The 279,684-nt window shown below is 59.2% G+C and overlaps 5 protein-coding genes, 1 long non-coding RNA gene and 1 pseudogene across 7 annotated transcripts; 1 reads left to right on the plus strand and 6 right to left on the minus strand.

The window, feature by feature from the left end:
* Positions 1-6,520: 6,520 nt before the first annotated feature.
* PWWP2B (PWWP domain containing 2B) lies at positions 6,521-30,041 on the minus strand. Of its 2 annotated transcripts, none has more exons than XM_060033508.1 (3): positions 29,917-30,041; positions 20,538-21,805; positions 6,521-7,149 (listed from the first exon to the last, which is right to left on the minus strand). In XM_060033508.1, exons 1-3 carry the CDS (start codon positions 30,039-30,041, stop codon positions 7,136-7,138), a joined length of 1,407 nt encoding a protein of 468 aa, XP_059889491.1. In that variant the 3' UTR covers positions 6,521-7,135. The 2 variants fall into 2 exon arrangements, with proteins under 2 accessions (XP_059889491.1, XP_059889490.1); XM_060033507.1 differs by having other exon boundaries at positions 20,235-21,805.
* Positions 30,042-39,889: 9,848 nt separating this feature from the next.
* LRRC27 (leucine rich repeat containing 27) lies at positions 39,890-67,230 on the minus strand (the record flags this gene model as incomplete). Its single annotated transcript, XM_060034149.1, is given in 13 exon segments — positions 39,890-40,036; positions 46,034-46,151; positions 47,444-47,562; positions 52,525-52,581; positions 52,583-52,622; positions 54,505-54,622; positions 55,069-55,279; positions 55,612-55,726; positions 56,641-57,119; positions 59,516-59,661; positions 59,808-59,866; positions 64,300-64,430; positions 66,967-67,230. Coding segments are annotated over 13 exon segments (2,004 nt in total), but the record flags the coding sequence as incomplete, so codon positions are not given.
* Positions 67,231-75,528: 8,298 nt separating this feature from the next.
* Positions 75,529-157,783, plus strand: STK32C (serine/threonine kinase 32C). The gene is made up of 12 exons (XM_060033510.1): positions 75,529-75,939; positions 120,772-120,827; positions 143,216-143,367; positions 146,038-146,211; positions 147,129-147,166; positions 147,266-147,355; positions 147,820-147,923; positions 148,529-148,645; positions 149,809-149,934; positions 150,009-150,140; positions 156,128-156,195; positions 157,166-157,783. Exons 1-12 carry the CDS (start codon positions 75,678-75,680, stop codon positions 157,308-157,310), a joined length of 1,464 nt encoding a protein of 487 aa, XP_059889493.1. The 5' UTR covers positions 75,529-75,677; the 3' UTR covers positions 157,311-157,783.
* A 1,208-nt stretch (positions 157,784-158,991) lies between these two features.
* On the minus strand, positions 158,992-176,247 carry DPYSL4 (dihydropyrimidinase like 4). Its single transcript, XM_060033511.1, has 14 exons — positions 176,067-176,247; positions 172,524-172,612; positions 171,682-171,866; positions 169,534-169,698; positions 167,638-167,699; positions 167,461-167,541; positions 165,881-165,949; positions 165,393-165,513; positions 164,289-164,445; positions 163,892-164,033; positions 163,101-163,271; positions 162,656-162,835; positions 161,092-161,254; positions 158,992-160,342 (listed from the first exon to the last, which is right to left on the minus strand). The coding sequence occupies exons 1-14, from the start codon at positions 176,103-176,105 to the stop codon at positions 160,251-160,253; spliced, it is 1,716 nt and encodes a 571-aa protein (XP_059889494.1). The 5' UTR covers positions 176,106-176,247; the 3' UTR covers positions 158,992-160,250.
* A 2,771-nt stretch (positions 176,248-179,018) lies between these two features.
* Positions 179,019-196,297, minus strand: LOC132439243 (uncharacterized). Its single transcript, XR_009522328.1, has 2 exons — positions 195,945-196,297; positions 179,019-181,721 (listed from the first exon to the last, which is right to left on the minus strand). It is a non-coding gene; the product is annotated as an uncharacterized lncRNA (long non-coding RNA).
* Positions 196,298-196,846: 549 nt separating this feature from the next.
* JAKMIP3 (Janus kinase and microtubule interacting protein 3) lies at positions 196,847-241,219 on the minus strand. Its single transcript, XM_060033512.1, has 22 exons — positions 241,085-241,219; positions 226,615-227,112; positions 220,796-221,011; positions 219,224-219,343; positions 218,529-218,675; positions 218,165-218,296; positions 216,938-216,973; positions 216,060-216,119; positions 214,812-214,940; positions 213,655-213,783; positions 212,659-212,742; positions 211,094-211,156; positions 209,166-209,264; positions 208,286-208,384; positions 208,145-208,198; positions 205,150-205,215; positions 204,314-204,382; positions 204,149-204,226; positions 200,852-201,055; positions 199,334-199,399; positions 197,555-197,627; positions 196,847-196,922 (listed from the first exon to the last, which is right to left on the minus strand). Exons 1-21 carry the CDS (start codon positions 241,217-241,219, stop codon positions 197,577-197,579), a joined length of 2,535 nt encoding a protein of 844 aa, XP_059889495.1. The 3' UTR covers positions 196,847-196,922; positions 197,555-197,576.
* A 5,142-nt stretch (positions 241,220-246,361) lies between these two features.
* On the minus strand, positions 246,362-250,290 carry LOC132439300 (nucleolar protein 56 pseudogene; annotated as a pseudogene).
* Positions 250,291-279,684: the final 29,394 nt, after the last annotated feature.

The raw sequence follows: 279,684 nt of genomic DNA on the forward strand, positions 1-279,684 counted from the left end.
CCAGGAGCCGGGTGTTGGAGGACCGGTCAGGCCTGTGCCCCTCCCCTCCGAGCCCACCCTACGACAGCCATCTCTGCAGCCACTCGGGTGGGGTGGGGCACGGAACCCTGGGCGTGGGGGGAGGCCAGGGAGGCAGCTGGGCCACAGGCCAGGAGCCTGCGTCTCAGACGAAACCCGGAAGCCGGGTCTCAGCAAGTCACCTGAGGCGGTGAATCCCAGGAGGTAAGGACCCCGTGTACCCAGGCGAGATGAAAACATGTCACCCCGAGACTGCACGGAGTATTCACAGCAGCCACGAGGCAGATAACCCAAGTGTCCACCGACAGAAAAGGGGACAAACAAAACGGCCCACCCGAGCCAGGGAACGCTCTTGCCCACAATGGAGGGGAGCCCCGACGCAGACGGCAGCGTGGGCGCTGCAAACACTGAGCTCCGGGGGGCGAGCCGGGCGCCGAGTCCACACACCACGAGACCCGCTGGTGTGAACATCCAGGCTGGGCAGCTCCTCAGATGTGAGGTCTCGGGCGCTGGGCCGGGCTCAGGCAATGGCTGAAGGCGGTGACGGGAGGCTCCGGAACCGACTGTGGCGACGGCTGTACAATCTGTGAACGCCCTGAAAGCTGCTGAACCGCACCCTGTGGCGGGTGGTCTGATGGGCTGAGAGCGGCGTCTCTGTAAACCTGGCTCTGGAATGACCAGGTGCCTCCGGCCTGGGGAGATGAGATGGACTGAAGGGATTCCTGACCCCTGTTCCTGTCATGAGTCCTCGCCCTAAAAACATGAGGGGAATTCCTTAGGGCCATTCTCTCCGTGACAGAGGGCCACTGGGAGCTCTGTGCTTGAGCCTGACTCCACACTAGGGACCCAAAGGCCGGGTGACTGTCACTGAGGTTGGCCCTAACACAGCCCCTTCCCACCTGCGTGAGGAGCTCCCGTCTGCCCGCGGACGCCTGTGCTGGGCGATCCCCCATCCTGCTCCCACCGGAAAACAGGGGGGCAGGAGCAAGGGGGAAGAGGGGCCGACGCAGCCGGCGGGGCCGGGCAAGGCTTTCTCCCCAAAGCAGGCGGCCCCCCCAGCCCTCCTCCTGTGGGCGCACGGGCCCCACCCATCCAGGCCCCGTGCACGACCAGCACCTGGGCCCCAGCGGCCCGGCCGCGGCTCGGCTCCCCCTGAACCCCAGCCTGCCCTCCTCCACCCCCGTGCTGCCACACTCCTCTGCGACCCCACCCCCTTCGCAGGACTCCTTCCTGGACCCCATCCTCAGCCCTCCTTGGTTCGGGCCTCCCCCACCCCACTCACCCCTCCCCAGTGCCCGCAGGTCGGGTCCAGGTCCATTCACAGTCCTCCCGGCTCCCTCAAGACCCCTGGCACCCACTTTTCCTCCTGCGGCCTTCTGGCTGATCCCTGAGGCCCAGCTCACACCCCCCCGGTCCAGGGTGCCTCCTCGTGTCCACACCCCCAAATCCACATGGTGACGTATAACCCCCAACACGACGGTATTTGAGAGGCGCCTCAGGGGTGATTCAGTTTCGATGAGGTCATGAGGGTGAGACACCCACAATAGGGTCAGTGTTATCCCCAGGGGAGACCAGGCTCTCAGTCATCAGAAGGCGCCACCTATGCACCAGGAGGGGCCCCTCACCCGGCACTGGATCAGCCGGCACCCAGACCCTGCACTTCTGCCTCCCACTCTGGGAGAAATACGCGTCCGTAGTACTTCGGAACGCAGCCTGAGCTGACCAGGACTTCCCACCCCACCTCTTCCCTACCCCACCCGCATCCCCCATCCCCATCGCCCATCCCACCCCCATCCCCACCTGCACCCCCAGGAGGGGTGGGTCCATTTGCTCAGGCCTCAACCTCAGTTTCCTGAAGAATGAGGATTCTGACCGCCACCCCAGCTTCGGGCTGCCCGGGCTGCACCCCCAGGCTTGGGGCCCCTGGGGAAGGAAGGCACACCCCGTTGCTCTGCCTCCCTCTATGCCCAGCAGGGTCAAGGGCGCTGGCCGCCCAGCCCCAGGCCTCTGATCTCCGAGGTGAAAGGCAACCCTGGCGTCAGGCGGAGCTAAAAATAAATCAGCCAGCACTGCCAGGACGCTCCGAGGGCGGGGCAGGAAGGGAGGCCCTGGTAACTGTGTAACTGACGGGACGCAGGCCCAGCAAGGCCGCACCGGAGCGTCCGCTGACGTGCCTCCAGCCCGAAAAGGTGGGCGAGGGGCTGTGGGCAGCCCACCCCAGCCCCGGCCCCTGCCTTCCACTGGGTACTGATGGGCTTCAGGCCGGAAGCTTCCTTGGGGCTCTAGGGGTGCGGGAAGAGCACAAGCTACTTAGCTTTTCCCCAGCAGACGAAGGCCACCCTCAGGCCGGGGACGGGGCCCCCATCGGCCAGCAGGATGGCCGTGCCCCACCTGGTTTCCGTCTCCTCCACCTTCATCCCTTACCGCGGCCTGACGATGGCCGGGGCAGAGGCCCGCTCCCTTCTCTGCAGGAGGCTCTGGGTGCCGGCGGCCCCAGCCTCAGACCACTGACAGCTCCTGTGCAGCGTCCAGGAGGGTGGAGATGCCCGCTGGACACGCCCCGGGCCCAAGGCAGGAAGGGGGCGGGTGGGAGCCCCAGGACAGGGAGAGGCTGGGCAGGGGAGTCAGGCAGAGCTTCCTGGGTGGCCGGAGGCCAGGAATGCAGGGAAGGATCTGGTAATGCCCAGAGGAGTCACGCAGGGAGAAATACGCGGAGGACCCACGGGGGTGGGAGACGGCAGGGGATTTTGCTTTGCTTTTCTGCTTTTCTTTATTTTACTAATGTTCTACCCCGAACAGGGATTATTTTATAATCAGAGAAAAAAACTTGGAGAAAAGGGAAGGTACCACCCTGGTTCCTGGTACAGCAAGGGGGCCACACCACCGGTGGCAGGGCCTTTAAACCCTGCAGACAGGGCTCGGGGACCAAGTGGGATGCCCCAGCCCCAGTGTCCCCAGCTGTGAGATGGGGGCACCGTGGCAACTTGCAGGCCCACGGTGAGGGCCCCGTAAATGTTTGCTCTGCCCCTCACCGCCCCCACCCCCACCCCCAAGAGCAGCCTAGCAGGTGGCATGTGGGGATCCCATACTGGGTGCTTTATGGCGAGTGGAGACCAGAGGCGCAGCGGGGAGGGGGGATCGGGGACTGAGGGGCCGCAGAAGCTGGTCATCCTGGGGCCAAGAGCCCCACCCACGACCCGTGCCGCACAGCACCTGGCCCACCTGGAAGCCCAGGCCTCCCTGGGGTCCAGGCCCATGTCTAGAATCACACTGCCTGGTATAGGCAGGTCGCACACCCCATGGAGTTCTGAGAGCTGAAGAAGACGTCGACCTCCCTGGTGGGCGGCAGGGTGAGCAGGGGCTGCCCCCGCGGAGGACAAGTCCCGAACCCCTTCAGCATCACCTGGCCTGACAGTGCGGTCTCGGGGCCTTGGTTCCCCATCTGAACGACGGGACAGCGGTGGTCCTCCCAGCCCCAGGCTTCCATGGAGACTAAAAGAGTGGTGCTGGTGTGGGAGACTAGGGGGACCTGCGAGGCTTCATGCCCTCTGGCCAGCTGCTCAGCAGCTCCTCCATCTGGGGGCTTCCCTTCTATCCCAGGGGAAGCCCCCAGCCCCCAGCCCCGCCTCCACTGCCTCCTTGGGCCGCCACCCGATCAGTGCCCCTCTACCCAATGGCCCCTTCTAGATGGACACTGCAAGCCCAAAAGTAAGCCGTCACCCCAGGGTTCGGGGGGAGCCAGGCCACCACGGGCTGTGTCCTGTGTCCCTCCACCTTCCTTCTCCTTGCTGTGGGTTCAGCCTGGAAGCGGCCATGCTAAGGAGACCCCAGACTCCAGACCTGGGACCCCACGCGGGCCCTGTCCCCGCAGCACGTGCCTCCGTGGACGCTCTGGCTTCTGAAGACCGTGGATTGGGGGTCGGGGGCTCGGGCCTCCGGGGCGGAGGGGCCTGGCCGAAATGGGCCACCTGGCTGGAGGACCTCGAACGGGCAGTGAGAGGAAGATAATCTCCCCCCGCCGCAGCTGGGAGGGGATGCGAGACCCCATCCCCTGGAGGAACGGGGCTGGGCTGGGCGGGGGGAGGGTGACGGAAAGCCAGCCATGTGCCCTGCACACTTGTCGCCTTCCACCCTGCTGTCCTCCACCAGCCAGCCTGCTCCACAGCAAAGGTGAGGACAGCTGGCCAAGGGGCGGGGGGTGGGCCGCCAGCCCCATGGGGAGCAGGGTCGTGTGACCGGGTGGGCGAGTGGTTGCTGGGTGCCTGCAGGGACCTGTGGGGCTGGAGGCTGGAGTGCCACGTGGGGCGGGGCGAGGCGAGGGCTCCCCACGGGGCCCACCCCGGTCCCCTGGAAGGCTAAGGGGTCAGAACCCTCCCCACAGGGACACGAGGGAGGCCCGGCCGGCTCTGTTCTCGGAGCAGACGAGCTCCCATAGGGAGACCCATGGGAAGCTGGGACCCAGAGTCAGGAGGGCCCTGGACAGCTCCCTCAGCTCCGCTGACAGCCCAGCCTCCCCACCCTTCCCCTCCTGAGCACACCAACCCCTCCTGCCTGGGGCGTGCTTGTGGGGTCCCTCTGTTGAGAGGGCCCCGCCCCGGCCCCTTCCAGAATGGCAGGGGCCTTCCTGCTCCACTGAGCTTTCCCCCCCCGCCCCCCCCAAGGTGCCCACTCCCCTGGAGGCCCACTCCCTTCCTACAGGCACTGTGCCCAGCCTCTGGGGGGGCGCCGGTGTGGAGAAGGAGCTGAGGGCCGGCCGTCACCGTGGCATCCCGGGTATCAGCAGGAGCCAGCCATCAGCCCAGGTCTGGGGCGCCAGCTCTTGGTGAGGGTCCTACCTCCTGGGTCCGGAGAAGAATGCCGGTCACGCAGGAGGGCGTGGTGAGATGCAATGACATCAAACTGGCAAGAAAACATGATCAATTTGCTGCTTAAAGAAACAGTCACAAAGACTGAAGAGAAAAAAAGGCTGCCTTCCCTTTCAATTAGAACTGCTGTCTGCCCCAGGGGACAGCGCACCCCAGCTGGCGGGGGCGTATAAGGCCCTGGGACAGGAATGGCCAGGGCTCGGCTCCCCTTTAGCCCCTCTGGCCTAGCCGCCCTCCTGAAGGCTTCGGTGCGGGCAGCCCCATCCTGGGTGCCCTTCGTGTCTGAGCAGTGGGTGGCTGGAGGGGAGCCTTGGGGCCATGGCACGGAGAGGCCCCCAGCCCAGGGCAGGAGCACAGTGGTCAAGGGACCGGGGAGCCCGCAGGCCTGAGGGTCCTATCAGGGCCGGGCCCAGCTGGACCATAGAGGGCGCTGGCCTGGGACGGCCCAGGGGCGACTCCAGGGCAAGGGACTGCCTGTGTCTCCTGCAGAGGCGGTCCCCCGTCTGTCTGTGGCGCTCCAAAGCCCCATGTGCTGGTGGCCATCCTCACACTTGACCTTGGGGCTGGTCCTGCTGTGCTGGCCTGCAGGGAGGGGCTGGGAGAGCCGGGCTGGGAGAGCCGCGCTGGTAGTCAGGAGTGAGCGTGCCCAGGCCAGGCTGCCATCTCGGGGGACCAGGGTCCCCATCACTCCAAGACATGCGTTTCTCCACGGAGCAGTGCCTGGCTTACAGAGAGCGCCCTGTCTCTCTCTGTGTGGTCAGCACTTCCTCCTCAAGGGAGCCGTCTAGGACCAAGGCCGCCGAGCGGGGCTTGAGGTGGGGAACAGCTCTGGGCGACCACGGGCACAGAGGGTCTGGACGGCCCCTCTGGCCTGCACACGGAGGCCAGGCCGCCCTGCCCCAAGTCGGGGCCTTGGCTCTGCTGGACCCTCAGGGCAGGGGCAGGAAGGGGGCTCCCTGGGTAGGGGAGGGCAGGCGAAGGATAGCACCCCCTCTGCCCTCCTGGACTCATGCAAGGTTTCCCCTCCCTCCTCTGGGGGGGTCTCAGGGTGGGAGGGCCTGGACCAGAACAGCTCCTCCTAGGGGGTTTATTCTGGTAAGATTTTGTTTGAGAAAAGGGCTCTGATGCTTCAAATGTTTGAAAACCACCGTCTTCCCGCTGCCCGTACCCAAGAGTCAGGCCCAGAACCCCAGGCCCCACGGGGAGGGGAGTCCCGCCCCCTCCCATCCTGGAGAGGACCTCCGGCCTGGCCAGGAGCAGGTCCTGCTGGGTGCGGGACACCACGAATGTTCTAGTAAACCCAGGAACAGGCAGAGGCACCACCGTCCCCTCTGGGATGTCCCTCGGCTCTCAAGGAGCCGACAAGGAAACCAGGGAGCTGAGGTTTCACAGGGAGAAACGAGAACAAAACTCTCCACCTGCTGAGACGTCGTCCTGCCTGGGAAGGCCGTGCCAGCCAGAGAGCCCTGAGGGGGGCCGGGCAAGGGGCACCGCAAGGACCCGTCCTCAAAGCCGCCACTGCCCACGCGGTAAGCGCTTCCCCGGGGTCCTCGTGCACCGCAGATGCGCCCGAGCCCCGATGACTTCCTCGCGGACCTTTGTTCTCTTACATTTAAACCAAGAGCAGAACTCGTTTTCTTTATCTTTCTTTTTGCTTTTTGGTCTTCAGAGTGACAAAAAGGGGTACGGAACGCGCTCTTACAAAGCACAGGCGAGGTTTTCATCCTTGTTACGTTGAAGTCTCACTGCAGAGTGGCAGCCCCAGCACCTCCGCACGGGACGGGGGACAGGGTGGCCCTGGGGCTGGCGAGGGGAGCCCGGCGACACCCACGCTCTGGACGAACACGGAGGGGGGCGGGGGTGGGGGGGCGGCCGGTTGTCGAGCGCACAGAGACCCCGTGCGCCCGGGGCTGGGTTGTCCCGAAGCCAGCGGGGAGGTGATGCGGCCCTGCTCCCCTGGGCGCCCTGAGCCCGGAGGCCACCCCTGCTGCTGGGCTCTGGCCCTTCACAAACCAGAAAAGCTAAAGTCTGCGTCGGGGGAATAAACACATTTGGCCCAGAGGAGTCGCAGCGCTCCGGCGGTCTGTCCTCGCGGCCAGATGCACCCGCTGCCCCCGGAGGCCTCGAACCAGGCTGAGCCCGCGGGCCGGGGCTCCGCCTGCAGCCGGCCAGAAGGCTTGCAGGGTCCTGGGACGGAGCGGGGATGCGGAGGACACCCCTGAAGTCAGGAGCTGCAGGGAACAGCCATGCCCTCATTGTCTGCGACCTGGGGGGAAGCAGAAAGGGACACAGGTTACCTCAGGGTCCAGTGCCGGGGGCAGGCCTCTCGGAGTCCAAGCACCAGGCCAGGGCGCCCACCCAGCTCTCCTGAGTCTCTCCCTCAGCTTCACCCAGCCCTCACCATCTCAGGAGTCCCGCCCCCTTTGGTGCCCCTGCCCCTCTCCTAGGGCAGGTGTCTGACCCCTGCATCCCCCCATGCCCACCCTACCTACCAGGGGCCCTGAACTGCCCGGGGAAGGTGCAGGATCCTCAGTGGCCCAGGGACCCAGACCACAGGCTTGTCCTGCAGCCCTGCAGCCTTGGGCCCAGCACACAAGGGCTGAAGACGGGCCAACGGTTCCGGGTCCTGCCAGCCGGGAGTGGCTCGGGGTTTGGGGGGCTGATGGCTGTGCACGTGCCCCAGGCTCAAGGCTCAGAAGGCCCCAGTATGAGGAGTGATTGACACCCCTGGAGCCCCGCCCCCAGCTGGGAGCCCCACCCCACCACCAGATGCACCCTCCTGGCTTAAAGAGACCCCCTTGGGGTCAGGGGTGGGTGGGGGTGGGGCAGAGGGCAGACCCCGGACAAGAAAATCCTCTCCCAGGTTGGTGGGGAGCCCAGGCTTTAGCCCTGCTTCCTGACTTGTCCCCACCTCCCATCTGACCACAAGGTGGTCATCCTCGACCAGGGACAGCAGACATCTCAGCCCTGCGTCTCAGGGCCAACCCCTCTCTAAAGAAAGCAGTGGGCTCTCAGGGAGGGGAGCCCCCCTCAAGTCCCCCAAAACAGGGGGAAAGTGTTCCCCACACTGCAGCTCTGCCGGTCACAGGAGGCTCTGGGAAGGAGAGAGCCTGGAAGGAGGGGGAGGGAGAGGCCAGGAGCCTAGAGTCCAGTGAGAACAGGCGCAGCACAGGGGCTGCCGGCCACAAAGCCGGCTGCTGCCCCCCCAGGAGGGGAGTTGTACCCGCACCGGTGGCAGCGCTCCTGCACAGGAGGAGGGAGAGATGCTAGCCGGAGCCTGGCCCAGCCCCGAGAGTGGGCGTCTGCTTTTATAGTCTTGGAAGCCGTGAGCTGCTATGACAAGACCCCGAATGCCCTGAGACTGCCACGCCAGCCACGTGAAGGGCCCGGGTGTGTGTGCGTGCGTGCGTGCGTGCGTGCATGCGTATGCAAAGGGAGGTGCCGGCCACCCCGGCCGAGGCCTCGGGCAGGCGAGGCCACTCCAGCCCGGCCGACGCCACTGGCCGGGAGCGCACACAGCCGTGAGAAATGACCAAGCAGAGGTGTCTGAAGTCACTGTGTTTTGGGGAAGTTCGTTCACAGAGTGATCATAAACTGAAACAAACACCCTACGTGTCTGAAGGCACTGAGAGGTTTCGATTTCTCTCAGAGACCTGGGAACTAATAACTGATTATATATAAACGACCCCAAATGAGGCAAATTCAACTCTGCAGAGAACAGATCTGAAGAAAAACAAAATATATTCATAAGTATCTACATGGATAAGCTACAATTTTTTTTAGATTTCTTTTTTTGCTGTACACGGGCCTCTCACTGCTGTGGCCTCTCCCGTTGCGGAGCACAGGCTCCGGACGCGCAGGCTCAGCGGCCATGGCTCACGGGCCCAGCCGCTCCGCGGCATGTGGGATCTTCCCAGACCGGGGCACGAACCCGTGTCCCCTGCATCGGCAGGCGGACTCTCAACCACTGCGCCACCAGGGAAGCCCCCTAGATTTCTTTTTTGATGTCGACCATTTTTAAAGTCTTTATTGAATTTGTTACAATAGTGCTTCTTTTTTTTATGTTTTGGTTTTTTTTTCTGGCCACGTGGCACGTGGGATCTTAGCTCCCCGACCACGGATCGAACCTGCATTGGAAGGCGAAGTCTTAACCACTGGACCACCAGGGAAGCCCCTAAGCTGCAGTTTTTAATATCAACACAATCCTGATTTAGCCAGAAATCGTGTTTGTGTGTTTGTGTGGCAGGAAAAGGGGGTGTTATGAGGTTGCAAAATCTTCCTTTTCCACAGGAAAAAAAGTCCATAAAGAAGGCTTCGGCTGAGAAATCATGAAAGAAGAAACAGCAAGATAAGGGTAGGAATGTGCAGAGAAATCCTTTCATTACACGTTTCATGTTACTAGTGGGCTTTCAAAGCATAAGCATATGTAACGTTGCTACAAATAAAAACTCAATTGAAAGATATCGTGTTCAGGAACATCTTACTGTAATGTGAAATAGGAACCAAAGCCTTTTTCCACTTATTTATTTATTTTTTTTTGTGGTACGCGGGCCTCTCACCGCTGTGGCCTCTCCCGTTGCGGAGCACAGGCTCCGGACGCGCAGGCTCAGCGGCCATGGCTCACGGGCCCAGCCGCTCCGCGGCATGTGGGATCTTCCCGGAGCGGGGCACGAACCCGTGTCCCCTGCATCGGCAGGCGGACTCTCAACCACTGCGCCACCAGGGAAGCCCATTCCACTTATTTTTAAAATATAGAATCCAGGAGCTGCATCTGCACAGAGAAATGCAAACGCTTTCCACCATCCCCGAGGCTGCCTGTGGGCCCTGAGCCCTGCATCGGCGGAGGGGCTGGCGAAGCCTCAGTGCAGGGGTCCTCTTCCGTCACTGTTGCTGCCCAGGTCTGAAAGCGGTGACCCCGCGGCCCAGCGGCCCGGCTGGCAGGTGGGGGAGGGGAGCCGCCGCCCTGCTCCTTATCCAAAGCGCCCAGGATTCCAATGACCAGGAAAGAAACACCAGTGGTGACCACAGCAAGCTGGACCGCACACTCGCCCCGGCGCAGCCGGTGATCGGGCTCTGACCTGTCATCCTCCTCCCCCAAGCCTCCAAGGAAAGCTCCCGGCCAGGAGCCCGACTTGGGGTGTGCAGGAGGGACCCCTCTCTGGCCACCCTCCCCCCCGCCCCATGCTTCCCCATCGCCTCGGAGCTCGGTCACGGCCCCCAGGCCGGTCCGAAGGAGCAGCTCAGCATCAGATGGAGAGGGCTGGGGGCTCCAGACCCATCTCCAGAGGGATGCAAGGCATGTGGCCCGGGCAGGACCCTGAGCAAACACGGGAAAGACCTCTAAGTCCTGAGTGTAGCGCTAAGGCCCCGCTAAGGAGACTCGTCCACCCAGGGCAGCGGGTCCCAGTCTCAGGGCACCCCTGAGAGCAGGAGCTTCTGGGCATGACGCCCACTAAGCCACACCCGGACCCGGGGCCCAGAGCCCTCCGCAACCCAGGACCAGATCCCGGACCCGGGGCCCAGTACCCACAGCCGGGTCTGTCTTGCCCATCAGTCCCTGAGACAGGCTGCCCCCCTCCGGGAGCACCCTGGGCTGGGCAGACGGTCGGCTCCAGGAAAGGCTCCGCAGTGTCTGCCAGCAGCACGTTTCCGGGGACACTGCCCTTGGCAAAGAAGAAGACGGAAACCAGAAAACAAAATCCTGGACCTTGCTCTCGAATTCCCAACCGCCTCCGGCCCAAACTCTCTGAGCCGCCAAATACCCTCTCCAAATGCCAGTCCTGGGGACAAGCCCTCCCTGATGCTGGTAGTCTCCTCTCTGCAGGTGCCCCAGGACAGGGCGGACACCAGGCAGCGTCCTCACTGCCTGTGGTGGCTGCCGGGCCCTCCCACCCCCCGAGTCACCAGGAGAGGCAAGGAGGGGCGGTGAGGGGCACGGAGAGGACGCGGACGTAGGACAGCAGCGATGACCAAAGCCCTGGTGGTCAGGCAGGAGAAACTCCGATGCAGAGGCCCCAGGGGGATGGGTCTTGACTCCGTGGCTGTCCCACCTCCCTGCCTGGGGCAGCCAGCGGGTGGCTCTCGGAAGCCCTCAGGCTGGCCCGGGCCTCTGTGAGGACAGCAGGGGTTCTCATAACTCTGGGGACAAACCCGGACTTTCTCTGTACTTTCTTCTTGACTGATCAGCCAGGGAAATGCCCCTGAGACTAAGACAGGCCCTCTGCCTGGGACACACCGGCCCCTCTTTAATAATGGGACGTTCCCTCTGGGAGGGGTGGTCCCTGTCCCTTCAGCGCAACAGCCTGAGCTGACCCCAGAGCGCCCCAGCCCTGCTGTCCCCCACCCCACTTAGAAACTATGGGAAGGGCACAGATCACGGCAAAAGGCTGCCGCTGGTGGTCCTGTAGAGAGAAGCTCATTTTTCTTCCCAGCAGGAAGACACCCACTGGCTAGGAACCAACTCCACTGCCCAGCAAGGCTTGCTCACCCCTTCCCCCCAGTTCCTCCCTCCCCAAGAATCGCCCCAGTGCCCTCAGCGCAGTCCTGGCCCGGAGGCCCCTCCAGCCCTCACATCCCCGGAGGTGGCACTCCCTCTAGCCTGCGTCCTGGAAGGGCCCCCCGACGCCCCAGTGTCCCCTGCCTCCCGTGGCCAGCACCCCAGGGATCAGGTCCGCCCCAGCCCTGACCGGAAGGGGCAGGCCACGCGGTCCCACAGCTGCCCGGGGGCCCAGGCGTCCGAGGGGGGAGCCACGATGCCGGAGGCCCCTCGAACTGGGAGGCGAACGCCACTTGCACCGAACGTGGCTCCCCCCGGCGGACCCCACCGCTTCCTGCCTGCCGGGAGCAGGTTAACCGGGAAGCTTCCAGGCACCAGGGCACCCAGCGGGAGGGCGCCTCCGGCACGGGGCCACGCCGATGCACCTCATGAGCAACACATGAGCCGGGTCTCCCCGTGAGGGCGCCGTGGGGCAGAGGCCACACCACCCTGGGCTCCCAGCAGTACATCCCAACCTGGGGTCTCCAGCCTGGAAAGCGGCCCCCAGCCCATTCCCCACACAGGACGGTCAGACCCCCCGGGCTCAGCTCCCTCATGGGGCTAAGCTGCCTGCAGACCGGGGGCCTGTTGAGAAGATGGGGGGATGGGGGGCTCCCCTCCCTCCACGACAGGGCCTGGGTTGCGGGATGATGACCAGGCCGGCTGAGCACAGCACAAGACCAGACGGACAAGGCCTGTTCCCCAAACCACAGCCTTCCGAAATGCGGTGACATCAGCGTCTCATGAGAAAGAAACAAAGCAGCCACCGCTGGAAGTGGGAACCGTGGAGCCTCAAGAAGAAGGAAGCAAAGGGAGGCAGCTGCGGCCCGGCATCGCCGACGCCACCTGGGGAGGCGGCCCACGGCAGCCCTGCAGGCGCACGACCTTCCACAGGCCACGCACGCCGGGCCATCCAGCGTGGCTCAGGAAAACCGCTCCCTCAACCCAGCGGAGCCCAGCAAGGCGCTGGCCATGGCCCCGAACACCCAGCTCCCCAGTCACCCGCCTGGTCCCGCGGCCCCTTCAGCCACACCCAGACTGCACCAGGTCTGGTGAGACCCTGGCCCAGACACAGGGAGGGGAAGGGGACAGTTCCCAGGAACGCCAGATCCTCCGGGATGGAGCGCTGGAGAGCTGTTGTTGACGTCGTTTCCCCAGGATACACAGGGGTTGACACGTGGCCCACATTTCCCCAGGATACACGTGGAGGGGACACGTGGCCCACCTCCTGTTCCAGAGGCCCAGGCAGCCCCTCCTTCCAGCCAGCACCGCCCCCTCCATCCAGATCTGCTGTGTACACCGGGTGTGGACACCTCCAGCTCAGGGTTCTTAACCCAGAGGCATGATGGGGCAGATGCCAACCCGCCCGGAGCCAGGCCATCCTCCCAGGCCCCTTCCTCCACAGCTGGGGAGCATCTCCCCTCGCCCGAGGTGCTGAGGGCGGGGGGGCAGGCACGCGTCAGGCATCCGGCTCTGCCTCTCCAGGGCCAGGGGCTGCCGGATGCACAGGGGAGAGCCTGGCCTGGGAGCAAACCCTAGCTGTGCCTCCCTGGGGGCCAGTCTCCCCACCTGTGGGACAGGGCACCATGGGCCCCCTCCCGGCGATGCAGCCCGGCGTGCAGAGTGCCGTGAACCTGGCGCAGGGCAGGGCGGAGGAGGGCCGCGCCCAGGCCCCCAGCAGGCTGGGCCCCCGTGTGCGTCACCGTGTGCCAGGCAGCGCGTGGGTCTGGGTGTGCAGGAACTTACTTCCTCAAAGGGGAGACCCCAAACAGAACAGCAAAGAACGAAGGAGTGGGTTGTGAAGGAGCCGTGACAAACAGAGATGCTGGGATGGAGAATCCCAAGCTCTGGGGGGTCCTTGGGGTCACAGCCGTACACGGGGTGCTCAGGAGAGAGTCCCTGAGGAGGTGGCCACTGGGCACAGAGTGGGCGGCACTGCAGCTCTGCCACACGGAGCCGAGAGCTGGGGAGGGGCGCCCTGCGTGTCTGCTTCTGTTGCAAACACAAGGACAAGCGAACACAGCAGAACGGAGGCCTGCAGGAGGAGGTCAGCACGGAGGGGCCGGGACGATATGCTCAGGCTGACTTGGGACCCCCTGCAAATGTGCACGGAATCAAAATGTAAAGGAATCTCTACAGATGGAACGAAAAAAGGAGCTCAGTGACCCTAACGGTGCCTGAGGTCATGACAACCGCGGAGGTGGCGCCGTCTCGATAACTCTGGAACAGGAATTTGACATGCCCCCCAAAAAGCCAGAGCCCGGGGACCAAAGGCCTGCAAGCAAAGCTTGGCGCTGGCCCACGGGGCAGCTGGTGGCATCACTGTCTAAAACGATTACATACGTGATGGACTCTACATATATTAAATATTTTACATATATTAACTTTTACATGTAAAATTATTGTGTTAACATCACTAAGAACCAAGATCTTCAGTATAAGGAGAGAGAGATGTGAATATAAAAGTTGAAAAAGTATAAAATCTGAATTAGAAAAATCAGTGTGAAGTCATGATTTCTTTTCTCCTGAAAGAAATTCCAAGGTCTGTTAACTGCAAAGGCTAAGAAACCACCTGGAAACAGTGTGACCCCGGCAGCCAGCACGCCTTGCACCCAGGCAGGATGGCGGCTGGGTACCAGTCCCCTTGAGAGGACCCAGGACTCCTCGGGAAACGGCTGACCCTGGGTCTGGGCCAGAAATGCCCACGGTGACACAGAATCCCGAGTCCTGGCAGAAAGCAAGGCCGCTGCCAGAGACCCCGTGGTCGTCAGGCGGACTCATGAGCCGATGAGCCCACGGCCAACAACGGGACGATCCGGCGTCAAAAAGGACATTCGCCTGGACTGAGAGGTGTCCACCATGTTTATGGCAGACACGCTGGTCACTCCGGAGGGTGCCGGGAACCGACTCAGACGCGCGTCCATATGTTCTGTAAGAGCTCATCTAAAGGTGACCAAAGTGTTACTGCAGGACGGCCTGATCAGGTCACCAGGACAGAAGGGCCTCCCGACGGGCAGTTGAGGGGCCACCGTCCCACGGAGGGGTCGCACCCCAGTCCCCCGGCGCAGGAGTGCAGAGCTCAGGCCCCTCCCCGTGTGCTCTGGGACCTCCTACCTTGGGGTGGGTGCTCCGTCCAGTGGAGAAGAAGCAGGACAGGAACAGGGACGAGTACTTGGAGCTGGCAGTGGGGCCCCCTGGCCAAGAGTGGTTAAGGCATCTCACCAGTGGGAGGGGCAGCGTGGGGCCTGGAAGGCCCAGCCCAGGGGGCCCGCAGCCCCTCCCCTCGGCTGGGAGAAGTCCCCACCCCCGCCAGGGACCCCAGCAGAGCAAGTGCACACACCGGGCCTGTGTCCCGGCGCACCCACCTGGGGACGCGGCGGGGAGGGGGCGGGGCCTGAGCCCCTGCAGCAGCCTCGGAATTACAGGCCTTAGTTTCCTCTGGAACAAAATAATTACAACCCTCACAGAGGACCTGAGTTCCCTGAAAGCAACGCGGAAGTCAGCTGAGAAGCAGAAGTACATCTTTATTTAGCACTGGAAGAGAGAAAAGCCCGTTTGCGGCATTCGCCTTGAGGATACCGTTCTCGAAGAGGCACAGAAGGGAAGTGGCCCCTGGAGACGGGATCTGGACGCCTCCGCTGGGGAACTGGGCGCCGAGTCAGCACTCCCGGGGGGGCGGGGCGGGCGGCCGCCACAGCCGGGCAGCACGGGTCCGGGCTGGCTTCCCGCGGATGTCTCTGTTTCCCGGGAGAGTCACCTTGGGAAGCCGAAAGCGGCCCTGGTGCCGCCGCTGGCCCGTGTGCACGGCCTCCGTGCACGGCCTCCCCGCGCGCGCTGTGCGTGGACCCATACGGGCCTGCCGAGTGGGCAGAGGACGCAGCAGGCGAGTGGGGCCCCGACCATGGAACCCGGGCCGTCGCCTTCCATGGGACAGGCGTGGCCAGTGTGATGGAATGAGGGCTTTGAGATGAGCAGATCAGGCTGCACTAAGCAGGTGGCCCATAAACGCCTCACAGGGTCCTCATGGAGGACGGCAGGGAGGACGCGTCACAGCAGAGAGGCCCCCGTCACCGGGCAGGCAGAGGCTGCATGATGCGGCCACAGGCCCGGGAGCGCCCGAGCCCCCAGGAGCTGGAAGAGGCAGGAAGGACCCTCCCCTGGAGCCTCGGAGGGAGCACAGCCCTGCCGGCACCTTGACTTCGGGCTTCTGGCCTCTAGAACCATAGGAAGAGATTTCTGTTGTTTCCAAATGCCCAGCGTGAGGTCATTTGTACCAGCGCCACAGGAAGTTTCATAGGGGACGAGGCTCACCCCAAGGGTGCCCTCCACTCAGAGAAACCAAAAAACCCAGCGCTCGGAGCTGCCCGCGGAGTGAGCCCCGAAAGTTCCCTGCTGGCCAGCGGCCCGGCCACTCGGGCAGGAAGGGAAGGGGCCAGGGCCCCTGCGGTTCCACGGGAGGTTGGGCCCCAGCCCTGGACCCTCCCAGCTCACACGGGGCCTGTGAATTTCCCACTGAGCTGAGAGGCTGGGACACTGGGTGGCATTCTGAGCCGTCACGGCTCCCAGGACACCGAAGCACCCGTCACCGCACCTCCCAGGCCCTTGGGGTGCGCTCCCAGTGACTGTGCACCTGGTAACGGACGGCTCCATCACCACCTGCCCTCACCTGGGTGGTGCCCGCGGGCTGGGCGAGGCCCCAGCCCATCTGTGCTCACCCACGGCCTCGTCCTCACCCATGTCATCCCATGAATCCACCACTCGGCCCCAAGGCTCCTCTGAGGCTGGACCCCGAGACTCCTCCCAGCTGAGACCCAGGCGTTCACATGCCGGCAACCGGAGTACCCCCTCCACGGCCGGCGAGGGGCATGGCGGTCCCCGAGTTCCCAGCAGCCCAGCCCGTCCCCTGGGCCTCTGCCCCCTGCTCCCCGTGGCCCTCTGACGCCCCATCCTTGTTTGAGCCTCCGTCCTCTGGCACATCCTTCCAGCCTCCGGCCCCCATCACACTGCTGTCCCAGAGCACAGGACCATCCACCCTCTGCTTGAAGTTCTCCCATGGCACCCCTACTCTGAGGATAAGGCCACAGCTGGGGCCTCAGGCCACCAGGCCCACACTGGGCCTCTCCCCACCCCTAAGGACATGCCCACCTTCCTTCTGCCACGGGCCCCAGCACGTGCTGCTCCTTTTGCATCCTCAGATGCTCATCCCCACCCTATTAGCTCATGATTAGCCCACTGTTCTAATCTCAGCTATATGTCACCTCCTCCAGGAAGCCTTCCCAGATCCCCAGTCCAAATCAGCTTCCTCACCAGACACTCTGCTGGGAGGCCCTTGTCCCCCCTCAGCACATTCCTGTGTGTGATTATGCACGAATCTGGGGACTCTGAGTCACAGCCCTCTCCCCAGCCCCCCAGACAAAGGCCTCGGTGACTGTGCACACTTCTGTCCCCCATCCAGCAGAGCATTCAGTCCTCGGTAGGCCGACCCCTTGGTGGGTGGGTGGGTGGGGAGAGAAGAGGCACATAACCGGGTCTGAGAGGAAGAGGCCTGGGGTCACACCACCCCCGGGAGGAGTCGCTGTCACGTGTCAGGTTGGGGGGCCAGCCCTGCACTCAGGGCATCCCTGTCCCCCCTGCAGGACCCTCGCCCCCCTGACCAGTGGGCAGCAGGAGTTGCCCAGCCCATCCAGTCAGGAGCACGACCCCGGCCCCACCCCGGGGGGACATGGGAGGACCCCCGGGAAAGCAGAGCTGGAAAGCCGGCTGCAGACAAGTCCCCTCACTCCCCCCCTACCCGGAGACAGATGGGGAAACGGGGGCTCAGAGTCGCCAGCCTGCTGGGGCCAGGGCAGGGCCCGGAGCCCTCGGGAGATGCGCCCCAACGGGGCACACGAGCACCCTGGGGGCGGTGCCTGCTCAGAGCCCCTGTGCCCAGCCAGCCCCACTGGCCTCTCCCCAGCGCCCTGGCCGCCAGGCCCCAGGCCGGCTCCGCAACTCTCACAACGTCCGCGTGGGCACCCACCTCTTAGCCGAGCCTCCAGCAGCCCTGCAAAGGGGGCAGAGTCTCTCGGGGAAGAGGTGCTGGGCACACGCCCGTGGAAGGGGCCCAGCCCCACATCTGCTGAGACTCTCCTGACACACCTGCGGGCAGCACGGACAGCCCAAATCCCAAGGAGCCCCTGGCACCGCCTCAGCCGTCCTCAGGTGTCTGCAGGGTCAGCTGGGCCAGGCCGGGGTGGCCGGTGGGTGGGGCCGGGAGAACCACCTTCCCCAGCAGGCCTCCCAGCCGAGCTCCAGGGCCCTGTGCCAGCCTCCCAGCCCTCCCGTGGGGGGCCCGGGGGGCCCACGCCCGCTGGGAGGTCCCTCCTCCTGCCAGGACGTGCCCGGGTGCTGGTGACCCTGGCCCCTACCTCAGCACCACCACGGGGCACTGCCACCAGCAAGCACCTCACCCAAGCTCTGCCGGGACCCTCCTGCACCAGCCCCGCAGCCCTCAGCTTGTCTGGGGAAGCCTACCTTCCCCGGTGAGGGCAGTCCCCTGCTTCCCCTGCAAGGGGCAGCCGTCCAGGCTGCTCCCCAGACACTTGACACCTGCAAGCAAACTTGTCCACCAGGAGACCGCGGACCCCACCTGAGCACGAGGCCCAGGCTTGCTGACGCCAGCAGATCAGCCACTGGCTGGCACAACCTCAGCTCAGTCTTTAAGCCTCAAGAAACAAAACCCAGAAGCCCATCAGCCTAAACCATTGGTGCTTTGGCGCCGAGAGGATCCAGGCCGCCCCGCCGCGCCCCCAAAGCCCCACACCCCGCGGGGGCGGGGGCACAGGCCCCGCAGCAGGCAAACCCGTCCGGCGGGATTCCTCCTCTGCTTCCTGATACAGAGCCCTGAACCCACGGGGCTGCCTCTGCCCACAGCAGGGGCACGTGGGCAAGCTGCCTGACACCAGGCCAAAGACGGCTGGGCCCTGTGAGCAGAGGGGCGGGGCCAGGAGCAGAAGGGCACAGAGAGAGGCAGGGCCCCCCCATCCCCGGTGGTCCCCAGGCCAGCGGACGTGGCCGCAGCCAGGGCTGTCCCTCAGCCTGGCCACAGCAGGGAGATGCCCTAGGAAGCCCGATGCCAGGGCATCTGGACTCTCTCTGGACCGCTGCCCCTCAGGTGAGCTGGCCGCCCTCACCTGAGACCCTAGCTGCCTGGATGCCCCCAGGTCGGTGCCACGCCCACGCCCCAACACGAAGGCCAGAACTGACGGGGGATGTGCCTGGTTCCCAACAGGAGAAGTTCGTGCCCGGAATCCGGGGAGCCATGCTGGAGGTGACGTGGGAAGCAGGTGGGGGAGGGGTGGGGACAAGGCCTCAGGAGCCCCGGCAGGGACCCCGGCCCAGACGTGCCCCTCATCACTGCTTCTCCAGGACCCCGCTGGACCCGGCACAGCAGGGAGCGGGCACCAGCACTCCACAAAGCCCCTCCCCAGCCACGTGAGCTGGGCTTGCCCAGCCCTGAAAACTCACGTCACCCGGGAAACTGGCACAGACAGGTGGGTGAGCAGGGCAGCCAGGCCACACAAGGTCACCCGAGGGTCCGGAGGTGAAGGCAGAGGCCCAGCTCGTCCTCCGGGCCAGCCCCGTGCCATGCCGTCTGCTTCTGTGGGCGTGAGCACGAGGCCACTGGGCCAGGAAGAGCACTGACCCCACAGGCTGCCCCTCACAGGGGACCCTGTCATGTCCCCTCTGGTCCACCCAGGCGGCCTGGAGCCTCGGGGGACCATGGCCTGCCCGGGACCAACCAGGGGAGGACAGAGGGGGCAGTCAGACCTGGGAAGAGTGGCCACCAGCGCCAGTGACCCGCTGGACACACCCCGCTGCCCAGGCCAGAGCTGGTGGCAGCCACCAGATGAGAGCACACCCACATCTCCCTGCACCTCGGGGCCCAGGGGAAGCTCATGGCAGACGCCCTCAGCCCCTCGGCCGTTTCCGGACACCCCGCCAGACACGCCACACGGTGATGCCCCACCCCACCTGGTGACACGGCAACTGCGCAAGGTGAGGCTTCCAACCCCAGGTGGTGACACCCCCAACCCCACAGAGGCTCCATAAGGCCTGTGGCTGGGATCCTACAAAAGTCTCCTGGGGGCAGAGACAGAGGGCGAGGCACTGGCCCAGGGACAGATCCCAGAGCACCGGCCCCGCCACCGGGAGCCTGGAGCCCCCGGGCACCAATGTCCAGGACCCACGTGCCGGCTGACAGAGGGGAGCCCCCACTGGCAGCAGCAGAGCAGCGCTGGGCCGTAGGTGCTACCTCTGAGGGCAGGCAGCTCGGTGACTTTCCTCCTTCGGGCAAAGTCAGACCCCTGGACGCACCTGCAAGCAGGAGGCTGGGGAGGGGAGGGAGGGAGGCCCCGGCTGCAGCCTGGGAAGAGTGAGTAACAGAGAAAGCCCCCCACTGCGCTCACCACCGCCCCCTCAGTCAGAGCCGCCACCTTTGAAACCCTCTCCTTTCTCCAAAGGCAAACGAAAAGAGCAAGGAGACCTTTTACGGTCCTTTGCAAAATGGCCGCAAAACACAAACTAGCTCTGTTCTCTGAACAGGTGGCTGACGACTCGCCTGCTTTGAAAGCACCTCTTCTGTGAATCAAAACGCTGGACAATGTTGCCAGCAAGCGGGGCGATTGTCCAGACGGCCCCCTTCGGAGCAGCGAGCCAGATGGCCAGGGGCGTCCACGTCCCCCTGGCTCACCGAGGCCCAGGGCGGAGGGACAGCCCAGATGCAGACACGGGCTTGGGACGGCCAGAGAGAGGCCGCCCTCCGCGCACACACTCACCTGGTCGGAACCCGAGTTACGTTTCAAACTGGGTTAAGAGCTCCCTTATTTCCGGGGCCACGTGTCGGGCGGCATTGGCAGCCTCTGTTATAGCTTTCCGATACATCCCCTTCTTCTTACGGTTAAATCTCAGTTTGAAAAATTCAGAGAAAGGGGAGAGTTTTGAAATAGACAAGAACGATGTAGTTGGAGAACCAAACCATGAGACTTTCGCTTCTTGCCAGGAGGGCTCGCCGTCCTCCTTCTGGCTAAGACTGATGTCCAGGACACGTGCTGGCCACCAGGGAAAACCATGAACCTTACCCCACACGATGTCCCCTACGGCCACGGTCCTTCCATCCTCGGTAACGCACTTGGAGACGCTCTGCGTGTGCAGCCTGACCGTCAGGGGTGGGACCGTCGGCCGCGTGTCCTTGGACGAGGCCGGCACAGACGCACCGTCGCCAGACGAGAGGTCACACATGTCTGGTGACGTCACTTCCGAGCTGGACGATTTGGACTCGTCCAGGCTGTCGCTGCTGCACACCGACACGCTGGCACAGCCAGTTCTCCGGGGGCAGGCGGCGAGAAAAGCCAGGCCGTCACGCCCGTGTTCGCCTCGGGGACACCCCTTGCAGTCGTCGTCCTCGCCGGAACTTCCAGAAGACGAGTCCGCCAGCCCAGAGCGGGCAGAGCCGTCAGCCAGGGGCGCGGGTGAGCCGGCCCGGGGGCCGCGGCCACAGCCCTTGAGCTCCTCCACCAGCTCGGCCTTGTAGACGGGCTCCTGCTCGCCAGCCCCCGGGCGGTGGGGCTTCAGGCGGATCTTGGGGGGCGGCGGGGCAGCGCTGGGGGGCAGGGGCCGTGTCAGCTTCAGCTTGGGGATGGAGGTAGGCGCCTCGGGGTCCGGGCCTCCGGGCGGGGCCTGCGGGGGGCAGAAGGGCTCCAGAGAGCCGTGCACGCGGGAGGGGATCTCCACCACCTCGCCGGTGCCCTGGGGCGTGCTGTAGGAGATCTTGATGACCGGGCTCCGGGGGACCCGGGCCCGCGCCTCCTGCCGCCTCTCCCTCTTCCTCCTCTTGGCGGTGGTGTCACCCCCACCGTTGGGGTCCTCGGGCTTTCGGGGCTCCCTGCGCGGCTGTGGGGGGGCCGGGGGGCCGGGGCTGGCCTCTGGGGGGCTCAGGGTGCTCTTGCACTTCTCGCAGAGCACCTGGCGGGGCCGCAGGCGGATGGGACTCAGGGCCAGGTGGCCGGGGTCGCGGTTGCGGGACAGGCGCCTCCGTGTCCTCTTGATGCCCCGGGGGGGCGGCTGCGGCACCCACTGCCGGTACGTGTTCCTCAGCCAGAGCGGGGGAGGGAAGGGGGCGCCTTCAAAATAGGGCGGGAACGGGGGCAGGCTTCCGGCGGGCAGCAGGGGCGGCTCGGGGCTGGCGGTCCCAGGGGCCTGGTCCCCACTGGGAGGTGGCGGGGGGCCTGTCCCCAGCTGCATCGCCTCTGTGTCGCCCTCCGTGGGGGCCGGCCCGTGGCAGCCGTTGACAGGCGGGTCCTGGGCCTGGGGCGGCGGAGCTGACGGGGGCAGGCCGAAGAGGCCAGACCTGGTGGTGGGGAGACAGAAAGGGGTGGTGAGGACAGAGAGGACGCCGCCGTGAGCAGACCCCACTCCGGAGGGCCCGGCACATGCCCCGGGGGCATCCCAGCTGCCCGCTGTGCTCCGAAGTCACGCGACCCGCCCGCATGGAGACCGACGGCCCGACAGCCCCGAGCACCCACACCGCACTTCGTGGCAACAAGGCGAATGCGGGCTCGAAGCTGGAGGCCTCCCAGGACCCGGTGCAGGCCTGGGGCCCGGGAAGCCTGGGGACGGGGTCTGGCTCCTGGGACGGGCCTGACCAGGCCTGCGGGGGGCCGGCTGCTGTGTGGCCAGCGGCCCTTACTCACAGGCCTCACCCGCTCAGGCCCCTCCTCCCTGAGGGAAGCACTCCCAGGGGGAAGACCCCACGTGTGTCCCTGGGAGGACCCCCAGTCCCAGGACAGCCCACAGGACCGGGGTCCCGGGTGCCGGACGTGTGTCTGGGGGTGGGGGCCACTCGTGGCCAGGCCCAGCAAGGACAGGGGTCAGCCACCAAACTGAGCCCGCTCCCTGCTGAATGCTGAGTTGGGCCCACCTGTTTCCACGGCTCTCAGGTGAGGGCATCACTCAGGCCGCCCCTGCCCACCACAACCTGGAAGGACCACCCCTCCTGCCAGCACTCCTGGCCCCTTCCCTCAGGACCTCCAGCTCCAGGACACAGAGGGCCAGGCGGCACTGATAAGGCCATGTGACCCGTGGGAAGGGGCCAGAGAAAGCAGGAGGCCCCCCTCCCGCGAGCACCCACAGCTGAGCCTGAGCGTGTGGCCGGCACCTCCGGGGCCCCCCAGGCGGGACTCTCTCCCCGGGAAGCTCGGGGCCGGCAGCCTCCACTCGGATGTCCCGGCATCAAATGGCTTGGGAGAAGCGCCCTTCTAGAGCCAATGACCGTCACCCCCCAGGCCCCGCGCTGGGAATGTCGGGAAGTCACATCTGACCAGCAAGCTGCCCTGGGAGCCACAGGAAAACACATTTGCTCCGAGTAAGGAAAACCAAGGCCAATCAGGCCACACCTTTCTTCGGCGGTGACACACATAACTTTAAACACATGCGATTTAACTTGTAAGAACTGCTTTAGCTGAAAGCTGTTAGTTTTCACTTTTTTTAAAGCACAGAACAGACTTTTAGCCAAGTGGAGAGAAACGAGGCTTAGAATATTGTATCTCAGTGTCTCCCTCCCTTTCGTAATTCAGTCAGAGGAGAAAAGATAAGTGAGCTTTGCTGTTTCTCAAAGTCATTTCTCAAAAATGACTTCTGCGTCTACAGGGTCCAGCAAACCAGGGCCACGGCCACCTGCCCTCTGCTTGGCCAGGGAGGATGCAGCTCATTCAGATGGCTGGCCTGTGACCTGTGACCTGTGACCATGACTGAGGGAGAAGAGGGGAGGGGGAGGAGTACAGGAAGAGAGAGAGAAAGAGAGATGGCAGTAGGCTAGCGGGGAGCGTCCAGCCGCAGGCCAGCAGTAGGGGACTTGGCCCCTGTGAGGTGGGATTCTGCGCTGGGTGGGGGGCAGCCCTTGCGATCCCTCCCCTCCCCCCCTCCCCATCACCCGTGGGCATGTGGCTCTTCAAGGGCCCCTCTCCCTGGAAGGACCAAGCCGTTCCCACCAGACTGGCACCCACTGCGGCCCCGCAGCCACAGGCCCCCAAGTCCCAGCCGACCAATGGCAACAACAAGAACCACAGACCACGTCTGTCAGTGGTGGCCGCACGCGGCATGTCTCACGGCTCCTGCAGCCACCACGGGAAACAGGCATGTATGACTTCCAAACCAGGATGGGCGGAGACTTTCAGGGGAACAGGGGTGGGAAAGGGGGTCCCAGGATCATGCCCTGGCTGTCAGCCGCCCTCTCACCAGCCCCGGGTCAGGCACTGGGCACAGAGGTTCCACACCCCACGGCCCCCAGGCCAAGTCAGCCACCAGGTTTTGTAAGTCAGGTGTGACTGACACACGGCCACGCCCACTGCCCATGCAGGGCCCCTGCGGCACTGCTGAGCACCTGTGACAGACACCGCATGGCCACCAGCCCTTCACGGAAAAAGTCTGCCTGTGCCCAGGTGTGGGCGACAAGCCCCCACCCAGGGGCGTGACAGGCTGGTGTGTCACCAAACCTCACCCGAGTCCCAGGCATCAGAGCGGGCACTGGACCCCGCACCTGGCTCGTTCCCTACAACAAGCCCCTCGTGGGCATTCGGAACAGGCTGAGAATTTGGCAAACTAACCCCACGCACATGCGTGCAAGCGTGCATCCACACACGTGTGCACACACGCGCACCGGGGGCCCACACACCAGGCTGGATCACATATCTGGGGCTGCAGGGTTTCTCCCAAGGCCTCCCCAAAACCCACTTCCTGCCCACCATTCACAGGCACCCAGGCCATGAACTGGGGGCTCACTCTGACACCCCCCTCTCATCTGCACCCTGTTCCACCTTCCCAGGCCCCTGGGCTGTCACCCCACTAGGACCCAGCCTGTATTCCCTCCTAGGGCTCTGTTCCTCACGGCCCCCCCGTAGCCTGGCCTGTGCCCCCAGTCAGCCTGCCTGTGCTGGTGCAGAGCCCCTCCTGCCAGCTGGGGCCCAGGGACCCCGGGAGCAGGACCCCTGGGCAGCCCCTTTCCCGTCATCCCCCACCCCCCAACCTACCTGCCCTCCAGGACCCTCCTAGGCTTGGACTGTGCCCTCGGCCAGCCGGCCCGGGGGGCTCTGCAGTCTCCTTGGCCACCTCTCTGCGCACACAGGCTGGGGACAGGTGGCCCTGAAGACTGCAGCTGTGGCCCATTCAGGGAGCTTTTTGCCCCACTGATCACACACAGCCCTCAGGGGGTCTCTGCATGTTCAGGACGGCCAGAGACCCAGGCCCTGACCTGAGCCACAGCAGTAAGCTGTGGGGCCCTGGGTGGGCTGGGTCTGCACCCACCAGACGCAGACAGGGTCTGGCAGTCGACGCCGCCCTGCCCAGGCAGATCAAACTGGGAGGCAGCCTCGGCTGTGAGCCGTGCCCTGGTATGCATGCCCCCTCTGCCCACAGGGCTGTGGCTGCAGCCTAGAGGGGGAGGTTCCTTGCAGACGGCCCGGTGGAATGGCACTGCGGCTGCCACGGCGGGCCCCGTGACTCGGACACTTCCTTCCCAGAGCTGCTGCCCTGCCCAGGCCACACCCACGCCTGCCGGTGGGTAAACAGGGCCAGCGGGACCCTGGCTGCCGGGCTGCAGACCACGAGCAGGTTCTCTGTCTACAGCCCCATGAGGCGCCGTCATCATCATTCCCATTTCTCGGATGGGACAGTGAAGCTGAGGGAGACCAGGGAGACCAGCGGGTCGGGGGACGGGCGGGGTCTGTGCTCGTGCCCCAGCTCTGCTGCCTCTGGGCGCGGGGATAGCACCAGCCAAGGCCACTCTCTCTGGGAAGGACCTCGGCAACCTGTCCGCCGAGGGGGGCATGCTGGACCCCCAGGCGCAAGGCGTGGCCCGACCGGAGAAGCCGGGCCCCTCGGAGAAGCTGGGCTGTGCCCACGTGGGCCTACGCCCAGGGACAGAGGCCCTGGCCGGCCTGGCAGAGCCCCACACGTGATACTGCAGGGCCCTGGCAGGCAGAGAGCTGGGGTGGCCCTGGAGCCAGAGAGATGGCCTGCCAGGCTCAGCGTGAGGGACCCAGGCGCCTGCACTGTCCTGCCCTCTGCGGTGCGGAAGGTCTGGACTCACAGGGCCCCGCAGGGGTGACTCACGGGCGGAGCCAGGGCCTGGCCCAGCCTCGACCGGGAGCGCAAGGCCAGCCAACGTGCCCACGCGGAAACCCGAGGGGCCCTGAGCAAACCTCAGCACCGCGTCCTTGGGGAGCTAGGGGAGGGGCAGGTGGCCTGCGCTTTGAGGAGAGGCTGGGGAGGCCGAGCCCGGGCGAGAAGTTCGCACAGGGAGCTTCAGCCAGGAGGCTTACAGGGATCAGACCCCAAAGCAGAGCGGTTCTGCCCCCAAGGGGACAGGAGACAGAGTCCCCAGGGTCACCCTCCGCTCTGCCCAGGTGAGGGCACGGCCACCGGCATGGACACAGGGACCCAGAGAGAAGCGGCCTGGCCTGCAGTCCTCCGTGGGACACCAGTGGCCAAGCCTCGGCTCCCACACGTCCCTGGGGCTCGTTTGTGCCTCCAGCCTAGCGCCCCTCCGAGAGCAGCGGGCCTGGACGGGCCCACGGCTAGGAGGGGCCCTGCCGCCTGCCAGAGCTTGCGGCCGCCCCACCCCCACCCTCCCGGCAGGCCTGGGGCCCAAGCGTCTCTGGTGCCCACTGGCAGCCTCTGGCCCCGGCCAGGTCCCCATCTGCCCTGGACCTTCCTTCTTCGTCCTCCCACAGGGAGAGGCCACCCCGGTGTCCTGTAAAGAGGTGAGAAGACGTGGCTCCGGAACAGAAACATCCTGGGGGCCAAAGCCCAGGGCCAGGTGCCTAGGGCAGCCTCGTGCAGCAGGTACCTTGTGGGCAGAGGCTGCAGTCAGTCCCAAGACAGGCCCGGTCCCGAGACGAGGCCCACCCTGCGGCTGGCCAGGCTGTACGCCGTTTCTCTCTCCCAAAGCCCTGCCAACAGACAGCCGCAGGGCTGGAGCCCCGAGGGAGGGGAGGGGCAGGTGGGTGTCAGGCTGCTGTGCACGGAGGTCCACCTCTGCTCAGGGAGCTGGGGAAAGCAGGATGACACGGGGACTTGCAGCCTGGATGCCAGAGTGGCCCCTCGTCCAGGGCCACACGTGGGACCCTGCCCCTCCCCTGTGGATATCAACCTAGGGTTTCGGCCACAGCTGGCCCCCAGAGTCCTGGACCAAAGGCTGAAGAACCATCAACATCATTCCAATAAGACTCAGGTGACTGCGCCCCTCCTCCCAGGAGCACAAGGCCAGGCCCCCAGCCCACGCCCCCACCCCCTCCGTGGAGCAGCTCCAGAGACCAGCCATGCCGGCCAGGTCCCTTGGTGAGGCACCTGCCTACTGGCTGCAGGTCATACCACCCTGTGATGCACTGCGCACCCTCAGTCCCTCCAGCTCCCCAAGGGCAGGGAGGACGAGTCCAGTGGGGCCTGGACAGGGGGCGTGTCCGGGATGGAGCAGGGGCGCTCTCCTGCCCAGGACGGGCCATGGCTGGGATTCTTGGCCAGCTGAGTGTCCAGAAGCCTGGGTCCCAAGCCCCCCGGGCGGGTTTGGATCCCAAAGGCCCGTACCCAACCTTTGCGGCCCCGGAGTCTTGTGTGATAACGGCACCCTGGGTGACTCACGCTGGGGAAGTTTACGAAACACGCACTTAGAGGTCAAGGCCAGAGGCTTCGGATTGGCCAGGCCGGACAGGCAGCTGGCCCTCGTGCCCACCGACCGGGAGACCGTCCCTTCAGCACTCGGCGACTTTGCTGTCTTTGGGACACCCCACCTGAGGTTCTCAACCAGAGGTCCACCCCCAAATCACCCACAAGAGGCCTCCCCTGCACCCCAGCCTGGAGAGCGGAGCTGTGGGGTCAGGGTAGGCCGGGGCCATCGTTATGTGTCAGAACGAACACCGCCCGCCACAGATACTTGAGGACCGTGCACCACAGCAGTTATGCCAGGACTCGGCACACAGTAGGTGCTCAGTGAGTGAACGTGGATGCAGGAGCCACAGGCACTCAGGGCAGCCAAGGACCTTGCTTCAGGCCACACAGCGGCCTGCCAGCAGGTCCACGGCTCGCCTGGCCTCCGTGGACAGACAGACGCTCAGCCCAGAGCTCCCAGAGCACCAAGGGAGGGGTGCTGCCGCCCCAGTGCCCCCAAATGAACACTGCTTGCTGGGCCCCGCTGCGTGAACTGCCCCTCCCGGGGGACCCCTCTGTTCTCCTAGGCCCCCGGGGGCTGCCCACGAGCTCGAGAAGTGTTGACACGTGGCAGTGACTGGTCTGCGCCCGGCTGGGGCACCACAGGCACACCGGCCTGCTGCCCTGGGACCCACAGGCCCCAGGAGGTGGGCAGGCGCCTGCAATCTGAGCTTCCAGCTGCTCTGCCCGCCTGTCAGTGCCCACGCCCGGGATGGGGCCTCACTGACCGGCCCTGCCACCGTGACGTACGGGGTAAGGGGAGTGGGCCCTGAGGAGAGAGCGGCCCCAGGGGAGGCAGGTCGGTGCTGCGGACCCCCGAGGCTCGAGGCCGGGCCCCTCTGCCAGAAACACCCAGGCCAGGTCGTAAGCTGCCCCTGGACCCTGTCCGACAAGCCGGCTGTAAACACGAGCGTTGCAACTCACGGTATCATGGTAGAAAACTGGGATCGGGACGAAACTGGAGGCGCCCCGCAGAGGGGAGGGGGGGTGGGCAGGGACAGGGGCAGCTTCGGGGCCAAGCCCAGACACCGGAGGGGTTGGGAGAGGCCAGGTCTCTCCTCAGGTTCTCTTCAGGGACTGGGGGCGGGCGGGGGGACCCACTCAAGTCAGAAAGAGGAGCTGCTGAGCAGAGCTGTGCCCACCGAGGCCCAGCTCCTGGTTCTGTGGGCGGCTCCGGTTACAGCCTTATGTGGCCATGGCAGGGTTGCCGCCCACACGTCCTACAGCTGCCAGTTCCCATGCTGGGATCCCAGCAGAGCCTGCTTCCTTCCACGAGGGGGTGGGGAAGCGGGTGGGGGGGTGCAGATCTCCACATCAGGTTAGCCACGGGCTGTAGGGACGGGAGCCCTGCCTGGAGGCAGAGACCAAGGGCGGGGGGCCGGCAGCCTCTGCCGGCACCCCCAGCCTCCCTTGCCCTGAGTCAGGGAGCCCAGAACACGAAGAGCGGGGGGACCTCTCCTGCCAGGGCCCCTCTCAGGGAGGAAAGGCCAGGCAGGGCTGCACAGGCAGCGCTGGGGTGCAGCCCTGCACAGACCCAGGAGCAGGCCGGCGGAGGAAGTGGTGGCCATTGGTGGCAGAGGACCCTCAGCCGCCCCGAGGGACAGGGCTGGCGGCTTCCGAGCGGCTATGCTGCAGCCCCGGAGGGTCACTAGGTCCCACCAAGCACTCTCTGCAGCAGCAGCAGAGCAGGGCGACAGTCACCTGGGACGCCATATGTTAAATCACGTGACTTGCACATAAATGGCTCTGGCACATCTAATGAGGAGATGATGCCAGCAGAGTGGCCGTTGAGAGGGGATGGTCCTCCTGCCACACCCCCGCCGCCGGCACAAAATCTGGGCTCCACTGAGGGAAAAAGTTGGGCCTTTGCAAAGGGGAGCCGTTTACTGCTCCCGGTTCAAAATAAGGCCCAGCCTGAGCCTCAAGACATTAGTGCCTGATTAATGCCTAATCATTTATCTGCGCGACAGCTCACTACCATGTGACACTGTATCCAGGAGACTCTTTCCGCTGCAGGGATCCCTGCAGCCGGCACACAGGTGCCTCTCAGGATGGATTTGCCCCCAGGCCTGCCCAGGGACCCCTCCAGCAGAGAATCCCGGCTCCCGAAGGGAGCTCAGCACAGCTCTGAAACTTGTATCTTTTCATTCCTGTTCTGCCTGGGGCTCCTCAGCCCGAAACAGTGTTTTTAAATCCCGCCGCTGGACACAACTGCTAGCTAGCAATCCTTACCACCTCAGCCCCGACTGCTCCTGGGGGGGCATTACATTACACACCGCCCCCCCCTCGTGAGTAACTGACAGGGCAAGCGCGGCAGCGCATCTGAACCCACTGCCCCCACCCCGGCGGATGACAATTCTGAAGACAGCCGAATTCAACAGTGAGTCTGAACAAAGAAAAGTGCGTTAATTATGGCAGACGTGCGGAGTTCGGAGCCGGGCGGCGCGGCAGTGGGCGCGGGGTCTCGGGCTCCACGCGCCGCGCCCAGGCTCCGGCTCGGCGCCCACCGCTGTTCCCGCCCGGCTGCGCCGTCCCCTGCCCGAAAAGTCGCGACGACTTTGAGAACCACTTTTCCCCCCCGAGTGGCGGCCGCGCTCGCGCACCCCGAACCCGGGGCTGGAGAAACCGAAAGCGGGCGCCGGCGCCACGCTGCCCCGCCCCGGAGCAGCCCCGGCCCTGGGCCAGCGCGCGCGCGGGGTGGGGGTTGTCCCGAGGGGATTCCGGGGGCGTCCCGGGGCCCGCGCCCCCGCCCCCGCTCACTTTTTCGTGCAGTCCAGCAGGATCCCGGCGAAGCTGCGCTCGCCGCAGCTCACGGTGACCAGCAGCGCGCCGTTGACGACCTGCTCCACCCGCACGGGCAGCCGGCAGCCGGCCCGCGGCTCCATGCTCCGCGTCCCGGCCCGGCCCCCGCCCCGCGCCGGGTCAGCCCCGCGCGTGACGCGGCCCGCCGGCCGCCTGACGTCACAAAGCTCCGCTCGGGGCGGCCTCCGCGAGCGGGCCGGGGGCGCCGGGAGGGGCGCGCGGGGCACCCGCGCCCACAGACGCGCGCCGGGCCGTGCGGCCTCCACACTCGGCGTGGAGACGCACTGCGGAGCCCCACCGAACGGTCAGGATGGGGCAGGATGGAGCGGGGCCGCGCTCCACCCCCGGCGACGCTGGCCGCGAGCGCCCGCGGAGAGGACCTGAGAGCCGGAGCCTGGAGAACTGCCCCGGCCCCGGGTCCAAGGACCCCCTCCTCTCCAGCCGGGGGTCCACCCGGGGCGCCTGCCCCTCCCGGCTCCAGGGTGTCTTCCCCTCTCCTCGCCCCAGCACCCCCCCCCCCCGCCCTGCCCGTGTCCCCGGGTTCCCCGCCTCCGGGTCTGGCGCCCGGGTGGCCACCCGGGCACTGCGGGGAGGAAGTCCCGGCGGCGCGAGCAGGAAGCCCAGCGGGGTCGGGCCGCGGAGACGCGGGGCGCCGAGGGGACACCGGCGGGCCCGCCGCAGCGGCCCAGTCTCGACCTCGCCGCCTGGGGGGGGCACTTGACGACCCCCGTGGGGCACTTGACGACCCCCCCGTGTGCTCGGCGCCTCGCTGGGTGACGAGAGGGCACGCACTCGGCTCCGGGCTACCCGCAGCGGGGTTAGGGAGGGTGATCAGTCCACAAGTGTAGGTCGCGTGACCCCGGGGAGCCGGGGAAACGTTGGGTTCCGTGCGACCCCTGGTGCGGCCGGAAGGGCCAGGGAGCCACGCGGCCAGTTCACAATGGAAAGGATTCCCTTCCCCGAGCGAGACTGGGGCTCCCCGGCGCACGCAGCCGGGCCGCTGATGGGGGGAGTGGGAGGTGGAGGGCACAAGCAGACGCCGGACCCCCGCCCGGGCCCCGCTCCCACGCGCCTTCAGCCCAGTACCAGCTCTCGACTTTCCTGAGCACTCGCGCGTCCCGCTCGCGGCTCGGGACTCCGCGGGCCGCCCCCAGGTCACTGTTGCAGTGACCTTGCCCCGAGCGCGTCCCGGCCGGGTCCCCTGAGCCGGGCTCGCTGCGCTCGGCTGGGCACCGGAGACCAGCAGGCGGTCGGTTGTCCTGACTACCCGTCCGCCGCCACCGGCCGGCCCCGCCCCTCCGAGCCGTCCAGGGCCCGCCCGGCTCGGACCTGCGCCGGGGCCGCCACCCCCGGCGCCGCCGCGAACAGTGGGGCCGCCGCGGCGCCGCTCGGCCTCGCCCTCCGGCGGCCGCGCGGCGCGGGGAGCCGGCTGAGAGGAGCCCAGGCGGAGCCAGGCGCCCGCGGAGACCTCGCAGGGCTCCACCGCCCAGCATTGTACGGGGCTGGGGATCAAGGCCCCATGAGCCAGAGTCCGGCCCCAAGCAGCCCCCGGGGAGGCCTGAGAGCAGAGCGAGAGCCTGTCGCCTGCAAGGCCTGGGTTCCAGCAGACACCCGACCTCCCCAGCGGAGAGAGGGACCCCACCAGGAGGCCTCGGGCACCTGACACCTCTCCAGGGTCAGCCCAGCCGCTCCCTCCCTGTGACTGCCGGACCCCAGGGGGCCTGACTGCAGTCTGCACCCCAGGCCTTTTGCAGCCTCCTCTCTCCAGAGCTGGGCGGGGCTGACTTTGGAGCAGAAAGGCCAGGCAACAGGGACCCCTGCAGGCACTGAGAGGGGGACTGGCCAGAGGCTGCCCACCCGCTCAGCACAGGCGCCAGCGTGCCGGGGATGCCTGCTGGGCGTCGCCCTTCCTGGGCACTGGGGACACACAGCACCGGGGAGCGGGCATTCGGGTCATCTCGGAGCTGGTGGGGGCACTACGCGTGGGCCGTGTCATTGTGTGCACGGGGCACTGTGTGCAGACGGGGATGTCCAGAAAGAGGGCCCGGGGCCGCGATGCTTGGGCCAGCAGGCGTCCACCAGAGGGAGAAGGGGCCCCACGAGGCCGCTTGGGCAGCACGAGTCTGGCGGCTTGTTGGCGGGGCTGGAGAGGTGGGTGTGGGAGTGCACAGAAGGGGGCCCTCCGAGAGGTGCCGGGGTTGAGGTGAGGAAGGGGGCTTCCGGGGAACTCCCAGGTATCAGCAGCAGTTTGCCGTGGGCGGACAGATACACCTGAGGACACGCTGGGCTTGCGGGGGCGGGGATGCAGCGGTGGGTGTGTGCTGTGGGCGGGGTTGGGGCCCCGAGGACCACCCTGCAGCTCCCATGGTGGGGGCAGCGGCACCGAGCTGAGAGGGGAGAGCGCTAGGGAGAAGGGCGGCCCGCGCTGCTTTCTCTCAGCCTGGGCCCCAACCTGCCCCGTGCCTGGTATTTCCTAAGTGAGCACGGAAGCCATTTTTAAAGCCCTTTCTCCAGGAGGGAGGGTATTGAGAGAAGAGTCAGCTGACCGGAGGTTGTTTGCATCTCAAAGGGTGTCTGTTCAGGACCTTACCAGGCAGACCTGCCCACTCCCAGCCCAGCCCCACCCACTTGCTCCCCGCGGGCTTCCCCGCTTCCTTTCTGATTTCTGGAAGGCCCGGGGAACTTCCAGACACCAGACTAAAATGCAGATTCCTTCAGAGGGGCCTAATCAGCCCAGGGATCCCGGGTCCTGACTCCCACATGCCGCCGCCTCCTTCCTGAGCTGGTGTTCCCTCCTCCAGGCCCTCTCCGGGGCCAGCCCTGTGCCGGCGGGTCAGCGAGGCCGGCAGATCCTGGAGAGAACAGCCCCAGACAGGCAGGGCCCCGGCAGCTGCCCACTGAGAGCTGCCCCCCGACTGAGGGAGAACTGGGCCGGGAGCCTCTCCCTAGGTGTCCGGACTTTGGCCCTAAAGCCTCCGTTCCCTGGCTGCAGGCACACAGCCGCTGCGGGGCCTGCGCGGTACCCGGCCCTCGGCCTGGCCTGCCCGGGGTGCTGGCAGGGTGACCGTGGCGGCTAGTCTGGCCAGACGGGCAGGGTGGTGGCATGCAGGGGGACAGGAGGCCGTCAGCGCCTCACTAGGGTGGAGTCGGGTGGCCACGAGCCGGCAGGAGGGCAGCAGAGGTGCTCCGGGCAGCGGCTGCTCTGTGACCCCCAGAGGTCCTGTGCTGGTTCTTGGAGGAGCCCCGGGACTCACCCCGCGGCAGCCTGGCCCTCACTCCCTGACTCCCTGCCGGCCCCCCAGTCTCTCAGGGTGACCCGTCCACACCCCAGCTCAGCGTCCCTCCTATTGCCTTCACCTTCCGGCACCGCGGGAAGTAAGTTTGCCTTTGTCACCCTCTGTCTCTCCCATGAGGTGGGAGACTCCCAGAGGCCTCCCTGTGACCAGAAGGAACGCTGTCACCGTCACCAGCCTGTTCTGGGTTTGCCCGGCCGGGTGGCTGGTGTCCTCCCCCCACCCCCTCCGGGGCTGCTCCACTTCCTTGCCTGGAGCTCCCCTCGGCGGCCTGGCAGGGGCGTCTCTTGCAGCTCAGGCCAGCTCTCCCAAAGCCAGGTGCTTCTGAGATGGAACCGAGAGTGCCTGGTCACAGGGGAACCGCAGGCCAGAGCCATGGGTCAGAAACCACGGTCTCTCCAGAGCCAGTGCCCAGAGCGCAAGGATGTGAGAGCCGGGGTGGGCCCTGGTGCTCGGCCCAGGCCACCTCGTGGCAGCTCGGGCCGGCCGTTGCTGGGAGGGAGGAGAGCAGGGCCCGGATGAGGGCGTTGATTTCACTAAGCTCCAGGTAATGAGTCTGTAAGAATGTGCTGCTCTCATCCTCTTCCCCACTGCCACTGTCACCACCACCACCACCACCATCATCATCACCACCATCACCACCACCACCACCATGCCCGTCACCACCACCACCACCACCACCAGGCCCGTCACCACCACCACCACCACGACCATGCCCGTCACCACCATCACCACCACCACCACCACCACCATGCCCGTCACCACCACCACCAGCACAGATCTCCCCTGTAGCTGGGCCGTCTTCCGTGCAGCACCTGCCCCCCACTGGTATTGAGCCTGGGCCAGTGGAGATGCCGAACAGCCCTGGTAGGGGGTCTGGTGCCTCCTAGAGGGCTTTCCCATAACCCCACCCACCCCATAACCTGTGCCCTCCTGTGTCCTTGCCCAAGTGGCACCTGAGGCCTGGAGGATTCAGTGCCCCAGGCCCCCCGACCCTAACCCAGCCCAGGGCTGGGGGCACAGGGAGCCCAGGGCTGGGGGTGGGGCGGCTCTTTACCCCCAGGGTTTGGAAAGGCCCAGAGTCGCTTGCTACTTGCTTGCCGCCACCCCACCCCCACCCCGGGAAGAAATGGAGGCTGATGGTTGTATGCTGGGGCGGGAGCTTCTCCTCTGAACCCTGCTTTCCTTGTGCCTCAGGCTGCCAGGAGCCCACCGTCAGCAGTCCTTGGCCCGAAGAGAACACTGCACTGGGACATGCAGGCTGGAAACACATGGCAACACGCAGCCCTGAGCCCCGCGAGGTCTGCTCCTTCCCTCCTGAGCACTGGGCTCCCTGCCCCATGGGGATGGCACAGACACCGAGGGGGCAGAGGGGGTGACGCACTGCCGGTGCCTGAGGACACACCGCTACCCCCCTTCAGCCCAGCAAGAGGGCCCCCCGCCCCCGCCAACAGGCAAGGCATCCCTGGGCCAGGATATGTGTCCATGTGGGGTCCGCACCCCACCTCAGGACCACCTGCGGTCACCTGGAACTCCACCTCCACAGACAGGGCCCAGGGCCCATGTCCCAGCCACACCTCTGCGCTACATCCTTCTGAGACGTGGACAGGCCATAGGGGTCACTCCCCTGGGCTGGCTGGTGGCTGGTGCGTGGAGATCGGATGGTGCCGCCGTGGGCTTGACCGTCCACAGGCAGCTTGCAGGAAGGGATGGGGCCGTAGCCACTGACAGGGCCGGACCCTCCTGTCCTGATACTCGTTTTGGGCCCAGGACTCAGGAATCCAAGCTCATGGACCAGGTACCAGTCAGGACGCAGGGGTCTGGTGGGAGTGGGAGGACGCCCTGTGGGGCTGTGGCCGCACCCTGGCCGGCGGCAGGTCGGCTGCTGGGCCCTGCGGGGCTGTGTGCCCAGGCTGCGTCCTGGCCAAGGCGCCATCTGCAGGCGAACATGGCTCACAGCATGAGGCCGCCGGGCTGCTGACTCCCAGAAGCAGGTCCTGGGCAGGGCGCCCACCATTATCGCCTGTGGTCCACGCATCTCCGGGCCCCCGCCCTCGCAGCGCAGGCCCTGCCACCCAGGGTTTCGGCCTTTACCTGGGGGCAGGGGGGCGGCTCTTCCTCCCTCCCCCCGCCCAAGGCTGTCTGGCAGCAGAGAGGCCCCAGGAGCACCCATGTGGGCAGTCAGGCATGGCAGGGATGACTTAGCAGTTAAGGAAGGAGAGGACAAAGCAGGAGAGGGGACATGGAGTGGAGACAGGTGACCCGTAACGGGGACGGAGGCCGTCCCCCCCCCGGACACCCCAATTCCACCCAGGACAGAGCAGGCCCCCACCCCACATACTCTGAATCCATTGGGGGAGCAGGGCCACCCCCCACCGGCGGCCCAAGCGCCTTCTGAGCAGGGGTCCAGGTGGGTCTCCCGACCAAGCTCAGAACAAGTGCAGTGAGTGATCGCGCCGGAATCGGGTCGTGTAGGGTGAGGACGTCACCCAACAGCCCGTTGGCGGGAGCAGCAGTGAATAAATAACAGATGAACGGCTTGAGGAAGGGCAGGGGGTCCGAGGGAGGTGGCTTCCGCCCTGGGCTCCCACCCTCAGACGGGGGCTGACCTCCAGGGACAGCGGGCTTTGGGTTCCCCAGGACCCCCCGGGTGAGAAATCGGTGTTGGGGACACCAGGCTGGGATCTGGGGGCCTGGTCCAACCCTGCCTCTCTCCAACCAAGAGCCCCAGAGGAGCTGAGAAGGCTGCCGGAGCCCACACCTGAGGCCGGGAAGTGCTGGGAAGCGTGGCGGGGGCAGCAGCAGCTGGTGCAGGAGGGCCTGGACCCAGAGCACCAGGCCCCGACCTGACCCGGTCTCAGGGGGCCAGCATCCCAGGAGACTGACCGACTCAGGGAGCCCGTGCCAGTGAGACCACAAGAGGAGGGGCCCGAGCCCAGTGCCCTCCACCAGACTTTCAGAGCTGAAAAGTGAACACTCTCCCAGCGGAATTTCCGTCAGGGAGCTCATGGGGAGGACAGCCACGCTGAGATGCAGAGAATAAACGTGGAATTTCCGTCAGGGAGCTCATGGGGAGGACAGTCACGCTGAGATGCAGAGAATAAACGCAGATATTTCAGGAAGAAACGTCTCTAAGCAGCGAGCATGAAGAAGGAAATCTCAGCTGGGGACGGAGTCGGGAGAGCTGCCCAGTGAGCAGCAAGGGCTCCGGAGACAGAAGGGGACAGGAGAAGGCGCGCAAGCCTTCCAGGAAGAGAAGCAAACGCCGGTCTTGATCTGGGGAGACCGGCACCCGCCAGCCGGGCGGGGGTCCCTGGCTTCCGGGCAGGGCTGGTGATGGGGCCCCCCGTGAAGACGGACAGACATGGGACCCGTGGACACGGGCTCTGCCTCTGGCGAGTGGAGGCTGGAAGTCCACTTGGCACACTGGTGTCCACTCCAGAGGCGGCCCCCACGGCCACTGCCCGCCCAGGGCGGAGGATGGGCTCGGAGGGGACGTGACCACCTTCCCCACATGAGCAGAGCAGGTTTGAGGCAGGGAGAACCCAACAACCGGGAACCCGAACAGAGACCTCGAGGCAAAGCAGAAACGGCGCAGAGCCACAGGGCCCGTCTGGACATCTGGGCGGCTACGTGGACATCAGCCCAGCTGGGGACGCGGCACTGACACGCCACGCAGAGGCCCTCTCGTACCGGCCCCTCCTGGGGGGACACCCACAGGAGCAGAAGGGAGCACGGGGTCTCAGCATAGCCGAGGGGCGGGGGGTGCGGCCCGCTGCTTGGTGAGTTTGGGCGGCCCTGTGATTGAGCCCACGCAGGGCACACGGAGGAAGCGTGCTGTGCTGGTTCACGGCCCAAGCCTCCGCAAGGCATGGGGACCCCTGCTCTGCACCTGCTGGGCCCCGGGTGGCCGTGGGAGAGGGCAAAGCACCTGCCACAGAGGCCACGCGGAGGTGCCGCAGGCACCGGAGGGCACAGACCACAGCGGGGAGAGAACCAGCCCACAGAGCCCGGCAGCCCGAGCCGAGAGCCACCACACGCTTGCTCTTCAACAGACCATGAGCCGGCCCCGCGCTGCTGGCGGCTGGCGGCCTCTGTGGTCTCTGCCTTGGGGTCTCCCAGCTGCCCCAGGAGCAGATCCCCTAGTCCCACCCGGAAGTCAAACTCCCCTCATTCCAACCTTTTAAAAACATCGCTCTGCTCTAAGAATGAATCTTAGAAACAGTGTATGGGTAAAAGTCAAAGATTGTTGCATTATGTATTTCTTTAAAAAGCCAATAGAACAATTTAGTATTAGCAAGTTCAACGTGGCGGCTGATACACTTGATTTCATTCCTTCCATCTTTGTATTTGTTTGTTTTGCTGGCTTGCTGTTCACTCCGTTTTTCACCCTGTTCACCTGAAGTCCCCTGTGCTCTGCATTCTGTTAGGAGGTACGATCCTTTTACCTCCTCTGTTAATTTTGGAAAATTAGACGTGTATTTTCCTCCCTGCATCCCCTGACCCTGCATGTTTCCTTCCCTTCCCTCTCCACTGCCCCGGGTAAAATTTTGAAAATAATTTAAAATTTTTTAAAAATTTGCTTACTTTATCAGAGAACAGCAAAGGAAGAACAAAAGAACATGAGACTCATAAAACAAATAGCAAGATAGGAGACTTAAAATCAACCATATGAATGTAAGGGGACTAAACGCTCTAATTAAAAGACAAAGATCGTCAGGCTAGAGAAAGGAAGGAAGACCCAAGTATATGATATTTACATAAGACGTACTTTACACATAAAAACCCAGAAAGATTGAAGTAAAAGGATGGAAGACGTATTGGTAAACGCTCACTGGAGCAGGGGTGGTATAAATGCCCATATTAACATCAGACAAAATAGACCTCAAAGGCAAGAAGTATGGAACACGGGATAAAGAGAAGTATTTCCTGTTGACGGAAAGGCTAATTCAACAGGAAGACACAACAACCCTGAATGCGCAGGCATCTAATAACATAGTTTGGAACCACATACGGCAGCAGCTGACACGGCTAAAGGGAGACACACGTGAGGCCACACCGTGGCTGGAAATGGCATCCAGCCGACAGGACAAGATGAACCAACCTGGAGGATGCGGGAGATCTGACCAACACCGTCAATCCGCCTGATGGACACACAGCGCTACGTCCAACAGCGCTACGTCCAACAGCGCGACGTCCAACAGCGCGACGTCCAACAGCGCAACATCCAACAGCGCTACGTCCAACAGCGCAACATCCAACAGCGCTACGTCCAAGTAGATTCTCGTCCAGTCGCACGGAACATTTCCCAGAGGAAGTCGTACGGCAGCCATGAAGCAGGTCTTCACACATTTCCCAGGACCGGACTCACAGGGAACCAGACGCCCAGCCCAGTGAGCCTTCTGGCAGCGCGGCCCGACCCGTGGCCCGACTGAGCCAGAAGTGCCGGCCGAGCCGCTCCCTCTACCCTGACGCTCACAAGCTGGGAGAGACGACAAACACTTATTATTATTACGCCATGTTAATATAGTCATATATGATAATACATAATATAATTATTTATAATTCTTTATTGCTATTATCTACTCCTCCAGCTGCTCTGTTCTGGAGTAACTTGTTAACGCAGCAACAGGTAGCTAACACACCTTCTAGCTTCTTGAGTTGGGAGCCCAGGGTATGGATTTTACCTGTCTCTTCCTTTGTGGCATATGCATTTGAAAGTGGTGAAGTTCCCTCTAAGCACTGATTAAACCCAAAGAAAACAGAAAAGAAGGGGAAGAACAGGAATCAATGATACAGAAAACACAATAGAAACTCGACAAAGCCAACCGTGGTTGTTCAAAAAGATTAACAGAAATGACGAATCCCGAACAAGATTAAGGAAAACGGGGCAACATCAGTAACGAGAAAGGGGACATTGTTACAGGTCCTCAGTGACTGAGAAAATATGAGGATATTATGAAGAAGTTTATGCTGATGAACCTGACAACTTGGATGAAATGGAAAAACTCAAGGAAAAACATGTCTACCAAAGAAGTTGACACAAAAAGAAATAGAAAATCTGAGTTATCCTACATCTGTTAAAAAAAAGAAATCGAATCAAAGGTCTTTTCAAGATCAAGCCCTTATTTCACATCTAATCAGACGTTCGGCACAAGAGACTAAGTCGCGCCGACGCTGGGTGAGAGCCTGGGGGCCTGGGACGGGGCCCGGCGGTGCTGCAGGGCCAGGGGAGGGGCAGCGCCCAGGGAGGGGAGCAGCGCCGCCGGGCGGGAGGAGGGCACTCCTGCCTCCCCAGCAAAGACGGCCCCACGGACCTCGGGCCCCACTTTAGTCAGTCGTGAAAGCTTGATCCCCGCTGTGAGCAGGGTCGGGGGGCACAGGTGCCGACACCACGTTCTGCCAGCCGACGGGCTGCAAACGGATGCCACGCGGCCGTCACCGTATTCTCTTAATGCAGCTCAGCCCTCCTGCAGCCTCCGAATAGGCAGCGCAGATGGGGACCCGTAAACCTCACGCCCTGCACAGGGGCGACCCCTGGGGAGGCAGCGAGCTGCCGGCCTGTTTTCCAGGTGAGAAGATGCTCAGTCTGTACCAGTGATGCTCTGTCATTAGCATCTGTAAACGTTTGCAGGTTCTTAATAGTTTGTGTTAAAAAATAGATTCTGAGGCTGCAACAAAGTCGGGCCGAGCGAAAGGCTTCCGGGGAGAGCTGTACCGTGATGGTTTCTGTTCAAGGTCGACCTCGGTTCTAGTTTCATTACTTCATCCTGCAGCCTCCTGGCCTTGGGGAGAAAGAAAGGGGTCAGGTTAGCCTGGCCACGGGGCTGGGGAGGGCACCGGGTGACGGGTGGGACCTGTCCCCTGGGCCCAGAGCCGCCCTCCCGAGGGGGAGCCCCCCCAGCACGCCTCACCCCCTCTGCTCACCCCGACCCATCAGCTGGGCCAGAAGACGGTGAGATGGAGAACGCAGGGGACCAGGCGGCCAGAGCAAAAGGAGCGGGCCCTCCCGCGTCTGAGGGCAGGTGTGTCTGCGCGGGGCCTCCCCACCCCCGGGGGGCCGTGTCCTCCACGCTCCCCTCCCTCCCCTCGCCGCCCCCTCAGCTCTGTCTCCCTGGGGCATAGCCTGGAGGCCCCCCTGAGACCCCTACGCCGCCTCGTCCCCTAAGATGGATCTACCACGATCTTGGGTGAAACTAACACCCAGAGCTTGTGTCGTGAGGCCCAGAGCTTGTGTCGTGAGGCCCAGGGGAACCTCCGCTGCCGTCCACTGAGTACCCACTGCTTGCGGTTTCCTTCCGGCAGAGATGTGTACTCTGTGAGCTGACTGCTCCTTTAAAAACATCCACTTAGTTCCCCAGGCCCGTCCTTTCCTGGGGTCATCCAAGCAGCCTGGCTCCCCTGCAGACCCTCGGGCCGGGCTCCTCCCCCGGGGTCTCTTCCCCGTCTTGGGAGGACACGCCCGCTCTTCCAGCTCCAGAGGGAAGGGAAGGGACGTCCCCGAGTCCCCGCGTGGCACCTGGCCCAGTCTCTGCATGTGCCCTGTCCCTCCCTGGGGGCTCCAGGACCTCAGAGCCTGTTTGGGATGGTCTGGGCCCATGGCCGCCCGGCAGCCTGGAAACAGCCTGCTTCCTGAACCTCCCTGGGTTTTCCCGTGAGTTTCCAGAGCATCTCGGAGGTCAGGCCTCTCCGGTCGACCCTAGGGTCTGACTCATCTCTGCTTTCCATCCCTCCTTTTGTCTTTGTTCCGCTTCTTGGGGGATTTGCTCGACCTCATCTGTTGATTCAGGCTTTTTAACTTTTAGGGATTCTGGCTGTACTTTTCACTTAACTCCAAGTTCTCAGATACCTGAGTGCCCACTCTTGTAACAGCTGGTTTCCATCATTGCCCAGAGGACTTCAATTCGTCTGCGCGTTTCCAGTCGGCCGTTTTGGTCCCTCCCTCGAGCGCCCAGCGTCCCGGCTCCCACCCACTCAAGGAGTAGGCACTGAAATGCCGTACCCACTGGGACGCGGCCCTGCTGGTCAGTCAGGATGGGGGCGGGGGGCCCACGAGCCAGGGCTCTGAGGGCATTCATCTCCGCCAGTTTTCTTCAGGGGCCCCTTCCCACTCTCAAGGCAGGGAGCAGGCGTCCGGCCTGATCCTCGTGGCTCCCGCGCTCAGGAAGGCATCGGGTGGCGCCCCCCTTCCGCGGGAGGGCCCACGGGCCCAGACCTCCTTGTTCAACCTCTGAGAGTCCATCCCCCACACGTCCTGCTGGGTGGACAGGGGAGCTGAGCAGGGTGGCGAGGGTGCTGCGGACCTTCCACCCTCAGCCTCTCCAGTCCTGAGTCCGTGGGCCCCGTGGAACCAGCCATCTCGCTTCTTGCCAGCCTCCCTCTCAGAGGCCCTCGTGTCACAGCAGCAGGTGGCTTTCTTCCTCCAGAACCAAGCTGGCCTGTGAATGGTTAGGTTACAGGCTCAGCGGCTGGAACAAAGGCCCAGATGGGGAGGCCGAACCAGGTGCGGCGGTTTATCTGAGGGCTGCTGTCAGCATGGGGACGTTACTCTGCCCCTCACTCCACACTCTCAACCTCAGGGTCTGGGATGGCTGCCCCAGCTCCCAGCATCGCCTGTGCATTCCAGCAGGGGGAGGGGAGGACAAGCTCAGGAAGTTCATACACACGTCTACGTCTATTCCTGTCCTGCTGGCCCGACCGTAATCACAGGCCGTCGCATACGCCATGAGGGGTGTTGGGAAACGTGGCCTCTAGCGGGCGGCCCGTGCTCTGTTCGTGATTATGGGAGGAGCTGGCCTCTCCTCTCCCTTTCCTTTGTGCTGAGGAGCTGCCTCACTTTGCTCCTCTCCTGTTGTCCAGTGGGGCCGCAGGGCAGACTGGAGACTAACCCACGAGAAAAGGGGCCACGTGCACCTGGAGGGAGAGCCTGCCGGGCATCAGCTGGCCCTCTCACCAGATGCAGACCTCCTGGCCTTCCAACCTGATGTGAGCTCCTGGCCGCGGGGCCCACCTTCTCCCACCGGTGGTGCATCAAACGCTGTCGAGACTGTCTTGTGAACCGTGTGCGTGGCTCTCGGGCACCCACACTTCACCCGGGACTTTATTTCTGTAGTTTTCACCCCCCGCCAGAGGGGACGTTTGTTACAGCTGATGAGCCCAGGCTGACGCGTCACCACCCAAGCCCACAGCTGGCCTTAGGGTTCACTCCTAGTGTTGTCATTCCGTGGCTTTGCACAAACGCACAGTGACACGCATCCATCCTCACAGGGTCACACAGAGCAGCCCCACTGCCCTAGCATCCCCTGTGCCCCCCGTTCACCCCTCCCTCCCCCCAACCCCTGGCAACCGCTGGCCTCTCTACTGTCTCCATAGTTCTGCCTTTCCCAGAATGTCACAGAGTTGGAATCATACCGTAGGCCGCGTTTTCAGATTGGCTTCTTTCACTTTGTAATAAGCATTTATAGTGTTTCCCTGTCTTTCACGGCCTCTTAGCTCATTTTGCACACCGAGTAATATTCCAGTGTCTGGATGGACCACAGTTCATTAGCCCGTTCCCCTACGGAAGGACATCTTGGTTGTTTCCAAGTTTTGGCAGTTATGAATGAAGCTGCTACACACATTTGTGTGCAGGTTTCTGTGTGGACGTAAGTTTTCAACTCCTGTGGGTAAATACTAAGGAGCACAACTGCTGGACTGTATGGTAAGAGTATACTTAATTTTGTAAGAAACCGTCACGCTGTCTCCAAGGTGGCTGCACTGCTCTGTGTTCCCACCGGTGGTGAGTGAGAGTCCCTGCTGCTCCTCAGTCCATGGGCAGCTGGTGTGGTCCGTGTCTGCATCACAGCCATTCTAACAGGTGTGCAGTGCTAGCTCCTTGTTGCTTTAAATTGCATTTCCTAATGAAGTACTTTGTTCAGCACTTTTTCATAAGCATATTTAACATCTATGTACCTTCTCTGGCAAGGTGTCGGTTCAGGTCTGTGGCCCATCATTTAATAGGGTTGTTTGCTTTCTTATTGTTGAGTCTTTAAGAGTTCTTTGCTTATTTTGGACAACAGTGGTTTATCAGATATGTCTCTCGCAACTATTTCCTCCAAGTCTGTGGCTGTCTTATTCTTGACAGTGTCCTGCACAGAACAGAATTTTTAAATTTTAATGAAGTCCAACTTACCATTTTTTTCTTTCATGCCTTGATGTTCTATGTAAAAAGGCGTCACCAACTCAAGGTCATCTAGGTTTTCTATGTTGTCTTCTAGGAGCTTTATATTTTTGCATTTTACATTTAGGTCTGTGACCCATGTTTTTACAGCTTTATTGAGGTACAATTTATATAAAAAACTGTACATATTCAATGTACACAGTCTGGTAAGAGTGATCCACTTTTAGTTAATATTTGTGACGGGTATAAGGTCTGTGTCTAGATTCATTTTTCTGCACGTGGATGTCCGGGTGGCCCAGCACCAGCTGTTGAAAACACTCTCTTTGCTCTGTTTTGTTCCCTTTGCTCATGTGTCAAAGATCAGTTGACTGTATTTGTGTGGGTCCATTTCTGGGCTCTGTCTTCTGTGCCATTGATCTATCTGACTCTTCTTTCACCAACAACACACCGTCTTGATTGCTGTAACTTTATAGAAAGTCTCGACGTTGGGTAGTGTCAGTTCTCCGACCTTGTTCTTCTTCTTCAATATTGTGTTGGCTCTTTTGGGTCTTTTGCCGCCATATAAACTTTAGAATCAGTTGGTCAATATCCACAGAATAACTTGCTGGGATTTTGACTGAGTTTAAGGTGAATCTATGGATCAAGTTGGGAAGAACTGACATCTTGACAATACTGAGTCTTCCTATCCATGAACATGGACCATCTCTCCATTTATTTATTCTTCTTTAGTTACCTTCATCAGAGTTTTGTACTTTTCCTCATATAGATTTTGTGCACATTTTGTTAGATTTATACCTAGCACCATTTTTGGGGTGCTAATATAAATGGTATTGTTTTTAATTTCAAATTCCACTTGTTCATTGCTGGTATATGGTAAGCAATGGACTTTTATATATTAGCCTTGTATCCTGCAACCTTGTTATAATTGTTTACTAGTTCCAGGAATTTTTGGGGTCAATTCTTTGGGATTTTCTACACAGACAATCATGCCACCTAAGAACAAAGATGCTGAGGAGAAACAGTGAGAGGGGACACCCCTGCCTTGTTACTGACCTTGGGGGAAAGCGTCTAGTTTCTCACCATTAAGTATGATGTTAGTGCAGAGTCTCTGTGGATGTCCTTTAACAAGCTGAGGAAGCTCCCCTCTATTCCCAGTTTGCTGAGGGTTTTTATCATGAATGGGTGTCAGATTTTGTCAAATGCTTTTTTTTTTTTTGCAGCTACTGATACAATCCTATGATTTTTCTTCTTCAGCCTGTGGATGTGATGCGTCATGTAAACTGGCTTTCAGACGCTGAGCCAGCCTTGCATGTCTGGGGTACATTCCACTTGGTCGTTCGTTATTCTTTTTATACGTTGTTGAATTTGACTGGCTCGTGTTTTGGTGAGGGTTTTTGCATCTTTGTTCATGAGAGAGACTGGTCTGTAGTTTTCCTTTCATGTAATGCCCTTGCTTTTGGCACTGGGGCGATGCTGGCTTCATAGGGTGTTACAAAGTATTCCCTCTGCTTCTAGCCTCTGGAAGGGAGTTGACGCAATTTCTTCCTTGAATGTTTGGTAGACTTCACCAGTGAACCCACTGGAAAGCTTATGAATTATTGATTCAAGTTCATTAATAGTATCAGTCTATTCAGATCGTTTCTTCTCCTGTTGAGTTTTGGCTGATGGTGTCTTTCAAGGAATTGACTCATTTCATACAGGTTATGAAATCTGTGAGCATAGAGGTGTTCCCAACACCAAACAGACTTTTGAGTCTCTAATCTGAAGCAGTGCGATGAGACACAGCTGTTCAGAAGCCCTAAGAGGTAGGGTTTCGGGTGTCCAAGAATGAGGTTACTCCCGTCAATGATAGATTTGGAGAGAATAAAGGTTCCTCTGAAGGCAGGGCCGGGAAGGAAAAGAGTCTGAGAACAGGGGCAGAGTCTGAGCAGGGTGGGGTCTCTACAAAGCACCCCAGCCCCTGCCTGTGTTCCTTCCCCCCCATCCCTGTGGGCCCCAAGAGAGGGGACAATAGTGACAGAGCCCTCGGCGGGCGGTGGGGACGATGCTGCTAGCCCTGGGGCAGCAGACCCGGGAGAGGGGCTCTGGGCCACCGCGCCGGGGTGAGACACACGGCTCAGAACAGGCCCACGAGCTGGGGCCTGGGTGCTGGGAGGACAGGCAGGTGCTCCTGCGGCTGGGAGAGCGAGTGCCCGCGGGCAGCGGGGGCAGCTGATGGGGATGCGTGGAGGCCTGGGTGCTCGCGGGGAGGGGGGGTGGGGGGGGGGTGGGCTGCCTATGTGCTGGGCAGGGCAGGAAGGTGTCTCCTCCATCTCTGCGTCACTCTCGTGACGGCGGACACTCCAGACACGCAGTAGGTGCTTATCTACGTCTGTGGGATGGACGGATGGACGGACTGATGCTGGTGGCAACCTTCCTGCCACACAGACGTGGGCGTGCCGGGAGGACCACAGCCGCGGGTCCGTCCAGTGGTGCCGGCACCCGGGGGCGCACGCTTGCGGGAATGTTTCCTTATCCTCTGACCACCCGTGATGCTGGGAAGACTCCACAAGTTTAGAGAACGTGTGGTTCCCTTCGAGTTTTAATCAAATCTTATTTTCAAGTCGAGCTGACAAATACTTACAATTTCCAAGTCCTGCGTGGCCCTCCCTATCTCCTCAAGAGGTGCCGACCCTCGGAATCTGCTTCTTCGTTCCCGCAGTTGCTGGATGTGCTGTTTCCGCTTTTCCTCTCGGAAGGCACTGGGGAAACAAAGGGCAGCGAGGAAAGGATTCTACCTGAACGCGGAGGGAGAATTTTCCCTTTCTCCTTCTGGCCAAAACAGCAGTCCCGGGGCTGGTCGGCCGGCCCCCGGTTGGGCACCAGCCCACAGACGGACAGACTGCCTTTACCGCCCCCTCCTGCACTCACAGCTGCTAGACCAGCTCACGAAAGACGTTGCACACCGAGGACACTGCACGCTCTGCACGCGAAGGAGGAGGTGTGTCTTTGTTTTCATATGAAACACACAGCTTTAATAAACCCTCAAAGAGAGGAACAGAGCACGGCATCAAGTAGGATTTTAGACACGTCTGCTCGGTATGGCCCAGAGCCCTCCCGCGGGATGTCGGGCACTCAGTGGGAAGGGCGGCAGAGCCTGGTGGATCCCCGGCCGGGCCTCCCGAGACCCCGCCCCACCAGCACAGCGGCCTCCTGAGGCCTGCAGGACAGACGCTGGGTGAAGGGCCTGCCCGCCCAGCATCTCAGAGCCCAGCTCTCAGGAAATCCTGTCCACGGCGCAGGGGCGTCCGTGTAGATGTCGTCTGCTGTGGCTTGCTGAGGGCCCACGCGGGCGACGGAAGTTCCCCAGAGGACATGAGAGCACATTCCAACCCACGTGGCTGGGTTAGCCCCAGGCGCAGACCTACGACGTTTCCCCGATTTCCAGGGTGAGGGAGAAGGAATGAGCCCTCTGCCGTCCACAGGTCACAGCGTGATGACCTTCCCCCAGGCCCTCAGACCACAGCTGGTGCCCGTGGTGGGAGCAGTGCCAGGGCCCAGGGCAGGCGGGTCCCCCCACCCCGAGCCCCCCGGTTTACTTCAGCTCTGGCCTCTGAGCCCATGGAGGTGCCTCCCTGCGGTGGGCCTGGTGCAGACGGGGGCGGCGGGAAGGCGGGGAGGGCAGCGCGGAGCCCCCGCGGTCATTCCTGGTGCGGACTCTGGGGCGGCAGGGGGCCGAGGGCAGAGCGCCCGGCGGCAGGGCAGCGTCAGCACAGGAGGACGAGGGCTCGCCAGGACCCTAAGCAGCCGCTGTCCCGGGGGGGCGAGGGGCGGAAAGGGCGGCGATCTAGGGGTCGAGTGGACACTGCGCGAGTGAGAGCTGAAAAGTGGCGGCATGGCGGCTCTCCTGCTTTTTGTCCCTGAGTGTACCTGGACCTGCAGGAGGGGCCCAGGGCACGCCGGGGCTGAGGTGGGGGGAGCGGGAGAGATGCATCTGCAGGGGGAGGTCGGAGGGCGCCGCGTCCAGCAGAACGGAACGAGACCCGGTACCCACCTCATTTCCTCACTTGCTTGCAATTATTTCTCTTTGCTTTGTTTCAGTTTCCCAGGCGAAAGCATCGGTATTTTCTCATGACCTATCAGGTCAGCGGCAAAGGGAACCTCGGACGCCACCTGGAAACGCAGCGAGAGGGTTTCAGGAATCCGGGAATACACAGCCGCTAACACCAAGGCGGCTTCGGGTGCAGCACACTCGTGCCCCACACGCTGGGGTCCCCAACCCTTGGCCTGGGCTGGCCGGCGGTGCAGGGTGAGGGCAGAGCGCAGGACACGGGGCTGGTGGACGGCTCCTCAGCGGCCCGGGGGCGCCAGCGCAGCAGATGGAAACACTCTGCAGGGGCCCCGCGCCTCTCGTACGGCCCTGTGTTAAATCACTACGTCAAGCTAACACACGAGGGCTCACACCTGACTAATGAAGTGGGGAAAGCAGAAGAAGCCTCGCCGTCGGAAAACCTGAATGACAGATTCACCAGCTTGGATCAGTGGCACAACAAACTGACACAAAGCAACCGAAAACGTGCAGGAAGTAACCCAGTGCTGGCTCTTCTGCTACAGTAAGACTGCTGTGACTCCGGGTGCGAAGGAGGGCCTCCTGCACGCGTGCGGGCACGGCTGGAGCTCAGGTGCGTCCCACTAACTAGCCCCCTACCCCCATGCCCGGCGCCCAAGGCCAGGCAAGCTCCGATGCTCTCAGGGACCCTGCGAGCTCCAGATGGCTACCGTCCAGCGCCTCCTGCAGGATGCTTTCTCTGCTCTCCCCAGCAGCCTCCACGGGTTTTACTGGGTGCAGGGGCCATGTCCAGGGGCAGAGGAAGACAGGGTAGTTCTGTCGTGGCTCTGGAAACTCTCCGTAAGAATTCACAGGCCACCTCAATTTATTTTTGAAAACAACAAATTCCTTAAAACTTGTAGGTTGCAGCATTACACAAAATATGTTGAAATAGCGCTACAAATGCTAGCGAATTCCTATTTCTAGGGCCCGCGGACGTCACACCTGGATTTCTGGTCAGCTGGACCTGGTGTGTCTCATCTGGATTTGCTCACCCACGTCTTCAAAGTGGCCCCCCGTCTCCCACCCGATTCCCCTTTCCCTGGTTCTCTATCTACCAGGTCTGCCTTTCCACAGCCTTCCTTTTCCCTCCTCCCTCCTTGGGCCACAACTGGATGTCTGGTTGGAGCCCTCCTGCACCCTGACCTCCTCGGCTTCCACGCCAGGCCCCGTGCTGCTGAGGGTGCCCGACACCCTGCTGCTGGGGGTATGTCCTCACTGCTCTGCTGGGGTGCCCGGGGCTTCCTGAGGACCTGTGACCTCTGCCACGTCCCACCCCAGCCATCCCGTGGCAGCCTCGTCCTGCCCCGGGGCCCTGGTACGATCCCGCCTTCAGCGGCAGAAACCGGGGGCCCTGCGCCCACGTAACAAGGACGTGAGTGGAAACACACCAGGGCCCTTGACCAGCGCTGCCCGCTGCTGCCCCCACCCCCGAACGGACAAGTCTGAGAACCAGACCGAGCCTGCGCTCCTCAGGCAGCTTTAGACCTGTGCTTATCTGTCTGTCTGTGGGTCGGGGCAGCACAGCTGCTGCAGGGACAGGGCGCGTGCGGGTCCTGGGGAGGCGAGGGGGATCAGAGCAGGGCTTATCTGCCCGGTCACCTCTAAGCGGGTTACCAGGGCGGGACCTGTCTGCCTGCGTCGTCAGCTCCACCCCAGCACCTGTCTGACTCTTAGAAGGACCTAGCGCCAGGGAAGGCTGGGAGAGAGGAGGGAGGATGGAGGGGGGTGGATGGGCGGGAGAGGGGAGCAGAAACCACGTCCGACCTTTCCTCTGCTCTGCTCCCCCCGATGCTGCCAGGCTGCAGACGCAGCAGAACTGAAACTACCTGCTGGCTGCCTGGGAGCCGGCACACACACTGTCATTAATCAGGGTTCTCCTCAACAGTGCTCCAACACAGGGAAAGAACTAGTGCTAAAGCTACTAGGTGTACTTCTTAGAGTCAGACATTTATCTTTAAAACCTTTAGAAGTATATGATTTGGACTGAAAGCCCAGCCATATCTTACTGTTATCACAAAGTACAGAGGAGGGAGGGCCTTGCACCCTGCGGAGCAGGCGAGGAGGACGGCGCCGTGTTAGTGGCCGAGAGTGGCTCGACCCTGAGTTTTTTGTTTTGTTTTGTTTTGTTTTACTTTTTGGCCGTGCTCTGTGGCATGTGGGACCTTAGTTCCCTGACCAGGGATAGAACCCGGGCCCCCTAGACTGGAAGTGCAGAGTCTAAGCCACTGGACAGCCAGGGAAGTCCCCTGACCCCGAGGTTCATATGTTGAGCGTCAAGCAGACGAGGGCTATTCTTCAGGCCAATAAAATGGATCCAGAGGCCACTGGCACAGCTGCCAGTTTAGAGCATCGTGGAAAATGAAAACGCAAGGCTTTTTAAAAAGGGGGTGATGAGTCAGGAGGCTCAGGCCCCCTGCCCATGCGGGAGGAGTCTTCCCTTCCCTTCCTGCTTTCAGGCTCCGGGGGGCAGGACGTGGGCGGCCCCACAGAGCACACGGGTGCAGCCGGAACGCGGGAGGGCCTGGTGCGGCTGGGGGACAGAGGACGCGGTGGGCATGCGGACGATGCTTTTGTGGGTTCCACAAACCCACGTCTCTGTACGACAGGCCTGTGATCCGACTGCTTTATTTCTGTGAGGCGGGACACCAGAAGTCTTCCAAGAAATCAGCATTTTTAACTTTACTAGACATTTCCAAGCAGCTGACGCCCTGGCAGCAGCAGTGGCCGGAAGCCTGCTGCCCGAGGCCTCTGTTCTGCTGGCCGCTTCACGAGCGGTGCTGGTGGGTGTTTACACCCGGAGCTCCGAGCAGCCGGGCTTCTTTTCTGAATTTACTGCCACTGGGGCTTCCTCACCTGTGAACTGCCTGTCCTACATACTTTGCCCATTTCTCTACTGCATTCTTTAATTTAAAAAATCTGCTTGTGGTTTTTCTTTATATTTTAGATATTAATCTTTTGTTACAAACACATGTCACAAATATTTCCCCCTATCTTTTGACTTTAATTATACTATTTTAGGCCATATAAAATATTTAAGTTTTATGAAGTAAAAATTTCCTGCTGTGAGTTTCAGAGCTTCTAAATTTCCTATCTAACTTATGGGATGTTGTGCTACTCCAGTTATACAGACATTTGTCAATTTCCAGCTGTAAACCGTAGTGACCGCCTTCCTCTGTAATATACAAACACACACACAACGGGATAAGCTGCTGCTTGCACAGTATCGCAGAAGTCGTTTCTAGCTGGAGTGACCCACATACAAAAGACAGTTCGCGCCGGCAACGCCGCGCCCATGGGCACTGCAGCCACATGACAGAAGCAACTCTCGCATTTGTGGATGGACGGACGGAGAAGAATATGTGCCCGTCCACAGGATGGAATATCATTCAGCCTTAAAAAGGAAGGAAATTTTGACACAGGCTACGATACAGATGAACCTTGAAGACGTTACGCTCAGTGAAATGAGCCAGACGCAAAGGGACCAATGCCGTGTGATTCCACCCACAGGAGGTCCCCACGGGAGCCAAATACAGAGACAGAAAGTAGAGGGCGGGGCTGGGGGCCGGGGGAAGTGGGGTGAGGACTTGGTGTTTAACGGGGACAGAGTTTCCGTTTGGGAAGACGAGAAGGTTCTGGAGACAGATGTGGTGACGGTTCCACAGTGGGAATGTCCTAAATGCCTCTGAACTGGACATTTAACGACGGTCAAGGTGGTACGTTTTATCATGTGTCACGCGTATTTAAGCCCGAGTGACCTGCAGTGGCTCCCCATCCGACAGCCACCATGGTCATAATGATGCTTAAATACCACCCTGGAGGCGGGAGGGGGGAGAAGGTGCACCAGTCTGCCCAGAGCTCCAGCTGCCCCGGGGGTCCGTGGTCTCTGGGGGTCATCTTAACAATCCTCTCTGTGGTCTGGGGGGAGAGGAGGTGCCCTTGCTGCCATGAAGAGGCTGAGGGGGCCTGGGCAGAGGGGAGATCGCCCTTCCGCTGCGGGTCATGTGGCGTGTGGCCTGGACTGGGGACCGAGTCCAGCCTGGGAGCCCTGAGCCCGCCATCGTGAGCCCCTTCTGTCCACCCCGATCAGCACCCAGGAAGCAGGAGCGGCTGGGGACCAGGCAGAAGGACAGGAGGCCAGCATGATCGCGCGTGGCCGGCCCCAGGAGCCAGGGCCGGGCTGCCTAGGGGTCTGGTGGGACGGGGGCGCCTGCATAGTCCGGCCAGCGGGTGTCTGGAGCCCAGGAGCCCGTGCAGGTCGAGGCAGACGTTCATGTCCCACCCCTGCTCTGAAGACACACAGACGGGGGGGCCCAGCAGGTAAGGGCAGAGGAAGTGGCGTGCAAAGGCACCGGGCAGAGAGGAGGGACAGCAGGGAGGCTCTGGGCCCTGGCGAGGGTGGGGTCGGGGTGACTTCGTTATGCCGGGCTCACGAGCAGGGGTGAGGGGCTGCCGTGATCAGAGCGGGAGCAGAGCGAGGAGAGGCCTGGACACCAGGACAGAGCCGCCTCGGGGAGCTCGAGCACAGAGAGGACCGGACAGGCCTCGGGACGGCCCTCCGGGTGAGGACAGACAGCCTCTCACCGGACCTGGGAACAAGGAGGTCAGAGGAGTCCCCAGGAGGGCACGAGCACAGCTCCCCCAGAGGAGGGCGAGGGGCAGTGACGCTCCCTCCACGTGGCCAGCCAGCCTGAAGCCCACGCAGGAGGAGTGCGGGGCGGCTGTGGGGGGGCGGCTGGGGTCCGAGTGCCACAGGGAGGCTCCCGGGAGGCCGGGAGTGGGCACCGGGGCTGCAGAGGGGTGGCTGGTGGAGGCCGGGGAACAGGGAGGACGAGCCCGGGCCAGGGCGGGGTGCTGGGAGGCCCACTGGTGGCCTGCTTTCTAAGGGGAGGTCGCTGCTGGCTGAGTGGCAGAGGCCGGTGAGCGGTCAGGCTTTGCAGAGCAGGCAGCCTCCTTCACCCGTGAGCCTGGACACAGGCAACCGCGCCACCCCTCGGGGCTGAACGGGCTGCCCCCCGCAGACGTACCAGGTTCCTCCGTGGGGTCAGGAGGTGGCTGAGCCCCTCCCTCCTCCTCTGCATCCTCCTGGGCCAGCACCCTCCACTCCTGCAGTGCTCGCCTATCTCTGGAGGACACAGCGGAACACGGATGTTGTCCTTAAAAGCAGCTTCGTGCGCAGCTTACAAAGATTTCTTTTAAGATTTTCTTTGATGTGGTCTAAAAAAGACCATTTTTAAAGTCTTTACTGAATTTGTTACAATATTGCTTCCGTTTCATGTTTTGGTTTTTTGGCCACGAGGTATGTGGGATCTTAGCTCCCTGACCAGGGATCAAACCCACACCCCCTGCACTGGAAGGTGAAGTCTTTACCACTGGACCTCCAGGGAGGTCCCTACAAGGATTTCTACTGTCACTTTTTTTTTTTTTTTTTTTTTTTTGCGGTACGCGGGTCTCTCGCCGTTGTGGCGTCTCCCGTTGCGGAGCACAGGCTCTGAACGCGCAGGCTCAGCCGCCATGGCTCACGGGCCCAGCCGCTCCGTGGCATGTGGGATCTTTCCAGACCGGGGCACGAACCCATGTCCCCTGCATTGGCAGGCGGATTCTCAACCACTGCGCCACCAGGGAAGCCCATCTACTGTCACTTTTAAAGCTTCACACAAAAGCCCTTCACTCCTGATCCCGTGGCCGGACACAGGGGCAGCCTGGGGGCTCCGAAACGCACGTGTGGGCAGAGCTCCCTGGGCGGGGACAAGCCAGGCCCCGCCCAGCCCCTGCCCAGTGAGGCACCAGGACACTTTTCAGGGAAGGCCCGGTCGGGGCCATGGCCATGAGCTCCACAGCAAAGGCTTCAGGCATTCACTGGTCTGCACGGGGCCCAGGGGATGCTGACCGGTCCACTTCCTCTCAGACGCCTGAGCCTCACCTAAGAGCGTGAGCCCTGTCTCTCCAGCCCCGTCACCCGCGGTGTCACTGTGCTGTTGGCTGCGTCTCGCCCGCTGCACTGCGAACTGCCCACGGCAACGCCCAGGGGACTTGCTGCCCACGCGAGCACAGAGGCGCCGCAACGCTGGGGAGCCTCTGAGCTGAGCAGAAGCCACCCCTGCCCAGGCTGCGGCTGTGGCGACGGGGCCGGGACGGGGCCAGGGCTTCACCCGCCACGCACTCTGGGTCTGGATGCTACGTCTCCAGCCTGGGTCTCCACCTGCCTGTCTGACCCCATTCCTGGATCTTCCACGGAGTCCCATGGTCAGCGCCCTCCCATCCCACCTGCACATCTGGCCCTCGGTCTCCCCTCTCAGCAGAGCCCTCCATCGTGGGCCCAGACCCTGGCCACCATCCCAGACTCACCCTGGCCTCTCCCGCTGCCCGCGTCGGGGGCCCTTTGGTGCCCAGGGTCACAGCAGCTGGGCCCTCCTGGGCTCTGGCCGCTGCCCTGCGAGAGCCTCTGTCCTATCTCCACGATGAGGCAGGAGATTGGTGTCGGCAGAATCTGGCTACGTGCTCCCCCAGCTCCAGGCCCGAGGGAGGGCCGGGCACTCCCTCTGCACCCCTGCAGAGCCCGCCTCGCCTGCGAGGCTGCTTCCCGAGCCCCCAACCCAAGCCGGTGCTCCCGCGTGGAACTGAGACTCTGTGACATCAGGGGCGGTGCTCCTGGGCGCAGGGGCCTGTCTTTGTCTCTGCCACCTCTTGGGAAGTGGGCTGGAAGGTTCCTCAAGAGGCACAGGGCAGCGTTCTCAGGGGCACAGGTAACCAGGAAGTGTGACGTGCTCCGCGGGGCTGTGTGGAGACTAAGCCACTGGACGGGGTCCCCACGCTGTTGCCAAGGAGGCCACCGAACGTGGTCTCGGGGCCCACGGCACAGAAACCACGGAGAGAGCTGCTGCTCGCCCTTTGATTCAAGAGCTGCCCTCAGCGAAGGCGGGCGGCACCCTGGGCACTGGGGAGCCCGACCTGGGGGGAGGGGCACGTCCTGCCTGGCCTCCCGAGGTCCCCAGCCAGGTGCCCACCCAAGCCAGAGGGTGTGGACGGTGGCTGCGGGGGCAGCTGAGCCTCGGAGACAGAAGTGCTTAGCAAGTGGGGGCGGGGGGGTGGTGCTGACCTTCCACAGCTGGGCAGCAGCGGGACCTGCCCGGATGCGGGGCAGAGGGCCGTCGGGACGCACAGTGAGGGCCCACTCCCGCCCTGCAGCCTGGACTCCCGCAGAGGGACACTCTGGGGCGTGGCCCGCGACCACCATGGCCCCGGGGGCCCAGGCCATGCAGTCACATCTGAGCCTCGCTGTCGGATGGCTGCGTCCTTGCCGTCAGGATGCCAGCCCCAGGGCAGGGCCACCGTGCACCCTGACCAGGTCTGAGGGCCTAACGTCACCCAGCCTCTCCCTGAAGGACATGAAACCCGACTTGAAAAGCACGTCTGGTGTCGGGACCACCGCGTTGGCCCATTAGAACACGTGCCCTGAGGACCATCTGCATCCGCAGGGCCCCAAGAGAAAACACTCAGGCGGGTGATGTCAGGAGGGTCTATTCGCAAGGTGGAGTAGGGGCCCTGCTAGGAGGACGGGCGGCAGCCACCCCGGGACCCTGGGGTGAAGGAAGGAAGGGCTGCCGGCACCCAGCAGCGGGAGCGGTGGGCAGGGCAGAGGGACCCTGCCTCCCTCCCCGCTTCTCTCTGACCTCCCGCCGGAGCTCCCCCTGGCCGAACACAACCAGAAGGTGGAGGGCGCCGTCCACGCCAGCCGGCCTCGCGGGCCCAGAGCGTGGTGGAGACAGGCGGTTGGTGGGGCTGGAGGACAGAGGGGACAGAGGAGACAGTGAGGACAGGGCCCGAGCTGGCCCCGCACCGAGGCCGACCGAGCCAGCAACAGCCCCGCGGGGCAGAGGCAGGAGTGCACCCCCCCGACAGGCACGTTATTTTTAAGCCACTTTTCTTAAACAAGACCTGTAAGCTGGGTGATTGACAGGAGAGGACGGGTAGAGGAAGACCAAGGGACCAGAGGAGGAAACAGGGCAGAGGCGGGGCGGCGAACTTGAGGGCCTGCAGCCGCCCAGGGCACACGGCCCGCGAGGAGCAGCTTCCAGGCGAGGCCAAGCCCGCCCCGCTGCCCCCGACCTCACCTCCTGCGCTGCTCCATCTGGGCTGATACTCTCTTCCGGCAGGCCGGTGCGGCCCTGGGCCTGCTGCCATGGGGCCAGCTCGGGCAGGACGCTCTTGAAGGAGGGCGTCCTCGTCCTACGATGATACCAGGGCGTCAGCCGAGCACCGCACTAGCCCCGTGACGGCCCCGAGGGTGAGTTCAGGGCCGCGGGCTGGCTGCACGGAGATGCCCCGACGGTCACAGACAGTTGCCACCCCCAGAATCCACAACGTAGGCGGGGTCGGCCATCAGGGCCTCCGCCCCGCTCCCCGGGCCAGGCCACGGCTGGACCTACACCTGGGACCGGTGAAACCGTGCCATGCCGGGAAAAGGCTCGCACGGACTTGGACGAGGCACAACTTGGTTTCGGGGGTCTGTGCCCTGCACACCTCCAGCCCTCCCAGGGCTACGGCCAGGTAATCACGCTTGAACAAGGTTTTACTCTGAAAAATTTTCAAACCTACAGAACAGGTGAAACAACAGTGCAGTAGACACGTGCACACCTTGCACGCGGATCAAAGCTCTTTAATCTGTTTTCCAATAGTGCCCAATGGCAGCCTTCTCAGACGGGCCCTTCCTCACTGTCCCGCCACAGACTTTTACCAGACACGCGGGGCGTGTGTTCACACCATCTGCAGGGCCACAGACCGGAGTGGCTGCTAACCACGTTCTGTGCCCTGGACGTGACATCGCCGCCCTTGCCGACGTGTGAGCTGTATTCCCCAATCTTACTGGGTCACGTTCTCTCTGTATATTCACACATCCACACACGTGTGCACACCCCCACACCCCCCCCCCCCCCCACAGGATTTGAGTTTTTCTCTCGTGTAACCTCTTCCTCTGAGCCTGTTTTCTGGGTAACTTTAACCTAAACCAGGCCTGGCATCTGCCGTGTAACGAACGATGGTGACGTGGACATACGTCCACCCGACGTCTTAACAGAGAATCACAAAATGATATTACAGCTGTGCAGAGATCAAGAAAGTACACCTTTGCTTTCAACTTTTACCTGAAGACGGGTCTCGGGCGGGGTCGCCGCTTCTCCTTGTCGCTCAGCACCGCCGTGAGGGCTGGGGGCAGCTCCGCCGGCAGGCGCTGGCGCTCCAGAACCTCCGCTTGCTGGTTCTCCACGATCTCCTGCCTCAGCTTCCAGAAGCGCCGGATCTCCTCCTCGCTCGGCCAGTCCTCCGGAGGCTCGGAGGACCTTCTGCACTCACGCAGGTCTAGTTTTCCCACAGGTGGGAAAAAGCCTGCCTTTTCTGTTACCATGGTTCCCTCTGCCTCCTGAGAATGAATGGCTTCTTCGTTGGGCTCACGCTCTGCGGATAAATCCACCAGGGGAGGTGGCGCCTCACTTACGCTCATCTTTTTAACTGGGGAAATCGACAGTGAATAAAAGGCCATTTTAGTAGACTGTACGTCCACGCCTGAGACGCGCGCAAACCTGGAGCCCGCTCCCTGCGCAGAAGGCTGGGTAGGGGCTGGTCCCTGTGCCCCAGGCCCTCACACTGCACATAAATCCATATAAATGAAGATATTTGCCCCATCCAGACCTTCTAGTATCTGCTTCTAATTGATGTTCAGCCCACACACCTGTATTTTCTACTGCAATGCTTTTGCTGCCTTTTAAACACTTTGATCTCTAGTAAAGTTATGTGAGAGAAAATTGGCCCCTGCGTATTCATCCACAATTTGTGCCAGATCCCTCATCGGGCGTTAGGGCCACAGCTTCCCAGAGACGGGTGTCACCTGGCCTCACAAGGTCTCCTTTCCCTGGACGTGCAGGGACACAGACGTGCTGACAGCCCGGTGGCCTGGGCCTGGAGCTGTGCGAGGGTGTGAGGGTGTGAGGGTGTGAGGGTGCGGGGCTTGCCCACCAAGCCTGGCCTCAGCCCTGGGGCAGGCTCTCTAGACCCAGCAGCCCCCTGTGTTCTTAAACACATTGAAACAGCCTTGTCCTGTCCAAGTTACCTTCTTGTACGGAGTGAATTCATTTTCAGCCTTTCAGTCTAATTTATTTAGCTATCTTCTACCTTTTTTTTCTAGTCGATTATGTATCTATTATACTTGAACCAGTATAGCCCTCTTTGTATAAATACATATAGAAACTACAATTGGGGTTGAAAGACAATGGGTTTTAATTACACAATAAAATATTAAATTCTACAAAATATGTTCAGTGTCAGTGGTTTACAACTTTGTTTCCTGAAGCAAAAACTTTTCTTTCACATTTTTCGGAGAGTGTGGAATCCAAACAGGAGAACCAGGTGAGCACCTGGATGTCACGTGCTGGCATGACTGCAACCGCCTCATGGGACCCCAGGCCCAGGTCTCCTCCCAAGGGACCGCCGAGGGCGGCTGAGCAGGACATGCTGTGTCTGCACCAGGCACGGCACATGCGAGTCCAGGATGGCGAAGTCCTGACCACTACACGCTGGGGATCAGTGTTTTTAAAGAAAAACAGTTCACAAAGTGGGCAAAGATACGCTTTAAAAAATCCTAAGGAGTGACTAGAAATGCATGTATTTGTCCAATTTGCTTGTGGACAATCGACTTAGAGCCAGAGGCGAACTGGACCCATAGTGACACCAAACAGAAGGAGGGTGAATGTCAGCAAAGATAGTTTTTAAAGTCAAGCAAAATGGCAAAACACAAAAACTGTAAACGGGGACTTCCCTGGTGATGCAGTGGTTAGGAATCCGCCTGCCAATGCAGGGGACACGGGTTTGAGTCCTGGTCCTGGAAGATCCCACATGCCACGGAGCAACTAAGCCCGGGTGCCACAACTACTGAAGCCCACGTGCCTAGAGCCCACGTGCCACAACGAGAAGCCACTGTACCACAATGAAGAGCAGCCCCCGCTCGCCACAACTAGAGAAAGCCCACGTGCAGCAACGAAGACCCAACACAGCCAAAAATAAGTAATAAGTAAATAAATAAATTTATAAAAACAAAACCAAACAAACTGCTGAAAATTAAACAAAAATAGAAAAAAGATGTATTACTTCTAAGGGAAAACCAGTAAGACTGCTGACTTTTCGACAGACGATGGAGTCCACAAGACAATAAAGGTATTTCTAAAGCAGTCACGATGCCTAAAGTCTAGGAGCCTATACAGTCTGCTAAAACAACCTTCAAAAATGAAGGGAAGGGCTTCCCTGGTGGCGCAGTGGTTGAGAGTCCGCCTGCCGATGCAGGGGACACGGGTTCGTGCCCCAGTCTGGGAAGATCCCACATGTCGCGGAGCGGCTGGCCCCGTGAGCCATGGCCACCGAGCCTGCGCGTCCGGAGCCTGTGCTCCGCAACGGGAGAGGCCACAGCAGTGAGAGGCCCACGTACCGCAAAAAAAAAGAAGGGAAAATAAAGATGACCTTTTAAAATCCTGAAATAATTCATTACAATAAGACTCAATATAACACAAAAGACAGATCTTTAGGCCAACACCGTCATCGCAGATGGAAGCACGAAACTTCAAGAGGAGATGGAGAGTACCAGAAGGGCGACCGTGTGAGCAAACATAAATAAGACAGTTCAAAGAGTGTCTACTGGATCCATTACACATATTGAAGCAAAATTCACGAAAACAGCAGCACAGAAGACAGGAGGGAGGCAATGGAGCTAACCATTCACTGGAGAATGAACAGAAATGAACACACAACAGCTGTCCACATCCACATGGACAAGCCTGGAAGACATCGTGCTGAGCCCCCAAACGCCAGGTCACCAAGAATACGCAAGGGATGATGCAACTTAGAAAAAGTTTGAAAGGAAGGCCCTTTAAACATGTATTGTGTAGGGATAGTAAGTGGTAACGCTTTCAAGGAAAGCAATGAAGGATGAACAAAAGTCACGCTGGCCTGGGGGGAGGGGGCAGGTGGACTCACGAGCACACCTGGGTCCACAAAGGCCTGATGCTGGTCTTCCTTGAGCAGCAGGTACAGGGCTCCGCGTTTGCATTGTTCGTACCTTGTGCTCACGTGTAGGACACACGTCATAGCAGCAACAGCTCTTGCGATCGGATCTGTGTTGTCTCAGGGGCAGAAGGATGGCGTGGAAGGGAGTTAAAGCATCGGCTGGCCTTGCCTGCTGGGTCAGGCCTGAATTTGCATTACAGGTCTGGTAACTGCAGAAGGCCGCGTTTAAAACTATCTTTTATTTTATTGTTTTAGCACTTACCCAGCTCCACAGGTAACATCTTGATAGGATTTCTTTCTAAAAGCAAAGTTTTCAAATGCCTTTAAAACAAAACAAAAAATATGTAATTTAAAAGCAGAAAATCAAATGACCATCAAATTTCTTCATGTCTTCTCTTTAAGGGAGCGGCTTCAATGCAGACGTTTACCCCATGCTCTGCCCCCACCAGCAAATAGACTCCACGTCTCAGCATCTGGCCAGGCTCTGGGCCTCAGCACTGCGGACACTTGGGACCAGGCAGTTCTTTGTTGGGGGGACCGTCCCGTGCCCGGTGGGTGTTTAGCGGCATCCTGGCCTCACCCCACTAGATGCCCCCCGCCCAAGCTGTGAAAACCACAAGATCTCCAGAGGATGCCAACGTCCACTGGGGCACAATCGCCCTGCCTGAGAATAGTCACGGAAGGATGTCCAGGAGACAGAGTATCTGCTCTGCTTAGAGATGAAGAATTCGCACACTAAGGCCTCTTTGAAGTCTCAAAGCCAGGAGACATGGTGAAGGGGTGTTTCTCCCAGTATTTGACCAGGGAGCTCTTCTGTCACTTAATAGCTATTAATATCCCTTACAAGGTTGGGCAAAAGACGTATCATAGACAGGTAGAAGATGTCCAATAAAACTTTACGGACTGAACGACAACGGACGATCAATGGTTCACATTAAACTCTATGTCGCCCCTTTTGTTCAGCTGCTTTTGCTTCTCCACATTTCATCAGGGCTCCGTCGTTATTAACGATCATTTTCTCTTTCTCTGTTGCTTTCAGGGATGTAAATGCCCTGGCTCATTCAGTGTTTCAGCCAAGGGGTGTGACGGCCCCTTCTCCTGGGCGTCCAGGCAGAGGCAGGACGCCCGTCTCCCGCCCTGCTCCACCCAGGCTTCACCGAGAGACTGAGGAATCCTCGGGGCGAGGCACTATTTAATCGCCAGGGACAGTCTGGCGCCCCGCACACCTGCCCTGCAGCAGACACAGCTGCGGTCTCACGGGGGAGGACCTCACAGCCCCGGAGGGACAGAGAAGCTCCGCCCGCCTTCTCTGTCACTGGGCGTGACGCTCCATGCCCTGAGCAGCCCTGGGAGACCAATGGGGAGCAGAGTGGCCTGGAATGCAGGCTAACCTGTACCCACATCCTCAGCTTTCCTTCCCCAAAAACGTTCCTCAGACAGACAGCCCCCTGCAGACCCCATCAGCAAATGACGCTCCAGCTAGAGGGAGGGACGGTCTCGCGTCTCATTTCCTTGGAAGGTGAAAAAATTAAAATTCAACACCACACTGACCAGAGTCCCCAAGATGTGAAAGGAGAAAATATAGTTTCACAGACACAGAATTGAGAGCTCTAGTAAGTACTCATTTAAACCAAGTTTAACTTTTTGACTGGCAGCCCTAAAGGAAAATCGGATTACCTGAGGAGCAGACAATTCTCTTTCCCTTTACTGTCTTGGATTTTCCTATTATTTAAAGTTTTTAAGAAGTAAACTTGGGGAATTAAACTTTCCTTGGTAAACACAAAGGCAAATTAGTTAAACATCGTTACTTCAACGTATTGGTTTTGGTTTAGTCCCCTTTTAATTTCGCTAATACAAAAATAGGCAAGGAGGACGGCGTTTGCTCTTCTAAGATTCTTCAACAGGATGTGCAGGCAGCCACGTACCCTGGACCTTCCAACACGCCTTTCTCAAAGCCAAGGATGTTCCAGCCCGCTTGTTTGTCTACTTGTTTGTTTGTTTGGGGGGGGGGGCATGTTAGCCAACTATGAACCTGAAAGTGTACAGGGGATTTTTCCACCTTATATAATAATACATTAGAATATTCTTGTGCACACTTTTAAGTGATAAATTCACAAATACTATCAGTAAACCACTGATTATTGCATTTCACGGACTTTCAACTGAACGCCACACATTATATACTGGCCTGGGGTCGCTTGCCTAAGGAAGCACATATACTGATGGGCCTTTGTAAACCTTCTCTCCCTGCTAGCAAGCTTACACATCCAAGACACTGAGGGGGAAGAATGTGAACACTGGCGTTGTTTGTTTGTTTGCTTGTTTGTTTGTCTTTTGCGGTACGCGGGCCTCTCACTGTTGTGGCCTCTCCCGTTGCGGAGCACAGGCTCCGGACGCGCAGCCTCAGCAGCCATGGCTCACGGGCCCAGCCGCTCCGCGGCATGTGGGATCCTCCCGGACCGGGGCATGAACCCGTGTCCCCTGCATCGGCAGGCGGACTCTCAACCACTGCGCCACCAGGGAAGCCCTCTGGCATTGTTTTAATTAGGCTTTTTGGAAAGTTTAAGGCTTTCAATAAGCCCATAATTACTTAAAATTTCTAATGAATGTTTCAGCTCTTTAGCAAGCTGATCTAATTTTAATGATATAACTGGTTATAAATCACACGCAAAATTGTATCTTAGACAACATTACGCAGGTCGCTTTGACTGGCAAAGTCAAAGAATTCCAAAATTTGAGACCATGTATTTATTTTAGAATAAAGAATAGTGCTTATGAGCACAAGCCCTAGTTAGTTTTTATCCTTCGAGGTGCAATTACTCTCCAGAACTGAGTGCCATTTTGCTAAGACAGCCATGGACCAGAAGCATGAGACTGCCCTCGACACGCCAGCCCAGTTCCCCGTGAAGAGCGGAGCCCCCCCAAGCCTCCCTGACACACACTCAGAGACGCCTGGGGCCACCGGGTCGCGCTGGCGGGGACCAGGTGGAAGCAGAGAAGGCATGGCTGCCTGTCACACTGCCGCTGGCAGACGCACTGGCCGGAGCTGAGGACACTGCTCTAGGCAACCAGGCGCCGACCCAGTGGGTCCAGGAAGGCCCGGGAGCTCCAGGAAGACAGCTCCCGGGGGTGTCCCCACCCTGCCGGAGGCACCCACTTGTCAACAGAAACTAGCTGCTTCCCTGCAGAGCCTGAAAAGGCACGGATGGCGCACGGGGGTTTTCGCTGTTACACAGGCAAAATACTCACTTCTTTAAACATACTTTTAAAGCCAGTGAGCAATAGTTCAGGCAAGTGAAGGGCCTCTGCGCCTCTACTCTGCCATTTCACAGGGGCTGCAATGACTCTAGCAGGAAGGGGGTCACCCTTGGACCCCTCTGTTCCTCCCACGCCGTCCATCCCACCTGAATCCCCCGGCTCTCCTGCGTAGACAGCTGCAGCAGCCTAACTGGCCACGCTGCGGCACACTCACCCCTCCTTTCAGAGTGATCTTAAAGCCCCGTCCCTCCCTTCAAACCGTCTGTGACTTCCTGCCTCTTTCGTGATGAAATTCAAACTACCGATCGCGCCTACCAGCTCTGGTCGACTGCCTCTGCAGGCACCTCCAGCCCCTTCCCTCCTCTGTTCCACCACATGGCCTCCCTGCTGCCCCTCCCATGCCCAAGGACACGGCCACCTCATGGTCCTTGCACATGCTTTTCCCTCTGCCCAGCGTGCACTAATGTTAAAGGCGTGTCTGAAATTCACGTCATGAGGTTTCCTAAAGGTTAAGAAGCTGGCATAGAAGGACTGGGCACTGAGGCACAGGGGCCAGGAGAGTGGGGTGGCCTCACGCTGCATGTGGCTCCAGGACTGGGGGGTGCCGGCTGACCTGTGGCTGCTGGGAGGGGCGGGTGAAGGGGGTAGGCAGCTTGGCCCCAGTTCTAGAGTGGGAGTGGTAGGAGACGCCCGGCATCGGAGTGGCAGGACTGTGGCTGGATGGCACAGAGCTTGCTCTGGGGTTTCTGATTTTCCCAGAAAGGAAGAATGACTCATTATTTACCAGGAACCAGCGCAGTTACACACGGGCCCTTGGGAGCAAAGCCGCTGGTTTAATTCATGGACAGTATTTCTTTTTTTGTTTGTTTTTTTTTGTTTGTTTTTTAACATCTTTATTGGAGTATAATTGCTCTACAATGGTGTGTTAGTTTCTGCTTTATAACAAAGTGAATCAGTTATACATATACATATGTTCCCATATCTCTTCCCTCTTGCGTCTCCCTCCCTCCCACCCTCCCTATCCCACCCCTCTAGGTGGTCACAAAGCACCGAGCTCATCTCCCTGTGCTATGCGGCTGCTTCCCACTAGCTGTCTACCTTACGTTTGGTAGTGTACACATGTCCATGCCACTCTCTCACATTGTCCCAGCTCACCCTTCCCCCTCCCCACATCCTCAAGTCCATGCTCTAGTAGGTCTGTGTCTTTATTCCCGTCTTACCCCTAGGTTCTTCAGTACGGTATTTCTGACCCTTCAGGCAGCTTCACGTGAGGGAGTCAGAGGTGGAACCGGCTGCAGAAGCCGCGTGGACCACCCAGCAGAGGCGCTGTGGCACCGCACCTCCGAGCTGGCTTTGAAAACGCCATTACACGCTTCTGCTCCAAAGTCGACACTCAGTGGGGTGGGGTGTGGTTAGGCAGCCAAAGAACAGGCACTCGGGCATTTGAAGGAGATGATGGTGACCTCCTAACCTGGGAAAAGAAACGCGCAACTCACTTGTGGCAGCCGACCCCAGGAGGCGGCGCTGTGATCCCATTAGAGCGGAGGTGCAGCCAGGTGAGGTTAGGCAGCCCCTGAGAGAAGCGCTTAGGAACCGTGCAGAGGGCGTTCCGCTGACGGGGCGATTGCTGCCACGGGGAGAAAGAGAGAATGTTTTTGTCAAACAACTAAATTTAAAACATGCCGCATCCTCAAAGCGCTTCCACTGGTGACTGTAGTCATACATGCCAAGTTCAAAGAAAACCCACAACATTCATCCTTAAATCGTTTAAACGGGAGACACAAGTGTCAGGAAAACGAGGCCAGGCCTCACCGCGCAGCTGCTAGAGTGGCTTCCCGGCCTGGAGACGCTGCGTCTCGCCCGGCTGGCACACATCACACCTCTCCCATCAACTATCCTTTAACATCCAACTTCATCCCCAAGGGCATCTGAATCCTATTCTCCCTCCCGGGCCCACGCTGCCCAGAGAACGAGGGCAGGAGCCACGCCCGGGCCTTGGTTCTCATGCAAGGAGACACCGAAAAGGAAACCAAAGAACACACACGCTGCGTTAGCTCTGGCGTCCTCTGTGGTAGCAACGGCCGCACAGCAACAGCCAGTAACCATCACGTCAGGAAGTCTGATACGTCACGCGGTGGGCCCTCAGGTCGGATCGTAAATAAGACAGGACAGTACGAAGGGGGGAGGACAGGGCACACGCACACTGACCCTCCCCCCGCGATACGTGCAAGTACGATTTTACAGTCACAGCGTGGCAGGACTGTGGGTGACACAGACATCCCTTCTCTAATGCTGTTGATACACGCTGCCTAGATTTACATGATCACGTATACTATACACACGTATGTATTTACGTGTCTCTATTTACCAGGGCAGCAGAGTGTAGGCGTTAAGGGCACTGGTCTGGAAGCCAAGCTGCCTGGGTTCAAATCTAGGTTTCGAAAATCTACGAGCTGTGTGACCTAGAGCGAGTTCCCGAACTCTCTGTGCTCCAGAGGCCTGGCCTGTTCCGGGTGCAGCAAGCGAGCAGCGCCTGGCACACAGGGGTGCAGGTAAGCACCGGTCGTCACGACTGCGCTGCTCTATTAAAGCCCGCGGAGCACAGCACGTGGCGCCAGCAGGCCGCTCCTTTTCCACCAGTTTCTCAGCTCCCAACTCTGCTGCCAAGACCACCTTCCAAGTCCCTTCAAGTTTAAGGCAGAAACTTGAGAAACACCGGCTAGAAACCACACTCCACAAATATGCTGAGAACACAATCCCCGAGCAGCTAAGATGCGGCACCGTCGCTCGCTGTTGGCGGCGGGCGCAGCCTCTGGGGAGTGAGTGGCGACTGGACACAGTGTGGGGATGCCTTCACGCCGGGACACTCTTGGCCTGGCCGCCAGGTCAGCTTCAGGCTCTTGCTCTCTCAGCCCCAGCGCTGAAGCCGCAGATCCTGGTAAACACCAGAAAAGGAAATCTCAGAGACAAGCTAGCATTTGCCGTCGCCCCACAGGGGCCGGCTTGACTGCATCACACGAGCCCGTCCTCCCTCCTCGGTTCTGTGAGGCCGTGTGAAGATGAGGGTCAGTGTTCCCTGATCACAAGGGTCTCTGGAAGTGATAATGGTGGCTCCAGAGAGTGTTGCTATGGCTGCAAAATGCACCCGTAACCCCCAGAAGTCCACCACTCTGCGTGGTCACCTCACTCAGTGATTTGTTGCCATGGTAGTAAAATGTATATTGACGTCTCTGTTTTCTGAGAAGCATAAACAAAGTTTCTTCATTAAGCCTGAAGAAGGCTCTGGAATGTCCTCCTTCTTTCTTTATGCATGACACTGTTGGGTTCCTTGTTCAGAGCTGAGAGCATTTGCTTCATTAAAAGTGGTGCATTACAGGATGGCCCAGTAATCACTCATGGAGGGCAGTGCTAAGAGACGAGACCGCAAGACCAGGGCTCGCCTGACGGGAAAAACAGGGTGCGCAACACAAACGGGGTTAATAAACTAAGTAGCTACTTAAAATCTAAGTACACGGCTTTTGTAAAAGCACTCAAAACCGTCAATCAACAGGGTAACAGTGCAATGCATGGGTGTGTGTACCATGCTGAGGACACTGTGCCTTATATGCTTATCATTTAATTCCCCTAATAACCCATAAATAGATTCTCATTCCCATCTTCCAGGTGAGGACATGATGAAGTTTAAGGAAATTACGTGACTGCTGTGCAGTGAGAGAACTGCTGGTGAGGGCCCCTGCCCGTCTCCCCTCAAGGCTGTGTGATGGAACCTTGTTCTAGAAATCGCGGGAGGAGACAGACCCACTAGATCTTAAGCAGGCAAGGGCCGGACCTGGTGAAGGCACCAGAGGCACCGGTAGAGTCAAGCCTGTGACATCTGCAAAGCTGTGTGTGACAGTTTCTACTGCACTTATTTTAGGGATGTTGTGTTTTGATTAAGAGGCCAAGGGTGTTTTCGGCAAGTCGCCCCCCAAACCCAGGAGAGGACATCAGAGTTTTCATCATCTGTGACATCAGAGGACATCAGAGCAGCACACAAAACCCCAAGTTAACCCTCCTCTATCTCATTCTCGAATTTCTCTCTAAAAGAAAACTGCACGTAAGAAGAGCCTTCAATCACGGCTATGTCGCACATACGTACCATGCCCCAGAGGTGCCCCACTCACTCCGAGGTTGAGAACTTTAAAGATCGCTCCTAAATGGTGAAGACCACTGTGACTCAAGTCTACAACTGATGAAGAGAGGATGACCCCCTTGACACCCTCGTGAGCCTCCCTGGAGGGGGACGCAGGTTTGCTCCCAGCCTGCCCAGCGCCGCTCTCCGGGATCAGCAGCCCCACAGGCAGCCTTGCAGGAGCTGCATCCCTCCATCCGTCAGCCAGGAGGAAGCAATCCTCCGGGGACCACCGCTCATCCTCCCGGGTCTGGAGTCACCTGCAGACAGGGAGGGGAGATGCAGCAACAACTAGGTACACGGGCACACTCTCACTGTCTAGCTCATGGCAGATTTGTGTTTGCTTACAAAGACCATTGTTTCTAATAATCAGTATCATAAACGACTTCTGTAAAACAAACTGGACTGCAAGAAGGTTCAGATTAAAATGTTCTGCTCCTCCTTTGCACCATGGAGTCCCAAGATTTGACTTTTAATTCCTGGAAAATGCAATGGCTATTTTAGGGATGAAAACAAGTCAGAAGATTTCAAAGCGCACAAGCTAGTGTATCCCTTCCCTAAATGCAGCGGGGTTCCTAAGTTCGCACTTTCTTATTTGCCCCGCGGTTCTGTGGCATTTCCATTAGTGTTCCGCTCCACGGAGAATCCTGACAGCTCAGGTTACCGCTTTGACTCAGCGATCAGCGCTGGGTCTGGCTAGCACCCAGATTAGGCTGGGGGTGGGAACCGGTCAAACTAGAACCTTGAATTTTACTTGTTCAACAATGGTTTTGCTCGACACAAAGTTTAAGAACTGTATTTCACCAGAACCTCATTCGGTGAGGCACACGTCCGTGTTTAATTCCCGATTTATCTGGCAATAACAACCAACACTGGAATGTTTCAGGGCTCAGAAGCCTTCGCTCATTGATACAAAACTCTCGACAGCAAGAGGGAAGAGATATGGGAACATATGTATATGTATAACTGATTCACTTTGTTATGAAGCAGAAACTAACACACCATTGTAAAGCAATTATACCCCAATAAAGATGTTAAAAAGCCTCTCGATAGCCAACACCTGGGAAACGTGTGTGCGTCTCCCTCCCTCCATTTTAGGGATGGGGAACACGAGGAACCGCCCAAAGGTCAAGCAATTAACGAGTGGGGGGGCGAACCCACCGCAGGCTGCCTGCGCTCCCTGGAGACCCTGGGCCTCCCCTGGGGTCCTTTTCAGTGTTTTAGAGGGAGAGAGGCTTCAATCTCCCGCAAACCTCTGAACAGAAAGAAGGCCTCAGGACCGAGAGCAAAACCACAGGGCCTAAAAGCGGGCGGAGCGGGCTCCGTGGGGTCGGGGAGGCGGCTCTGGGTCCCGGCGCCCTCCCCGGTTTCTCCACCGCGCCGGGCCGCCCTCGAGGCCCCGCAGCTCCGCACCCCGCAAGCCCGCGGTGCCCCCAGCCTCTCGGGATGCGCCCCCGCTCCCGGCCCGCCCCTCGCTCCCCATCACCCGGCGCCCCAGCCTCTCTCGAGGGGCCCCCGACCCCGACGCCGGGCCCGCAGCCCTGCCTCACCCTCGGCACCCGCCAGCCCACCCGACGCCCGCACGGCCCGGGCGCCGGGCCGAGTGCGGCAGTCCAGCAGCGGAAGCTGCCGGCCCCACGCGGTCGCTATGGAGACGCCCAGCCTTACGGGGGCCCGCAGGCGCCAAGCCGTGCGGAAGGCGCGCAGTCGCGGGGCGCGCGGGGCGTCTGGTGCGCCTGCGCACGTGGCACTCATCCAGACTCCAGCGGTCCGCCCGGACCCGCAGCGCCGCAGCGCTGGCGCGCCGCCCGCGACCTCCTCTGCCGGGCAGTCGGTGACACACACAGAGGTTGAGCGTTCCGGACGAAGGGGACATGTGTGCCGAGGCCCGGAGTGTCGTGATGCGCGAGCGCGCGCCTCTGCGGAGCGGGCGGCGGGGCACCTGCCGGTGGGCTCTTCGGGGGACCGCAGGTTACCCACGGGAAGGCTCGCATTTCAAGTTGACCATCTGGCGTCAAGAACTTGAAAGTCCTTCCCGTTTTATACCTTCCCGTCTGCAGCAGGCAGACCTACGTCTTCTTGGGGGTCACAGGATGGCTGTCCCGGTTGCAGTCGTCACTCGGACGCCCATCACCCGGGAGGAGAAGGAAGCCCCCAGTAACTGCCTCTGAGATCTGGCCGGAATCGCTTCGGCTACCTAGACCAATCAGCAGAAAGGAAATGAGACCACCACAGGGCTCGGACCAATCAGGATTTCTCTGTGGGTCTGGACCCCCCCCCCCCCACCTTCTCAAGCACTCAAGTAGAGGGTCTGCATACCTCTTATCAGTCAGGCGGCGAGCCGCTAGAGGATGACGTCATTAAGGGATTTGACCTTTGCCATTGCGGAGGCTGGTTGGACAATCTCTGAAGGCTGCTGCCCTCCGCCTGATGCTGCAGCTTGAAGTGTGCAGGGCAGGTATTCAGGAAGGGAAGGTGGAGGTAAAGGGGGGACCAGCGAGCCCAAGCTGGAACCCACGAGGATGGATGGATCATGTGGCACCGATGGTCACAGAACTACACACACACCCAGCCCAGGAGTTGGAGAAGCTAAAAGACTCGGGGAGACAGACTAGCTGCACGCCTGCCCCCAACCAGTGAGGTGAGCTGGCAGAGAAAGGACATTGTGTGCGGGCTGCAGCCACACCTGGGCCCCTGCCCTGGCCGTCCAAGTATAAAATCATTACAGCTGCTACCTCACTGCACCCCCTTACCCCCCAAATCTCACGCACAGTGCCCCTTGGGGCCGAGTTAGGAAACCTGCAGGAAAGAGGATTCTGGAGAAGTAGTTCAGCCTATACACACTGACACATCGCACAGCCACCACGATACCGGAAAACAAATGGAGGTACTGATAGGAGTGAGGAAAGGGGTGACTGGTCGCTGAGCAGGCAACCCGAAGTGTCAGCTACAAGAGCCACTGAAGACTTTCACACTGATTTTAACATGAGGCCCGCCTTGTTGTAAAATGATCACTTTGGATTTCTGCTGTGGTCATGTCAGGTGATGCCATTCAGAACAACCCTTCCACGAACAAGGGAGTGAGGAATATTTTCTGCATGTATGCTGTATGTCGAAACTAGACTTTATTCTATATACGTTCTTAGAACAAAATATGGGTGAATTTTATTTTATTCTTAGGCTAAGAAAGGATTTCTTAAACAGGATATAAAAGCACTAACCATAAAAACAGATGTTGATAAATTCACTACATTAAAAGTACTCTTGTTTATCTAAAAGATACCGTAAGGAAAATTAAAAGTTGAGCCCCAAATGAGAGAAGTTATTGGCAATTCTCATATCCAATAAAGATTCGTATCCACAATATATAATCCAATGAGGATTAACATGCAGAATACATAAAGAACTCCTATAATTCAATTTTAAAAAGCTTAAGACAATAGTTACATTTAGATTAATAGGCAAGAGATATGAACCAACAACTCCCAGGAGAGAAAAAAAATGGCCAATAAAGATATAAAAAGATGCTCCACTTTACCAGCTAGCAGGGAAATACAGTTTTATCTGAAATGAGATACTGTTTTACCCTTGCTCAGTTGGCAAAAATGAAGAAGTCTGGGAACACCTGTGTTCATGCCCGTAGCTCATTCTTCTGTCAGGGTGTCCACCGGAATTTGGGGCATCTGGGAGAGCAGCCTGCTCTCCTGTCGGGCTGGATCCCCATGTGCAGTGACCCCCACCGTTCCCCTCTGGAGTCTCATCAGGACATGTGGGCAGAGACATTCACAGCAGCCTCACTCATTTTAGCAAAACCTGGGAAGGACCCCAAAGGCCAAGAAAGAGAAAGCCATGAAATGAACCAACAATAGCTACTCACAACAACAAGAATGAATCTTAGAAACAGCTTTTGACAGAAAAAGCAAATTCCAGGAGACTTCATAGAGTATGAAATGCTTTTCATACCAGCAAAACTAAATGATAAGCTGCAAATGTGAATGATAAGATTCTAAAACCAAAAATCAAGAGACGAGTTGGCCCATAATATGAGCCGGGGGAAGCAGGAGGTGGGGTGCACCTGGTGGGTGTTATGGGCTGAACTGTGTCCCTCAAATCCCATCCCTGACCCCTAGTACCTCAGAATATGACTTATTTGGAGATAGGGTCTTTAAAGAGGTGACTAATATTAAATGGGGTCATTGAGTGGCCCTCATCCAGTGTGACTGGTGTCTTTATAAGAAGAGGAAATTAGGACACAGACACACAGAGGGATGACCTCATGAGGACACAGGGAGAAGACGACTGTCTGCAAGCCAAGGAGAGAGGCCTCAGGAGAAACCAGTCCTACTGACTCCTTGATGTCAGACTTCCAGCCTCAGACCGTGAGAAAATAAATTTCTGTGATTTAACTGCCTGCTCTGCAGGTTTTGTTAGCAGAGCCCCAGGAACCAATGCAGTGGAGGTCCAAGGACAGGTGGTCCCTCAGTCCAGGCTTGGGCAGAGGGCGGGGTTGCTGGTGAGTTGGGTGGCGGCTAAGGGCTATTTCATTCTTACACTTCAGAACATTTGTACTTTTTTTAAGGTTTTTTTTTTTTTCCTCCCTGCGTGGCTTGCGAGACCTCAGTTCCCTGACCAGGGATCGAACCCAGGCCCTCGGCGGTGAAAGCTCATAGTCCTAACCACTGGACCGCCAGGGAGTTCCCAGAACGTTTATATTTTGCGTGCGTCCCTTTGTCTGCATCCTGCTACACAGCAAAAGAAGGGCTGCAGTGGGGGCGGGCGCAGAACCAAGCGTCTGCTGTCTGTCTACTGGGTGCGGGGCGGGGGGGAGTCCTAACACCCATTCCTGCTCAAGCCTGAGCCTGGGGGTCGTTCTTGGATGTCAACAGCGCCGTTCCCACGCTCCAGCTGGGAACTTGGGCAGTTACTTGCCTCCCAGGCCTTCTTTCCTTCATCTGTGAGGTGGGATGGTCACGAGAGGTGTTTTGTAGGGTAGCTTATACCCGGAGTCTCACCCAGACCTGATTTAATGGTGGGACTTGGGACTTCTGAGCTGATAATATTTAGATGAGATTTTGGACTTAGAGTTGAAGCTCTAACGGTGAGATTTTGGGGATGCTGGGATGCGGTGAATGTATTCTGCGCATGGAATAGGCTTAGATTTGGGGGGACCAGACGGTGGACTGTAGTGTGGGTTTAGTGGTGGCCCCCCAAAAGATATGTCTACCCAGAACCTGTGAATGTGACCTTACTTGGAAAGAGGGTAATTAAGTTAAAGAAATCAAGAAGGTATCATCCTGCGTTAAGGTGAGTCCTAAATCCTATGACAAATGTCCTGATAAAGGAGAACACACAGATGGAAAGACGATGTGATGATGGAGGCAGAGCTTGGGGTGATGCCTCTGCAAGCCGAGCGATGCCAAGGACTTCCTGGAGCCGCCAGAAGCTGGGAGAGACATCTCAGGACCTCCAGAGGGGACCACCCCTGCTGACACCTTGATTTCCGACTTCTGGCCTCCAGAATGGGGAGAAAACACACTTCTGTTGTTTTCACCCATAAGTCTGTGGTCCTTTGTCACAGCAGCCCTGGGAACTGACACACTAGGAGCCTCATGGAGTTAAGCGGCAAGTTTGTGCTTCAGTCCTGGTACCATGACAACAGAGAGGAAGGATTCCTTCCCAGCAGCCGTGGGGCTCCTCTTCTCCACTGAGCATTTTCCTCTCCCCATTCATGCTCTCTGGAGTCATCGGAAGCCAGGCAGCCCCATGACCCCGAGAATCAATACCATCACCAAGCCACCCAGCCACCCAGCACCTGGCTCCCCACGTCCTTGCTTCCACATGTACTTTGTCCCATGTCCCACCAGGGCTAAGTCGGATGGCACCGCAGCCAGGGATGACCTGGTTTTCCATTTCCTGCTGGGAAGGGGACTCATGGTTTCCCACATAAGTGAGCAACTCAGGATCGGAATCCCATTTGAGCTTGTTTCCTGTTTCCTGGGGCCAGTTCTGGTATGTTTCCCAGCAGGAAACAGCACATTCAAATTGGGCAATCTGAAGGGAGTTTAAAAACAGGACTATTTACAAAGGTGCAGGCAGCGTGCTAATTTCAGAATGATGCTATTGGACAAAGCACACATGGAAACTGGAGACTGCCAACGATCGCACCCTCTCAGGAAGCTTGGCTTTTTGGATGAATTGTGGGTTGACGCGCATTTGTGTTTGTGTTTACAGGGCTTGAGCCTTGAATACAAATCAGACCCCTGCTGTTCTGCACATGCCCTAAGTGGGCACTCGCCGTCCGCCAGAGACACTGGCCACTTTCTGCCCTCGCACACACTCTCATTTCAATCTCAGGGACAGTGTCATCACAGCTCCTGGGCCCCAGGCCTTCACAAGGTCACTTGCTCGGACCCCTGCCGACCGCCCCAGCTGCAGCAGTCCTGTGATCGCGCACTGCCCACGATCCTGTGTGGGCGCTCCCATGTGCTGGGTGTCGTGGACACGTTTATCTGGTTACTGAGTCATTGACAGTCCCCTGTCACTGGCACAGGATGGAGAAGCCCCTGTCCTCACCCTGCTGAAATTCCTGATCATTGTGGGCACCCCTGGGCACAGGGACACTTTGCTGGCCTCACTGCCCCCTCCCCATTCACAGGTAAGTCCCTCCCAGGCCCCTAGAACTTCACAGTGGCCCTCGGTGGAGTATGGCAGCCTGGTCTGCTCTCGGGTGAGGCAGCTCCTGGCCTTTGCTCTGTCTCCTGCCCACTCTGCACCCCTTGCTCTCAGCCTGCCTGGGGTGACACTCTGCCTCGGTGCCCCCCCCCCCCCCCCACCGTCTTCAGAAACATTCCTTCACTCGCTGCTGCCCCGGAAGGATGGCTACAGAGCCCCTCCTCTGTGCCGGCGCTGAGCTGGGTGCCTTCAACGTGCTGACTGGGAGAGGGCAATGGTAGGAGGGAGCCATGTTCCGAGAGCGGCTGCAGCTCAGCATAAGGAGGCTGAGCCCAGCCTGGGAGCCCAGAGCCCAGGGAACTTGCCTCCCCGGAGTTTAACTCAAGACTGGATGCACGGCAGGTGGTAGTCGGCCCGGTTATGCTGCGGTAAATACACCTCCCAAATCTCGAGGGCTTCCCACAGTGGCCGATTTCTCCCTTTTTCTGTGCATCCACTGCTGGTTGGAAGGTGGTCCCCAAGTGATGGGGACTCCCTCTTAGCCAGGGGGGCACGTATGGCCAGCCTGGACACTGGCTCCTGAAGTGTGGCTCAGAAATGACACAGTTCACCTCTGCCCACATTTCATTGGTCAAGCAGGCCACAGTGGTCAAGGGGCTCCACTGAATTTCAAAGGTGGGGTCGGGGACAAGCGTAGTTCTACCTCGGGCAGTGGACGGGAAGCGGGAACAGCCAAGACTGAGTGCCACTACTTGAGGGGGGGGCGAGCCAGGTGAGGGGCTGCGAGGGCAGGACAGAGCCCAGGGTGGCTGAAAGATGTCCACGGAGGGACGGGCGGTGGCGGGAGAGACCCGCAGGGCCTGGTGCCTTGGCCTGCAAGCCGGGTGGGTGGTCCTCTGTCATGGTGGGGCAGCGGAAGGCCCTTTCAGGACTTCCTGGGGTAGGAAGGAACCGCCAGCTCTGCGGGCAGAACCTAAGGAGGCAAAGGCTTCCAAAAGTCTAAGACAACTCATAACAAAACAATTCTTCAGTTAAAAAGTATTACGCGCAGGGAGCTGGGCGGTACTGAGAGTCTTCTCCTGGGTCGTTGGCTGTGCAGAGCGCTTTATCCGCGAGGTCCCTCCTGGCCAATCGAATGTCGGGAGGCGCATCGAGGTCAAATCGCGCCTCGGACCACACCCCCCACCCCCATACGCTGTACAAGGTCCCCGGGCGGCCTGAGGCGCGGACCGTCGCCAAGGGCTTCCGCTCGGGAACCGTGCCGGGCGGACTACACTGAGGGCCGGACTGGAGACCCAACCAAGGGTACCCCGAGAGCGCAGGCGCGTGTGCCCAGCGTAGCCGTGACCCCGGGCGCGCCCGTGCGTGCGTGTGCGCGCGCGCTCGCTGTCAGGCTCTGGGCCGGCCGACCGGAGAGGAGCTCGCGCACCGGGCCCGACCCCGCCCCGCCACCTCCGTCCCTCCCTCGGCGGTGCAGCCGCATGGGGGTATCGGCGCCGGACCCGGGACCGTGGGGCTGCGCGTCCTGACACCGACCCGGCCTCGGCCCCCGCACAGCCGTTTCCCGCCACCCCATCCCGAGTCCCGCGCGTGGTCTCGCCAAGGGCAGAGCCGCAGGATGAGGTTTAAGGCTTCCCCGGGTCGGGCGGCAGCAGTCCGCAAGCCACCTTTGTTCACAAAGGCCAAAGGGGCCCCCTCCTTCTCTCCTGTCTCTGCCGCCGCGTCGTCGTGCTTTGCATCTGCCCCGACTGAGGCGGGCGGCGGGTACCCGTAGCTGCTCGCCGCACCCCGCTCCGGCCCCGCCCCGTCTCCGCCCCCTGCGCTCGCTCCGCCCCGACTCCTTCCCGCCGGCCCCGCCCCGGCCCCGCCCCCGCGCGCTAGCATTCGGCGGAGCCGCCCGGGCGGCCGGGACCCGCGACCGCCGAGCCTGGGGCGCAAGGCGAGCGCTGCCAGTCGCTCCAGCTCCTGCTCCTCGCCCGGCGGGCGGGCCATGTCCCGGACTCTGGCCGCGGCGCGCACTCCGGTCCGGCCATGAGGAGCGGCGCCGAGCGCAGGGGCAGCAGCGCCGCGGCGCCCCCCGGCTCGCCGCCCACCGGCCGCGCGCGCCCCGCCGGCCCCGACGCGCCCCCCGCCCCGCCGCCGCCCGCCGCCGGCCAGCCCCGGGCCAGGGACACGGGCGATGCCCGCGCGCAGCCGCGCCCCCTGTTTCCGTGGAGCAAGTGGAAGAAGAGGATGGGCTCGTCCATGTCGGCGGCCACCGCGCGGAGGCCGGTGTTTGACGACAAGGAGGACGGTGAGAACGGCCGCGGCGGAGACTCCGGGCCGCTCGCGGGGACAGCGTTGGGACCCGCGCCGTCTGGGGACTCCGCACGCTCTCGCAGCGGGGCCGCGGCGGGAGGATTTCTGCGGGTCGGGGCACCAAGGCCTCCCGGTGGGAAGGCGTCAGGGGCGTCTCGGTTTCCGAGGAAACTCGCGAACGGTGCTTGCGATGCCCACGCGTGTCTTCCGTTCCAGTGGCGGCGCGACGGGCGGAGTAGGCCGGCCGTCCCTGCGGGGTGAGGGCCTGCGGTCGGTAGGCGCGAGGCCCCGCAGCAGCGAGGGCGCTGTGTTTGCATTTTCCTTTTCTGCGAGGCGTGAGCGCTCGGCTGTTACTCTGCACGTGAGGTGTGCCGAGTTTGCGAAGGGAGATGCCTGCCCCACAGGTGGCGCGGGGGCCCGGCCCTCGGAGCTCAGTGTAGGTGACGGCGCCGCGTGGCTGCCGGCGTGCCCACCTTTGCACTCAGACGTGCGGTGGAGGCTTGCCTTTGTGCAAAGACCTGCCCTTTTGGGAACTAGTTTGCCCTCAGGTCCCCCTGCAGGTAAAGCTAGTGACCCGGAGGTGGACGCTGGTGGAAAGCAGGAAAGACCTGCAGGCACGCCTCCTGGAGCCCTGCCTGACAACGGCCCTTTCACTTAGCACCCTCGGGAAAGGTGGCTGTGCAGTGTCCGCCCCTGGGGCACTGTGATACTTTCACAGGCAAACATACAGCTCTTCTCTGCAGATGTCATGCAGATAAGTTAAATGCTACAAGATGACACATTTGATGTTTTTTTGACATTTTCTTAAAATAGTCGAAATATGCATTTTTCGTTTGTAGGCAGCCTGCAGAAGTAGGATGGATCTTTTATAATTTTAGAGCACAGCTCAGCGAAAGAGCCCAAGCTATTTATTTCTGATACATAATTTAAGCATTATAGGAAATTACAATAATACGACCTCAGGCCAGTGTTGGAGAATGTGCAGGCCATGTGGGCAGTCCTCACAGACAGCGATGCAGAGCCTGTTGCTCAGGGGGGCCTGGGCTCTGATGAGCCTGGCCCCGGTCATCGGGGAGGGGCATGGTGCCTGGACTTGCTGGAGGGGCATCCAGGACCAGCCACGCCCACTCAGTGTGTTCTGGGGAGACCTGTCTTCGTGTTCTAACTTTGGAACACAGCTCACTGCTGGGAGTGCTTCCTATGTTACATGTTTTTGTTTTTAGAGTAAATATCAAAGTGAAGAAAGCCCAGAGTGAATTAGGAACTAATCAGGAAGGAGATTTGCATCTAGCTTCTGGCTGCACGATGAGAAAACGTCTGAGAAATCCATCAGATGTCTGATTTCGGTACTCGCTGGTGGCAGCTGAGAGCTGGCCACTCTTTCATGTCTTAGCATTTTTCTCCCCAAGGCAGGTGGTGTAGAAAGAGAGAAATTGAGGTAGCACAGTGGCTGCCTTCAGCTTTGAAAGGTAGAATTTTTCTACCTGTTCACAGTGTGTTATGTCTCAGGATCCAGGGATCGTTAAGGAGGAACCAAGAGCACAGAATCCAGCTGTGCTGCGCGCGATCGGATTTGAGAATTATCTAACACGACCCCCTTCTCCCCACCCCTGTCCCCGTTTGCCTGAAGCAGGACGGCAGAGGTGCCGGGTCTTCTGGTCTCGTGAAGGTGGGCTGTTGGCTCGGCTACAGGTGCTCGCTCTTTAGCACATGTGCCCATCATCACCTGCTCATCCCTGGGCATGGTGGCCACATCTCCAAACTGAACACAGCACGAGACTTGCCTGGGCTTTGTTTGGTAAGATTAGGATGCCAAGCCTGGCCCTGGTCCAATGGCCGTGGATGTGATCCAGGTGGGCGGCCACTTTGTTCCACTTTTATTCCATGTTTTCACGTTATCGTCAGGGCGCACACGACTTGGGAATCACAGTAGGTGTTTGCAGAGAGAATGTTGTGCAGCTCTTGGCCTGAAGCCTGTGGGTTTATTTAGGCAGAAGGAGTGGGGTTTGGAAAGGCGGAAGGCCAGTCTTTCAAGAGGAGAAAGGCTGCACCCCACCTTTCTTTCAGGGTGTGAAGACGTCCCCCCAGACAGGGAGGGTCCCACACTTCCTCGGCCCCGTGCAGGGTGAGCCGAAAGAGGTGATAGAGCTGTGCTGAGGACGTGCATTTACTGGGACTGCACGGTTGCCATGGCAATGTGAGACCTTCTGATGAATTTTTTAGATTAAAATACCCAATTAATATATCAGATTTGGTATGCAGAGAAAAGGAAAAGAGAAAATAAGAGTGCAATTTAACAGAGTGCCAGGTAGATTCCAACTACAAAGTGGAGTTATGACACGTGGGATCTTAAATGTCCCCCTTCCCTGTTAACCCTGAGGTGTCTGAGCCACTGTCCTTACTTGGCAGGTGTTGGGTGCTTGTTCAGAATTCTCTGGGCTTCCTCCTCATACCGGAACCAAGGGTCCCCTTTCCTCTTCCCGAAACCCCATGCCTCCTCCCGTGCGACCCCTCTTGGGCTTCAGGAGCAGTTGATTTAGGGGTTGACCTTGCTCGGGACCTGCCCCAGTGCTGCGGGGTGCTGGGCAGGCCCCTTCGTTCCTCTCGTCTGGGTGTCCCCACGAGGGTGCTGAGTGGGGTTCCATCACTTTCTGCTGAGCAGCTCAGTAACTGGTAACTGGGGGGCACCCGCCGTTCTCAGCAGTCTGGCTAGTCTCAAACCTAACATGGTATTAGCTTGCTAGTGGGGGGCAACTAATCACCGAGAAGGTTTGCCTTTGCCCAGAGAACTGGAAATAAGGGGGCCCTCGAGGGCTGAAACGCCTGGCCTGGGTGTGTTGGGTGGGGTGGGCAGTAAGGCGGGACACTCGGCTACCAGAGTCTTATAACCTTTTCCAAAATTTATAAAACCTTTGTTTTTTTAATTAAGAAGCATTAAAGTGTATAAATTTGTAAAAGAGTTTAAGACTTTGCTAAAATTATTCTATATAGGAAAACCAAGACATCAGTAATTTCAGCACTGAGACCTATTAACGTGCCTCTGCCCCAGCCTTTTTCTAGGAATGTACTCACACATCAGCCACATAGAAACACTCTTTATGTCTTTGATACAGAAATGGGATCATGCTCCAAATACGGTTTTGTCTCAACCTGCGTCTTTTACTTAGCGATGTGTCATGGCCGTCTATAGATCTGCAGCGTCCTTTGTTGGCTAAATTTACAATAGTGGTTCTCAACCCTGTGAACTAGACTCAAAGGATGCTCTTAAAAACTGTGGCTGCCTCCTCCGGAAATTCAGATTGAATTTGTTGGGGTGCAGTTGGGGGGCGCTGGGGCTCAGGCACCAAGACATAAACAGTTTACCAGTGAGCATCCTTGTATGTTCATCTTTGTACACTTGACATTATTTCCTTAGGATAACTTCCTAGGAATGACATCGACGAGTCAGAAGAGTGTGCACGGAGTGTGGCTTGGTGCCGCTGGCCAGCTCCCTTGGAGATGGGCAGTCCCGGCACGAGACATGTCTGTCCTGGACGGTTGTTACGTGGCGGTGACCAAAAGGATGGGGCTGCTGCAGGTGTGGGGTACCCAGACAAAGGAGGAGGTGGGGAGACCAGTAGCAGACGAGGAAACATGAATAAATGTAGTGAAGGGCAGGAGGGGCCTGAGGAGAGAGGAAAAGGGGGGCCTGTGTCCGGTGCGGCTGGCCGGGAGGGAGATCCCGTTTGCCTGCCCTCGGAGCGCACGCAAGTCCTCTTTCTCCGACCCTCACCGCCTCTGGGTGTTAGTGATGTCTGTGTTTTGACCGCCTGAAAGGTAAAAGGATTGTATTAGTGCTCCGAGTCTCTGATGACCAGTGAGGTTGGTAACGTGTTTCTTTGCATGTTGGGGGCGTTTGTGCTCTTCCTTCCTGAATTGCCAACTCCTACCCCTGACCTGTGCTCCCTGTTGGGATGTTTGCTGCCCGGTTTCTTTCCACGGTTCCTGGTATACAATGGCACATGCCCCAGAGCAGTCATTTATCTTTCTGCGTTGCTAGTTTTCTTCCGTGTGGATGTGCTTAGTTTTTGTGTGGTCAGATTCATCAAGATCTTCCTTTCTGGCAGTTTCTGGCCTTGGTGCCCTGTTAACACCAAGCACAAGTGATACTCACCCAATTTACAAACCTGCACCTGCACTTTCTTCTAGTACTTCTGTGGTTTCACTTTTCATGTTGCAAATTTTGGTCGGTTTGGACTCACGCTGGCCACAGTGAGAACGGTTTCCTCCCGTGGGTCCTGCTCTTGCTTAGGCTGGGCACATTCACTGCCTGTTTCTGTCGAATTGTGAACGAGATCTTTGCAACCATCACGTTCCACCCTGGTTAGTGCTGGTAGGAAGGAAAGCTTAACTTTGAAAAGTATCCGGCCCGTGTGCGGCTGCTCTGCTAAGGTTCCCGTTAGTCCTCATGGCTTTTGAGTTGATTTTCCCAGGCGTCCTGGGTGGTCGGTCGTGTCGCCTGTCGGTCGTGTCGGTGACTTTACGGTGCTTATGCCCACTCTTCCCCGTCGTGTGCCCAGGGCTCACGGGCAGCGGAGAGCGGTGCTGAGCGCACGGGGGGCTGACCCGATCGTGCTGATGGGGCCGTGGTTCCAAAGTGACAGTCTAGCCCTGTTTACTGAGTCTTTGACCAGTGGTGCGTGGACCTGAGTTTTAATAGGTGTCTCTTCCCTTCCCTCCTGACCCTGGGAAGAGGGGGTGGCTGGCGATGGGGGTGGCAGCTCTCTGTGTGGCCCAGGCTCGGGCTGATGGCAGTTCACACCCCGTCCCCTGCAACGCGGGGGCCTTGGTGGCCAGCAGCCTGGTGGCTGCAGACCCTGGGTTCCTTTAGCAGCTGGCAGCAACGGTGCAGAGGCCCCCGGTGCAGGGGTGGGCATTTGGGTTCAAGGTGGGGAGGAGGTGTGTGGTCCCGGCTGGCCTTGCACCCCTGCCCGTGGATTCCCTGGGCTCCCACATGCAGTGCCAAGTGTCCCGGCGGGGCCGTTGGGTGGCGCTGAGTTTGCTGCGTTCCTGTGGCTGACGAGGCTGGTCTGGGATGGACTTGGGACCCACTGTCGTACTTTTTTATGTAACAAATGTCAGCTCTGCACGTCTATCCATCTGGCTGTGTGTTTTAAAATGCTAAAAATAAGTTGATTTTCTTTTAAAAATCTAACCACCCATCCTCCCAGTTGAGAAGTAGTGCGAGGATGCACTGGAGGTGAGTTTTGCTCAGGGCTCTTCTGTGAGGGTGGAGCCGCCCAAGGCCCCAGGATGGTCTGAGGGAGGCAAAGCCACGGACAAGCATTTATTCGGAGCAGGGTCAGGGCAGCTTACAGTGGCTCCTAAACTGTCAGGGTCCCCTGGGGACCTTGTGACAATGCGGATTCTGATTCAGCGGGTCTCAGGTGGGGCCTCAGGGTCTGTGTTCCCATCCGGCCCCAGACGGTGCCAGCGTGCTGGACACGTTGAGGACACACCCTGGGTGGGAGGGCTTAGCGAGGACCCAGCAGGTGGGTGGTGGAGTGGGCGTGGCCCCCAAGGCACTGGCCCCACGCATAGGGAGCAGCAGGGGGCCGCCTGCTCTGGTGCTCCGCTGGGCCATGGCAATGGTGTTGGCAGTGGGTGGGAGTTTCCAAAGCTACTGCTCGTCCTTCGTCTGGAGATGGGCTGGCTCTTCCTGCAGAGGGATCTCATTTAGCTCTGTTCTTACTTCTGTGTTGTTCTTTTTCTCTGGGTAGCCCGCTACACACGTACCCAAAACATCAGTAGCATTTTGTGTCCTGCATTTTCAGGTGACGCTACAGCCTGAACTTCCTCCTTTGCAATGACTAGATTCTCACCCAGGTGTGGCAGAGGACGCGCTACCAGAGGCAGGTGGCCCCGGGCTGTGTAGACGCCCCCCTTCTGGCCACTGTGTCCTCTTGTCCTGCTTGCGCTGAGAGTCCAGCCCCACGCCCGGGACGTGCCATGGGTATCCCCTGTTCTAGGCCGCCTGAGCCCGGTGGTTCCTGTGTTCAGGGTCTGTGCTCCGTGGCCCTGGTCCCGATTCCCCTGTCAGTAGGAAGCTCAGAACCAGATTTGGTGTCCGTTCACCTTAGTGTGGGAGCAGACCTTCTACCTGGTGTCTTTTTTCCTTCCCAGTCAGATTTTTTCTCCTCATTTGAAAAAGATGTAGAACTGTGTGTTTCCTCCTCCCCGCCTCACTCTGCTATCGCTGTGTAGCTCTAGGTAGAAATAAGGCTTTGGTACGCAGTGTTCCTGCGGGCTGGTGAGGGTCCGGTGAGTGCTGAGCCTTGCTGTCCCGCAAGCTGTGTGCACGCCCCCTGCAGCCCTGCTCCTGTCCCCCCGGGTCGGGGCGACACGTCGTCCACGATGGCTCCTCTGGGGCCTCCTTCCCGCCTGGGGGGTGGGCACACGCTGATCAGCGGCCTGCAGAACACGCTGGGCCCGCCTCTTCCCCAAACACTGGCCGGGCCCAACGTGCTGAATGATTTTAGTGCTCATAATTGGAGAAGCTACAATTAATAAAATTATTGTTATTTTTAAAAACTGGGAAGCCTGCTTCATCAGAAACTGTTTTGCCCGTTGACCTGGAATCTATTATCTAAAAACCAAGGCAGCTGACCGAGATCAGTGTGGCTCCGTCCAGCCCCAGCTGCGTCATTTGTCCCCACCCTCCGCATCCCCAGGTGTGACACAGGAGCCTGCGGTGGCCTCCAGCATGCGGCCCGAGCAGGCGTGGCCGCAGTCTGCGCTGTGCAGACCCGGCTTGGTGTTCTTTAAGTCGTGAAGCCAAGGAGATGATGTGGGTGAGAGTCAGTGTCGCCCCCAATTTATTAAAAATAGGAGCTGAGCACATTCAGATTCCTGGTGTTTACACGCTGACTAGGGAGGTCTCTGCTCTCACATCACGGCTTTTCCTTCACGCGCACCAGGCGGGGCTTGTCACCGAAGCCAGAGACGAGCAGCTTTGCGCTTGTGTGTCTGTGAGTCTGTCAGGCCTGGCAGGACGCTCAGCCTTCTCGGGCATCAGGCACACCCCCCACCCCGCCCCGAGCAGGGTCCGAGGTGCTCAGTGCTGTCTTCCCGGGCCCTGTGTCGGACTCGGGCCCGTTTCCGGAACGCCCGGCCCCTGGGAGCCGGGAGCGGGGTCTTGGTCCCAGTAGCTCAAACCGGGCACTGTTTTATTATTTATTGCTGGTAATAAAAAACCCCAAACTTAGTGACTTAGCAATGACCATTTTTATCATTTCTCAAGATTCTGTGACCTGGGACTCTAGACAGGGCCCAGTGGGGATGGGTCCCCTGCTCCGCACGCCACCTGCGGAGCCAGAACGTGCTTGGGGGCTTCCCGTTCACGGTGCCTCGTGATGGCTCAGAGGCCTCAGGCTGGTGGAAGCCTCCGCGGAGTCGTGTCCCTGGCGGGGGCGGGGGGGGGTTCTTGGGGGGAGGGGTGTCCTTAGTGGGGTGTCCCTGGGGTCTCAGTTCCTGCTGGCGGCTGCGTATCAGTTATCTATGACCGCTTAGCACATTGCCCCAGAACGTAGAGGCTTAAAGCGACACACATCACGTCCTTGTTTTGGGAGTTGGTAATTCTCGGGGGCGGCTCAGATCCCGGCCGCGTGCTGCACTGTAGGAGCCCCTGTGGCTGTCCTGGGGTCGTGTTTGTTTGCATTGTCCCCGATTCTTTCCTTTTTTCTTTTTCTCCGTGTCAGGGTCCTCTTGTGTTTCTGAAATCATATTTTAGCTCCTCAGGCAGAAAGGATAATTTGCAAAGTTAGCACAGGACTGAGAGAGGAGAAAAGGAGGAAGATAAGACAGAAAGGAGGGAAGATGCAGAGAAAAGGGGGGTAAAGAAATCACGCGCTGAAGAAAGGGTTGGGCCCCAGCGTCCGTGTGCTTGTGCATGGGCTGGCGTGGCCCTGCCCGGTGGCAGATCTGCCTGGCGCTGCGGGCAGTGGCAGCTGAGATGGAGCAGCGGGTGGGCAGTGGCGGGGTGGGTGGCTGCCGCCCGGACAGCTGGGGACGAAGCGGAGAGGGAGGCCCGGGCTCTGTGCCCCGTGGAACTAGAGTCGGACGGTGGACCCTCAGCCGTGTGGATCCCGAGGCTCGCTTCCAGAGCCCACGGCACTTGGAATGTGCCGGAAGCAAGGGGCTTAGCCAACAAAGAGCCCCGGAGCTGGGCCTGGAGCAGACCCTGTGCTGGTGCCGGGCGTGTGAACCATTAGAGCAGGAAGTGGTGGGAGGGACCGAGAATTGGGGGTCAACTCCTGCTGTCCCAGGCTGCCCCCCAACGACCTCAGCCCCCCCTCGCCCCCCGCTGCCCTGGGCCCCTCTCCAGCGTCACTGACCTTACGGGAATCAGCGGGCGGGAGCCTGCGGCTCCTGCCTCCTCACAGTGGCCGCGCACCCGTGGGTGCCCTCCTGTCCGGTGACCGGGCATCATTATTAATAGTGCCTCCTTTTGCTCTTAGACGTGTCCCAGTTTGGATGATAGATTATATGGCTGCCCCTCTAGCTGCCAGACACTGTTGCCAGATGATCCTTTTTTCCTTTATAGCTTTTTATTATATAACGGAAAGTGACAAGAAAAATATTAAGACTTTCAGTGTCTTATGTAATCTCACCACTATTATAACAACCATTTGCACTTTTTCGTATCGCCTTCCAATCCATACTTGAATACATACAAAATATATATTACTTTTAACAAACTTTTTTAAAGTAAACTTTGTTTAGAACATTTAGCTTTACAGAAAAGTTGTGAAGGTGGTAACAGAGGGTTCTTGTATATCCCACGTGGTTTCCCCTAACGCTAATATCGTACCTTTGTCATAACTAGGGAACCAGTGGTGCGACATGGTTGTACTAGTCAGGGTTCTCTAGACAAACAGACCAATAGAATAATAGCGTGTGTGTGTGCGCGCACGCGTGTGTGTGCATGTGTGTGTGTGTACACACATATGCTTACATACAGGTATTTAAGGAGGTTTATTAAGAGGAATTGGCTCAGGCAGCTGTGGAGCCAAGAAGTCCCGCAACCTGCCGCACGCGAGCTGGAGCCCCGGGGGAGCCTGTACCGTGATTCAGGGCGAGTCTGAAGGCCTGAGACCCAGGGGAGCCAAAGGTGTGGTCCCAGCCTGAGGACAGGAGAGGATGAGACCAGGGGTCGCTGCTCAGCAGGGCGGCCGGAGAGGGGGGCCTCCCTCCTTCCTCCGCCTTCTGTTCTGTTGAGGCCTCAGGGCACTGGTTGACACCCACCCACATCTGGGAGGGCCACCTACCCTTCTGAGTCCCGGGTTCAACTGCTAATCTCATCCGGAAACTCCCTCACAGACACGCCCGCCCAGAACACTTTAATCTGGGTGCCCAGGGCCAGTCAAGGTGACATGTGAAATCTCTCAGTAACTGAAGCCGTAGTTTATTGAGGTTTGACCTGTTTTTACTGAATATCCTTTTTCTGTTCTAGGATCCCACCCAGAATCCCACATGACATCTAGCTGTCCCTCTCTAGGCTCCTGTGAGCTGTGACAGCTTCTCAGACTTTCCTTCTTTTGACGACCGTGACGGTTTTGAGAATAGCTGGTCGGGTATTTTGCAGAATATCCTTCAGCTGGGATTGGTGACGTTTTTCTCATGGCCAGACTTGGGTTATGGGTCTTTGGGAGGAAAACCACAGGAAAGGTAACCTTCTCGTCACGTCCTGTCAAGGTCCATACTCTCAGCACAACTTATTGCTGCTGACGCCGACCTTGATCACCTGGCCGAGGTCCTGTCCGTCAGGGGTCTCCGCTGTCAGGTTACTCGGCCCCCCTGTCCACACTGTGCTCTTTGGAAGGAAGTTACACTGCACTGCCCACACTTAAAGGGTGGGGGGTTAAGGTCCACCTCCTTTAGAGGAAGGTAGTTACATAAGACTATTTGGAATCCTTCTACCCGGAAGATTTGTGTATTCTTCCCATTTACTTTGCTCTTCAGTCATTCATTTGACCCCACGTGGACTCTTGGATGTCTGTTTTATGCTTTGCATTACGATCCAATACTATTGTGTGTGTTTATTTAGTTTTTGGTCAGGTTGTCCCGCTTTAGCCGTTGGAAGCTCTTCCGTTGGCTCCTGTGTCCCTCTGGCCTGCTGTCCTCACCGTTTCCTGTCTTTGCTTCTTTCTGAGCACTTCCTTACTTTCTGGGACTAGAAGATGCTCTAGGCTCATCATGTATATTCCCTGACCCAACCCTAGAATCAGCCAGTTCTCCAGGGAGCCCTGGTCCTTCTATTGGGGAAGGTGTTAGAAACCAAGATCTGGGTGCCAGGTGTGCTCACCATTACTGGGAGATAATGATCTTTTAAAGCACAGAGCTATCTATGTAAAATAGACAGCTAGTGGGAAGCGGCCGCATAGCACAGAGAGATCAGCTCGGTGCTTTGTGACCACCTAGAGGGGTGGGATAGGGAGGGTGGGAGGGAGACGCAAGAGGGAGGAGATATGGGAACATATGTATATGTATAGCTGATTCAACTTGTTATACAGCAGAAACTAACACACCATTGTAAAGCAATTATACTCCAATAAAGATGTAAAAAAAAAAAATAAAGCACAGAGCTGACCGCACTGCTCCCTGGCGTAAGGCTCTGGGGTCCCCCATCACTGCCTTTGTTTAACTGAATGTACCTACTGTGCTCCTGCTCTGTACACTGCAGGCGGGAGGGAGTGTGAATTGATACAACCACTTGGGAAACTGTGTGGCGCACCATTTCTGAGAGAGAGCACAGCCCTGACGTCCAGGAGCTCGCCTGGACCTCGCCGCTGGCCCTGGCATTCTCCTGCTGCACGTGAACGATTTCACAGAGCGCCCGCAACAGACCCCTCTGACCGTGGTGGGTCAAGACAAACACAGGAGCCCTCCATAAGCCTTTTGGAGCGCAGACAGAAACGTGACCATTGTCCAGGCCCAAGTGACCAGACTTCCTGGGTCCTGGCCGCTGCTTTGCCAGTTGCAGTTCTCGCTTCACTCCTTCTCAGCCTCTGTAGTGGGCTTAAGGTGCCCAACCGTAAAGTCACGCAGCCTCCAGACAGTGTGGGGCCGTGCTGCTTGAACCCTCCTGAAGGTCACTGACGTGAGCGCAAACCTGACCCTCACAGAGATGCCCCTGTTCTCCCTGTTGCAAGGACGGTACACGGGTGTGTGCAGCCTTATGCTGTCTCTGGTGGTCTTTGGCTGGGGGCATGGACACCTGCAGCCCAGGCTTGCATTCCTAGGTGGGACCCATCCAAACGTGTACATCCGTGCACCCAGAGACGCACACACGGGAGTCCGCACAGCACGACGTGTGGTAGCCAGAAGCTGGAACCGGACCAAGCGTCCACCGACGTTACTCGGACGAGCGAGTCCTCGGGTCTTCGTTCTGTGCATCCTCTGTGCCGTGAGAGTGAAGGCCTCATGGCCGCACCCCACACGGTGCACCTCTTAACCTGCTGCCGAGGGAGCGAGGGTCCCCGCTGCTGACTCCGTGCTGACAAGCACAGAAGCCAGGGTGCTGGTCTGTGCCACAAGATGTCAAGCCCATGTCCCCCTGGGGGGCACCAGGGTGCCCTGTTGTTTGAGCTGAACGCTTGTCAGATGTGCACGTTTTCTGTACGTTTGTTATACTCTAATCAAAAGTTTACAAGAATATTTAAAAAACCCCACTGGTGTCCAGCCTCCCACCCGGCAATTCTGGGGCTGGGGAAGAGCTGTCCAAGGTACCGGCTCTGGGTGGAGGCGAGAAGCCTGCAGGTCAGGCTCCCGGGACTCCAGGGCTGAGCTTGAGCGGTGCACTGTGCTGAGTGCACGTTTCATAACTGTTGACTCGTCACATCACAGGCCCCCGAGGGTGGACAGGAGTGAACCATGTGTTTTGGTGTCCCCAGGGTAGAGACGGACGCCAGGTGTGCAGAAGACATTCGATGTGGGGCTGGGGAGAGAACGAACGCCTGCCTCATGCTGCCCGTGTTGAGAAGCTTCGATTGATGCCGTGGCCTCATTCCTTGGCTCCCCATTTTCAGCAAGACTCTTTGACAGCACTTTGTTCTCTCAGGTGCCAGACCTAACCTCCGATGCTCCCTTGAGCCTACAGGAGCCAGGATTTGTCCCCACGGCCTCGGAGCCCTAGTGAGGGCTCCCTGCATGGGGCGAAGTCTGACGCCCAGTTCTCAGCTCCCTTGTCCTGGACCCACGGCAGAGCTTGACCCTCTGGGCCCCTCCCAGCTTCCCTCTCTTCCCGCAGCTTCCAGGACGCCCGCTGCCCTGCTGTTCCTTCTCGGCCCCTCCTAGGACCCTTCTCCCCTCCCCGCCACGGTGACGCTGGAGCACCTGGGGCTCCTGCCTGCTCCCTCCTTTTCTGCTGCGCTCGTGCGGACAGTCTCACACTTTCAAATATCATCCATGTGCCGGCGACTCCAGGTTTTATCTGCAGCCCGGACCTGCTTCACACGTTCCAGACTGTTCTGTCCAGTCTCTGGCTCGTATATCACAGATATCTCCTGAACGCATTCACACCTGCACCCCTGGAGTCTCCTGGCTCACTGACCTCTTCCTTCCAAATGCCCCTAGACCCATCCGGGAGCCCTCTGCCACGTGGCAGCCCCTCCCCGCCCTTCATGTCACCTTCGCTCTACCTTCCAAAGCATGGGCTGCCTGTGTCCCTCCCTCCCATAGGCCCCGGGCACCCCATGCCCCCCCGCTCCTGCACCCAGCACCCTGGTCCCCGCCCCTCCTCTGCACCGAGCACCCTGGTCCCCGCCCCTCCACCTGCACCCCGCACCCTCGTCCCTGCCCCTCCTCCTGCACTCATCACGCTGGTCCCTGCTCCTCCTCCTGCACCCAGCACCCTGGTCCCCGCCCCTCCTCTGCACGCAGCACCCTGGTCCCCGCCCCTCCTCCTTCACCCAGCACGCTAGTCCCTGCTCCTCCTCCTGCACCCAGCACCCAGCACCCTGGTCCCCGCCCCTCCACCTGCACCCAGCACCCTGGTCCCCGCCCCTCCTCCTGCACCCAGCACCCTGGTCCCCGCCCCTCCACCTGCACCCAGCACCCTGGTCCCCGCCCCTCCTCCTGCACCCCGCACGCTGGTCCCCGCCCCTCCTCCTGCACCCAGCACCCTGGTCCCCGCCCCTCCTCTGCACCCAGCACCCAGCACCCTGGTCCCCGCTCCTCCTCCTCCTGCACCCAGCACCCTGGTCCCCGCCCCTCCTCTGCACCCAGCACCCTGGTCCCCGCCCCTCCACCTGCACCCAGCACCCTGATCCCCGCCCCTCCTCTGCACCCAGCACCCTGGTCCCCGCCCCTCCTCTGCACCCAGCACCCTGGTCCCCGCCCCCCCTCCTGCACCCAGCACGCTGGTCCCCGCCCCTCCTCCTGCACCCCGCACCCTGGTCCCCGCCCCTCCACCTGCACCCCGCACCCTGGTCCCTGCCCCTCCTCCTGCACCCAGCACCCAGCACCCTGGTCCCCGCCCCTCCTCTGCACCCAGCACCCTGGTCCCCGCCCCTCCTCTGCACCCAGCACGCTGGTCCCTGCTCCTCCACCTGCACCCAGCACCCTGGTCCCCGCCCCTCCTCCTGCACCCAACACCCTGGTCCCTGCCCCTCCTCCTGCACCCAGCACCCTGGTCCCTGCCCCTCCTCCTGCACCCAGCACCCAGCACCCTGGTCCCCGCCCCTCCTCCTGCACCCAGCATGCTGGTCCCCGCCCCTCCTCCTGCACCCAGCACCCTGGTCCCCGCCCCTCCACCTGCACCCAGCACGCTGGTCCCCGCCCCTCCACCTGCACCCAGCACCCAGCACCCTGGTCCCCGCCCCTCCACGTGTGCCTCTGACCTCTGCAGGGCAGTGTATCCCAAGGGCATCCCCTCATTCTCTGCTAGGAGTCCAACGTGATGCTCTCTCCTGGGCGTCCTCCACGCCAATGGCCCACCTAACACCCAGGGGTGGCTCTCTGTGTGGCATCTGCCCACAGCTCCTGCCCAGAGCATCGCATGGCCCGATCCCCCCAGCGGCCAGGAGAGCAGCTGGCCCAGTGTTTTGGCAGCAGGGTGGGGCAGTGATTTGGCCAGAGCACGGATCACCATGTCTCCTTCAAACCTTTGCACGTCCTTCTCCCGGGAGGCCCACTTTACAGTTGTGCCTGGGGACCCACCGGGCCCCTGCCAGGCCCCTGTCCTGCTTTGCTTTCTGGGCACTTAACCCCGGCAACTGTGTACTGCAGAGCCTGTGCCATCTGCGTTCATCTCAGCCCCTGGCCCCAGAGTGAACATCCCACAGGGCGGGGTTTTACCTCCTAGGTTCCTTCCTGTATCTCACGTGACTCGACATCACCTGGGTAGGGCGGGAACCGAGTGAACATGGGGTGAGGGGGCTATATGCCCATGACTCTCCTGAAGGGCCCACTTCGGGGCAAGCAGTAAGACACCTCAGAGAGAGGCCTTCCAGGGCCCTAACTCGCCCCGGACAGCACGACCACTCTGCTGAATTAAGGCCCAGGGCACTGTTCCTTCCACAGTGCTTTCTGTGTCAGGCGGCAAGGGCCCCGGCCTTGGGGGGCCAGGCGTAGGGCGACCCCACCTCCCTGGGCAGCAGGGGCCTATGTCCCTGTGGACGGTCAGACCTGGGCTTCCGTCCTTGCTGACTCCGTTCCCCCTTCTCTGACGCATGTGCCTTCTGTTCTGGGCTGTCAGGACATTCAGGTCAGGCCCGCTGGTCACCGGAGAAAGAGGCACAGAAAGCTTGGCTTTAGGACGAGCCAGGGAGCAGCAGCTGCAGGGCCAGGGCGGCTGCCCAGCCCGACTGAAGGAGGCACAGGTGTGAGGGAGGGGTTTCGGCAGCTGCGGGCGCCCCTGCCCTGAAAGTCCTTTCCCTGAGTTAGGCTGGAAGCTCTTGCACGTGGGCTGGTTATGAAACACACGTCTGACTGGAGCCGAGAGTCTGGTCGATGGGATGCCCGCACATAGGGCCAGGGCGGCCTCCCTCCGCAGAGGGTCCTGGGGCTGGCAGTGCCAGGCTGTGCCCGTAGGACCCCCGGACGTCCACAGGCCTGAGAGTGGAGGCTGCCCTGTGCTGCATGGAGCGGGGCTGCTTCCAACCTGGGCAGAGGCAGCAGTGCTGGCGCTGGGCCCAGTCGCCCCGGGGGGCAGGGCCATCCCGTGCGCGGTGGGGGAGGGGGCTGTCAGCAGCTGACTCTGATGCAGGAGCACACCCCGCTTCGTGTTCCTGACAACTCATCATGCCTCCAGGCATTGCCACGTGTCCCCTGGGGGTGACACCGTCCCCCAGGCTTTTCTGTGGCTTTTCTGGGGCTGCAGCTGGGGAGCGCATCGAGGCCGTAGGTGCCGGGCTGGGGCGGGCGGTGTCGCTTCCGAGTGCCTTTGGGGGTCCCGGCCCCCGGCCAGGCTTCTGGGCCCAGAAAGGTGCAGACGGGGCGGAAGAGGCTCCGAGAAGCGTTGGCCCCCGTGGGTGTCAGCAGTAGGCCAGGCCCCAGGTCCCCCCGTGTCCCCTGCACCAGGCGCCGCAGCCTGGCCTCGCTTGGCATTCTGCCGACTCCAGCGCCTGCTTTGGGGGCTCCAGGGTTGAGAACTCTCAGGGCACCTGGGCTCTGCCTGGGGTTCTGGGGTTAACCTGGGTGTGCGTGTGTGCGCCGGCATGTGTGTGAATGTGTGTGCCTGGGGGGTGCACGCCGAGGCCGGGTTCACAGGCCGCTGCCCTGGCTGTCCCGCCTTCGTGGACCCCTTGTCCCCGTGAAGGTGCAGGTGCCGTGGTGGCTCTGGCCTTCCCGGGGCGGGGGTGGACAACCCTCGTGGGCTGCTGCCGCCGGTGTTCTGTTTCCTTGCGTCTTGAAGGAGTGTCTGGAGTCGTCGAGGCCCCAGGAGGTTCCGTCTCTGAAGGACCCCATGGTCTCCTGCAGGGGACGCCCTGGACGTGGGGCGAGGCCCAGGGTTTGGGTGGGGAGGCAAAACTGGCGACTGACCCCGTGTGGGGCTCTGCCTCCTGCCCCCTTCTCTGCTGGGATGGCGGGGGCGTGGAGACCCACGTACCTCCCACTGGAGCGTCCAGTCTGCAGGGGCCGCAGGTTGGGAGTGGCCGTCTCACGCACACAGGCAGGCCTGGAGCCTGCACAGGCTGTGTCTACCAGCTCTGAGGCCGGAGGCGCCATGCCGAGCTGCAGGGAAGGTCAGAGCCACAGGTGGCAGCTCGCGAGCTGTGCGTCGGGCTGGGAGGCGAGGTTTGTTCAGCACAGCTTAACTTGGGGCTTATCACTTCCGGGGGCAGGGCCTTGTCCTGCCCACCCTCCCCCGGGGATGACACACGTCTTCTGGCCCCGTGTGTGCAGCTTGGAGTGAGAGTACTGTGGGCTGAGGGGGCCGAGGGGACAGTGGTCGCCTGGAGCCAGGTGGGGTGGGCCTGGCCTTGGACCTAGGAGCTGTGTCCAGTGGAATCTCCAGAAGCCTTTACAAAACGAACTCAAGTTGCTTTTAATTAAAAAAAAAAAAAAAAAAAAAAAAAAAAAGCGATGCCCCAGAGAATGCAGGTTCACTCATGTGCAGACGTGTTAATTGAAAGGTTCCGAAGGTTTGTTAATTACACTTCCATCAGCAGTTCCTTCTCTCCCAAGTGCAGTCACTTTCCATCTTGTCAACGAGCAAATGATGGCTCCCGCAGGACAGGCATCAAGAGGAGTGAGGTGGGGGCAGTTCTGAGATGGGTTGTGCCTCTGCCCCTGGGCCTCCTGGTGTTGGGGGCCTGGGGTGGGTGGCCCTGGGTGGGTGACCCTGGATGGATGTCCTGGATGGGGTGGTCCTGGTGTGCTGGTCCTGGGTGGGGCAGCCCTGGGTGGGTGGCCCTGGTATGGGACCCAGGCCAGTGCAGAGACACCTTCTCTAGGGGTTTTTCTCCACTTCTGGAAGAGCCACGGTGGCGGGGCTGCCTTGTGTTCACTCTGGACTCCACAGGGCCTGGCACCTAAGAAGCTCTCAGTAAATGCGTGTTGGACTTAACTAAACTGGACAGAAAGAGACAACGGAGGAGTCAATGTGGGTGTGCTTAGACCAGCCCCAGCTGGGGGCTTTGTGACCGACGGGTGTGGCCATCTCCTCCGGGGACTGTGACGGAGCGTGCCGGGGGCAGACGCAGCCCAGCCCTGCTCTCCTTTCTGGCTGGGTCCTGGGAGTGCTCATGGGGTCTGGGGTAAAGGCATATGCTGGCCAGAGGGTGGCCAGCTGGTACTGCAGAGGCTCTGCAGGATCTGTCCAGCAGGCGTGGCCACATCGGTTGCTGTGGAGGACTATACAGTTACCCCCAAATTATGCCTCTTATGTTGGCAGACGAGGGGCATTTCAAACGTGATGAACAAAAGAAACAAAGAGAAAGTTTGGTCTTAGGAATATCTGCATTTCCTTGATGACTAAGGCTGTAGATGACTCTTTAACTCGCTGATTGGCCCTTTGTGCAGTTGTTGCGTGAAGTGACTGTTCAAGTCTCTCACCCATTTTGTGTTGTGTGTGTGTCATTAATATCGAATTGTAAGAGTTCTTTAGACATTCTGGATTCAAGTCCTTGGATGGATGTGTTTTGATTAGTGCTCTGTTTTGATTAGTCATTTCTGTGTCTTGTCTAGGAAATCCTTGTTTACCCTAACGTCAAGTTTGGATCTAGGATAACTTTCAAATTAATTTTTGTGTGGAGTGTGAGGCAGGGGACTTCATTTTTCCCTGTGTGGGTACCCAGTTATTTCAGCAGCATTCTTTGAAGAGACTTTTCTTTCTCTACTGGATTACTTTGGCAACTTTGTCAACAGTCAGTTGATCTACATATGTAAGTTTATTTCTGGAGTCTCTTTTTATCTTTCCTTATACTGATGACATGCCATCTTTATTATTGTAGCTTTATAGTAAATCTTGAAATGAGGTAGCGTACATCGTCCAACCTTGTTCATTTTCCACATTTATTTTGGCAATTCTAGATCCTTTGTATTTTCTTACACATTTCGAATCAGCTTGCCAATTTCTCCAAAAATGTCTGCAGATATTTTGATTGGGATTGTATTAAATCTACAAATCAATTTTAGGGAGGATGGACATTTTAGTGATACTGAATCTTCAATCCATGAACATGGTATGTCTCTCCATTTATGTAGGTCTGCTTTAGTTTCTCTCAGCAATGGGTTGCAATTTTCAGTAAAGAGGTCTTGTACATCTTTTATTAAATGTATCGCCCAGTATTTTATGTTTATTTGATGTTGTTATAAGTGGCATTATTTTTCTAGTTTTGCTCTTAGATTTTTTCATTGCTGGTACATAGAAATAGAGTTCATTTTTAAAATCAGTTTTATTGAAGTGTAATTAACATAAAACAAAATGAATCAATTGTAAGGATGTGATCCAGTGAGTTCTGACAGATGTATGTAGCCGTATAACCGCCACTGCAGCCAAGTGTGGAGTCTCTCTACCACCCCAGGAAGTTTCCCTGTATCCCTTGACAGCCAATCTGGTCATGTGCTGGGAGGTGGGAACCAGTGCTGCATTTCGTTCGTATCACTCCCTTTCAGTTCTTAATGGTGATTCTGGAAAAGGAGACGTTTTTAATTTTGGTGAAGTCCAGTTTTTCATCAGTTTCTTCCTTTATGATTTGTTCCTTTTGTGCCCTTTCTAGGAAATATTTACCTAACTCATGGTCATAAAGATTTTTTCCCTTTGTTCTAGAACTTTTATGGGTTTGTTTTAGCTGTTAATTTTGTTTATGCTCCATTTCAAGTTGATTTTTGTATTGATAAGAAGTAAGGGCCAAAGTTCTGTCTCTTCTTTCCTCCTCCCATTCCTCCCTCCCTCCCTCCCTCCTCCTCCCTATTTCCTCTCATTTCCCTCTTTCCCCTCTTCCTCTCCCTCCTGCTTTGCAATATGACGTCTGTTTGATCTAGAACCACTTGTTGAAATGACCATCCTTTCCCCCATTGAAGTTCCTTGGCATCTTTCTTGAGAGTCAGTTGAACTTATAATCGTGGGCCTATTTCTGGACTCTATTCTGTTCCATTGATCTCTTTCTCTATCTTTACACCAATACCACACTGTATTGATTATTGTAGCTTTAAAATAGGTCTTGAAAGCTGATATGTTTGCCCTCCAACTGAGTTCTTTTTCCAAATTGTTTTGACTATTCTAGATTCTTTGCCTTTCTACGTATATTTTAGAATCATTTTGTCAGTTCCTAAAATAAGCTGGCTGAGATATTGATTGGGATTGCGTGAAACTGTTGGTCAGTTACAAAGGAATGGACCTTTTAACATTTTGAGTTTTCCAGTCCATCAACATGGCATGCCATGCATTTATTCTGGTCTTTGATTTCTGTCAGCATGGCTTTGTAGTTTTCAGTGTGCAGGGACTGCACATGTTTTGTTTAACTTATCCCTACAAATTTTATGTTTAAAAAATAAATTGTTGCATATTGACTATCCTAAAACCCTGCTGAACACGCCTATTCTAGTGTCTTATTTTTAGATTTCCTAGGGTTTTCTATGTCACTTGTGAATAAAAGACAGATGTATTTCTTCCTTTTTACAACTTTATGCCTTTTCATCCTGTCTAGACATCCAACACAAGGTTGAAGAGAGGTGGTGGGAGCAGATATCCTTGCCTTTTTCCTGATCTTAGGGAGAAAGTGTTCAATATTTCACAATTAAGTATGATGTCAGGGACTTCCCTGTTGGCGCAGTGGTTAAGAATCCGCCTGCTGGTGCAGGGGACACGGGTTCGAGCCCCGGTCCGGGAAGATCCCACATGCCGCAGAGCAACTGGGCCTGTGCGCCACAACTACTGAGCTTGCACTCTAGAGGCCATGAGCCACAACTACTGAGCCCGCGCACCACAACTACTGAGCCTGCGCTGTAGAGCCTGTGTGCCGCAGGTACTGAAACCTGCGCACCTAGAGCCCGTGCTCCACAACAAGAGAAGCCACCGCAATGAGAAGCCCGCGCACCGCAACGAAGAGTGGCCCCTGCTCGCTGCAACTAGAGAAAGCCCACATGCAGCAACGAAGACCCCAAAATAAAATAAATAAAGTATGATGTCAGCTGAGCTTTTTCAGAGATTCCCTTATCAGATTGAGGAAGTGTCCTTTTCGTAGTGTGCTGAGTTTTTTGTTTTTAAGTCATTAATGGTTGTTGAATTTTGCCAAATGCTTTTTCTGTATCTGTGGAGATAACCTCCTTTATTCTGCCAATGTGTTAAACTGCACTGGTTGACTTTGGAACAGTATTCCAATCTCACATTGTTAGGGTCATGTTTAGATATTGCTGAATTCCATTTGCTAATATTTCATGATTTTTACATTTATACTCACTAGGGATATTGGTCTAGATTTTCTTTTCTTGTGATGTCCTTGTCTGGTTTTAGTATCAGGTTTATGCCAGCCTCATAAGAGGGGTTGGAGGTGTTCCCTCCTCCTCTGTTTCCTGAAAAAGTTTGTGTGAGGTTGGTGTTATTTCTCTGTTAAATGTTTGCTAAATGTCACCAGTGAAGCCATTTGAGCCTGGAATTTTCTTTGTGGGAAGGTTTTAATGACGAATTCGATTTCTTTGATAGATATGGGGTATTCAGAGTTTCCATTTCTTCTTGTGTTGGTTTTGGTAATTTGTGTCTTTCAAGAAATGGAACTTACCTCATTCATCCAAGTTGCTGTGTTTGTTGGCATAAAGGGGTTATTTTTCTTTCAGTGTCTGTAGTGATGCCTCCGTTTTACTCCTGATGTCAGTGTTTCATGTTTTCGCTCCTTTTCTGTCTGTCAGTGACAAAGAGGAATGATGAAATCACCAGCTCTGTTGGTGAGTTTGTTTCTTCCTTTTGTTGTTGGTTTTGCTTCAGACACTGGGTCTGATTTTGGCCGCATACACATTTGCTACTGCCGTGTCCTTTGGGTGACTTGAACCTTTTATCCCTAAGGAATGTCTGATAACGTTCCTTGGCTTCAAATCTCCTTTGATGTTAATGTGGCTTCCTGGTTCTTTAGTTGGCGCTTGTGTGAGCAACCGTTTTCCACCCTTAACCTCTCACCTCTGTACGTTTAAGTGGGAAGTGGTATCTTTATAAATAGCACATGGTTGACTCTTGCTTTTTAAAATCCAGCCTGAAAATGCCTGCTCTTTAATTGGAATGTTAATCCATTTACTTGAACGTAACCGTCCATACATTTAAGGCTACAATCTTGCTATTTTTTCTACTTTTCCATTTGTTATCCCCATCGATTGTTCATCTTCAGTCTCCCACGTTAGAACATAGACCCCTTGAGGGGAGGGGATTGTTCCTTGAATACATGTACTGAACCCCCCTGTCTCTGGGACGGGTGGTCCCGGTGCTGCAGCCCTCGGGCTGTTTATGTGCATGGAAGAGGCCGTGTGGTCAGCAGTGTCTGTGCGGGGTGCCCGCACTGTCCTGTGGTCCCACCTCCAGCCACGCCTCCTCACCCACGCGGCTGATGTCCGTGCCTCTCCTTGTAGCCCAGCGAGCCCCTAGCCCTAGGTGTGCGGTCTGGGTGGTCTCAGGCCTCTTTAATGCCATATCCTGGCATCCGTGAGATGCCTCCCTTCCCTCGGCCAGTGGGGACCCGAGGCTGCAAACGCCCAGAAAGTCCGCAGCAGCGAGTCCCAGAATTCGGAGAAACTGCGACAAAGGAGGGCGTGTCTGCAGCCAGACAGCTGCTGGTCCTGAGCCGCTGGCTCCCCGTCGGGAGGGTCCGCGCCTGTGGCCGTGGTGGGGGGGTGGTGGTGGTGGGGGGGGTGGGGGGGTTGGGGCTGGGCAGGGCCTGCTGGACACCGGTCGGGGAGAAGCGGGCGCCATCTGGGACCGTGGGGAGGAGAGGTGGGCGGCGACAGCTGGCCGTGTCCACGCTGTCACCGCCGCGGCAGAGCCAGACTGCGTGCTGTCACCGAGCCCTCAGCTCCCTGCCCCTGGGGCGCTGGGTCGTCTCCATGACAGCCTCCGTCTGCACCGTCCTCTCCCTTCAGAGGCCTGGGCTCGCAGCAGACGCCGGGGCTCGGAAAGCCGGTGGGCCCTCCGGGCTAATCCGGCTGGTGGGGAGAACAGTGCCCCCCACCTGCTCCAGGTAGCAGGCCGCCCCCTCACCTGCCTCCTCAGCGCCCGGGGAGTATGGGCGGCCGCTTCCAGAGGAAGCTCAGAACACGTGCCAGGAGCTCCCGCCTTCCTCCCGCGTGGCCCCGGGCCGGCCCAGCACGATGCTCCCTTCCCTTCGGGCGTCTCTGCCCGTTTCGGGCCCCGGGGGAAGGGCGTCCGGGCTGCTGGGTCACACGGCCAGGAAGGCCCGCCGGGGCACCGGCTCGGCCTCGGATCCTTGGAAGCTTTGAGCCTCAGTGACAGTTCCCGTTCCAGTAACCCCTTCACCCGCCAGCCCCGCCCTGCTCTGCTCCGTATCCGGGGCCCGAAGCCGCCCCGTGTGCAGTGAAAGGGAGGCCTTGCCAGGGCTGTTTCACGCGGTTCGCAGATGCTGAGACGAGGAGGCCCCGCCCTGGGTCTGAGGCCTCGGCTGACTGCTGCTTGTGCCCGCTCCGGCCCCGCCCCTTCCCACCCCACGTGGCCCCCACCTGCGCTGACCGGGCCTCACCCTTCTCTCCCCTGCGCGCCCGCACCGGGTTTCCTGCGTGGTGGGCTGTCTGTGCTGGTGGTGGCCCTTTGTGGCGAGGGGCAGAGGGTGTGAGCCCCCTGGACCCAGAGAACTCAGAGCAGGGCGGCCACCCCAGCCTCAGCCTGCAAGGGGTGGGCTCAGGGCCTGGAAGTAGACCAGCCAAGCTGTCATTCATTCGCCCCGTGCCTGCTCCCGGGTCGCTGCACCTTCCCTCTGGCGACAGAGAGGAGAAGCAGAATCCCCTCCTCCGGCCGAGTTCCATTGAGCAGTGGCAACTGGCGTCGGGACATTTAACTGGTGGCCCCTGGCTCATCACAGGTTAACCGAGTGATCAGAACGCCCTTTGCTGCATCTTGCTATCGGTCCTTTTGCCTTTACTGTGTTTCTCTCAAGTGGGGGCATCAGTGTGCTCCTTAGTACATTACCCTCCCCCCACCACGAGCCTGAGGCATCAGGTCCCCAGGCACAGGTACCCACGGGGCCACTGCTCCCTTCACCACGGAGCTGTCTCTGAGAGACCGCGGCACTCTGTCTGGGGGCGGCGGTTCCTGACACCTGCAGAAGGCGACACAGGAGCCTTTTCGGTCGCGGCTGGCACTGGCTCCGCCGGGGGACACGTGGCCTGGGGAGGGGGTGGCCCTAGTCCGCTTGCTCTCAGCAGTGGCGGTGGGTGGTTCTGTGGAGCCCTCGCGGGGGCAGCAGTCACAGGCGCCTCTGAGGTTGGGCTCCGGGTGTTTGCAGCCCGGCCAGGCTCTGTGTGAGCACAGCGTTGGGGTGCAGTTCAGCACCTCTCCCCCGTCTGCCCTCCCGCTGAGTGGTGCTGTGTGTGCCTGATGGGGCGCGAGGATGGCGTGGGCCGCAGAGCACGGCCCCCTCCCCTGCACGTGGGACTGTGGTCTCACACCCTCCCTTCCCTGCTCAGACGGTGCCTTCGGGGGCTGGGCCGCGACAACCGCGTGGGCTAGGGGAGTCGCATCCGATGCTCAGCTTCTCCTGCTGAGGCCTGAGGGTCCCGTGGTCCCCGAGCCCACCCTGTAGGGCTGCAGCCCTGTGAGAAGTTGCTTTCCTCGTACGGTGGCCTGTGAAAGCCTCTTGACCAGCTGCAGAGTGGACACGCCTCCATCTGTGTAGCCATTTTCTCAGAGGAAGATCTTAATTTCCTAAGACAATGTTTCCAGTGCTTTCCAGACTGGGTTCCAGGACCATATTCTTGGGCTGCGTGAGAGTATATATTTTTTTTAAAAAAGGTCGTTCAGGGAACTTCCCTGGTGGTGCAGTGGTTAAGAATCCGCCTGCCAGTGCAGGGGACACGGGTTCGACCCCTGGTCCGGGAAGATCCCACGTGCCACAGAGCAACTAAGCCCGTGCGCCCCAACTACTGAGCCTGCGCTCTAGAGCCCGCGAACCACAGCTACTGAGCCTGCGAGCCACAACTACTGAAGCCCATGTGCCTAGAGCCCATGCTCCGCAACAAGAGAAGCCACCGCAGTGAGAAGCCCGCACACCTCAACTAGAGAAAGCCCACGCACAGCAGTGAGGACCCGACGTGGCCAAAAATAAATAAATAAAAAAAATTTTTAAATGAAAAAAAGGTTGTTCATACTGAGCGTGAGAAACATGGGTCCAGGCCCCTTAAGACGTGAGTTGGCAGACGGTAGGGGAGGTCTAGTGAAGTAAGTAGGAATAGCTTGGTCCTCTTTTACATCTCATTTAAAAGACGCTTTAAAAAAATAAACAGCAGTATAAAGAAGAAAACAGAAAATAGCCCATATACTCTCATACCCAGATAATCCCTATTGGCATGAAAACGCAATTCGTATGCAAGTTTCAGACATTAAAACTGCCTGAGGATAGAAAATGGAGAGTGAAGACCTGTGTCATACACACACATGTGGGTCTCTTGCTGCTCCAGAATTATGAATAAATTCACTCATTTTTCCCCAGAACGCTTATGAATTCACTGTGTGTGTGTGTGTGTGTGTGTGTGTGTGTGTGTGTGTGTGAATCCTGAGGGGTCACAGGCCAGCAGGTAATTCAGGCCCTCAGTTCTCCATCCAGCGGAGGCCGCTGGGGGCCAGGCTGGCTCTCCAGGTCTGAGGCCTCCTCACAAGAAGAAACCTGCGAGGGTCGCAGGAGAGGCAGGGCGCCGATGGTCCTGCAGGTCCAGAGGCCCAGGGCTGTCCCAGCAAACCCCCAGCCTGCCACCTCCCTGCCCGCGGCCGGCGGGGAGCTGGACCCCAGTCTCGTGGCGGTCGCTGTGCCTTCCTCTGGAAGCGGGGTCAGCTCTGGCTTTCCCCCCAGAAGCTTTTGGGGAGCTTCTTGTCCTGGCCACCCTCATCGCTGCGTCATGTGGTTTTTGTATCCTGGCCAAGACGCTCATCCTGGAAACCACAGACTTGAGCACCCACGAGGATGCAGGCTCCCGGCTCTGCTCAGTTCTTTGACTCTTATTTTTGGAAGCATAAAAGAGAACAGAAGTCTTATGCTCCGTCTCAAAATAATGTCATTCCTTAATTCTATTCAGTTTGGCCAAAAATAGACCCATCCCTTTTCCAGAATAATAATCCAGCCTGTTGAACTGGAAGGGGGAGGAGGGGGCCAGCATCGCGGCCGTTTGGGGCTTGGCCATGGGGACTTGAGAGCCTTGCCTGGGTCTCCCAGGAAACCAGCCCCGGAGCAGAGCCACGTGTGCCTTAGTACGTGGTGGGTGTCCTCCTGGCATTCTTAGACAGCACACGGAAACCCATTTAAACACCTGGGAACCAGCTCAGGGCGGAGGCCCTGACCCCACCCTGTGCCGGGAGGGCGCGGGAGGCCCACGTCTGCAGGATCGTGGGCACCGGCAAGCCGAGCCCAAACTACTCGGCTTTTTGGCATCTTGTGACTCTTTAAAAATCACCTTCTTGTATCTTTCCTCGAACATGTTTTTTGCTGCTCTTTTTGTGCTGTTTTCTAGCTGCACATCCACCTTCTAATTTTCTGTGGGTTGGAGAAATTGGCGACCAAAACGTCGGTCATCAGAAACTGGTGTCCAGCCTCGGGGTGAAGGTCTGGGTGAGCCTGGGCGAGGCCGCGGGGCAGGGGCGCGCTGTCGTGCGGGTGTGCCGGCTCTTCTCGGCTGCACACAAGCCCCTGCCCCACCGTACGGAACTCTGTCTTCACTGCCGCCCGTCCGCAGAGAGGCCACAGCCCCAAAGGGGAGCCTGTATTTCCTGGAGAGATGGGATCTCCCTGTAAACTCTCCTCTCCCCACCAAGGTTAGAGCATCTGTGCTTCCTCACAGAGATGCCAGGGGAGGAAGGAGCCGGGGAGGGACGAAACGGGGCCCCTGGGGAGATTTTGATTGCAGGCTGATGCGTCTCTAACGGGAGGGGTCGTCCGAGGGTCTCCTGACCCCAGAGGAGGCACAGGAGGTCCATCCGACTTGGAGTCGGGGCGTGGTGAGGAGCTCAGGGTCACGCTGGACGCCGGCCACATGGTGGTTTGCTGGAGCCGTGACATCGTGTTGTGGGCAAAACGTGGGGAAGCGAGTCGGAAGTAGAAGACAGACTCGAGACTCATGCTTCTGGAGAAGCCGCGGGCCTCCGACTACCCCCGTGCTGGGATTCTGACAAAGCGACCGCTTCTCATCACCCGTTCCTGGCGCCCAGTCTAGACTCGTCAAGGCCAGGCCAGGCTGTGACCCCCAAAGGGCGTGCACGCGGGGGTGGAACCCGCCCCGAGGCGGCTGGGCAGCATCTGGGACAGGGCCCACTGGGCCTGGGCTCCCGCGGCACCTCTAGGAAGCCGTGTGCTTTGTACAGTCATGGCCGTCCTTGGTCCTAGGAGCCATGACACGTGCAGCAGGACCCTGTGGTGTGCCCTTGGGGCTGGGGCCCAGGGCCGATTTCTTAGCGTCCCTGCGGTGGCTGTCCCCCTGGTTTGCCTTCCTCCGAGGTGCGGCTATCTGCGCTCCCACAGCAGGGATGCCCTCGGGGCAGTGGACGAGCAGGTGACTCAGCCCTGCCATGCTGGTCCTGGTCGGCAGTAGCCCTGAGGTTGGGAGGCCCCATCTACTGATCAGGCTCTGCACTGGGGCGTCTACGGGCCCTTCCTGCGTGGCCACGCACTCGGTCTACCTTTGCCCGGGTTTATTCTGCAGACGGGCCAGTGCTTGCAGGATTGAGATGGCCCGAGGGCTGGGTGGGCTCATCTGGGCAAGGGGCAGGGACGCTCCGTGGCCAGGCTGCACGAGGCCCCCAGCCTTGGGGAAGTGTCCGTGAGGTGGCGTGGCCTCCACAGGTTGGTAAAGGCCTTGTCATCACTCATCTCCTGCAAAACAAGCAACCGTGCAGTTTATTGGTCTTAGGTGTCCACTTTCCATCGAAAGCATATGCAAATTTCTTTTCCAAGAAAAGGTCTGAAATAAAACCGTGCACTTACCTGTGAGGTGGAATTTAAAATAGCAACTTTTCATTCACAATGCTGGGTGTGGAACCGGCGTTTGACCAAGACTCCAGCTGCCTTGGTGTGAGTGAGAGGAGCCTGCATCGGGGCTGTCAGTTGCCCCCCAGGCCGGGAGGGCCCCCACCATGCGCACCAGCCCCCCTGCTCACGGGAGTCTCGCGCCACTGAGTCCCAGCTGGGTCGGTGTCACAGCCCCTGGGTGGCCACACGCAGGGGTGGACCAGCCGTTATGGGGGGGAATCCAGCTCTGGGACTGCGGGGCCTTAGCCCACCAGGCAGAAGCCTGCCTCCGCGTCTGCTCTCCTCCGGCCGCCCTCTGGTCTGGAGAGCTCTGGTCCGCCCTTTCCTGCCCCGTCCCATCCTGCCCTGTCCCGTGCGAAAGCCCCTCAGGGTCACAGACCCGTGGCAACTCTCTCCTTGACTCCGGCCTGAACACTTCATCTTGCAAACGGTTGGATTCCCTGTGTGTTTCCAGAATCCCACGATGTTATAAAACAAGTAACCAAAGGCCAGCATCTGGTCAGGCAGGAGTCCACCTCGGAGGGAAAAGCCCCATTGGCCAGGGGCCAGGGTCAGCATCTGGTCAGGCAGGAGTCCACCTCGGAGGGAAAAGCCCATTGGCCAGGGGCCAGGGTCAGCGCAGGGGGTGGCCTTGTGGTTCGTCTTTCACTCACGCACTTGTTCACTCATTCATTCGTTCAACAAGCCTCTGTGGGTGCAGAGGACCGGGCTTGGTGCTGCAGAGGTGCTTTGCTGAGTCCCTCAGGTGGCACCGCAGTCACCCCAACGTGCGCCTGCCAGGACTCGGAACCGGAACCTCAGAGCACCTTTTGGGACAAACAACTTCCTCTTCTGATTGGAGGCTGCCCTCTGGGTGAGGCCCTTTAGTGAACATAGAAAAGCACCGTCAGAAACCCCACTGATGTGTTTGAGAGCGGTTAGGAGGCCAAGTGGATAGGAACTGGCTGTTGGTGAGGCTTTGGTGAGTGTGTAGGATATTAACCAATAACACCTGCCCAGGGCGTGTGAGCTAGGAGGGACCCGGGGCGAGGCGCTCCCAGGTGGATGGGCAGCCTGGGGCCTGGCAGCTCTCGTTGTGCACGCTGGCACCCGGGAGTGAGACCGTCCCCTCTCGTCAGCTCAGCGAGGGCCTTTGTGCCTCTGGGGATGAACCCATCCATCTGCCAGCCTGAGGCCCAGCAGGTGCAGGGAGGAGGCTGGGCGAGGTGGCGTTCTTAGCGGGGCGATGGGGGTGATAAATGGCTGCGAGGCCCCATACTCGCCTCGACAGCTTTCTCCCAAGCACCCCCGCCTCCCCGCAGCGGCCGGGAAGATCTGGCTCAGCGGGCACAGTCTGCCCGCTGCATCTCTTCCCGCAGCTCGGGAACTGCCGGGATGCCAGCAAAGCGGGCAGCTTCCAGCAGGACGTGGCTGTCAGACCTGGGGCTGGCGCTCAGTACAGCCACTCGAAGAGGGCTTGTGCAGGTCTCTGTGCGCCACGACTGTGCACGCACACACACCACACACACAGGTGCACACAGGAACACGCGCACAGAGAACTGCACCCACAGGCACACACGTGAGTGCACACAGGGACACACACGCACAGAGCTGCACCCACAGGCACACACACGCACACAGGTGTGATCTGAGTGCACCACTGGGCTTCAGAGTAAAAGGGGGTTCTGTGCTGGGCCAACTTCTCCCATTTTGGCCAGTTTTCAAGGGACCCCAAAAGGAGACCAGCGCTCTGCACCCAGCACCCTGCTTCTAAAGGGGGGTTGGGTCCCTGGTTCAGCTGTTCGCTCTGCCCAGGGCATATGCGTCACCGGCCAGAGAAGCCACAGAGGGGGGAAGCGCGCCGGGTAGGCCTGGGCTGGCCTGGAGAGTCCCAGCTGTGCGCCCTGCTGTGGGCATAAGCTCTGGGGCGGGGAGAGGAGAGAGGGCAGTGGGCCTGTGTGGGCCCAGGCTGGTGCTGATAGGCTGTGCGGGGTCACCCAGCTTGCCTTGCTGGAGCGGTCTTAGCCTTCGCCCACTTCTGTGTGGGCTAGACGGCCAGCTGAGCTTACTCCGTGGCAGCAGGCGTGGGGGAGGGCATCTGGCCCAGCAGACCCCGCCCCCCAGCCCTAGCCGCCGCACTGGCCGGGCTGCCCACTCCCAGAGTGCATCGGCGAGTGGCAGAGGCAGCCGCTGCAGCCCCTCTTGGCCTGTGCTCACAGCTCCCCTCCCCCTCAATCCCAGGCCCCGGGCTGGCTGCTCACCCGACGTGCTGCTCTTGTGACATCCGTGCTCCTGGGAGCCGCTTCCTACCGTCTGAGCCCACTCTGAATACCCCTGCCCCGAAAGCGCTCTGGCCGACTCCCGGCCCTCACCATAAACTCGCCCCCCTCCCCCGCCTCCGCACCGCCACCTCCGCCCCCATCCTGACACGCGGGGTCATGGGTTCTGATCCTGCCCGCTCTGCTCGGTGGCCTTGTGACTGTGGGCAGATGGCCCAGCCTCTCTGGTTGGTCCTTAGTTTCCTGCGCTCAGATAGTGGAGGACTCTTTCCTGTAATACAGTAAATTGGGTACCCAAACTCCCCCTCCACAAAATATTCATAATATGTATTTGTGTATCTCCACTGACGTATAATTACGGTAAAGTGCACAGAGCTGAAGCGTCCAGCTGATGGGTTTTTACACGTGTCCGCCTGTGTGACCAAGACCCCAGTCCAGATCCAAGCCTTTCCACAGTCCTGGAGCCTTCTGTCCTGCTCTGCTCCAGGTAGCACACCTTCTCCCACAGGCACACGCTGGTGCTGTGTCCGTCACTATGGGTTAGTTTTGCCTGCCCTTGAACTTTCGTAGTCAGAGTCTTACACAGCGTGCTCTTTTAAATCTGGTTTCTTTCATTCAGTCCAGTGTTTTGAGGATTCATCCATCTTGTTACGTATCAGTAGTTTGTTCTTTTTTTAAAAGAAAATTTTGAGTACTGTTCTATATTGTACGAATATAACTCAATTTCTTTCTCCACTCTCCTGCAGATGGGTGTTTGGGTTGTTTCCAGGGTGTGGCTGTTAGGAATAAGGTTGCAGAGAACATTCCCGTGTAGACATCTGTTTGGTTTCTCTTGGGTAAATATCTAGGAATGGAATTGCTTGGTAGCACAGTCCGTGTACGTTTAACTTTGTAAGAACCTGCCAACGAGTTTTCCAAAGTGACGTGCTGTGCTCCATCCCCACCAGAGCTTACGGGGTTGACTATTCCGCATCCAGGTGGACCCCTGGTGTGTCAGTCCATCACGGGCTGTTCCGACGGGAAGCGGTGGTACCCTTTTCGGGGGGTGGTAATTTCCATTGCCTGGTGTCCAATGACGTTACGTGTCCTTTCCTGTGCTTGTTGGCCTTTTGTACATCCTCGGTGAATTGTCTATCCACATATTTGCCCATTTTTAAGTTGCGTGTTTGTCATTTTATTATTGATTTGCAAGTGTTCTTTATATAGTTTGGTTACAAGTCCTTTGTTGCAGATGTGTTGCAAATACTTCTCCTGGGTTTGACTTTTCGTTTCCTCCATGGTGACTTTTAAAGAACACACATTTTAAGTCTTGATGCAGCAAAACTTATCAACTTTTTTCTTTTACGGTTGGTGTTTTGGGCATTATGTCTAAGAAATCTTTGCCTGTCTTTAGGTTGCAAAAATATTATCCTAGTTTTTCTTCTAGGAGTTGATACTTTCAACTTCTGGGTTTACGTCTGTAGTCCATCTAGAATTATCTGGGGGCATGGTGTGAGGTGCGGTCAAGGTTAATGTTGTTCCTGACGGCAGCCTGGTGGTTCCGGTTCCATTTGCTGAAGGCGGACATTGCCCGTGAGCCTGCCCTAGTGCTTTTGTCCAAAACCAGTTGGCCACGGATGGTGCCGGCCAGTTTCTGAACAACCCTCTGTCCTTTGCTCCATGTGTCTGTCCTCACACTGGCACCAGTCTTAAGTCTTGAAATCAGATAGTGTGAGTCCTCTAACTTTGCTCTCCTTTTTTTTAAAGGATTATTTTGGCTATTCTAGGTCCTTTACGTTTCCATATAAATTTTAGTCTTTGCCTACTAGTTTCTACAAAAAAAAGCCTGCTAGGGGTTTGACTGAAATTGCACGGATTCTACAGATAAATCTGGGGAGAAGTGACCTCTTCAGTGTTCACGGTTCCAACCCAGGACTAAGGGGCATTTCTCCACTGATTTAGGCCTTCTTTGATTTCCCTTAACAGTGTTTTGTAATGTTTTCTTCAGATATATTATTCCTATGTATTTGATGCTTTTGGTGCTATTGTAAGTGGAATTTTTTTTTTTTTTTTTTTTGCGGTATGCGGGCCTCTCACTGTTGTGGCCTCTCCCGCCGCGGAGCACAGGCTCCGGATGCGCAGGCCCAGCGGCCATGGCTCACGGGCCCAGCCGCTCCACGGCACGTGGGATCCTCCCGGACTGGGGCACGAACCTGCGTCCCCTGCATCGGCAGGCGGACTCTCAACCACTGCGCCACCAGGGAAGCCCTGTATGAATGAACTCTTAGTCTTACGTGCCTGGCTTCTTTGTCTCAGTGTGTCACGTTGGGGGTAGGGTGTGAGGTCCACCAGAGCTGGTGGCTGCCATGGAGTCCATTCACTCCCTCTGTGTCTGGAATTCTTTGTGTGAATAGATCACACGTTGCTGGTGCGTTGTGCTGATGTTGGGCATCTTGGGTGCTCTCCAGTTTTGACCATATTCCTGACCCCTCGTGCATGTCTTTTGGTGAACATACGTGTGCGTCTCTGGGCGAGGATTGCCTGGGCCATAGGATCTTTTTTAAAAAATTTATTTATTTTTGGCTGCGTTGGATCTTTATGGCTGCGCATGGGCTTTCTTTCCTCTAGTTGCGGAGAGCGGGGGCTACTCTTCGTTGCGGAGCACGGGCTCTAGGGCGCGTGGGCTTCAGTAGTTGTGGCACATGGGCTCTGTAATTGTGGCTCACGGGCTCTAGAGCACAGGCTCAGTAGTTGTGATGCATGGGCTTAGTTGCTCTGCGGCATGTGGGATCTTCCCGGACCAGGGCTTGAACCCGTGTCCCCTGCATTGGCAGGCGGATGCTTAACCACTGCGCCACCAGGGAAGTCCCTGGGCCATAGGATCTTATCCACTTAACTTTACCAGCTGTTGGCCCACAGTTTTTGAAGTAATGGCACAGTTTCACTCCCATTAGCAATGTTGGTCACACCCTTGCCAGCCTCTGCTTTGTCGGCCTCTGTAGTTTCAGGCTCTCTGGTGGGTGAGCTGGAGTCCCACCATGGTTTAGTTCCACATCCCTAGTGGCTAAAGCATGGAGCTCCCTTTCCTGTTGGCTAGGCTGGGCATTAGGGTATCCTCTTTCACGAGCTGCCTATTCAAGACCTATAGTGGTTTTCTATTGTTTTAGTCTTTTTCTTATTGATTTGTGGGAGCTCTTTATATATTCTGGATATTGTGGACATATGTATGGCAAGTACCTTCTCCCCCTCAGATGTAGACCCTACTCTCCTCATGGTGACCTGTGACGAGCTACTCCTGACTGTGGTGACAGTTCTGCGGCATGTGCACATGTCAGACTGATCAGTCCTGCACCTCAGGGGTTTAGTTGACTGTGTGTCAGTTATGCCTCAGGAAAGCCCTTAAAATACCTTGTATGATAGCAACAACTAGCAAAAGACGTGCAACGTCTGTGTAGAGAAACAGGGCCCTAAATAAGCGAAGGATATAAGTACCGGAAAGATGTCAGTTCTCTGCAAATTGATGTACAGCCCAGGTGAATTCCAAAGAACTTGATGGATTGATTGAGAACATGTGAGCGAGAACAAGGGCCCCCCTGGAGAAGAGCGGACCTCTGGGTGGTGGGTGTCAGCAGTCATTGCCCAGTGGACGCCAGGAGCATGCCCACAGGGCATCAGCTCAGGATGGACAGCAGGCCAGAGCGGGGGTGCAGAGCCAGCCACACCGGGCACAGGTGGCCCGGCTAAGTCAGATGCAGCCTGGCCTCGGGGATCCCAACTCAAGGGCCTTCAGTGAGAAGCGGACACGGCCCGAGGAATGGGAAGTCCGGGGGTGGGGGGTAACTGGCCTTGAAGGTCTTGCCACCCAGCTCAGCTCCGCTGTCCTCGCTCCAGCCGTGGCTCCGACGGGCTCCCCAGGGTGTGGTGACGGCCCCACCTGCTCCTCCCGCCTTCTGCTCCACCCGCCACCCTGCATCTAGACGTGCCGCTCCAGTCTGACAGGCCAGGCCCGGGCGGCATGTGACAGGGAGGGCGCCGGGTGCCCGGAGGGCTGGGCCGAGGCGGGAGGCGGCCTGTGCTGGCTGGAGGGCGACTGCGCAGAGCTCGCTCCTTCCGGGGCTGTCGTGTCAGCTCCCACATCTTTCCAGACAGAACACGCCGCTCTGCTGCAGCGACGGGCCAAGGAAACGGGTCACTGCCTCCAGCGCTTTTTTGAAACTAGGCTGAATATAAATAAAATACAGATTGTTTGCTGGATGAGGCTGGGATTTTTATGAACTTAGCATCGTTTAATGTCAGAGCAAAGCCGCCTTAGCTACGCACGTGACTTCATCACCTCTTCCACCGAGAAGGAGCGGGGTTCAGGGGGTCCTGCTCCCGAGTCCCCCCCGGGGCAACCGCCTTGGGTAGGAAATGAGGTGCAGCCCGCGCAGATCTGACTGGTCGTGAGTCACCTGTTGAATAACACTGATTTCTTTTACCGAGGGGAGAGCACATAAAATTTGCCATTTTAAAGTGAGCAACTCGGCAGCCTTCAGTGCGTTTCCAGGGTCGTGCAGCCACCACTCTGTCTAGGTCCAGGACGTTGTCATGGCCCCGGGAGGACACGGCGTGGTCGGCGTCACGCCCCCTCCCTGGAGGCCGCCGTCCACTTCCGTCTCTGGTTTGCCTGTTCTGGACGCTCTGTGCGCACGAATCCTGCACCGTGGTGTTCAGGGCCGGCTGCTCTCACTCAGTGTATGTCCTCAAGGTTTGTCCGAACCCTGGCGGGCGTCAGAGCTGCACCCCCTTTATGGCTGAATAATACCCTGTTGTGTGGACCTCCCACGTCGCCTTTATCCGTTACGAGCTGACGGGCACTGGGGTCATCGGGGCGGCGGTGGCCCTGCTTGCGCTGTTCCCGCCCTCTCTCCGCCTGCTTCCGTGGGCTCCGTGTCCACAGTCCTCGGCCGCGTCTGTGTCTGTGGGTCCAGCACCGCCTCGGGGCCCCCATGCGCTTCCTCGAATCCTCTCCTGTTTACTGTCTTATCCCGCCGTGGACCCCGCTGGAACTTTCCAGCAGGCCCCCATCCCGGTGCTCCCCTCACTGGGTGTCGCGTGCACCTGTGTGGGGTTGACTCGCTGGAACAGAACAAGCGCCAGGACCCTGGGCCTGCCTCCTTCCCACGTCAGGGGCTTCCAGGGCGCTGCAGGTGTGGTGTGGACGGTCCTGCACCTCCGCGTGGATTGGACGGGCTGGAGGGGCCGGGCAGGGAGCTTGTGTGCGATTGCCCCTCCAGAAGCCCTGGGCCCCTTCTGTTTCTGTGTCCTCCCCACGGAGCCTGGACGTGCAGGAAACGCCTGTGTCTACTTTGTCTGGTCCCGTGGTGGCCCGGCTCCGGCCTGGGGTGCAGGATGAGTGTTGGCGACAGGGGGCGGGAGGGACGGAGGCAGGTTACTTCCCAGGGGGATTGTCTAGGACCGCCCAGTGCACATCGGGGCCTTTGGTGTGACGCACGGGCGCCGGGCTGGCCTGCTGGCTCCGGGGAAGCGGTGACCGTCACTCAGGGTGTGTTCGAGCCCCCTGAGGTCCATGGAAGGGGTGGCAGCCAGTCTGACTGCCGTCCCACCCCCACAGGGACGACGGAGGGGATGAGGGCCCAACCTGAGCCTCCTGGTGGGATCCAGAGGGACGGTCCAGTGGCAGAGGGTCTGGAAGTAGAAGGGGCGCAGCCAGTCCTCTGGGCGTCCTGGCTCTGGGCCTTGGCCATGTAGGGAGCCCACAGGCGCTGCTGTGGTGTGTGGAGCAAACTTGGATGGAGCCTCGTCTCCCCCGCCTCCCTCCCTGTATAATGACGTGCGTCATCCCGCGATTAAAAGGGTGCCACGTGGCCGCCGTGGCCGGGTGAGCAGGGCAGAGGGCAGGGCCTCGCCTCCGGAGCGCGCAGCCCGCCCGAGCTGGTGCCCCATGTGCGGAGCAGAGCTTGTGCCACGCCGGCACCTGATGGCGCTGTGTCGGCATGAGCCTCAGCGGACCTGAGCCTTGAGCGACGTGGTCCCCCAGGTGAGGGCCGGGGAGCAGGCACCCGGGGACCGACTGCCAGCAGGGGTTCCGGCTTCCTGAAAGGGCTCCGGGCCGGCCCTGGTGCTGCGCCCCGTCCCCCACGCAGCGCGCGGGACTTCTTGCTGGAAGGGCTCGGCCCCCTCGGGTCGTGGTGCAGGAGCCTGCGTGTGGCGGGGCTGGGGCTGGGGTGGTGTGGTTCTCCTGCCCATGGGACGGGATGGGCCAAGGGGCAGAGATGCGCTGCCTGCCCTCCCCAGGGGGTCAGCCTTGCTGACGCCACGGCTGGTCTTCTGAGCCGGCCGCCTGCCCCGCAGCTGCGCTGTCCCAAACCCAGCTGGCCTTTCCTTCTCAGGTGGGCCTTCGGTGTGTCTCTCTCCAGCTCAGCAGGCGGGGTCCCGCCGAGGCTGCTGACGGCCAGTCTCCAAGTCTGGTGGCACGGGGCGTGGGACCACTTCTGGGGACGGGGGCGGGGATGGCCCTGTAGCAGGAGCTCCTGCCTTGTGGCCCCCTCTTTCCCAGCACCGGGGCTTTGCCTGTACTTTTTCTTTCCTGAATTAAACTTAATGCCATTTGTGTTGTGATGTGTGTGGCTCTGGGCCTTGGGCTCTGGGCCCCGCCCTTGTCCAGAAACAGGAAACCATGGCAACGTGGAGGCTGCACGTGGGGCAGGATTAATTAATAGTTAACCAGCCGCCACTTGAAGGCTGATGGATCGTTAAGGCGGGTGTAAACCTGGCTCCTCCCCTGAAGTTAGCTGCCCGGCAGGGGCCCCGTCCCCGACGGTCTGAGGTGAGCGTTTTGTAGGGGAGGCTCTGACTTCCTGTGTGCGGCCCCCCGGACAGTCGCTTACATCCCAGCCCCGACAGAGGGGAGGATGTGCCGGGCTGGTGGTCCCACCTGGCCAGGTGTCCCGGGAGGCTTCAGGGGAAGGCGCTCAGGTGGGGTCAGGACGATCTCCCAGCCTGCGGTCTGGGGGCCCCACTTGGAGAAGAAGGGGGCAGTGCTGCAGGTGGCACAGCCCGAAGCCCCAGGGTGTGGGGGCCTTTGGGGGCCTGGAACTCGGGTGGATGAGGGGCCCCGCCAAGCCTGGGCACAGGTCAGTTTCTGCACACACAGCCATGCATGCATGTGTGTGTAAATGTGCAAACACAAGTGCACGTGCGCACGCACGCACACACCTTCCCAGTCAGGTGGCATGTGGCGCCCCTACCCTGGCACCTCGGGCACCCGATTGCTCATGGATCCCTGGAGCCCCCCTCGCCCCCCAAAAAACAGAAAACAACAAGTGCTGGTGAGGGTGTGGAGCAAGTGTAATGGTTCCTCGAGAACCTGAATTACCGTATATGATGCAGCAGCTCCGCTTCTGGGTCTTTATCCAAAGGAGCTGAAAGCAGGTCTTAAAGAGACACCTGCACCCTCGCGTTCACAGCAGCTAACACACGGAAGCAACTCGGCGCCCAGCACGGATGGGGGGGTAAACAAACCATGGACTCCCCATGCCGTGGAACATCATTCAGCCTCGGAAAGGAAGCAAATTCTGACGCGCGCTGTGACATGGATGGGCCTGCAGGACCCTGTGCTCAGTGGAATAAGCCAGACACAAAAGGACAGGTACCGTGGGACTCCACTCACACGAGGTCCCTACAGCTGTCACATGCGCAGAGCCGGAAAGTAGATGGTGGGTGCCAGGCTCCGCGCCTGCGCCCCTCTTCCTGGCACTGCTGCTTGGCACCCGGGGACCTCGGTGCCCCCTTGCTTCGATCTCTGGCCATCAGGTTCCACCCCTTCTTCAGAGGCCCCTCTGTCCTTCCTCTCTGGGGAAGGCGGCAGTGGCTTGGCAGGTCTGTGGTCGGGAGCCCAGAGGCTGCAGACAGGCAGACGGAAGGATGGATGGAAAGATGGGACTTTGCTGAGCCAAGCATCTCCCACCAAGTGTTGGCCTTGACTTCTAACCAGGGCCCTTCCCCGTATCCCTACAGATCCCGACCCTCTCCTTATCCCCTCCAGGAGCCAGGCTCCCTGTGTGTGGCCCAGGGCCCCTCTGTGCGCAGCTCGTGCTGCCCCGGGACACAGGGCCTGCTCTGACCACGTGCTCCCGGCCGGGCCCCGCTCTCGGGGGCTGGGGGCTGGGCTGCTGCTGACACAGGCCCCCAGGGAGCTGCTTGTTCCCAGAGGGGGTGCCCTGCTCTGTCCCTCTCCTGGTGGTCTGCGCCCAGGGCCTGATTCTCTCCCTGGTGGATCCGTTGCTGTGCTCCCAGTACTGGCCCCCAGCGCCCGGGAGGCACACACCCCGAATTCGGGGCTCACGTGTGCTGGGGCCTCCCAGCAGTGCTGAGGAGGGAGGGGCGCCCAGAGAGTGGGGTGGGCTCGTGTCCGGATAGGGGGTCAGCATGCCTGGCACGGGCAAACCCGCCTCGGGTTCGGGGCTCGCGGCTCCCCGGGGCTGTTTCTCCCCCATCCCTGCCCCCACCCGACACCTGAGCCGGGACGCCTCCTCCCAGTGCCCGGTCCCGGTGCGGTCCTGGCTGTCTGCATGTCTGGACTGGGAGCCCCCGGGCAGGTTCCCTGGCTGGTGAGGGGGCCCCGTGGCCTTGGGGTCCTGGAGGTCTGTCCTGCTGGTGGTACTGGGGGGCTGGGGGTGAGCACCCGGGGATGGCGGGAGACGGCCAGCAGCAGGCCTCAGGCAGCAGCCTGGGGGGAGGCGTGGCTGCCCCCGCCACCCCCGCTGCCGGCAGGTGGAGGCGCTGTCTGTCCCGGGCAACCTCCCCACAGGTCCCGGTGGAGCTGGGCCCAGCCGGCCGGAGACACTTTATTGATCTGGCTGCAGCCTGCTGGTCTCCGGCCCAGCCACGCAGGGCCCCCTGGGTTCCCAGCCGTCCCTGGGCACCAGAAGCCAGATTGTTCCAGAGCCCAGGGCCCCCAGAGGCCTCTGCTGTCTCTCGGCCGCTGCTACATCCTGGCCGAGTCCGCTTCTCAGAAAGGACAGGGCGAGGGCGTTGCTCCCGCCCTCAGGCCGGGCGTTGTGCTGGGAAGGGGCCGCGGTGGTGGAAGGTGCAGGGCTGCTCTGGGCGCCCCCGACGGGCTGGGGGGACACAGACGGGCAGGAGGCACGGGGCGGGCCGTGAGCCCTTCGAGGGGCCTGCAGAGGCTTCCTGGAGAAGGGCCTGAAGGGAGCAGGGTGGCCAGACTGGAGTAGGTGCGGGCGTGTCTCGGAGGGAGGGAAGGGCCGGCCCCTGCAGGGGAGGGGTGCTGAGAAGCTGCCCCACCCTCCCCTCCCCCACGGAGGGGCAGATCCATGACGGATGCCAGGGCCACGGGAGGCGGACTCAGGCACAGAGACCTGTCCCCTGTCCACAGGGTCTGCTGCTTGTCCTGATACAGGACAGTGGAGAGTGGCTGGGGGTGCCTGACGGGTCCCCCCACGCTAGTGGGCAGCGCACGTGATGCTCGGCCGTTGCCAGGTGCCCAGGAACGACCTCGAGGTTGCCCGCCCCACTTCTCGGGAGTCTAGAGCCCAGGCCAGAGCAAACGCCCTATTCCCCTCTCCCCGAGTTTCACCCTCCCGACCAGGGTTCTCGAGACGTCCTCGGGAGCCAAGGAAACCCCTGGTCGCAGGGTCCCACGCAGGGTGGAGCCGGCAGGTGGAGAATTCCGTCCCTCTCTTCTGTGGTCCCTCACTGGGGTCTGCTGGACGCTCGGGGAACACCCATCCTCATTGCCTGGTTGCTCTGAGCAGTAAACACGATGATGACCCTGGGGCCTCCGCAGAGGGCCCCCTCCTGGCCCGCTGCTCTCGGCCTGTTGGGTCTTGGTCCCTGCAGACCTGCGGCCTTGGAGGACAAGGGGTGGTGAGCAGATCAAGGCCTTGGCGTGTCTCTGAAGTGACCGTCCGCTGACCGGCTTCCCTGTGTGCGCAGGTGTCCGTGTACACAGGAGGGCTGGCCGGGTGCCCCAGGAGGCAGGGTGGGCCTGTGCCGGGCTGTGCGGGCCGGGCGAGAGCTGCACTGTGGCCGTACAGCTCTGCAGGAACGAGGATGATTTTCTTGGAGGGCTTTTCGGGTCATAGGATGTCTGACAAAATCCAGTCTCAACTTTGGCATGAATTTCCACGGTGCGTGTGTAACAGCTTTGCACATAATCCCCACTTCTGCTGTGGGGATCTCTCGAGGGTGGGGGAGCTCTGAGGGCAGGCTGGGAAGGGGCAGGCCTGGTCTGGGTTCTGGGTCCAGCCCGGGCCAGGGGCTGCCCTCTGGCCGTGGCTTCTCCGCACGTCGTCTCAGGCCCCGAGATGTTAGGACGCGGGGGTGAGGGGTCGGGAGTAGGGCTGCCCCTCCAGGCCTGTGGGGAGCGTCCAGCCCTGGGCTCCTGCATCCTCACCGGTAGCCATAGCCACGCCTCACGGCTCCGCAGCCCATCTGTTCTCACTCTCCAGGGCCCGTCTTCTGTCTTGCCTTCCTGGTTGGGGGCAGCTTTCTGTCTGTTTTAAGAAGAGCTCCGGCTTATGGAAGGACTGCCTTCCGCACCTGGAGTCTGAGCAGGACGCTGCTGCCCATGGTGGCCTGTCGGGAGGGGCCCTCTGCCCATGGGCGTGGGCGCCGACCCGAGTGCTGGGCCCTGACGGTGCTCAGTGCCGGGCGTCCCTCTCCTTGGATGGGAAGAAGGCTGGGCCAGGCGCACACGAAGGGCAGATAGTTTATCTTCAGGGGAAGTGTTCAGACGTTGCCTTGCCTTTTCTCTTGGGATCCTGTGGTCACTGCACAAGAGCCAGCATTTGGCCTTCTCTGCTGCTTCACACAGGTGCTCCGGGAGCAGCGGCCCCCTCTTCTCCCTCCACCCCCTTTGCCCATGAGCCTGTGGCCTGTCCCCTCCCAGCCATTGGCAGGACCGATGGTGCAGCCGCCCGTGACAGTGCCAGGGCTCCTGTGTCTGGACAGCAAAGGGTCAGCGGGACGTGAGCCAGGGATGACTTGTTAGTCCCCCTGGAAACAGAGCCATCAGCCTGTTGACCGTGCTTCTGGAAGAGAGCTCCTTGGCTTTTCCCTGGGGGTGGTGGTCTCCTGGGGAAGCCCTGAGGTTGGATGAGAAACATCCAGTCTGGGAACACGGCTGAAGACTCCCTGGGGGGGACAGAGCTCTGTCTGGGCTCCTGGGTTTAGCACTGAGACAGGTGTCGAGGAAAGCGGCTCGTGACCACTGGGCTCAGGCCCGTGACCCTGACCCGAGCCAGGGCGCCGAGAGGACCTGGGGCGGCCCCCCCGAGGCCATGGGCAGGGCAGGGGGCTGGTGTTGGCGCCTCATCCCTTGTGAAATAGAATGAAAGCCTCCCTCCACTCATGCTGTCGGCTGGGTCAAGATGACCTATTTTCCTAGCAACGGCTGTGCTTCCGATGGCTAACTCTGCAAATAAAAGCCTTCCTTGAAGAATAAATATTCTCAAAACCCTTGTTTTACAATATTTATCCGCCCCAAGAGGAGTCTGTACTGGTGCCCGTGGGGCGGGGCCCCGTGGTCTCCTTGTGGACCCCATGCAGACAAGTTTCCTTTGTGCAGGACTTAGGCTCCCGGCAGAGGCGTGTCGGGGTCAGAATTACCTTTTCCTTTTCCCTGCGTTATGACCCACGGGGTGTCGGACACAGGGGAGGGTGTGCTGCAGCGTCCCACAGCGGCGTCGATCATGTTGGAGTCTTGGTGGACCGTTACTCGGTCCCCGGGGCCCCAGCCCCTCCCTGAGTCGCTGACAGCGGGGGTTGGGCTTTGCCTGGCAGTGGCTCTGACCCCTGTGCAGTGGCCGGGAAGCTGGGAGGAAAGTGGACGAGCACAGTGTCCCCCGACCCCTGTCTGCCCTGGGACCCCTGCCCCGTGCACACGCACACGTCTCCCTGTGTTCCTCGGGGCTCTGGCAGCCCAGCCCCCTCCTCTCATTGGTGAGATGCGCCCAGATTCAGTGTTGGGGGAACTTGACACGCTTTATCAGTGACGCCCGCAGACGTCTGTGTGACGGTGGTGTTTGCAGCACCGCTCCCACTACATCCTCCTAATGACAGTATCGCTGTCGGCAAACCTGTCCACCACCGTTCTGACAGATCTTGGTCAGTGGGTTTCCTTTGTTCCCACGTCCTTCGAAGGCCCGGACAAGAGCCGGAGGCGGGGCTGAAAGCATCGGCACTGGGCCAGGGGGGTGTGGGCGGGGGTGTGGGTGTGGGTGTGGGGGTGTGGGTGTGCGTGTGGGGGTGGGTGGGGTGGTGGGTGGGGGTGGGGAGGTGGGGGGTGGAGGGGTAGGTGGGGGGCATTCGTGGGAGGTGCCGGTCCTCCCCGGAGTGCATCCAGAGCGCTGTGTGTGGCCAGAAGCAGGCGTGGGGTGGAAGAAGGGGCCCAGAGCCGCAAGGGGTCTCGGGTTCCACCTGGAGGGCTGTGGGGCGGGGTCTCGGGAGGGGGTGTGAGCCGCTGTGTGCAGTGGGCACCGCCAGGCGCTCCCTGCCCCAGCAGGTAGGCGAGGTTAGGCTGGGCGTGGGCATCAGGGTGGAGCAGTGGTCCTTGGGTCCCCTGAGCAGCCCCCAGTCACTGGAGGGCAGAGTGACCCTGGTTAGCCAGGTGGGCTTGCGGCTCACCTGGAGGGGTCCAGGCCGGCCACGCCTCCGGGCAGGGTCACTGGCATGTTCCTTGCTCGTGGCTTCTGGTCTGCTGCCATGTGCACCCTGCCCAGCCCGGGGCCTGCCCGGGGACCCGGCCTCACTGCTCTCGAGATGCCTGGCAGGCACGCCTGGGGTCCTGTCCCACCCGCGTCTTCCGCAAGCGGCTTCCCTGACCGCCCGCTGCACTGTCTGCCGTCTCGCGGCCGCCCTGCCGGTGTCTTAGGAAGTGGGGATACTTGTGTCAAAAACACAGGGCCGGCACCGCGGGCCGCCCAGCGCAGACCGCAGGCCGGGCTCCCCCCGCGGCCTGGCTCGGCGCCCTTAGCCTCCCGACGTCTCTTGGGAGGAGAGGAGCCATCCATTCAGCCGTTTAAGCTCCTCTACAGGGAGGGACGTGGGCATCCCTGTGCTTCTGACCTCTCAATGCAGCTGCGTTCCCATCTTTCCTGTCCTGAAAAAGTGAAAGTCTGGCATTTGTGCTTTTCTCTAAAAATGGTGGTTCCCTTGCTGAGCACCCTGCCAGCTCACGGGCCGGGGGCGCCCGTGCTCGGGGGTCTGCTCAGGCCGCTGCCCCGCAGGAAGGCGTAGCTTCTGCGCCCGGGCCGCTGGGCTGGACCTCCTGCCCCCAGGGCGCCGCAGGACGGCCCCCGCAGGCCCTCCGGTGGTCCCTGGGCTGGGCCTGGGACACAGCCCTCGTCCTCAGCTCGGTGTGGGAGCAGCCAGGGCTGCGCCAACCTCGGGCACGTGGGCGTGTGGGCCTCCTGTGCTTCCGACAAGGGAGAAGAAACCCAGGGGCCCCCAGGCGGCAACAGGCCGGGCCTTGGAGGAGACTGGGCGGGGGGTGGGGGGCAGTCCCTGGGCCCCGAGCCACCCAGCAGAGCCCGTCTCCCCACTGCACGGCAGCCACAGCCCCGTGCTCCCGATGCCCCATCCTCTCCCCGCTGCCCACGAGGGCCTCCTCAGACCCCGAGGTCACACGGGTGCCAGTGGCAGGGGCCAGTCCCAGGTTGGCACGGGGACACTGTCCCTACAGGGCTGGGGTTGCCCCGCCATCCACCTCTCTGGCTGTGGGAGCTGGTGCTGGGGTTGCCTGGCCAGCCCGGCTGTGCTAGAGCAGGTTGACAAGTACGCGGCTTACAGGCGCCCCTGTGGTGGCCGCCAGCACGCGGCCCTGCCACTGCTCACGCGGGGCAGTGTCCTCCTGCCGTGCCGGTCCCGGCGCCTGTGTCACCTCTGGGTGCCAGGCTCCATCTCCAGACGGGAGGGGTGAGCCCCACTGGCGGGCGAAGACACTCAGCTCCGGAGGAGGTGCCGTGCTGGGGTCTCGTGCTGGGCCCCCTCCTTCCTCACTTTCACCCCACCCCACGAGCACGTGCACACACACGCACACAGGCACCGCCAGAGGCCGGCTTTCCTGTACCGTCTGCGGAGACGTCGGCCGTGGGCTGCGGGCAGCAGGGTCCCTGGGGCTTCTCTGGCGGCCTGAGCAGCCCCAGCGCGCGAGGCAGCCACGGAGCGTAGCTAGGTTTTCCCTGGGGAGCGAGGCTGCACTGTAACAAGGTGGCGGAACGGACAAGGCTCTCTGACTGTGTTGGGTGCAGTGGGGAGCACAGAGCCGCACGGACAGAGGCCACGGTGCCTGAGTATCGGAGCGGCTTCAGGAGGGAACCTCTGAGCTGGGTGGGCGCTGGGGACAGGGAGGCGGGGGCAGCCTGGGGCGGCCTCTTCACGGACCGTGCCCCCCAGGTCTGTGCCCCATGGACCCGTGTGTCTCCAGCCTCCCACACCTGGTCACCACCCCAGACAGCTGGTGGGTCACAGACCTGGGGGCGCATGGACCTGGGGGCACAGACCTGGGCGAGACCTGGTGGGTAGAGACCTGGGGAGCATTGACCTGGGGGGTAGAGACCTGGGGGGCACAGACCCGGGGGCACAGACCCGGGGGCTTGAGACCTGGGGGGCACAGACCTGCGGGCACACAGGCCAGGCTGGCCCGGGCCTGGGTAGAGACCCGATCCCCCGAGCAGTATGAGGGGAAACCTGCGTGGACGTCGTGAACCCCCGTGGCGTGTTTGCAGAGAGCGCGTCAGGTTGGAAACAGAAGTGGGAGCCCCGGAAAGCTGTCCACGCCCCCTCCCCTCCGCGGGGCTTCACGCTGGCAGGCTGGTGCACGGCGGCGGGAGCGTCCTTCAGCAGGGCTGTGACAGTTAGAAGAGCTGCAGTTTCCTTGGGGTGGGGCTCGTTATCTGATTCTGTGAAGAAAGTCGGTAGAAATAAGGCGTCGAGTGGTTTCGCTCAGGCTGTGGACGGCCCCATTATCCATCCCGGGGCCCTTGCAGGCTCCCCTCAAGCTGGTCCAGAGATGCCCACAGGGCACAGCCCCCCGCCGAGACTCAGAGGGCGGGCCACTTATTTATGGGTCTTTGCGGGTTGGGGGCCGCTTTCACTGGGGGGCTGCGGGGTGCCTGGGGCTGAGCTGAGCTGCCCTGATCGTGTCCCATGTGTGGGCAGTGTGGCCTGGCCTCACCCCACAGTGAGTCCGGCAAGAGGGGCTGCACAGCCCCCAGGAGCCCCTCTCTGCCTCGGCTCGGGCCCGCCCTGCAGCGCCAGGCCCTGGGGGAGGTGGGCCGCTGAAGGGCTGCAGGGGCGCCCTGCAGTGTGGGGGGCTTCCCGCAGCGTAGGGGCACTCGGGGACTGCTCCAGCGGGGGGGCTCGTGGCGGGCACAGGGCCTTTCTGCCACCTCACCTGGCATCCCTCTGTTCTCTCTGCAGTGAACTTGGACCACTTCCAGATTCTCCGTGCCATTGGGAAGGGCAGCTTCGGCAAGGTAAGGCCAGCCGGCAGGGGGCCGAGGCTGGACAAGGGTGTGAGCGAGGCCGGCCCCAGCTGGGTCTGTGGGTGGAGGGTGTGGGTGTGCTTCCGGCCGAGCAGGCCGGTGATGCTGGGGCCGCGGGGTGGACTGCCGGCCGCGCTCACCGCTGCTGGGGTTTCTTAGCCCAGGTCTTTGGGGGTCTAGTAGCTCGGCCAGGAGCTGAGGGTGCAGATGGCGCGGCCCCCGGGCTCTTCCAGGGCCGAGACCCTGACACCCTCACTCTCCGTACCAAGGCGCATGTTGCAGCAGAACAGCTTTCCTCAGGGACAGAGCCGGCTCGAGGTCTGAGAGGGAAGCGTTTCACACAGAAGCCGCTCCTGGTTTAGCTGATGCCTGGTGTCTGGAGCGACAGCGACGCTCGGACACCATTGCTGCAGCTGGAGCCCAGAGGCCAGGCTTCACCTGTGCCCGTTCCTCCAGGTCAGGCAGGGGCAGGACCCAGGGTGGGCAGCCACGCTGCACTTCTCCAGAGAGACCCCCGGAGCCCATTCTCCACTTCGCTTCGGTTTCTCTTGGCCAGATCTGACTTCCTGGTTGTCGCCTTGTCCTGCCTAGAGATGGGGGGTAATTACAACTCAAAGAGGCTTAAGGAGCGCTCTGCAAAGGTTAAAATTAGCTCCCGGGACTCTGCCTTGCCAGGCCTGTTGCAGTGAATCCCTTCTGAATGGACAGTTTCTTTTCAGCTCAGAGGGCTTGACAGATGAGGCCTTTGCGCCCCCACGCCCCACACAGCTGTCTGGACGCCGTCTCTGTGAGCCCTGTACGCGTTTTAAAGGGATTGCTGTGCTGCCAGCGCAGGCTGCCAGGGTATTTGAATGCTGTTAATTATCTCCATCTCATTGTATCACAGCGAGTGCGAGTGCGGCCTTAGGTTACCAGGCCTGGGGTAATTATAGCCAGAGCAGATTAGCCCCTTTGCACAAATCCATTGAAATGCTGTGTGCATTAGGGAGAGAGCATTTTTCACGTCTCTCGGAGTCAGGAGGTGACTGATGGACCTGGGCCTTTTGTTGATTGTGCAAAGATGGTCGATCCAAAGATGAGGTCCTTGGTCGGTGAGCTTGTCAGACGCTGGTGGCGCCTGAGACAGTCTCCGCCACCTGGCTTCTCCCACGGGAGCACCGGCGTGTGGGAGGCAAGGGGGGCAGGCAGGGTGGGGCTTAGGGGAAGGTGCCCCCCCCGGGGGGGAGGACACCAGCCGAGACTGGGTTTGGGAAGGATGGCTTATACAGGGAGACGTGGGTGTCATACAGATGACTGGAACATGGGCCGGGGAGGGAAGCTCTTGGGGCGAAGACTGACTGGGGTGGGCAGTGCATTGCCCTGTCCCCACCCCCATCGCCCCCCAGGCTGGGCCCCCTGCACCCCTGCGAGGGGCTTGTCCTCCCTTCAGGTGTGCAGCTGGGCAGCCCGCCCGCTCTGCAGTGTCTGCAGGACCCCAGGATTCTGGCTCCTCCGACTGTTCTCGGCTCTGAAAATCTAGCTGGCCACAGGGTCCCAGGAATGGGGCTCTCAGAGTGGGGTGACAGGAGGAAATGTGGGGTACTGCCAGGGTTGTATCTTCAGACGCAGGTTACAGTGTAATTGGAGGGCTGCTTCCTGCTCCCTAGTTAGGCCTCCAGGGGTCTCTGGGCCGCGGTTGCCGGTGCCAGGTGCAGTTATGTGTCTGGAATGTGGGCTCTGGTCCTTCCGCTGCTCTCGGTGGCTTGGCGGGGACCCCATGAGGAGAGAGAGTGAGGAGCTGAGCCAGCTCCAGCGTGCACGGCGGGGCCACGTGCACACCTGCGTGCGCACCCGTTTACACGTGGCCTTATTTCAGAGGGTGTGCGCTGGCTCCACCATGCCCGGACGCCCAGTGAAGACCGGCTTTACGAACTGCTGGGGAAGCCCCCTCGGCCAAGTGGGTGTGAATGTTCAGCGCCCCCCGCCCCCCATGCACAGAGGCACAGTGGTCGGTGTGTGTGACGTGACCCGTCTGCCCCCAGCAAGGTGGCTCCACCCTTCAGGGCAGTGGCTGCGGGAATGGATTACCCAGATTGGCTGCATGTGGGCCTTGGACACAAGACTGGATGTTGTGTTTGGTTTGTTTCCAGTTTTTTACGGTGGTAAATTACACAGCTCAGTGGCATTAAGAACATCCCCACTGTCGTGCAGCCGTCACCCCGCCGTCTCCAACCTGTGAAATGAAATCCTGCACCCAGCTAACACCCCCCAGCCCCTCCCAAGTTCCCAGTTCTTGGAGAAATCGTATCCCAGCGTAGAGAGCTTTGTTCTCCAAGGCAGAGCGGAAGCTGGTGGTGGTCCGGCCCAGCAGCCATGAGTGGGGAGAACACAGCCCCCACTAGCCTGGGGGTGGACTGGGCTCTGTCCGCCAGCCTTTGGGGAGGTCATGGCCAGCTGACCCCGCGAGGAGGCTGGGACCATCCTCAGAGCAGAGGCCAGGCCGGAGTGATACTACTGACAGGACACTTCCCGCCGCCCCCGTGCCCGTGCCCACACGGCGCTGGCAGCTGCGAGGCTTCCCCCGGCCGTGTCTGTGCAGATGTGAGCCCCCGGCGGCGGGCCTCCTTGGGGGAGGGGCAGGTGTAGTGGGACTGTGGACCTCCACCGCGATGCTCGTGGCAGCCCTCGGCCAGGCGTTGTGTGTCGTACCCGGAATCTCAGACTGCAGGTGACACACGCTTAATTCAAGAGAGCGGAAAGGGGTGACAGATAAGAGCTAATGTCAGCAGGGTGGGGAAGGCCCCCGAGGCAGCTGAGCTGGGCTGGGCTCCTGCCAGGGCTCATGGTCTCTGCCCACCCGGGCCCTCTCTCTCCGGCTCAGCTCTGGATGACCTCTGAGCTCCACGGCCAGAGAGACGAGGGCTGCTGTCCTCCCGCCCTGGCCTGAGATGGCCCGGGGCAGCCCTCTGATTGGCTGGTGTGACCACGTGCTCCTGCCCTGCCCCACTCACTGTAGTCGGGGCGCGGGCTATAGGGCTCCACAGCGATCCGTTACAAGCAGAAGGTGGGCAGGGGCCCCGGGGCGCTGCAGTCCCTGGAGCTGGGCAGTCCCTACCTTGACCTCACTGCCCCTGCCTGCACAGAGCATTTGCTGGCATAGCTGAGTCTTTTCCCAGCAGAAGCAGCGGCTGGCGGGGGTCGAAGACCGGGTTCATTCACAGGGGTGCGTGGAGTGGGGAGCCCGGCGGGTGGGGCTCCGGGCTCAGACCTTTGCCTCTGGGGGCCCTTCCCAGCCAGCCTCTCCTCCTCCCCTTTCCCTTCCTCCCCAGCTCCGACCCCGCTCCCTGCCCCCTTCTCTACTTCCCTCCCTGCCCCAGGCCCGAGGCTGCCCTGGGGAACCTCAGACCAGCTCCTGGGTCAGTGTTGGGGGCACCAGCCCTGTGGACCAAGCTATAGGTCCCAGACCGCCACCTCTGCCGCCTCCAGCGCACAGCCCGCCTACCCGCTGGGGCTGGCCTGTGGGGTCCTGCCTGCCTCTGCCCCAGGTTCCGGGTCTGGCTCATTAAGAACCAAACTCCCAGAGGCCTGTTCCTCTGGAATTGCTCATGGCTTAGTTTCTGCTCAGTTCATGAACACCAGGGCGGCTCCAGCCACAGGACTGAAGGGTCCCGTGGTCGGGGGGCCCTCATAAGCATCCTGTGCTGGGGCGTCTCCTGCCCCACCCCAAGGCAGGCCCTCCTTGTGCCCTAGAAACTTCCTTGAAAGGAGCCCACCCTCAGGGTGAGGCAGGGCTGCCCTGCATTGTTATATCCACACAGGCCGCCCTCAAGTTTCTTTCTCCCACACACGCCCCTGCCCCCTCCTGCCAGCTGTGGGTCCGCCGGGGTTGAGGCCCTACCCGCCCCATTCACAGCCCCTGCTTCCCTTCAATCCTGGGCTCTGAGAAGCCCCCAGCCCTGGGCCCTGAGCTGACACGGACACGGCTCTCATGGAGCCCAGTGGCCCCTCGGCGTGCAGTGAGTGCCCAGCGGGGCCTGGAGCAGAGTCCTGGGCTTCCCCGGGGCCACGTGGGGACTGTGCACGGGCAGCGGGCCCCCCTGGGCGGAGGGCAGGGCCACCTCCCCGCCCAGCTGTGGCCTCACCGCCTGCCCTGGGGCCCAACCTGTGGGCTGTGGCACCCTTGCTTTGACCTTTCCTGGGGCCACCCTGGGGTGTGCGTCCCCCTCCTGGGCACCTGTCTCCCCGGCTGCGGCCCAGGTGAGCCTGGCGTGTGGCTGCCCTCTGGGCCCCTCGGCTCGGGGCTGCCCTGCCCTCCACGTGCATGGCCACGGGTCCCTGGCGCCCGGGACTTATGGGGCCCCTGCTGGGGAGGGGGCCTGGGGAGCAAGGCTCTGCCTCCTTGTCTGGGGCCCTCAAAGGAACTGGAAGGTCCCAGGCAGTCCTTCCGGCTCCCCCGGCCTCCAGCTGCCCAGCCCGGGGCCTGTACTCAGCGGCTCCTGGGAATGAGGGTGCTTTTCAGGTGTGATGGGCACGAGCTCCCGCCTCAGCTGGGGTCTCCCGAAGTTCTGTCCAGCTGGACGACGTGGCTGCAGTTTATTCCAAGGCAGATCGTTTCGGTGGAATAATTAAGACTTGGAGAAGATCGGCCTATATTTTGTGGGTGTTGGTGATGGCCTAGCCCTCAAACGCCACCATCCACCCCCCCCCGTGTGTGTGCATGTGTGTGCGTGTGTGTGTGTGTGTGTGTGTGTGTGTGTGTGTGTGCGCGCGCGCGCGCGCAGTGGGGCCTCCCCGCCAGCACTGCCAGCCAGGTTTGATTTGCACAGGAAATTGAATTCCAGCTCCACGCTGCACTGTCACAGGATTACTACAGGACCTGTCGATGGGCGTTTGCTCCGAGCCCCTGACCCTCCTGATCAGTGGTGTTTGCAGCCCAGTGCAGGGTCGCAGCCCCCGGGCCCCTCTGGGACAGGCTCTGTTGAGGGGGCGCACGTGTGCACAGGGTGGCGGCAACTTCCGGGACCACGCTGACCCCTGGGGCTGGGCCCCGGTCTGCTGTGTAAGTGGGCAGTGTCACTTGGCCCTTCTCTGGCCACACGGCTCCTCCCGAAAGGCTGGACTCTCCCTAGGGCTCTGGTTACCTGAGGACACGGAAGGTGTGTTTCTACTTTTAGAGGGAACGCCTGTGGCTTCCCCACCTTTTTCCCGGCGGTGGGGCGGTGGGCTAGAGGTAAGAATCAAATGTCCCGTCTCTCCAGATGGAACTTGCCCGGGAGCTGCTCTGATGACACCTGTGCTTCATCGCTGCCCGCCCACCCTCCCCATCTCTTCCCCCTCCCTCCTTCCTTTCCTGCCAGCCTGGCCTCCCTCCTCCTCTGGCCCCCAGGCCCCGTGCATCCTCCCTGGGTTCTCGGGAGGCATCGCGTCTGCCCACGCCCACCTGGAACATTGTCTCACACTGGCCTTTGTTTACAACGATCATTACTACTTTTACACTCAGAACAAAGAAAATATTCTGTTTGGGGAAAGAACTTCACTCCCTCTGGAATTTACCATTTTTCAGTTGGCGAGCTCAGCTGCTCTGTCCATCCGTCCATCTGTCTGTCCTCAGGGGGAACTGCTGCCTGTCCTTGGCTCTCTGCGGCCTCTGCCCTGACTCAGGGACTCCGTTTCGTTCTAACCCCCGAAAGCCTTCAGAGCGTCACAGCCGCCCGGCCCATGATCCTCCAGAATGTCAGCTGCTCTCGTGTATTTATTTTTCCGATTGAGCTTTCAAATAAATTCCGTCAAGATCAGAAATAAACTCATTGAAATTTGAGTAGGAATTGCATTTCAAGATTAAATGGGAGGGAAGTGGTTATCTTACCCCCCGGGGATCCTTCACATTTTGTCGTGTTTAGTATATATTGTTCTCATGGTTCTTTTAGTTCTTCTAGTTGTTTTATGTTCAGCTGTTATGTATTATCTTCTGTGTTACTGTGAATATGTTTTATTTTCCAGCTTTATTTCCACTTTACTGGGAACGGTGGCTTCTGTGCCCCGGCCCGCTGCACCCCCTCCACCCCCACTGCCCTCTGCCTGCCCTCAGCTGCTGAGGAGGTGGGTGGTCCCGGGTGTGGGCGGAGGGTGGTGGCCTGGCTTTGCCGGCTGTGGCTCATCCCTGCCAGGAATAGTGAGGCCCCCTCCTGCCTTAACCAGGGGCGTTGGGGGCTAAATGTGCTCCCATGATGCTGTCCGTGGGGCAGAGGTGGGTCTCCACTCTCGACTGGGGTCTGCAGAGCCCCCTAACAGTGGGCAGCCAGCCAGACCGGGCAGCATCAGGAAGTGAGTGTCGAGGCATCTGATGGGCACAGCCCTGCAGGAGGAAAGGCTGTCTCCTGGGAGCGGGGGCGGGGCATCCGTTGGCGAGTCCCAGAGGCCCTGGCCCTGGATGCGGAGCTCTGCACAGTGGGCGGGACTTGGCGTATGAGCCGGGGCGTCCAGGGCTCCTGTCCTGCATTCCAGCCCCTCTGGCTCCCGGGGCCTTTTCTCGACTCTGGGTGGAGTCCTGCCCTCACTGGCCAGGCCTCCTCTCACCCACTGCTCTGCATACCCCACACCCCACGGTGCCCCTTTTTCCTCTCTCTGCATCTGCACAAAGGCTGGGCTGGAACTGACACAGGGGCTGCTTCTGGGGTGCCTGCCGCAGTCAATGTTGGGGTAGGAGGGCCAGGCCACCCTCTGCCCTCCCCCAGCCCAGGCCTGTCAGGAGGCCGTGGGTTCCGAGTCAGGACACTCGCTGTGAAATAGGGCAGGGATGGGGGCTATTCTCCAGCTGTGAGGCCCAGGGACCCTTTTCTGGTCACCTGGGCCCAACCTGGGGGTGAGATGCTCATCCCCGGCCCCTTGCTCCTGCAGAAGGAGGGCTGGTTGGGTGATTATTTGGGGAGGGAAGGAAGGCACCAACCTCAGGGGATGAAGTGGCCAGAGCCCAGGCCCATGGCTTTGTGCTTCTCCAGTTTGTGGGGAAAGAAGTAAGATGATCCCAGCCATCCGAGGAGTCTCCTGCCCCCCGGACCCTCGGTGGACCTGGAGGATGGGGTGGGTGGGAGAGCAAGAGAGTGGTTGCAGGGAGGACAAGTACCGTCCTGGGGGCCCTCGGCCTTGCCTCTTTTCCCGGGCCCTGTTCTCAGGCCACCCCAGTGACGCCACCTCGCCCAGCCTCCCCCCGCTGCCATCTGAGTGAGAAGCCTTTGCTTGCCATTGCTATGGCAACACCTCGGCGGGTGGCAAGCGATCCCCCTCCCAAGTGCTGCTGTGGCATCTTGCTGAGCTAACCCAGGAGGAGCTGTCTGGGGTTCCGTGCATCCCTATGGTGGAAACGCTGTGAGGAGAGGGCAGCTGTGGCCGAGGGCGTGGAGGTGTCGGGTTCTGGGACTCGAACCTGGCTGTCCACAGCCTCCACCGGGGCTGCTGGAGACAGCTTTGCCTGCAGCCCGTCCTCGGCCCTGTGATCCTGGTGTTTACGCTGGCGGCGAGGGCTGTGCTCTGGCCCTTGCCATCACCGTCCAGCTCCCTGACCAGGCTCGAAGCCCCTTCTCCTGAGATGTCCAGGCGCCGATCTGGGCTCTGGATCTCAGAAGCCTGTGCCTGCGTGCTGTGCCCCGGACGTTCGGCCCAGCCTCCGTGTTCCCATCACACCCTCGACTGCGACCACACAGGTGGTCTCGGGGGGCCGTGGGCAACATCGTTGAAGGCAAGCCGTCCTGCCGCCCGCCCCCTCTGCCCGCCCCTGCCCACTGGCCACTCAGGGCAGGGCCAGTCCATGGCTGCAGCCCAAGCACATGTCATGGATTTGTCCCCATTGTCAGAGAGCTCCGCCCCCAGACCTTCGAGCAATGGTGTTTCTTGACTCCATTAGTTGGGACATACGTTGGCTTGATATTAACTTTTTAAAAGAAATTAGAGTAGAGTACACATGACATAAAATTACCGCTTTTAAGCATACAATTCAGTGCCATTGGGTACATTCACTCTGGTGTACAGCCATCATCACCTGGGGAACTTTCTCATCGTCCCAAACAGAAACTCTGTCCCCATTAAACACTAACTCCCTACCCGCTCCCTGAGCCCCTGGTAACCTCCAATCTACTTTCTGTCTCTATGAATCCAGCTAATCTATGTATCGTGTATAAGTGGAATCCCACATTGTCACTGGTTTAACTCATTTAGCTTGATGTCCTCAAGGTACATCCATGTTGTAGCCTGTGTCAGAATCTCCTTCCTTTAGAGGCCGAGTAGCATTCCATCACGTGGACGGGCACATTTTGCTTCTCTGCTCGTCCACTGATGGATTGGATTCCTTCCACCTTTTGGCGAGTGTGAATCGGGCTGCTGTGAACCCGGGTGTACAGACACCTGTTTGGGTCCCTGCTTGCAATTCTCCTGGGTGCACACCCAGTGGTGGATTGCTTGATCATATGGTGCCTTGTGGTATTTTAATAGTAGAGCTTTAGCTGTGATTGTGAGGGGGGGTGGGGTGGCGCCCTCGGGTGGTGTGGGGTCTCGGCCGAGGCTCAGATGCAGGCACTGGGTCTGGAGAACGTTTCCTGGACTGAGCTGACAACCTGTCCCCGTGGGACCAAAGGCCCAGGTCAGCCTGCCTGAGAGCCCAGGGGGACGGAGGCCTGGGTGTGCAATTAACGTTATGTTTTTACTTTGCTCTCATTTTTTAGAGATTACCTTTTATGTTAAATTTAATGATTATATAAGATACTTGCATGATGTCAGGTTAAAATCTGTAAGACAAAGTATAGCCTCCACTGCTGTTCCTTCTGTCCTGTTTCCGCCTTCCTCCTACAAATATCCCTTTGTTTTTTTTAACGTGTTTATTGGAGTATAATTGCTTTACAATGGTGTGTTAGTTTCTGCTTTATAACAAAGTGAATCAGCTATACACATACATATATCCCCATATCTCCTCCCTCTGCGTCTCCCTCCCTCCCTGAATATCCCTTTTGGAAAAGCTTGGTTTCTGTTTCCATTGGTTTCTTCTCACTATATCCGCATGGCCTGCTGTCTTAAGTGCCCGGTCGCCTGCTGTTCACACGCTCTCTACACTTTGCTTCTGACTTGACGGTGTTTCCGGAAGGCATGCTCTTCGTTCAGAACCACCCCGATCCCTGCCCTTTGCAGCCGCACAGCCCGCCACGGGGTGGGCATGCTGACGAGCTCCCGTGGCTGCAGCAACACACACGCGCCACCTGACAGTCGTGGAGTCAGAAGTCTGAGACTGGTCAGCCCTGGGCTGGAGTTGCAGTGGGGCAGGGCGGGGCCCTCCTGCAGGTTCGGGGGAGCACCCGTGTCCCACCTTTTCCAGCTTCCAGAGGCGCCACGTTCCTGGGCTTGTGGCCCTGCCTTCCTGAGAGCTCCGCTCCTTTGTCACCTCTTCTCTGACCTCCCCCCCGCCACCTCCTCTGTCCCTTCGAAGGGCCCGGTGGTTACTCTGGGCCCACCTGGATCATGCAGAGCAACCCCTACATCTCACCCTCCTTCACGTACCCCCATCGGCAGGGTCCCCTTAGCCACATGAGGTGGCACGTCCGCAGCGTCCAGGGGTTGGGACGTGGGCACGTAGGGGCCCGTCGTCCTGCTACCACATGTGTTCCTGGTGAGTGTCAGGCTGCTTCCTAGCTTTGCGACCACAGGCGGGGCCGCGGGTATCATGCCTCACGCGTGACCCGGCGCGTCTTCCAGTTGGTTCCTAGAAGCGGGCTGTGTGGGATGCAGGACGGATGCACGTGTGATGCCGCCAGACACGCCAGCCGTCCGTGGGGCTTGTGCGCCCCTGGGCCCCTGCCCAGGGCTGCTGCCAGGGCTGGGCCTCCGCCAGCCCGACAGGTGAGAAATGGCATCTCGCATTTCTTTTATGACAGGCAAGGTTGAGCATCTTTTTAAAGTGTTCGAAGACCATTTTCACACCCTTTGTCCCCTTTTCTCCTGGGCTGATGGTCTTTTTTATTTTTAAAGCCTCATTCTATTGGTGATATTAACCTTTTATTTCTCAGTGAGTTGCGCATATTTTCCCCGTTTATTATTTGTCTTTCACCTTCGTTTCTGTGGGTTTTTCCTTGTGTGTAGTCGTGTCTGTCGGTCTTCCTTGTTGCTTTCAGGTTTGGGGCCACAGGGATGTGTCCCCCCTTCTAGCTGTAGAGGACCCCATCCTGTTTCCTTCAGCACGTCTGTGTTTCCCTAATCATGTTAAACCTATCATGCATTTGGACTTTATTCTGCCTTGTAAAGTGTCATGAATGGATCACATTACATCTTTTCTTATGTAGCTGTTCGGTTATCCCAACGCCATTTTTTCATAAAGTCTATTTTGTCCATAAATTTGAGACGCCGCCTTTGTTATGTACTAAGTATCCTTTGTTATGTACTAAGTATCCTTATGCCGTGGGGTCTATTTCTGGATTTTCCCTCCTGCCCCTTGGCCTGCCTGCCTGTTCCGCTGTAGGACCGCACGTTATCACGGAAGGTGTATATACGCGCTCTGACACCTGGTCAGGGCTCACGTCCCTGCCTGGCTGTTCTTTTAAAGTTTTCTTCTTGGCTATTTTTACTTGATTGTCTTTCCCTATGAATTATGTGACCAACTTGTCAGCTCCAGGAAAAGAAAATCTGCCAAACGTGTAAGCAGTGTTCAATTAAAATGAAAATTACCCCCCGCCATTCGTCCCCAACTATTCCAGGCCTTGGAGGCGCTGCTGCGGCCAGTGGCATGTCACACGGAAAGCCCGGGGCTGCCCTGGTGCCCTGGGATCTACAGACTTTATTCCTTTTCATGCTTAGATCTAATTCCATTTCTTCTTTGTCTGTCTTAAGTCGATTATGGGAGGACGCAGCTCAGAAGCCGAGACCAGTTCCATTTGAGGAAATGGTTTCATGGCACCGATGCTCTCAGCCTTGGAGGCTGCTCGTAAAATGCCAGAGGCTTTCTGGCCCTTTGCTGCTCTGTGTGAGCTGCGGCCGGGGTCCCTCTGCACCAAACCCCAGCGCTTTAAACGGCCTCTGATTGGAGCCTCTCCCGTCGGGGGCTCTGCGGAGCCCGCAGGGGCCTGGCCCACTCGGCCTCTTCCAGCTGGGCCGCTGGAGGCCTAAAGCCCTTTTCGGCTGCCCCTCCAGAGAGCGTTCGGATGCCACTGACTCTAAGGGGAAGCCCAGCACCGGCTCAAACAAACGTGAATGTGCCCGGCGGCCGTGGGCCTCCGGGGGCCGGTCTGGGCCGCTGGGGCCGCGCTGGCGCCCCCTGGCCTGGGTGGGACAGGGTGGTGAAGGAGCTCAGGGTGTGGGCTGGACTGGGGCCGCCTGGACAGGGAGGCGGGAGGGTGCCTGGGGGAGGCCAGTGGGAGCCGGGCGGGCCAGTGCCCGCAGGCGTGGTCACGGACACTGGCAGGAAGCAGGATGTTCTCACGGCCGTGACAAAGCACCACAACTGGGCGGCCTCAGACAACAGAGGTGTGTTCTCCCGTGGTCTGGAATGGAGGTGGCTGCGGGCTGGCCCCTCCTGGGGCTGAAGGGGAGGCCGGGTTTCCCCTCTCCTCCCCTAGGGTTTTCAGCTGGACCTGAGAATTAAAGTGACGTAAGGCAGAGGAACGGGAGAAAAGCGTACACAGTTAATGTAAGTTCACATTCAAAAGCATACACATTGTTTAACGTAAGTTTTGGATGACGCTGGAGCCCTCGTAAGGAAATGAAGACCCAGAGGAGGCAAAACCTCAATGTTTCTGTGCTGTGGGTCGGACAAAGCGGCGACGTGGAAAGGTAACTAGAGTCCGTGGGAGGCCGAGGGAGGAGAAAACATGCTTCAGCAAGACCTGCTTGCACAGAATTCTCCCGGCCTGGACTGAGGATAAGATCGTCCACATGGGGTGATTCCCTGGTTGCAGAGGGAAAGGGGCGTGCAGGTGCCCATAGCCCTGCTGCTCTGTGAGGGTCGTTGGCTGGAGGCGATCGTGGCCAGAGTGCACCTTTCAGGGCAGTGGGCCCCAACACCCCCCGTCGGGAAGAGTCACAGCTGTGAACTGCTGCATGTCTCAGTGAACCAGTTTCTCAGTCCTGAGAACAGGTCAGTTTCGTTAAGCAGTCGTGTCTCATTTTAGGAGGCGGCGTTGGAGGGCCTTCGCGCAGAAGTGAGGCCTTTGCATGGTCTGAGCGATCAGCATTTAATGGGAGGTACTTCTGTGGAAACAAAGGAAAAGCCAACTGTCCAGCCGGGCCTGAGTCCAGAGGGTGGTCAGCCGCGGGCACTTCCAGGAGGGTGGTTTCTGTGCCTCCCTGGAATGGGGAGGGCAAGGGCAGCTGGTGGCAGTTCTGCTGCTTTTCCTGGGCTGCAGTTGGGACGTGGCCATGGTGTCGAGTGAGCTCTGAGCAGCCCCCAGCCAGCACCAGGGGGATGGTCCACGTGTGACCTGTGTGATTTCTCTGAAGTTTATACTAAGTCGTCAAGCTTCAGCTTGTAGGGGAAGTTTTCATTTCTCATGATTCCAGGTCAGAAGGGTAGGAGAGAAATTGGAAATGTTAATTGCTGACAAAGAGACGTGGCCATTGGACACCCCACAGGGTGTGCTGTACTGTTACTGAAACAGAGTTCTGTCCCTACAATCACCCCCATTCATTTATTTATTTATTATTTTATTATTACTAATTTTTTGTGGTATGCGGGCCTCTCACTGCTGTGGCCTCTCCCGTTGCGGAGCATGGGCTCCGGACGTGCAGGCTCAGCGGCCACGGCTCACGGGCCCAGCCGCTCCGCGGCATGTGGGATCTTCCTGGACCGGGGCACGAACCCGTGTCCCTTGCATCGGCAGGCGGACTCTCAACCACTGAGCCACCAGGGAAGCCCCCCCATTCTTAATAGAGATAATGGAAGATTAGTTTGTTTGCAAAATCAGTCTGGTTTCATTAAACTTGGCCTGATTATTGATATCAGTGCAGCAAGAGTAGATTGAACATGTAGGTCTTCTAAGTCTGCTTTGCTGGAACTTTTATGAGGAATTCCAGATTCGACTTTTAAAAGCCTCTCGAGGCTAAGAAGCCAAGCCAGCAACTTGTCACCAGGCTGTACCTTCGGTACCCGTGACTTTGGGTGCGCTCCTCTCTTCTCGATGTCCCCAGACCTCCTGAGATCCCTGGACCTGCTAAGAAGTGACCTTTACTCACTCGTGAGGACATGAGCCCCGTACACCAGGCGCTAGGCCACAACCTCCCGGGCTCCGCAAGCTTTGCTCCACAGGGTCCACCTTAGTCTGTGGTCAAACCTGATTCGAGTGTCAGGTGTTTTCGCTGTAAACATCTTTGTCCCAAGCAGTTTCCCTGCACATCTAATTGGCCGTAAAAGATAAAATAACCGGTTGACAGTTTGGTTTGACAGTTGGGTTTCAATGCCGTAAAAGCCAGATTGCAAACTACACTTGAAAATAACAAGTCAGTCGGCAAATTCTTCGTGGGCACAGCCATCCCTGCCACCCGTCAAAACCAAAAGTTTCCCAAACTACAGCAGATGTCAAAGAGGTGGCTAGTAATTCACAAGAGTCTTGGAGAGCATTAATTACCAATCCTGTAGCTCATTTAGATCCAGTGTCTCACGCCATCTTTCCCAAATGTATCATATGCAGTGTTGGAAGTTGGCAGAGAAAGGAGACTCAGCCTCCTCCTGTTCCCTAGAAAGAAAGGATTACGTGATTCCTGATGAGAATACATTTCTTGAAAGTGGTGAAACCTTTTTGCTGTTTGATGGTGGAGAACGTGATGTAGACAGAATTTGGGTGTTTGGCACAGAATCTGGCCGAGATGATTTGGAGAAATACAAGGGCTGAGCGTGTGATGGAACGTTTCCGTGTAGCCCAGATATGTCCTACTAGTTATGTACATTCCATATATTGGTACAAAACAGCAGCGTCCCTTGTCTATTCATTTTTCTTCCAGGGAAATCCAGAGAGAAAGCAGATTTTTTTATATCGTAAAGAATTTACATCCAACATTAAATCTTGAATCCTTAATGGTTGGTTGACTTTTAAGAAAGGAAGTTTCATTGCTTTTTCTAAGCTATACCCAAATACAACTATAATCATGAATCTACACACATGTTAAATGTATTCAGATCTTTCTTGCATTTTTATTTTTTACAATAAAATCCTTAAAAATTTTTGCTATTAATTTTCATGTTTCATTAAGTCTTTTTAAATGTCTCTCTTTGTTTTATTTTTATTATTTTATCTTTTACGGCAAAATCGTATTATGGCCAATCAGTTGTCTCTGCTTGCAGCAAAGATTCTTATGGTGAAAATACCTAGAACCGCTTGATCCCATGTACATCGTTTTAAAATATGACATTCCAGTGGAAGTCTGGTAACATAACCAATGTTTTAAATTAAATCCTGTTACAAGGAGAACATATTCTATTGACCCTATATGTAAATAACTATATTGTCATGGAAACAGGACATTTAATAAGAGTTTCTGAATTTTGCAGGGATCAGGGAAAAGACAAATGTCTCAGTTCTCTTTACAAAGGTATACTTTTCCAGATTGCTTAAAGAGAAAGAGAAAAATAATTTCTTAAGCCTGGAAAACAGAACATTAAAAAACCAACAATGCTTCAAACAAAAAGTCATAAAAATAATAATCATCTTCCTGAGTTCATTTAGTCCCATGTAATTAATTCTTGTTTTCCTTGATCTTGGATTAGTAGTTTTATGAACCCATCAGTTTTTCCACTAGATTTTAGAAAGGCTCATCTGGTTCAGTGGTGTGGTTTTAGTTACCAGAAACCTGTATTCCAGGGTCCTTGTCAGAGTTCTTTCCGTGAACTTTTTAAAGATGAAGCACTTTTGTCTGAAGTTCATTGTAAAAGCTTTCAGGAAAGTATCAGAGTAAAACAGTAACTATGTGTAAATGACTGAAGTTGAAGAGTAGCCATGGTCAGAGATCTGATGAGTTTATTGCAAAAATGATGCAATTGACATGGAAATTTGGTTATTTCTGTGGCATATAGTATTTTAAGATAATACTTGGAATTATGACTGATTATATAGAGAGTGAGGACACTGAAAAATTTCTAACCATTTTGTATAACTTTGGAAACACTTATACATAAGTAACATATACCCATACAAATATAGAGAAGATTATCACCAGTTTTAATTTGACAATATTTCCCATGTAATTTAACATATCAAATATGCCTAATTAGTTTAATATCTCTCTTTTTATAAGGTAAGATAATAAATCTTTTGAGATTCTCCAGGGGCCCCCTTGAAAATCCCAAACTTAGTTCAAGGTCGAAAAGACTTTATTTTGAATTTGATTTTGGGAAGTTTGTAAAAGATGTCAAAAAGTTGAAAACACGATTAAATAAGATTGCAGGTCACTATGAAACAATATTTAGCCATTGAACCTAAGTGACAAAGTTTTTTTTTTCACATCCTTATTGGAGTGTGATTGCTTTACCATGTTGTGTTAGTTTCTGAAGTGACAGAGATTTTAAAGGCAAATATAGGAAGTCATATACTTGAGGATAAAGAAAATGTAGTGCTTTTGATATTGAGAAGAGTCCGTTTTTCTAAGTAATCAAAGATGTGATAAAGGCAACACGAAGCCCAGGAAACTGTTTGGTTAAGACACAGAATCTTTGTTTTCTAGGCAGATTACTCAAAAGGTAAAGAAAAACCTTTTATGACCTCTTTTTTATGACATGCTATGGGAAGATTAAATGAAAAAGAAGACACAGAATGTCAGGTCTAGTCCTAGGACTAGACAAATAAGCCTTTATATAAATTAAGTATTTCTAAAACTCTCAGAAATACAGAAACTAATCCAAATGTTTTTCAAGTTCATGTGATCTGGGATAATCTTTGGTAAATAAAAGTTAAGTCTTTAAATGGCTACCTATTTTAATGTGACTATAAGCCAATGAGCCTTTTCATGGCTTAAGACCAGTCAGCCTTTTGTGACTTAACCACGGACACAGAGGCGTCCCGGAAGAGGGCACAGAAGGTGCGGCCCTCACCAGGACCCAGAGCTTCTCCCAAGGTCAGCCCAGAAGAGCAAAACCCGCCGTGTCACAGGTGGTCAAAGACAACTCGGCCTCTCCTGAGCTGAGCACCCTCTGAGCTGTGCTGCTGGACAGGCTATGCGGAGATGTCGCAGCACAGACAAGGCAGGCTGGGGGGAGCTGGCCAAGGTCGTATGGCTCTGAATGACAAGTGACACGCAAGACACAGGACGGCAGTGACCACTCCTGGGCACTGTATGTCCATGGATGACCCACGGACTCCCAACACCACGCCCCCCAGAGTCACGTTCGCAGACCAGCTCTCACAAGTGTCTCCCTCCTGCCAGCCTGCATTCGGAAGGAAAGAGCCAGGAGGAGTCTCTACCGCCCGCAAGGGGCTCTGGCCAGCGATCCCGCAGCTCTTGTCAGCTCTCCCAGGAACCCCTCGCTTATTTTCATTTCGAAAATTTCGACTGGCTTTCAAAACAATAATGTTAAAAGTGATCTAAGGCTTCCCTGGTGGCACAGTGGTTGGGAGTCCGCCTGCCGATGCAGGGGACGTGGGTTCATGCCCCGGTCCAGGAGGATCCCACATGCCACGGAGCGGCTGGGCCCGTGAGCTATGGCCACTGAGCCTGTGTGTCTGGAGCCCATGCTCCGCAACGGGAGAGGCCACAACAGTGAGAGGCCCGCGTACCGCAGGAAAAAAAAAAAAGTGATCTAGAAGGGATTTCCCTGGTGGCGCAGTGGTTAAGAATCTGCCTGCCAATGCAGGGCACACGGGTTTGAGCCCTGGTCTGGGAAGATCCCACATGCCATGGAGCAACTAAGCCCATGCGGCACAACTACTGAGCCTGTGCGCCACAACTAATGAGGCCTGTGTGCCTAGAGCCCGTGCAACAAGAGAAGCCACCGCAATGAGAAGCCTGCGCACTGCAACGAAGAGTAGCCCCCGCTCACCATAACTAGAGAAAGCCTGCGCGCAGCAACGAAGACCCAGCGCAGCCAAAAAGTAAATAAAGTTAAGTAAATAAATAAATCTTAGAAAAAAAGAAGTGATCTAGAAAATGCAGAAAGTTCAGGAAAAAAGCACTGTCCTGAGGCCGTCTTCACTGACGTCGGCAGCACCCTTTCTGGGCTTCTCTCTGTCCTTCCTGCATGGCAGCCCCACGCAGCTGCAGCGGGCTCCCGCCCTTTTTGGGCCGGTGTGGTCCTCAGCACACAGGCCCTTCCTGTCCTGTCGGGCCCAGGTTTCCCCCCACCAGGCAGGGCCGGGTGATGCTGAGGCCAAGACCAGCTCTAACAGCTTCCTCTGGATCCAGAAACCTCAGACCACGGATGGCCCCCCCTTCTGCCATCAGGCCACCTGGTGGGCACATCGGGGATTTCCATTTCCGGAATTTCACTGCATCTGGAAAATCGGGCCAGGTGGCTCGGCGGTGGTGCCTTGAGCTCCTCTTGGTGATGAAGGTGCTGCCGAGCTGCACCACAGCCCACGGGAAGCTGGCGCTCTCCTCCCTGGGGCAGCGTCCACTAGAGCGCGTGGCGTTGCACTGGCTGGTCTGTGTGATCAGAAGCCGGCTGGCAGCTGGAGCTGGAGCTAATATTATTCTGGGACGTGGTGTTTCTACATCAGGGCTCTCTGGGAGGGAGCCGTTGGCCTTGCATCTCAGCAGTGGCAGAATTTTACTTGTGTTTCTGGCCCACGTCTGCATAACAGCCCATTTTCTTGCCCAGATTGGCAGCCTACAAAGGCAGCACCCATCAGCCCGGTCTCCCAGCTCCAGACCAAGGGTGGGAGGGAGGCTGAGGTTTCACACTTAAAAGGGCTCGGGGGCCTTTCCCTGCAGCTGAGGTAGGTAGGGCTCTTCTTCCTGCTGAGCGATGGAATCGTGCGGAGCTTGGGGGCAGCCCCAGGGGCAGGCACTGGCCTTCAGCGCTCCCAAGGGACTCAGCCAGGCTGACAGCCACGGAATGTGCCCCACGGCATGTGCAGAAGCTCTGGGGTTCTTCTCCCGTGACCTCGGCCAGGAGCCCCTGTGGGGCAGCCCACCTGCCCCTCTGGGGCCCTGCCGGCCGCTTCCTTCTCGGCCCCTTGGATCTTTGGCTGGGGGGCGGTGGAGAAGTCTAGCGCCTCACCCCAACCCTGCCACAGGCTCAGAAGTCCTGAGAAGGCATTTGGAGAGCAGATGTGACAGGCTTTTAACTGGTGTCATTGCACTTTACCAAACATAGTTACGTAGCCGCCCAGGCCCGGGTCTCCGGCTCCCCTTCGTCAGTCTGCATTTCTGGGTGACATTCTCCGGCCAGGACCGGGCACATGGAGACGCACGAAAGAACATTAAGTCAAGCCTGTGCTGTCCCCGGGCAGCTTGGAAGGTTCTGGGTGTGCGTCCCCAACGCCCAGGGCAGCCAGCTGGGGAGAGTGCTCTGGCCATCCCAGGGCAACCTGGGGGCCGTTTTGCTGAAATAGAGGAAAGATTCAGAAAGGCTCACTGTCCTAAAATCCGTGGCCTTTAGGGGCCTTGCAGTGTGGCCACCGCCCTGGCTTCTCTCCTGGCCAGTCTCTGGCCCACAGGGCCTGGCGTACTCAGTGTCAGGTTGCCCGTTACGGCCCAGGGCAGCCCTGGCAGCTTGGAAAGCAGTGTTCCATGGCAGTGACGCCGACCCTCGTCCGGGTCCCTCAGGGCACCTGAGGGCTGAGTGGCTGCATTTGTCTCCTGGGGTTGCTGTAACGAGGGACCACCCTCGTCCGGGTCCCTCAGGGCACCTGAGGGCTGAGTGGCTGCATTTGTCTCCTGGGGTTGCTGTAACGAGGGACCACCCTCGTCCGGGTCCCTCAGGGCACCTGGAGGGCTGAGTGGCTGCATTTGTCTCCTGGGGTTGCTGTAACGAGGGACCACCCTCGTCCGGGTCCCTCAGGGCACCTGGAGGGCTGAGTGGCTGCATTTGTCTCCTGGGGTTGCTGTAACGAGGGACCACCCTCGTCCGGGTCCCTCAGGGCACCTGAGGGCTGAGTGGCTGCATTTGTCTCCTGGGGTTGCTGTAACGAGTGACCACCCTCGTCCGGGTCCCTCAGGGCACCTGAGGGCTGAGTGGCTGCATTTGTCTCCTGGGGTTGCTGTAACGAGGGACCACCCTCGTCCGGGTCCCTCAGGGCACCTGAGGGCTGAGTGGCTGCATTTGTCTCCTGGGGTTGCTGTAACGAGGGACCACCCTCGTCCGGGTCCCTCAGGGCACCTGAGGGCTGAGTGGCTGCATTTGTCTCCTGGGGTTGCTGTAACGAGGGACCACCCTCGTCCGGGTCCCTCAGGGCACCTGAGGGCTGAGTGGCTGCATTTGTCTCCTGGGGTTGCTGTAACGAGTGACCACCCTCGTCCGGGTCCCTCAGGGCACCTGGAGGGCTGAGTGGCTGCATTTGTTTCCTGGGGTTGCTGTAACGAGTGACCACCCTCGTCCGGGTCCCTCAGGGCACCTGAGGGCTGAGTGGCTGCATTTGTTTCCTGGGGTTGCTGTAACGAGTGACCACCCTCGTCCGGGTCCCTCAGGGCACCTGAGGGCTGAGTGGCTGCATTTGTCTCCTGGGGTTGCTGTAACGAGGGACCACCCACACGGGGTGGCTGAAGACAGCACACATTTATTCTCCTGGTTCTGAAGGCCAGAGCCCTGGCCTCAGTCTAACTGGGCTAGGATCAAGGGGCCCGCAGGGCCGTGCTCCCTCGGAGGCTGGAGGGGAGAGTCCGTCCTTTGCCTCAGCCCTCCTCCCAGAGCTGCAGCCCCTCCAGGTGTCACGTTTCCTTCTGCGTGGCCTGGATCCCCAGATCCACATTGCAGCCCAGCCCCCAGGGTGATGGTGTTTGTGATGGTTGGATGAGGTCGTGAGGGAGGGGCCCCCATGATGGGAATGGAGTCCTCGTAAGAACAACAGGCCAGAGCTGGCTCACTCTCTACGCGATGTCACCGTGCGAGACCACGCGAGGACACGGTGAGGGGCGCCACCTGCGAGCCAGGAAGCACCCTGACCTCGGACGTCCAGCCTCCACGGAATACATGAGAGAAACACCTGTTGTTTGAGCTGCGCAGCCTGTGGCGTTCCGTTGTGGGGCCAGAGCCGAGCAAGACCCTCTTCTGTCTCCGCTCTGCCCCCGCCGCCCCCGCGAGGACCCTGTGATTACGATTAGGGCTGCCTGCACCTGCCAGGACCGCCTCCCGCCTCGACATCACCAGCTTAACCATACCTGCAGCGTCCTTTTTGCAGGTGACGTCACATGCCCACAAAGTCTGGGGACGAGGATGTGGACATCCGTGGGGGCCATCGTTTAGCTGGTCACAGCAGGGAACACGGCCCTGGGTGGACTCGTGCACACAAGGCCCGGACTTGCCCTTGACCACGACCAGTTGGCAGAAGCCTCTTAGCCACCGTCCTCACTGACCCCTCACAAGCTCGCGAGCCAGATGGAGAAACAGAGGGTCAGCCAAGTTCAGAGGCCACCGGCCAGCCAGTCGGAGTGGACAGGCCTGAGGGGAGGGACAGGCCCAGGAGGCAGAGCCCTCTGGCCGGGGAGAGAAGCTGGGGGGACATCAGAGCTGCCCTTGCCCACCCACAGTCCGGGGCTCCCTTCTGCACGCGCCCTGTCGCCGGCGGGGCTGCGTGGTTTCACAGCTTCGAGACCAGGTGGGCGTCGTTGGAGGCCTGAAGCGATGTGGGTCTCAGGCCGGCGCCCCAGCCCCACCCCTCCAGTCCCCGGGGTGGGGTCTTCCTGGGGCGTCGGCCCAGGTGACGCAGCTTCAGGCAGCGCTCCGTGGGCGTCTGGGTGGCCGTCGCAGCCCCTGGTGGGGTTTGTGCCCCTGGGTTCGAGGTGGGGCAGTGTGGGCTCGGGGTGTGCCGAGCTCAGCCATGAAAGATGCCCCCTCTGTGCCCGTGGGCGTCACCTGTGAGCTCTGCCTCTTGGGGCTCCTGACATGGCCTGTGGGCAGCGCGGGACTGAGCGTGGAGTCACCTCGAAACCGCAGCTGTGCCCGTGAGGGTCACTGTAGCGGGTAGACGTGGGTGTGCAGGACTCTGGCTGTCTCACCACGTGGGTGCGCCTGGGCCTCGGGCGTCTGCCACTAGGTGGCGCCACGATGACGCTGCAGGAACGAAAGCCAGGGAGGGGCTCGGCGTGCCCTGCCCCCAGCCCCAGCGGGGCTGCTCTGTTTGCCCGAGCAGGTCTGGCTTCTGCCTATATGGGTGTGTCATCTCTACACTGTTTGCATTGAATAATGTAGCTTGACCTTTTCCCTTGGCGTTTTTTAAGTTGTCACACGTCATTAAAAGTATTTATAAATATTATTCCAGTGGCTGTGTGATATTTCATTGCTCTTACTTGCCTGTGTCCATAAGGATGTTGGATGTTAAGGTGGTTTGAAAGTGTGTTATACAGTTTGTTCACCTGTGAAGAACGTCTTTGGAAAAGTCACTGCGTTTCTAAGATGCGTTCCTGCGTGAGGGACGTGGGTTTCACCCAAGGGTTGGATCCAGCAGGTTTGGCCCAAGATCTGGTTCCCGTTGAGATGTCTGATCAGTGCCAGGCCACCTGCCTTTGGGTGAGGCATCTGGGACAGTCCCCCACCCATCTGGAGCTCCAGGATTTTCCACTTCCTCCGGGTCTCTGGCTGTCACTCCTTGAAGATCTGGAGACTGAAGTCTGTGGGAAATGCCTTGGGGTTATCTGTCTTGGGGGGATGGTGTCTCCGCTTGAATGGGGGGCGTGGCACTGGTTCTGCAGCCCAGTATTTTGTTCTTTGACCCTGGTTTCCTTTGTCCGGGTTCTGACTGATGCTCCTTGGCCACGAGGGACCCCAGGCCGAGTTTCTCCTTATTCTGTGCTTCTCACTCCCCTCTGCATCCTGGTCTCTCTGCAAGCAGTTAGCCTCGTGTTGGCAGTGTCGACACTGCTTACTGACATTGCAGCTCGCTGCTCAGAGGGTTGGGATTTGAGCTGTGCAAGGGCCCCACTATCTGAGAGCGTCCCTGTTGTGATGGGGACGGTGGCCTGTGCTTGGTGGGAGCAGCAGCTCTTGCTTCTGGGCTCCCTGGGTGCAGGGCACCAAGCGGGGCGTCCTCTCGTTCATGCCCCATCAACCCTCCGAACCAGTCACTGCCCCAAGCCCTGGGAAGGGGGAGCCCAGGTCTCGGCCCGTGAGGGGCGCGGGCACCATGCAGGCCTAGCCACCCCTGGCATCTGTGCTCTCAGGCCGGGTGCCCCCGGCTTCAGTCTGCACAGGAGACTTATTCCCGCCAAGGACGTGAGATCCGGTCATTTCAGTGTTGTTACGGCCGCGGTACGCGTCCCGGCAGCGGTGCTGACGTGCTGTCTGCCCCCAGGTGTGCATCGTGCAGAAGCGGGACACGGAGAAGATGTACGCGATGAAGTACATGAACAAGCAGCAGTGCATTGAGCGGGGCGAGGTCCGCAACGTGTTCCGGGAGCTGGAGGTCCTGCAGGAGATCGAGCACGTCTTCCTGGTGAACCTGTGGTGAGCTGGCGGGGCTGGAGCCCTTCTGCTGCCCTGGGCACCCTCCCCCTCCGCCTCCCCTCTCTCCCCCCTCGCCTCCCAGTGCCCTGGGAGGTGTCCACACATACACACACATGGCACTGACGCAGGGCTTCCTGGCCTGCAGGAAGCCCGGACTAGGTGTCCACACACACACACACGCACACACACACACGCACACGCACACGCACACACACACGCACACACACATGGCACTAACGCAGGGCTTCCTGGCCTGCAGGAAGCCCGGACTAGGTGTCCACACACACACACACACATGCACACGCACACGCACGCGCACGCACACGCACACGCACGCACACGCACACGGCACTAACGCAGGGCTTCCTGGCCTGCAGGAAGCCCGGACTAGGTGTCCACACATACACACACACACACACACACACGCACACGCACACGCACACGCACACGCACACACACATGGCACTAACGCAGGGCTTCCTGGCCTGCAGGAAGCCCGGACTAGGTGTCCACACACACACACGCACACGCACACGCACACGCACGCACATGCACACGCACACGCACACACACATGGCACTAACGCAGGGCTTCCTGGCCTGCAGGAAGCCCGGACTAGGTGTCCACACATACACACACACACACACACACACACACACGCACACACACATGGCACTAACGCAGGGCTTCCTGGCCTGCAGGAAGCCCGGACTAGGTGTCCACACACACACACACACACGCGCACACACACACACGCACACACACATGGCACTAACGCAGGGCTTCCTGGCCTGCAGGAAGCCCGGACTAGGTGTCCACACACACACACACACACACACACACACGCACACGCACACGCACACGCACACGCACACACACATGGCACTGACGCAGGGCTTCCTGGCCTGCAGGAAGCCCGGACTAGGTGTCCACACACACACACACACACACACGCACACGCACACGCACACACACACGGCACTAACGCAGGGCTTCCTGGCCTGCAGGAAGCCCGGACTAGGTGTCCACACACACACACACACACACACACACACGCACACGCACACGCACACACACATGGCACTGACGCAGGGCTTCCTGGCCTGCAGGAAGCCCCGACTTCCCCACAGAGGATGCCTGTGACACATGAAGTTTCTGGCACTGAAGTCCGGGAGGGAGACTTTTAGCGCCTAAATCTGAGTTTCCTCCACAGACTGGGCGCCAAGACCAGGGGGGCCTGCAGTGAGCTCAACCCCTCCCGCTCTCCCTGCAGTCCTGCGAGCCCCTAGAATGAGACCAGTGTGGCTTCTGGGGGGAAGAGGGAGGAACATGACATGAAAACTTAATTCTTTGTAACTTTACTCTTGAGACAAGAGCCAGCTGATTATCTGAGAGCTCACAGCAGAGATTACAAAGTGGACGGAGGTCCTTAAACCATTGTTTTCCTACTGCCACCATCTTCATCATCTCACCACTGTCTTCTTCTTTATCACCTTCATCCCCAAAACCATCCTCAACATCACCACCGTCACCACCATCACCACCGTCACCACCGTCACCACCATCACCACCGTCATCACCACCATCACCACCATCACCACCGTCACCATCATCACCGTCACCATCACCACCATCATCACCGTCACCATCACCACCGTCACCACTGTCACCATCACCACCGTCACCACCACCATCACCACCATCATCACCACCGTCACCACCGTCACCATCATCACCGTCACCACCATCACCACCGTCACTACCGTCACCACCGTCACCACCATCACCACCGTCATCACCACCATCACCACCGTCACCACCATCATCACCGTCACCACCATCATCACCGTCACCATCACCACCATCATCACCGTCACCATCACCACCGTCACCACTGTCACCATCACCACCGTCACCACCACCATCACCACCATCGTCACCACCGTCACCACCGTCACCATCATCACCGTCACCACCATCATCACCGTCACCACCGTCACCATCACCGTCACCATCATCACCATCATCATCACCACCGTCACCACCATCACCACCATCATGATCACCATCACCACCGTCACCGTCACCAGCATCACCACTGTCATCACCACCATCACTACCATCACCATCATCATGATCACCATCACCACCGTCACCACTGTCATCACTGTCACCACCACCACCATCACCACCATCATCATCACCGTCACCACCATCATCATCACCATCACCACCGTCACCACCATCACCACCACAACCACCATCACCACCACAGTCACTACAGCTGCCGGCTAGAAGCTGGTCCCTTGCCCAGCCCTACCTGAGCATTTCTCCTCACTGTCTCAACTTCTTCTTTAACGACCCTCTTTATCCCCTTTTTGGAGAAGAGGAAACCAGGGCATTAGGAAAATGGCCCAGAGACAGTGCTGTGTTCCACTCTCCATCAGTCAGCCATGGGCATCTCTGTCCCAGCTGGGCACCTCCCATGGGGACAGGCCTCTCTGTCTTTCCTGAGGGCTCTGGCTCCAGGTGGCTCCTTGGGCAGGGCCCCTCTCCTGGGGGTGCCTGGTGGGGGGTGGCCTTGGGGCCAGGGCTCTTATAGGTGTGGCAGGAGCTGTGACTCTGGTCCCCCAGCCGTGCGCATGCCAGGTCCTCCCACGGTGCCCACAGGTACTCCTTCCAGGACGAGGAGGACATGTTCATGGTGGTGGACCTGCTGCCGGGGGGAGACCTGCGCTACCACTTGCAGCAGAACGTCCAGTTCTCTGAGGACACCGTGAGGCTGTACGTTTGTGAGACGGCACTGGCCCTTGACTACCTGCGCAGCCAGCACATCATCCACAGGTGTGCACGCCTGACAGGGCGGGTGCCGCCCCCCAGCAGGACCCAGATGGGCTGCTGCGTGCTCTGCCCCGCCCTCACCCGCAGCCCTGCCCCCGGGTGTGGCGCCGCCCCCAGCAGGACCCAGACGGGCTGCTGTGTGCTCTGCCCCGCCCTCACCCGCAGCCCTGCCCCGGCTGTGGCACCGGGCCCGTCAGTGCCTGGCTCTGAGGCCAGCTCCGTGGCTGCACATGTGATGGCCGCCTGGGTGGGTCCTGTCTGAGCATCCCCAGCTGAGGCTGGGCACAAGGGCTGGTGGCCTTCCTGGGGTGGGGAGGGGGGCTTCACCTGGTCTGTTCAACTGCAGTATCCCTGCCCCCGCCCAGCAGGTGCCCTTGTGCCCATCTGCCATGTCTTTGGCAAATGCAAACTAATTTTAACATTTAACATTCAAACTAATTTTAGCATCTGAAGGCAGATGAACTGAGAAAGATGAAGCTGCCACAGGATAAAACACAAAATCCCACGTGGTAGAAAGTGAAGTAGACATGATTCTGTGTTTCTGCCTGTGGGATTCTGTTACCTGGTCACGGTGCAGGACCGAACGTTTACTGAGTGCCGAGAGGTTGGGAAGGCGAGGCCTGAGGCCAGCTGGTGGAGCCACAGACCCCCAGTTGACAATTCTGCGCAGCTGCGGGGCTCTGGGAGAGGGCCCCGCCTCGGGGGTCCAGGCGAGGGGGTCCTGCTTTCATCCTCTGGGGGCTTCGGTGCCCCTCGGCGTCCAGTGCTGGGCATTCTCCCCGCCGTCTGGCCTCAGGAGGTGAAGGGCTGGGTGCACCCAGCTCTGCCATGGGGAGGGGGTCTTAGGACCCAGCTCGTGGGAACCCCCAGCCATGTCGGAATCTTTGGACTCATCTCCCTGCTTCCTGCTCTTTCTACAGAGACGTGAAGCCCGATAACATCCTCCTGGATGAGCGAGGTGAGCCTAGGCGTGTGAGCCCAAAGCCACGGAGGGTGTGCGCCCCTGCCCGCAGGACACATCCCCTTGGGACAGTCATGCCGTCCTCTCTCCTCGCAGGACATGCGCACCTGACTGACTTCAACATCGCCACCATCATAAAGGATGGCGAGAGGGCGACTGCGCTGGCCGGGACCAAGCCGTACATGGGTGAGGCTCGCCCCTCCCAGCCCGCGGCCCCGCCAGCCTGCCGGCCGGTCTCCTCCCCTGGCCTGTGGCTGGTGCGGTCGGGTCACTGACCTAAAGGCACAGCAGCAGGGGACGGTCAGGCTAAGAACAGCCAGGCCTGATCCGTGCAGAAGAATCTGAGTGACGGGCGTGTACTGTGGGTCTGATAATGAGATAGCCCACCGCCCTCGTCAGGCTGTGGGACCGGGATTTGAACCAGGCGGTCAGTGGGGAAGGACGGACTGACCGCCGAGGGCAGCTTCCTAGTTCAGCTCTGGCGGCAGCCTGGTCTCTGGGCCTGCGGTCACGGGCCCTGCGGACACCGGGGCTGGGGTCACGGGCCCTGCGGACACCGGGGCTGGGGTCACGGGCCCTGCGGACACCGGGGCTGGGGTCACGGGCCCTGCGGTCAGGGATGCTCAGCTCCTCCTTCCCTCCCTGGAAAGCTCCGGAGATCTTCCAGTCTTTTGTCAACGGTGGGACTGGCTACTCCTTCGAGGTAGACTGGTGGTCGGTGGGGGTGATGGCCTACGAACTGCTGCGTGGATGGGTACGGAGCTCCTGCGGCCCGCGGGCTCAGTCCCCAGACCCTGAGCTAGCTGCGTCCCCCCGGGGTGGCCCCAGCTCCCAAAGGGGTGAGGCTGCCCCCACCCCCAGGTGCTCAGGGCAGTCTGTGCTTTCCGTCAGCGAGGCTGCATGCCGGAGGGGGCTGGGGGCAGGCAGAGAACCGTCCAGCAGGGCTGCCCCCTCGGGACTTCCCGTGAGGCTCATGTGCGGGTGGGCCCCTGTGCTATCCCCCAGCTGCCGCGGCCCAGCCAGCGCTGGAGCCCCGGAGGCTGGGGGCCTCGTCAGGTCACCACCTGCCCTTCCCACCTCCTCGTCCGGGCCTCCGAGGACTTGCCCTGGAGAAGGCCCTAGGCAAGGCAGCCCCCTCTGCCCTCTGCAGCTGGTCCACCAGGCCCAGGCGCCCTGGGGGCGCTGTGCGTCCTTCCCAGCCCGCTGGCAGCCTCTCGGGTCGCCCCCCCGGCTGCACTGCAGGCTTGGCCTCCTGGGCTCTTCCCTGGGCCTGCACCAGGGGCTGGGGGCAGGTAGGGTGCACCTCGGGTGGCCCTGGGTTCGGGGAGGCACCGCTGCAGCTCTGCCTCTGCTGCCCAGAGGCCCTACGACATCCACTCGGGCAACACCGCGGAGTCCCTGGTGCAGCTGTTCAGCACCGTGAGCGTCCAGTACGTGCCCACCTGGTCCAAGGAGATGGTGGCCCTGCTGCGGAAGGTGAGCCGCCCCTCCCGGCCCGGCCGGACACGTGGGGCTCGACGGGCATCCTGTCCCGAGGGTGGGCAGCCTGGAGGCCCTGGTCCGGAGAAGGCATCTGGTTCGCGCCTTCTGCGTCTTGTGTGCCTCTCCGGCCGGGCTTCCAGCGGTCACCCGCTCCTTGTCCTGCTGTAACAGCTCGGCCCACGTGAGCACTGGTGCATCTGAATTTAATCCTCACGACCTGGTTGCGCGTCACAGATGCCCAGACTCAGGGCAGGTCACCCCATCGTGTGTGTTGGAGGGAGGGTGTGTGGGGCTGGGTGCCGGGGCCGCCCTGCTCTGGTCCCCTCTGCCCCATGCCTCCTGCTGGAGGTGGGCAGTCACTGGCCTGGCCAGCCCCCCGCGGGGAGCAAGCAGAGAAAACCCCAGAACCCCCGTGCATCCCAGGTCCTGAGCGCGAGTCAGCAGCGGCCCGGGGACCTCAGCCTGGTGGGGACCTCAGCCTGGTGGGGACCTGGGGCTGTGGCGTCACCACCGGAGTGCCTCCCCTGGGGTCCAGGTCCGGGCCGGGGGGCCGCTCCTCGGCTGGCCAGCCAGCTCTCCACTCGGAGAGCCATCCCTCAAGCACACTGGGGCGTCGAAGCTGGGTCAGGATGGGTGAGGGAGGGCGCGCTGGACGTTTGTGGCCCGGCTCACCCCCACCTCCCGTCTCCTGGCCCCGGGGTCCTGCTGGGCAGGTCCTGGCCCCTGCCCGGAGACCTTTGGCCCTGGAAGTGTAGCCAAGCAGCTAGAGGCCCTCCCCCAGCCCCCGAGAGGGGCTCTTAACACAGCCTTCGCCCCGCGCAGCTGTGCCCACAGCAGCCGGGTGGGTCACGCGGCGGGACCTCGGCCGCCGCGGGCCCAGGCCGGGGGTGAGGAGGGTCCGCCCACCAGGCTGGGGAGCCTTGGACTGGGTCTCTGCTGTTTCCCCCGGAAAAGGCGATGGCTGTGATGCTGGTCACGCACGCACGGCTGCCCTGGGGCCTCCTGGGGCCGTGACAGCCACCATCCTGTCGGGCTCCAAGCAGGAGGGCAGTGAGCCAGGCTGCTGCCTGCTGATGGCTCCGGGGAGACCTGCTCCGGGGCCGGTGAGCGCCGGGCAGACCTGGGCCCTGGGCAGGCTGACCGGGGCCTTGTTCCAGCTGCTCACCGTGAACCCCAAGCACCGCGTGTCCAGCCTGCAGGACATGCAGGCGGCCCCCGCACTGGCCGATGTGCTGTGGACCGAGCTGAGTGAGAAGAAGGTGGAGCCCGGCTTCGTGCCCAACGTAAGCCCGCAGGCCCAGGGCGGACGGGGTGGGCGAGGGTGGCCGGGTGCCGGGCTCAGCACCGTCCTCCACAGAAAGGCCGCCTGCACTGCGACCCCACGTTCGAGCTGGAGGAGATGATCCTGGAGTCGCGGCCGCTGCACAAGAAGAAGAAGCGCCTGGCCAAGAACAGGTCGCGGGACAGCAGCAGGGACAGCTCCCAGTCGGTGAGCTCGGGCCCTGCGCCCAGCCCAGCTGCTCCTGCCTGCCCTTCGCTCCCTCCTCTGCAGGGCGGGCACTGGCCGTCGGGGTACGAGGGTGCCTCCTGCCTCACCCAGCTCTGCTGTGGCTGCGTAGGGCCAGGCTCTGCCCCCGTGGTCACGGGGCCACCTGTGTGCGTGCGTGCACGCACGCTTTTGTGCATGCGTGTGCGTGCATACGCGTGAGTGTGCATGTGCGCGCGTGCATATGTGTGCGTGTGCATGCGTGTGTGCAAGTGCATGTGCGCGTGCGCGCATGCACGTACGTGTGAGTGCATGTGTGTGCGTGTGCACGCGTGCATATGCATGTGTGTGCACATGCGTGTGGGTGTCTCTGCTCCTCTTCGCACGAGCACACCAGTGACAATGGGTGGGATGCGTAGTGCAGGTGACCTGCCCTTTACTTGACTGGTGGCATCTGCAGGGACGTCGTTTCACATTCTGAGGAAATGGGGCCAGGACCCCACCCTGGGGGACATGGTTTAACCTGTCAAAGCCCCCATCCTGCCCCAGGTCAGCTGCTCTTGGAAGTGGGGGGCGTTCCCGGGGAGCAGGGGATCCAGCCTGGACCCGTCCCTGGGGTATGGCCAGCGTTCACAACACAACTAGGGCTGCAGGTGTGGATGGTGGTGGTCACAGCGGGGACACTGTATGCGCTCGGCAGTCCCCCAGCCCCCGGACCCGGCCGAGCCTGTGGGGATGTCCTGGGATGCAGCCTCTCACACCTGGGGGGCCTGTGCTGCCCCCGGCCTGGGTCCTGGGCAGAGAGATGGGTGTCAGCCTCTTCTCACTGCAGTGAAAGGCCAGGATGGGGTCTTCCCTGGAAGCCTCAATTTCTCAGTGAGAAGGTGGGTGGGCTCCCATCCCCTCCCCTGATGGCAGCCCCTGGTGCCGGCAGGGGCACTGCAGGTGTGGAGCTGTCCTTGATTTCCTGTTGGTCTGACTTTGTTCTTGCTATCGGGGTGGGAGTGATGGCTTTGAGTTCTTTATATGAAAGAGCTGAAGTTACATTTCTTATTTCTGTTTTTTATTATTGATCGATAAGAGTTATTTATTTACATATTCTGCACACAAGTGCCTTAGACAGACGATTTGTAAAGATTTTCTTCTAGTCTGTGGGTTTTGTTTCTTTTTTAAAAAATAAATTTATTAATTAATTTATTGACTTTTGGCTGCACTGGGTCTTCGTTGCTGTGCGCGGGCTTTCTCTAGTTGCAGCGAGCGGAGGCTACTCTTTGTTGCGGTGCGTGGGCTGTAGGCGTGTGGGTTTCAGTAGCTGTGGCTCTCTGGTGTGTGGAGCTGTGGCTCACGGGCTCTAGAGCACAGGCTCAGTAGTTGTGGTGCACGGACTTAGTTGCTCCACGGCATGTGGGAGCTTCCCAGACCAGGGCTCAGACCTGTGTCCCCTGCAATGGCAGGCGGATTCTTAACCACCGCGCCACCAGGGAAGTCCTGTGTGTTTCCTTTCTTCTGGTTGACACCATCTGCAGCGGAAGTCTGGTTTTGATTAAGCCCCACGTATCTCTTTCCTCTTTGTTCATTCATGCTTTTGGTGTCATTTCTAAGAAACCATTGCCTCACCTAAGGTCACAAAGAGGTACTCCTGTGTTTTCTTCTAAGTGTTTTGTGTTCTTTCTCTTACAGTTTGGGTGTAGGATCCGCTTCGAGTTAGTTTTGTGGATAGTGTCAGGTAGGGTCCAACCTGATTCTTTTGCCTGTGGACGTGCAGTCGTCCAGGCGCTGTTTGTTGAAAGAGCTCTTCTTTCTTCCGTTGACTTGCTTGGCATCATTTTCACAAATTAATTGACCGTGAAGGTAGGGTTTATTTATGGAGTGGATGTGGGGGTTTACTTATGGACTTGCAGTTCGAGTTCGCTGAGCTGTGTGTCTGTCCTGCCGGTGCCACACTGACTTGACAGTTAGAGCTCTCTGGTGAGTTCTGAGGTCAGGAAGTAAGTGTGAGTCCTCCGACCTGTTCCTTTTCGAGACGGTTCGGCTACTCTGGGTCCCTGGCATTTCCGGGGCATCCTGAGGGGTTTGGGAATGACATCTGAGTTGCTCAGCAGGTCATTTGTGACAGAGTTAGGGATTGGTGCCTGGTCCCCTGCCCAGGCCCTTCGTCACTCCCCACCTTGGTGACACCTGGGGTCAGACGCTGTGTGTATCAGCATCGAGAGGGCCCGTGGACGTCTACCCCGAGGACCGTGTGCACGGATTGACTCAGGCAGGGCGCCCGGAACAGCCACTCATGCAGTCGGGGTGGGGGGCAGCAAGTCTGGGTTTCAGGCAGCGTCCTCGGAGAGCAGCCTGCCCTTCAGGGACCTGAGCGCGGGTTACGCTCTGGGGAAGCGGCCTTTCCTGCCCCTGCACCCGGCACCCAGTCAGCGAAAGGCCCCAGAGGGATAGACATTTCCGTGGCTTCCTGACTCTGTGCGGCAAAGGGTCCAAAAGCCCACGGCAGGTCGCTGGACCACACGCATGTGCCACTGCAAGGAAAGGCGCCGGAGCCGGGCGGGGTGCGCAGCGCAGCCCCAGCTCCCTGCCGACAGCACAGCCCGTGCCTCGGGAAGGAGGGGTCCCTGGGGCACGGCACTGTGCACACCGTCTGCCTCTAACGCTGCCCAGACCCTCCGAGCGGCTCCTTGGGCAGGAGTGTCTCTTGTCCTTGGAGAACCTGGGTGCGGAAGGGTGAGATGAACCGCAGCCCCTCCCCCCGCCAACCCCCAGGCCGCGGACAGCGTCTCTCCGTCCCCCATCCCCACTCTAGCACCTCCTCACCCTCAGATGGTACCTCTTCTGGTCTGCATGCATCAGGGGCTCACCTCCTGGCGTGACCTCGGCCCTCGGCCCTGAGTGGCCTGAGCTTCCGGTCCAGAACTGGCTCCGGCCGGAGTTTGTGCACCTGTCCGTTTATCATCAGCACTGAGCCAGGGTTGACGGACCCGTTGTAAGTTGAAAATATCATAAGTCAATATGCATTTACGATCCCTCACCTACCAAACATCGTAGCTTAGTCCGGCCTGCCTTATACGTGCTTAGAGCACTCCGGGCAGAATCATCTAACACAGAGTCTATTTTATAATAAAGTGTTGACTGTCTCATGTAAATGATCAAAATGCTGTACTGAACATGAAAACCAGAACGGCTGTCTGGGTCCCTTGTGGCCGTGGGGCTGAGCATGGCTGTCTGTGTCCCTTGTGGTCGTGGGGCTGAGCTGGAGCCCCTGGCCAGCATCACGGGAGAGGATCGGACCGCATATCGCTAGCCCGGGAAAAGATCAAAGTTCAGAATTTGAAGTACGGTTTCTGCTATCTGATATCACTTTCACACCACCGTAAAGTCAAAAAGTCGTCTGCCGAACCCTCATAACTGGGGACTGGCTTTATACTGTGTTAGTCCTAGGTGAATGCAAAATACCAGCCCTCTTTGCCGATGGGATCGGAAAGCATGTGTGTGTCCAGTCAGTGGCTGCGTGCCACACGCCAGCAGCTGTGTCATCTGTTCTGGTAAAGCGTCCGCTTCAGGCTCAGCGGTGGCGCTCGGGCCACCACTAGGTTAAATCTGTCCCAGTTCCCCTCTCCTGCCACGAGCCGTCTGATCTCTGCAGGGCCAGGCTCATGAATTCAACGGGAAAACAATGGAAGCAGCATCCTTGGGTCCCCACAGGTAAAGGCAAAGCCTCAGACGTCCCTCGCATTGGCACCTGTCACTGCTGTTCCACTCTGGGGGTGGGTTTGTTTTCTATTTCTTGTCTCGGCTGGTTTGTTGAGAGGGGGTAGAGTTTCAGGAGCTATCGCTGGGCTTTTCCATGATAATAGCTGTTACTCCACAGGTCAAGGTATTAATCTGAGAATTCTGCTAGATGCCAAATACATCGGTCTTGGTTATGCAGGCAGCAGCTAGGGGGCGGTAGCCACTGGATAGGCTAAGATGGACGTGGGCCAAGTGTTAGCGCAGACCCTGTCTCCAACAGACCTCTAAACGGCTGGGCGTTTCCCCCTCCTGTGTGCAGACATGAGGGAAGTGGTCATAGATACCTTTGGGAAGGGCTGAGGGTATAGCCGCCGTGTACACTTGCTGTGAATTAGCCTGGGCCTTCCCTCCAGGGAGCCTGCCTCTCCTTCAGCCCATGGGTCTAGGTCTGAGAACCGAATTCAATGTGGAAATGAGAAAAAGAATTGTGACCTTCCATCAAGGTGGCCGACGCCAGCCTTCTGCTCCCGCACCCTTGATCTTTGTGTGTGTGTGTGTGCGCGCGCGCGCGTGCAAGCACTGGCTGTCCGTCTCTGACCCCTGGGAGCGCCGTGACCTGTCGAACGTCGTCCACATCCCTGGGGGTCGGGGTGCCCTGCGTGCCACTCTAACCTGGAGGCCTGTTGCGGCAGTCCCACCCCCCTTAGTGCGGCTGAGTAGGCGAGGTTACGGCTTCCACTGTTCTGGGTCCCGTCATCACCTCCTCTGGGGGCTCGGTCCTGGAGCAGAACCCCCTGAACAAGACAGACGCCACTGAGCTTCCCCAGGGCACCGTGTCCCCCCCCCCAGCTCATTCCTTGTCATCTGGCTGGAATGAGTGTCCTTCGGGCCCTCCAGAGGAACACGGTCATCTGATGGGTCCGAGGGTCTTTATTCTTGAGTCTGTTGACGTGCTCCAGCTGCCCAGTCCTCTGAGACTTCGACGCGCCCGCCACCCCCCGGCATTCTCCCAAGGCCGTTCTGAACCTTCCGGACTCTTCACCTGGGCCGTCATTTTCCCCATGTTTCCACGTTGCAGCGTATTAGGACCCGCACACGCCAGGGGCTCTTGCCAGGGAATTAGACCCGAGTCTTGGAAGGGCAGACTCTCCCTTGTCCAGCCACATAGCCCCACCCCCAGGCCCCTCCCAGGCCCGTCCTGCCGGTTCCGTTGAGTAACACCTTCCTTACCAGCAGGCTGAGCGCCTGCGCAGTTGCGAGGGGTGCACGTGACGGGGAGGGCAGGGGGGGCAGGGCTTGAGCGGGCGAGTGCTGTGTCTCGCCTGCTGTGGTTGCAGCTCTGCGTTGTCCGCAGGAGCTGGGGTGGACGTGTCACTGTCCTCCAGCAGGCGAGAGGCCCTCCCGCGGGCTCGGGAGTGCAGGGGCGTAGGGTTAACGTGCCCACGAACATCTCCTCGGGTGGCCCCTCCCACGTCCCAGAGGCCCACTCCTTCCCTATCAGGGCCTTACATTTGATGCAGGAAACTTCAAGGTTGTGAGTCCAGCGTTCTCTGAAGTTCCGCTGCTCGGACGTCTCAGCCTGTCTCCAGCTCCCTGTCGGGGCTGCGGGATGGAGCGTCTCCACATTGCGGCTGGGGCTGCTGCTTGGCCGCCCCGAGCCTGTGGCTCACACGTCCATGGGGCCAGGCGCGACCACCCTGACCTGCAGTCCCAGTGCGTCCCCTCCACCTGCACCCTCTCCCGACACACCTGAGGCGAGGGTCTTAGCGGTCGGGGTCTCACGCCCGCCAGGGCCCTTCAGCACTCCTTGCATCTGGCCAGGGCGGGACCCAACTCCAGAACCCCATGCTGAGCGTCTGCTTCCTGGGACAGCTCCTGCCGGGGACCTCCTTAGTCAGGTTCCCCGGAGTCAGACCCTCAGGTGGGATCTGTGTACCAGGCTCAAGTTACCAGGAGGACCTGGTGTGTGCGGGGGAGGGGAGGGAACCAAGCCCGGTGTGGCTTCCACACGAGTCTGGCTCTGCACACACTGCAACCACCCTGAGAGAGGGGCCGGGCGTCCTTCTGTCTCCGGCTAAGGGTCACCTGGAGATGCAAACTCCCATGCGCTCCGGCTGCCGAAACAGCCCAAAGGCAGGCTCCTCAGAGAGGGGGAGGCCACGGAGCAGAAGCGGACCAGGGGTGCCCAGGAGCTCACCTGAGGGATGCGAGGGAACCTGGCGGGGTCCGTGCACTCATCTTTGTGTCTTTCTGACTAACAGGAGAATGACTACCTTCAGGACTGCCTTGATGCCATCCAGCAAGACTTCGTGATTTTTAATAGAGAAAAGTGAGTGTGCGTGCTGGGGGCCGGTAATGGGGGCAGAAAGGACTTTGGGGAGTTGGGCCTCGGTTTTCTTGGCCACTGCAGCCACGTGGCATCAGCGGGGCTGGGAAGCCTGACCCCTGCCCTCCTCGGGGTCTCTGAGCAGTGGCCCTGGGGGAGAGGGTGGGAGGTCCCTGTTCAGGCTTCTGGGGGAAGGGCTCGTTGGGCACTTTCAGCCAGTGGCCAGAATCTCCTGGGCAGACACTGGGTGGACCTGCCCAGCTGAGGGCAGACGACTTCCTGGGCGGCCCCTGCAGTCACAACTCCCACCCCTCAGTCGGTTCTTCAGGCCTGTGGGGCAGAAAGGGCAGAGCTGGCTGGCAGGGAGATATGACAGGCCACAAATAGACACCCAAGACACCTGCCACAGTGGAGGGAGGCGGCCCAGTGCTGTGAGGCCCGAGAGGAGGAGGAGTGGGGCGAGGCCAGAGGACTTCCTGGAGGAGGCGGCTCTGAGCTCTGGCCTGGCAAGTGAGCAGGATTAGCTGGTGCTCTGTCCTGCCTCAGTGACCAGGATGACGTGTGGACACTGGTTTAGGACAGTGGCCATCGTCCTGGAGGTCAAGGCTGTGTAGTGATGGGACCTGGCCAGGCGCTTTGTTCCAGAATTGCTGACCCGCAGAACCTGCGCTTAAACTAGGCCCCCTTTTAGCTTCTGGCTGGAAATGGGCTGAGACTCGCCAGCCCTGCCGCTCCGAGACCGAGGGCCATGAACGGCCAGACAGAGGGTGCTGGGCCGGAACACCCTGTGTGCCCGCACGCCCTGTTGAGCCAGCGTGGCTGGAGGAGCTTCTGCCTAGGCAGAGATGCCCAGCCTGTGTCCGTGTTCCTGCGGGACCCACTCCAGGAGTCCCTGGACAGGCCCTGGGCCAGCGAGCAGCGTCCGGGGCTGCCAGCGAGGCCGCGTCAAGGCCCTCCCTGTGTCTCCCCCCAGGCTGAAGAGGAGCCAGGACCCCACGAGCGAGCCCCTGCCCGCACCTGAGCCCGGGGAGGGCGCAGAGGCCTTGGCAGACGGCGAGGGGGCACGCTCGGCCCTGCGTGTGTGCGGCACCATTTGCCCCTCGGCCGGGAGCGGCTAGGCGGCCCCTGCCCACGGCGTCAGCTCAGGTCACGCCGGAGACTCGGGGCCTCCAGAGGGACCCGGCGGCGGGCGGAGGCCCAGCATCGACTTTCCCACGGAGCGGCCCGGCGGGTCCAGGCCCAGGCCCAGGCCCAGGCCGGCGGCTCCCGCTGCACCCCGGCTGGACTTTCCCTGGACAGTCTGACCGCTGAGGCTGCCCTCCGGCTCTCGGCAGCACGTGGTGACAAGAGGCTGTGGGTGTGGCCAAGAGCAGTGGGCACGGAGGGCGGGGCCACCCGGGCGATGGCGGACGGAAGCACGTGGCCCGCACGCGGGCTCTCCTGGTGGCCCCCCGACGGGCCGCGTGGTTGGACGGGCACCCTGGTCTCCTGCCACCTTTTGTACATAGCTCACCTCGCCCGGCCGTGCCGCCTGGAGCCGGGGTGGGGGTGGGGGGCCAGCCCAGGGGCTGCTCGGCTCCTGTCCATCAAGGGGGGAGGGGTGTGGGCGTGAAGAGTGTTTTATAGAGATACAGACCGTTCTGGTAATTTCTGCTGTGTTCCTGTATAGTTTCCACCTCTGAGAAAAACAACATGAGAACCACTCGGTGTTGGCTGTTCTGCGCGTTCTGTGCCTGCTGCGTTACAGAGAACGTTCGTCTGGGAGTCGGGGCGGTGCCTGCTGGGGCAGGGCCTCCCCGGAGCCCCGGTCCTCAGCCTTGGGGTGGATGCCCGTCTCCTGCCCCTGGCGCCTTAAGGCCGCTGCAGGGTTGAGGGGCAGGTGGTGCCTGTCAGAGCACAGGGGCACCTGGGGCAGAACCGTGAAATCGACAAGGACCGGAGCACCCACGGATTGGAACAGCTCAGGGCCCCTGCTCCCCCAGGTGCAGGGAGTTAGGGTCAGCAGCACAGCACAGCGAGCCCACGTGGGGCACGTGGGCCCAGGTAGCACCGGGGAGCCAGGGTCCAGAGGTGGGCGGTACTGCAGGAGGCCCTGTGGCGGTGCCGATCCCCAGAGAAAGTTCTGGGTGGAGACTTGGTGATGTCAGAGGCAGGAACTGGGCAGGGGTAGGTGTGGGGTTTTGTATAAACCCGTATTGTATATGGGTTTTTGTGTACATCTAAGTGTGCGTTTTTGAGGCCCGAGGGGACAGCATGCCTCTCTCCCGAGTCGGTGGAGGGATGTGGGTGTGGTCTGGCTCCCCGATCACCCTGTCTCCCTCTGGGGGAGGGGGACACTGGTGCCGTGAACACTGACCTCAGTGGAGCCCCAGGAATCCAGCTCTGAGGCCACGCTGACCAAACAAACCTGAACCAGAGGGAGCCCCCGGGAGTGCTGCAGGACCACCAGGACGGACCATCTCCAGGGGCTGCCCTGGTCCAGTGCAGCATCTGAGCCAGAGGGAGCCCCCGGGAGTGCTGCAGGACCACCAGGACGGACCATCTCCGGGGGCTGCCCTGGTCCAGCGCAGCACATGGAAGGCCCGGATTCACAGATGGGGCTGTTCATGTCCCCCCAAGGAGCATGACCGGAAGTGGACGCCTGGGCAGGGCCCAGAGTGCCTGGCCGTGTGAGCGGGCGGGGCTGCCCCGACCCTTCCTGGTGCTCTTGGGGTGAAGACCCCTCCTGGGAGCGTCCCACATCTGGGGGACTGGCGCCGTTTTTATGAGAAAGAGGCTGAGGCCAGGAGGCCAACCCAGCAGTTCCATCTTCTAGAAGGTTCTGGTGCAGCTCAGCCCATGGGTCTGGCTCAGAACCCTGGGCTGCTCTGCCTTACAGGAGCAGAATGTAGGCTACACCTCCCCCCGCCGCTGCCCACTGGAGGTGTGAGCTCATCGTGCTGTTCCCGGCGGGTCCCCAGGGGTCACGCTGCCCCCAACCTGCTGGGCTGGCTTGGGCCCATCAAGCAGAATGTAGGCGGCATCCTCCCAACCACCCCTCCCCCTCTGAATGTCTGCCTGTCTCTGACCTGCAGGCCTGGGGCCCCTTCCCTGAGAGGCAGAGAGCCTCCCCATGGCTCCGACCCAGCCCTGCCCATGCCCGGAGGCTAAGCACAGCTGGCCCTGCAGGTGGTCTCGAGGTCCGGCCTCACAGCTCGAAGCCAGGCCAGGGGGCTGCAGGGTACTCCCCAGCATCCCAAGCGTGAACCCCCAGGGGATGGCGCAGGGGTAGAGAAGTCGGGGCTCTCCACACGCTTCCAGCCCAGATGCCTTTAATCGACTTGAGTCCCATGGACTGGGGCACAGTGCTGCTGGGCTATGGGTGGCAGGCAGGTTCCTGGCTACAGGCGTCCTCACCACACAAATCTGCTGTTCTAATAAACTACTGCGACGTACACTCAGTAAAAGGAAAGCATCTCAGCTAAAGGGCCCTAAAATGCCCTGGACAAGGGCTCTATGGAAGCAGAGGTTTGGCCCCTGGAAAAGTGTACAGGCGAATCTGCAGAAGTCCTGCTGGCAGCTGCCCTACACTGTGTTCCTGGTGGGTCCCTGGAGTCACAGCAGCTCTGGGCAGGGCCGGGGCGCTCCTGCCTGCGCTAAGGCACACAGGGACGGGCCGCACCTCTGCCCGTGGGAGCAGGTGGCAGAGCTGGGGGTCCTCAGGGCAGTGATTCCTGATAGGGACGAGGGCAAAACACCCCCAGCCTTTCATCCTGGCCCGGCTGCCCTGGGCATCCTAGGAGGCCCCTGTCTTCCTGAGGCACCTGGCACCCGGGCTCAGGGCCACCTGAGCTGTCCCCGCCACCATGTCCAGCCTCCTTGCCCTGGCAGTGAAACCTCCCCAAATTCAGCCTCTCCTGCGGGGGCTCCTGATAACAGGACCTGGGACCCCAAGAAGAGAGTTTCTGGGGAGGGGAAGGTGAGGCCAGGCACCTTTCAAAATAGGTTCAACGAGGGGAAGGGAACAGAGGGGAGTGGCTGTCGCCCACAGGCGCGCCCGCCGCGGGCACGTGCAGCACCTAGGACAGGGATGTGATGTTGGAGCGGCCGCCAGGTGGCGCCATGATCTTCTGAGCCGTGCGCCTGGCGATATGGTCATCGGCCTGAGAGCCTGTGGGGAAGCCAGGAGTGGAAGTGGCGCTGGGGACGTGACGCAACCAGGCCACACCCGCGAGGCCAGGGATGCGGAGCCACAGCCCCACACTGCAGGCCCCCCACGCTCCCCGACGGCCCTGGCAGCTCAGCCAGGCCACCGGTCAGGCACTCCCACCACTGAGGCCTCAGATGAGCAGGCAAGTGAGGCCAGGTGTGCATGCGGCCAGAGACTGGAGGTCAAGGTTGACCCTCTGGGAATCCGGTCCGGAAGAGCAGAGGCTGGGCCAGTCCTGCTTGCCCCGCCCACGGGTCTTGCCCGCACCGACCCCCATGATGGGAGAAGGCTGTCTTTAGCCTTTAGGACGACGCTGGATTCCAAAGGGGACCCGCCCCTGGCCCTACATCCCCAGGGGGCACGCAGGGACGTCCATCACCTCCCCAGTAGGGAGGCGGAGACAGGATGTCAGGGGCTGGTGGGCTCCCAACCAAGGGCTGGGAAGAGAGAGGGAGGGTCTGGCCCCGTGTGCAGGGAGACCCTGGGGCTCAGGGCTTCTCTTAGAATCCCAGCATGCTGGGAGCACAGCTGAGACCCTGATCAGAGGCCTGAGCCTGGTGGCTGCACCCCGGGCCCCCAGAGCCCTTGAAGCCCCCAGGGCCCATCCTTATGCACCTCACATGTGTGCCTCTGTGCTATGGGGCAGTGAGGGGCTGGAGGCTGGACTCCCACGTGGTCCTCGGGTCCCACAGACGCTGGGCTCAACTCACCAGACAGACTGAACCCCGACTGGTGCAGGTTGCGAACGGGTGGGACTGAGATCTTCCCCGGGCAGGCGCGGGCCTGCACACCGGCCCCCGGCTTGGTGGGCACCATCACCTCGTGGACCAGCCCGTCGTAGAGGCCTCGGGGCACGCCGTGGATCTCTGCCAGCTGTGGGCCGAGAGGCTGGCATGAGGGGGTGCTGCGCGGGCCCCGGGCTCGAGGGCAGGGGGCTCCCCGCCAACGGGTGACAACCCGCGAGTGTGGACACGTACCTCCCTCCCCCGAGGCTGGGCAGCAGTGCCCCGAGCTGGAGGAGATGCTCGGACAGGGGTGGCCTGCAGAGGAGGCTCCTTTTGGAATCAGAAACTGGTCCCAACATAGTCCCCGCCTCCTCAGTACCCACCGTACTGTGGCCCCCACGCAGCCCCCGCTGTGTTCCTGAGGAAGCCCTGAGGTGGTGGCCCTGGGTCCTGCCCTCCCTGAAAATGGCCGCCAGAGGCAGAGGCCCTTCCCAGTGGCCACCATGACGGACCAACAGTCCGAGCGTCGAGGCGAAGCCTTCCGCTGTGCTTGTGTCTGCAGCTGGCACCTGCCTGGGGATTTGTGGCTCACACTCGTGACTGTGGGGCTGAACCAGATCCTGCCCTGCAGGGGTCACAGTGGGGCAGGGGCGCAGGGCAAGAGCAACTGTGGGGTGTGGAGTTCTGCAGATTCGGGTCTGCCATCACCCCGGGTGTGCGACGGGGAGCTTCCCAGTGGCCAATGCCCAGGGGTGCCCTGGACCTCACCCCAAGGGGTGCGATGCCCAGCCCTCTGCCCTGGACCCTGCCTCTCAGCCCTGCTCGAACCCTGAGGGAGGAGGGGGTGCTGTGCCCAGGTCAGATGTGGGCAGCAGCCGTGGTGTGGGCCCTGCAGCCTGAGACAGAAGCGTCTGCGAGTTAGGGAAGCCTCCGCTCTCCTTTCCTGGGAAGGAGACCAGCACCTGGCCCTCAGCCCAGCCCGAAAGCCATCCCTCCTCATACGAGCTCAGACACGTCTTTAGTCTAGAAAACTGGAAACAGGGCTGGGGTAAAGCAAACCAGAGCGTACAGTAACCACGTGTGCAGCTGTGTGTGTGTGTGTGACTGTGCGCATGCGTGAACCACCTGTGCGTGCAGCGCGGGGCCTGGGTGGACACCTGGTGCATCCGCCAGACTCCGCGGGCAGCCGGCCACGCCCGCGTGGGAAGACGAGGGCTCACGACTTCCAGGTTCATGGATGCCGCTAAACCACGTGTTCTCCTTCCTTAATTCATTAACATCCACGTCTGCTCCCGGGGAAATCCTGGGCGGGCTCTGCTAGCCTTAGTGGCAGTGTACCTGGGGGGTGGCTACGAGGCGTTTTTTTTGCTTCACACCCACGCTTTCTACAGTGACACGGGCTGCCTGGTAACGAACGCGGGCGAAGCACCGCTAAGAAGCACCCGGAGCAACGGGGCCGCTGTGCCTTCCTGACAGTGGCCGTGGGCAGGGCTGACCCGGAGGAGGCCTGAGAGCTCATGCCCACCCGCCTGCCGGGCTCAGGCCTTACCCTGTTGCGAGCCTTTATCCTCTTGTAGACGAAGTCGGGGAAGGTCTTCCGCGGAATAAAGCGGCCAGACCCAGGGGTGACGAACAGCGCCCCGTCCTCCAGCACGACCCTGCCCTGACTTATGACCACCACGGGGGCTCCTCGGCACTCGACGCCTTCGAAAATGTTGTACTCCACGTTCTGGGGAGAACAGCCAGGGGCCGCTCAGCGTTCTCCTGATCCAGGACCCCCGAGCAGGGCGCCCACTCGGCCGGGCCGGGATTCAGAGGGAGTGGCCGCCGCGCCCTGCACCCCTGCCCCTGAGGGATGGTTCTCAGAGCACAGAGCGGTCCGGGAGGAGCCAGCAGAGGGCTCACCCTCCCGCCTCCGCTGCTCTGCCCAACCCCCAGGAAGGCTGCGGGGCTCCCCAGGCCCCACCCCCGACGTGGGCCCAGGCGTTTCTCACCAGGTGGTGGCTCTGGGCAGACATGACTTTTGTGGCCTTGGGGTTCCATATGACCAGGTCGGCGTCGGCGCCTACGGCCACCCGCCCCTTCCTTGGGTAAAAATTGAAGATTTTGGCTGCATTTGTACTGGTCACAGCAACAAACTCATTCTCGTCCATCTTCCCTGAGGCCTGAGAAGTAAGAGGCGGGGGTGAGTCGGGGGGGCGCCCTTCCTGACCGCAGGCGGGGTCTGGTCTCGGGGCTCTTGTGTGGAGGTGGCCCCTGTCCCCTAGGCCGCGTGTCGTGTGCCTCAGTCGTGCCTGCAGGTCTGGTTCTTCCTGGGCACCAAGCTGGTCTCCATGCTCACTTTGTGGGCAAATGAATGCTGATGCTTCCACGATGATGTCTGTGTCCCCAAAGGACGCGAACATCCCCCTGGGGTGGCCAGGAGCCTGGGGTCAGGGCCTCAGCTCAGGGAAGGGCTCAGGACTGGGGCTGGGGTCATGGGGGCAGAGGCTGTGGGCAGGACCCTCTGAGCGAGATGCATGTCTGAGGAAATCTCAGGCCTCTTGGGACACGTTGCGGAGTGTAATTCCACCAGGGCAGGGACCTCGCTCTCCCTGGGTCGTGTGCATTAGGACCAGAAGCAAATGTCTAGGGAGCCCTGGATGGCAAGGCTGGGGGGACAACACCCTGGGGCCCACAAGCCCCGACCTCTGCTCTGGTGAATCTGCCGCTCAAGGGGCTTCCCTCTCTGATGAACAGGCAGCATTCTGTGGGGAGGACCCTGCGTCCCCACTTCTGCACTCACCACGCATTTCTCCCAGACCACAGACATGCGCTCCTCCACGCCGTTGGTGCCCTCGGGGATGAGCGTGAAGTTGTCCCTGCCGACGGCCTTCTGGGCAGTGGTGAAGGTGCAGTGGGCACTGCCGGTCACCTGGAGGTCCCCGCTGAGGAGAGCCGGAGTCAGAGCCCAGAGGGGCCTGTCCTTCCTGAGCCGCCAAAGGCCCAGCTGGCTCCACCCCTACCCGGCTGCTCGGCCCACGGGGGGTGGGGGAGAGGTTGTCGGAGAGGGCAGAGCTGGGGCCTCGGGGCGCAGGTGGGAGGGCAAGGACCCCGGGGTGGAGTCTCCGGACGCAAGAGGCCTGGAGCTGCCGGCGGGCACAGGCCAGGCCAGGGCGAGGGGCACGTAGGCAGCTCCTTACCTGGACAGCAGGGAGGCGAGGTGGTCTGCAGTGCTGGGGTCCGGGTTGAGGGGGGGTGACGTGACGAAGGCTGCGGCCTTGGCCCAGTTCTTGCCCCAGTAGTGGGAACCGTCGGTGCCCAGGCTGGCGGTGATGGGCTCCCCGACCACGACCACCCCTGCGGTGAGGCCGTGAGGGGCACTGCCGGCCCCCATGTCCCCAGACCCAGACAGGGCCTGGGAACGCCCCCCTGACCCGGCCCACATCGTGGGCTGGGTCTGGCCCTGTGGTCCCAGGGCTGACGCAAACTGCCCCTCGATCCCCCAAGCCTTTTGCGACAGCTTTTCCCCTGCTCTGGGGGTGCCCGGCCCAGGCCACCTGGGGCTCCCGAAGTGGGTCCTCTGTCCCTGCTGCCTCACACCCCTGCTGGGGCCACAGGCTGCAGTGAGACACCGTCAACTGACTGCCCGGCCCGCCTGGCCACAGCCTCTGTGCAAGGACCTGGCTCCGTCAGTGACCCCCCTGCCTCCTCCATGGCCTGGGCTTCCAGGGCCAGAGGGCATCCAGCCCTCAGGACCCGCACCCCAGCTCCTGGACGCAGGATGTGTCCAGCGGACAGTAACATGGGCCCCCAGGGTCAGCTGAGCCAGGCTCCCTTACACGACATGAGAATCTATTCTCATGCACCATTCACACCACGCACACACACACACACACACACACATACACACACAAACACAGACACATGCCACACACGTCGCGCACACAGACACACGCACACACGGAGCACAGCTCTGACACTCACTTCTGTGCAAACAGGGCCACTAGGCCTCACTTTTGCTTCAAGGCCCCCCGGTGCTCCACTGCTGTTCGGACAAGAGGGGAGACTCGGGCCACCCACCCCACACAAGGACCAGGTGCCCACATCTCCCGCCGGCCACAGCCCTGGTGACCCCGCACCAGAGGCCACCCCAGCATGAAGAGGCTGGCTGAGCAGCCGCTGCATCCCCGTGGGGTCTGCCTGCGCTGAGCCTCTGTCCAGCTGGCCCAGCCCCGGGAAGCCGAGGACGTGACAGACCCCCAGAGAGACCCTGGCCCCGCGCCCCGGTCCGGGCCACCGCTCACCTCTGCGCTTGGCTTGGGCGATCACGTCGGCCGCAGCCTTGCTCATCACCTTGGTGACGTACAGGGGACAGTTGGCCTGCTTGGCTACGGTGACAGCGCGGTACACGGCCTCAGCCTCCACCTGGGGATGGGGGCGCTCAGGCCACACGAGAACACTAGGGCCTCCTGACCAGTATGGGCATGAGATGCCCCCGGACCACCCATGGATCCTGGGCTCAGAAGCAGCACCCCTGGGCGGGTGAGGACCGCAGCCTGGGGCTCGGTGCCCAGAATCCGGGCCGACCCGTGCAGACCCCAGGGCTGACCACGCCACCTTCTTGGCCTCGCATAAAAGCCTCAGGGTGACCAGTGGTAGGAGGGGACGTGAGCCTTGATTCACGCCTCCAGACGAGGACAGAGGGATCACAGCCCTGCCGGGACCACGGGGCCTGACCCAACCCCTGATGGAGGCCCAGTCGGGGGAGTGTTTCCAGCAAGCTCACACCTACCTCCTCTGGGCGGCTGAGCACGTGGCCCTCGGGGCCGGTGATGCCGAGTTCCAGCAGCCGCTTCTGCTCCTAAATACACACCACGTTCCAGCCTGGACACAGCCCAGAACACCCCGACCCCGAGACGACCCGTGCTCCCCGAGATGAGCCCAGACTTCCAGGCTCCTGAGGATCACCAATCCCAGAGAACTCAGAATGGAGCAGAGGGGTCCCGAAGTGGAGTGACTCCAGCGCCCCCAATTACAGATGAGAGAACGGGGCTTGCAAAGGGCAAGGACTTGCCCAAGGTCGCAGGCCCGCTAAATGAGGGGACAAGACCCCACAGCTTTGCCTGCCGTGTTGTTTCCCCAGTGGGTGAGCGTCGGGGGCGTGCGCGTCGGGGTGTGCGTGGCGGGGGCACGCGCGGAGGTTAGTGCGGTCGGGGGCGTGCGCGGCAGGGGCGTGCGCGGCGGGGTGTGCGTGGATGGGGCATGCGCGGCGGGGTGTGCGTGGCGGGGGCATGCGCGGCGGGGGAGTGCGGTCGGGGGCGTGCGCGGCGGGGGCGTGCGCGGCGGGGTGTGCGTGGCGGCTGTGCGCAGTCGGGGACGGGACTTCTTCTTGGGCAAGCTCACTCAAGCTCACTCATACTACAGCACCCTACGGTGTAAACGAGCTTCGGCGTGGAGAATGGGGGAGCAGAATCCCACCGACCCCCTAATAAACCTCCCCGGCACTCGCGGCCCAGCGTCCTGAACACTAAGCGTGACCCACGACGTCTCCTGCCAGGCCTGGCCTCGAACCCTGGAAACACATACAGTACCCGATGCCCGGAACCCCACATGCCCCTCGTGAGTGTCACCACCCTCCCGTTGAACTTGGGAGGGGCAGAGCCCTACGGGTCCCAGGAAGCTTCTCTGTGGGTCTGGAATGTTGGGGAGGTGGCCGTGTGTGTGCGACCTCCCGCCAGGTCCCCAGGAGGCCTGGAAGATCCTGGGCGCCCCACCCAACCTGCACCTGTGGGCGGACGGGAAAACGGGGTGAGGGGCAGAGGCTGGGGGCACCCCCTTCACAGCCCTGGGCCCACAGGGAAGGTGGGGGCGTGCGCAGCAGGGCCAGGCACCTCCCAGGCAGCTTGGGGCGCGACTGAGGACAGCGCCACTAACCCAACAGGTGTGCTCATGGGAGGGGCCTCAGTCCAGGGGGCGGAGGGCTCGGAGACCCCAGTCTCGGCACCCCTCACCAAGAAGCAACACTTTGATTTCGGAGAATTTTTTTTTTTTTTGGCCACACCGCGAAGCATAGGAGCTCCGCCACCAACCAGGGATGGAAGCTGCGCCCCCTGCGGTGGAAGTGCAGAATCGCATCCACTGGATCGCCAGGGAAGTCCCTGGTTTTGGAGGCTTTTTGATCAGAAGCGTGATGATCATGGAAAAATCTGTTATGGCCAAGAGCCCCCCAGACTCCCTGACGCCCTGCCTGCTGTCCCTTTGACCTGGGCAAGCCATTTACTGGGTCAAGTTCCAGGTTCCCTCCGTCAGGGTTTGTGGGATCAGTGCTCACACCCAAGTGGGCAGGGGTCACCCCGCCAGCCCCGCCCACACCTCGTCCACGATGTCGCCGTTCTCCGCGTGCACTTGGGCCACGGCTCCCAGGTCCCGGATGACACTGAAGATCTCGTACATCTGGGGAGAGGCACATGGGCTGCGTGAGGCTGTGTGTCTCCCATCCACAGCAGCATGAGACACCTGCTCGCTCCCCCACTCGAAACCGGTCCTTACCTGGCCGTCCGTGCACTGGTACCTGTCCTTGTATGCCATGAAGACCAGGAAGGAGTTCACACCTGGGGGGAGGCAGGAGGGGTGGATGCCAGGAGCCTCCACTTCTCCCCGAGCTCCAGGGGCCCCACCAGCTGGCCTGGTGGCCCTGGGGGACCAGCCCCACACTCTCCCGGGCCGGGATGGGGACAGAGTCACCCCGGCGCCTCCTGCTCCTCGAGCTCTGGGGTCAGGAACCAATTGTTCCCCAGTGGCAGAGCCAGGTGAGACCCCGCCCCCACCTGCTAAACCCCCATGGCCCCTGGGAGCCCCGGGAGCCCCATGCCCCCCGGACGGAAGGGAGCCGTGAGCTGCAGGCTCGCTGCCTGAGCTCCACCCGGGCTGCACAGGAGCCCCTCCCGCACTGGGCGCTGGGGTGGCCCTCATGTTGGCCACTGGCCTGCGGGCCTCAGTGGCACCTGCCAGGTCCCGCTCACAGCGCCTGCTCAGGCCCTCAGGAAAAGCAGAAGGAACAGGACCGGCTGCCCGCGGCGTCAGGGGCCCATCAGGCCAGGGTCGAGCTCCTGTGCTGTGTGGACTCGGGACCAGCTGGGGACTCACCTGACCCCCCACCATCCAAACCAGCGGCGCGCGGCCCCGCCCTCCTCCCTGTCATCTCGCTGGGTCGAAAGTGCGACCTTGAGCAAAGGCACGCGGGGGAAACTGTCACCCAGTGCTACACGAGCCGACCCCCCAGGTGACAACCCGCCCCAGGGCGCCTGGTGGAGGCTACTGGTCAGCATGCAGGCCTGTCCCTGGACGCCATGCAGCAGGCCAGGACCAGCGCTCTGCCCCGGCAGGAGGGTGGTGGCGGCAGGTGCCTGGTTTCTACCTCTGCTCGGAGCTGCAAGGCCGCAGGCCTCCCGATCCTGTTAAGGAACAACCCGGGTGGCGGAGCCACTGCCTGGAATGAGGTGCAGAGGCTGAGAGCCCCCTGCCCACCCCCAGGTTGGGGGTCCTAAATGCCAAAGGCTACTGGTGTGAGGACCGTCGCGCTTTGGGAAATGGCCTCCATGAACCTCCCTGCCTCCCTCGGAGGTACAGTGGGGCGGGTGGCAGCGTCTCCTGTGGGGAGCGCCCTGTGGCCTCCAGGGCCCGGCCAGGGGTCTGCAGCCAGCACCCCCCCATCTCAGCCCCTCCAGCTCCTCTCCCGGCTGTGCGCTAGGCCCACCCTCAAAGCCAGTCGCTGGAGCTCAGTTACGACATCCAGCTAACTTGTCAAGTCCTCTATAAACTCTGATGTGGTTTCAGCTTCAGGACTTTTGATTAAAAAAAAAATTAAGCCTTATCTGTAAACCGTCCTGTTTCAGCTGAGGCAGCAGTAGGTTTTATTTTATTTTGATTTTTTTTGGCAGTAGGTTTTAAGGCATCTCCTTCTAAAGGCTCTTAAGATGCTAAGAAGGCTTACAGCGCTTACCCTTCATCCAGGGCCAAGACACAAGAGGACCGAGGCGACAGCTGCGACTGCTGTGTCCTCTTTTTCTTTAAGTCGTTATTGAATTTTCTTACAATATTGCTTCTGTTTTATGTTTCGGTTTTCTGACCGCGAGGCATGTGGGATCTTAGCTCCCCAACTAGGGATCCAACCCGCACCCCCTGCACTGGAAGGTGAAGTCTTAACCACTGGACCTCCAGGGAAGTCCCTGCTGTGTCCTCTTGTGAGGACAACAGCTACGGGATGCGTCCCCAGACTCAGACGCAGGTGACCTCTCAGCCCAGCAGATCTTCGAATGGCTATTGTCCAACTTTCTCCCAGCTCGCGACCCCCTGCCCCGGGCTCAGGTCCACACAGCGTCCACCCGAGGCCGGGAAGGCCAGGCCCTGCAGCTGCCCTTCCGCCCGGCCGGGCGTCCCGCTCACCCTTGTCCTTCACCAGGACCTCCAGCTCCTCCCTGGTGCTCTCGTGCCAGCGGGGGATGTCCACGTGCAGGGAGTAGTCACAGCAGGCTCCACGGTCCGCCCTCTCCCGCCACTGCTCGTAGGCTGCCAGCAGGCTCACACCCGTGTCGGGGAACACGTGGTCCACTGTGGGGACAGCGTGGTCAGCTGAGCCCCCCACCCGTGCCACTGGGACCACCTGGGCCTCCGAGGGAGAGCGGCTTCGTGTTCCCAGGAAACCGGGAAGCACGTCTGAGAAAAGCAGAGAAGAGGCCTCATACCCAACGCCGGGCTGAGGCTGCTGGGAACCTGCCCGTCGGTTCTGGCCAAAGAGGCGTCTCCCGCCGCTCGTCCCCAGCGTCTCCCTGAGCAGAGGGGAGGCCCTCACTCTCCAGTGGACACCCCCCAAAGAGCCCAGCGGCAGTTTAGGCCTCCACCTCCCGCACAGGCCTGGCCTGAGTGCGGTGCCCCTGGAGGGGGAGGGGCGGCACCACTGTCCGTGGCACTGGACCCGCGAGCCTGCCCACAGCAGCGCACGGGGCTGGCTTCCCTCCTGCCTCACTGGCCGCACAGCCCTCGAGCGGTGCTCCCACCCCACCCCCCGGGGAAACTGGGAACGCACGTGGACACTGCACCGTCACCCCCCCCACCCCCCCGCCGGCAACCCCGCGTCCAAGGTCCAAACCCTGCTCGCAGCCTCTGCCAGGTGCAGGGAAAGAGCTGGGAGTGCGGTGGCCGGGGGGCGGGGTGGGGGGAAGGCACACCGCCCGGGGTTACAGGCAAATGCCGTGCCTTCCTGCAGCGCGCCCGCACGTGGGTCCTCTGCTTCCCACAGCTCAGGTCACGAGCCCAGGGCCCCGCCCTGCAGGCCGCTCACAGCTCCAGCCTGGAGCTGCGGGCAGCTCCGCCTAGGCCAGCCCGGCCCCGCAGCATCTCTGTCCTCACGGCCGGTCTGATGCCTCAGCACCAGCAGGCGCAGGTGACATAACACGACGGCACCTGCTCAGCCCGGGGGGCCACCAATGACACGCAGGACCAAGGGCCTGAAATCGCACCTCGCGATTTAATCAGACTAAAAGGTGGACCACTGTTGGGTTTTTCTTCCACGTCGTGGTTCAGTAAGCCACACCAGGCCAGGATTTTGCAACATCTAAATGTCACTTGTGAAGTAGCCCAGGGTCCCCAGAGCAGCCTTTCCCGGCGGCAGCAGTGGCAGCGCTCACTGTGTGCCGGACACAGCAAAGCTACGACATGCGCCCACTTGCTCCATCCTCCGCCCGCTTCCTCTTGCCTGACAGACCAGGCAGGCGAGACGCGTCTAAAAGAGAGTTGTGTTGTCTGAAGTCACAGCCAGGATGCGGTGCAGCCGGGGCTGGACTGGGTGTGTTAGGCCAGGTCTAACCTAGTGGATGTGTCTGTGCTCGGGACTGCGGAGTTGATGGTGCTCAAGGCCACGGGAGGAGGGCTGCACGCTGGTGCCTCTTCCTGGCCCCTGTGCTGGCCACGAGCAAGTTCGCGGTGGGCAAGCGAATTCACCTCACAAGCTGTAAACTGGGGCTTCTCTGCCCAGCTCAGGGGGTTGTACGAGGGGAGCATGGAGCTGAGACTCATCAGGATGGTGCTCGTGCCCTGGCACAGGGTCGGCACTAAAGAAACGGTACCTCTGGGGCTTGTTGATAGGGTAATGGTATTTTTCATCATCCTTTTCCTAAAACACAGCCTCCGTCTTTAGCTCTTTTGACATGGGCAGGGAGTTTCTGCAAACCAAGCCTCAGAGGGTGTGAGGTTCAGGGGCAAATGTGTCTGACATTTCAGGCAACACGACCCCTGCACTTGGGTTTTCCAAACCTTGTCCTTAGCCAGCTGCTAGCTTCCCGGAAAATAACAAATTACTGGGCGCACACCCCTGTGCTCCCGTGGAAATCCCAGGCGTGCTCCAGAGCTGGCCCAGGCAGCACGACTCAGGATGAGGGACAGGGTTAGACAGGCACTCAAGGATTTCTTAGAATGAGATGTAATAAAGGGAAAGAGGCCTGAGAAAAACAGCATCAGGGAAAGCTCTTCCTGCGACATGCAAACCTGCCAGAGGACCACGGGCTGGGATGGACACTCCCCACAGGAGACACTCACATATCATGGTGGTCCCTCCTGCCAGGGCGGCCTTGGTCCCCTGGCAGAAGTCATCGGCCGGGGTCATGCCCAGGACGGGCATCTGCAGCCTTGTGTGGACGTCCACTCCGCCCGGCAGGACCATCAGGCCGTGAGCGTCAATCGTTTTCATGCCCCCAGGGATAATGAGGTTTTCTCCGATTTGTCTGAAAGCAACAGAGATTTCGCTGGTTAGGAAGAGCCCTGAGCAAACGTGAACGGGCTCCTGGCAATGATGCAGAGCCGGGACCCTTGCCCTTGGGCTCTTGTCCCTGAGGAAAAGGGCGATACGGCCAAGACTTGACCAGTCCACACTCTGGGGCTCAGGACCGTCAACACGGAGGAGCCAACCCTGTGGCGGTCACTTAGGTGTCCACTCGCTGCTTATTGACCAGAGGCTGGAGCTGCTCCTTTGTTTTGTTTTGTTCCTGCCGCGTGGCATGTGGGAACTCAGTTCCCGACCAGGGATCGAACCCGCACCCCCTGCACTGGGAGCGTGGAGTCTTAACCACTGGACGGCCAGGGAAGTCCCTGGAGCTACTGGACAGGCACGAGCAGACAAGCTGATAGGTGTGGTCGATAAGCATTTATTAAACACCTGCTTTGAGCCCCACACCATACTGAAGCTGTGTGAACAAAGAAACGAGGAAGCCATCGTTCCGTCTCTGAGGCTTCACTGAAGGCTCGGGTTGGGCAAAAGCTATTTCCAGGGAACGAGCTTTTGGGAAAGAAAGAACCATTCACGTGGATCTCGCCCAAAAGTAAACTTCTGGGTAGTGTGTGATCAACGTGTGACCATGAAGATATCTGAGGTAGAAACTCACTTTATCAAACCGTCCTCCACATACAGGTCAGCGTAAAAGGACTGGTCATCATTCACGATCCTCCCGCCTCTGATCAGAAGGCGGTCACTCTATCAGAAACAAAGAAATGGGTAAGTTTCCTCCAAACTAAGTGACTCCACAGTATCTTGAGCACAAGCTTTGCCCTGGAGTTGTGATGGAGACACTCAGGCGCAATCTGTGTGCATGAAAGCCAGCACGCACCCAGGGCGGGCAGAGGGGGCCCGAGACGGTGGCCCTGGGGGGCAGCTGCCTACGGGCCCCGCACGCGACCTGCAAACACAGCTCAGGCAGTCTGGCCTCGCCAGAGGCACAGGGCGTACGACCAGCTAGCCCCCCGCTTCCCCACGGCAAAGCCGAGGCGGTGCGAACAGCGGTGCAGTGACCCACGCGTACATCCTCACACCCGTCGCCTAATTTGTCAAGCCCAGGCCAAGGGCGGAGGTGGACCACATCTCACACGCCCCTGCCGGCCTGGAAGGTCTGCCCTACTCGTCCACCCACAGAGGCGGCTCCGGCTGACAGCTGGGGCGGGCGCCTTCCAGAATCTCTGTGCCCTGAGGCAGTGCTGGCAGGCAGGGGCCCTACCCCTGGGGAGGGAGACAGACATCACACACATGGCCGTCACAGATGGTGACAGACGCAAGAGCACAAAGCAGGTGACGTGACAGCGTGATGGGAGACAGGCCTGACTGCCTCAGGGACCGAGAAGGGCCTGTTGGAGGAGCTAAAACTGGAGGTGACTCAAGCTCAGGCCAGGGCACAGCCCAAGCAAAGGCCCTGAGGCAGGAAAGAGTCTGGTTGATGAAGGAGAGGAAACGAGGCGGGGGTGGGGGGGAATGGGAGGAGGGTAGGAGTGGGGCATGCTGGACTTGGGGAATCAGTGGGCCGCCACCTGGGAGGCCTTAAGCTGGGGTTTAAATGATCGTACAGAGTTCACATTAGCCTGTTGTAGAGAGCAGCCCGTGGTGTTCAAGGATGGAAACAGGGCCATCGCTGGAGTGGGGTCTGATGTGGTCTGGGTGAGATGTGGGGCCCCGGGCTGGCATTATGGGGCGGATGAGAGATGGACTCCAGAGAGGCTGGGAGTTGGGGAGCAGGGGCTGCTGATGCAGAGGCCATGGGGGTGCAGGGCCCGGAGGACAGCGGGGGGCCTGCCGGTTCTGGTGCCGCCTGCGGGTGGCCCAAGGGGGTGAACAAAGTGGCAGCAAGTTCGGCCAGCTCTTCGGGGCGCCCCGCAGCCCGGAGCTGGGCAGCCATAAGCCCACTTCTGATGGTCAGGAAGGAGGGAGCGAGGCAGAGGGGGAGCCAGTAATGGAGCCGTGCATGATGTCAGGGGTGATGGTCTGACCTCAGTGGAGAAAAACGGAGAGAAACGCAAAGCAGGAGCAAAGAGCTGAGCAGAGTGAAGCGGCAAGAGCCCAGCCCTGCAGCACTTTCCCCCCGTGCCCGTGCTGGCGCCCGCCACTCTCTGCGACTTGACCAGGCCGGAGTGACAGCTGTTTCACAGGGGCTCTGGGACCTGGCCCGGGGCTCAGGGGTGCCCACCCAGAGGCCAGGCTAGGGCTCCGGGCCGGGGGTTCTGGCTCTTTGCACGCCATCAGCCTGACGCCAAGAGAACTGACTGATGCCAGATTCTCCTATGAATCTGCTGAGAGGATAAATAATTCATCGCTTATGAGCCTTATCACATCATTCTCTATTCTTATTAACATCTAACCGTTTGGGCTGAATTCTCAGATTTCTATTGACTAACGGTAAGACCAGCACCGCACGGTCTACAGAAGGGCGGCCAGCGGTGCCACGAGCCAGCACGGCCCTCGACCTGTCCCGTGCAGCCCCGAGCCGAGCACGGCTCGCCTCTTATGCTGGTTGAAAGACGTCACAAGAAGACTTTCAAGACTCATAACAGTTCCATGAGGTTCACGTTTCAGTGTCCAAGCTCAGCGTTACTGGAGCACTCACACCCAGGGCCGCTCTCTTGCAGCGCTGAGCAGCTGCACCAGAAACAGCGTGGCCCTCGAAGCTGCAAATACCTACTGTGTGACCTACCGCCAACTCCTGCTCTACCACATGGCCCAGCCCCAGCTGCCTGGGCCTCTCCCTTCTGGGTTCTGCAGAGGCTCACTGCCCGGTCCCCTGGGCCCTAGACCCAGCCCTGACAGGTCACGTCACGAGGACCCACCTTGCCCACCTTCTGAGCCAGTGTTCAGACCCTCCTGCCTCCCCCTGCAGTGCCCCCACTCCCACAGCCCCAACTCCAGCCCCAGTGGACCAGCGCGTTCTCAGAGATGCCCAAGAAGAGGACGTGGAAGGCTTTGGACAGGAAGAGACTGTGGCCTGGGTGCCCTGCTCAATCCCCCAGCCTCCAATGCTCAGACGTCTGGACTCCGATTCTGGGAGCCTTCCTGGGTTTGGAGCCAAGGGGGAAATGCAGCAGGATGAGGCGCCGTGCTCCTCAGGATGAGGGCAGAAGTTCCCCTAAACCAGCCACTTGAGTCTGAGCCGCCCAGAGACGGGATCAGCCCCCTCCCGGCCCTGGCTGGCTCCCTGCCTGCAGCAGGTCTGACCCTCTCCTGTTTGCGAGGGGTGGGGAGGGCTTCTTCCTCCCTGAGTATCTCAGGAAGTGAACTGGCCACTCCCTGGGCCATCCCACCGCCTCCCGCTGGATCTGAATCCGTGGGTTCCCAGGCACCGTCCAGCTGGCGCCCAGGCGCCCGCCTCCCTCCCTCCATCCTTCCCTCCCTCCCTCCCTCCCTCCCGCTGGGCTCCTGGCCGCACGGAGGGGGCGGCTTTGTTTCCTGGCAGCGCGGGGTGTACAGTGGGACCTCCCGCAGCAGTGCGTGTGCTGTTAGAGGGTCGCCTCCCCGGACCTGAGCTGCCTGATGCCCGCACAGTGACTAGCGAGCCACCTCCTCTCCCCCCCCACCGCCCGCCACCCCGGGGGCTCCGAACCCCGGCTCCATGGAGGGGTTCGGGTCGCCAAGGGCTCCGGGCCGGGTTGAGTCGCTTTGTCTCGGACAAAGAGCTCCTGGTGGTGCGGCGGCGGCGTGGGCGCGGGGTGGAGGGGCGCAGGATGGGGATGGCATATCTGTGCCCCGAGGCCGGAGGCCGGACCGGGGGTGTCAACAAAGGGCCGCACCGACGGCCCACTCCGAATCGGAGCTCCCAGAGAGGCCCGGACGCACGGGGGCGGGGTGGGGGGGGAGGAGGCAGGTGCATCTGCGCTTGGGGAGCAGGCCTCCCCCCGGCCCCAGCCCTCCCCCCGGCCCCAGCCCTCGCCGGGAGCAGAGGAGGGTCTGGGCCTATGCGCCGGCTCCATAAAGGGGTTCCGGCGCGGCGCTCGCGGGGACCCCGGGCTGGGCGGGAAGGAGCGCGCCGGCACAGGGGCAAGCACGGGGGCTGGACACGGAGGGAGGGGGGCCCGGCGCAGGGCCGGGAGGGTCTTCCCCGGGGCCCGGAGGCCAGGTCCCGCCCGGGACAGTGGGTCGGAGGCGCGGAGCGGGCCCCGGGAGCGGAGCTCACCGTGATCCGGGGGATGCTCTTCTTGCCCTGGAAGGACATCCTGCTCCTCCGGCTGCGCCGCCGTCTCCTTTGGCCGGCGCGGCCCGGTTCGGGCGTTGCGGTCCTGGGGGTCCCCGGCGGCGGACGCACGAGCTAGGCCTCGACGTGGGGGCGCACAGAGCCCAGGCGTGCGCGTGGGGGCGCCGGGCGTCCAAGTGGGAGCGCGCTGGGCCGCGCGGCTCCGTTGCCGGCCACGCCCCCGGCCCGGCCACGCCCCCGGCCACGCCCCCCGGCCCGCCGCTGCCGCTCTGCTTTCAAGCCCCGCCCCGGCCGGGCTCGGTGACTGTACCCGCAACCCCGGCCCTAGGCGCGAGCTGAGGACTGAGAGGCGAACTTGTTTAGGGTGGGCAGGAGGAGAGGGTTGCGACCGGTCCCGGCCAGTGTGTGTGCAGAGTCTGCACCCGGGATGGAGAGTGAGCGTTCCGACAATGTCCTGCCAGGACCCCCTTCCCCCCTGGCCAGCCGAGGGCCCGCCACCAGCTCCCTGATGACCCGAGGCACCCAGGGCCGCGGGGATTGAATGCAATCTCAAGTCCAGGCTCAGGCTGGACTCCGTCCGGAAAGATGTTTCAGGCCAAAGCCGGGCTCATTTGAGTATTGCCCGGGCAGGGATCGGAACGCCAGGCCATGCGCTGGCCCTGGGACCGGACAGTGGAGACACCTCACTGTGAAACACCTCATTGTGAGGCTGCCCCAGGGCCAGCCCCGCGAAGCTTGATGTCAGGTGGGAGGTTGGAGAGACACAGAAGGGATAGAAAGTGACCGAGAGAGACACACAGAGAAAGAGCTACCCAGGACCCAGGACGGACCGGAGAGGCAGACCAGGGCAGGAGAGGCCAGGCCTCCGGGCGGGTTCTGAGGAGGGGGGCGCGCAGGATAGAAGTCCAGGCTCAGACACGGCCAGTCAGGGAGAAGAAGAGCCCTCGCGTCCCCTCGGAGGAGCTGGGGGCTGGTGGAAGAGGGCGAGCCCCTGGACTGCGCCCCAGCGGCCTCCGGCGTGGACGTGTGGCATCTCAGGGAGTCCAGGGCCCGCGTCCCCCTCTCACTGGCCCCGATGCCCGCGCCTCTGCACTGCGGCCACTACCTGCTGTGGGCCGCGGGCCTGGGCCACGCTGGGCCTCTCTGGGAGACTTGCGGCAGCCTCTGGGCCGTCTCCGCCTGGCTCGCTGCGTCCCTCCTGGTGGCAGCTTGGCCCGCTGTGGGGCTCTCCTGCTCGCGGACCCTGGTGTACGCCTCCCCGCGCGTCCAGCTGCAGTGTCTTGTTCTCAAAGGCGTCCTCCAGGCAGCGGAAGACTCCGCCAAGCTTGGGCCGGCCCGGGCCTTCCTGTGCCCCGCATCCCCGGGCACGTGGGCAGAGCCTCTGCTGGCTCCTGCGGCCGCCGTGCTGCCACGGCGGGAGCCGGCGAGGGGCGGCGGTTCCTGGAGCCTCCTGTGGCGGGGTCTGCGAGTTCTCGTGGACTGGGCGGAGCCGGGCCTGGCGCCCCCCCTCCCCAGCCCCCCAGCCCTCCCCCCACCCCTCAGCCCGGCCTGGCGTCCGCTCGGAGCTGGCGCTGTCCACGCAGGGAGTGCTGAACGCTCCGGAACTGGGCCGAGGGCGCGCGTTCTGCCCCAGCGAAGCTCCGCAGCTCGCCCCCGGGGCAAACCGGGGTTCCGACCTCCAGCTCAACCCGCAGAAGGGCAGGCGGGGACCACGCACGGAAGAAACCACAGTTTTTCGGAACTCCAGCCACATTTCCAGGCCCTGTGGGCGATCTCACGTCAGGGAAGGAGGCTCTGACTCTGAAACATTTGGCGAGTCGGGAGGGCCAGGCCGGGGCGGGGGGGGGGGGGGGGGGGGGAGGGAATGCGCCCACGGGAGCTGCTCCTGACTGCCCTTAAAAACAAGTTCAGGGCTCCCCTGGTGGCGCAGTGGTTAAGAATCCGCCTGCCAATGCAGGGGACACGGGTTCGAGCAGGGGAACAGGGGACATGTGGTCTGGGAAGATCCCACATGCCGCGGAGCAGCTAAGCCCATGCGCTGAGCCTGTGCTCTAGAGCCCGCGAGCCACAACTACTGAAGCCCGCGCGCCTAGAGCCCGTGCTCTGCAACAAGAGAAGCCACCGTAATGAGAAGCCCGTGCACCGCAACGAAGAGTAGCCCCCGCTCGCCATAACTCGAGAAAACCCGCGTGCAGCAACGAAGACCCCATGCAGCCAAAATTAAAATTAATTAATTAATTTAAAAAATGTTCAAGGTTTGGGGTGAGACACAGTAGGAGGACTCTCAGCCCACGCAGAGTCACAGGGTGATACTGTCACTCAGTCGATCCCTGCAGGGACTGTTTTTTAAGGAAAAGACATCCCAACCCTTCCGTTCTGTTAGTGCAGCCGGAATTTCAAAGCGTAAGTTGGGACAGTGAGAGTCAGTGCGACGACACTCCAGTACTGGCTGGCATAAGAACACCTGCAGAGCTAAATCCTCACTTTCCCATCCCCTTGTCCCAGTCCCACCTTGGTTTTCCACTCCCCCAAAGAGATCAAACAGGCTTTAACCACCTGTGTGGGATCACTGTGACTAAAATGTGTTCTTATTCATTCACAGAAATTCTTTCACCATTCTCAGCGGTTGACTTTTCTTTTCTGGTTCTCATTTGACAAACAGCTACAGGAGCAGTCCTCCCTGGTGGCTGACTTCAGCCAGGTGCTGCCAGGACCTCTGATTTCAGAGCCTGTGCTCCAGAAGGCTCCCCATGACTTAGGATGGGGCTATATGTGAGATGCCCGGCACCCCTCCCTAGTGAGCAGAAGGCCCAAGTTCCCTTTTTGGTGTGGAAAGAGGCACTGTCGTTCAGAGCGTGGACACGGAACACAGAAGTGGCTAACATAGCCGATACGTCCAAACTTTAATACTTTGTGAGGAGGAGAACTTTGATATTCTAAGACTTAAAACAACCTTTTATTAAAAACTGTACAATAATTTACAAATGAGTAAAAATTCTCTGGTATATATCATAGGAATCACAATACAAAAATATGTGTAAAATTTTGTAGCTGATCACCATACAAACCTATTTTAGGCCTCTGAATACTGTTTAGCACTGAACAGAGTTATCTGGTGTGTAGAGTGTGGTTATTAAGGAACTGCTTCAGGGAACACGAATACTGCCTGGCGCATTGCTGTGAGAAAACAAGTCCTCATTCATTTCTGCATAAATTTACAATAAAGCTTTTTAAAAATATACAGTGAACAAACATATGACTTGATACATAATTTACACCTTGATTTTCCTGAGCCTAGACGTAAATCCATTACTGTGTTAAAACACACAATCCGTCTTAAGGTCAACGATGCAGTAACGGTCAGTGTAGGTTAATGTCACAGCGCCTCCAAACCCACTCCCGGCACACCCTCCTTCCTGACTGCCAGAGCTGGTGTTCACAGCCCTGTAAGGCACTCGGGGCATCCTGAAGGCTGCAGGTTCCTCGAGGGCAGAGCCCTTTGAGGAAGAGCCACGGTCCTTCAGCGACTGGAGCTCTAGACCATGGAAGCAGGTACACACATCCGTGGCAACAAGGAAAGCTGAAATTTACATGGATTTGTAGTTTAGACAAATGAAAACATTTGTGTTTTTCTGGGTATTGTGCACACAGTGACTATGGCGATAACCGTTAGGCTGCATACGTGTCCACATCCCGGTTACGCAGTAAACACTTCTGTGCTTCAGCCTTTCAGGGTCCTTCCTCTTGCTGCGTTAGGGAGTGGCACACTTACACACACGCGCCCCCTGTTTGAAGAGCTAGCGGTAAGAGAGTCCCGATACTCGCAGGGAATTCAGTCCAGCCCATTGGCTTTGCAACAAGGTACACTCTAGAATTTAGAAAGCGCATGTTATCATGAAATACTTGAATTCTTCAGATGCTCATTGGACCAGGAGGAATCAGTGACAAAGGCTCATGTTTGCCCCTTTCTCTCTCTCTCTTCTTCTTCTTCTTCTTTTTTTTTTTTTTTGGTACGCGGGCCTCTCACTGCTGTGGCCTCTCCCGTTGCGGAGCACAGGCTCCGGACGCGCAGGCTCAGCGGCCATGGCTCACGGGCCCAGCCGCTCCGTGGCATGTGGGATCCTCCCGGACCGGGGCAGAAACTGGCGTCCCCCACATCGGCAGGCGGACTCTCAACCACTGCACCACCAGGGAAGCCCTTCTTCTTCGTTTTTGTTTTGCAAAAGCCCAATCCTGAAATGCTGGATTTTGTAATCAGATGAAAAGAAGGTGCCTATGATACATGAATAAGAACAATATCTGAAGAGAAGAATTGGCATTGCAACTGAATGTGTGCTTTCCTGAATGTACCAAATGCAATTTGGTACGTGAAGTATTATTTAAAACATTCACTGAGCCGCTTTCCCTTTCCAGTGCACATCCTTTCTACATACAGACAATAACAACTTCATAAGCACTGGTACATATTTACATGCTTCTCTTTCCTGTAGACTTTGCCTTCTTTTAAAAATTACAAAGCTGTGCTTAAGAGTGTCCGGGGTGTGGGGTTGCATACGAAGAACTCCAGACGTATGTACGACACACAAAATCATGACGACCCAAATAAACTCGAGGGGTGTGAATCTGCGTTTCACACGCACATTCTGGGATCCGAAATGGCCAACCTGCACAGCTGCTGTCCCCACACAGGTACACATGGGGCGGGCAGGCCCACAGGGAGTGCTTGGAGCTGCGGGGTGCTTCTGCATGCTTCCATCCTACAGTCCATCAGGCTTCAATCTGGGAGCTCATCCATAGCTCCACGGCGGCTTTTGTTAACACAAGACTATTGTCTGCTGTTTGGTTCTGAGTACGACAAATGTGCCAAGACGAGGCCGTCATTAGACCAAGACTAAAGTATGCAGGAAGGACTCAGCCAGATTTCGGACTTGAGGTACAAACCCTGACTCCAAGCTCAGCTGGAGAAGCAGTGAACTGGCCTCGTTTTCTGTTCAAGTGACTAAGTGACTGTGGCTTTAATGACAATAGAAAGGATGTGTCCTTCTTGGACAAGTGTTGATTAACAATGCATTGCCCAGCAGAAAACCTGCACCCTCTAGAGAAAAAAGCACGTCTGTCTGATTCTATAAGCTTTCTCCCAGTTCATCCTGGTCTGGCTGCCACTGTCATCTGCACCGTAGTTGAACGTTTCTTCCGACACAAATGTAAAGTGAACCTAACACTTCCAGACAACATAGGCGTACCTCCCTCCAGCCGTTGGGCAATGCAGTTTATGTTTCTTTTATACAATGTTGTCCATTACATTCTCATCTGGCTGCACTCTCATTACGCAGCAGGTCAACTTCTAGGTGCCTCAGAGAGCCCAGTCCTGTGCACTGTCTTCTGATAGAGCACATGTGTGTGCAAACACACAGACTCATGCGTGCACACACACATGCACACGTACCCCCTGCAAATTCAGCACTGACAGCACAACCTTAGGCCCCCAAGGGTGCGAGGTCAACAGATGCACCACCTCCAAGCCGTGAGTCGGGCTGTGTCCGAATGCGGGCAGACTCCCCCGGGCCGTGGACCAGGATGCTCGGCGGGAATGGAAATCACGCTTCAAATAGGCTTCAGTGACGTGCTGCTTCTTCTCTGAAAAAGAGTGAAGACAAATGCTTTCTGTTAGTGTGAGACATCTGAGCCACTGGCGGGGACTCCCGGCGGGGAAGGTCTGGAGAAATGACCAGGCGCTGGCTCTGTAGGTGGACATCCGGTTGTGGTAGCTCTGGCCCAGGCACGGCGCCACACTTGAGCCTCTGGGAGATGCAAACGGCTCTTCCCAGGAGATGCGAGGCCACAAAGACGAGTCCCCGTGCCCCATGAGACCATGTGCAGAAGCGACCTCAGTGCCCCCTCCCACCTGTGGGAGAGTGCTCACGTTTCCGCCCAATTTTCATTTCTTCTTAGTCCTTAGAAAGTGGGCCTCTGTTAGGTACTAATTCTTCCTTTTTACCTTTTACATCTTTAATATTTAGAAGTTAAGAAGGAGCTTCCCAGGTTCTTTCTAACATGCAGGGCGGACCCTGGAGCAGCAGCATCGGTGGGTGAGAGGCGAGGGGGAGGGGAGGGGAGGGGAGGGGGAGGGGCGGGGTGGTGGAGCGCACCACCTGGGGTCACAGACATTAGAAACTCCACAGAGTGTTTTTGGTTTTTAACTTTAAAACCAACTTCTCAGTCAGAGGACACTCCAAGTAGAATGAACGCTGAACGCATTAGAATCGCACGTGTGCTCACTCTACCAAGCGTCGCACACATCATGGTTGAAATCTGCTGCGTTAAACTTACGTTGCTCCTTATGCCTGCGATCTCATCCATCTCTAAATAGGTTCTAGTCAGTTCATCCACTTCTAGTGTGTTAGAAAGGACCCTCTCGTTCTGCAGATGGAAAAGCTGAAGGCTGGAGATTACAAGGGGTTTCCCGAGCTCGCAGTTCTAGGCTGGCCAGAGCCAGGGCCCTGACCACCCGCTCACCGTCCTCCACGCATGTCACTGCCTTCCTGAGCTAAGATGATAACTGTCTGGGCTGTGAGCTGCACACACGCAAACACAGAACAAGAATCTTGGCGAAAATAAGGTGCAGAATTCGAAACAGTCACTCCCCAGTTTGAAGGGACAAGGTGACAACATTTGGCTGCCTGAGGTCACTTGATCCTCTCCTGAGCCAGTCCTACCCTACTTTGCTAATGTTCACCACCACTGTGCCCAGGACGGGTGGCTTTCTGCTTTCTCCGGGACTGCAGCACTACACATGCACACTTACACGCACGCACACACGCACACACGCACCGAGGCATGCTTCTGCTTCCAGGCTTCCAGACCTCTCAAGTCCCTACAGGCCCCTCAGTCCCATGTCCTCCGATATGGTGTCCTCCACCCCTCCCTTTTCGGCCGCTGGCCCAACTTCCTGACCATCCCCCCAGTCAGCCCAAGATCTCACCACGTTGAAGCCATGCGAGACGCGGGACAGGCGAGTGTGGGGTCATCTGGCGGGTCTGCCCTTGGTCCCCTGGCCCTGGGGGGCTCGTCATTCAAGAGCGGCCCTTTGGGCAGAAGCTGAGCTGCAGTCTGCACAGGCGCCTGCCTGCCAGGTTGGCCCTTGATTGGCATCTGGAAACCCGGCCTTGGAAACTCTCCCGGAGAGAAGAGGCTGTGCTCGTGGTCTGGCCTAGACTGTTTGTACAAATGATGTGATTTACGGCAAACACCTGCCTCCTTCTGAGGGCCGGCATTCTAACGGGCAGGCGGTGCCCACATGAGTAGCCCCAGTACCAACCCCGAGCTCCGAGTCTCCAATGGACACCCCGGCTCCCCAGCAGAGACAGCGCACACACACAGCTGCGTTTTCAGGCTGGGGAGGGTGTGCTCTGTGTGGCCTCCACAGGCGGGAGGAAGTGTAGGGCATCTGCTCCTGGGTCCCTCCGGCCTCCTCCTGCGTCTTCTGCCCTTACAGAGCCAGCTGCCTGCCTTGATGACGTCACTGCAATAGCTCCGAGCCGTGGTACCACTCTGTACTGAGTCCTGAGAATCCTGGTGGGCCACTGAGCCTGCGGGTGGCCTTGGGGACCTGGGAGCACCCCACTTCCACTGTTTTCTGGAACCTCAGGAGGCCGTGAGGCTGCAGAAAGGAGGAGACATGGCCTTTGGCCTTCGTGAGCACGTCGGCCCACTTACTGGGTCGTCATTTATCTGACTGTGAATTAGTGGCCAGGCACGACCTGCGTGTGTACTGGGGTCCACACAGGATTCCACAGTGAGCGAGCTGGGCACGTCCCTGCGTGTGCAGCGCTTCACAGAGAGGCGGGAGGACAGTGCACTGATGGAGACGAGGATGCGCGTTGTGTGGGAGGAGGGACGCAGGGCGTGGAGGGAATCATGGCACGTGGTGGTGCTCCCAGCCCAGGGGGGCGGAGTCTGCTGGACTACTGCCTGGTGAGGGGTGATGTCTCGATAACGGTGGGCACCGCGGACCGCACCCTTACCTTCCTTCTGGAGGGAGAGGTTACGTGATTTTATATCGGGCTGCGCTGAGGGTGGGAGATGAGGTATAAAGGACAGGAGGACGTTGATAAACAACGTCACTAAGTGGGTTCATTTCATAGTTACCAACATGGACAGATGAGGGACAAGAGGACAGGAGGGCATCTGGCCAGACCACGGCCCAGCTGGCAGCAGGGCTATTTTTACATTGGTGCCCAGCCCAATAGGCACAGAGATGTCAGAACCTCGCTCAGAGCTGCAGAAGCAGAATTCTCATCAGTAACACCCATCGGTAACAGATGCAAATGCATTCGTACATATGGATTAGGAAACAACATTCTGATTTAGGTCAAAATAGAGTCCAAGTAACCGGCTCCGCCGCCTGTGTTTGTGCTGGGGAGTCCCACTGGGACCTCAGCTGTTAGGAAACATGAAGCTGTTGGTAGGGATGACCAGCGCCTTCCTGGGGTCAGAACCAACTACACTGGGCACCGTGGGAAAGCCCATGGGGCCTCTTGGGGTTTCCAGAAACACACACAAGACAAGTGAACCCGGGTCCGCACACTGAATCCAGAGGTCCAGGCAGGCAAGAGCCCAACTCCACAGGCACTTGGCAGGGGTAGGGCCCTGCAGCCCAGATCTTTGCTCTCTGCCCCCAAACACACCCCCATTCCAGGCCCCAGCCCCTCAGAAGTAACCCACACAAATCCACGTATGATCAGCTTATGGGACAGCGGAGGGTGGGCTAAAACCAGAACCTCTCCACGTGAGAACTACTATTCTGGGAAGTCGTAGACAAACATTTTCAAACCCAACAGAAACAGATGGCGACAACAAACTCGTTTGGGGCCAAGGTCTTCTTTCCCCAAAGCTCTGACTTGGGGGAAATATCAAGAAATAGATGGTCTTGGGGACTTCCCTGGTGGTCCAGTGGTAAAGAATCCACCTTCTAATTCAGGAGATGCGGGTTCGATCCCCGGTCAGGGAACTAAGATCCCACGTACCACGGGAACTAAGTCTGCACGCCACACCTAGAGAGCGTGGGTGCCGCAAACTACAGAGCCCGTGTGGTCCATGTACCACAACTAGAGAAGAGAAAACTGGCACGCCGCAACTAGGAAGAAGCACGTGCGCCACGACGAGAGATCCCACACGCCACAACAAAGATCCCGTGTGCCGCAACTGAGACCTGATGCAGCCAAATAAATAAATAGATAGATAGATAAATAAATAAAATATGTTTTAGAAAACTTACAAGAAAAGAAATAGGTGGTCTCGCCCAGACCCAGCTTAGCTTCCTTCTGCCCCCATCAGCTCTCCACAGGGCCTTTCCATCAATCCCACAGACGGTGACAGTACTGCTGTCAGTGCCCCAACCCTGGGCCATTTACAAGGTCCTTCTCCCAACCCCCCACAGAGGAGAGCCCACTGCGGGAGGCCCACTCTGCTCCAGGGCGGTCCGCACTCACGCCGTGCTCTGCTCAGGGTCTCCTCCTGGTTCTGACTCTGCAGCTGCCTAGTGGACACACAGCAAAGGCAGCAGCCTATTGATGGAGACGGCCACACACGGGTGTCGCCCCAGCACTCTTGAAAGTTGCGATGGTTCACGTTATGTGTCAACTTGACCGGGCCAGGTTTGCCCACGCGTTCACCAAACTTTATCCTGTGTGCTTGGTTGGGGGGGTGGAGGGAGATTGAGGGTGTTTCTGGATGAGATTAGCATTGAATGGTCAGGTGAGTAAAGCCCATGGCCCTCCCCAGTGCAGGTGCGCCTTGTCCAGTCAGCTGAAGGCCTGACTAGAACAAAAAGGTTGAGGAAGAGGGAAACCCTCTGCCTGACTGCTGAGCGGGGACAGGGGTCCTCTCCTGCCCTCAGACTTGGACGGACACACGCGCTCTGCTGGGGCTCCCGCTTGACGACCACAGATCTTGGGGCTTCTCAGCCTCCACAGATGTATGAGTCGATCTGTTACAGTAATTCCCTCTGTCTATACGGACAGGCCGATGGAGAGAGATATGGACAGATGGATAGACATGAGCCAGCCTACCGGTTCTGTTTCTCTGGGGAACTCAACTCTACAAATGCATTACCTGGTTAGCCACCCAACCTCCTCAAAGCAGGAGGCCCAGGTGGACACAGGTCAGCTCACCTGTCGTGGCCACGTGGCTAAGAGAGTGCAGAGGGAGGACCCGAGCCCCGAGCCGTGTGACCCCAGAGCTGCCCTTCCCACCTCGCTGCTGCCGAGTTTCCTGAGTGGCAGCCATGGCCCCTCCCACGTCTCACACGAGCAACCTGACAAAAGACCACAGACGCCGTGAAATGGGCTCCGAGGCCTGAAGAGCCCGGGTGTGTCAGAGGGTCACTTGAAGAAAATTCAAACTGAGGAGAAACATGAGGTGCAGCCAGGAAGCAGCCCGGTGTCCTCACAACCTGAACTCCGGGGGAGGTTAAAGGCACCTGTGGGGTGCAAGTCGGGTCCCAGGACCCTCAGCACCTCCCGGGCTTGTCAGAGACGTGGACCCTGGGCCACGCCGCCTGGCGGAACCAGGCACTTGGGGGCTGGGCCGTGGTCTCGGTTTAATAAGCCTCCAGGTGACCCGGGGTTACGCCAGTTTGAAGGCCATTTCCATGAACCTGTATTCCTGAGTCTCCCAAAACCTCTTCCCTTAACAGCCATTGTACAGAATAACTACATGAGCCTAACCGTCTGTTTGTCGCGTTTTCTACCCAGTAATTTGGGGATTAGAGACCTGAGGCCTGCCTCAGCTGGGGCGGACATTCCAGGGCCACAGGGAGCCCTCTGGGTGCTGCCCACCTCCTCCACAGGGCCTGGGATGTTTGCTGGTGGGACCCGCCGGCCCTGACCCCTCCGGGCACTCCCACCTCGCTGGGCATCAAGGGTGCCTGTGTGCACAGGCTCGCAGTCTGACCTTGGCCTGAGATCAGCTTGGCGGTAGACCAGACCCGGGGTGTGCGTCCGAAGGCCCGTCCCTGCCCAGCACTAAGGTCACAGCGCCCCGGAGTCCGCACCAGCCTCCTGAGACTCAGGGTCCCTCCCCGCCCAGCTCAGCAGCAGGGGTGCACAGGGCGTGAGAGCCCAGGGTGAGCCAGGCGCACCTCTGCGGGGTGAACTCAGTCACAAAATGCACCTGTCTCCCCTGCAGGCGGCTCCCTGCAAAGCTCTATTTGCTTCGACTGTGCGTCTTTTCATCTGTGAAATTCTCGGCCGTCCGCCGGCCAGACGCCAGCCTCCTGACCCAGAGCTGCCTCTCCGGGCCCAGCGGGAAAGGCCAGCGGGAGGCAGGCTCCTGAGTGACCTCACGGAGCTCCCAAAGGCCCCACCTGCGCCCCTCCCTCCACCCCCAGACTGCGCGTCCGACAGAGCCCCCGCTCTGGAGGTGGAACTCTGAGTTAGCCATCTCCTCTCACGGGAAGTGAGGCCCCCGGCCTCCAGGCCCCACCTCTCAGGACCCCCAAGCCCTCGGCTCCCTGGAGTGCCAGGGCAGGGCAAGTTAGGGCGTCACGGAGGGCGTTAGGAGGGGCCCAGGCTTCCGTGAGTTCTGCCCAAAGCTGCTTGCCGGGAGCCCCGGCGACCTCTGTTCTGTCCCCTCCTCCAGGGAACCACAGAACCAGCTGAGCTGGCAGGGCAGGGGTCCCCCTGCGGCAGGAGGTACCTGGAGCAGACCCAGCTGAGACCCACCCAGGAGGGAACGGGCGGTGAGCACGGGAGGCGGGGACCGTGGGAGCCAGGGGAGGGAAGCCAGCCTGGAGAGAGGAGGGGTCGGGCTGCCGGGGGGACGCACCTCTGCCGGGGACAGCGCGACACGGGCACGGGGCCAGGGGGCTCGGGCCGCGGACTGGATCCTTGGACCCCCGGCCCGCACTGGCTGTGCCTGGGGGCACTGTCTGGTCCCAGGTCCACCGTGGCCGCCCCGTGCGGGGGCTCCTGCCCTCCCGCCGCCTGCTCGCCTCTGGCCTCCTTCCCCCCTCGACTGAGCAGCCCACAGGGAGCCCCGCGGCCCCGCACATCAGCAGCCCCTGGCACCTCCTGCAGAGAAGGCAGCTCCTGGCAGCTTCGGGGCCGTGCGTGCTGGGTCCGCGGCCCAGAGCGTGGACAGGGTGTGGCGGCCGGGCACCGCCACAGGCTGGGCCCCGGCTGGCCAGGTGGCGGGCACACCACTGGGCTCTTAGTGGCGCACAAGGTGGCGGCCCTGGGGCTCTGGAGGGCAGGGTGGTGCCAAGCGCAGGGTGACAGGCATCGCGCATCAGAGCCCCGGGGCTGGGCTCCCCTGTTCGCGCTTGCTCAGTCTGGTGAGGGGCCCGTCCTCCACTCCCATGGCCTCACACGCCCCTGCCCCTGGGTACCAGGAGGAACATTCCGGTGAGGGGGTCGGGGTGGGGTGGGGGAGGAATTCCAGCAGGGGGCAGGGGGGAAGCTTCTGGTGCTGTGCTCCCGGTGCAGGACCGGCCGAGGCAGGCACTGGGTGGGCTCCGCACCTTCCAACCGTCTGAGCACCCAGGACCCCACCTCGTCTGCATCGGCCCAGGTTCCCAGGGCCCGGCCCCCGGGGGACGGCCAGGAAAGTACACAGAAGCCAGCTCAGTCCTTCCCTCCTGGAGACAGGGGCGACTTGCTCGTGTTCACGTGCTGTACGCACACCCGTCTCCCTGGCTGGTGTGGGCGCAGACTCTGCTGCCCAGGCTCCCAGGCCTGCGCCTGACCACACGTGCCCACCACACGCGCAGACCGCACGTGGGTGGGAGCACACCCTTTCTGTCTTCTTTCCGTTGGTTCTTGTTTTGTCTCCTGCCTGGGTTACTAGGAGCTGCTCTCACAGCCCTACAAGGGGCGTCCAGCTCTCTTTTCTGGCACCGACTTCTCTAATAACGGCATCTCTTACTAATGGCCTCGTGGTCATGCTAGTGAAAAGACGCATCATTGCTTTAACAAAGATGGTGACATTACAGAGCGCTAGACAGCTGGCCGCAGGCCATGAGCTGTCCCTGGACAGGCACAAACGGGGGAGGGGAGACCGTTGGCCTCCAGCCAGGTACCCCACTTCTGTCTGAGACCCTGTGCAAAGCTCTCAGTAACGACCGGCTTTTGCCATAAGGTAAACACAGAATTCTAAACAAAGAGCAAAAAATAAAAGCAACGCTCCAAAGCCAACGCGAGCTGGAGGCGTTTGTCAGCATCTCCTGAGGTCGAGGGCTTGTGCTTGGATGACCCCTGATGACCCCTAGGCGGACACCCAGAAGGAACTCCTGCACCAGCACATCCACAGACTTTACGAGAACGTTCATGAAGCATCGTCCACAACAGCAAAACGCAAACGTCCGTTAGGGGTGGTGGAGTTCCGTGACAGAGCCCCAGACAGGGGTGAGCTGACACAGGTCACGGGACGGGCGAGTCTAAGCACAGTGATACTAAGTGCACAGTGTGTCCAAAAGACACGGACAGCATGACACCTCTGCCAAGGACTTAAAACACAGCAACAATTGTGCCTTTTAGAAACATACGCGTCTGCCACAAAGCTCTGCACCAGGCGGTTGCCCCGGGGCCCAGAAGACAGTTACTTCCTGGAGGAGGGGCGGGTGATGGTGCGGGGTCATAAGGTTAGAAGTCAGCGGGGTCATAGGGTTAGAAGTCAGCGTAGCCAAGAAACAAGATGAGCACGTGGGCCATTCCCAGACCAGTGGCAGGAATGAGCCAGTGTCAGGATGAATGCAATTCTGTGCACCAAGAAGCAAAGAGGAAGAAAGCCCTGTGATGAGGGGCTGCGAGGGGCAGCAGTGGCCCTTCAGGCAGCATGGCCACCATGCTCCATGCACTGGCTTGTCACCTGCCATCAGACAAGCACGTGTCTGACCTCAGCCCCGAGCCCCCCTCATCCCGCTTGGGGCTGGAGCCCAGGCTGACGAAGCTGCCCTGACAGGGCCCCTCAGTGCCTGGGTCTGGGGGCTCCACCGCCCGTCCCTCCTCCCAAGATGGAGAGGCAGCGCTCGTCCCCCACACCCCCCACCTGCCAGCACGACCGGCCCCGCGAACTGCTGTTTGCACCTGGGTGAACCTTCTACGAGGACCAAAAACACCTTACCTTTCATTCCTCTGCTTAAACATAAAACAATATACACAAATTAAAAAGACAATTTCATTAGGTTATGATGGAAATATTACGGATATTTCTTGAATGCAGGTTCCCCTTCCACGTGTGCACGATACTCGTTAACTGTGGACCTGTTCTGGGCAAGAGCAGCTCATCCCTGAGTTTCCAAACGGCAACAGCGCCATCTCTGGCCGCCTGGCCTCAGCGCAGCGTGCGCAATCTGAGACCCGGCTCAGAGGAGAGGCGGCTCGTCGGTATTCAGTGCCTGCTCCGCCCAGAGCTGTAAATCTCAGCTGCTGACAGTTAATCTCACACGTCTTGGGCTTCCAGGCCCCGAGCTGGGCAGGCGAGGTCCTTGGAGACCCAGCCCCACCCCCAGGACGCAGTGGGGACCAGGCGTGCCGTGCGTGGAGGACGCCAGCAAACAGCAGCTCTGTCCCCCTGCCTCCTGGTATGCGGTGACTCAGAGTCCAGGAGGACGCTCCAGTCAGGATAGGGCTGACCACAGAGCGGGACTCGATCCAGCCAAGCAGGAGGCATTTTAATCAAAAAGAGGAAGACTTCTTTACGATGGGGGTGGGAGGAGACAAGGGCTGGACAGCCACGTGCAAAAAAAGTGTGCTTCGACCAAAGCTGCACCGAATGCAAAAATGAACTAAAAATGGATCGTGAGTATAAATGGAAGACATGAAGTCGCACAGTTCCAGAGGGAAACATGGGAGAGAATATTTGTGACTTTGAATCAGGCAGTTTTCTTAGGTCCAATACCATACAACCTATTTTTTTTTTAAGTTGGTAAGTTAGATTTTATCAAAATTTAAGAACTTATCTTCAAAAGATACCCTTAAGAGAACAAAAAGATAAAAGAGAAAATACTTTTGCACCAACAAAGGTGTATGTCTGGAATGTATAAAGGAGTCTTAAAACTCGATAAGAAAGCAAAAATCAAATTAAAAAAATGGGCAAACGATATCAATAGCCACTTTACCAAAGAAGACACACGGATATGGAAAATCAACACATAAAACGATGCCCAACGTCACTAGTCATCAGATAAACGCAAATTAAAACGAAAATAACATACCCCTGTGCCCTTATTAGAATGGACCTCCTCCCCCCAAAAAGACTGACCATATCAAGTGTTGCGAAAGACGTGGAGAACAGTCTTCCCACACACTTTGCTGGTGGGAACGCGACGCGCACGGCCGCCTTGGACAATAGTTTCTTATAAAGTTGAGCACACATTTATCAGCCCTAGGTATTTACCTGAGAAACGAACACCTGTATTTACACAAAAACTTGTACATGAATGTTTGTAACAGTTTGATTCACAGTTGCCCTAAACAGGAAACAAGCAGATACATGCGGACAAATGTGGCACATCCGTGCAACAGAGATGACTCAGCATAAAAAGGAAGGAACTACAGAAACGTGGGGGAATCCTCCAGGCGTGCTGCTGCGTGAGCAAAGCCAGACCCCAAAGCTCTGCGTTGGATGCACGTATCACATTTTCCACTTATAAGACCTGTAAATGGCAAAACCGGAAGAGGGAACGTAGCCCATTGTTGCCAAGGGTGGAGCTGGGGATGGATGGGGTGACTGTGGCAGGAAGCAGAGGGAGCTGGGGCGATGGTGCTGTCCTGTGTGCTGACTCTGTGCCCACCTGTGTCAAGACCCAGAGACTATACAGTACAAACAGGAACTGTGCTGTGTACATTTTTAAGAAATCACTCTGTGAAGGAAACTCCAATGGAACCCAAGATATAACAAACAAACCTAAACGGCCACAAATGGACAACGTACTAGAGGAAAAGAACCAGACTACGTCATTCTGGAAAACAATATTTTGTCTGGAGACTATAAGGCTAAAGATAAAAGGGACTCTGCACTCAAATGTCTCCTTGCTGGTAAACTTGCTCCTCACGGGGGATGTGGGTTAGCAATTCTGAAATGTCCTTGTGTGGATACTAGGGTGGGGCAAATAATTAACACAGTTTATATGGGAAGAGCCACATCTCCAAAGAAAGTAGATACAGATAAGGAAAGGGGGGGCAGGAACGAGTCTTGAATGGTTGGCCTTGAATTCCAAGTGTCAGTATGAACTGATGGTTTTATAATAGACTCACAGATGATAGCTGGATAGACAGAGAGATGATGGATGACAGATAGATGATAGATAAATGATAGATAGATGATAAATGATAGATGATATATACACAGATGATACATAAATAGATGATAAATAATAGCTAGGTGATAGGTAATAGCTATATAAATAGCTATATAGCTATAGAATAGCTATATAGCTATATAGCTATATAAATACATAGATAGACAGAGAGATGACAGATGGTAGACGATAGACAGAAGCAGAAATAAACAAAGAAGTGGGGGTGTGCCCCGACAGGGCCGAGAAATACTATCACCCCGGGAGTAGCAAACACATCAGCCCGGAGATGTCGGTTCCTAAACGCCACCCTCCAACAGAAGGAACCGGAGCTCCTTGGAGGAGTCGCTGCTTTGAGGCTTGGGGCGGGGAAAATACAGATGAGCGTGAGCATCCGGAGGAGACAGAGTGAGAAAGGGCTCAAGACACGGACGGGAACTCAAAGGACAGGGGCATCAACCTGTTGGAAAGCTCAGTGGCTTCAGTTGGAACAATCTGAGCAAGAAAATAGTTAAAGGTGGTGTTGGATTATCATATTATCATATATATCAAGCTCAGGGATGTGCCCACGAGCCGATACTGCTATGAATAATTGGGTAAAGAAAAAATGAGAGAAGGGGGACAGGTCTTCTCCAGAGAAAAATTCTAATAAAATAGAAGGAACGTAGGGATAGAAAACCACGAGCACAGGCAGTAATCACTGTGGCAGGAGAGACCCACTCACGTCTGCTAAAGTTACTGGGCACAAGGTTAAAGAGGACCAGGGTCCTTGCTGAGTCTCACAGTGTCTCTCCATCTATTTCTAGTTATAAATGATACCTTTTCAGTGGATAACCTGGCAGAACCTTGATCAAGGTTCACATCAGAGGGATACAGTGTATGGACGTCGTGCCGCCCTGATCGAACACACTCAGAGGGGGTCACCTGGGCTCAGTCTCGCCAAGAATGCATAACCTCAGTCCAATCATTCAAACACATCAGACAAATCAAACTGGAGGACGACCCACGAAGTAATCCACCAGCTCCTAGCAGGGTGTCAAGGTCAAGGATGATGCGTCAAGGTCAAGGACGACACGGAAGCTAAGAAAACTGTTGCCCACTGGGAGGGACCAGGAGAACGACTCAACAGAGTATGGGGTCCTGGAGCAGAAACGCTTGTCTGAACTGAGTGGGTGGCCAGCTAAACTTGGAAAGTGCGTGGTGATTCCATGAGATGTGAACACCTGGGGAAGCTGGGTGAACGGTGTACAGGAAATTTATACTCTAATATTTTTGCAACTTTCCTTTAAATCTGTAACTATTTTATAATAAAAGGTTTTTAAAAAGCTGATGGGGTCTTCCCGGTGGTCCAGTGTTAAGACTTTGCCTTCCAGTGCAGGGGGTGCAGGTTCGACCCCTGTTCGGGGAGCTAAGATCCCACATGCCTCACGGCCAAAAAACCAAAACATAAAACAGAAGCAACATTGTGACAAATTCAATAAAGACTTTAAACATGGTCCACATCAGAAATAATCTTAGAAAAAAAAGCTGATGGGAGAAAGGAGGTGCTTGCTCAGGAAGCTGTTAACTTCTCGTGTTGCACGTACTGCACCAAACGTACGCCTGACCCTGGCTCCAGGGCTGCTGTGCAGTGTCCCGAGCCGAGAGGTGCAGCAGCTCCGTCCCCGAACTGTGACACCCACTGCCCCCCACCCAGGCTACCCCAACACGAGCGCCCGGGAGTTGGTCTGAGCCACCTCTGGGTCTCCAGACCCATAGAATGGCTCTGTCCAAGGGGGCCCCCATCAGCGTCCAGGTCCTGGAGGTCTCCGGGCCCCCAGGGAGGCCGTGACTGCCCGGCGCCCCCGCCTCTGGACGTGTTCTCACGCTCTCAGCCGTCCTTATCTGGCTCTGGCTCCTCCACAGGTGAGACCTGCTCACAGCTCTGGGGCACGGTCCCCGGTGCTGGGCACACGGCAAGGCAGACCCCAGAGCCAGGCTGGCTCAGCAGGGGGAAGGCTGCGGGGATGACGCCGATGGGGCAGAGGTGACCCGCGTCCCGTGCGGGCCCTCGGGGACTGTGGGCAGTGCGTTTTGATTCAGGTATTGCCGCGCCCATGCGCGTCGCTCATTGTCCTTCACCGGCTACAAGTGACCTTTGAGGTCAGGCCGTGACAGTGGATCGTCCTTACCAAGCAATGGGACACGCAGTACTGGGGCGTTTGGTACTTTCCTCCACACGATACGGCGCAGCCCAAGGACCTCAGCGCAAGTTCTAAGAGGAGACCCCGAACTCCAGGGACCCCGAACTCTGGGGACCAGGCGTGTTTGGATTTGAGGGCCCACGTGTGGAACTGGGCTGGGGACCAGGCGGGGACCGGCCTCCACTCCAGAACCGGCCTCCAGAGTGATCTTTCTAGCCTGAGGCTATGCCCTGCACCCCTGGGGACGCGGGAGCAGATACTGCCGTGCCTGGGCCCTGCACCAGGCGAACCGCACGCGGTTTCCAGAGATGAGCCGCTTCAGAGGAACACGTGCCCAGACGTGCCACGTGAAAGAGCCAAGTGTCCCGAGGCCCCTTTGAGCGAGCGGGCGGTGGTCTCACTCTGGCCTCTGGCTCTGCATCTGCTCTGCCTCACTCCCTTCTCTGCCCAGTGGTGCATCTCCTGGGGCCCCTGCAGCCCCACTCTTAGAGGTTCAGGTGGCTCTGTGATGGGGGGACACGGCACCCCACATCACACCCTGCAGACTCGGATACAGAACTGCATCCCCACCAGAGCCTCACCGCGTCCCACAGAAACACACTTGCCGAGGAGATTCTGCCTGGAGAGGAAGGCTCCCTAGCGGAGCACGAAGCCCCGTCCAGATCCTCCGTCCCTGCCGTGGGGATGACCCACCCGGCCGCCCCAGGGATGCCTCCGAGCCCTGGGGCAGGGAGAGGAGGTGACAACCTGGGGACACAGGGAGGCCCACTGAACTGGGGGTCAGGGTCAGTGGGAGGGACGGCCCCACAAGACAAGGGGGGACGCTCTCTCGTTTTTGGAGTTTGTGGGAGGAGCAAGACGGGGTGGGCGGGGCAGGCCAGCAGAGCTGGGGGTGCAGGGCCAGGGCCCGAGTCCGCGGAAGTGGTCGGGTGCCCTTGAAGAGTTCTCTGCCAGGAGCTGAGAGAGGCTGCCCTCATGGCTCAGGGATGTGCCCTGGGACCCACCACTGGGCACCTCTGGAGGCCTCGGCTAGCCTTGGCGGGGGTGTCCTGGGTCTGGGCGGAGAAGACCTGTAATGGGTTCAGCACCTCAGACCAGGGAGGAGCCCACGCCAGATGCCCCCAGGGAGCAGACTCCGATCCAGAGGCCATGGTAGGAGGTGAGCCGCCCTCACCCTGCCCCCGCCCACCTGTACAGACACCAGGGCTCCTGCTGCAGGGCCCACGTCCCAGCAAACTGAACCTACGTCTCAAACGGGGCCAACCTCGTCGCAGAGGAGGTGGGATCCCAAAGACCAGAAGGAGGTGTGCTGGCGCCCACAGGGCCCACAAAGGGCGGGAAGGAAGACGCCACGCCCCAGGGATGACGGCTGAGCCTCACCTGCTGGCCACCTGGGCATCGGGCCCCCTTCTCACGTCCGCAGAACCCCGGGGCACTGCCATCCTCGCTGGGCACTGCCCGGTGAGCGTGCAGTCTGGAGCTCTGCACGGGGCAGCTTTCGCCTCGCCTGCAGCCTGAGGGGCTCCACGGTGCTGCACAGCCCGAGGTGTCCTCTGGCCCCTGCGTCTCCGACAAGCTCACGCCCCTTCCCAGTCGGTCCATTGCTCTGGTCCCAGCTCCCACTACCAGGCTCCCCAGTCATCCCTTCGGTCAGTCCCTCGGCGCAGCTCAGGGCGGGAAGCTGGTGGCACCATGGCAGCCACAGTTCTGTTCCCGCGAGTGACAGCATCATCAACAAGGCAGGGTGGCAGGATGTGTCGCTCAGTAAGTGCTCAGGACCCCAGCCAGTGAGTCACGGCGTCTTCACAGCCCGTCCGGCCTGGAAGACACGGGGCAACGGTCCTTGAGATGCTCCAGGAACCGTCCCCATTTCCCTGAACGAAGGTCACCACCGTGGTGGCAGCTTCATTGCGTCGTTTTGCGGGGTGTCTGCGTTGTTTCTGGGAATCTTCCTTTGAGACACCTTTTGGTCATCAAGGGAACAGAGGGAGGTGGGAGTTTGGGGCTCCTGCACAGAAGTAGCTCTTCACACCTGTGCAGCAGGGGACTCGCGCGTCCCTGTAACTAGGATGGGGAGGCCGCGTCCCGAGGAAGGACCCCAGGGTCCACAGCCAAGACAAGGTCTCTTCAGAGGAGCCCCAGTCAGAGAACTAGTTCTGATTCTGCCTCATCAAAATGGACAGTCCCCCGCAGAGGTGCTCAAAGACCCCCTTTCTCCCTCTTCCTCGACGGGAGGGGGTGTGCAGAGCCCAGGTCCCCTTGAGTCTTCAGGAATGAGATGTGGCGTCTCCCTCTGCCACCGGGGCACCTGCTGCTCTCTGGTCCAACTGCAGGAAAGGGGTCTGGCTCCTCAGAGGGCTGGAAGAAAAGAGACGCAGGACACAGGTCAGGGAGGCTGCAGGGCGAGAGGGAAGGGCTGGAAGGATGGGGTTATGAGGAAGGGTGGCCCTGCTCCCGAGGGGAGGTCCTCTGAGGGCGGGGGCCACAGACGGAGCCGGGATGGTGAGGCCACGCCCTACTTGTCCTCTCATCTTGTTTGGGAAGGAAGCGGTGGTCAAGCTTTCACATGCGGCCTGAAAGCCGCGGGCACGATGCCACAGCTCAGCACGACTGTGACGTCGTGCGTGAGCCCAGCTTGTCGGGGAAAGTGGGCATCTCTGGCTGAATCTCCAGTGTCACCCAAGCTTGTACTTGAGAAACGGAAAAGATGAAAAGACACAAAACCACCGGCACTGCTCCTGCCGAGTTGCCCGGAGCAGAGAACAGGGAGTGGTTTTGTGTGCCCATCTCTCCCCGGGGAGGTTCCGTGGGACGGGGTCCTTTGCGTTCCTTCCTTCTCGAGGAAGGCAAGCGCCCCTTCCCCTCTGACGATGGCAGGCCCCTCCCCTCTAGGACCTGGGGGACCCCTGGCTGTCCCCTTCCGGAAGCACCTCCTGCTTACGGAACAGCGGGGGCCGTGCTGGTCCTTATGATGCAGACGAAATACTCACCACGCCAGGGTGCCCAGGAGAGCTATGACCACAGAATGAAAGCTAAGGAGAAAAACAAGAACAAAAATAGGAACTAAAAAGGAAAGGGGAGGGTGGAGACATGGAAGGAAAGAAAGAGAAAAAAGAGTTTGTAGGGCTTTTGGCAAGAAATAACGTGATCACAGACACAGCGACGTGGAGATGCCAGCTGGGGCTCAGGAGCAGATCCTGGCGCACGGGTGTCCAGTGGTTTAAGGGCTGCGCTGCCAGGGGCCTGAAGTGACGGTGCTGTCCCCTCCCCAGGGACCTTGCACCGTCCACGGGCCAGGCTGCAGGTGACAGTCAGGAGGGAGGCTCTGCTGGTCACTCAGCCTCTGGGGGAGCGGCGGGGACCGGCCATCTGGACCTGTCACCAGGGCTGACGGCGAGGGCGCTAAGTGGCTCTAATGGTGACGGGAGTCTTACGGAAAGACAATCCAAGTGCCAACAGGCACACACCACGCTCCCATCATAAATGATGAAGTACAGCCAACGTGCTGAAGAGATTTCACACTTGGAGCCTCGTTTTGGGTCGGGGGAGGTGTCCAGCCAATTTAGACACAAGAGAAAATCTGATGGTGGTACAGCTGCTTGGAAAAGCAGAGCTGCTTCAGCTAGATTAAAAGAATAAACACCCAATTTTTAAAATTCTAGTATTTAATAAAAACAGATGCTCTCACTTTAAGATGCAAAAGGAAAGAGAGGTTCATTTGGGGGGAGAGACTGCATCGCTTCGAGGTTGCGCGTCCCGCCGGCCTCCCCAGGCAAGCCAGGTGTGTGTCGCCCACGGTCTGGCGCCCATGGGCAGGCACATAATTGCTCCCCGGCTGCCTCTCTGCTTTGCAGGTCGTGCCCCGCACGGTTCTAGGGGCCTGTCACCAGCTCTGGATTTGCAAGTTACCACCAAGACCGCTCGGCAGATGGCAGTAAAGTGCCCAGGGAAGGGGCCGGGTTCATCTGCAGGAGGGGTGGGCGGGGCAGGGGGAGGTCCAGCTGCAGGGGCTGCCGTGGGGAGGGGTCCCTGTGCCCCGCGAGCACAGAGCCTCTGCTGGCTCTGCCCAGGCAGGACTGAGGACGTGTGGCCTATTGCGGGTGGCGGGTCCTGTCCAGACCCCAGCCTCCCGTTCTCTCTGGCAGGGACAAGCCTGAGAGGCTCAGAGGGGAGCTGGCCTTTGGTGAGATCCACCCCACAGGCAAGACCGGTCACAAGATGCGAACAAGCGGTCTGCCTGCTAGAAGCCATCGAAACGTCCTAAATCACAGACCAAAAGAGCTCAGCTGTCCTAGAATTAAGCACACGCTGCAGGCTTCTGTCTGAGGGTGCTCTGTGTACCCTGATTTGGAGGTTGCAGAGCCAGCCGTCGGGAGAAGAGCTGGGCAGTCCTCCCCGACCCCAAGCCACACGGCCCCCAACCCACTGCACCCCAGCACCTGCCGTTTCCAAACTTGGGAGCCACAGTCAAGGAATCACACTAAAGGGACCGCTGGTCGCCGGTCTGCAGGCACCCCGACGGCCAGGGAAACTGAGGCCGTGAGAGGCATGGCCCTCGGGGTGGCACGGCTGGGTTGTCACGGACGGGGTTATTCCCAGACCCTGGGCTCCGGCTCCTTGTCCCGAGCAGACACGTCCCTGAAGCCTCTTTCTGTCCAAAAATGCCCCAACCTCAGACCTAGCGCGACACGGCATCCTGAGATACCTGTTCTGTCTTGGTGTGTGAGCTCCGACAACAGAGCAAGCCCCCAGATTCGTATTTGCCTTACCTTTTCCTCCAGTTCCTTTATTTGTCTCTTCTGAGCTTCTATTCTTTCTTCTAGTTCTTTAATTCTCTGCAATGTTAAAAGCAGGAAAATCCTCAATAATCAGAATATTTGGGACACCAAGTGGGCAAAAGCCTTCCAGGATTTTCACGCATGTTCTTGGTGGGCCAGTCGCCACAGGGCAGCTGCCATGCTGGCCCCGGCGAGGGGGCCTCGGGCTGCCCCCCCCGCCCCCCCCCCCCCGCCGACTTTTAGGAGCCTCAGCTTCGGGAGGAGAGCCAGCGTGCCTGCCTCAGGTTCCGTTACGGACACAGCCTCCCTCGGTCTGCTCTTTGCAACAGCAAGAGAGAGGACAGCTTTCCCCTCGGCCACGCTCCCTGTGACGGGAATGACACCCTCCCACCTCCTACATCTCCAGGTCATAAACCATGATGCTAGAAGCCCAAGGAAATGGTAAGGGCCCAATTCACAGTCCTTCCAAAACGCCGTCACGGCAGTGAGAGGAGCAGCCAGAACAGTCACAAAGTCAGTCATGGGGAGGACTCTCCTGGCAAGGCCGACCTCAGGTTTGGAAACTCTAGTCTTCACTTTGGTGCACAATGCCGGGCAGATGGACATGTGTGTGCCCACGCCGGACCTGGATGCCTGGCCTGGAGCCTGGACGCAGCTGAGCTCTGATCAGAGCCCGTCTGATGGGAGTGAGGGGCTGCAGGCGGCAGTCCTCACACTGACCACCCCAGATCTGGCAGTGAGAGTCCTGGGAGCTGACCAAGGCTCTGGTCAGACCTTAGCCCTCTGACGTTCACAGTAAACCTGGATTCACTAGCGTATCTGAACACGGAACACAGCCACAAAGGCCACGCCAGCACACACAGTGGAGCTGAGGCATGTCTTACACACCAAGCCTGTCTAGTCTGCCAGGATCCCTCACCCCCAGTTAGAAATGAACTGGCCAGATTGGCCTGAGGGCCCCAAGTGCCTGTAGGCCAAGAGAAGGTCCCCCAGTCCCTAGCCCATGAGCCGCTGCTCCCCAGGTGACACCTTCACTGGGATCTTGCCACTGAGGGAGGAACCACGGAAGAGACCCAGAGTGGGGGGGACCCAGGAGGGGGGCTGTGCCACCCAGAGGCCTGGGTGGGATGGCCCAGGAGGCTGGTCTGGAGGGACAGGCAGTCCGGCAGGAGGGTCCCCCATGGGCACGGCCACTGGAGAGCATGGCCATCGGGGGGCACGGCCGGTGGAAGGCCCTGGCCTTGGGGGCACGATCATTGGAGGGCAGGGATATGGGGGCGTGGCCACGGGGAGGGCATGACCTTTGGGCGTGGCCACAGGAGGGTATGACCTTTGGGGCGTGGCCACAGGGACATGACCTTTGGGGCGTGGCCACTGGGGGCATGACCTTTGGGGGGCGCAGCCACGGGAGGGTACTGTCATCGGAGGAGGTGTGGCCATCAGAGGGCCAGGCATGGGAAGCCCCGCTCCGCCCGGAGGTCCTGCGCCCGCGGCGCCCCTGCTGCGCACCTGCTGCGCCAGCTGCAGCAGCTCCATGCGCTCCCGCAGGATCTGGGCGTCCCGCTCGCGCAGCTCGCTCATGACCTGGCGCTTCCACTGCTCCACCGCCACCCTGAGCTTCTCGTGCTCCTCCTCCGGCAGCATTTCTGCCACTTTGGCCCCAGCTTCCTGCTGCAGGACGTCGTACAGCATGGCTTCCAGCTCCAGGATGTGCTGGGGGCGGGAGGGGACACGTCAGTCCTTGCCTCCTCCCCCGGGGACGGCCTGGAGGACTGGGGCACCCCGTTCTGGGGTCATGCCGCCGCCAGGCCAGCCCACAGAGGGGACTGCTTCCGCCTGGACCAGTTAAATGATGTTCTGGAGGCTGGAAGCAGTCCGGGAGTGATTATTTCAAGAGCATTCCCTTCCACGCGATGTTTAATGTGCAGTGAAACATTAGGGACATCGAGGTCAGCAGAGTTTGAGGCCAGAGTCGGATGAGGGCCAGAGGGGCAGTGGGCCGGGCGGGTGTCCCTTGAGGAAAGAACAACAAAGGCTTCTTCCTTTGCTCACAACCTTCGCCAAACCCTGGGCTTCCGAGTCACTAAGGAGGAAGGAGGGCGGTGCTCACAGGGCTTGTCTGCAGTAGTGCCGAGGGGCCAGGCCATCAGCTCTGCGGTCCCCAGTGCTGCCTGTGGGGTGACTCGTGTCCGCAAAGAAACATCAAGCCCTGACCCCCAGCACCTGTGAATGTGGATCATGTGGAAACAGCAGATGCCACCCAGTGCAGGTGAGCTCAGACTGGATCGGGGGCCTCAGTCCACTGACTCGTGGCCTTGGAAGAAGAGGGCAACTTGGAGACAGTCACGGAAGATGCGGGGAAGCCATGTGACCACAGGGCAGAGATTGGGGTGACTCAGCCACAAGCCCGGGAACACCTGGGCCCCCAGGAGCTGGAAGAGGCAGGAGGGCCTCCCCTGGAGCTTCAGACGGATGTGGCCCCACCAGCACCTTGGTGTCAGGCTTCTGGCCTCCAGACTGTGAGACATACACCTGCCCCACCTCTCCTCCTCTTCTCTCTCCCTGTCTGTCTGTCTGTCTGCCTCCCTCCCTGCTGCCTGCACATGAGGCCCCACGTGTCCGGCCTCTGCCCGCCTCCCAGCCCCTCCCCTCCTCTGTCCCAAATGATAGCCCTAAGGGTGCCCACGCCCGTGGGTGCCTGTACCGGCTTAGGGCTTCACCTCCATGAAGCCCTTCAGTCCCGCCCCTTCCAGAAAGCAGGTGCTCGTTAGGCCTGGCTCACGGGTCAGGGCACTGAGGCAGGCTGATGACTGCCAGGCTGGACGACCTGCACAGGGCCCTGCTGGTGGCGAGCGGGGTTCAGACTCCAGGGGGGCTCCAGCCCAGGGCCCTCGCGTTGCCCCGCCAGGGCTCCGACGTGGAGAGCCGGCCATTCCGCTGGTCCCCAGACACACATGCTGTGTCACCCCTTTGCTGCCACCCAGCCGCCAAAACACAGACCTTGTTATAAATTCCTAGTGACTTAGCACTTCGATCTGGAGCACTTTGAAAGCTTGCTCCTCAGGAAATTTCACAGATACAATCTTTGAAAAAGCTATATTCTTCCCATCTTCCCATCAAAGATGTAACCTCTTCAGAAGTGAACGTTTCTCCTTCTTCAGGCAAAATGACTCTGGAAAGTCCTTTTGGCCAAGTAGACATTTTAGGAAATGGGGGGGGCCTTTGTTCCTCGCTATGTGTTATTGTTCCTGACGGCTACAAAATAAACTGTCCCCAGCTGTCACTGCCAGCTCACACAGCACATTGGCTGCCACTTCCTAGAGCAAAAGAACTTAGTGTGTTTAAGATACGCTCCAGCTTTAAAATAAAGGCAGCTGAGGGCTCCCCTGGTGGCGCAGTGGTTGAGAGTCCGCCTGCTGATGCAGGGGACGCGGGTTTGTGCCCCGGTCTGGGAAGATCCCACATGCCACGGAGCGGCTGGGCCCGTGAACCATGGCTGCTGAGCCTGCATGTCCCGAGCCTGTGCTCCGCAACGGGAGAGGCCACAACAGTGAGAGGCCCGCGTACCACACACACAAAAAAAATTAAAAAAATAAAAGCAGCTGAGTGTGGGGCTTAGAATTAGCATCACGATGGCTTCACCCCAAGACTGGCAGCAGATGGAGATGTTCTGACCTTCCCTGCATGCATGACCTTGAGCGACGGGCCACCGGATGCCGGCTCTGTGTGCACAGCCTCGCCCCAGCACGCGTCCTCATCTGTGAATGGCCAGGCCTCTGCTCCCAGCTGCCCTAGACGGCCCTCAGCCACGCGGGGACCACCCTTCCCCTTCGAAACCCAGCTGTGGCTCCTGTGCTCACAGAGCAGGGAGGGTGTGAGACCCAGCAGGTTCCCACAGGCCTGTGTCCCCCCCGCCAGGTCATCCCAAGGCGGTAGGTGCCTCCCTCCTGCACAGGGCTTTGTGAATGGCAGATAAAATGGCTAATTATCCAGCAGGAAGTGCAGGCCTAACTATGGAGTCAAGAAAACCAGGGAGGGAGAGCAAAACGTGCGGCCTTCCTGCCGGAATTGGAGGAAGGGGGCCCCCAAACAGTATCACGCGGGGAGCAGCCCTGACAGTCATCAGACCGGGAGCGGACCCAGCATCACCGGGGGCCCTGACAGCATCCCTCGGCCCTGTGTGCGGGAGCCCCCTCCACAGTCCCGGGGCGACGTTTCCTGCGGCGCGCGGGTGCGTGTGTGTTCGTGCGTCCGTGTGTCACAAAGCCATCTCCCTGATGTCATCTCCAGGACCCATCTTTTCGGTACTGATGTCGGGGTTAACCGCACACGGGGACGTCCCTTCAGGCTTCTCGGGGGGAAACGGTTTCCCATGGGGCAGGCACGCACAAAGGGCACGTGTGCACTGGTTGGTGCAGATGGACAGAAGCGGGGGTCCCGGGCGGGATGACGGACTGACTGACATTCAGCTGTGTTCACCTCATTTGTAAATGCATTGTTTCAATGAATTCTATTTCTCAGCTCATTTCAAATACCCACTTGACTTCTGCTCGTGTGCCTGCACTCCTGGGGCCAAGGGGTGCTGACGGAGCAGTAAGGCGTCCTCGGAGCTCGCCGGGCGAGGGGTGTCCGGCAGGAGAAATGCGAAGAGTGACCCCACGCTGGTCACACTGGGCGCAGGATCTTCCCAGTCAGGTCCGAGGCCACGTGGCCCCTGAGACACCATGCTGGCCGTGGGAACAACCTTCCCCGTTTCCACCCCAAATCCGCCGCCCCTGGGGGTTCCGGCAGCTGTACTTCTCTTACCTTGTGAGCTTGGTCCAAGCACTGCTTTCTGTAGTCCAGCTCCTCGTCCAGGTAGCCCTTCTGTTTACTGAACAGCTCCTGAAATGCAAGAGGACCCGTGTCTGGGCCTGGCGCAGCCGACCTGGAGCGCGGGCCGCGGGCCCACGTGGCCAGGTGCACACCAACCTTCTCGCTCTCCAGGTCCACCATCTTCCGCTGCAGGGCCGACTCCGTCTCTTCGATCTGCTGGAGCCACTGGACACAAACGGAAGGCACTCAGGCGTCGAAGCCCAGCTCGCCGAGCCCCGGGGAGGCACCCTGGGGGCCTGGCCCTCCCTGCCCTTCCCAGCCTTCCTCCAGGAGGGGAGCTCAGCCCTCGTGGGAGTCAGGGCTGGGCTGGCGTCATGGGCTCTGTGTGCCCGGCGTGCGGGCCAGGCCCGGGTGCCCCCGCGCAGCCCCGCCTCGTGTCCGGGGAGTCTGCCCCCAGTGCCGGGAGAGGAGGGACGTTAGGCGGCCCGTTCTCCCGGGGTGCTGGCCCCTGAGCTCCCATTTGCTGGACACCCCTGCCCGCCCTGCTGGGGGCCGCTGGGAGGGGGCGCTGCCAGCAGGCCTGTGGGTTCTGGCTGCGGGGGTGGGACCTGGCGCAGGCTGGCGGCCCGTGGGAGCAGAGAGGCTGGAGGGTGGGGAGCCCGGGAGGGCTGGGTGACCCCGGAGGAGGGTCCCGGCAGGTGAGACAGATGCTGCCGATTTACAGACCCACCATACCTCCCGGCCTCTGGGGGGAGGCGGAGGCAGAGTGGCCTTGGGGAGAGGTCTGGCTGAACCTATCACTTGCAGACACGCGTGGCGGTGCCGGCTGACCTGTGCGTGTGCCAGACCTCCAAGGCAAACGGGATCCGTGGACCCCAACCCCACCTCCCGGTAGCCCTCCTCCCAGGGTGAGCGTCTTCTGTGCGCTGAGCCAGAAAGGGAGGCTTCGGGAAGCCCGGCCCCGTCCCGACAGCGTCCACAGTCACTGTTACCTTTTCGGCCAAGGTCAGGACTGTCCTGGCTTGTATGACGACCACTTGCTCCTCATTGGTCAGATTCTGCACCCAAAAGCAGAATTCACGCATGGTCAGGGGAAGCGCCTTCTGGGTGGCCGGGCTGAGTGACGGGCGCTCGGTGGCGCTGATGGGACGGGCGCAGGGGAGCTGGGGTCACAGCTAAATGTCGCTTTCACTAAAAGGCCCTCCCGGGAGTCTTTGATCCTCTTTCCCCTTGGTCCTGCCAGCTCTGGGGTGACTCTCCGTCTTGCCCCCTCTGGTCCTCTCACTGCTGGTGACCACGTCTAAGGTAGCCAGCGAGGCAGAGTGGGACAGTGGGTGACGGGACGAGCAGCCAGGCTTCCCGGGTCTGCTGGGTTTTTATTTAAAGCCAGCTCTCCGCACAGGCGGCCTGAATTATGACAGCACCACTTACGAACGTGAAGCAAAGATCAAACACTCATGGCTATGAAATGGTCCCCATCCCTGCCGTTTTGCCTTTTTTCTGCATGTTTTATTCATGCCTCGCCCCAAAGGGCCCGCCCGGGTGGTCCTTCTGGGCAGGGTGGCTCTGGCTTTGGGGCCAGGGGGCATCCTCAGAGGATGTGCCGCCTGCATCAGCACCAGGGTGGAGGCAGCTGGGCTGTGTCCCCACTGCTGGGCCCACTGTGGGACAGCCAACAGGGGTCAGGGGAGCAGAGACAGGCAGGGAGGAGCCCCCTAGGGTGGCTGAGCTGAGGGCGGCCCCCCCCACCCCAGAACCTCCCTGATTCAGGGCCACCCGCTCCGAAAGACCTCCCGCCTGCTCCCTCCGCAGCGTGAGCTCCCCAGGGGCAGGGGTCTCTCACCACCCCCCACCCCGGCAGCAGTAGGCACAGGTGGGGGTCGGTGGCCAGCTGCTGGGACAGCGGCAGGCTCCGTCCTCAGGCAAGCTGCAGCCCGACTCGGTGTGATGCCGGGGCCAGGTGCCCCTCATCCCTCTGGCTTCCGGGGACACTGCCAGGCTGTCCCTGCCCTCCTCCCGAGGCAGGGCTGGGCCTGATGGGCAGGATGGGGCGTGTGGGGGGCTGCGGGGGGCCTCCGGGTAACTGAGGGAAGCTGCCTCGCTGCGGTCAGGCCAGGCTGAAGGGCCCGCGATGTCCCGCTTGGTGGGCAGCCTGGCTGGGCTCCAGCTACTCCCTCCTGGAGGTGACCATGGCCTTGGCAATGTGCTGTCTCCTCCCCCCTCGCAGCCTTCCCTGGGTGACCTGTCCCCGCTGCGGCCCAGGTGCAGCAGCCGTGAGCAGATGGCCCACCAGGGAGGACAGGGGTCCATTCTGCCCCCTGCCGGCCCCTCTGCTCCACTCCAAGGACCCTGACTCCTGGGGAAACCGAGGCCCGGGCTCAGGTGCCCCGTGGCCAGCTGGGAGGCTGCAGCCTTCTGGGAAGCAGCCTGGAGACAGTGGCCACAGCTCCAGCGTGCCCTGGCTGAGAAGGGGAGGGGCCAGGCTATCCCTGTCATCTGCCTGAAGTGTGTCCACGTGCACACGACAGACCTAAGGGTCGCCCCCATGGTCCTTCAGAAGCTGTCGAGGGTCTCTAGAGGTCACCTGCACGTAAGACCGGCAGTGTGTCCTCTGCCCCCGCCTCCGAGGCCGTGTGACGGCTCCAGGGCCGTCACGTGCACTGGTGCTCTTGGGCTGGGAGGGGCCCCGAACAGATCTAGGCAGACCTGGGCTCGTCCTAGCTGGCCAGTACCGCAGCTCCGTGACCTGGGTGGGTGCCCTCTGGGGCTTCAGTCTCTCCAGCTGTGAACTGAAAGGTTCCCAGAGCCCATGATGGGGGCTGGTACTCAGGCTGAACCCCGGAGCACATCGTGACAACGCCATCCCTGCTGCGGACCAGCACCTCTGCTACCTGCGGCCGAGGTGGAGCCAGGGGTCTGACTAGTGGCAGGGTTGGGGGTGGGCAATGCAGCCAGGAGAGCCTCCCTGCTGGGAGCTGCTTCCCCCCGCTCCCCGCCCTCACTGCTTCCCAAGTCAAGGGCAGGTGGGGAGAGGAGGGATTCCTGTCAATACAGGGCCCTGAACACCTTGAAGCTGCTGGGAAGGACTGGCCCCAAGAATGTGCATGAGCGCCTGGGTTTTGGTATGCGTTGTGAGAAGCGTGTGTGTGTGTGTGTGTGTGTGTGTGTGTGTGTGTGTGTGTGTGTGTGTGTGTGTTTGCATGTGTTTTTCTCCTCCATCTACTGCACGGAGTGCACCAATTTGACTTAGCGCCTTGATCTTTCTTGAGAGCAGTTACCAGGATGTGAAGCCCAAGGTGCTTTAGGACCAGCTGTAGACTGTACACTTGTCAGGATACCTTGTGGCGGAAACGTTCTGGGGTGTGGATTGGGGCCCTCTTCCAGCACAGTTGATCCCCCCCGCATTGGGCAGGGGCTCAACAAGTACAGGATGATGGACGGAGGGTGAATGGAGAATGGATGGACAGAGGATGGAGGATGGAGGGTGGCGTGAAGGGATGCAGTCACTCTGCCCATTCAGCAATTAGTATTCTTTTGAGGAGTTTGCTGTAGAAATTGGAACTCTGCCCTAAGTGAGATTCGGGGATTATTTATATAGGCTCTGCCCCTCCTCCCAAACTAAGTAAACGGGAAGCCCTGAGTCTGAGGTGTCTAAGGCACGCTAAGGACCCACAGCCCCCATCCCCACCAGGAATATGGAAGAGCTTAGAGACTGAGAGGGATTCCAGAAACTGAGAACACGGGGCCAGAAGCACCTCTGCTGGACGAGTCAAGTGTGAGAGCAGAGGCCCCGAACTCCCGTGTGGGAACAGTGTCAGAAAGAACGACATTTCTCCTAAACGCCAGAGGGCCCGTCCCAGGCAGCTCTGGCAGTGGGAGGGTGTGGGCTGCGGTAGGGCCACAGCGGGACTCACAGGGGCCCCTGGACCGTGCAGGGCGCTGGGCACGGGGAGGCATGCACAAGTCAGGAGAGCGACCTACACTTACGGCGTTGTCCCCCAGGAGGTCCAGCTTCTTCATCAGCTCCGAGACCAGGATGTCCTAGAGGAGGGGGACAGGCTGCTGGGAGGGAGCACCGGCCAGGCAGCCGCGGGGCTGAGGGGTGTGCGGGCAGGGGCGGGGCGTTACCATCACGCCTTCGGCCTCGCAGTACGCCTGCAGGGGGCTCTTCCCGTCCACGAAGTGGGTGTGGTGGAAGTTGATGGCCGGCGACTTCCTCTCCCTCTCCTAGACAGAGAGCGGAAGTCTGGGCACGGGCATCCCCTCCCTCCTGGAGGGCAGTGCTGGGCCTCCCGGGGACACGGTGAAGACACCAAGTCCACCCAACACGGTCAGCGTGGTCTCTGTGAAGACGAAGCCCCGGCTGCCGCAGCAGAGGCCAATCCCTCCTCCTGCCCAGGACACGGCCCTGTGTGGACACTGATGGGGGCAGGGACCTCCCAGCCACCCACGGGGAGGCCCTTGGGAGCGGCCCCCGCCTGCTGAGGGGCCGACGAGCTGATCTGAGTCCCAGGGGACCGGGAGCGGTGTCCCGCACGGGCCTGACCTCAGTGACCCTGAGGACAGAGGACAGTGGCTGGAGGGGCCGCCACCGTCCTCACCCAGGACCACAGGCACGAACCCCGGGGCCACGGGGCGACACACACGGAGTGGCCACACAGCCCTCCTGCCCCCGGGAGGCGGACGGGAGGACCCTGAGGGGCGGCTCCCTCTGGACTCGTGGGCGCCCCCTCCCCACACTGCAGGCGTGCGTGGACGCCAGGAAACCAGACGGGCGGGAATGCCGGCGCACAGACGCACCCAGCGAAGCTGGGTGGTGGCATCGTAGGAGAGGGTGGCCATGCCCGCCAGCCAGGCCCGCGAGGGGCCAGGAGCGAGGGAGGCTCCAGAGCTGCGTGCGGACACTCTGCTTCGTTTTGCGTCCGTCTCCCGAGCGACAGGGCTGGACTCGCAGCCTCGATGGCACCAGCTCGGGCGACAGCGCTCTGACCCCACCCCGCCCCCGCACCTCTAGCTCCAGGATCCGGAACTCCAGCAGCTCGTTCTGGTCCTTCGCATCCTGGACCTCATGCTTTAACCGGGCCTCTTCTGTCTCCATTTGTTTAATCTGTAAAACAAAGGACGTGTGAGGCCCTGGAGTCGCACGTGAGGCCAGCTCTCAGCTTCCCCCGACGGCTGCTGGCGTCACGGGGACGGCCGCCTGGCCCAGGTCCTTGGCCCAGAGCCCTCACTCCGGCCTCAGTCCGCGGGGGGCCGCCCTGGTGAGACCAGGTGAGTCCCCTCCTGGGCTGAAACGGCAGCGGGTGGGCGGGGGACACAGGGCAGGTGCACTGGGCGGGGGGCCATCTGAGCAGAGATGGGAAGAGAAGGGCCACCGCGGGCAGAGGCATAAACTGTCACCATGCTGCCCGCCCCTCACCGCGGCCAGGACAGCGGCCCTTGGAGCCCAGGCTGGCCCAGAGCCTCAGGAACACTGCTGTCCGAAGGCGGGGCTGTGTGCCGTGGCCACCTGGCCCCCCTCCAGAACTGACGTGTGTGAGGCCCACGCCTCCCAAGGGGTAAGCACAGTGCAGCCCGTGGCACACGTCCTCCGTGGTCTCGTGTCCACCATGGGCACCGTCAACTCGGTCCGTCCCCCCGCTTTGAACTTGGGGGCCGAGGGGCCTGCTCTGCGGCTCGGAAGGGGTCCAGGTGGACCCAGGAGCACCAGTGCCCTCGGCGGCCGGGGCTTCGCACTGCCCTGTGTGTCCCTCTGCACGGCTGGGGCGGCTGGGATGCACCGGCGGGCAGGAGTGTGACCCCGTGGGCACCGTGCCAGACGAACGCACAGGTTTTAAGTGCACATGTGAGTGTTCAAGTGTGCGAATGAGGGGTTATGTGTGCACGTGGGTGTTACGTGTACAGGTGACAAGCGCACATGAGTGTTTAAGCGTGTGTGCTCGTGGACATTTGAGCGCCTGTGTTCACGTGTGCATGCAGGTGTTGACGTGCACACGAGTGTTTAAAGGTGCACGTGTGTCTGCGTGCACACGAGCTATTACGCGAGCACGTGAACATTTATATGTGCGCACGCGCGTTCACGTGTGTGCGTGCGCACTTAAGTATGCGGCCGTTCTGTGTACACACAGGCATTTAGGTGCACGAGAGTGTTTATGTGAGCCTGAGAGCATCACGGAAACAACTGTGTGCAGAGGGTCCACGACAAGCAGGTAGGTGTCGCTCAGCATTTAAGGTATGAATGGCACCCAAAGCACTGCCCCGTGTGGGCCTGATGGCTTCGGGTGGGGCAGGACCGGCCTCTGCCCATGGGCCTGGTTCGGTGCCCTCAGGCTCGCGAGCTGTGGCCGGCCTGGCTCTTTTCTAGAAGGGCTGTGCCTGCCGTAGAAGGTGCTGCCCCCGCCCGCCCTCTGCCTGTGGACAAGGCCAGCTGCTGGTGGGGACGGGTCACCAAGAGCACCCTCACCAGGACAGGGTGACGAGGGGGCCGCCAGAGCGAGCTGTGAGGCCCCACTGGCCCTCCTGCCTCTGGACGTGCAGCCACTGCCCCCTCCCACCTCGTTCCACGTGACTGGCTCCAGCCGTCCTGGGCCCATTCCTCTGGGGACGGCCATGAACTGCCCACAAAGGTTTTCTAACCGTCACCAACCACAGAACCCATCAGGCAAGGAAGCAAGAATCGAGAAGCCGCTATAGACACGGGGCTGGCGGGACCCCAGGTGCCTCCTTCCAGGCCGCCTGTCCCAGGAGGGGTGGGTCGGGGGGGCAGCCCCACGGGAGTGAGAAGCACAGAAGGCCCGGCTGGGGCTCTGCTGGGGAACCTCTGCCGTCTCCCCACCGCCCAGCACCGCGGGGACCCGCAAACCCCAGAGCGCAAGGGAATTCCTGCTCTTTTCGGGAAGCAGTCAGACTCCCAGACGCGGCCTGGCAGGGGCGCACCTTTTCCACGAGCTCTTGATTTCTCCGATACAGCATTTGCTTCTCTTCAATCCACTTCGTGTCCTTGGAATCAAAGTGGAGAAATAAATACACCGCACGGTGGAATCACGATTGAAGTCACAATTCAGCAGACAGGGGATGTGACGAAAAGACTCAACACCCAGCTGCCGAAGTAACCAGGGAGTGGTAGCTTCTGCCCCACAGCTGATGAAAACCCAGGGTTTCACCCGTTTCCTTGGAGGGTCCCGGATAGAAGTGGACGGCACCCAGGCTCGTGCAAGCCCAGGCCAGGCGCCCATGTGGACGTCGCATGTCTGGGGGACCCAGACACACAGCCAGCGGGAGCCAGGGGGCTCGGGCCGGTGGGGAGACGGCAGGTGCCAGGGTGGGGGTCCCTCCCACTTCACACCTGGGGACTCGGGGCCCGAGGCAGGCTCTGAGCTCTGGTGGGGACCGTGTGGACGCCCTCTGGGCTGCCCTGGGTCAGGCCTTGGGGGAGGCCTGGTGTCCTCGACCCCCGGTTCCAGCTCCATGCCCTGGAGGAACCTCCACCACCGGCATTTGGCCACAAAGTGAGGTGTCCAGACACTGAACTCGGGCCCAAATTTCTTCTCAGCAGAGTCCTCTGTGAAGTTCTTTTCAAGTTTGAAGGACTCGTTTCCGCAACGAAAGGACCGGCTTCCTCCCCTCCTCTTCTCGCTTCCCAGCCCCTCGGCTACTGCGCTTCTCGGGCGCAAGACGCTCGGCGGCGGCATCAGACGGGGTCCAGGAATGACGCCTCCGGGTCCGGGTCGTGGCACTGTGCGCGCAGCTCCGGAGTGCGGCTCGCTCAGGCCGAGCGCAGCCTGGGGGCTCAGGGCCCGAGGAGGGGGGATGTGGGCCGGCCCTGTGTGACTCAGGTGCTTCAGCACTGGACTCGGGGCCTCATGCGCTCAGGCGAGGACGTGGCAATTTGGCCGGGCAGTGGCTCACGTCCTTGCCCTGTCCGTCTGTCCGGCCGTCTCCCCAGCAGTTAACACATCAGGCCCTCTGTGGGTCTGCACGGCGCTTGGCCTCTCCCACCCGGCCCCTCCCAGCCCCACTGGACATCCTCCAGCCTGTCCTGGAGGCCCACCCGGGGCTGCAGCATGCAGCAGGGCAGGGGGAGGCTCAGGCCCCGTGGGACGGAGGCCCTCCCCTGGGATTTGAAGAGCCCAGTGCTGAGGGGGGCTGAGGGGAGTGACCGACAAAGCCCTGGGACCTGAAATGCAGGCCTTGAGCTAAGAGACGGCCAGGATCTCTGATGAAGCCCAGAGAGGCGTGTACGGACGGCCAGGATGACCCCTGCCTTGCCTGAGGCTTGCTGTGGAATCCCTTTATGTACGCGTTCTTTCCGCTTTTAAATCTTTTACTGAGGTGTGATGCTTACGCAGTGAAGGGAGCTGTGGCGCCGATCTTCAGCGTGCAGATGAACAGTTCTCGCTGACAGACACACCCACAGACCGCCACCGTCATCGCCGGGGCACTGCAGCCCGGGGACCAGGCCACCACCCCAGCCTCCCGGGGACCCAGGCCCCTGTGCTCACCTGCCCCTGCTCTGCCAGGGCCTTCTCCAGGTCTTCGATCCGCGTCTGCGCCCTCTGCACGTCCGCCTGTAGCTGCTCACGGGTCTGTAGGATGGGAGGAGACATACATCAAATTTTCTCTAAAAGCCAGACGCGCCCACTTGGACGGGACTTTAAGGGGACTGTCTGCCTTTTGGTTCAACCAGTGGAGAGCAGCCCCTTGGCAAGGACCGCTCTGGAGTAAAGGGGAGACGTGGAGGCTTAGCTGAAGCATGCGACCTCGCTGAGATGACGGCGGATGATCTATAGATCCATTTGAAGGGATTATTAGGGAGAATCCTCGTTTACAGGATGAAGGAGGATTGAGCTGCTGGGTGCGGGCTGGAAGGGTCTGCTTTAGTCGTTGGACAATAATGACCAGGACACACGCAGAGGGGCTGCTGAGCGATGTACCAGGCACAGCCCCCGGGCACCTTCCCTCCCCTCCCCGCGCTCTGCCCGCCCTGGGCTCGCCTCCTTTTCCACACTTCGCTTTCACTTTCTTCCCCAGAGACCGACCTCCTTTAGAAGAGCAGCCCCCGGCGCCCTGCTGCGTGAAAGCCCACCACCCAGCCCCAGCTGGCTTCTAGGGCGTCTGAGCCCCCTTCCCTCGAGTTAATCTGCTCTCACAGGGTCCAGGCCGCAGGGCACTTTATCGTGATGGGTGCCCCGGCTGCCCTGGGAACAGCTTCCAGGGCAAACGGATGAGAGCGTTTGGGCCATCGGGACACGGGGTGTGAGGGTGCCTCCACTCCACTCGGACCCCGCCCTGGCCCGGGCCCACCCGCGCTGAGCGACCGCCACGGCTGCTTCCCAAACAACCGCGTGGGGGTCGCCTGGGTGAGCGTCACCAGGCCCGACCGTGACGGCGGGAGAGAAGGGCCGGGCCTGGAAGGTGCGAGGGTCCCTGCCAAGGCGGGGGTCAAGCGGGGCAGCCCAGTGGGAGCCGGAACGTGGTGGCGTGGACGTCAGTTAGACCTTAACTTCTCGCTCTGCGTCCAGCGTCCCTCCGACCTGCTCCTGTAGCAGCGCATAGGCCCGCTGCAGGGCCTGGTACTCCATAGTCAGCTGCCGGAACCTCAGCTCCGTCTCCTCCTTGGCCAGGCCCTGGAGGGGCGCACGGAGACACCGCGTTAGCCGGGCCTCTACCGGGGACCCGAGAGGCAGGCCCTGAGCCCTGGGATGAAAGGCCGGGCCGGCTGATCCGAGGCCAGGGCTCGGCTGGGGCCCACCTGCCAGCCAGGCTGTCCTGAGCCGGGGACCCTGCATTCCTGACCAGGCTGCCCTGAGGCTCCGCTCTGCCGGCGCGTGTCGGGAAGGGACCTGGGCCTTGTGAAGGCTTAAAGCTGAGGTCTCACCTTCCAGGCTCCCTTCCCGCACAGTCACCCCTGCTGCCTCCCCCTGGCTGGGATGTCACTTGCTGCCCCAGGAAGAAGGCGGGGGCTGCTGGCCTTCAGAGGAGAACAAGCCACGTCCAGGAGGGACCAGACGGGAACCCTAACGGGCCCAAGCTCCCCCAGGCCCGTCCTCACGGGCGGCAGCTGTGCTACCCTGTCCTGGATCTCTAAGTGGGCTCGTGGTCGTGAGGCCATCCGCCAGGACCTGCCAGGGGAGGTGTGACCCGCGGCCTCAGCGCCCGCTGTGCCTGGTCGGGGCCACGGACCACCGGCTCCCCCTCATGCCACACCCGCAGGGCTGGGCCAGTGTTCTGGAAGGAGGCGCGAGGAGGGTGGGACGCCTCGGCTGTGTTTATTCAGAGACAGAGCTTTGTCCTCTCACCTCCCCACCCTGAGGCACGACTGGGCTGCACCCGTGGCGTTGGTGCTGACCCCTGCTGGGCGGCCCAGACCCCCCACCCCCGTCACCCTGAGAAGGCAGGAGCTCTCCGCACTGCTCTGCAGAGGGGGCCCTGGCGCAATGACGGGGGTGAAGCGGACGGGGTGTGCGTGCGAAGGAAGGGGGGCAGCGACAGCTAGGCAGCCAGCAGTGGGAGTTGTTTCCCGCTGCACAAAATCGTGGGTTACTGAGGGTTACAGCCGGTGAGGGCCGCCTCCGGGGAGCAGCCTCCTGACCCCGACCCTGCCTGCCTCTGCGCCGCCCGCTGGGCCTGTCCAGAAGCTGCCGCGGGAGGGTACCTCCTCCAGGTCGTCGTCTGGGGTGCACGGGGTCTGGTCTGTCCTGTCCGTTTGATAAGAGATGGAAGAACCGTCAGATTCCAGGGAAGCCTCTTCGTCGTATCCAAAGAAGGTCTCCACGACAACCGGCTTCTGACCAAAAGGGACGGTGTTTTAATCCAAAGCCAGACCAGCTGCCTGGGCGCCCTCAAGCGCACTCGGGCCTCCATCCTGGACCAGCCGCGCCCCGCGCTGCTCGGGCCGCCCAACCTCGGGCCGAGGGGGCCACCATCCAGGCTGGCAGACAGCAGAGTGGAACACGGCCCTCCTAGCGGCCTTTCTAGGGGCCAGGCAAGCCCATATTTGTGCCTAAGGAGTCTCTAACAGCCTGTGTGGGGATCACCGTTGGTTGTTCCAAAACCAAACCAAAAAACACCCCCACACGTTTTGTAAAAAGCAGGATACAAGTTAGGTCCTTTGGGAATGTCTCTCAAATCTCCTTTAATAAAAATCTCAGGTTTATCAAAAAGGATTGTGCAGCAAAGAAACTATCCCAGGTCTTCAAATTCCCTAGGGGCGCAGGGGCGCCGGTCTGCCTGGGAGAGACCCAGGCGCTGCCGCCCGCGGCCCTGGCCCAGGCGGGGAGCGTGTCGCAGCTACCTTCTCCTCCTCATTACTGTGGTGAATTCGCATCTTCTCTTGGAAATTTAAAGGAAACAAGGTTGGGTTTTTAAATTTAAAACATAAAGAGAGGGCTTCCCTGGTGGCGCAGTGGTTAAGAATCCGCCTGCCAATGCAGGGGACACGGGTTCAAGCCCTGGTCCGGGAAGATCCCACATGCCACAGAGCAGCTAAGTCCGTGCGCCACAACTACTGAGCCTGTACTCTAGACCCCGTGAGCCATAACTACCAAGCCTGCGTGCCACAACTACTGAAACCCGTGCGCCTAGAGCCCGTGCTCCTCAACAAGAGAAACCACCGTAATGAGAAGCCCACGCACCGCAACGAAGAGTAGCCCCCACTCGCTGCAACTAGAGAAAACCCACATGCAGCAACAAAGACCCAACACAGCCGAAAATAAATGAATAAATAAATAAATTTGAAAAAAATATATATATATAAGGGGAATACTTACTTTGGGTCCTGTTTTGGTTATTTCATAAGAACAATTTTTAGAAATAAGAAAACCATTTTCTTTTCATATCTAAAGGAAGAGGCTCGTTCCTGTTAAGAGGCTTTTTAAAATACACGTTTCGTGTACGCGTTTACCTTGGGGAGTTTTGCCATCTTCTTTCTTTGTTTCCGATATCTTAAAAGCTTATCACGCTCCTGCAAAAAACCAGTTGAGGAGATTTTTTTGAGTAGTTGAACAGCTCTGTCAGTTTTAAATACACAGGTTAATATTTCCGAGTCGTCATCTGGATGGACCGAGGGTGACCTTGAGGCTGGTCTACCGCCTGCATTATCACAAAGACACTGCAGTGAGGTCTGCTCAGGGCAGTTTGCTCTGAGGGTTTGGATGGACCACCTTTCCAGCTCGGGCTGGAATAGGAACGGCAGGTTTGGGTGTCTCTGAGCTCACGTCTGGAGCTTCCTCCGCGGTCTGGGGTTGGGGCCCTGCGGGGCAGGGGTTAGAGTGACACACGCATAAATGGAAATTCGAGAAGGACGGAGGGCCCAGCCCCTCTCCGCTCTCCCAGGGCAGATGTCCACAGGGTGGCACTCACACGGTGGAGGCAGACCTCGCTAACACGTGAGACCGGTGGCCCTGTTCTCTCCAGGGAGCTAGGCCGCATTTATGGGGCCATGAGGAAGCCAGCCAGGCCCAGACCGGGGTCCATGTGGGGGTGGAGAAACCCATGGCGGGGTGAGTGTCCCAGGGCTGGAGGGGGAGCCAGCTCTGGGTCAGGCGTTGCCAAAAGCCAACTGCGGTGTTGGCCGTTTCCCTGCGTGACCCTGCTGGGTGGGCGTTCTCAGTCCCACGGCAAAGCCTCTGGACAAGCGGCACTGTGATCATGAAACCCACCCAGGGAGGGGGTGGATGCTCCTATCTGGGTGGGGAGGAGCCACTGGCACAGGAGGGCTCTGGGGACAAAGGCCCCAGGAAGTGGGACGAGATGCAGGAGAGGACGCTGAGTGGTACTTACTAACATGCTCTTCACGTAGCCGGCCGTCTCCAGCGTCTGGAAGAGAGAAGGCGCGTGGAGACGTGGGAGCCCCCGAGCCCCGCAGGCCCCCCGAAGCCCACTGCTCTCGCCCACCCCCTGCCCTGAGAGGGAGGGTCTTATTGGCCCTGGCCCTTCCTCCCTCCCTAAACTGGTGCCCCCGGGGCACCCGGGACGCTGCAGGGGCTCAGGGTGAGTGTGCGTCTGTGACTGGTCAGGATGCCGTCTCTGTCCTCCTCCCCTCGTGCATTCTTATTGTGGGGATGGACGGTCACTGGTCACTGAAGGGACAAGAGCTCTGACCTCAGGCCCTGTCAGGGAAGGCTGGGTGGTGAGACCCCATCTTGCCCACGGGGTGGGAAGATGCCCCGACCCATCTCAGTTACTTCGGAGGTGATTTCAGTCATGGAAACAAGACAGCCCAGTGCTCCCTGGCCCTGCGCTATGCCTGCGACAGGACACAGAGCACCGCTGTCCCCTCTGCTTCCCTCCCCCTGCCCCCGCCCAGGGCACAGAATGACCAAAGCAGCTTGTTCTGAACTGATCTGACCGTGGAGTCAGTCAGTCAGGGTCCCCAAAAGACGCAGAAGATGCCCTGATGAGGGTAACTGCAGGAGGGTCCGTGGAAGGACTGGAAGAGCTGTGCCGGGGCTGGCCACAGGGGGAGGGCTACGTAGATGGAGGGTGGGGCCTCCTGGAGAGATATCCCCACACCCCAAGCCCCAGGCCTGGGACTGCGGCCTTATTTGGAAACAGGGTCTTTGCGGAGTGATTATGTCACGGACCTTGAGAGGAGACCATCCTGGATTAGGGTGGGTGGGTGTCCAGAGAAGAGGGGAAAGGCCCCAGGAAGACAGCTGAGGTCAGAGGGATGTGGCCGGCGGCCAAAGACCCATCCTCCCCGACACCGTCTGCGGGAGCGCGGCCCTGCCAGCGCCCTGACTTTGGATCCCACCCCCAGTGCTGTGAGAGCCCCGGGGCCAACACGGGCCCTGTTGCTGCTCTTGAGGTCGCAGTCCCGAGGGGGGAGGGGAGCAGAGGGCTTCAGTGGCGGGGGCGGGGGGGCGCCTAGAGCCGACCCTGCGGGAGGGTGTCCCGCGTCTCCAGCAGGCCCCTCCCAGCCCGGGCGCAGGGTGCCCTGTGGGCAGCAGAGCGGGGATGGGAGGGGACAGAGCACAGCCGGCGGGCGGGGTGGTGCCCAGCGGTCACCTTGGAGAGCTCATCTATGAGGTGTTGCTGCTCCAGGATCTGCAGCTTCAGGAAGTCAACCTCTCTTTCATCCTGGCTCTGGTCCAGGTCGTTTAAGGAACTGGGTCTCCTCAGGATGCCAGCTCTCTGTCTCTGAAAAACCAACCAGACCACACGCCGCGACATGTGGGCTGAGGGGGCCCGACTGGTGAAGGGCGGCTGCTGCGTCCCCGCAGCCCTGCCACCAGCCACCCGTGGGCTGTGGGTGGACGGCCTCCTTGCCGGCGAGCTCCTGGTCCCACAAACGCCCGTGAGACCAAAGGCTCGATCTCGTTACCAAACCTCGTGTAGGAGAGGCTGGTTACACGAGAGCGAGGCCCCTTACCATCTCTATGTTCTCCTGGGTGATAAATTTTAACTTGTTCTCCATCCGACGTAAAGTGTGGGACAGATCTTCGTTTTTCCGAGTCAGGCGCCTGTTTCTGTCGAGCAACGGCTTGTACTGACTTTCAGCTTCCCTCAGACGCTTCAGCTGAAGGACAAAATAAATATACAGAGTGATTTTCACAAGTGTGCCGAGAACAGCGCCTCCAAACACAGGCGGCAAAGGGAGCAGATGAGCCTCAGCTTCCACAAAGGGCAGCAGCCTCGGGCCCGCGCCCTATTCAGCCCATAAGAGCTGCGGGAAGCAGCCCGGCTCGTGACCCTTCGGGGCCCCTTGGGGAGCTCCCACCCCGGCAGCACCGGTCACTGGGGAATTTCCACGGCCATAAAGACGAATGGTGAGGGCGCCGCTGAAGGGCGAGGTCCTCACATGTTCCCGCTCACACGCGGAACTGAGGATACTGGTGCCTCGGTGACGCAGGGCAGGGGTCAGCCAGCCAGCTCCTGAGGCCTGCATCTGGCCCCCCACCTGATTTTGTTAATAACGTTTTACTGGAAACAGCCAAAGAGCCTGGACGCAAGGCCCACCCGTCACCCCCATTCCTCCTTTCCACAGGGAATTGTGGAAGAGGATGCCTCAGCGCCCCTGCACAGCAGCCACAAGCCCGCAGAACCCAGAGGCCCGCTGCCACGCACCAGCTCGTTCCTCTCCTCCGACAGCAGGGCGTTGCGGTCCTCGAGCTTCCGGATGATCGCGCTCAGCTCCGCAATCTTAAGCTGGAAACGCCGAGCATCCTTTTCATCCAACTGCTGTTCCTAAAACAAAAATCAACTGCAAATAACCGTTCCTAGACACAGACCCAAAAACCATTGCAAATCTCAACACACCACGGAAACCAAGGCACTTCTGCGTCATGCTCGCCCGTGATTCCGAACGGCTGGGGGTGGGTGTGGACCCTCCTGGGGGCCGACAACCGCTGCTTCGAGCGCCGTGGGCACAGCAAACCATACGCTGGGGACAGGATGCAGGAGCAGAAATGTCCAGAAGTATCCAGATGTGGGGGGCGAGGGCGTGCAGATATGGGGGCGAGGGCGTGCCGATGCCGATGCCGCAGGTTTGCGTGACGCCGAGAAAACCCCGGAAACCAGCACCACGCTTCATGTGGCCACTGCTGGCTGCAGCTTTCAGGAGGGGGGCCTGCCCTGCACTGCAGTCGGGGCATAATTTTCCTCGTGTTATAACGTGAGCCCAGGAAAAGGTGTTCCACTTAGACTTTCAGAAGCGGGTTTCCCAAGAAAAGTGGTCCCTCCAATTTAGTCTCTAAAAGGTCACTTCGGGAACCACTAGAACTTGATGGAAAAATCAAAGAAAACAGTTTGATCTGGCTTCGGAATTTCCCTGGAGTTAACGGAAGCTATCGAACGCCAGAGCAGGAGCTGGTTTTGATCCAGTTAAGCCATTTATAATAAGATTATAAAATGTCGTGCTCTATTCTCGAAACGTCACTGTCCTAGGGCTGGCTCGGCTCAAACGCGGTTCTGTCCTCCAAGCAAACAGACACGTGTCCAGGAAGGACCGAGGAACGGTTCCTCACTCAGCAGGTGCAGGAGAGGCGAGGGGGCAGACCTGGAAGGACCGCATCGAGGGTCCGTGGAATTTAGACTCCCTCCCGGATTCCCGGAACCCCTCAGAGGGCTCTGAATCAGGAGCGGCCGTGAGGAAACGGATGGTGTCCCGGCCCCTGCGCTGCCACGCGGCCCAATGAGCAAAAGCGGCACGGGCATGCGGAAAGCGGTGGGGACTGGTGACGGGAGCGGCAGAAGCCACTGCGGGAGGCTCACAGCCAGAGGGGGGCGAGCAGGGGGCCGCCCTGGGCCGCGAGGCAGAGCCCACGTGCGCGCGCCGATAGAGCGGCCCAGCCGCATCTCCCACCAGCGAGGGCAGGGACCCTTCGCGGCCTGGGGCCCGGCAGCTGAGGCGGGTGCAGCTAAGCCTCACGCCTCGGGCAGGGCCCGTGGGAGGGGACAGAGGAGGGCTTGTGCTGTGCTACGTCACAAGGAAGGGCAGAGACGGAAGTCTCTGGGCCCTCTCAGCCACGCCAGCGAGGCTGAGGGTCCCTCTGGCTTGCGGGCTGCAGACACGGTCGGTGTCGCCAGGGCAGGAGGGCTTGGGCTCTGGACTCCCCAGGGAGCTGCCCGCGGGGCCACGAGCCACGGGCAGGCCTGTGTGTGACTCTGGTCGCCGGGCCAAGCATGGGAGGTGCTTACAGGGCTTCCCGAGCGGTCTGAGGCGTCTCCTGCACCGCTTGCGTGAGGAAGCTCCCGTCTGGGGCTGCCCGGGTGCCGATCGGTCTCTTTGACCTGGGACAGCTGCTCATCTAGAGCCTCTTTCTGGAGCTGAAGTCTCTGGGCATGCCCGGCTTGGACCCCTAACTCTCTCTCCAGCACGAAGACTGCTCTGTCTTTAAATTTTATCTCCTCCATCTACAAGGAGAACAGAACACAATCACACACGCAGGCAGGGCACAGATCTGCAGTTACCATAGAAACAGGTGGGGTGACGCTCACACAAGCGTGAGGAGGGGCATCCGCAGCGGCAGAGCCGAAGCAAAGCACGTGGTCCTGGACCGACAGCCGCGCCCGCCGCCAGGCCTCACGTGACTCCCCAGCTCAGACCGAGCCGGGGGAGCCGAGGACGTCTCCCCGGACGTCTCCACCGCCCAGGCCTCACGTGACTCCCCAGCCCAGACCGAGCCGGGGGAGCCGAGGACGTCTCCACCACACAGCCCTCCCAGCCTCCCCGGGGTCCTGGCGGGACTCCCCCGTCCCAGGCTGGCCTGCGGGGACCCGCTGTCCGTCCGGCAGGGTCTGGAGACGCCACCTCTACCCTCTGCCTTCTGTTGCATGTCAGGCAGAATAGGGGCGCCCCGTTTCCTGAACCCCGTCAGTAGGATGAGCAGGGTCTGTGTTAAAACAGGCGGGCTGTGAACACAGAGAAGCAGGAGCCGTGGGCCCAAAAGCCCTTTCAGCCTCTTTGCCGCTGCTCTGCGGGCGCCTGGCTTGGGAAGGCTGGACGGTGTGTAGGGCCAACGTGCGTGTCCTCCCTTGGCTCCGAGGTGTGGGTAGAAAGCAGGGGCGCTGCCTGACTGCTCGCAGGCAAAGCCACATTTTTAATTCAGCTTCCTCTGAGCTAAGGCTTGGGGCGGGGGGGGCCCCTGGACAAGCAGGCTCCAGACGGGAGGACAGGGTGCCCAGGGAGTCTGGTGGCTGTGAGGGGTCTGCAGCCCTGCACACTCTCCCTAAAGTGTCAACCTCCTGATAGCTGCCAGCCCTTCCAGACACAGCTGCTCCTGGCCTCTGGGCCCCTCCCAGCTGCCACAGGGGCGGCCCTGACCAAAGCGCAGGCCACTGCCCTGGGGGAGGGCCAGGCATAACGGGCCCCGGGCGGCCCATTCTTTAGACAGACAGGCTCGGGTGCTGGGGTGTCATTACAAATGGCCCCAGATTGACAAGAAGACTCGGTTTAAAACATTTCAAACAGCAGAGCAGGATAGGCTATCCTGCTGCTTTGTTTGCTGTTTAAGGTTTGAGTAAGTTAATAAATCAGCCGTCTGCTGAGGTCAGCTTGGAACGAAGAGTAGAGATGTCTACTTAGCCCAGATCACAGAATTCACAGGCCAGCGACACACTGAACAGAAGAAGAGAAATCCTTAATTGCTACACTCCCATTGCCTGGAGCACACAGCAGAGTGGAAAGAGGCAACCCGTTCAGTTGGTGGAAACTAAGAGGCCGGTGAAAATAAAGTCACGTTAAGAAGCAGCTGCGTTCTCGGGTCTCACACTTACAGTCACACAGACGCTTTAGAAACATCATTTTTCCTTCATCAGGAAAGGTGAAAACAAGTCTCCACTCTCCCACTTAAATCAGCTCTTTAAGCAGATGGTTTGGACCAGGAAGCCAACCTCCCAGGGAAGTCACTGTACGTGCCACGTAACGTGGCCAAGTTAGCCGGTCCACCCCGAGGTGGAGCTCCGAGCTCTGCTCACCAAGGAAATGCGTGCGGCTGCTTCCACCCCACCGAGGGGGGTATTTGATTTCTGAAGCTGGAAACTCCTCTAAGGTCCCAGGGGCCTCGCACTCAGCGCCTCGTTGCGCCCGACATGCCAAGGGTCTCAGTCAAGGCACATTCCCGCCTCTCCCGGTCCCGCTGCTTTACACACAGAGGCCCGTCCGTGAAGGAGGCGCGTGTGCACCACGGGCACGCCCAGCCGAGGGGAGACACGCTCTGTCGGATGCATGGGGCCCCCACCTCACTCAGGGGGCTGCTTCCAGCTCGGGGAGCACATTCAAGCCCGGGTAGCGGGATGGCCAGGGAAGCCTCGGCGGGCGGCCACGGGGCAGCTGGGCTGCTCTCCTGACCTGCAGGAAGCACCGTGAAGAATCCACGCCCCCTCCCGGCAGCCTCTGCACGGGTTTAACCGCTCTAACGAGCTGTCCAGACAACTGGGGGCAGGTAGCACCGCACACCGTAGGTTTCTATGAGAAAGGGGAAATTGGTGCTGCCTGTACTTCTTCTTTTATAGAATGTTTAATAACCATCTGGGCTCGTATTTTAGCAAATGATCGGCTGACATCCCCCGATTCCACAACAGCATGGACGTGCCTGAAGCTGTTCTTGGGGCCCAGAGTCCACCCCCCCACCCCCCGCCTGCTGCAGCCCAGTCCTTAGAGTGTGTCACCAGCCAGGCGCGGCTGGGACGAGGGGGACGCACCTGACCTCGCAGAGGAAGTCAGAGAGAACCACCTCCTTCCCTTCCACTCTGACAGGGTGAAAATGCGGTCAGGAGCCCCCCCGCCCTGGGACCGAGTCTCTCCAGGGTCGCTGTGCAGCTGGGCACAGCTGACGAGGCAGCTCCAGAGCCTCCTGGGGCTCCAGACTTCCCTTCTATAAGATCCAGGGACCCTCAAAACAACTGGCCTGGGCCTCAGCAGGGAGGCCCCAATCCTGCAGTCACCTCCTGAAACCCCCGGGCGCTCCGAGGCGAGCCCCGTGGTGAGAAGCACCTCTGAGCCCCGAGCCCTTCCTGCTGCCCTGCGGCCCACCCGGCTCCGGGCCTCCCTGGCTCTGTCTGGGAGTGCCTGCCGGCCGCCGCGTCCCCACCCTCCAGGAAGCTTCTCCTTGAGAGCTCTGTGCCCTCACGGGGTGCCACAGCCCGGCCAGCACCCAGGGTCCTAACTCTCCACACCTCCCCGGCCCTTCCCCGCTGGCCGGCCCAGCCATCCTTCTCGTGCCCGCGCCTGGCCCTGCGGGGCCCTCAGCCTCACGCCTCACCAGGGCCAGCCTCACCCAGGACATGGCTACAGATGGCTACAGCCTCCCCTTCAGACCCTGTGAGCCGCACCCAGAAGACCCCAAAGTGGCTGGAGCCACAGGACAAGGGCTGGAAGAGCTGGGGCAAGCGGGCAGGGGCCAGGCCCCGAACACCAGCCAGACTGACCAAGGTGCTGCAGGGGAGCCTCCTGCTTTTGGCCACTTGGGAGTTGTCGCGTTCTCTACAAAGTGGCCGCCCCTTGTTGAGGTCCCCTCCCTTCCTCCCTGGGCCAGGCTGCCAGCGAGACCCGTCTATAGGCGGAGCTCCCGTCCCCCAGGGTGCAGGGAATTCAGGCCCCAGGTTTGCTACAAGCAGCACTCGGCAGGGTGCCCTTTGCTCGGGGCGCTGGCCACACGAGGACACAGAGGCGCGGACCTCCCTGCAAGCTCCTTGGCTTCCTGGTCAGGCTGCCCACGGCCACTGTGCCACGGCCTTGTGCCTGGGCCGCAGCAGGGCCCCCAGGCTGGCCTTCACGCGGCTGCAACCCTGTCTGGCATCGGCTGCCGCACGGCCGCTCCTGCGGTCACACATGCCCTGGTTCGGCGTCCAAGGCTGGGTGGCACACGGGGAAGGGGAGGCCGCGTCTCCCCCAGGCCAGCGCTCTCCTGAGCACTGGTGGACCTCTGACCTTCCAGAACCACGTGCCTTCCTCCCAGACCCAGGGAAACCGTCACCACGCCCCGGGATGGGCCAGTGCCATGGGTGGGGAAACAGCAACTCTTTGCCTGACGTTTGTAAGAAACTGGGATTGCCAAATATCTTCCAAGGTAATTGCAGACGGGGTCTCTCTGTGTGGGAGCCCTGGGACCCCCGATGGCCATCAGCACGGTCATCCCTGGGGCCACGTCAGTGAACCTCGCTGCACCGTGGCTGTCCTGGGACCTGGGACCACGTCCCTCCTCTGGCTTGCAGCGCCCTGACCACTGCTGGCCCTGCACTGTGGCTCGGGGCCAGGCCCTGCCTCTGGACAGCCCCCAGCCCGCCTCCCCTCCAAACCAGGTCCCTTCCTCAGACCTGCCCCCAGGCCCCTGCGGTGGGGCCTCCTCTGGACCACATCTTCCACCCTCCAGTTCTGCTCTAGCCCTGCTACCACTGCCTCTCTTTCCAACCCCGTCTTCTCTGAAAATGCCCCGGAGCCCCCACTCCCAGCCAAGGCCGCCCGTCCCTCTGGGCTGGGGCATCACGCTTGGCCTCAGTCATGGTCACTTCAGACGTGTCTGCACAGCTGGGCCGGGTGTTACCCCTGAATCCACAGCCGGGTCTAGGGGTCAGGATGCTCTCACCAGCTAGAGCCTAAACGAGAAGGCCGAGGAGATGCTGGGCCTCAGTTAAGCAAGGGGTCACCATGGGGGCAGCACCGCAGCGGAGAAGGGGCCCTGGCAGAGAGGCTGGGGCCATGGTGCTGGGTTCGCAGGTGGCGGGAGCCGGCGCTCACCGTGGCCCTCGCTCTGGGAGCACCTCCTATGTGTTGGGCACGCGGCTGGACTTCACGTGTGCTTTTCATTATTTGCTTTAAATTGCACACAAACAGAACACTGATATGTACTGAAATATAGGAAAGCTGTTAATACAGCAGATCCCAAGAGGTCTTATCACAAGGAAAACATTTTTTAAATTTTCTTTTGGTTTCTCTTTTCATTGTGTCTCCATGAACTGATGGAGCTAACCAAGCTCATGGGGGTAATCATCTCACATACATGTGAGTCAGACCACCGTCGTGTACACTTTTTAAACCTATACGGTGATGTATGTCAATCATATCCCATAAAAACTGGAAACAGTTATTTTGTCTATTCTATAATATGGTTGGGCTCTGGGAATAGTAGCTGAGGTGGGCGGGGGGCGCTGGGTCCTGATGCCGGCCGGCAGCACCTTGTGGACCGGCTTCCAACAGCGCCACCTGGTGGAAGGGGCGGGAGATGCGGTGGGTGGAATGTGACCCCACCGCCCATTCCCTCCCCACTGGGCTAAGTGAGACAGACGCGGAGCTGTGGGACTCTTGGCGGGGGCGGGGGGGGGGGTCTCCAAAGGGAAGTATTGGTCTTCTTGCTATCAGGCATGTATGTCTTCAATGATACACACATGAAAGGTATATATGTGTGAAATATACACACAGAGACATACACACACACACGTATATACACGCATACATGGGGCACCTGGTCTCTGGAGCCAGGAGGATGCGCCCGATGAAGTTCCTGACCCAGACAGTGCACAGCTTGGGAATGTCAGGAGGGCCTGGGGCCCCTGACCATCAGCCGTGGGCCTCTGGTCTCGCCTCTCTGGGTCCCGTGAGCTCACAGACCGCAGAACCTGCCAGTTATGGAGTGTGGGACTCACGCCATCAAACGCTAGCCGCTGCCTGGCTTGAGCCTAACCTGGGGCTGTGAGAAGGGGAACCTTTCAGAAATCCCTTCCAGGAAACGGGGGTTCCTCTGCAGGTGCCTTGTTCTGGCCACGCTGGAACTGGGAAGGAAAGCTGGGTGGGTGGAGGGGAGAGGACTGCGGCCTCCCCGGCCCTGGGGGGCGCTGACTGTGATGAGTTCTGAAACGCACCCGGCTGTTTTTAGCAGCCTGGCCTCTCTGCAGTCTGCAAACCAACAGTAGGGGTGTGAGGTGCGCTGTGCAGGGGACCCTGCCCGAGAGCGAGGCCGAAGCCATGCCTGCCCCTTGCCCCTGCTGCCCGCGCCCCGCACCCCGCGCCCCGCACATACCAGCCGGCGGATCTCCCGCTCGCACTCCTTCTTGATGCGGGAGATCTCCTCCTGGTGCAGGTGGTACACGCTCCTGATCTCCGCGGCCTTGACCTTGTCAGCCTGGGCGACCATCGTCAGCGCCTCCTCCACCTGCTTCTTGGCCCCCTTGAGCTCGGAGATCTCCTGCTGCATCCTCACCTTCTCCACCTCGAAGCCCTTGCGTGCCTCCTCCTTGGCCTCGGACAGCAGCACGGCGCGCACCTTGTCGGGGGCGCTGTCACGCAGGGCGTGCAGCAGCGCCCGAAGCCGCTGGTTCTCGCTGTCCTTGACCTTGGCGACCCGCAGCAGCTCAGCCTCGTGCTGCCGCAGCAGCGTCTCCCGCAGGGCCTGCAGCTCCTTCATCTTTTCCTCGTGCAGCTTCGTCTTGAGCTCGGTGAGCAGGACGGCGCTCTTGTGTTGCTCGTGCTCCCGCAGCTGCCTGAGCTCCTGGCTCTTCTCCCTTTCCACCCGGCTGACCTGCAAGACCAGTGCAACGCCCACTGTCTGTGAGCCAAACTCCACGTTTGCTGAAACCCAAGTGCAAGTTTTGGGAAGGCGGTTTTTCTTGCAAACTTGGGAGCGACCGTCTATTCGAGGGTGGCTCATTAAAACGTGGCTGGACAACGGAGTCAACCCTTGTCGGTGGACAGCGGGAACGTGCACCCAGAGGCGTCAAGCCTGGAAGCCCCCCTGGCCCGGAAAGTAAGACCGCAGACACACGGGCCCCGGAAACCTGCGGTGCACGGGAGGGTGAAGCCCTCACCTCAAACGAGTCTGCCGAGGAATGGGCACAGCCCGTGGGAGCAGGGCGGCTTCGGCCCCTCCCCCTTCAGCCCAATAAAGGGAGGTCTCGCTTACCTTCTGTGACACTCTTGGCAAATGGAGAAACCGATCTAGGCAGCTGCACTGTCTGTCTACATGATGTCTGATGTCTAGATTTGGGGGGACACTCAGTGTTTTATTTACTGAATGATTTATTTCCATCCGAAAGCTCTGACCTCGGCTGAATGACCCCACCACACACCATGTGGCATGAAGCCGGCGCTCAAACTCTATTTAGGGAATGAAAGAATGGCTGGGATCCGGATTTGCCCCGGGCCTACGTGGGGGGCGAGGGGCAGACAGTCAGGAGGAGCCCGGCTGGTGGCACACCTGAGTGCACAGCCCTGCCGCCCGTCCCCAGGCACCAAGGGTGCCTCCGCTTCCTGCCAGAACCCTGAGCAACGCAGCCCCCTACAGACCCCTCACACTCAGTGTGTCCAGAGGGACGCCTCCCTTCCCCCCACCAGCCTCAGAGGTCTGTGTTCTCAGTCCAGGCACCCCGAGCGGGGCTGTCATCCTCGGCTCACGTCACCCCAGTCCCGTCAGCGAGCGAGTCCTGCCACCACCACCTGCAGGGTGCACCGCGTGTCTGTCACCTCCCTGGCCCCCCACGGCCCCCAGGCCTCCGCTGCCTTCTACCGCCCTTCCCCACCACCCACTCTCCACGGAGAGAGCTCAGGAAGCACGAAGCTCGCCACTCGGGTCCCCACGTGACCCTCTTCTCCGTCCGTCTCCCGGTGCATTCGGAATAAAAGCAGCACCATCCCCAGGAAAGAGGGCGCTACCTGCAAGACCCCGTGCCACCCACGGGGCACATCCTTGCGGGAGAACGAGGCACGGGCCGCGGCCCCGCTCCGCGGGGACTCACGCCCTGCGCTTTCTGTTCTCTCCCCGCAGAGGCGTGTAGGCTCTGACCCCACGACCCTGGACGTGCGCCTGCTGCCACCCTCCTGGCTTGCTCTGCCCGGCCCGGCCCAGCTTCAGCCCCGAGTGGTCTCCCGCGGTCTCGGGCGGCAGCCTCTGCAGCCTCGTGGGGTCAGGAGCTCCCGGGCCCACTGCAGCGACCCCATTACTTTGTGTCACTGTCTCCACAGCAGTCGTCACTGCCGAAAGTGCCTTATTTCTCTCTCTGTGGCTGAGCCGTCTGCCTTCCCTGCGGGGGCCGTGGCCACCTTGTCCTCTGTTATTTCCGCCTTTAGGGCAGACCTGGGACACTGACTCCCTCAGCTGGTGCACCCCGAGGGGCAGTCCTATTGTCCAGTGGGGTTCGGTCCCGAGCCTTCCCTCAGGATGGCTCAGACCCTGCAATGCTTGCAGAAACTCTAATAACCGGGGCCCCTGACAAGTCCCCAGCGGCACACGGGGCACCGTGAGCGCCGGCCCGGCTGTTTGGGTTTCTGCCTGGAGAACTGGGCTATTGCTGAAAGCCTCGAGCAGACAGATATTTATTCATCTTCCATTTAAGTGAATCTCCCTTTTGTCCAGTTTAAATTGAGTTCAAGACACCCAGAAAAGCAAGATTTGGACGGGCGGTATTTCTCAGTCGTGTGGGCGTGGTGACTCTCTAGGGGAGCCCACTGGTGCCATTTCAGAACCTGCTCAGGCCGGGAGGTGCTGCCGTCCCTACAGCGGGTGGGGTGCGGAGGGTCGGCAGAGTGGGTCCTGAAGCTGGACGTGGTGGAGTCAGAAGCACCACCCACGTCTGAGATCCAGAGCCCAGCTCCTCTCCCCTTGACGGGTGACGTAACACCCACCTTCAGGACACCCTCTTGGATGGGAATCAGCAGAGAAAAGAAAAATGACGTAGCATGTGTCATAGAGGCGTGTTTTGTGTTTTGCTTTGTTTGGAGCAGAGAGAGAGACATCAGCAGAACAGTTCAGGGTTAGATGGGGTTTAACCCCGACTCTGAGCTAAGCTGTGTGCAGTGAAAACGGAGACTACGCCCGCCTGCGGTTACCCTTCGGTCCAGTGCCCGTGACTCTGCTGTGAAACAGGTGTCTGCCACAGCCCACATCAGATTTGCACGAGAGGCCTGGCTAAAAATGAGCCGACACGGGGCCGGCCTCCCGGCCTCCGGGCCTCCAGGCCTCCCAGCCTCCCTGCCTCCGGGCCTCCCAGCCTCCCGGCCTCCCGGCCTCCGGGCCTCCCAGCCTCCCTGCCTCCCTGCCCGTCCCCGCAGCAGCCCCGATGCTGCTGGAGCAATTGGCTCTGACAGAGCCAACAGCACGGCTGGGCTCCCTTTGGAACCCCTGCCTCCACAACGGCCACCGTGGTTACCGGAAGCTGGAGAGGAAGGGATCTGGCAGCTGAAGGAGAGGAGAACAAGCAACACGAGTGAGGGTCCCGGGAGACGCTCTGGGGCTGGAACTGGTGCTCAGCTGGGCTCGCTCACTTGCAGTTCTGAGCAAAGGCACTGACCACGAGGACCAGTCCGGTGGCCTCCTGGGAGCCCCGCCAGGAGGCGCCCGTGAGCGCACTGGTACTTGTCTCTGCCACGCGCTCACTGTTCCTCTCCTCTCTGAGGCTCCGTCCACTAAGGGGCGGTGAATTCCTTCCCTTAGTGTCTGGGCCGAACCGACAATCTCCCCTGGCCACGGAGACCAGCGATGGCGGGCATGCAGGGTGTGCACAGGTGTGCAGCTCCAGTGGGTGGAGGGGGGAAGGGCTCGTGGCCCCAAATAGCACTGAAAATTGAAGATTGACCAACATGACCCAGGTCCCTGAGCCCAAACGGCTCTCCATGACACAGAGCTTTTTAGGAGCTCCCAGCAGCTCTGTAATAACCTCGGCCTCACTGTACCCTCCTCAGAGGCTGGAAGTAAGAAAAGCACAGGAACCTGCTTGCAGACCATAAACTCCTGCAAATAAGCATCAGTTTTTATCATTATCTTTCAGCACATTTCCCCCTTGCTGCCTCGTTCACAGGCTGGCCTGTCTCTTTTCCCTCTCAGAGTGAAGTTCACTTTGGTAAGGGGAGGGGGCAGGGGAGTCGGAGGGAAGAGGGAGGGAGGGGGGAGGGGGAGGGGGACGATGGAGGGAGGGTGGGTTTGTCATCAGGATTCCTCCTTCATGTGGAACCCTGTCTGCTCCACAAACCTGCATGTGAATAAACAGCTTCTCCTCCAAACTCCAAAGTTCTCACTGAACCTCTCCTAGAAATTAACCCACAGTCTCCGATGCAGAGAAGACTTTTTCTGGGCAGAGACCCTTCAGGCAAGTGGGTCTCTCCTTGACCGCGTGGCAGCGCCAGGAAAGCTTTAAAGACACGGGCGCCTGCACCTCACACCCCAAGATGATGACATATTGTCATGGGGCAAAAGGGGGGGCCTGGGCCTCGGGGCTCCTTTCACATGTCCTGTCCAGGTGAGGCTGAGGTGAAGCCAAGGAGGAGAGTCGTCGTGGCTCCACCCCTGGGGTCCAACACGAAGTCTGGGGAGAGCCGGGGGGGCTGCGGGAACCCCAGGAACTCGGCACCAGGCCTGTTAGGCCCGCCGGTCACCCCAGAGAGGCCCCAACACACACACACACACACACACACACACACCATGCACAGGCACATACGTACACCTGTCCTCACACATGTACATGCGTGTACACACGCAGACGCACCTACATTCACATGCACACACGGGCTGTGGAACCCTAGCTGCGGTGTGCTCTCTGGGGCTGTGAGATATGTGAGAAGGACAGTTAAGACCAGTTGTTCCGCAGCATCCAGTAAAAGGGTTGAGGATGCCCTCCTCCCACTCACGTCTGCCCGCCAGCGGGCCCCGTCCCGTGAGGCCCAGCGAGCCCCTCTGCCAGGTGAAAACAGACGGCAGCCGACCGTACGGACTGGCTGGGCGTCCGGATGTGCTTCTGATGGATGCCCAGGGTCAGCCCGTGGCGGAGGCCCTGGTGCTGCGGCCCCGTGTGGAGTGGGCGTGATGGGGGCTGGACCAGGGCCCAGCAGGCCACCGCGGGCCTGGGACTCTTCAGGGGCAGAGGAGGGGGGTCCAGACAGCATCAGGGCAGACCTGAAAACCGGACAAGAACAAGAACCTTGGGGCTGGAGACGGGGGGACACTAGCGAGTCCCACATGGGGCCGAGGCAGCCTTTTCCCAGCGGGTGGGGCGCCGGCACGGCGGGACCCCACCCAGCCGACTAGCCAAATGGCTCAGACCTGCTCTTAGACAGAAATGGCCCGGGCAGCTCACAGGTCGGCCGGTTCAGCAGCGGTGGACACCACCGTGCTACCGTCCTTGGTCAAGACTGGCTTCAATGCTCAGGCCAGACCACAGCCCCACGAGGATGGACCACGCCCGGCTCGTGACCAGCACAGACCTGACACAGAGCAGGCGTCACAGGACAGGGTGGCCACACGCACAGTCCTGACCAGGACGTCCCTGAGAGTGACGGGCAGTCGTTATGCCGGAAAGACAGAGCCTGGGGACACAGTCCTCCACCGGCAAACTGCTGAACAGAATGGACATGCTGTTTGTCAAGTGTGTCAGATATTATTCGTGAGAAGAGAAGGTATCAGAATCAAATCGCGTTTAGGAGCTGAGATCGTGCTGTTGCTGATTTAAGTTGCAGAGAGAAGGTGCATCTCTTTAATGGCAGCGTCGGACCGGCCACGGGCGGGCCCTGCACTCCACGCTCAGTGCCGGGCAGCAGGGTGCGCCGGGCACTGCGGCCTAGAGCTTCGTGCCTCGTGGTCCCAGGGCTCTGGTGCGGTCCGTGCAACACCCGCTCTGGGTGGAAACGGCCACCACTTGTAACGCCGCAAACATTTGGAGCTCTCAAAGGCCAGTTAACAAACGTGCGGGGCCCTGGAGACAGCTCAGGGGCCTACAGAAGTTTAAGCTGAATGGATAAAACAGTGCCCTGGGAGGGGTCCTAATTCATTGCTCACGAGCGATTTTTAGACACATCACTTTTCTACCAGCAAGGATGTTTTCCCTCCTTAAAAAACTAAAAACAGAACTACCATATGACCCAGCAATCCCACTACTGGGCATATACCCAGAGAAAACCATAATTCAAAGAGACACATGCACCCCAAGGTTCATTGCAGCTCTATTTACAATAGCCAGGACATGGAAGCAACCTAAATGCCCACCGACAGACGAATGAATAAGGAAGATGTGGCACATATACACAATGGAATATTACTCAGCCATGAAAAGGAATGAAATTGGGTCATTTGTAGAGATGTGGATGGATCTAGAGACTGTCATACAGATTGCAGTAAGTCAGAAAGAGAAATACAAATACCGTACACTAACGCATATATGTGGAACCTAGAAAAATGGTACAGATGAACCGGTTTGCAGGGCAGAAATAGAGACACAGATGTAGAGAACAAACGTATGGACGCCAAGGGGGGAAAGTGGCAGGGGGTGGTGGTGGTGGGATGAATTGGGAGATAGGGATTGACGTGTATACACTAATAAGTATAAAATGGATGACTAATAAGAACCTGCTATATAAAAAAATAAATAAATAAAAATAAAAAATCCAAAAAAAAAAAAAGGATGTTTTCCTCTGTGGTCTTACTTCTAGAAACATTATCTCCTGCCAACCTCCAACGACTGCTGTACAATCGGGGTCCATTTCAGGAACAGACACTCGAGCAGAACCCGCAGCCCCGCCCACGTCGGATGGTCTGCTTGGTGTTGCCCCTCCCCCTCCCTGGCCAGGTGCCCTGGCCCAGGTGCGGGTTAAGACGGGACAAGGGCACAGTCCCACTCCTGATTCACGCGTAACAGAGCTTCCCTCTGAATAAATGGAGGCGACCCCTGACTCCCCAGGAGCCTCATGCTTCCTGGCGCTGTGAGTTGCCTGTGGTCTTCCGCGTGTCGGGCCAGGTTCCTGAACACTTGGTCCTGCTTCTTGGTCTCCCAGGTTATCGGGGGAGGGGGAGGCATTCTTCCTCTGGCTCGTTATTTTTTTCGGTGTGTTCTCTTCTGCAGTGTTTTTGTCTACAGGGTCCCAAGTGGCTCTGTCCACAGAGGCGAGAAGTCGAGGTCCGCGGCCTGCCCCCTGGAGCTGCTGCGAGAATGTAGCATTCCCGTGGAGGGGTGGGGGGAGGGGTCTCCCACAGGAGTTTGGGGCATAACTGGGATTTGCAGATGTGGATATCACTCCCGTGTTATCACACCCGCTCGTCTCCAGGGCCAGGGCGGCCCCAGCCCCGCGTGCACATGGCCTCCTGCTGCTGGCACGGAATCCTCCCGCTGCTCTCTGCCTCGCCCTCTCGGCTTCCCCGCTGTACCCCCTCCTCTTTGTGAAACAGGCAACACGCTGGCATCTACATCACCCACCTCACTAGCTTTGGAAAGACAATGACCTTCACGCTTTTTTCGCATGACTTACGGTAACAAATATGCTGACCTGGTGACCAGGACATACCTAGTCTGAAGGCAGCTGTCAACCAAGTTCATGGTCCCCTGTGGGTCTCAGTCTCTCTCCAACGTCCTGGTCCAGACGGTACATTTTTAGGCCCTTCCCACCTGCTGGCCCTCCGTGGCCTGACCCCGAGGCCACCTCTCCTGACGCCCTTCCTGGCCGCCGGTTGCATTACGGGAGCCCCCTTAGTTCCCACCTTCACTTCCTCGTTTTCCCTGTCCCGGCTGGTTTAAGGCCACCTCTCCTGGGAGGCCCTCCCTGATTGCTGAACAGAGCGACCACACCACCGCCCAGCATGTCGGCTTGGAGGCTGTAACCCCGCCCGGCTGCCCAGTTCCTGTTTCTTGCATGTCTCCCTCCACCTGGACGTGGTCCTGGGGGCAGGGTGCTCAGTACGTCCTTCCTGAGTGGCCGTCCATGGCCTGGAGCTGGGGGGTGGCTGGACTTCAGCACAGGGTTCCCCCCACGGGGTCCCCTCCTCCCAGTTAGGACTAGTGTGTTTCGTAACAGCAGGTGTAACGCTTGGGTGTGTCTGCTCTGTTCCTCACACACGGTTCCAGGCCAAGCTGGGGGCACGGCTTGTAGGAGGGACCGCGGGGTGCAGGCAGCAGGGGCTGCTCTGTGCCCAGCCTAGAGCCGGAGCTTCCTTGAGCCTGTGACGGAGACACAGGGGCGTCATGTCGCTATGATTCTTTCTTCTTTCCACTTCAAGGATCCCAGTACTTCCCCCCCTTTAGTACAACGTGGAGTTAACTTGGACAGAGCTTCCGAGAGGCCTCTCCCTTGCAGCCTCTCCCTGCTAAGCTCCTCCCTCTGTTCAGAAGGGTCTCCATCCGAGGTGGTCCCACTTATCTCCAGCGCCCTGGCAGCAGGAGAGGCCTGTTTTCATTTAAATGATTTCATTCTTTGCTGTCGAGTCTCCATTCCTGCATGTCCCCCTCCGTGATGAACTAACCGTGGGCCTGAAATCCGCAACGCTTAGCCCGCGGCTGCCGCGTACACTGGCGTCTCTCTGTGCTCCACAGGGACCTTCTTGACCCTGGAAACCGCAACCTGCAAGACGAGGTGTTGAGTCCCTAATAAGGAAGAGGAGGCAGCTGGCGCCTGGTCCTGAGGCCGCCTTCCCCACCCCTGGGGCATGAGAGCCTCCACCCCTGTTCTGTCCAGCCCCTTGGGGGCCGGGGAAGGGTCCCTCCGGCCGTCCACCCACTTCCATCATGAGGTCCAGAACCAGGCCCTCCTCCTTGGGTGCTGCAGGAGCATCTGGAATGTGCTAGAAACTGGACGGAAGGCTCCAAGTCCACGGAGCTGGCCGCACAAATTTGTCCTGAGGTTGTAACAATGACGTTAACACATGCGAAGACTTCAGAAGGGTGGCGAGGGTGGACGTTGTTAGCATTTGCCGTGAAGGTCGAATGCGCATCTTATGCCCCACTTGGCCAGGGCGCAGGCACCACCAACCCACCGCGTGTTTGGGGTAAAGCGTCCGTCTCTAGGCTGCGCAGACAGAACCGAGGAGATTCCCCGGGAGCTGCCTGTGGCCCTGTTGCAGCCCTGCTCTCGGCTACAGGAGGAGACGCCCTCCCGGGAGAGGCTCCAAGGGTAACACAGACGCATCTTCTATTTACTGGACTGACGGCAGGGAGAGGAGGGAAACGCAGGCAAGAACCGAAGAGGAAACACGGCAGGCAGTTCCCACGCCGTGTGCGCCCTGCGCTGGGAAGGAAACCAGGCGCTGCTCCCAGCTCGCCGCCCACCGGGGATGGAGTGATGGAGACCCAGGACCCCCACCCTGGGTGCCGCGTCAGGGCCACAGACCACCTCCCGTGAGCTGAGCCCCGTCTGAGCCCATATCCCCATGACAGCGGCCCTGTGGGATCAGCGCCATGGCTCTCGGTCTCAGGGAGGCCCAGGCCTCCTGGTGGGTGTGGGGCGAGGCCGGGCTCGGACCCAGGACCGTGCGGGGGAAATAAGGGCGGGCAGCAGGTCTGCCAGCTTCTGGCTCATCCACCTTCAAATCCAAAATGACAGCACGTGCTAATGCCGGGCGGCAGGGACCTGTACACACGCGTGCGCACACGCACACACGCGCGCACACACACACACACACACACACTTCTTAAAATCTAGAATGTTGGGACTCCCCTGGTGGCGCAGTGGTTAAGAATACACCTGCCAATGCAGGGGACACATGGGTTCGACCCCTGGTCCAGGAAGATCCCACATGCTGTGCAACAACTAAGCCCGTGTGCCACAACTACTGAGCCCACGTGCCACAACTACTGAAGCCTGTGAGTCACAACTACTGAAGCCCGCGCGCCTAGAGCCCGTGCTCCGCAATAAGAGAAGCCACTGCAGTGAGAAGCCCGCGTGCAGCAGCAAAGAGCCAACACGGCCAAAAATAAATACAATTAAAAAACAATCTAGAATGTTTTAGATGATGTTTGGCTGGGACCATGCAGGTCTGGCTGGGACGCACCAGTGGGAGCCGGGAGGCCAGGCGGGGGCAGGTAATGACACGGGGGCTCAGAGAACGTCCTCAGGTCTCGCGGCCGGGCCTGCATTCCTGGTCTGCCTGTACCCCTGCTGCTCCTTTCCACTGCCCCCCGCACCTGCTCTGGGCCGGCCACAGGCCCAGAGGCTGAGCAAAGAAATGAGGGGTCGTTACCTACTACACCACCTGGGTGTGTCTTTCTGCAGGAAGGCAGCGCTCCCCGGGATGGCACGTCCCGCCTCGGCCCCGGGGCACTGTTCCCTCCAGCCCAGCTCCAGCTCAGCCAGGAGGCGGGGGAGAAGACAGGGGTGGCAGCAGGACCAGGGGGACTGGCAGCTACCCTGTGGGGAGGGAGCTCTCGGCAGCGAAGCCCAAAGTGGAGGCTTCAGAGCAGCCGGGGCTCGGAGAGCTCAGTTCTGCAGAAGGTGAGGCCATGGGCCTGTGGGGTTTTCCCTCTCTTCTTTTTTTTTTTTGCGGTACGCGGGCCTCTCACTGCTGGGGCCTCTCCCGTCGCGGAGCACAGGCTCTGGACGCGCAGGCTCAGCGGCCATGGCTCACGGGCCCAGCCGCTCCGCGGCACGTGGGATCTTCCCGGACCGGGGCAGGAACCCGTGTCCCCTGCATCGGCAGGCGGACTCTCAACCACTGCGCCACCAGGGAAGCCCTAGTTTGTACTTCTTAATCTCCTATCCCTATCCTGACCCTCCCCTTTGCCCTCTCCCTACTGGTAACCACTAGTTGGTTCTCTACATCTGCAAGTCTGCTTCTTTTTCGTTATATTCACTAGTTTGTTGTATTTTTTAGACTTCACATATAAGTGATGTCAAATGGTATTTGTCTTTCTCTGTCTGGCTTATTTCGCTTAGCATAATGCCTTCCAAGTCTATCCATGTTGCTGCAAATGGAAAAATTTCATTCTTTTTTATGGCTGAGTAATATTCCATTGTGCATATATGTTCCACATCTTCTTTATTCATTCGTCTGTTGACGGACACTTAGGTTTCCTCCATATCTTGGCAATTGTAAATGATGCTGCTGTGAACGTTGGGGTGCAGGTGTCTTTTCAAATTAGTGTTTTTGGTTGTTTTTTTTTTTTTCAGATATATACCCCGGAGTGGAATTGCTGGGTCATATCGTAGCTCTATTTCTAGTTTTTTGAGAAACATCAGTACTGTTCTCCGCAGTGGCTGCAGCAATTTGCTCTCGTGCCAACAGTGCGCGAGGGCTCCCTTTCCTCCACACCCTCAACAGTGCGCAAGGGCTCCCTTTCCTCCACACCCTCACCAACACTTGCCATTTGTGTCCTTTTTGACGATGGCCTTTCTGACAGGCGTGAGGCGACGTCTCACCGTGGCTTCGATTTGATTTCCCTTAGGATTAGTGATGTTGAGCATCTCTTCATGTGCTTGTTGGCCACCTGCACTTCCTCTTTAGAAAAGCATCTGTTCCGTTCTTCTGCACATTTTAAAATCAGGTTGTGTGGTTTTTTGATGTTGAGTTGTACGAGCTGTTTATATATTTTGGGTATTAACCCCTTATTGCTCATAACATTTGCAAATATTTTCTCCCGTTCAGGAGGTTGTCTTTCAGGGTCTTGTGTTTTCAACAAGAGTCACAGGAAACTGTGATGCACAGTGAGGTCTGGAAACCACAGCCTAAGGGGCCTTAACTAGAAAGAACCACAGGCAGAGGTAAAAAAGATACCAGAGTCCTTTTCTAGCCGGGGAAACGAGGGTGCCTGTATGAAGGAGCGCTGACAGGCTGGTGCGGCCAGAGCAGCCGCACTCGGGCAGCAAGCCCAGCCCAGCGTGGATTCGACGTGGATCTGAGTCCTGGAGCTTCCGACTGCGTCCACCTCCCTGAAGGGCCCTCTGCACTCTCATGGGCCCTGCTGTGGTCACTGTCACACTGCAGTCACACACACTCTTGCACGTGTGGTCCAGGACATGCAGACAGGGGTGTTCTCCGCAGGGCTGCTGCATGTGCTGGACCATGTGAGTGGGATGAAGGAAACCTCGGGAGCTCCAGCCTCCCAGACACACGGTGAAGGGAAGAAGAAAAAGGGACTCAGAACCGTGTGTCATTTATGCTTTAAAAAGAGACACACAGGTGCGTTCAAGAAACTGTAACTTGAACCCCTCTGGGAGGTGACCTGGGGTGTGGACCCGAAGAACAGAGGCTCCCTGATGCTGGGCCTTTTCTTCTCTTCCTTTGGAGTTTTGAACCAAGAGGTTGTATCATCTTCTCAAAAGACAGTAAGTACACCTTGTATAAATAACAGGGCCTCTGACGCCAGGCCCAGGACTCCTGTCTGCCACCAGGGAGAGCTGCGAGCTCCGACCCGGCCAGACTCGGCCTGTTGGCCAGCCAGGGGCCGGCACACGCCCCTTGGGCTGCCGCAGGACGGATGGGTTTTGATAAAGCTGCACGTGGAATACGTACGATGCTGCTGTAAATGGTGGACAGAATCTAGAGATTCGGGCAGAAGTACTATTACTTAGTGATTTCTATCACGCGGCGTTTCTTTGCGTTGAAAAGACAATTGCTATTATATTTTTACCCAATAAAACAAAGAGTTTCATTATCATTAGGTTCCTAACAAGTCAGCCCCTCTTCTCTTCCATCTGCAAACAGGGGAGGGGGAGGGCCAGAATGATGTCCGAGGCTTGGCCTCGCAGCCCCTACAGTCTGGTCAGCACAAGATGCTCGGAGCGCTCACGTGCCTCTAGGGCGCAGAACAGATGCTCTCTGCGTCCGGGGACAACTCGACAACTCTCCATCCCAGGCCACTGATGTTGGTGCCTTTGCCCCGTGCTCCAGCCAGGCAGCGTGTCGGGGCCCCCTGGGCTGTCCTTGCTGGCTCTGCGACCACCTGGCACACAGCAGGTGCTGACACCGATGCTCTCCAACTCCCTGGGTCCTCACCACGGACACTCAGCAGGCTCTGACTCTCCTGCAGGCCCAGCGAGGTGGCCTGGCCACGGGAGCGGCCACGTGGTCACTGTGACAGCCGCCTTCTAGTGTCCATACTGGAGGCCCTGCGCCCGGAGCTGTCTCTGTCCCCTTTCACAGAGCAGGGGACCTAGGAGGGAGGGAGGTGACCAGGACCAGCCCGCACGCTTTTTCTGTAACGGGCCACGCACGTAGTATTTCAGGCCTGTGGCTCAGATGGCGCTGCTGTTACTAAGCTGCAGATGATGTGTAAACGAACGGGCGGGGCTGGGTCCTAACGACTTACCTACTAACAATGAACTCTGAATTCCATATAGTCATCATCACAAAATACCATCCCTCTTGTGATTTAACCAGGAGGTTGCGAAGCAGCTGGCCCCCGCCTCCCGTGACTCCCTCCCTGACCGGGCCTCCTGGGAGGGCAAGGCTGCGGGGCCCTTATGCCGGCCAGACCACAGCCAGGGACCTTTCAAACCCTCTGGGAGAGAAGCCCGCCCTGGTGTTCTCCCCTCCCCACGCCTCCGTCTCCCCAGATTTTCTCTTCTTTGCATCTCCTTCCCAAGAGCCCATGTACTTCCTAGTGGCTCCTGGGTGGGAAGCGAAGAGAGGATGGAGGTGACAAAGAGGGAGGGAAGCGTGGGAGGGGGAGACGGCCCCCCAGGCCTGGCCTGGCACTGAGAGGGGAGGGCATCCTCTGACCAGGACCCCCTCAGCCGCAGCACAAGCCCAGCCTTCTCTGCAGGCTGCAAGGACCCCCGAGGGCTGGGTGTCGGGGCAGGGGGTCATCACAGGGCTGCCCACTGGGGTCTGGGACCGACGCTTCCAAGTGGGTCGGTTAAGAGAGCTGCCTCCCAACACCTGGAGGCCTTGAGCCCAGGGCCTGGCTGTTTGCTTTGGGGCTGTTATATTTGGGTGAAATTCCACTGTGAACAGTTCAGGGGGAAGCGGCACCGTTCCAGGGACGGTGTGGTTGGACAAGGCCCCTCGGCCCACACGCTGAGGACCAGGGCTGCTCCCGCGGGTCAGGCCCGTGTCCGCACACCCCTCCAGGGGTCTGGAGCCTCCTCCCCGGCGCTGTCTATGCTCCCGAGCTGCCTTGAGAGCTGCTGGGACCCGGAGACCACCTGGGCTGGCACATCTGCAGAGACCTGGCTCCACCCCGCTCCGGGCGAACCCTGGGGGCCCAGGAAAGCGTGGAGAGGCGGTGGGCGGCGCGGGGGGCCCAGGAAGGCGTGGCGAGGCGGGGGGGGGGGGGGGGGGGGGGGACGCGGGGGGCGGCGCGGTGGGCCCAGGAAGGCGTGGCGAGGTGGGGGGGGCGCGGGGGATCCAGGAAGGCGTGGCGAGGCGGGGGGGGGGGGGGCGCGGGGGGGGCGCGGGGGGCCCAGGAAGGCGTGGCGCGGCGTGGGGGGGGCGCGGGGTCCCAGGAAGGCGTGGCGAGGCGGGGGGGGGGGGCGCGGGGGGCGGCGCGGGAGGCCAAAGAAGGCGTGGCGAGGCGGGGGGGGGGCGGGGGGCGGCGCGGGGGGGCCCAGGAAGGCGTGGCGAGGCGGTGGGCGGAGCGGGGGGGGCCCAGGAAGGCGTGGCGAGGCGGGGGGGGGGGTGCGGGGGGCGGCGCAGGAGGCCCAGGAAGGCGTGGCGAGGCGGGGGGGGGGGGGGGGGGGGCGCGGGGGGCCCAGGAAGGCGTGGCGAGGCGGGGGGGGGGGGGCTCGGGGGCTCAGGAAGGCGTGGCGAGGCGGGGGGGCCCAGGAAGGCGTGGTGAGGTGGTGGGGGCGCGGGGGGGCGCGGGGCCCACCTTGCTCTTCTCCTGCTGCAGCTCGATCTGGATCTCGGTGAGCTTGGCCCGCAGCTCCTCGTTGGCGGCCTGCAGCGCCGCGAGGACCTCTGCCTTGTCCCCCTTGCTTCGGCCGCCCGCACCCTTCTTGGACATTGTGAGGGTGGCCCGAGGGGCGCTCAGGGCGGGCCGCTCGTCCGGGCTGGGCTGTGCACGCCGAGCTGGGCTCCGCTACATTTTCTCAGTCACCTGGAGGGGAAGCACACCTGGTGAGCAGGCCTGAGCTCGGCGCCGCGGGCAGGGTGGGCGGGGCCACGCTGGCTCCTGACTGCCCGCCAGGTCACAGCCCCGGGCCGCAGGGGCCTTCTGCGCTCTGCACAGCACCCCTGACGGGGACCCCCCCAAAGCTAGAGCAAGTCCCCTGCCGCACATGTGACCAGCGCTTAATGAATGTTTGCTCTTTGCCCCTTTGGAATAAGACACCGGGGGACCCAAAGTTAAGGCCCGCCTTTCATACAAGGGTGTGTGGCAGCCTGATGGGAACAGTGGGTTAGAAACACCAAAGGGAGTGGCGGCTGGGACCCCTGGGCCCCTCCACGGGGCCTACAAACTTCACCTCGGAAGGGGTGACACCCTCAGCCCAGGTGCCCGAGCCAACTCAGCGGGTGAGCACGTGCCCTGGGCCCCCCCGGGTGCCAGCGCCCCGCCCCAGGCCGGCTCATCCAGCACCCCGCCCCGTGCCCGAACCTGCTGACCCCAGGCCTGGAGCTGCCCCTCCCTCCTCCTGTGTCCTCGCGCCGGCGCAAGTGTGGGAACTGGGTGCATCTCCCAACTTCGCCTGGATGAAAAAGCAGAGGCAGGCTGAGCCCTGCTCTGCACTCATTCCCCGCGACACCCCGTGCCTCAGTTTCCTCACCCGCACAGAGAGATACAAGAGTGCCCCCAGTGTCCCCCAAGGCCTCCATCCTGTGCTTCAGACACCCGTGCTGAGGTGCACAGCGGGTCCCGTCCACCTGGTGAGGCTCTTCAAGGCCTGGTCTGGGAGGTCCTGGGGGACCACTGGCCAGGAGCTCTGGGTGGGGGGCCGTGCCGTCAGCCAGCCCTCAGCCTTCTGTGAGTAGGGACCTGGCCCCATGGCTGCCCTGCAGTGTCCCCAGGCCCGGTCTCACAGCGACTCCCCTGGACCAAGCCCCACCCTCCCTACTCCCCCCCCCCCCGCCCCCGTCACCCTCTCCAGCCTGTTCTCCACGCCGTCTCACGGGCAACTGTGCCAGGACCCAGCCCCCCGGCCCTACCCTCCCGCCTCCCCGTGTCCTGCCATCGCAGTGAATTCCCAGCGCCTGTGCGAGCTCCTCCCCAACTGCTAGTTACTCGATGTTTCTGAAAATGGTCTTGTTATTCTTTACTGATTTTTAAATGAAACTCTGCAGGCCGTTCCTGGATAGAGAGCAGCATCACCAGCCGTCTAACAGGTAACCAAGGGCAGGGTAACATTGAGGGAGACGCTGGAGGTGGGGCGCCCCACTGGACGGCAGCAGAGGGGCCCTCCGCGCCCCGCCCCCAGCCAGGCCCCGCCCACCCAGCCTCGGGCTGGTCCCGAACACAGTCCACCTTTATTTCCTCCCGAGGGCTCGATGCAGACGGCGTCAGCTCTGGCTGGCTCAGACCCCCAGGGGCCGAGCGGCCTCCACCCTGGCCCCGGCCTCCCAGCACCGAGAGCTTTCGACGCAGTAATGGATCTTCAGCCCCAGCCTGGCGTCTCCCTAAAGGCAAGTTCACAGTTTCCTCCAACATCCATTTAGGCACAAATACGGTAAGTGTCTTGACCTCGTTATTTATGGAAATGAGTGTGGACAAAGTAAATCTCCCCAGAGCCCGCTGGGAGCACGTGAGGGGTCCCACTCGCCCACACCCGAGGCAGGGCGTCCAGGGCCTCTCCTGCCCGGGCCACGCCCGTCCTCCGGGGGCACTCTTCAGGGCGACTCCCGGGGAGCAGCACGGGGGTCTCCCCCTCTGCCCCGCATCCTATCTGTACTGAGCGCGTCCGCTTTGGGCCTTTGGGGAGTCGGTGCTTCGGTAGACGGGGTCACCACACTTCCCCACGGGCACCGCTGCCCACGTCAGAGGGAAACGGGGCTCCCGTGACATGGAGGCCACGTGTGCCCGGGCGGCTTCAGGGTCCCCTGGTCCCTGTTACGTGCTTCTCTGCACCCTGTGGCTTCGCCGCACACACACCCACACCCACAAAGCACATAGTCCTACGTACGTAACACATACTTCCATGTCCTTCCTGCCACCCCGGGAGAAAGAAAGGGCGGACGGAGGGGAGACAGAGGCTTTGGGAGTGGTGAGGTCTCGGCCAGCGCTGCGAAGCCCTCCACCTCGGGGATGCCGGGGGTTCAGCTGGCTCGTGCCAGGGCTGTGCTCTCGTCCGAGGAGGCCCATGATTAGCCACTGGGAGCACAGGCCTGGGGCCGTCTGAGAAGGACACCACGGGCACCCGCTGGACAGGGCCCTTGTGGCCACCCTGTCTGCCCAGCGTGGGCCTGGATCCGCACGGGGGCTGCATTCACCAGGGCTCAGCCCCACCGCTCTCCGTCAAGGGCTCTCCCTCCCTGGCTGAGACCCTCGGGCCCGTGAAGCCCAAGCTGCCCACCCAGGGTGGGGCCCTCACAGCAGCTGACGGGCCAAGGGCCAAGCGCGGATCCTGCAGGGATGGCGGTCACAGGTCGCAGCAGGCGGGGCCGCCTGCACGGAGACTGGATGCTGGGCGGTCAGGGTGGGGATGGGGGGGCGTGCCTGTCCCTCCCTCGGGGAAACTGGAGCAGCTCGCTAAAGGCAGACACATCCGCGGGGGCTCCACTGCCTGCCCCCCTTTCTCTCGGCCACCTCCCATGATGGGGCGCCCACGCTAGGACCCACCCTCCCAGCACCTGCTCTCCTTTCCCGCCAGGCAGCCCCACCCCTGAGCCGCAGGCAGCCCTGCACACGCCGCCCCAGCTCTGACAGCTCCGCATGGCCACTCACGAACGTCCACGGAGCCCTCTGTGGCCTCGGGGCCCAGCGCATGGAAGGCCTCGGGCTCTCCTGTATGCTCTGGCCGCCGGGTGGGCACTCCTGCCAGGAAGCGTCACTGCCCTCTGGAGGGGTCGGAGCAGTGCTGTGCCAGCCCTACCACCAGGTCTCGGGTGGGCCGGAGCCGCCCCTCCACGTGGAGCCACAGACCACGCTGTCTGAACCTCAGATGTGGAACCGCCCCCAGACTCAGGGTCAGGCCTTGGGTCTCCCGCCCGCTCAGTTCATGGTTGGGAGCTGCGGTGCTGGTGGGAAGGGGAGGGGCGATGTCCGACCGGCCATGCGTGGGGCGGTGACCAGGCTGCAGCCCGCCTGATACTCACTTAAGCACCCTCAAGTCACTCTGCTCCCATAATTGGAGTCTGCGTCGCGGTGCCGGGTGCCTTAAATCTTTGCTGTTGAATCAGACCCTCCCAAATACGAGTGTCGTGTGCCTACATGGGAGGCCCAGGGGTGCAGGAGAGGGGGTGGGGGATTTCACCAAGTCCTCTCGTGCTCCCTGCACCAACCCAGCTCCCACTTGAGACCCAGACCAACCGCGTTTGCCGCGCTTTGGTCAGAAGTTGTTAAATTATCGGATCCACAGCGCAGTCTGTCCGCCTCTGTCTTGGGGTCTCCAAGGAGGTAATAAAACAAGCAGAAGAGGTCTGTTCTGATTTCTCTGAAGAAGTCATTTTGTGTTGGGAGGGTTGAGAGAGGAGACAAAGCTCGCGGTCCACGAGTATGTCTGTACCATGCAACAGTCGCCACGGGAAGCCGGTCCGTATGCCTGGCCCCCACCTGTCCTGCCGGCCTCCATGCAGCGTTTCTCCACGTGGAGACTCCGGGCTGGTGCGCCGCCCCCGACGTGCGGGAAGAAGGAAACCGCCAACAGGCAGACCGCAGCCGGGGTGACGCCCCAGGGACGGGTGAGCGGCCAGGGTCATAACGGGGTTTTGACCTTGCAAAGCTGGTCGTATTTACATGGACTCTTTCTGGGTTAAGCGGTTTATCTACGGAGAAGAAAGGATGACCTGATGCTTCTGATCTTGTCAATTCCATGGAAATCCAAGGTGCGGGAGGGTCAGAGGCACCTGTCATATCCCACAGCGACCTCCAAAGTACAGGCCACGGGACCGATGGCCGGAGGAGGGGGCACAGGTCCAGGCCCCGGTGGCAGCGGGGCGGACACACAGGGCGTAGGCTGTGGGGCCCTCAGACCGGGCTGGGGTGCGGGTTCCAGGCGCCTTCCTCCCCAGGCAGGACCCTCACCTCACCGCGAGCCTGGCAGCAGGGCTGGCGAGGGTCTGTGGCTCAGAGCGGACACATTTTACTCCCTGGAACAGGCCAGCCATGGGTCCCGGAGGAGCCCTGAAGAGACCCCTTTCCCATTAAAATTCATTTTTCTTGGAAAACATCAACATCCCCCAGAGAGGGAAATCAACTGGTCATGCAAGGCTGGATGTAAGTGTTGATCGAAGACTCTGGCCCACGCCTGGAGACCTCCAGAAAGAGGAGTTTTGCTTGGGCGGAACAGGGAGAGCATGGGGCAGGCGGGGAAGCCCCCAGCAGGGCCCGGCCTCCAGGAGGTGGGGCTGGGGAGTAGCACGGGCTCCGGGGGCTGCGGCGTGGCGCAGGGGCGCAGGCGGCGGCAGAGGGCTGCCCAGACAAGAAGCCCGGAGGGCCTCCACCCCTGGCCCCCCCATCGCCGACCCTGGGAACAGCGGGCCCCTGAGCGTCCTGGGGCCTCCCGCAGATGAGGGGCGGGGAGGTCCTGGGGGACCACTCCGAAGGGCTAGCGGGGCAAAGAGGCTGAGGCTGAATCGACTTTTCTAGGGGCCAGAGGCAGAGCTCAGGAGTCCGAGGGGCGCGCACGAGGCTGCAGCGTGAAGCTTCATGGGGACCAGGGACCGGAGCAGCCCTGGTGCAGCCACGCCAGCCACAGCGCCTGTGCCTGCAGGACACGACCCGGGGAGCGAGTCACGTCGGCCTTCGGTCGAGCGCCCGAGTTCCTGCACCCTGAGCCCCTACCCACGCACTCTCTCTCGTCCTGAGGTCGGAACAGCTCTGAGCAAACGGGGCAGCAGCCCCTCTCCTCCCCCGCCCAGCAAGGAGGCCTCTGCCATCCTGCTCTGACCCCAAGGAGGACACGGCTGCCCAGCACAGGGTTTTCTCGGCTCAGCAAAAGGCCCAGAGAGGCGGCCGCGCACAGCACCCCATCAAAGGGACTTTTCTGGCAAACCTTCAAGTCAGGCCACTGGGTCCCCTAGGCAGAGGCGTCCCGTCCGAGGGTACAAGGAGGAGAAAAACGGCCGAGCCCGGCGGCAGGCCCGGGGGCAGCTGAGGGGTGCTCCGGGTGTGCTTCTCTGACCTGGAAGGCTGGGTGTCACACCCCACACGGCGTGCGCCCAGCGCTGCGCTCAGAAACAACTCCCCTTCCTGCACTGACTTCAGACACATCCCAGTTTGGGGACGGCTTTCTGCGAATTCACAGGAAGGAGCATCTGACTGGCTTCATTTCCTTCCGGGAATGACATGCATCCTACTGGACACGGCCCGGAAATCGTCAGGGATTGGTGGACTTCTGCCGCAATGCCCTTCGCATGTAACAGCAAGACTTTTGTTGCTAATCAAATCAGACGTGTGAAGAAAGGGCTCGTCTCGTGCTAAACCGACAGCGACCCTTAGAAACACGCACGGTGTTTTTAATGTATCTCCTAAGAGAGATTAGAATTATTGGGGGTTTGGGTTATAACTGTTATTTCTAACTGCAACATTCTCCAAGAAGTCAAATGTGTGTTGATCTTGCATAAACCCTGACTGGAAATGGAGTTTGCAGAAAATAGGGTGGTGGTGTTTGATAAAAGGAGGAAGGGAAGGAAAGGAGACTTTCCCATACCCTCCCTCCGGGTTCTGGTGGGAACTGCTGTGAAGAACGCTAGGAACCAGGCATGGCCCACCTGGCCGGGAAGTTACGGCTGAACGGACCAGGGTGGTCCCCTTTCCCTGCCCACTCTGTCCTGCTACCAGGCACACGACCTCCCAGAGATATTTTAGAAAATGATTCTCAAGCCCCCAAAAGCACGAGACTCTCCCAAGAAAGCCTATTCAATGTGGCCCAGGCTCTCCAGGAGGAGGAAGTGCCCAGGAGTCCACGTGGTGGGCAGAGACCCTGTTCTTGGTCATCATCAGGTGTAGGAAATCAAGCTCCGGGAGAGAAGCGTCTGGGTAAGGAGCCCCCTCCTCAGCCCAAGCGCCCCCCACCTGGCAGGAGGTTACTGTGAAGACAGGCCATAGGAGAGGAAGAGCCAGACGGGGCTCCAGGCGGCAGCCACCCGTGCCTGGTGAGATGGCCGACCCGCCTGACATGCACCCTACTGGATGCATCGGCGGGGGGGGGGGGGGGGGTGCTTCTACAGGGCCTGGGGGACATCTGTGCTCCCACCACGGTGACCATCACAACAGACGATAAGATCCTCCAGTGGAGAAGATGCCGGTTCTTCTCACAAGGCCTGTGGTTCAGCCGCAAGATCTTTGCCGTGACCTCAACACACTCGTATTTTTATCTATAAATTTGATGGTGAGTCATCATTTCTGGTTTACAGGACTGAATCCAATGCATTTCCCTTTCTGTTGGAAGGAGATGTGTGTGAGTCAAGGCTGCACTTTTGACTCACCGTGAATGAGTTAGAACACTGAACTTCCCTAGAGGTACCACGACTTATTCTTAAATAAACTTCGAGATGATTGTAGATTCAGATGCAGCCACGTGAACGAATACAGAGAGATCCCACGTACCCTCAGTGCAGTTGCCACCACGGAAGCATCTTGAGAAACTAAGAATCATGACCAGGACACTGATTTTGGAAATGTCAGGTTACGGAACACCCTCTCTCCACGAGGATCCCTCCTGCTGCCTTTTAAACCCAACCTTATCCCCTCCTTAGCCCCTGGCAACCACAAATCTGCTCTCCATTTCTATAATTTTGTCATTTCAAGAAGGTTATAGAAACGAAATCGTATAGTATGTGACCTTTTGGAATCACCTTTTTTCACTCAGCGTAATTCTGGAGATCCATCCAAGTTGTGTGTGTAGAGTTCATGTTCGTTCGTGTTTACTGCTGTGTACGTAGCACTCGTAGTGTGGTCACGTTATCCACTCACCCACTGAAGGACACCTGGGCTGCTTCCAGTTTTAGGTTATTACGGACAAGGATGCCATAAACATTCATGGGCAGACTGTTGTGTGAACATAAGTCTTCATTTCTCTGATACAAATGCCTAGACGTACAACTGCTGGATCGTACACAGTTGAATGTTTAGTCACTTGAGAAACTGCAAACTGCTTTCCAGAGGGGCCGCACCACCTGACACCCCTGCCCCCAGCACGTGAGGGATCTGGTCTGTCTGCATCCTCGCCAGCACTTGGGGTTGCTATTTTTGATTTTAGCCATTCCGATAGGTGGCATCTCATTGTGGTTTTATTTTTTTAATGAGGTATAGTTGATTTACAATGTTGTGTTAGTTTCTGCTGTACAGCAAAGTGACTCAGTTATACATATATATATATATATATATATATACACACATTCTTTTTTTATATTCTTTTTCATTATGGTTTATCCAAAGATATTGAATATAGTTCCCTGTGCTCTACAGTAGGACTTTTCTGTTTATCCATTCTATATATAAGAGTTTGCATCTGCTAATCCCTAACTCCCAATCCATCCCTCCCCCACCCACTTCCCCCTTGGCAACCACAAGTCTGTTTTCTATGTCTGTGAGTCTGTTTCTGTTTTGTAGATAGGTTCACTTGTGTCATATTTTAGATTCCACATATAAGTAATATCATATGGTATTTGTCTTTCTCTTTCTGACTTACTTCACTTAGTATGATAATCTCTAGTTGCATCCATGTTGCTGCAAATGGCATGATTTCATTCTTTTTTATGGCTGAGTAATACTCCACTGTATATATGTACCACATCTTCTTCATCCATTCATCTGTTGATGGACATTTAGGTTGTTTCCATGTCTTGGCTATTGTGAATAGTGCTGCTATGAACACAGAGGTGCAGGTATCTTTTTGAATTATAGTTTTGTCTAGATATATGCCCAGGAGTGGGATTGCTGGATCATATGGTAGTTCTGGTTTTAGTTTTCTGAGGAACCTCCGTACTGTTTTCCATAGTGGCTACACTAATTTACATTCCCACCAACAGTGTGGGAGGGTTCCTTTTTTCTGCACACCCTCCAGCATTTGTCATTTGTAGACTTTTTAATTACGGCCGTTCTGACCCGTGTGAGGTGAGGTGATGCCTCATTGTAGTTTTGATCTGCATTTCTCTAATAATTAGCGACGTTGAGCATCTTTTCATGTGCCTATCGGCCACCTGTATGTCTTCTTTGGAGGAATGTCTATTCAGGTCTTTTGCCCATTTGTTGTTGTTGTTTTTGTTTTTATTGGGCTACAGGGGATGGTTGGGAAATGCCCCTGCAAGCTGTGCCCCACTAGGGAAGCGTCCACCTCCTCTCCCTGGAGGAGCTTCAGAGCGTTCCTCTTTGTCCTGGAGCTGCGGCTCTTGCTGGCAGCAGCCTCCTCGGGTTCACTGCCGAGGGGCTTCTCCTTGGAAGAGAATTCCCTCTTTTTCTCGGGGACCCTCTCGTGTCCCGACTCTTCAGGGTCCCTCTCTGGTTCCTCTTTGGGGAAAGATTTCTTTGTCTTGGTGAGACTTCCACTCCAGCTGTCTCTTCAGGATCACTACTAACCAGCTGCTCCTTGGGAAAAGGTTTCTCTTTTCTGGGTTTGGAGGAGACAGAGGGTCTTCCATTCCATTCCATTCTGGGAAGCTTCCATTCCATTCTCCTGAGGCGCTTCCTGGGGCTTTTGCTTTTGCTTCCTTTTGGGTCTTTCATTGTCCCCTTACATTCCTCCGGGGTCCTACTGCTGTTTTCTGAAGACGCCAGGGCCATCGCAGCCAGCCTTTTATTTTCCTTCTTCAAGCGTTTCTTCTCCTGTTTCTCCAGCTTCCTAGTAATCTCAGCAGCTGCTTCCTCTGCCTGAACCATTGCCTCCTTCATGACATCCAGATTCTTTCGTGGAATCTCTCCAGTCTCATAGAAGGACGGCCGCTCCTCAACTTGTTCTCGAAGCTTCTCCCCAAATACACTGGTAGGTACCTCAGAGAAGCAATCAGCTCGTGAGGCAATACTGCATGTGTTTGCCAGGTATGGGGAGATGCGTTTTGCCCATTTTCCAATTGGGTTGTTTGTTTTTTTGCTATTGAGTTGTACGTGCCGTTTGTATATTCTGGAAACTAAGCCCTTGTCGCTCGCGTCATTTGCAAACATTTTCTCCCATTCCATAGGTTGTCTTTTCCTTTTGCTTATGGTTTCCCTTCCTGTGCACAAGTCTGTAAGTTTGATCAGGTCCCATTTGCTTATTTTTGTTTTTATTTCTACTGCCTTAGGAGATTGACCTAAGAAAACGTTGGTACGATTTATGTCTTACGGTGGTTTTCACTGGCATTTCCCTAACCACTATTGGTAACGTCTTTCCATGTTCTCATCCGCCATCTGTACATCCTCTGCAGTAAGACGTCTGTTGCTAGGCTGTTCTCGGCTGTTCTGCTGCTGGCCCTTTGGCCAGAGAGAGCAGGCTTTTCTTGGGGCTGTTTCTGTCTGTGCCTGTTGGTATGTCTGACTTGGCTTCTTCAACTCCCAACGCCGGAATGTATGAGGCCAGGGAAACCCAGGGAGCTCTCTGCGCTGTATCTTCTTGGGTCTCGAGGACCCTAGCCGGATGCCTCCTTCATGCCCCCTTTCAGAGTCTCCTTATGTTTGCTTTAGACCCCATGTGCAGAGTTTTTCTTGTCTTGACAGGAGGAACAGGAGAAGCATGTCTGCTCTGTCTTCCTGGAGGCAGAAGGCCTGCCACAACTTTGTGAGCAAAGAAGGAAGTCTTGGACTTGTATTTACGACTGTTTCAGTTATAATTTAAATCACAAGCACGATTTGAAATTTTCCAGCTCAAGTCTCAGGATCGAAGACAGACATGATATTAAATGATTGTAGAAACCACCCACCTGTTTGAGGAAAGGGTCATCACCCCCGCACTTGAGTGAACGGCTCTTGGGGGAAAACACGTGCTGTATAAGGCGCTTTAATTTGGTCCAGGGAGGAAGGCTTACCTGACATTAACCCCTGGATGTCCCTCCTGAGACACAAGAACTGGCAGCAGCTATGACTTTATAAAGTGAACCACTGAGCGCTGTAAATGTCTTCCAGGTGGCAGCGCAAGAGTTTTGAAAACAACAGAACCGGGTTTACACACAGCTTTGCTTCTACCCATCACCTGCCCAATCACGTTTAAAAATGGAGGCGTGTGGGCTTCCCTGGTGGCGCAGTGGTTAAGAATCCTCCGGCCAGTGCAGGGGACACGGGTTTGAGCCCTGGTCCGGGAAGATCCCACACGCTGCAGAGCAACTAAGCCCGTGCGCCACAACTACTGGGCCTGCGCTCTAGAGCCCACGAGCCACAACTACTGAGCCAGTGTGCTGCAACTACTGAGCTTGTGCTCTAGAGCCTGCGAGCCACAACTACTGAGCCCGCGCGCCTAGAGCCCGTGCTCCGCAACAAGAGAAACCACCACAATGAGGAGCCTGCGCACCGCAACAAAGAGTAGCCCCCGCTCGCCGCAACTAGAGAAAGCCTGTGCGCAGCAACGAGGACCCAACACAGCCAAAAATAATAAATAAATAAAATAAATTTTAAAAATTAAATTAAATTTAAAAAATAAAATAAAAATGGAGACGTGTAACCACCAGATGTCCAGGAAAGACTCTCAGGATCACCGGCCAAAACCTGGTTCTTCAGATGAGGAAACTGGGGTTCAGAGGGTGCACGTCCCCCAAGGAGCGCCTGGTCCAGGCCTGCTGTCCCCACAACACATGGCACAGCGTGGCCTGGTGGATTCCCCTCAAGGCTTGTGGTCCTGAGGCAGCGGAGACAGAGCCCAGCAGGGTGACCTCAAGAGTGAGCCACGTTAGCCGAGGCTGAAGGCTGCTCCGCTTCTGACTCAGAAAAGCTGAAAGGAAAAGCCTCAAAAGCAACACGCTCTTCCCAAGCGGCTCACCTGCGCCCAGAACGATGCTCAGATATTTAAAGGGGCACAAAGAGTTCAGCCCCGACAACATAAAATCACAATGTCCGGCATTCAGTCAAAAATGACCAGGCATGCAGAGAAGGAGGGAAATAGGACCTAATGAGAGGGGGGAAAAAAACAACTAATGAAAGAAATGCAGACGTGAGGCAGATGTGAGGATTAGTAGACCAGGATGTTAAAACAGCCAGTACTGATAAAACCACAGCTCCAGAAGGTAGAGGAAACAGCAGCAGGTGAAGAAGACACATGGAGTAAATGCTGAAGGATCCAACTCAGTAACACGGAGATAAAACACCGTGTCTGAGACGAGAAATACGCTGGATGGTGTTAACATCAGAATTATACATCGAAGAAGAAGGGGCTCGTGAACTGGAAAGAGAGCAATGAAAGTTGTCTAAACCAGAACAGTGATTGGAAACCTACTGTCATCGATTTAAAAAATATGTCAACAACCTCTTCTTTAGTAGAATCTTTACATTATTCCTCTTCTTTTTGAAATTCTACCAACCACACAGAGTAAAGTTATATATGGCCCCCAATGGGATACCTTTTCTTGATTGAAGGACTTTCATTGATCACCCTATCACATCTTTACAGCACAAGAAAATGCATATAAATGGAAATGTAGATTTTTTACTGTGACCTTCAGCACTGAGGTTATACAAACTTATCTTCACGTTGAGTTATCATTGCAATTGTTATGGCTGTATAACTGGTTCAAATAGCACAATTACAAATTCTGATAAATTATTAAATGTAAGAAGTAAAATTGTATTAGAAACGCATCTCTGAGTAAGCTGGAGGGGGCTGGTGGTCTCAGTTAAAGCTTTAGTTAAAAGCTTTCCTTTCTCCCTGTGTTTGGTGCCCAAGAGCTGTCCACCTGGGGAGGGGAGGGTCTGCCTGGCTTTGTAGAGCCGGTGGGGGGCGGGGGGAGATGAAGAGGGAGCTGCGGGCAGCCCACACGCCCCCTCGGAAAGCCCTCTAAGTGCGCACAGTGGGTGCGCGTCTTGCTGCTTGAAGACCACTGTCCCCACCACCGCACAACCAAACCAACGGGCCTTTGTGCATCCCAGGTGCTGCACAAAAGGCCCAGGATGCAGGCGCTCGGGGCCTGCCTGGTGCCTCACGTTCTCACACCGCCCTGGGGGCTGATCCTGGACAGTCCCAGAAAGGGTCCCAGGAGTTTCTGAAAGCCCAGGACAGGCTGCACACGAGGGGAAGGCCAGGTCCCCGCAAGGGGTGTCAGGGCTGCAAGGAAGCAAAGGAGGTTCTCGGGAAGCCTCTGCAGAACCCCTCCTGGCACCGGGAGTGCACACGACGGATGGGAGAACTGGCCTTGGAGAGGGCAGGGGCACACTGGTGAATGATGTCCACTCCTGGAGGGCCTGGTGGGCCTGGGGGGCAGCCGGCGAGACAGAAGGCACCCCAGAGCCTCTCGCTGCACCTCACGGCCTGAACCTCGCATTTCCCCCCCAAGTCCGGCTCACCCGGAAACTCGGGCCGGGGGACGTCACCTCCCACTGGCACAGTGCCATCTGGTTCTCACCGCACTGGCTCACTGCACTCATTGCCTCAAATACAGAAAGGGTTTAAATGAAACACTTTCATTTTTTCCATCTTTGTACTCACGTACAGCTTCTTTGGCTCTGAAACCTGCCAGCCACTGAACCGAGACGCAGGGTTCAAAGTGTGGTATCTGGGGTGTGTTTCCGCAAGCGTGTTAATGCCTGGGCCCAGTTGAGGAGAGTGGCTGGGTCTGGGGCTTCCGCTCAGCTTGGGACCCCCCAGGAAGGCGGAGGATGGGACCCAGCCTCTGAGCCTGTGTCCCGGCTTGAGACCAGGACTGGAATGACCCAGGCAGGGCAGAGCCTCACTCGCAGACACAGCCCTGGGGACTGCTGACATACAGCATCGTTTCTGCTCACATGCGTGGCTGAGATGAATGGAAAACAGCTAATCTAAATAAGTGATAGATAGATAGATAGATAGGAAGGATAGATAGATAGATGAGAGATGGATAGATAGATAGAGTGAGTGAGCAGACAGACAGACAGAATGATGGACCAAAGCAGCCTCCTTTGTCCTCCTTCCTGAAGACACTCTTCCTACATCTCCTGAAGTTCAATTCAACCAAGGTCTGGCTGAGGGTCTATCTGTTCTAAAAGAAATGTCTTATTACTGACAAATCAACATCAGGCATGCTGTTTCGCGCACGACCGGGGTACGGCCTGCCGTGTATCTGCCTGAGAGACACGTGGTCCCCCTGCCCGGAAGGGAAGGGTCTCATCACCACTGAGATGCCTTCACAAGCTAGCGGCCAGCTCCCAGGGCTGTGAGTCGCACAGAAGGCCTTGCTGACCCACGTGCCCTGCCCCAGCTGGTCCTGTGCTGTGTGGAACGGCAGGGTCAAGGGCCACTGAGGCAGCTGGAGATGGAGGCAGACCTGGAGGATGCACACTCTACCAGGACTGGACCTTCTGAGGGTCTGAATAAAGATGGGGAGGTGGCAGTGGGACAAGGACAGGCTGTGGTCAAAGGGGCAGGCTGGGCGGGCCAACACGGGTACCGTCACCCGTGTGATGAAGGGACACCACGATGGCCGGTGGAGGATGGCCCTTCTGCTGCCTGGGCGCCCACAGGGGGTCTACGCAGCCCCTACCTCACACTGCAGACAAAATATCACTTTCCCACGGGCTGCAGAAATAAACATGAGAGGTGAAACAGTCATCCTCTAGGGGAAAACCTAGTGGGGCTTCATGACCTTGGAAACGCACAGATTTCTCATCAGGACACAAACAGCACTGCCCATAAAGGAAACCTGGGTAGCTGGGACTGTATCAAGGACAAAGGAGAGGGAAAAGGCAAACCACCGGCTCAGAGAAGATGTCTAAACACCCGCTCGCCGAGGACTGTCCGGAGCACGGGAAGAACTCTGACAACCAGCTAGATACAGACGGACCACCCGGGGGGAAGCGGGCAGAGATGTGAACAAGCACCTCACACCGCGGATGCCCAGAGGCCATGGACAGGACGACAGGCTTGGCCTCGTGGTCACAGTGAGATGGCCACACGGTGAGTCCTCTCCCTCACCCAGACTCCCGTTCCCTCCATGGGAAAGCGCCAGTCAGAGGCCGGGGCGTCGCCCGGGGCACCCCGTGTCTTCCCCTCTTCAGGCCCCCAAGTTCTGCTCTGGCCACAGGTTAACTCCTGGCTCACTCTCCCGTACGGTTTAGAGGTGTTTTCTGGTAGTAGAACAAGGTGGCTACCAGTTACTCTACAGCTGCCAGTAGAGGGATTCAGGAAACCCTTTGTTCACGGAACACGGCTCAGAACTAGCGCTCTGCAACATTAGGGGAAATGCTATGCTGGTTGGTAAGGCGTGTTCCCTGTCAGAGGTAAGAGAAAGATGTACGTGCGTCCGTAGATGCACGGGGGGTGGGTACGACACTGAGCAATGGGCCAGGGCGGCCCTGACGGCAGCCCAGGGGGACCCGCTGCGTCAGTGCAGGCAGAGAGAGGACAGCTCTGCCCCGAACCAGAGGCGTTTTACTCCTATAATAGCTCTTTAGGGAAAAAAAGGAAACTTGCTCAGAATAGCATCTAAAACACCCAATTAACGATGCGCTCTCTCCGACAGCAGGAGTTTGAAAACAGGAAGCTGAGGTGTGTGCGGTGGGCAGGCTGCCTGGGAACCAGCATTGCACACAGACCGGGCGTTCCACGGCCCAGCCAGCTCTCAGGAGGTGCTGTTGCTTCGTTCACTCCAGCAGCTGTCGAGCCAACCGCGATACACCCAGAAGGTCCTGGAACCTTGTGCTACGGACACAAACTCCCCTGCTTAGAATTTGCTCCAGAAATTCAGGTTTGGTTTTGTCTCTCTTGATTAACGAGTATATACTGTTTATCAGTAAAAAAATACACTTACAGTTACAAAGTACAGTCATTAGTGAGATTTTTGTAGAAAACTGACATTGTTATTGTAAACCCGAAAGTTTCAGCTCCCTGACATTTTATCCATGAAAACTATTTATTTGCTTATTTTTGTTTCTTAAATATAAGATATCTTAGAAACATGACTATTCGTCCCAGCAAAACAGACTGTATTCACTTGGGGAAGAGGGTCGTGGGTAAGCTGTGGGCACCCAGCGTGAGAGGCAGAGAACGTCCCGACGCTGTCCACGTCATAATCCCGGATCCCGTGAACACATCACCTTCCACGGCAGAAGGGGTTTTGCCAGCGTGGTGAAGGCTAAGGACTCTGAGATGAGGAGATTGTCCGACCATCCCTGCGGCCGCAGCTAACCACATGAGTCCTAAAGGCAGAGAGCCTTTCCCAGCTGAGGTCAGGACACCGACCTGAGGAAGACTAGGCCACGTTGCTGGCCCTGAGGTGGAGAAGGCAGCCCCAGCCAGGGCGGACACGGCCTCCAGGGGCTCAGAGTGGCCTCAGGTCACACGGCACAAGAGGACAGGCACGTGGGTCCCAGGACAACAAGGAAGTGAATTCTACCAACAAACCGAGTGAGCAGGGAAGCGGCCCAGGACGCAGGGGAGCCAGCAGCTGCACTCTGGCTTGACGTCCGCCGCCGCCCCCCCGCCAAGGCCTCTGACCCAGACGACACTTAGCTGCTTTCCAAGGCTGGCTGTGGCGTCTGCTTGGGGGGTAACAGAGAATCAACACACGCTAGTCCCCAAGGGGCTGAAGGGTGTCCACTTTCGGCAGAACCACCGGTGCACCAGGCCCGCGCCCTCTCTTCCTCGGTCCCCTGGTCACAAGGAAGTCCCCCCCCCACCCCTGAGGCCACCATGTGAGCGGGGAGGGAGCAGGCGGTGTGGCCGGGTGAGACTGCGGGCATTCGGGCCACGTCCTCCTGCAACTGCCCTGTATCCCCGGCCCCTCGGGCCGACGTCCCCGTGAGGACTGAGCGCCACTGTGCACACCTAACCTGACGGCCTGGAGGGCTGGACGACACCGAGGTCACAATGGGCAGCTCGGGCCACACGGCAACTCGGTGGCCATGTTACATGTCAGTCTCCACGGAGGCCCGGCAGCGGGCTGCACAGTTCCAGCAGCGAGAGGACCGAGTCCTCTCCACCACACTCCGAGGCTTCTGACCGAGCTGCCCTGAGAGCAGTTTGACATGGGCCTGGGAGAAACGTGGCAAATGTTTTTCTAACAGAAAAATAATTTCTTTAGTCTAAACATGTAACTTTACTAAGAAGAAGAAAACCCGATCTCATGAATAGCCAGGTGACTGAAAAAGATTTCGTGGTTCAGAAATAGGCCCTATGTTACATGCAAGAGTATAATACATTATATTCAACGACAAGGGGACGAGTATGAGTCATAAGTACCGGGATGATTAGCTGAAAGGAAATAAATCTACGGAATACTGACTTCCTAACATAAAATTTAAATGGATTAAGAGAATTAAGGGTGAAAACTCAAGTCATTAATACTAGTGGGGAGAGTAGAAAGGAGCATTTCTCAAAGCTCTGGAGAGAGGATTTTCTAGGCTTAAAGAAGATAAAAGGAATTCACACAAGGAAAGATCAATAGATTCCACTGCATTAAAATTTCACATCTCTTTATTACCAGTGTGATGCAATTAAGAAGCTAAAAACAAGTTGAAACGATATTTGCAGTGAACACAACAAAAAAGTGTCTTTACTATATTAGGAGATTGTGAAACTCAATGGCAACACTAAGTCACAAGATAAACAGGTAACTATCAAAAGAGATAATTTGCAAAAAAGGAAAGAAAAGTGATTTTAAAAACATATGAGAAAACTTCCTCCGCTTAAGATGTAGAAAATCACGAGAGAACGTTCCTCCCATCCTGAGAATAATCTACCAAATCATATCTTTCTTTGGGGCCAGAAAAATTCAGGTCCCAAGAGAACCAGACGGTGAGCAGCCCACCCAAGGGAACAGAGGCACCTGAGCCGCTTCACCTCTGGCAGAGATCAGGGGGAAGAAGAAATGAGCTCCAATTTCAACATGTTTCCAAGGGCTGAGTGTGGGTTGGCACATTCCAGGGGGCCTGGAATTGCTGGAGCCCAAATTTGAGGAGGGCTGAGGGCAGGACAGAGGCTGGAGGGGTTCCGCTCCCCCCGCACCCTGACCCCATGGTGCAGGATGCAGGAGCAGGTGGCTGCTGCTGGGAGGGAACCAGACACTCCCCAATTCCAGGCCCCTCTTCCAGGCAGAGCAGAAGCCTTAAGCCACTAGGAGGAGAGCAGCAAACCCGCTTGTCCTCGGGGTCACGGGGAGAGGGTGAGAGGAAAGCCCCTCTTTCCCTTCTGCCCGGGAACTAGGAGAAGACCCCTGCCTCTAGGGTAAGAGTGGAAGCCAAAAACACCTGCTCCTGGGGAAGGAGAGGGAGGCCCTGGGGTTCAGGATCCTGCAGTGACACAAAGCAGAGCCCGGCGGCTGGGGGAAGGGGTGGGAAGGCTGAGAAGACCCCCCTCAAGTTCAGGCACATGGGCCTTGATTCCTCTAAGGCTGGACCAGAAGAATGAAGACCCCCTTCCGCCAAACAAGCTTGCACTGGGTACAAGCAACAGCAGTCCAGTGCTGGGGGAGGGGCCAGGGTGCAGAAAGAGACCCTTCTGCGGTGTAGGTGTGCAGAGCGCCAAAAGCTAAGCGTGGAGTGGGAACGTAGAGTAACCCCTCCAACCCCCGGGCACCACACTGCACACAGCACGGGGCCACCACCGCTGGAGGGCACCAACCAAAACAACACACCCCGACCCACACTGCTCCTGCCTGGGTTGCCTCAAACCCACACCGTAACCCAACAAGAGACACGCCCATTTCTGGGCAGGATACTTTTTCCCTCAGCCCCCACTGTTCTTCCACAGACAATGTCTGACATTTAATCAAAAATTATGAGACTCAGAAAAAAGCAAGGAAAACAACCCAGTGTCAACAAATAAAGCACCCGATAGAACTAGATCCAGAGATGCTAAGTTGTTGCAACTGCCAGACAGAAAATTTAAGTAACTCCAATTCTTATGTTGAAGCATCTAGTGGAAAAGGTGGACAACGTGGATGAAAAGATGGAGAACTACAGCAGAGAAATGGAAGCTATAAGAAAGGCTCAAATGGACACATAAGGAATAATAAACATGCCTTCGGAGGTGACAGATTCTTTGACTGGCTCATCAGTGGAATTGACAGCACTGAGGAAAAAACTCAGTGAACAGGAAGATAGGCCAATGGACAGTACCCAGTATGAAACACAGAAAGAAAAAATAAAACAAAACAGTCTCTAAAACCGTCAGGCAATAGCGAGCAGCCTAACATATAGACAGGTGGGGTCACAGAGTAAACAGGGGCAGAGAACAGGTGAAAAAATGTATAAAGAAACAAATGACAGAGGACTGTTCAAAATTAATAAAACATGGGACTTTCCTGGTGGAGCGTTGGTTAAGCATCTGCCTGCCGATGCAGGGGACACGGGGTCGAGCCCTGGTCCAGGAAGATCCCATGTGCCACGGTGCAACTAAGCCTGTGCGCCACAACTACAGGGCCTGTGTTCTAGAGCCCACGAGCCACAACTGCTGAGCCCGTGAGCCACAACTACAGGGCCTGTGCTCTAGAGCGCACGAGCCACAACTACTGAGCCCGTGAGCCACAACTACTGAGCCCGAGCGCCTAGGGCCCATGCTTCACAACAATGAGAAGCCCATGCACCGCAACGAAGAGTAGCTCCCGCTCGCCACAACTAGGGAAAGCCTGCGCGCAGCAACAAAGACCCAACGCAGTCAAAAGTAAAATTAATTAATTAAAAAAAAACCCCAAAAGCAAACAACACAAAATAGAAAATAATAAGTCCTGGTGAAGATGCGGATAAATCGGAGCCCCTGTGTACTGTTGGTGGGGATGTAAAACGGTCCAGCTGCCTTGGCCAACAGTCGGGCAGTTCCGCACACAGCAGGATACACTACCCACCAACAGCAGAACGTGTAGCGCTTTCAAGTGCACGCAAAGCGTTCATCCAGACAATCTCTATACGGGGCAATAAGACAAATCGCAACAAAGCTAAAAGAACTGAAACGATTCAAAGTAGGTTCTCCAGCCCCAAAGAAATTGAACTAGAAATATATAACACAAAGATACCAAGGAAAAATGGAAATACTTGGAAATTTTAAAAACACACTTCTAAATAACCCATAGGTGAAAGAAGAAATTAGAAAAATATTTTGAACTGAATGAAAATAAAAACATGATATATCAAAACATTTTGGACACAACTAAAGTGGTAAGAGAGAAAAATTATGACAGTAAATGCTTGTATTAGAAAATAATAACTATCTCCAATCATAGTCTAATCCTAGTGTAAACTTCCATTTTAAAAACATAGAAAAATTACAATAAAGTAAATGCAAAGTAAGCAGAATAGAAATAATAAGGATGTTAGTAGGAATCAATAAATTTGAAGACAGATACACAAGAGAAAAAATTAATGAAAGGGTTTTTGAAAATAATAATACTGACCAATCTCTGCAAAGACTGATCAGGAGAAAAAGAGAGACAGAGAGAAGACCACTGCACACCTATTGGAATGGCTAAAACAAGGAGCCTGCCCACACCAAGCGTTGGCGAGGGTGAGGGAGACCGGGACCTCTCAGACATGCTGGTGGGAATGCAAATGGTTCAACCACTTTGGAAAACACTTTGGTAGTTTCTTAAAAAGTTAAACACACACCTACAATATCATCCAGCCTGGGTGTCTGCCCAAGGGGAGTGGAAGCATGTGTCTGTACAGAGATTTGCACAGGAATGCTCCTAGTAGCTTCCTTTGTAATAGAAAAACGTGGAAGCAACCCAAAATCCAGGCGCCAAACTAGGGTACATCCATACAATGGAATACTGCTCAGCAAAAATAATAATAATAATAAACTATTGATACACGCAACAATAAATCTCAAAACAATTATGCGGAGTGGAAAAGGTCAGATCTAAATAGAAACATACTATATATAATTGCATTTAAATGCAATTCTAGAAAATATAAACTAGTCTATAATGACAGAAACAGATCAGTGGTTGCCTGGCGACATGGTGCGTTGCCAGGGGGAATAGGAAGGAAGGGATGCAAAGACGAAAGAAAACTTCAGCTGTGATGGTCATGTTCACCATCTTGACTGTGGAGACGGCTTGGCAGGCGTATACATGTCAAAAGTTACCCTATTTAACCATTAAAAAAAGAAGTTTCAAAGCCATAGATAATATGCTAATTGGTGGTTTTGGTATCACTGATGAGGCAGGTTAAGGTGTGGTTCTTTTGGAAAGCAATATGATGATAGGAAATTTTAAATCTTAAAAGTGCTGCTAACTTTTAACCTAGGAATTTCATATCTCGGATTCTAACCCAAAGAGGTCATTCTAAATACAGAGAAAACTTGACGCTCAGAAATGTTCAATGCTGTGTTATTTATAATAGTGAAAACCTGAAAAGAACCTCAATACCTATGAATTAAGCTGCTGCACAAGGAAATATCATGCTTAATAAGAATTACTCTAAAAGGGAAAATGAGTATCTCATGTAAGGGGAAGAGACAGAAAACAAAACTGTAATTGATAGGATGATCATAAAAATGCAAAAAAAACAGAAAAAAGGAAAAGGAAGATATTCCAAAATTTTAATAATTTGCCTTGTGGGTAATAATTTACCTTGGAAGAATGTGATTATTTTTTATCTTTTTTCTTTTCTAGATATTTTTAAAGTTCCCATAATGAGAATGTATTTGTTTTATGAAACTAAAAAAAACAAAACTGTTTCATAGGGATTTATCCATTGGTGGTACAGTGGATATGACTCCAAGCTCCCAATGCAGGGGCCCTGGGCTCGATCCTGGTCGGGGAACTAGATCCCACACACGAGCCGCAACTAAGGAGCCCACGTGCTGCAACTAAGGAGCAGGCGAGCTGCAACTAAGGAGCCTGCCTGCTGCAACTCGGACCCGGTGCAACCAAATAAAGAAATAAATATTAAAAAACAAAACCACAGGGCTTCCCTGGTGGCGCAGTGGTTGAGAATCTGCCTGCCGATGCAGGGGACACGGGTTCGAGCCCTGGTCTGGGAAGATCCCACATGCCGTGAAGCACCTGGGCCCGTGAGCCACAACTACTGAGCCTGCGCGTCTGGAGCCTGTGCTCCGCAACAAGAGAGGCCGCGACAGTGAGAGGCCCTCGCACCGCGATGAAGGGTGGCCCCTGCTCGCCAGAACTAGAGAAAGCCCTCGCACAGAAACGAAGACCCAACACAGCCAAAAATAAATAAATAAAAAAATTAAAAAACAAACAAACAAAAAAACTAAACAAAACCACGAAGCCTGTTTCATAAAGAAAACACAGCCGATGGTCTTCTGGAGCTCAGAAGGCATCACTGTCCCACCAGGGCCCTGAGCGGCGGTTCAGGCTTGTGACGGGGCGGATGCTGGGTGGCCTGGGGGCTCCCCGCATGGGGAGGAAACCACTCCTCCCTCGTCAGTGGAAGGTGTGGACCTGGTGCCTGTGTTTCTGAGCCTTGCCTGTCACAGAAGAAGCTGCCTCCTCTGTCTTCTCCAGGTTTTCTCAGCAAATATTACAACCGCCCCAGCCTGGTACCATGACGCCACCGCGACGAGGAAGCCCGCGTGGGGCTCCGGGGCTCTTCCTAAATTAAAGTAACAGCCCTGAAAGTGTGGAAAGGCAGGCGCTGAGGCCAGCTTCAGAGCTGGGTTCCCCTTCCTTTGGACGAACAGGAACATAACAATGAATCAATGAAGGGATGAAAGCCAGTGGAAGGTCTTCTAGGCTAGGCAGCTCCGCTTCACAGAGCAGAGGCGATGCATGGGAGTCAATGGTCGAAAGAGTTTAAAAAGCAGTGGGGCAGTAAGAAGCACTTTCAGAGGGTGACAGCCCTGTCTAGACCGGCGATTCCGGCTGGATACACCCACGGGGGGCGGGGGGACGCACTACAATGGCACGTCATCAGTGGGCCGTCGGCGGCTGGCCGGGTCCCCCTCTGGGGCGCTGGGCAGGCTGTGGACTCCCCAGTTGGCTGAGACTGTCCCCCCACCCCCGTGTCCCGTGGGGCCTGATCCCACAGAGGCCCCCGTGGAGAAGCGGCAGCAATGGGCTTGGTGAACCACGCCGAGTCCCTGCCTCTCTGTCTGGTAAACGCCGCCAGAAGGTCCTTCTGGCCTTGGGTTTTGCCTTTTCTGCCCTGAGATCAGAGCACAGTACAAGCCAATTCTGCTTTTTAATAAAACTCTGAAGCGCAGGCACCAGCTACACCACCAGGGGGCCTGCCCTCGGATGCACCTCAGACCAAACGTGCAAAACCGCGGCAACGCCCCTCTGTGCTTTAGAAATAGTCCAACTCTTCCTGAACGGAGTCCATCTCCGGAAGACAAACGACCTACAGAAAGGTCTGTCTGGGGGGACCTCAGCATGAGTGTGACGGGTTCCAACGCCCTTCCTGTACCGACCCACCCCCGTCATCCAGGGAGTGCCGGAGCTCAGATGACACCCAGTAGCATGACGCAGACACACGCCCCTCCGGACCACCAGCCTCCTCCCCCGGCCTTGTCCCCCCGCCCCCGTGCCCACCGCCCACCACCGGCGGACGCGCACACAGCGTTCTCCCAGGCAGGAAGGCCCGGGTGGTTCTTCAAAGCCAAAGTCACACTGGGTCAACCAACCACCAGGGAGGCAGAGCTCTAGGAAAGGCAGCGGCTCAGAGAGACGACGTCAGCTCACAGGGCACGGAAGACGCCCCTCGGGGTGCGATAACGCTCACCTGGCAGGGAGCTGCTGACGGGTGCAGCTGCAACCTCAAAATCACCTGCCCACATTGCATGAGGGTTACCTGAATCCACGAGGTCTCTCGGCCTTGAACCTTCCGGGCCTCCCTGTCGAGTCCCAGCCTCCATCCTGAGTGGGGCAGGAGCCCCTGTGTGGAACGCCTTCCCTCCGCCAGGCCTGGGCTTCGCTTTGAGCCAGGCTGCCCCTGACCCCATCCTCTGTGGCTCTGGTGTGGTTTCCCACGACTCCCCCCCGTCCACCACCTGTCGGCTGTGCCGCGTGGAAAGCGACGACCACGGGTCCGTCCTCAGGTGTCCGCCTGAGGTGTCTAAGGGGCGGCAAGTACCAGCCCAGCGCCCGAGGGCCTCGCGAGCACCCGACAGGGCAGGCCTGTGGAGGGTGGGGGCAGGGCGGGCAGCACGTGGGCCTGGGGCTCTGAAGCACAGCTGGCCATGGGGTGCGGGACCCACAGCCGGCGCCTCTGGGGCAGAAAATGCACCTGCTCGAAGGAGGAAGACTGGGGATGACAGCCTCAAAAAGAGGTACTGTCGCTGTGGCCCGAGTCCTGGACTTTCCCAATCCTGTGCTGGACAGGGCTGTTTCAGGGTCTGAGTGGAAACGTAACATCGCCACCCACTGCACATCTGGTTTGATTGTCTGGAAACTAAGGAGCAGGGAAAACCAAAAGGATGTGGCATCTGCCCGGAATGGGATCCCCGGTTCACAGGAGCCCACGGTCCAGATGAGCCGCCAAGAGCGTCGGCAGGACGCTCACGCTTCTCTCGCGGCAGCGAGTTCCACGATCCGGGGGCTGACGCGGAGCTCTTCCTCCTTCCCCAGCTCCCTGGCCACGGGACTGCCACCCGGCTGGCCCCATATTGTCAGGTAGGATCTCAAGGTGGTGGGTCTTCCCGGGGTCGTCTGCCGGGTAACAGGACCGAGTCAGGTGCATGTGGCGCTTGGATTTAACAGGTGAGCCCTCAAAGCATCCCAAGGAAAGAGGCTTAGATACGGACGCACACGGGCCTCGGCTAGGAATGAACGCACCATCCTCTGCGCATTCATCTACTTTCTGAAATCCCCAGAGCAGCTCGTGTGAAGGCCGGCCTTCCGCTGGCAATGCTGTAGAGAGAAACGGAAGCCACGCCATGGCCAGCTCTCCTTTTCTGCTGTGCTGCGCCCCTCGGGAACTAGGCTAGAATTTACAACTGATCTGTTCAAAGGCTTAGATCTCCTGAGAATATCCTCAAATCTACAACTTGGGTTTTGAACCAACGGCAACAGTATTTACAGCTGTAGCCCCACTTACACAGCCTCCCAGGGAGCCGCATTCACAACTCAATACACATCAAAACAGTTTACGTTTGACCAAATTCCCTGTGATGCTCTTCCCACCAAACCCTGCCAGCCCCAATCAACCTCTGACTTTCTCTGAACTGGAGACACCGAGGCACAATATGCAGTAACACCCGCTTCTTTCAAGGAAAAACGTTGGAAATCAGATAATAAGCTGTAACACTTGAGTTCCTGGCGTGAGAAGCAATGTCAACGGACAGACTGTGATTCTTGATTAAGTTTTAAAGAGAAGACAGCATCCCTCCAAAGGGCAGGAGGGAGCCGTGAACACACCTGTTACTGAAAAAGAAAACAGGGCCCAGGAACCCCCTTCACCCCACCCCAGCCAGGACGAGGGAGCCGGCGGGGCCTCCCAGCTGTGCCCGGGGTGCTCGCCGCACCCAGCACTAAGGGCGGGCACAGCCAGCATCCCTCCACCCCACAGCTGCCATGAGGACAGCCTCCAGCTCTGAGCGTGGATCAAAGAAACCCCGTGTTTAAGAAGAGAAGCCTAGTGCCCTGAGGGAGCAGGCCCAGCCCTCCCCCAAAAGCACTCGGGAGCACAAACGTACAAAAGGCAGATGGAACACTTTCTTCCGTGATGCCCTCTGCACAGGTAAGATAACATATCCCCTCCCCCGCCCCTGTGAACTTTCCGGCTACATCTGTGCGCACACTGAATGCAGAAGCCAATTCAAATGGGATAAACCCCTGCAAAAAGCCCTCAGGCCCAGCTGAACACAGCAGAGCCCTGCAGCGTCCGAAAGCGAAGCACTTACGCCCGGAGCTCCTCCGCCTTCATCTGGCCCTGGGAAGCGCTCTCAGCTCCTCGGCGCTCAGCCCGGCTTGTGCAATCAGCTCTGAGGGTTCTGTGACTCAGCAAAGCGCTCAGCTCCTCTTTTCAGATGGAATTTACCACAAGGTGACTACATCCAGGGGGAGGGGCCAGCTCCCGGCCGTTTCTAAGCAGGATCGCTAAGCTCTCTGGAGCTGGAGCCGGAGCTTGGAGATGCTACCCGCGCGCAGGGCGTGCTCCATTCAGAGGCTGTGGGGATGACGCGGGCGGGGCCGGGGGAAGCGATGCCATGTAGATGGGAACCTGAAAGCGGCTTTTCTCTGTGCTCACACGGGAGGGAAACCTGGACTCGGCTGGTCTGGCCACATCCTCCAGGAAAAGGCAAGTGAAGGTCGGACAGGTGATGCTGACGGCTCTGCCCACGACGCTCCCCTCCGTGTCCGGCACTGCAGGACGGCACTCTGGCCCCTTTCCCTTAGAGAATCCCCTCTGGATCCATGTAGCTATAAGGTCAGTAATGTGAACTTCCACTTCAAGGGTATTTTTGTTTTAATGGTGAGGTGATAGAAGGCATTAGTATCCATTAAACTCTGAAGAATGAAAACACAGAAATGAATCAAACACGGCCAGCACGAGTGTGACAGACGAGCGCACGAGCTCGCCCTCCGTCATTTCAGCCATATTCCGTAATGACCCTGTTCCGGAGAAGCAAAGTGCAACCTCGCCGGTGCTCTAGAAAAGGCAGGTTCTCCGTGGCTTCCAAGCTGCAGGGCACTCAGAGTCCAGCTGCTCTGACTGGTCAAGGAGACAGGACTGGGGTGCAGGGGCCTTGCACACACTGCCCTGCAGGACAGACGCTGAGGCCGCACGGGAGTGTGGGAACCGAGGTCCCACGAGACCAGGACATTTGCCCACGATCACCCCACTGGCAGGGGCTGGAGCCGGGATGCAAACTGGGGATGGGGAGAGGGCTGCGGCTCTGGAGACCAAGATCCAAACCCTGCAAGGGGCACGCCTGGGCCCTGACACGAGAACGCCCCCACCCTGTGTGGTCTGCTCAGGCCCCACGCCTGGCCCCATCTCAGGGCAGCTCCACGCAGGTGAGAGGGAGACAGCAGGTGGTGACCCTTTGAAAGTGCGTGTGCTTTAACCCGGAGACGTGGCTTCTGAGAATGTATCCTGAGGAAGTGATATCGTATTGGCGTTTGTACAGGTTTTATTTAGCAGATACATTTATAGCACTTAGCCTGTGCCAGGCACTGCTCTGAGCACCTTAAATAAAACTCAGTTAAGGATAATTATGACAACGTTGCCCATAACACACCAGTGAACAACTGGAAGCCTCCTAAATGTCCAACAGGTATTTACAGAAACAAGGGACACACGTGAACCCCAACACAACGGCGCTCTTTAACGTGGCATGAGTGTACGTACTGACACGGAGACACATAAACAACACAGTGTTAAGCTTTTTAAAAGCCCGCTGTAAAATGTGTATGGTATGACTTCATTTCCATTTTTAAAAGCAAGCGTGTGAACTAAAGACAGACACACAGACCAACGGACTCGAATAGGGAGCTCGCATACGTGGTCAAATCATTTTTGACAAGGGTGCCAAGACCACTCATTAGAGAAAGGATAGACTTTTCAACAAAGGGTGCTGGGAAAACTGGCTATCCACATGCAAAAGGATGAAGTTGGACCTTACCTCGCACCATATACAAAAATTAACTCGAAACAGAGCAGGGACCTAAATGTAAGACCTAAAACAATAAAACTTTTAGAAGAAAATATAGGACAAAAGCTTCACGACATTGGACTTTAAAATGATTTCTTGGACACCAAAGGCACAGGTAGCAAAAGAAAAAAATGGACAAATTGAACTTCATGAAAATTTTCAAAAATCTGTGCATCAAAAGACACTATCCACAGAGTAGAAAGGCAACTCGCAAAATGGGAGAACATATTTGCAAATCAAATCTGATAAGGGATCAGTATCTAGAATATAGAGAGAACTCCTAAAACTCAACAACAAAAACACAACTAGATTAAAAAATGGGCAAAGGACTTGCATAGACATTTCTTCAAAGAAGACAAAAAGCCAATAAGCACGTGAAAAGATGCTCAACATCACGAATCATCAGGGAAATGCAACCAGACACCACCTCACGCCCATCAGGATGGCCACTAAAAACACATAAAGCAGACACGACGGTGCCGGCGCGGACGTGGAGAAACGAGACGCCTGTGCGCTTGGGGCAGGGACGTAAGGTGCCGCAGTCTTTTTGTGCGTGGACATAGTACAGTCCTCCACTTACTTAGGACTTTTTTTTTTTTTTTTTTTTTTTGCGGTACACGGGCGGGCCTCTCACTGCTGTGGCTTCTCCTGTTGCGGAGCACAGGCTCCAGACGCGCAGGCTCAGTAGTTGTGGCTCACGGGCCCAGCCGCTCCGCGGCATGTGGGATCTTCCCGGACCGGGCCACGAACCCGTGTCCCCTGCATCGGCAGGCGGACTCTCAACCACTGCGCCACCAGGGAAGCCCACTTAAGGCTTTTTAAAGTGTCTTTCAAGGAAGCTGTATCATTTTCTCCAACAGGTTTTGCACAACTTTTGACACACTTATCCCTTGGGTGCCAAGTATTTGCACTCCTATCATGAAAGGCATTTGTGTGTTAGTGTCACTGTCGTCACATAACCAGCAGGACGAGGGCTGATAGGAACACTTGATTCTTTTATATTGACCTTGTGCCAGCAACGTGCTGAAACTTCATTTGTTCCAATAGTGGTTCATTTCTACATTCTCTTGAGAAGGGCAGTTTTGTCTCTTCCTTTCCCATCTTCATACTTTCACACTGTTTCTCCCACGTTCCTGTGCTGGGTGCGACCTCCATACACTGTTAAGGAGAAGTAATGATATTTGCATCTTCCTCTTGTGTTCTTTCTTGAGGAGAAGGGCTTGGTCCCCCATCATGTACCACATTGCCGCAGGATTCTGGTAGGTTCCCTTTATCAGGTTAAAGAATGTATCCGCGTTGCAAATTTGCTAAGCGCACAGTTTGTTTTTAAATTGTGAATGGGTATCGCAATTTATCAAACGCTTTTCCTGCATCTGTTCGAATAATCGCAGTGTTTTCTCCCCGTCCTTCCGGAGCTGGCCTGTGTCTGCTTCCGTCCCACCCCACCCCAGGATCACCTGCCTGAACCCATCTTTCCATTCCTCCTGACTGGGCCTCAAACGAGGGAGAGGCACAGACCTGGCTCTTCCAACTCTCCCTAAAATGTTTTCCGCAGCCGAAGGGAGCAGACAGAGACACAGTCCCCGGTCACCTCTTGGTGCTGGTGGGTGCTACAGTCCACGCTCAGGAGGGGTCTGAGCACTGCGCCAGGGCCGAGTCCCAGTTCCTCCAGCAAAGTCGTGCCTCCTCTTTCCTATCCCACGTGGGCATGAGGGTGCGGGCCCCTGGCCCTGGGACAGCAGCCCTCCTCCCACCAGTAGCCACAGCCCATGGCTCCCAGCTTGGCCGGGAGAGCGGGAAGGGGCAGGGGGCAGCCTTCTCTTCTGACTCCCAGATCCATTCTCCCTCCCTCCTTTCTCTCCCTCCCTCCCACCCTCCCCTGTAAAATGAGCCGGGGAGAATTCCGGTTACTTCCATCCTGCATTCTAGGGCGTGTGGGAAGGAGAGAGTCTCTATCTTTGTTGGCTGTCTCGCCAGCAACTCCATTTACTTCTTAAGCAGCAGCTCTACCCTGACACAAAAAGCTTTAAAAAAATGTCCACTTCCCAATACCCTCTGGTTCTCCAGGTAAAGTCAGCTTTCTCCTGGAATCTGAGCCCCATGCGTGAGCCCGGCAGGAAGAGTGGATGCACGGGCAGTGGTGGAGCCTGGGAACCCCGGCCGGGCCCCTGCTCCGAGCCACAGCTCCGACTGCCCACCTGCCTCTGCCCTGCGGCAAACTTGCGGCCGCCACGCCCATCCTGAGGCCCCTCTTGCAGCTTCCTGGAGACCGCGCAGCTCCAGTGCCATCCTTGAGGTCAGACCCCCTGAGGGGCTGCCCTCCAGGCCTGGGGAGGGGACAGCGCAGACCCACTGGGAGGGACAGACACGGAGGCCGGAGCCCCTTGCTTCCTCCCCAGGACAGCTTGATCACCCGCGTGTGGCCGTAGTTACCGCGTACAACACCGGCTTTCCTTCAAAATACATGAACATTGGTGTTTTCAAGGTCCCTCCTGACCTGGACAGGTGACCATTCACACCTTCATCCTCAGTAAACCTCCCTCCAGGAAGGAGGAAGACCTGGCCAATCTCAGCTCACATCAAGGCGAGACGCACCCTCCGCGGGCCCAGGGTGAGCCAGGGGACGCTTCACCCAGGCCACCACCCGGCCCGCTCCTGGGACGCCGACCTCTCTGTTCGCCGGGCCCCAGAGCACCAGACGCCTCCAGAAGAGAGCTGGCTGGGAAAGAAGGGCTCTGCCCCCTCCTGCGGGGAGGTCCAGCAGAGCCAAAGAATGTTCTAGCACGGGCACCGCAGCTGAGCCATGACACGAGACAGAGGCTGGGTCGTCTGGAGCTGGACCGGTGGCTCGTCGGTGGAATTCAGGGCTGAAGTTCTGCTTCCAAGCGCTCCTCCCATCGGGACCAAACATGTCTTTCCAGCAACCTGTGTGTCCCCGCCCCACTGCTTCACGTGGCTGGTTTTATGAGTCCTTCCACACACGCCTCCACATAAAAGCCCATGTGACACACGGAGCACGCAAGGAGGACGGCAGGGAGCATCTCTGCGGCTTCACCTGTGGGTCCAGCGTCTCTGAGCGTCGCCTCCTGAGCGCGTGTGGGGCGCCTCCGTCCCCGGGGAGGCAGCGCCCTTGCTCGCTGACCTGAGCCTCGCCGCCCTCCGCCCTCACGAAGCCACGCACACCGCGCACCTGGGGCCCCGGCACACCTGTGCCCTCCCTGCAGGTAACACAACCCGGGGCGTTAACTCGTTCCAGAGTCCCTGTCAAGCGCAACATCAGAAATTAACTCCTCGGCCCCCAGTTTGCATTTCACCCACAGATGCTGAGCAGATCCTTCACCAGGTGGAAGCAGCCTTGCACCTGAAATCATTCCCAATCTGCACCCAGGCCCTGACCACGCCCACAGGCCTGCTGCTCTCACAAGGGTCCGAATCCCATCGTCAGCAGACCACGAGGTGCACTCGCCGTCACGCAGCCCCAAGGCACCTGCGTTGGGCCCTCAATCAATAACCTGGGAAGGGTGGAGGTGGGGCTCACACGCAGGTGCTAGGATGGAACCCCTACCTGGCCCAGAGCGGCCCGCAGCGTGGTCCTCCTGCTGGGGCGCCACGCGACCCCCTCCCTGTGCTGCAGGTCCCCCACCAACCCGTGCGCTGAACACAGCACCACTGTGCTCGGCGCTAATGGGCGCGTTTGTCCGAAGCCACAGGAAAGAATAGGCGCATTCAGGCCGGTCAGTGAGGTGGGCGTTTGTCCCAGGCTGGAACCGGACAGAACGCCCTTTTCATGGGATTAAAAACACAGGACACAGCTGCCCTTGTTCCCGCCATGGGTGCCCAGCCCCAGGGCCCACAACCGGCCGCGTGAGGAAGAGGGAGAGACGGCCTCGTGTGAGGCCACAGACAGGCCGGGGAGGCCACACGCAATGGCCGGGAGGGTGAGTGCCAGCTCACCGTGCCAGCGGGGGTGCGAGTGCTGTGCTCTGTCCCCTCTGTCCTGAGACAAGCCAGCGAGGCAGCGTCCGGGCGACGCGGGGTTCCTGCTGCATGCATGTCCCTCTGTCCATCCTCCCGCAGCTCGGCTCCAGGGGGGTCCACCCAGAAGTGTGCACAGCAGTGACCAGCTGCCAGCAGCCCCCATGTGGTGCCCCTGCGCGCCCCTTCCCTGGCTGTCCTTCCCGGCCCTTCCTGTTCCCTGGGATCCCTTCTAAAATACACGCCCCACACACGGCCCTGTCCCGGGGCTGCCTTGGGGGGGGAGGATCTCATCCCAGAGAGCTGGTTCCAGCCGCGGCCGTGGACGGCAGCCTCGGGGGGATTCTGGCACCCAGGGTGGGATTCTGGAGCCCGGGGTGGGATTCTGGAAGTGGCTTGCTCATCATCCAGCAGGGCAAGTGCCCCACTGCTGGTGGACACGGGCCCTCGGGTGCAGCAGCCTCATTGGTGGTGGATGGTGACAAGGGGCGGTGGGTGGTGGGAACAGCAGGGTCACTGCAGGCACTGTGCAGTTAGCCAGCAAGGTGGCTTTGCACAGAGGAAACGACAGGTGGACAAGTGGATAAAGAAGATGTGGTTTATATATATACATATGATGGGATACCACTCAGCCGTGAAAAGATGGGCACCACTGAAACACAACTGGGAGCTGGTGCTCACAAGGCAGAAACCATGGGGGAGGAATTTGCCTCGTCACCGGTCACCAGCTCTAAGACACGTCCCAGACCCCCGGCCCACGTGATGACGGGGTATCGCCACCAGGATCAGGAATAAACGGCCCCCAGTGCCTCCCCAGAGGCCCGCAGCTGTCGACCACAGTGACCCCCGGGGGAGGCTGCGGATGTGGGGTCTGAGGGGACCCTGACGCCAAAGGACCCTGAACGCCATCCTGGGTCCCCAGGTGCAGAGCCACGACGGGCATCCTCGGCAGCCACGAAGCCTGTGTGACAGGTTCCTGGATGGAGGAGCAGGCCGGCCATTTGGGAAGGTCAATCAGAGGCCTGGGATGCCCCCAGCCCCGCCACAATGGGCAACCAGAGGGGAAGTCAGCACCAGAGGTGGGCCCGCTGTGCCACGTGATTCGCCTCGACGGCCCCCTCGGTCACACCAAGGGTCGTGAGCACCTGAGACGTGGCCGGGCGGGGTCTCCAGCGAGCTGGATGCAGTCTGCTCACCGACAGTCGGCCAAGCCTGGGAGCTGACACATGGCTGCTGACCTGGCCCGAGCCTTCTTCCTAAACCCCACCGCAGCGGGGGTCCATGCCATCTGCTCCCGCAGGAGGGGCAGCAGCGGTCCTTCGGGGCCTCGCCCAAGGCTGGGCTTCCCTCCTGCTCTCCCCATGGTGGACACTTTGGGACCTTCTCTCCTGACGGCCCTCAGACCAGCTCACGTCCACTGTCTCGCAGGCAGCATGCTGGTGGGCCCGGCAGACGCCGCGAAGGCCCCAGCATCCTACACGCGTGCGGGGGAAGGGGGGTGGGATCCCCACCGCTGCTCCGATGCCGGCGAATGGCGGTTTCACTGCACGTCCCTGAATCCCGTTTGCACTTAAAGGCATCACCTTCTTGCCGCACAACGTGATATCCCAAATCCGACAGAACCCGCTGCAGAAGGGGGGCACCCATGTACCTTAACCCGACATCAAGAGACCCTGAGAAGACCGTCAATAGATCAAAACTTAGTGCTGAGAAAATACAGGACTGACTGATGCGTGAGAGACCCTCTCCACAGATGCCAAAGAACGCCGCGGAAAAAACTGTACCGACCAGCCCAATGCTGACTTGCGTTTATGCAGCGGAGCGGCCTGGTCACACACCCTCGGAGAGACTGGCGTCCTCGGGCATGGAAGGGCCTCTGTCCCAATCTGCCAGGGACCACGGCAGCCTCCCAGAGTCCCATTCGTCTTAGCAGCCCCCCTGCCCACCCCCCGGGCTGGGAGCGCCTTCTGTCTGCAGGCTGCCCTGCTGAAGCCTGAGAGCTTATGCAAAGTCAGGTGGAAAGCTGGAGGAAGCGTCCCGGAAGGAGGCGTGGAAATAGGTCACTGCACAGTGACGCCCCCGTGGACGCCCCTCCAGCAGCCCGCCTCCCTCCACACGCTGCCAGGCTCAACCAGAGTCTCTCCTCCCAGACAGGAGCCTCCAGCCTGCACCACCTGCTCTGTGAAGCCCCTGTGCCCTCGGGGAGCTGCCCCCCTTCTAGCCCCTGACCGCATGCAGGCGGGGGACCCCCGCTCCAGGGGATGAGGCCCAGGTCGGACATACGCTGCACGGAGGGATTCTCCCCAATTCAGAGAGCTTTTAGCTACAGGAACTGCCGTGTGGCCAAGGCCTGAAGAGTCAGCCCATTTCAGGGCAGCAACCTGGAACATCTGCTCTCGCGTCGCGAGCGGCGGGGACCAGCCTGGGGGTCTGTGAATGGGCTCTGGCCCAGCCGGGCACCGACCACGGGCTCGGTCCTCCGAGCGCTGCACGCGGCAGAGGAAGCAGGGCCGGTCCGGAACGGCTCCTGGGGAACAGCCATCAGCAGAACTGCATTTTTTACTGTATCTGCTGCTTTTGCTTCTTTGCTTTGCTTTGTGGCCACGCTGCACGGCTTGCGGGATCTTAGTTCCCCAGCCAGGGATCGAACCCGTGACCCCTGCAGTGGAAGCACGCAGTCTCCTAACCACTGGACGGCCAGGAAAGTCCCTTTATCGGCTGCTTTTCAAAGAAGTGTCCTTTTGTTGTTTTTTTTATACGAGTTCCTCTCCCTTGTTACAGGGAAGGACGGGTGCGGGCAGCACACAGTCTGGCTGGTCTTTGCACACGCGCGTGGGCAGAGCCCGGCCATGTGCTGAGAGTCGCGTGAACACAGTTGGTGGCATCAGTAGGAAGACCCTATCCCTCCCGCTTCTCCCCAAGGACCACAGTCACCGGGTCGGGCCCCCTCCCGGGTTGCGAGTCTGCTCTCTGAGGGCTCTCGTGAGGTTGGCAGGGGTACAGACACTTAAGTTCTAGAGGGTTCTCTACACGAGGAGCAGGGGAGGGCGGCCCATAGTTGCAATTGACGGAACCAAGCGTGGACCCAGCGAGCAGCCGGGCGTGCCCCGCCGTCACCCCGAGAGCCCGGCCAGCGGCACCCGCTCTTCAGAGCACACACCTGGGCTCCGGAGGTGAGAGAAGAGGCCCGGAGCCACCTTGGCCACGAGGAGCGAGGCCGGACTGGACTCAGATGCTCGCGCTCGAGCCAGGCTTTGAAAAGACAGACACTGACTGCCCACAAACAAGCAGGCGACACTGGCCGAGGACCATCAGCCAGGGCGCTGCCGACCCACTGCTGCAGCTGACGGCGCCTGGCGGAAAATTCAGCTTGAATTACGAGCACGTGCTACGGAGAGTCAGGGAGAGCGGCAGGTGCCATCCCACCAGGGGATGTTGGCACAGGACGAGGGGGAGGGGTCTGAGGGCCGGGACCCCAAGGGGAGAAGGCCAGTTGCTGGGTCCCTCAATGCCCCAGTGTCGGGCGGCACAAGGGACCGCATGGGCTGCAGACCCTGGCGGGAGAGAACAAGGGAGCAGCTCGCTCCCCTCCTGCAGACCCGGGTCCCAAGTTCAGACGGTATTAAAAAAAAAAAAAGTGAGGGTTTCCCTGGTGGTGCAGCGGTTGAGAGTCCGCCTGCCGATGCCGGGGACACGGGTTCGTGCCCCGGTCCGGGAAGATCCCACATGCCGCGGAGTGGCTGGGCCCGTGAGCCATGGCCGCTGAGCCTGCGCGTCCGGAGCCTGTGCTCCGCAACGGGGGAGGCCACAAGAGTGAGAGGCCTGCGTACCGCAAAAAAAAAAAGAAAAAAGAAAAAGTGAAGCCAGAGTGGGCATTAATTAAAAGCAAGGTGGGCAGTTCACGGCTCGGACCTGCCGGTGGCACACCAGCTTGCTGACCACAGGTGCGCTCACCTTCCTTCCATCTGCTTCCAGACTTGACGTCATCACGGCCTGTGGGCTTCTTGGCAAAGGCTGCTTTAATTCCCTCCCAAATCTTGCCAAAAAAAAAAAGATGTTGGATTCTAATTGATTCACGCCACTTCGCAAGCCAACTGCCCTGAGCACTGCTTCGCAAGACGAGTCGCCCCCGTGCGCGTGGCCTGTGGGGACAGCCGTGCAACCTCTGCACGACACCCTGCGGACGTGCTCACCGATGCACCACCCCCGCTGAAGAGAGAACCCGCGTCAACTCCCAGTTAAGAGTCCAACCTGCGCAACTGCTGCTCTGGCTCCAGGAGAAACAGAATGAACTAAATAGACACCAGCAGTCCCAAGAAATCTGCCCCAGCGAGCCTCAAAGCAGCCAACGCCCTGCAACACACCCAGAGGGTCCGCCTGCCTTCCTCGGGGGAACGTGGGGTGCAGGACCCTCGGAGGACCTGGCCCGGGAGCTGGGAGTGAGGGGCGCGGCCTGCTTCCCACAGTGCCGTCTAGGGTGCTGCCCTTTCTCAACTCTCTTCCCGACTTCAGCTCCCTGACCCCACCTGAGTGGATGCTGCAGCCAGCCCTGCCTCTACCTGACTCACAGCTGGCTTTGGGTGTCGGCTCTGCAGGGCTTCTGCGCTCATCGGGCTGCACGCTGGTGGCTCTGTCTGGACTCATCCACGCCCCGCCGGCCCAGTCAGCTCGACAACTCATCCGCCCTGTGTCCACCAGCTCTCTAACCGCTGGCAGGGCCTCCCGCGTTGGCCTGAGCCCCTGGGATGAGAGGTACCAGAAACATTAACCGAGAAGCTCTTCCCTGAGCTTGTCCACAGAGGAAGCTCCCTGGTGACTTGCCCCGCATGCCCTCACTTCTAAGATTCTTGGTGGACAGGGTGACCAGGAGAGAGAGAGGTGTCCAGCCTTTCCCAGGCATGCCCCTCACATGAACTGAACCCTCCCCAGAAACGCTGCTAGTTTCTCCAAGCTGTGGTTGGCACTGGCGCTGGCACTGGGATGAGAAGTTGTTTTAGGGTGTGGACACCTCATTCCACACCCTCTTGCAAGTTCACAGGGTAAGGTTCCCTGGTCCACCTGTGGTCATTCCAACTATGGCCTTGAACTCGTGACAATGTGGCCTCAAGGCTGCAGCCCCACTTTAAGGCGGCTTCTTGTGCTCACTGCCCCACCCTGGACGGAAACCAACATCTCCAAACCATCTGCAATGCTCCATGGGAGCGAAGAAGAGTTTCAGAATTCCTTTTCAGGTAACGGTGGGCTGGTTGGGTCAGAACTCACTCACTCACCTCCCAACTAAAGGCAACAAAGATGCTGAGACGCCACAGTCCCGGGACCGCCTGGACGAGAGATAGCACATTATGGAAAAACTAAGGCAGCCTTTGCCTAAAGCCAACACCTCCTGGGGACAAGACGGGACGGCGTACTTGCTCCAGTGGGGAGTTCCACCAGTTACCCTCCTGGGGCTAAGCTAGGACCAAAGGGCTGACCCTCGGGGGCTATTCAGCTGTGCTCACCCCCACTGCATCCACCACCCCACTCCACGGGGCTGCAGAGAGAGCTGCCGTGAAGGCAGCAGCCCCAGGAAGCCCAGCCCTGAGGAGTGCGCACACCAGCCGGTCCTAGCGCAGCAGGAGCCCAGAGGGGAACAAGGGCCTCCGGGCAGAGGAGGGGTCTGGAGTGGTTCCCAGCCAGGTGCCCCAGCTGCCCGGCAGGCGTGAGTGTGACCCTCTCCTAGAAGAGCACATTCACCCGAGGTCTCAGGGAAACCCACAGACAATTGTTCAAGGACAGCTAATGACACCAGGGAGGGCAGGGGACACGACAACTGAGAAAGAACCAAGTTTACAAAACAGAAAGAGACCCGCACAGACCTCAGCGCAGAATTAACAACTACCGATCACAGAACAGCAACCCTGGCTGGGTTTTAAATAGGCTTTACTTTGGGGGGCAGCTTTGGGTTCACAGCACATCTGAGCAGAGGCCCCAGAGACCCCTTCTCCCCTCTCCCCACGGTCTGGTTCTATTGTTTTTAAAGAAATAAGTTAGAAGCTTGAAAACAACTTCATGGAGTAGAAAACGACAAGACGTAGTATCTTAAACATGAATAAAACAGAGAGCACTTTAGAAAAACAAATATAGTAACTGGAGTTAAGACACAATGGACACCTCGTAGCATAAGACTGAACTAGTGACTGGAAGATGACACAGAAAACATGACCCAGAAATGAGCATAGAAAAGGCAGCACACAAGAAGGAGAGGCGAGCGAGGCAGAGATAAGAGAGGTGAGAGAGGCAGAGATAAGAGAGGGGAGCGAGGCAGAGGCAGGATGGGAAGGGCTCTCGGAAGGAAAAACGAGGGCAAAACGTGGACGCAAGATTTGCAGATGCGACTGAGAATTCTCTGAAACTGATGAAAGACAACCGTCCAAAGATTCAAAGTAAGTCAAACTCTAGACGCATCATAATGAAACCTGAGGAAAAACGAAACAGAGGCAAAGAGAAAATAATAAAATCTGCCGGAGGAATAAGAGCTTACGTTCAAAGGAAGGACGGTTAGACTAACGACTAACTTCTCATCAGAACAGCAGAGCCGTAAGACAACGGAATAAAGGAGTAAACGCACTTTAAAAAGTACCTGCCGAAGAGGAATTCAAGCCCGAGTCAGAGCAGAGTCCACCCTCATTCTTGAAAGGAAGACATTTTCAGACCCCCCCAAAAAGAAAAAAGGAACCGAGAGAGTGGATGCCAGGACTGAACAGAGGAAACTAAAGGATTCGCCTCAGGCAGAGGGGAACGGTTCTAAAGGGACCTGAGAGGCCAGAAGAACACGGAGAGGCCGCAAAAGTGCTAAATATGTGAGGAACTAGAAAAAACAAATGAGTGTAAAGAACTAACAACGATCTCTAGTGGTGTTACAAAGTAAACAAGTTAGAAACAAAATGCCAAACAAGGAAACATAAAAGTTAGGAGAGGGAGAAACTGATGGAGAGTATCCCAAGTCCTTGTATTACCTGGGAGGAGGGTTCTGGTTCACTGCAGCCTTGAAAAGTTAATTTTGCCTGCTGTTTTTTGTTTTGTTTTGTTTTTTGTGGTACGCGGGCCTCTCACTGCTGTGGCCTCTCCCGTTGCGGAGCAGAGGCTCCGGACGTGCAGGCTCAGCGGCCATGGCTCACGGGCCCAGCCACTCCGCGGCATGTGGGATCTTCCCAGACCGGGGCACGAACCCGTGTCCCCTGCATCGGCAGGCGGACTCTCAACCACTGCGCCACCAGGGAAGCCCTGTCTGCTGTTTTTTAGTGATGGTCATGAAGATGACAGAAAATGGAATATGCGATGTTTAAATAGAAGAGGAGAGGAAAACCTCAGTCAATGCAGACGAAGGCAAGAAAGAAGAAAAGGGCGCAACAAATAGGAAGCAGAAAATGAAAGAGATTTCAACCCAAATACATCAATGGAGCCATTAAGTGGAAATTAAGAAATAGACTTCTGAGCTGGAGGCGAAATGGCTGTCATCATTCTTGAACCTCCCCAAATTTCCTCTCAATACTAAACGGAGCCACCAGAAAAGTAAAACAAAAACCAAACTAAAAACATCTTCCACAAAAAGATGACAAAGCGCTGCCTCCCTTCCGATCACTACTACCTGCCGGCTTAGAACAACCGTCTTGCTTCACTGGGGTTGTGTGGTCAGAAAGGTGCGCAAAGCTTAGCGGGAGGCTCACTCCTGCCCCACGTGGTGTCTGGAGTGGCTGCACCCCAGCTGGGCTCCTGCTCT

Source organism: Delphinus delphis, chromosome 16 (assembly GCF_949987515.2).
Source record: "Delphinus delphis chromosome 16, mDelDel1.2, whole genome shotgun sequence".
Classification (NCBI taxonomy): Eukaryota; Metazoa; Chordata; class Mammalia; order Artiodactyla; family Delphinidae; genus Delphinus; species Delphinus delphis.

Bases quoted from the DNA above. Each gene is read 5' to 3' on its own strand.
- PWWP2B (XM_060033507.1), bottom strand. From the start codon at position 30,041: ATGGAGCCGCGGGCCGGCTGCCGGCTGCCCGTGCGGGTGGAGCAGGTC. The intron at 21,806-29,916 runs GTGAGCGGGGGC...CCCCACCACCAG, and splicing joins CTGCTGGACTGCACGAAAAA to GTCTGGCCTCTTCGGCCTGC.
- STK32C (XM_060033510.1), top strand. From the start codon at position 75,678: ATGAGGAGCGGCGCCGAGCGCAGGGGCAGCAGCGCCGCGGCGCCCCCC. The intron at 146,212-147,128 runs GTGTGCACGCCT...CTCTTTCTACAG, and splicing joins AGCCAGCACATCATCCACAG to AGACGTGAAGCCCGATAACA. The intron at 148,646-149,808 runs GTGAGCCGCCCC...GCCTTGTTCCAG, and splicing joins TGGTGGCCCTGCTGCGGAAG to CTGCTCACCGTGAACCCCAA.
- DPYSL4 (XM_060033511.1), bottom strand. From the start codon at position 176,105: ATGTCCTTCCAGGGCAAGAAGAGCATCCCCCGGATCACG. The intron at 163,272-163,891 runs GTGAGTGCAGAA...CTTACTTCTCAG, and splicing joins TGGTCTGGGAGAAATGCGTG to GCCTCAGGGAAGATGGACGA. The intron at 162,836-163,100 runs GTGAGAAACGCC...TGTTCTCCCCAG, and splicing joins CTGCCCAGAGCCACCACCTG to AACGTGGAGTACAACATTTT.
- JAKMIP3 (XM_060033512.1), bottom strand. From the start codon at position 241,219: ATGTCCAAGAAGGGTGCGGGCGGCCGAAGCAAGGGGGACAAGGCAGAG. The intron at 216,974-218,164 runs GTGACCGCTGGG...TCTCTCTTCCAG, and splicing joins TCATAGATGAGCTCTCCAAG to ACGCTGGAGACGGCCGGCTA. The intron at 204,227-204,313 runs GTTGGTGTGCAC...CTTGCATTTCAG, and splicing joins TGGACCTGGAGAGCGAGAAG to GAGCTGTTCAGTAAACAGAA.